The 242,290-nt window shown below is 37.8% G+C and overlaps 7 protein-coding genes and 2 non-coding genes across 38 annotated transcripts; 3 read left to right on the top strand and 6 right to left on the bottom strand.

Annotated features, from left to right (window-relative positions):
- Positions 1 to 6,648: 6,648 nt before the first annotated feature.
- Positions 6,649 to 62,865, bottom strand: ZFP82 (ZFP82 zinc finger protein). 10 transcript variants are annotated; one of them, XM_043893220.1, is made up of 8 exons: positions 61,060 to 61,183; positions 50,976 to 51,048; positions 48,024 to 48,150; positions 47,623 to 47,721; positions 33,998 to 34,855; positions 22,792 to 22,910; positions 22,629 to 22,685; positions 21,608 to 22,059 (listed from the first exon to the last, which is right to left on the bottom strand). In XM_043893220.1, the coding sequence occupies exons 1-6, from the start codon at positions 61,098 to 61,100 to the stop codon at positions 22,807 to 22,809; spliced, it is 1,302 nt and encodes a 433-aa protein (XP_043749155.1). In that variant the 5' UTR covers positions 61,101 to 61,183; the 3' UTR covers positions 21,608 to 22,059; positions 22,629 to 22,685; positions 22,792 to 22,806. The 10 variants fall into 10 exon arrangements, with proteins under 10 accessions (XP_043749116.1, XP_043749126.1, XP_043749155.1 ...); XM_043893232.1 differs by adding an exon at positions 25,070 to 25,191 and having other exon boundaries at positions 22,629 to 22,910; positions 34,250 to 34,855; XM_043893230.1 differs by adding an exon at positions 25,070 to 25,191 and having other exon boundaries at positions 22,629 to 22,910; positions 61,060 to 61,182.
- Positions 62,866 to 70,432: 7,567 nt separating this feature from the next.
- Positions 70,433 to 130,189, bottom strand: LOC122687479 (zinc finger protein 260). Of its 5 annotated transcripts, XM_043893004.1 has the most exons (5): positions 111,986 to 112,012; positions 110,946 to 111,000; positions 103,804 to 103,897; positions 102,455 to 102,581; positions 96,032 to 98,613 (listed from the first exon to the last, which is right to left on the bottom strand). In XM_043893004.1, the coding sequence occupies exons 2-5, from the start codon at positions 110,957 to 110,959 to the stop codon at positions 97,202 to 97,204; spliced, it is 1,647 nt and encodes a 548-aa protein (XP_043748939.1). In that variant the 5' UTR covers positions 110,960 to 111,000; positions 111,986 to 112,012; the 3' UTR covers positions 96,032 to 97,201. The 5 variants fall into 5 exon arrangements, with proteins under 5 accessions (XP_043748970.1, XP_043748939.1, XP_043748963.1 ...); XM_043893028.1 differs by lacking the exons at positions 110,946 to 111,000; positions 111,986 to 112,012 and adding an exon at positions 130,088 to 130,189; XM_043893014.1 differs by lacking the exons at positions 110,946 to 111,000; positions 111,986 to 112,012 and adding an exon at positions 112,106 to 112,236.
- Positions 112,181 to 184,465, top strand: ZNF382 (zinc finger protein 382). Of its 16 annotated transcripts, XM_043892871.1 has the most exons (6): positions 112,181 to 112,353; positions 133,168 to 133,240; positions 135,553 to 135,679; positions 135,958 to 136,053; positions 183,021 to 183,064; positions 183,742 to 184,465. In XM_043892871.1, exons 1-6 carry the CDS (start codon positions 112,181 to 112,183, stop codon positions 183,778 to 183,780), a joined length of 552 nt encoding a protein of 183 aa, XP_043748806.1. In that variant the 3' UTR covers positions 183,781 to 184,465. The 16 variants fall into 16 exon arrangements, with proteins under 16 accessions (XP_043748806.1, XP_043748676.1, XP_043748665.1 ...); XM_043892741.1 differs by lacking the exons at positions 183,021 to 183,064; positions 183,742 to 184,465 and adding an exon at positions 166,455 to 168,569 and having other exon boundaries at positions 135,595 to 135,679; XM_043892730.1 differs by lacking the exons at positions 183,021 to 183,064; positions 183,742 to 184,465 and adding an exon at positions 166,455 to 168,569.
- On the bottom strand, positions 124,364 to 124,436 carry TRNAC-ACA. The gene has a single exon. It is a non-coding gene; the product is annotated as a tRNA-Cys (tRNA).
- Positions 173,888 to 192,463, bottom strand: LOC122687075 (zinc finger protein 461-like). Its single transcript, XM_043892528.1, has 5 exons — positions 192,183 to 192,463; positions 191,204 to 191,304; positions 187,577 to 187,703; positions 186,702 to 186,797; positions 173,888 to 175,878 (listed from the first exon to the last, which is right to left on the bottom strand). The coding sequence occupies exons 2-5, from the start codon at positions 191,210 to 191,212 to the stop codon at positions 174,179 to 174,181; spliced, it is 1,932 nt and encodes a 643-aa protein (XP_043748463.1). The 5' UTR covers positions 191,213 to 191,304; positions 192,183 to 192,463; the 3' UTR covers positions 173,888 to 174,178.
- Positions 192,464 to 192,479: 16 nt separating this feature from the next.
- ZNF567 (zinc finger protein 567) lies at positions 192,480 to 222,650 on the top strand. Of its 2 annotated transcripts, XM_043892510.1 has the most exons (6): positions 192,480 to 192,609; positions 193,814 to 193,913; positions 195,822 to 195,895; positions 216,264 to 216,390; positions 216,658 to 216,744; positions 220,280 to 222,650. In XM_043892510.1, exons 3-6 carry the CDS (start codon positions 195,887 to 195,889, stop codon positions 221,995 to 221,997), a joined length of 1,941 nt encoding a protein of 646 aa, XP_043748445.1. In that variant the 5' UTR covers positions 192,480 to 192,609; positions 193,814 to 193,913; positions 195,822 to 195,886; the 3' UTR covers positions 221,998 to 222,650. The 2 variants fall into 2 exon arrangements, with proteins under 2 accessions (XP_043748445.1, XP_043748452.1); XM_043892517.1 differs by lacking the exon at positions 192,480 to 192,609 and having other exon boundaries at positions 193,813 to 193,913.
- LOC122688229 (60S ribosomal protein L10-like) lies at positions 210,461 to 210,966 on the bottom strand. The gene has a single exon (XM_043894098.1). It carries the CDS (start codon positions 210,949 to 210,951, stop codon positions 210,541 to 210,543), a length of 411 nt encoding a protein of 136 aa, XP_043750033.1. The 5' UTR covers positions 210,952 to 210,966; the 3' UTR covers positions 210,461 to 210,540.
- Positions 210,902 to 211,036, bottom strand: LOC122692955. Its single transcript, XR_006340766.1, has one exon. It is a non-coding gene; the product is annotated as a small nucleolar RNA SNORA70 (small nucleolar RNA).
- A 9,363-nt stretch (positions 222,651 to 232,013) lies between the features above and the next one.
- LOC122688204 (60S ribosomal protein L23a-like) lies at positions 232,014 to 232,554 on the top strand. The gene has a single exon (XM_043894043.1). The coding sequence runs from the start codon at positions 232,033 to 232,035 to the stop codon at positions 232,507 to 232,509; it is 477 nt and encodes a 158-aa protein (XP_043749978.1). The 5' UTR covers positions 232,014 to 232,032; the 3' UTR covers positions 232,510 to 232,554.
- Positions 232,555 to 242,290: the final 9,736 nt, after the last annotated feature.

Below are 242,290 nucleotides of genomic sequence, written 5' to 3'. Positions count from 1 at the left end.
CGTGACCCTTATCAATATCTGAAGTTTTATAAGTCAGGTACTCACCGGTTGTCTGCTTTCCAGACTTTCTTGGAGATTGGGGAGCTTGTATTTAATATCTATAGGCATATTGACATAGGCAGAGCACACAATGGCAGACTGTGGGTGTGCATCTTGCACAAGCACTTCACTCATATTTTTTTTCATTAGCTATTACAGTGGCTGTACCGTCTTATCACATTGTGGTTTTAATTTTTCCATTTTCTGTACCTTCTGATATCTTTATTGTTCATTTGGATACCCTTATTTTCCTCCCCCCATCCCTTTCTGGTTATACTGCCCAGCATGCAGGATCTTAGTTCCCTGACCAGGGATCGAACATGCACCCCCCTCAGTGGAAGCGAGGAGTGCTTAAGCACTGGACAGCCAGGGAAGTCCCTCCCATTTCTTACTAGTTGTCTGTCACTTATTGATCTGTAGTAGTTCTTTATACATTCTGGATGAGTATATTGTGAATATATTCTTCCAGTCTGTGACTTGCCCTTTCACTTTCTTGATGAAAATAGATGTTTTTTTTTTTTTTTTAAGAAAATAGATGTTTAATTTTAATACAATAAAACTGACTATCTTTTTTCCATATGGTTAGTGTTTCTAGTGTCCTGTTTAAGAAATCTTTGCTGCCCCAAGGCCAGAAAGATATTTGATGTTTTCTTCTAAAGACTGTTGTATCTTTTACACTTATATCACTAATGCATCTGGAATTGATTTTTTTTTTATCAATGTCACCCTGCAGAGGAACTTCTGTCATCAATCAGGTGACCACATATATGTATTATTAGGTCTATTTCAGGACTCTATTTTATTGTTTCTAGTTGTTCATTTTGCATCAGCATCATGTTGCCTTAATGACCAAAGTACACCTGATCACATTAACAAATTCAAGAAGAAAAATATATCAATGTACCAAAAAGGCATCTGACAATATTCACAGGCATCTTTAATTTAAAAAAATAAGTTAAATAGGAACCGAAGGAAACAATTAGCAAACGTTACACTAAGTGATTTCCATTAAGTTGGGAAAAACAACTGGATGCCTGCTATCACTAATCCTAAATCTGTTCTAGAAATTATTTTTATCATAATAATCACTATAAATATTCAAAAAAAATCACATCTATTTGTAGTTGATTGCCTAAAAAATTCAAGTCTAATAAAAAAATTTTAGTTTATTGGGTAACTTTATCACAATATCACAATAAAAAAATCTGCGAGAAGGTTAAGTCCATCATACTACTAGGTAAAGGATTACTCTCTAGAATATTATTTTTTAAGAATCCCACAATTTTGGGGGGACCATGCCATGTGGCTTGCATGAACTTAGTTTCCCCACCAGGGATTGAATCTGGGGCTATGGCAGTGAAAGTACTGGGTCCTAACCTCTGGACCACCAGGGATGTCCCAAGAATCTCACAATTTTTATATCAGTTTTTTTTTAAAGGAACCTGGGCAATACATATGAATTGGCAAGCTACAGTATCTAGTAATAAACAAATGTGAAAAGATGCTCAACTCCTTATTTACCAAGAAAACATTAAAGCACATACCAGAAATGGGGCTGTAAGGTTGAAGGGGTTGTAAACTGGCACTACAATTATATATATATATATATATATTATATTTTTTTTTTTGATGTGGACCATTTTTAAAGTCTTTACTGAATTTGTTACAATACTGCTCTGTTTTAAGTTTTGTTTTTTTTGCTGCATGTAAGATCCTGGCTCCCTGACCAGGGATCGAACTCACACTCCCTGCATTGGAAGGTGAAGTCTTAACCCTTGGACGGTCAGGTAAGTTCCCCTACCCATTCTCCTCTTCTATGGTAATATATAGTGAGGATGAGAGTGAACATAACCTGTGACTTACCAATCTCACCTTTTGATAAATATCTCAGAGAAAACCTTGCTTATGAATAGCAAGAAACATATATCCAATAAGATATTTTTTAGTGAGAAATTATATATAACCTAAATATTGACCAATAAAAGGCCTAAATACATATTGTGTATTTAGAACAGGGCTAGGGGTTTTCAATTCTACTGAAAACCACCATGTTAAATCCAAAATAAAGCAAGCAGCTCTTTGGACAGCATGCTGTGAGTTGCTTTCCTCACCAGATAACCATACACCTGCCATAATGCTGACATTTCCATCCCTGAAGCCTCTCTTTTTTGGTGAGGGCAACATCTGCCAAAGTGGAATTACATCTACAATAGGTATTGGGAATGGGAGTTTTATACTGAAGTATGAGATACACTGCATTAGATAAAATAAAACACTTCATAGTCTTTTGGTAGGCACTTAATGTGATTTTTCCCCCTCAAGAAATACAAAATACAGCACTCTCATGCTTTGGCCACCTGATGCAAAGAGCCAACTCACTGGAAAAGACCTGGACACTGGGAAAGATTAAAGGCAGGAGAAGAGGATGACAGAGGATGAGATTGTTGGATGGCATCACCGACTTGAGGGACATGAGTTTGAGCAAGCTCCCAGAGATGGTTAGAACAGGGAGACCTGGCATGCTGCAGTCCATGGGGTTGCAAAGAGTCAGATACGACTGAGCAACTGAACGACATGCTTGTTAGACCACAAAATCATTTTCTGTAAGAACCATTAAGTAGCAGTGTATTGTGGAACATACTTTAAGAAATTTTGAGTTAATGTACTGTCCCCAAAACACTTCTATTAACAAGAAAATGTTATCAGAGAGAAACACATTGACTTGTTAGAAAAACCCAATTTTATTATAGCACCTAAAATACTTATGTTACATTTTTGTGTAAACACTGTGTACTGTCCACAAATTAAAAGCATTTTGAAATCATGAGTGGGAGAGATTTGCTATTCTAAATGATGAACGATTATTCAGTGACATCTGGCCAGTCTGCCCACTTTAAGCAAAGTGGACTTGGAGGTACAAGTCAATATAAGAGTGACATTAGTTTGACTGAAAATAAATCTCTTTATTATGGCACTACTCATTTTCTGCTGTTGAAGGTATTAATTTTTAAGTATTGAATGCCTATTTTTCATAGTAATTTTTCATTCCTTTTATAAAATTAATGAGGCTAACACAAATGACAAAAAGAAGACAAACAATCTAAAAGATAACTGGGGCTGGATCATGTCATTTCCCCCAACATCGTCACACTGCTCAAGTTAGAAAACCTAAAATCTGGATGCCTAACTAAATCACAAAAGATCAGGCCCCAGGTATTCCTGGTAAACCATTTTATGATTTATAATTGTTTTATTAGACTACTGAGTTCAATTTACTTACCTCTTTTTGGGATGTATGCATGTATCTCAAATGATATTGGTCTAGATTTTGCTTTTTAGGAGTTATCCTCATCTAATTTTATTATTGGGATATTTGCCTTGTAGAATGATTCTGAAAAATTTTGTTAGAGACTGTCTATTCTTTAAAACTTTCTTGCCTGCAAAACTATTGACCCTAGCTTTTAAAAAGCAAGAGCATAACTATATTTCTTTTCCCTTGCCTACAGATCTCTTACATTATAAACCTATGCTAAAAAATTCTATAAATTATAAACTGTTTAAAATATAAAATAGATTGTTCAGGTTTTCTATAGAATCTTGTCAATTTTGATCATTTAGCTTTCTCTAAATAGGTCATTCTCCTTATTTTCATACATAATGAAATATATGTATAATCCATTCATAAACTTAAAAACTTTTAAATCTCTTTGATATATGTAGCTATTCGCAATTCCCAAACATAAAGCTGTAACTGAATCATCTTTTTTCCCTCAATAATAACTGCTGATTCTATATTAATGGTCTTTTCAAGGAGAATGTTCTTGGATAAAATCTACTAGTTTCTTATTCTACTTATGCTTTTAAAAATTGTATTTTTACCTTTATTGTATGAATTACTTACTGCTATTTACCTTAATTAAAAAAAAAAAAAATTCTGGCTTCAGCTAAATGCTTTTTTTTTTTTTTTCAGTACATTTATCGACTTCCTGCTGTGTGACAGGCACAGTAGGTATGGTAACAGAGTGCTGAACTAATTCTCAAGGCAGGTTTTCTAAATGCATCAAGGTTACTATTTTTCTACCAAGTAGAGCTTTAGTGACCTCCCCCAAATTTTTACCTGGAGGTATCAAATTATCATTTATCATGAATAGTTTAAAATTTCAGATTTTCTACTTAAACAAAAACTTTATTATGGAAAATTGTAAATATATGCAAAGGTAGTAAGAATAGCACCAGGAACCCTATATTCCCATTATTCAAGCTTCAACAATTAGCAACATTTTGCTGATCTTATTTCATCTATCCTTTCCACTTTTCACTTTTATTCAGTATTAAAAGCAAATCATACACGACATAATTTTATCTTTGAATACTTCAATATGGATCTCTAATGCATAAGGATTTGTACACACACCCAAACCAATGCCATCATCATGCCTAACAAATGAATTCTTGTTGTTTAGTTGCTAAGTCGTATCTGACTCTTTTGCAACCCCATTGACTATAGCTTGCTAGGCTCCTCTGTATATGAGATTGTCCAGACAAGAATATTGGAATGGGTTGTCATTTCCTTCTCCAGGGGATCTTCCTGACCCAGGGATTGAACCCGTGTCTCCTACATTGCAGGAGGATTCTTTATTACTGAGCCACCTGGGAAGCCCAACAAATGAATAATAATCATTTAATATAATTTAATACCCATCCTAGGTTTACCTTTTCACAATAATGTGAGTTTTTTAAAAAATTTACTTGTCAGAATCAGGATTGTATTGAATATATTTTCTTATTTTCTATAGTCTTGATGTTCTGGCATTTAGAGACTTGATCTTGGAGCAACTATCCCTTCTATAGATAGCAAATTCCTTGACAAATGGCTCCCCTGTGAGCATGCTTTGATATACAAACCAACCAATCCAAAGTTGAAACCCCTTTACCAAACATCTTTAGCAAACTCTCAGACACCAAGTCAACATTCTTCCTGTCCTGAATCACCCCAGAGCCAAGTACTGGACAACTAAGGACCACCACTGTAGTGCTGAGTCCACAAAATTATTGAATCTATCTAGTCCTAAACTTGCTCAGAGTACCTACCTGGCATCACATCGCCCATTCCTTCCTGGGAAAACTCAATAAAGTTTCTGAGTCACGCTCTGCCCTTTCCTGCCTTCTGCCTCCTAACAGGACTAGGTGCTTCTTCCATGTGGTCTTATATGCATGTGGGGCTTCCTGTTAGTAGAAATCCCTGCCAATAAGCTTCTTCCTTCATGATAATCATTTCCATGTCTTCATATCTTAACCATACCTGATTAAAGCAAATCCTGGGTACATTTTAACACAAGCATCTCAATACATTGCATACACTGTATTCAATTAACATATCTCTTAAGCCTCTTTTACTTTGTAAAATTCTGTTTTTATTGTCTTACCATATATTGGTTAAGAAAGTAGGCCTTTTTATTTTGTTGAATTTCCCACATTATGGATTTGGCTCTTAGCTTTGTGTCATTAATTTGTTCATTTATTTCCCAAGTTTCCTGAAAACTGGGAGGTTTAGAGACCAAATTACACTTCTCAATCAATATTTTGGACAAGAATATGCCACAGGTAGTATTGCATCCATTGCATTGTATCAAAGCAATTAGTTCTGCTGATTTAGAGATGATACTATTGATTACTGGGTTGTCATTCTGCCCCATCCATTAAAATCTTCCTATAATCTTTCACCTAATGGTTTTCATACCCACTGAGATCATCAAGATCCACTAATTCATAAGTAAAAAGTGTGACTGCTTGGATTCTATCATTCCTTTGACTTTTATTAGCTAGAATTCTCTAATAATAAAGAACTTTCCTTCACCAACTTCTGGTTGTCTTATATAGTCCATAAAGGAAATATATAGTTCATAAAGGAAAGGCAAGATAAGTGCTCCATTTTCCCTGTTTATTTATTAATAAATGTCCTAATGTGCTCTGTAACTGACCAATGCATTTGATCAGGAAAAAAAGAAGCTAGCAAAGGCTATAGCAATCACAACAAAAGGACACAGGATCCAAGCTGAAGGAATTCCCACTGGCTGATGATAGGATAATTTGAGCATTTTTTAAAAAGGCTACAATGGATTCTTAAAAAGTGATACAGGACTTAGAGGTGATTTTTAATTTCTAAATAGTTTCTTTTTATCCTTTAATTTATTTAATACTTTACTTATTTAATTATACTTGATTTGTAATACTGTGTTAGTTTTAGGTGTACAGCACAGTGATTCAGTTTTATATATATGTACATATATATATACACACATGTGTATACACAGTGTATTATATTCACATATATAGTGAATATATATATATTTTTAAAAAATTATTTTCCATTATAAGTTATTATATTGAACACAGTCTTCCCACTGCTATACAAGTAAATCCTTGTTATTTACCTATTTTATATATGGTAGTGTGTATCTGTTAATCCCATACTTCTGATTTATCCCTCCATTTCCCTTTTGATAACCATACTTGTTTTCTATGTCTGTGAGTCTGTTTCTGTTTTGTAAGTAAGTTTATTTGTACTATTTTTAGTTTCCACATATAAATGATACAATATTTATTTTTGTCTGACTTACTTCACTTAGTATGATAATCTCTAGGTCCATCCATCCTTCGTTAATTTTAAATCAAATTTATACTGAGGCAGAGAATGCAATTGTAGAGTATCTTCTCTTTTTTGCTTGTTTGGATTTTTTCGGCCATGCCATACAGCACGTAGTTCCCTGACTACAGATGGAACCAGTTTCCCCTGCAGTGAAAGTGCAGAGTCTTAACCACTGGACCACCAGGTAAGTCCCTATAATATCTTCTTTTTTATGAACAAATTGAAAAAGAACTTCTTACTTTCAAGTATTTTAGCAAGAATAAGTTGGGACTTCCCTGGTGGTCGAGTGGCTAAGACTCTACACTCCCAATGCAAGTGGCCCAGGTTTGATCCCTGGTCAGGGAACTAGATCCCACATGCCACAATAAGAGCTCACATGCTGCAACTAAGAACTGGGGTAGCCAAATAAATAAATAAATAAAAATAAAAAATATTAAAAAAACGAATAAGTTATCTGACATTCAATAATTGATGAGTGTTGGTAGAAGGCATTTCTATATTCACTGTGCCCCTAGTCTTTCATATGGATTTTCAAGAGAGTAACATAATAAAACAAAATTTAGTAGCTTAAAATAACAACCATTGTATCTCATGATTGTGTGGGTCAGGAATTTGGGCAGGGGCTCAGCTGGTCAATTTTTTTGTTCTACATGGCATCAACTGAGGTCACCTGTAGGAACTCAGCTGATGGCTGGTCTGGAGCATCCAAAACTGTTTACTCAAACATCTGGTGTTTTCGCGGGCATATCTGGAAGACAGCACAGCAGAGTGCCTCTCCTCCTCTATGTAGTCTCAGGGCCTTTTCATGTGGTGTCTTCAGCAGAGTAGCCAGACTTTTTAACATAACAGTTTAAGGTCTCAACTTGAGAGAGTATTCCAAGAGATGAGGTAAAATCTACCAGTAAAATCTGGGCCCAGAAACTAGCACAGCAGTACTTCTACTATTCTACTGCTCAAAGCAGTCAGTCAACCCACATTCACAAGGAAAGCATGTGGATTTTACCTCTTGATGGGTGAAGTGTCAAATAATTTGCAGCAATTTTTACTCTGGCACAGTATTATAATTTTACAAATGAAGAAATTATAGTATGGAGCAGTTAAGCATCTTGTTCAATATAACACAAGTAGGAAAGTGATGGGCTAGAGATAATGATAAATGTCTTCCCCACATTTGTTACATTAATAAGATGAGTTTGTAGAATGAATGGGAATATTCTCAGATCTGACTTGGTGGAATACATTAAATTAACACATTCTGTTAATGATATAAGCCCCCTTATGCCAAGTCAGGTGCATGAATGAAGCAAAAGGGACTAATTACTACATTCACAGACTGTTGTACAACACAGGACTGGCAAGGCATTCTCATATTTTTACACTATGAATTTTTAGGTGATGGGTAAGGTGTGAATGTTGTCTAAAGGCCTTCTTACATTCCTTGCATTCATAGGGTTTCTCACCAGAATGAATTCTCAGATGTTGAATAAGAGATGAATTAAGTCTAAACGCTTTCCTACATTCCTTACATTCAAAAGGTTTTTCACCAGTATGAATGCTCTGATGTAGAGTGAGTTTTTGGCGCAATCTAAAGGCCTTCCCACATTCCTTACATTTATAGGGTTTCTCACCAATATGAATACTCTGATGTTGTGTAAGTTGTGAGAGTAGTCTAAAGGCCTTCCCGCATTCCTTACAGTCATAGGGTTTAACACCAATATGAATACTCTGGTGTGAAATAAGTTGTGAGTAACGACTAAAGGCCTTCCAGCATTCCTTACATTCATAAGGTTTCTCACCAGTATGAATTCTGTGATGAAGAATAAGATGATAACCACGACTAAAAGTCTTTCCACATTCCTTACATTCATAGGGCTTCTCACCAGTATGAATTCTCTGGTGGAGTGTCAGTTGTTGTCGTACTCTAAAGGCCTTCCCACATTCTTTACATTCATAGGGTTTCTCCCCAGTATGAAGTTTGTGATGTACTCTAAGGCCAGACCCACATAAAAAGGCCTTCCCACATTCTTTACATTCATAGAGTTTGTCAGCAATATTAAGCTTCTGATGTCGAGTAAGATGTGCATACTGCCTAAAGGCTTTCCCACATTCTGTACATACATAGGGTTTCTCACCAGTATGAATCCTCTGATGGAGAGTAAGTTGTCCACGAACTCTGAAGGCCTTCCCACATTCTTTACATACATAGGGTTTCTCACCAATATGAATTTTCTGATGTACTCTAAGTTCTGGGCCACACATGAAAGATTCCCCACATTCCTTACATTCATAGAGTTTTTCACCAGAATGAAGTCTCTGATGTCGAGTAAGATGTGCCGTCTGTCTAAATGCCATCCCACATTCCTTACATTCATAAGGTTTCTCACCAGTATGAATTCGATGATGAAATGTAAGTTGTTGGCGTACTCTAAAGGCCTTCCCACATTCCTTACATTCATAGGGTTTCTCGACATAATGAATTCTCTGACGTGAGGAAAGAGATGAGCGTTTTTGGTAAGGGGACATTTTTTGAGATGTGATTTTCACTTGGTTGAAATATTCCTCTTGTCCTTCAAATCTTCTTTTGGACTCCCAGTCATTTTTCAAAATGAAGCTCTTAAGGCCATGGTTTTTAATTCTTTCCATTATTTTCCACTGGGATAAGTTTATTTCATAAATGTCATTTTCTGAAGATAACTTCTTGATCTCGTAGTTGGTCTCTAAATCTGAAAGAAAACAAGAGAGCAAACACATGGTTTTTCTTTTTCTAAAAAGTAAATCTGGACTTCCCTGGTGGTCCAGTGGTTAAGAATCCAGCTGCCAAAGCAGGGGACATGGGTACAATCACTGGTCTGGGAACTAAGATCCTTCAAGTCACAGGGCCACTAAGCCCATGCGCCACTACTCAGCCTGTGCTCTAGGGTCTACAAGCTGCAACTACTGAGCCTGTGTGTTGCAGCTACTAAAGCCCATGGGCCTAGAGCCTGTGCTCTGCAATAAGAGAAGCCACCACAATTGTAGCCCACGCAATGCAATGAAGAACAGCCCCCTACTCACTGCAACTAGAGAAAGCCTGCACACAGCAACAAAGACCTAATGCAGCAAAAAAATAAATTAATTAATTAATTTAAAAAAATATAAACTATAGCAGGTAATATTTTTAAAAAAGAAATAAAATTTCTCTTGTAGGAATAAAAGACAACCAGAGTACTACCCAATGAAATTCTAAAAACAGCTATACAATTTGGAAAAAAAACCAAAAGGCAACACTAGGAAAATCAAAGTTCATGTAGGAAAGTAAGATTGGCGATTAAGTAAACATATTAAATCTGTGGTTCTCATATTGAGACCATGAATCAGAATCACAAGGGAGCTTTTTACAAATATTATGATTTAGATACCACCTAAACCACATGGATCAGATTCTACAGTCCTAGACAGTCCTATATTTAATATTCCCCTCAGGATCATTCTGATGGAGAAAGATTGAAAATTCATACTTAAATTTTTTTCAACAATTTCTCTTTATTCTTAGAATAAAATCAAACTTGTTGTTAAAGGACCTCTGCTTACCTATAATACATCACCTCAAACCACTGTTCTCTTTACTGCTACCAGGAGAAGCCACAATCCACTTCAGTATTCTTGCCTGGAGAATACCATGGACAGAGGAGCCTGACAAGCTACAGTCCATGGGGTTACAAAGAGTTGGACATGACTTAAGCGACTGAGCACACATGCACACACAGAGAGGCAACTTTTCAGATCTTAGAACATATTCCCACTTACTTTCATTGTACTTTTCAGTCTGCTCTATTTCCCCAAAATCTTCTGTTTGGGCTATTTGCATGGCTGACCCCTTCTCACTCTGAGGTCTTAGATTAAGTCACTCTAAGGCTGACTCTACTGACAGTATCTAAAGCTGTATCCTTATTATATAGTTGATCCTTGAAAAACATGGGTTTGAACTGCACAGGTCCACTTATACATGAACTTTTTTCAATAAATATACAAACATATATGTGTAGAATATTGTGTACAAGACTTGTATTGAAGTGGATAGCCTATCCTTACATAGACATAAGGTGAGTGATATTTAATACAAAATTAATGTGTTAGCTTTCTTACTGTTTTATCACTTTGCTTTCAAAGAATCACATTACCGTGCATAGTGCTTCTCTCTCATGTAATTAGAGAAACCATATATCAGCCTGTCATCACAGGTAAGTGGTTTTGTAAAAAATGTTTTCAGTACATTTTATGAATATGACTGTAATACTGTATGCCATAAGTTTTATGCTGATTAATTCATTACTGTATAGGCTAGGCCACCATTAAGCATTCATATCAATTATACTAGGCTACCATAAAGCAATCATATTGCTGCTTCTTCATTATCAATGCATGAGTTATTATATTTGTAAATAAATATTAATTTTTTCACATTATCTTTTCATTTTAGATGTCCAGTGTTAGTAATACATTAATACCTACTGTGTTTTATATCATATAAGACAATATTGATGTAGGTTCTGACAGACAATTTATTTTATAAACAAACAACATAAACCTATGGTATCAATAAATATAGTACAGCACTATAAATGTATTTTCCTTTCTGATTTTCTTAATAATATTTTTTTACACTAATCTTATTATAAGAATATAGTATATAACATATATAACATAAAATATGTGTTAATCAACTATGTTATTGGTAAGGCTTTTGGTCAACAATAGGCTATTAGTAGTTAAGTGTGGGGGTAGTCAAAAGTTATATGTAGATTTTTGCCTATGCTGGGATTCAATATCCTAAACCTTGGGTTGTTCATACATATATATCAACATAGATCTTTTGGCTCTTACTCACCTGGATATTGTCTTCTTCCTTGCCTCACTACTTTCCAGGGCTCTTTTCCTTGCTCTAATAAGGAAATCACATCTGGTTTAGAAATGAAGCATCCTGGACAGAAGGAAAGAAATATAAAGTGATATGGAATAATAATAAATTTAAAATTACTTTGATTCGGTCTTGGTTAAATTTTAATAGACTATAGGTCAAATTGTAATTGATAAAGCCTTTAGAACAAAGAAAAATAAGATGATTAAAAATATGTTAATATTACAGAAGAAGTGGAGATTATAGAGGAAAGAAAAAAGTCTTATTTTAATTTATATTCACACAAGTACTCCTTTTCTTGAAAGCAACAGTGGTTAAGAGACTGTCCTGGTTCAATCTTGCCTCTGCCATATTCCCATAGTGTGACCCTGGACAAGTTATTTCAATGCTTTATTTTCCTCACCTATAAAATAGGGATAATTATAGTACCTATCTTACATGAATGTTCACATTGCCTAGAATATATACTAAATGGTATATCTACTTTATTAGTTATTATTTATCATTGTTATTTTAATGAGAGAAAAAAGAGGTTTCCTGAGGCATTTGCTTTTTTTTTTTTCTTGAGATATCCATACAATGTTAAACGCAAAGTTCTTGGATTTTTAACTTTCAATCATACAAGTAGGTAGAAGTGAATATGTTTATTAACACAAAGAAAAAAGTCTTGAACTTTTCTTAAAATCAATCTAGTTGATACAACTTACTGTTCAAAAACTTATACGTTCTTTTGACAGCCAGAGAAAAGCTAAGATACTATTTCTAGCTATTTGGGGCTTCCCACGTGGCTCAGTGGTAAAGAATTCACCTGTCAAGCAGGAGGTGTGCAGGAGACGTGGGTTCAATCTCTAGGGCAGGAAGATCCCCTGCAGAAGGAAATGGCAACCCATTCCAGTATTCTTGCCTGGGAAATCCCATAGATAGAGGAGCTTGGTGGGCTGCAGTCCATAGGGTCACAAAAAGAGTTGGACAGAGACTTAGTGACTAAACAACAATAGAAGGTCACAGAAGGATGGGGAAGATGAATATGCTTAATGAGTGTGCTCATTTCCAAACAAAAAGCTCAAACCATTCTCTTGAGAACAGGGAGCAGATATTTAGTTTCTTAAAAAGTATTTCTAAAATTTCCAGAGAAGAAAGCTGATAGTACAGAGAAAAGAGACTAAATTTCTAAAGGCAGATAACCTTACCCAATGAGACCAAGTTGCTGTAGTTCTCCAACATTACATCTCTATACAAATCCCTCTGTTCCAAATTCAGGAATTCCCACTCCTCCAGAGAGAAGTCGATGGACACATCACTGAACATCACTGATCCCTGAAATGACAAGCCATATAATACAACTGAAATTAAAGAAAATTTGTTTTAAGATGGAAAGAGGGGAAAAAATGAAAGAGATACTGCTGGAAACCAATCAAGCAAACAGGTATGGGCTAGAAACCTGTAACACTGAGTTAGGAAATGAGAGTGCCTGCAGCAGAATGCCTGTGGATCCCTGACCAACTGTGTTGCTACAGATAAAGCTTTTTATATACTCTGGTATATCTTAACTACCCAAACACATATGAGAAAGGAAAAAAAAGTTTTCTAATTAAATGAAATACTGTATATAAGCTTTCTGCCTGTTCTATGTCTCCCTCACAAATTCTCAAGAAATGTGTTCTTATACCCTTTTCTCTTAAAGAAAAGACTGTTGCTTTAAAAAAAATTTTGATGGTTTTATCCTTTTTAAAAAAATTATGTATTTATTTTTGGCTACACTGGGTCTTCAGTACTGCACATGGGCTTTTTCTAGCTGTGGTGCAAGGGCTTCTCTTTGTGGTGGCTTCTCTTGTTGCAGAGCATGGGCTTTACAGCACATGGGCTCAGTAGTTGTGGTGCACTGGCTTTGCTGCCCTATGGCATGTGGGATCTTCCCAGACCAGGGATCAAACCAGTGTCCCCTGCATCGCAAGGCAGATTTTTTACCAATGGACTACGAGGGAAGCCCCAAGAACAGATTTTTTTTTTTAAAGTTTTCCTGGTAATTCTGATTAGAAAAAGATCTGAATGCAATTCAAGAACTTCCTCCAAGTTCATCACTGAATCAGACCATATGCATTTACCCAGTTATGACAAATTCTTTAATGAACTTAAAATTGGTTGTATGAAATGGATATATGAGACCTATTTTTATATACTCCAATATTTTTGTCTATTCAAAATTTTTAAGGTCCTCCTCAATTCTGAGGGATTACAGCCACTCATGTGCCTGCATGATCTTCTTTTCTGCCATTTTCCGTCCCTCATTGTATGCATTCCATGTTCCTGAGTTAGAGGATAATGTAGATTCTGGATACCAATAATCCAGAAATACAAAGATGTCATTCTAGACTAGCTCATCCTGTTCTAATACAAATGATGTACAGCTCTTAGGGATTTCCAGAGAAGACACTTGATGTCTCTGCATACTGGACCCAACCATAACCTTACCTAGTCCTAAAAGCCACACAAAACTAGAGGAGATCTCAGCGTATACTGAGGCTGAGGTCATACGTGCATGCTCAGTCGCTCATTTGTGTCTGACTCTTTGCAATCCTTTGGACTGTAGCCCACCAGACACTTCTGTCCATGGGATTTTCCCAGGCAAGAATACTGGAGTGGGTTACCATTTCCTCCTTCAGGGGATCTTTCTGACCCAGGGATTGAATCCGTGTCTCTTTCACTGCAGGCAGATTCTTTACTTCTGAGCCATGAGGGAAGCCCTAGGCTAAGGTCAACCAAGGGCAAATCTTACCTAATTACAAAATTCAAGTTTGGAAAAATTTAGTTTTCCTCTGAGCAATCAAATCAGCCCATGCTCTCTCAACTACTCAAAAGAGATGGCCAAACATCTCCCTAAAGGGACTTCATTTCACTTCACTGCAGTTTTTAGCAGAAGACTGAGCACATATAAGAGATGCTGAGGGACTTCCCTGGTGGTCCAGTAGCTTAGATTCCATGCTCCCAATGCAGGGGGCCTGGGTTTGATCCCCGGTCAGAGAATTAGATCCCTGGTCAGAGAATTAGATCCCACATGCTGCAACTACGAGTTCACATGCTGCAACTAAAGGTCTCGTGCTACAACTAAGACCCAGCGCGGCCAAATAAATAAATGCTTTAAAAAAGAGAGATGCTGAATGATTTGTTCTATGAATACATGAACAATAACTGGAAAAAAGAAGACCCACAAGAAGGGCACGGTACTATTTATTTGGCCTCATCTCTCATTGGATTTGGAGGAAATGGGTCCTTAGATGGGGCTCTGATAAGTGAGAAGTTTCAGGATAAATAAAAGTTCATAGGACCTTAATTTCCAGAAGGTGAAAGAAACCACAACTTACATGGGCCATGGTTTAGAAATTCAAGAACTGGTCAGTCCTCTTTGGGTTTACTTGCCTGGAGAAGCAGAGTTCACAGAGGCCAGAGCTAAGGGGAGGGGAGAAAAAGGAGGCCATGAGATAAGATAGGCCTCAGAACTCTCAAAATGACTCAATTTAATACATTCTTTTTCTTCTCTGGACCTCCCCATCACACACACACATACACAGAGGGAGATTTGAGGGAGTATGGACAAATCTAATCCCTACTTGTACATTTCAAGGGACCACATCATCTAAACCACAATCTCTTCCAAAGTTTCACAAACCTGCTTAAATAGATACAGAGAGAGAAATTCATAGGATCATCTCTAGCAGCCATTCAGTTCAGTTCAGTCTTGTCCAACTCTTTGTGACCCCGCGGAATACAGCACACCAGGCTTCCCTGTCCATCACCAACTCCCAGAGCCTACTAAAACTACTCCATCATGTCAGTGATGCCATCCAACCATCTCATCCTCTGTCGTCCCCTTCTCCTCCTGCCTTCAATCTTTCCCATCTTCAGGGTCTTTTCCAACTGACAAACTACTGCACTGGCAGCCCTGCCTGCCTGCTATCAGAACAATAACTTCCAGAATCCACTGGGCTCATCACTATTTTCAATCAGATTCATCTACATTGCTTCCTGTATGACTTCATTTGTCATTCTCTTTCTTACAACCTAGGGTGAAAAGGTGGTGTGGATTCATGTTCTCAGCAGTTAGATAATAACATATCTCTGTATCAAGAATTTTCACAAGAAAATGAAATAAAGGCATCCAAATTGGAAAGGAAGAATAAAACTACCTCTATTTGCCAACAAATTATATATAGAAATTATATATTATATATATAATTACATATTATTATTATTACATTATTATTACATTACATATTATATATATAATATGTATACAAATTATATATAGAAATTATATATTATATATATAATTACATATTATTATTACATTATTATTACATTACATATTATATATAGAAAACCCTAAAGACTCTACCAAAAACTTCTAGAACTAATAAAAAGAATATTATATATAGAAAACCCTAAAGACTCTACCAAAAACTTCTAGAACTAATAAAAGGAATTCAGTGAAGCTGCAGGCTACAAAATTAACATACAAAAGTCAGTTGTGAGACTTCCTTGGTGGTCCAGTGGTTAAGAATCAACCTGCCAATGCAGGGGCGGTTCAATCCCTGGTCCAGGAAGATTGCACTTGCCATGGGGCAACTAAGCCTGTGTGCCACAACTACCAAAGCCCACATGCCCATGTTCCACAACAAGAGAAATCACTGCAATAAGAAGCCCGTGCACCACAACTAGAGTAGCCCCCACTCGCCACAACTAGAGAAAGACTGCACACAGAAATGAAGACCCAGCACAGTCAAAAATAAATTTTTAAAAAATCTGTTGTGTATATCTACTAATAATGAACTATAAGAAAGAGAAACTAAGAAATAATCACATTTGTAATTGTATGAAAAGATAAAATAACTAGGAATATATTTAACCACGAAGGTTAGAGACCTATACACTAAAAACTCTAAGACACTGATAAAAGAAACTGAAGATGACACAAATAGAAAGATATTCTATGCTCACAGATTATAAGAACATTATATATGGACATATAAAATGTCCATACTACCCAGAATAATCTATAGATTAAATGCAATCTCTATCAAAATTCCACTGGACTATTCTGTGGAACAAGGACAAACAATCCTAAAATCTACATGGAACAACAAAAGCCCCCAAACAGCCAAAGCAATCTTGAGAAAGAACACAGCTGGAGGTATCATGCTTCCTGATTTTAAACTATATTACAAAGCAATAGTAATCAAAACAATATGATATTGGTCCCCCAAAACTAGACATATAGGTTGATGGAACAGAATAGAGAGATCAGAAATACACAAATATATGCAAGGAAGTTCTTCAAAGAATAATTTATAATAAAAAGAATACCAAACAATAGTCAACAAGCTAAGTACATTATGTTCCACTATATGATGGCATACTATACAATTATTAATAATGATGATACTGGCTCATATTAATTACTGAAGAAAGTTATCCATGATAAACTTCCAAGTACACTAAGCAGACTAAAAAGAACATGTACAATGTTGGGAGGTGACTGACTCTCACAGGCTTTATTGGCAGGATCCAGGATGTGAATCTAATCTCTGACAGTTATCAACCAGTAAGGAGGCTTTGGACATGTTACTTAATTTTCAGTGCCTCTACTTCCTCACAGACAAACTGGAGAATAACAACAGTATCTATCTTATAATAATAACAGTATCTATCTTATAGGGTTGTTGTTAACTGTTAATATAATAAAGAACTTAAAATGGCTCATTATAAACACTGAATAAAATTAAAAACATGACACGTCCATTCTATTTATTAAATAAAATCATATTTAATACTTTTCATTACAATTTAAAATTTTTGATAAATTATCTTTAATAATTTAATACCAGAATACCCTTTTTTTCCTTACTAGTAAATTTTTTTGAGATTTTTTCACAACTGCTTTTTCTTAGAGCATCAGTAAAGTTTAGAACTAGTTTTAAGAATGTTATTTTTCTTAAGTAATAGTATTAGCAAACATGGATGTCTCCACAATCCTAAAACGTGTAAATTCTCACAAGGGGAAGTATCTGCCACATGGATATATGCACACAGGCACTGAAAGTGTTAGTCACTCAGTTGTGTCCAACTCTTTGCGAACCCGTGGACTGTAGCCCTGACAGGCTCCTCTGTCTATGGGATTGTCCAGGCAAAAATACTGGAGTGGGTTGCTTTTCACTTCTCCAGGGGGTCTTCCCCGCCCAGGGAATGAACCTGGGTTTCCTGCATTGCAGGCAGACCCTTTACCGTCTGAGTAACTAGGGGAGCACCCACAGGCACTAGGGACGGGGTATCAAGTTAAGGGACAGGTCATACTGAGAAGAAGGAAGCAAATGTTCTCAGGTCCTAAAAAATAAAAATGCATTTCACAGAACAAAAGGAAAACACCCACTCGCCTCGACCTTGACTTCTAGGTGGGCAACAGCAATTCATTTCTCCTCCTCAACACAGCCCTTTTCTTAGTTTGACAAGACGGGGAAGAAGGGAATCTTAAGACAGGCCTTTTACAGAGCCCAGCTCATCCAGGATGAACAGGGCAAGCCATGACCACACGTGTCCCCACCACCCACCAACCACCATGCCGGAGTAAGTAAGCGTAAAAGTACGGACCCTTCCTAGGATTAGAGAAAAGCCAGGGTCACGGCTGTGCTGGGCTGGAAACGAACTTCAGAGAGGGAATTCCGCAGTTCCGAAACCTGCAGTTGGAAGGTTTGGAACTGTCTGCGAAAGCGTAGGTGGGTTGGTGGGTGAGCGAGTCAGTGAGTGTCCGTCCAGGCGCGCCCGCCCGAGGATGCAGTGTGGCGGGGTATTGTGGGTGTGTGCGTGTGAGTGTGTCCGTGTGTCCGCGCGCGCCCGCCCGAGGATGTAGTGCGGTGGGGATACTCCCAGGAGCCAACCTGGGGGCACGTTCCGTTCTAACATTCTTATCCCAAGATGGGTTCGAGCCTTTTCGCTGGGAGTCTTCTCTGGATCTCAGATGACTGGGGAGGGGGGGGGGCCGTTACTCTAAGGCTGATAAGAAAATTTCAGCTGTGACTCTGGGGTCGGAGTCACACAGTCCACCTCAACCTCCGGTCACACAAGAGGCTCTGAACCCGATTAAGTCACACAAACGCAAACCCACTAGTTCCGGCCTCACAATCGCACACAGTCCCGAAGACACACCCCGGTTCAGTCACGCCCACAGACAACAGCACACCGTTATACCACCGCGGTTCTCACGCACACTCGCGGCTTGAGGGGCGGGGCTCCAGACAATCCGAGGTGCTGCAGTGCTTACCTTCCCTATCCTTATTCCCGGGTCACACAGCTTTCCTACCGAAGGCCAGAACAAACGTTCTGAGCCAGGACTGGTCACCTGGGACGCCGAACCCCTCTCACCGTGATGCTAGTGGAAGAGGGGGCGAGACAGCTCAGGTCAGTACACAGCCGCGGGGCCTAACGGGCCGCGCGCAGGGGTTGTTGGGAGCTTCGGCAGCACGCACCGAGTGCGCAGGCGCGGTGGAGCCCCAGAGGGCGGGGCCTCAGCGAGTGAGCTGATTTGAGAGGTGTCGCGTCGAAGGAGCCGGAGAGCCGGTTGGTGCCCAGCCAGGGTGGGGTTCTCAGCTCTTTGTCCTGAGGAGGTCGCGACAGGGCTTGGAGCTGGGCGGGGACGAACGACTGGCACAATAAAGGGGGATGATGTGCGTGCATAAATAGAACTCTCCGTGGGGCAAACCAAGAAGGTCTGTGACCGAGGACCGCTCTTGTGTATCTAGGTTTGGAGTAGTTCTGGATGTGACTTTTTCATTGAATGTGACTTGTGTTTGAGATGGAGCGACTGCGGGGATTGGAATGCGGCTTAAAGAAGATTTTAGGACTGGAATTGTGTCGGGTGATGTGGGACTGAGAATGTTGTGGGGGCCTGAGATAGTGAGACTGACTGTGAGAGTGCCTGAGGTTGCGTTTCTGTGAACGTGTCTGTAATGTGACTCGATTTTGATAGATTTGTTTCTCTTGGGCCTTCTCTACAGACTGTGGATGTGAGTCATTCAATGTGTCTTAGAAACGACATGCCTGATTATGTGGTCAGTGTGTGTGCTTCTGGTATGTTCCTGCAGGATTGGATGTGACCAACAGCCTCATTCTTCTCAACTCTGAAATAAATGTTGCATCTTCAAGGAGCATCAGCTTCACTGAAGGATTTTTCTGGGAAATTGTATTTAACCAGGTTTATTAGGGAGGAAAATGCAAATAAGCATGACCTATTTTACAGTATATCCTGCTTACACAAAGTGTTTAAAAGATAACTTGAAAGAAAAAAAAAGATAACTTGAAATAATTCTTTTCTTGTGCCTTCAATAAATTCTGTAATTAATTATAACCCAGCAAATATATAAAAATCCATAAGCAAGAGAAAAAGGAGTGAAAAAGGAAAGCTCCACTTTATAGGAGGATGCCAGCTAATAAGTTTGTTTTACAAGACTATGAACTCTGCTTCAAACACATTTACAATATTTGGTTTTGATGAGGATTTTGTATAGTATGGTGTCTTCCTTTAAATTCAAGTTCATTTTATTGCCTTCTGTTAATGTCACTTATCATCTGCAGTTAGGGAAGATAGTGACATTGTTAGAATGAACATATCTTCATGACATGAAGGCTAGCCATTGGTGGGGTAATATTTTAACAGTTTATCAGGCAATACTAAGTTTTCTTTGAAATCAGCCTCTGATTTTTTTCCCCAAGGCTTAATGTTTGCCTTGTCTGATGGTGACCAGCTAGCAGAGCCTCTCTTCTTTAAAGAGCTTTGACACTCACAGTGTCACTTACGTTGGTGGAAAAAAAGTAACCAGGGAATAGGTTTTCCAAAGCAGGGCAATAGCTGGGTGGATGAGTCTAATTAATTACAAAAGACATGCTGACAGCTTGTATTCATCCTCAAATGCATTTCTACTGGGGTGAGGGCTTAAGCCTATGTGGTTTCTGGGTCCTTATCCAGGGAGTTGTTGTTGTTCAGTAGCTAAATCATGTCCAACTCTTTGCGACCCCATGGACCACAGCATGCCAGACTTCCTTGTTATCCTCATCCATCAGAGGGCAGACAGAAAAAGTAAGAACTACAATCCCATGGCCTCCAGAAAGAAAACCACAATCACAGAAAACTAACCAAAAATGACCACATGGATCACAGCATTGTGTAATTCAATGAAACTATAAGCCAAGCCAGGCCATGCAGGGCCACCCAAGATGGATGGGTCATGGTGGAGAGTTCTGACAAAACATGGTCCACTGGAGAAGGGGATGGCAAACCACTTCGGTGTTCTTGCTTTGAGAACCCCATGAACAGTATGAAAAGGCAAAAAGATAGGACACTGGAAGATAAGCTTCCCAGGTCGGTAGGTGTCTAGGGAGGGAGGCACTGATCACTCCTTAGGTGTAGATTGCCTAGTCCAACCTTATATTTGCTTACTAAAGAGTTCTGGTCCCAATTCCAATGTCAGGGTGTACGTGTGCATTGAGTTCCCCACACCACCAAGCAGTTCTCAAACACCAGCTGGGTGTCTGCAACTTGACTGAATTCTGACTCTGTACCTGGAGATAGTGTCAGATTTCAGAGGTTAAGAACTCAGTCTTATACCTCTCCATCCCCAACTTCAAGATGTTGTTTAATTGCTTAGTTGTGTCTGACTCTTTTTGTGACCCCATGGACTGTAGTCCAGCAGGCTCCTCTGTCCATGAGATTTCTAGGCAAGAACACTGGAGTGGGTTTCCATTTCCTTCTCCAGGGGATCTTGCCGACCCAGAGATCAAATCCACATCTCCTGCATTGGCAGGTAGATTCTTAACCACTGAGCCACCAGGGAAACTCCCAACTTCAGATGCCAGTTTCAAGTCCAGGTTATCACCTGTGCCTTGGACCAACTAGTTATAGATTGGAGGTTCCAGCAACCCACTCCCTGGGTTTGGTTCATTTACTAGAGGAGCTAACAAATGTTCTCATAGGAACATTTTACTTACTGGATTACTGGTTTATTATAAAACAATATAACTCAGGAACAGCCAGGCAGAAGAGATGAACAGGGCAAGGCATAGGGAAAGGGCACAGTTTACATGCCCTCGCTGAACTTCCACATATTCTTGCCCACCACTGTCCCTGAATTTCTACATTTTCACACAATCAGAAGCTCTCTGAACCCCATGCTTTTGGGTTTTTATGGAAGTCTCATTACATGCGCATGGTTGATTAAATCATTGGCCACCCGTGATTGATCCAACCTCCAGCCCTCCTCCCCTCCCTGGAGGTCAGGGTTGTGGGACTGAAAGTTCCAACCCTCTAATCACATGGTTGGCTCTGGAAACCAGCCTCCATCCTTAGGTGTAGTCCATAAGTTACCTCATTAACACAGCAAGAGATGTCTTGATCACCCTCATCACAGGATATTCCAAGAGTTTTAGAGATCTGTGCCAGAAACAGGAAGAAGACTAAACATATATTTATTATAAATCACAATATCACACTTATTCTCCATCATCATTGTTGCTATGAGCAGATGGATTCTGAGTACAAAGTGCTCTGAGAAACACTAGGGAAGTGCTGGCACAAGAAAGGCCATGTGAAGACACAGTGAGAAGGTGGCCATCTGCAAGCCAAGGAGAGAGGCAGGAAACACTTGCTGACATCTTGATCTTGGCCTATTAGCAACCAGAACTGTGAGAAAATAAATTTCTGTTGCTTAAGCCATCCAGTCTGTGGTAATTTGTTTTGACAGCCTTAGCAAACTAATACAGACAGTACCCTCATGAACCCCCCAAAAGAGCAGGTGGGGAGGGACTTCCCTGGTGGTATAGTGGTTGACAATTTAACTTCCAATGCAGGGTCCAATCTCTGGTCAGGGAACTAGATCCCACATGCCAGAGGGAAACTAAGCCTACAAGTTGCAATGAAGATTCCTCAAGGCTAAGACTACCAAAAATAAATAAATAAATATTTTTTAAAAAGCAAGTGGGAAAAAAATCATATTGCAATACCTGTACGGTGAATCTGTGCATCTGTGAAGAAGGAAGCCAAGCAAAGTAACTGGACATCTGAAGTCACATGAAAACAAGAGAACACCAAAGCAGATATTCACCGGAAAACACAATGGGCCAAAATGAGAACAAAAACTGAAACAGGATGCAGCTTTGTCCACACCAATGGGAGTGAAGTTCAAGTGGTCCATGAAGGAAGCTCCGAAGGGGCTCGTGAAGTCCTGTCTGTGAGAGCTCTCAAAGTAGACAGCTCCAATTTTTTTTCCAGGAGAAAGTTCCTCCCTGAGGAGAAAACACAAAGAATGGAATCATTGTCAGAAAACCATTATGTGTGTGTGTGTGTGTGTAAACATATATGTGTGTATGTATATATCATATGTTGTTGTTTAGTCGCTAAGTCATGTCCAACTCTTTGTGACTCCATTAACTGCAGCACGCCAGGCTTCCCTGTTCTCCAGTATCTCCCAGAGTTTGTTCAAATTCATGTCCATTGAATTGGTGATTCCATCTAACCATCTCATCCTTGGCCGTTCCCTTCTCGTGCCCTCAATCTTTCCTGAATCATGGTCTTTTCCAGTGAGTCAGCTCTTCACATCAGGTGGCCAAAGTATGGCCCAGGAGAAAGATCAACAACCTCAGATATGCAGATGATATCACTCTAATGGCAGAAAGTGAAGAGGAACTAGAGAGCCGTAAAAGAAGAAAGTGGGAAAAGTTAGCTTAAAAAAAACTAAGATCATGGCATCTGGTCCTATCACTTCATACAAATAGAATGGGAAAAAGTGGAAGCTGTGACGAATTTTATTTTCTTGAGCTCCAGAATCACTGCAGATGGTGACTGTGGCCATGAAATTAAAAGACACTTGCTCCTTGGAAGGAAAGCTATGACAAACCCAGACAGTGTATTAAAAAGCAGAGAGATTACTTTGCTGCCAAAGGTCCTTATAGTCAAAGCTGTAGTGTTTCCAGTAGTCATGTACAGTTGTGAGAGCTGGGCAGTAAAGAAGGCTGAGCATCAAAGAACTGATGCTTTCAAACTGTGGTTCTGGAGAAGACTCTTGAGAGTCCCTTGGACTGCAAGTAGATCAAACCAGTCAATCCTAAAGGAAATCAACCCTGAATATTCACTGGAAGGACTGATGCTGAAGCTCTAATACTTTGGCTACCTGATGTGAACAGCAACTGACTCATTGGGAAAGACTCTGATTCTGGGAAAGACTGAGGGCAAAAGGAGAAGGGGGTGACAGAGGATGAGATGGTTAGATAACATCACTGAGTCAGTGGACATGAACTTGAGCAAACTCCGGGAGATAGTGAAGGACGGGGAGCCTGGAGTGCTGTAGTCTATGGGGTCCCAAAGAGTTGGACATGACTGAGGGACTGAACAACAAGAACAGATAGAACTGGAGTTGCAATTAAATTTCAATATTAGAAGAAACAATGAATGAACAGTTTCCAAAGATGATGACATCCACTGACTCAAATCGTCTAACCTAGACCTATTATGGAAAAACTGCATAAAATCAAAGACAATGAGAAAATCTTAAAAAAAAAAAAGAAAAAGCAAACAAAAAGATAAATTACATTCATATTAGCCAATAGACTAACAGTTGACTTTTCACAGAAGCAATGAAAGTTAGGAGAGTGGAATGATGGCTGAAATAAAATAATAATGAGATATAGGGAAAATGATCCCAGATGGTAGTGCTGAGAAACAAGAATGAATGAAAAGCAATTTAGGAATTACAGGGGCAAATGTAAATGAACACTGACTATAAAAAATTGTTATGTCTAGAAGGTTAAAAAGAGATAATAAAATGCAAGATAGCAATAATCTACATTGGGATATGGGTAGATAAATGTAGCTAAAGTACTCTATGTATGGTCTGTTGTCACATGAATGAATAAAGATATGGTGTTAGACTTTTATAGGTTTAAATATTCATGTCATTTTCTTAAGTAGACCTTAAAGTACAGAAATAGTATGTAGAATTTCCAATAATAGAGATAAAAAACAATGATAATTTTCAAAATCATGAAGAAAACAAACAGGAAAAAAGAATATAGAATCAGCAAGATAAACAGAAAAGAACAAAGTTAATATGGTAGATTTAAAGATAAATATATCAGTAATTATACTGAATAAACTGGATCTAATACTCTGTTTAAAAGACAAAGATCACTTTGATGTTTGACAGAAAACAATAAAATTCTGTAAAGCAATTATCCTTCCATTGAAAATAAATACATAAAAAAATTCAAAGAAAGTCACATTGAATTTAAAGAATGCAACTATATTGTGTTTATAAACACATCTATAACTTAAGGGCACAAAAAATTGAAATTAAATTAAATTGTATCATGCACACAATAAACATGAAAGTTCATGTAACTGTAGCAGACAAGCTAAACTTTAAGACAAGATGCATTATTAGAGATACCTGTTTGAAGATCTTGTCTGATGTAGTTATCTTGCAAGAATGTTATTTTTTCTCATGCTCCTCTCCTCTAATATCCAGACCATAAATTATAATCAAATGTCAGCATATTCTGAAAGTCAAACCTAATATCAAAAACATTGTCTAAGGATAATGTAGAGAATACATGAAGAAATGCTTTTACCAGTAGACACAACAGTGATTCCAATACAATGCAAAGTGGGACTTGTTTCTATCGTTTAATCACTAAGTTGTGTCTGACTCTTTGGCAACCCCATGGACCGTAGCCTGCCAGGCTCCTCTGTCCATGGGGTTTCCCAGGCAAGAATACTGGAGTGGGTTGCCATTTCCTTCTCCAGGGGATCTTTTCGACCCAGGGTTCAAACCCATGTCTCCTGCACTGGCAAGCAGATTCTTTACCACGGAGCCGCCAAGGAAGCCTAAAGTAAGACTATAACTTGGCAATTTAGAGCTCCTCATGACCCTGGACAACAGACCAAAGACACGGGCGGGAAAGGAAGAAGGGTATAGGTTGGTGTTTGCCAGGCTGGTTGATCCTGGCTCTGAAGGGAAAGACAGATTTGAAATTTCCAAATGGAACATGGATAGAACCCAAAGATTCCCCTGGGTCAACTCCTACTTCTATTGTTTCCAGTAGTAAAAGTTAATAGAAGACTATAATAATAATGATTCAGATCCTTTATGAGAGGTTTGGGTGTGGGAATTTCCCTGGTGGTCCAGTGGCTAAGACTCTTCAGTCCCAATGCAGGGGGACTGGATTCCATCCTTGGTCAGGGAACTAGATCCTACATGCCACAACTAAGAGTTCACCTGCCACAACTAAAGATCCTGCATGCTGCAACAAAGATCGAAGATCCTAAGACCTGGCACAGCCAAATAAATAAATAATTAAATAAATACATTTTTTAAAAGGGAATATGTCACAACTATCATTTACAGAGAAGACTGGAGCATCTATCTAATTTATATATAGCTATCTGTTGTAACTGTGGGGAGGGCTTCCCTGGTAACTCAGCTGGTAAAGAATCCACCTGCAGTGTGGGAGACCTGGGTTTGATCCCTGGGTTGGGAAGAACCCTTGGAGGAGAGCATAGCAACCCACTCCAGTATTCTAGGCTGGAGAAGCCCCACGGGCAGAGAAGCCTGATGGGCTACAGTCCACAGGGTCACAAAAAGTCGGACACGACTGAGCAACTAAGCACAGCGCATGATTGTAGTGGCTCAGCAGTGAAGAATCCACCTGCCAATGCTGGAGACGTGAGTTAGATCCGTGGGTCAGGAAGATCCCCTGGAGAAGGAAATGGTTACCTACTCCAGTATTTTCCCCTGGGAAATCCCATGGACAGAGGAGCTACATGGGGTACAGTGCATGGAGGGGTCGCAAAAGAGTTCGACAAGACTTAGACTTAGCGACTGAACAACAACAATATATTATGATTACATTTCTTTTTTACTCTCCTTTTTCTTCTATGTAAGTTGTTACAACTTACACAAAATTTACAGAACGTCTACAAAGAGATCCTGACAGATATAGAGGAGGTAGACACATTACCCAGCGCATTTTCGGTTGAATGGGAAATGGCTATATTAAGTGAAGTTTTCATTTTCAGCTGTGGGAAGAATTATGCATGATTACCAGGATGCCATCTTGTAAACACTGGCCACTTGTTTGGCTGCCCAGTTCATGTACACACTTGCTCTGATGGGAAACATCCATCTTTAAGAAGTAGGGGCTGATTCTCACAAACTGAAAATGTGTCTCAGCCTCCACTGCAGCTAATTCACAGGCAAGGAACCTAGGATTCGACATTTAAACACATCCCCCTCAAAACAGCAAGCGCTTGGTACAGAGGAAGAAGGGCTGTGAAAATTCCATCTGGGTGATGGGTAACCTGCGGTACCCAGGTGGCAGCAGCAGGAACACCCAGAGCCCAGCATCCATGGTGTCCGTAGTATATGCTGCGGATTCTGTATACAGCAGCACCAGAGGCGACCTCACTACACAAGTTCTGTGTTATCATTTGGAGCATTGTTTCTGGCTCTGTATCTCTGTTCTTCAGCATTCTAAGATTTTCCATGAGCAACTCAATGTCATCTGAGTGAATTCCTTATCTATTCCAGTTAATAAAATGTAGAACATATTTACTGTAAATGGTATGTTTCCATTAACATTATAGAAATAAAACAAAGATGGCTATGGAAAAATTTTTTGTGGGTGACAATTGACTATAACTATCTTCTCCTGATTTCTGGACAGACTGAGTAATATAGCAGTTTTGTTCGTAATGCTTTATTGAAAGTGGCAGCCTGAATTAGGAGTTAAAATGCACATTCTAATACTTCATTCAAACCCTAGATACTGGGACATATACCAGCAGAGGGATGGGTCTGCAGAGTCTCTCTGCATAGGGAATCACAGCCTGCCCCAGGAAATATGAGAAATTCAGAGTCAAATAAGGGAGGCAATTTATGTGCTTTAACACATTTCACCAAGGTAGTAAATCTTTCTTTTATAACACACAAGCACCAGGATGAAAACAGGAAGCAGAAATAATCCTCAAAATCCAACTCTCCAATCTGTAATAATGGGAAAATCTGGTTAACAAGTCCTGTTCAAAATCCACCATGATCAGGTCAACATCATAAAATAAGAAAATCAAAAGGTGTAATAGTGTGAGATGGGTATATACTTTATCTGCACATTATAGAAGGTCAAAAGAATCTAACACTTTATAATCAATACCTGAATAAAATATGTCAAGACTTGGACTTCCCTGGTGGTCCAGGGGTTAAGAATCTGCCTACCAGTGCAGGGGACCCAGGTTCGATCCCTGATCTGGAGATTCCACAAGCCTCGGAGCAATTAAGCCTGTGCACCACAACTACTAAACCTGCACTCTAGAACATGTTCTCCTCAATAAGTGAAGCCACCACAGTGAGAAGTCCAAGCACCACAAATGGAGAGTAACCCCTGCTTGCTGCAACTAGAGAAAGCCTGTGCAACAGCAAAGATGCAAAACAACCAAAAATAAATAAAAATAAATAAAATTTCAAAATGTCAGACTTTCAGATATTACTAGAATATTTTAAGGAATATTTATGTACATTATAGAAATATTAGAGTAAGGATGAACAGCTGTCAAAGAAATTTCAAGACATACATATAATAATGAATATCTACTCAGTGTGAATTGTGCACTCCTTTGGGATATCTATATTTATTTATTTGGCTGCACCAGGTCTTAGTTGTAGCACAGGGGCCCTTTAGTTGCAGTATGTGAGATCTAGTTCCCCGACCAGGGATTGAACCCGGGTGTCATGCATTGGGAGCACAGAGTCTTAGCGACTGGACCACCAGGGAAGTCCCAGGCATACTCTGTATTTAAATTTAATAATCCCAGTGAGATTTTTACTGGATTTAAAAAATTTCTAAATTCTAATGAAGAAATATTTGTCTTTATTTTCAAATAAAAACTGTTTATATGTATTTTTATTTACAAATAATGTTACTGAAAAGTATAAATCAAAGGTTGCTGGTAAACAGATCTGAGGTTATGAGCATTTAACATATGATAGATAGTATTTTAATTCAGAAGATGAATAGTTTAAAAATTGTTTCTGGTATAACTGGTTTTATTTCTGCATGTAAACAAAGGTGACATACTATGTCATACCATATATACTAATCAATCCAGATGGATCAAATGTTAAATCTGTGTGTATGTGTGTTTAGTCGCTCAATTGTGTCTGACTCTTTGTGACCCCACGGGGACTGCAGTGTGCCAGGCTTCCCTGTCCTTCACTGTCTCCCAGAGTTTGCTCAAACTCATGTCCACTGTGTGTGTACATACCTACATAAAACATGTATGAAAAACTTCACTTTTTTCCTTTATCCTCTTGTCCTCTGAAATTTTCTATAAGTAATACTTTTCTAAGAAACATATTTGGAAATATTTTGGGAAACCTACTTTATAGAAATAAAATAAATAGACAAGAATATAATATATGACTGTTTATTGCAGCACTAATTTTAAATGGAAAAGAGACAATCTAAAATATCACAACTGGGGAAATACTGCAGTTGAATAGGTATCAGTACAAGCAGAGTGTGGAATATACTCCAACCACTAAAACAACTAAGTTCAGTCATCATTTACTGACTCAAAAGAAAATCCAAAATGTACAGTTGTATGTAAAAAAGAAAATTACAGAGAAATGTATAAAGTATCATCTGCTTTTTGGGCAAAAAATATACTAAAATAATTTGTGTTAATGCTTAAGCATGAAGAAATATACGGGGGAGATACACAAGGTGCAGACATTACTCAAAAGGAAATGGACACAGAAAGAGGGAGTGAGGAATGGAGAGAAGCAGAGATACTAAGGTTTTTTTTTTTTTGGCATTGTTTCATTGGTTTCAGTGCAAACGCATTACTTCTGTAATTTTACTAATAGAAGAGGAACTAATAAATGACTTAAAATATGCATGCTAAAGAATATAAAATTTCACTTACTTTTCATTTTTTGTTGTTGTTTAGTCACTTAGTTGTGTCAGACTCTTGGCTAACTTTTGGACTGTAGCCCCAGGCTCCTCTGTCCATGGGATTTCCCAGGCAGGAATACTGGAGTGGGTTGCCATTTCCTTCTCCAGGGGATGGTCCCCGCCCAGGGATCAAACCCGAGTCTCCTGCTTGGTAGGCAGATTCTTTACCACTGAGCTACCAAGAAGCAAGCCCCAGTTCTCGTTTTACTGTAATGCCAAACATTAGAAAAAAATCGCCTTGTCTTTACTAATTCTCCCATCTGCATGTATGTTGCTCACTCTATTTACCTCAAATTGATTATGAAATATTTTACTTCTTCATGCCTGGTAAAAATAAAGTAGCTCAATGTTTTGTCCTCTAACGTGAGACCTAAGAAGAAAAGAGAGTGGGGCATGAAAGGACAGACCTGTAGTAACTTTGGACATGGATTTTCCTTCCACAGAATGGTACCATCCAAATGTAGGAAGCTGCTTGTTGAGCGTGAAAACTGAAGCACAGTAAAGACTCATCTCAAAACACTAACCTAACCTTGGGGTGGGTGTTGTGTCCGACTCTTTGGGATCCGTTGGACACTTGCCCTTCAGGCTCCTCCGTCCATGGGATTTCCCAGGCAAGAAACTGGAGTGGGTTGCCATTTCCTCCTCCAGGGGGATCTTCCTGACACAGGGATTGAACCTTATGGTCTATGGTCTCCTGCATTGCAGGCAGATTCTTTACCACTGAGCCACTGGGAAAGCTTTCAACCTAGCTCTAAACAAAGCTAAATTATGGGATACTTTTTTTAAACTTCAGAATTTCTTAAGAAAATTTAATAGGCTTCCACACTATAGTGGCAGAGGTGAGTAGTTGCAACAGAAACAGTATGACCTACAAAGGGTAAAATATTTACTTTCTGGCCCTTTACATGAAGTTTGCTGAGTCTTAGTCTAAAACACAATACAAAATTCTAGTGATGTATTTGCTAAGCTAGTGCAAAATAGTGGTGACCTGGTTATTTTTCTTCTGAATAGGTTAACTCTTTAAATTGTGTGTGTGTATATATATGTATGTGTGTACATACATATATATGAGTGGGATTACAATGTATAAAATATATCCTATTTTTTAACTGACATGATGCTGAGAATTTAAAAAAACTGCATGTAGAAAATATGGGACTGAATCTAGTCCTTAAAAAATCTTTATATCTGGAGCTTATCAGCTTTATCTCTTAAAATATTTTCCACATCTAAGAAATGATGGGTAAGTTATCTTGTATTTTACTATTCCCTTGCCCTCCCCCCCGCCTCCAATTTCCTTGGGGTTAAGAGATTTGCACTATAAAAAACTCCTCTTATGAGCCTTTTACAGTCACTGTCCAGAACAAAAATAACCTGAGTCACTTGCTACTTGGAGAGTCAGTGTATCTTCTTTGGTCCACATGTTTTAAAAAACAAAAATAAAAAACCCCTCAGCTGCCATTTAAAAAATTAAGGGCTATCACACACTGAAAAAAAAGGTAGATTTCTGGATTGTCCCCAAAAGTCAGAGGAGCTGGAAAACAAGGGCTGCATTTTCTTATAGCACTTCTTAGCTAGAACTGGACACCGCAGAGCCTCTTCAGTTACTGTCCCAGCCCAAGCTCATTCTTGTTATTCATTTAATAGATACCAGTGGTAAAGAATCAGCCTGCCAATGCAGGAGACACGAGTTCAATCCCTTGGTCAGGAAGAACCCTGGAGAAGCAAATGTTAATCCACTCCAGTATTCTTGGCTGGGAAATCCCATGGATAAGAGGAGCCTGGTGGGCTACAGTCCATGGGGTCGCAGTCGGATACGACCTAGAGACTGAACGACAAAAGTTTACTTTTTCTTAGTATGCTTGTATACATCATGATAAAATAACTTGTGTCCTCCTAATTCATTCCTAACATTAGGATTATGTTAAAGTGTGTTATGTCTACTTCTATATAACAAATAGCTCCTTGCTCAAGCTTTGCCTCTTCTCAAGAAAAAACATTCTGTAAGTGTGGATGGTGATAGATATTAACTAGACTTATTATGGTGTTCATTTTCCAATATACAGGCTTCCCTGGTGGCTCAGACAGTAAAGAATCTGCCTGCAACTTGTGAGACGAAGGTTTGATCTCTGGGTCAGGAAGATCCCCTGGAAAAGGGAATAGTTACTCATTCCAGTATTCTTGCCTGGGCAATCATGTGGATAGAGGAGCCCCGAGGCCTACAGCCCATGGGATTGCAAAGAGTGGGACATGTCTGACCAACTAACACACTTTTCCCAATATATACAAATATTAGATCACTATGTTGTACACCTGAAACTAATGTAATGTTGATGTCATTTATACCCCAATTTTTTACAAAGAGTTGCACCTGAAAAGAAACTGGGTTTGATTATTCATTAGTAATGGCTGCTATGCTGTTGTTGTTTAGTTGCTCAGTCGTGTCCAACTCTTTGTGACACCACAGAGTGTAGCCTGCCAGATTCCTCTGTCCATGGATTTCCCAGGCAAGGATACCAGAGTGGGTTGCCTTTTCCTTCTCCAAGGGATCTTCCCAACCCAGGGGCTGAACCTTCGTCTCTCGCACTGCACGTAGATCCTTCACCACTGAGTCACCAAGGAAGATACTATAACTCACACTAAATTTCCCCTTTTACCTCTTTATAAGAGTTCCCCAAGAGTTCTAATTCTCTGTGTCAATACTGGTAATTTTTATTTTTGTAAAAAATTTTGTTTAGGTTTTCAAATGTATTAGAAGCACTGTATTCAGTATAACATTTAAAACTGGTAACTGTAAAGTTTCTCTTTATGTGTATGCATATCTTATTTTCAAACACAGTGCTGCTTGTCTTTTCAACTTTTTCACTAGTGTCAGCAATGTTTGTCTATATTATAGTCTGTCTTTACATTAGGTATTTTATAATGTAGTAGAAAGGATACCAGTCTGAATACACAGCCTTTCCTACTTATTATACATGTTACTTTCTGCACCAACGCCCTGGAGTAATTCATGTTCCACAGGAAGTAAATGATAGAAAATTTCTTAATTCATTACCCTCAATGGGTCTTTCTTCAATTATATATCCTGTCTGATGTTGAATATGGTCTGTAGAAACAGTTGCTTTTCGACAAATACTACTAATAAAGTGATAATGATGAATACAATTAACAACAGTCTGTATTATAGGACAGGCACAATTCTAAGCACTTGGTGTGTCTTTATTTGATCCTCACACAGAATTCTGAGGTAGGTATTATAATTATTCCCATTTTTATCATTTTACCAAGAAATATATGTATAGAAACAGAAAAATGCTCAGGAAGAATAAATACTAAACAGATAAAGACTATCCTTTAGGAAGCGATACGGGAACAAGGATAGTGGTCAAAGGTCTTATTTGTAATGTTTCAATCTATTATAGGGAAAATATACTTATGCATTATTTCAGCAATTAAAATAAGACATAACACAAAAATATGCCTAGGGAGAATGCTCACCAGGACACTGTGTATTAATGGCAAAAACTGGAGGAAATGACAATGTCTATCAATAGGGACTTGATGAAATGATATAGCAACACAAGGAAACACTGAAAGGATAGTAAAGGATCTCTATTTACTGAGTGGTAAGTTATTCATGAATGTTTTACAAGAAAAGTCTTAAGTTTTGTAAAGAGTAAAAAGAGTAAGCCATCTTCAAAAATAAAGAGGTCATTTCTCTTGGGTATTAAAAATATCTTAAAAATAAAAGATATTTTACAAACTATGCTGTAAACAGATAAGACTTTACAGTCATGTAAATTTTAATGGATTAAAAGATTGAGAATATAACAACTACAGGAAAAATGGGGGGAATATGAAAATTACAGGATTACATTTCTGTATGTATTCTCTGATGTTTCAGATAAGGTTAGAAAGATGCACGAAGTGCTCTTGTCATTTTGAATATTTACTAGACTGAGAAGTAGGAGGTTTTATTAAAAGGGCTTCCAAAATATATTCTATTCATAGAGTATTTCTCCTACATGATTTTTCTTGGGCTGAACAAGCTGTAGTCAACAAATAAGATGTTTCTCTCTTATTTTATTCAGAGGGATTAATATTAAGATAAATTCCCTTTTGTTGAGTAGTTGATGTTAAATAGTTTTGAGCTGTAAACAGAAGTTTTTGCACACATTTTGTATATTCTATGTTTTATCACCAGTACAAATTTTGATGTTGAACCAGCTGTGAGTCATAATTAAAGGTCTTTGCACATTCCCTGTATTCATAGGCCTTCTCACTAGTATGAATTCTATGATGACTAGTAAGTTGTGAACTCTGAGAATAGGCTTTCCCACATATCTTACATTCATAGGGCTTCTCACCAGTATGAATTCTCTGATGTCGAGTAAGGTCTGAGCCAGAACGAAAAGCCTTTTCACATTCCTTACATTCGTAGGGTTTCTCACCCGTGTGGATTCTCTGATGTTTAATAAGTTGCGAGCTTTGACTAAAGGCATTCCCACATTCCTTACACTCATAGGGTTTCTCCCCTGTATGAATTCTCTGATGTTGAGTAAAGTTTGAGCCACTACTGAAGGCCTTCCCACATTCTTTACATTCATAGGGCTTCTCACCAGTGTGAATTCTCTGATGTCGAGCGAAGTTGGAGCCACTGCTGAAGGCCTTCCCGCACTCTTTACATTCATAGGGTTTCTCACCAGTGTGAATTCTGTGATGTCGGGTAAGGTCTGAGCCACAAATAAAGGTTTTTCCACATTCCTTACATTCAAAGGGTTTCTTGCCAGAATGAATTTTCTGATGATGACTGAGTCTTGAGGGATGTCTAAAGGCCTTTCCACATTCCTTACACTCATAGGGTTTCTCAACAGTATGGATGATCTGATGTGTGGTAAGTTGGGAGTCATGTCTGAAGGTTTTCCTATATTCCTTAGTTGCACAGTATTTCTCTTTACTATTATTCATGATTTGCTGTAATGTAAAGGATGGATGTTGACTAAAAGTAGGCATGCCTTCATGGGTGAATATCAGTTGACTGAAATGTCCCTCCTGAGAGCCATGTTGTTTCTCAAACTGGCCATTACAGTCCCATTCATCTCTGAAACTGGAGCACTGAAGGTCGTGTCTTGTAAGTCTGTCCATTATCTCCCACTGGGCTGATTCTATTTCATAAATTTCCTTCTTCAGAAATAATTTCTTGGTCTCACATCTTGACTCCAGGACTGAAAGAAAATATGAAAGCAATCACTCACATTTTCCTTGTTTGGAGAAATAAAACTTCAATTAAAATGAAATAAATTAAGCTGAATTTTTAAAAACTGGATGAGAAAAGAAGAGTGAGGAGAGATGACAGTAAGATAAAGATAGGAAGTAAGTCTGTGGTTTCTAAATGTTGCTATGTATCAGAATTATTTAGGGGAGCTTTCTAAATACACAGATGCCTTAAACTTCCTTATTACAGGATGACTCTAATCATACATACACACGCACAAAATCTCACAGCATACACAAACACTCATATAAGAACATCCCACAGCATGAACTGTAAAATAAAGGAAATGATCATATCTATTTTTTTTTTTTTTGGTAAATAGTCATTTATTTGGATTCATAGTTTTACAAAGGGAATTCTCTCCCACTTTGTAGTAGAAGAAAAATTCAGTCACATTTAGATTGTTATATAGGTCAGTCTTTTGCAGGGAGATGTTTAAGCATACAGTATATAACCTTAAAAGGCTATAAAGTTACCACAAAAAAAAACAAAACTGCCTCATCATTCTACCTCTCTTTCTATTCTTCCTGCCCCTGTATGCTTGGATCAGAGACTGTTGCCTTATCACTCAAAAAAGTGTCAAGAATAATGGCCAGCAGCTTAGGTTGAGTGAGTAAGATTACAGCCAGAGATTAAAAGAACACACATCCATGTTGCTGTTCAGTCACTCAGTCGAGTCCAACTCTTGCAACCCCAGGGACTGCAGCCTGCCGGGCTCCTCTGAACATGGAGTTTCCTAGGCAAGAATACTGGAGTGGGATCATATCTACTTAATAGAGTTGTTTTCCGCACATATATATATATATATATTTTTGGCCACACTGCATGGCATGTGGGATCCTAGATCCCCGCCCAAGGATGGAACTCTAGGCTTAATCACTGGACCACCAGGCAAGTCCCTGTTGTCAGGATTAAATGAACATGTCTAAGGAAAAATGTCCAGGGGCTGGCAAACTATGGACTGCAGCCCTGCAATAATTTTGCTAACTGGAACACAGTCACACTTATTTGTTTATGTATTATCTATGACTGTTTATGAGTTCTGGTTGCAACAGAGACCACATTGACTGCAAATCTAAAATATTTACTATCTAGCCCTTTAAGAAAAAGTTTGCCAGACTCTGCTTAGTTCTGTGTTGTCCACTGCAGTAGCTACTAGCACATGTGTCTATTTGAATTTAATATAATTAAAATTAAAAATTCTAATTCAGTTCCTCAATGGCACTACCCACATATCAAGTGTTCAACAGCCAAATGTGTCTAGTGTCTACCATACTGGAAATGAGAAACATAAGACACTTCCACCATCACTGAAAAATTCTAGATTAAGTAACTAGAGGCTTAGTTTCTCTTTAATCAATGATAGGGAAATAGAAGGTACCAATCCAGACAGGAGAATACCTTAAGAAAAGTCAAGTAATGAACCTAGCATGAGTTCATTATACTATATGAGTATATATGAGTTCATATGAGTTCATATATATGAGTTTATATATACTACAGGGAGGATTTTTTGTAGCTGGACATGGTATATGTTTGGGGGTCTGATGACAACACTATGCCTTGGAATTCTGTGATTCTGAACTGTGGGAAAAAAAGGAAAGGACTTGACAAGTGCACAAGCACTTAGTAGCAACGACCAACTGACAGGAAGGGTATTTGTAGGTTCAAAGATAAGGGAAAAGAATGGAATGGGAGGCAGTGTATTGCTATTGAAAGAATAGAGGTATAAGATGAATTCTGAACTCAAACTCAGTCAATTACCCGCTTTGTTTTCTTGGACACGTTAGTTCATCTTTCTGAGCCCCCAACAGTCTGTCTATATGATAGAAATAACTAACTCTTATGATCATTTTGAGGACTAAGAATAGTACATGAAAAAATATTTGGTATAAAATACATATTTAGCATCTGGGAGGTAATATTATGGAAGGATTTCCATACAAAAATGGAAATGTTGGCAAGTGAAATGTTTTGAAGACCACACTATGGATCCAGAGAGAAAATTTCAAGTCAAAAAAGTGAAGATCATTCTAGTACCATCTTCTTCCTCTCATGTAATTATTTAGCAAATACTGTCTAATTTTGCCCCATGTATATACTAAACTCTTCCCTTTATATACAATATAATATGTAATATGAAATAGCTCTTTCTTGGACTAGAATAGCCTCTTACCTACTTCCCCCCACTTGAGCTTTGTAATCTTGATTTTGTAATCTTGAATCCATGTCACTAGAATAGCATTATCCTGTCACTGTTCTGCTTAAAATTCTTTGATGGTTTCCTATACTACACTGCTCTCACAATAAAAGCCAAACTCCTGAATATGGTTTACAAAGCTTTGAATGATCTGGCTCCTGCCTGCCTTTCAACCAAATCTCACTCACCCTATGTTCCGTTTTGGTTTCTAAGCTTCATTCACACTGGCCCTATTTAGTAGTTCTTCAAGTGCTCCTAGCTATTAGTCTCTATCTAGACCTTTCTAGGTCCTTTTTCTTATGTTTACAGGTATTTTCTTTTACTCTTGGCCTTGATAACTATTATTTATTTTCCAAATCTCTACTTAAAGGTCATACTTTCTGAGGCCTCCTATGATCCTCTGATCAAATTACGTTGTTGTTTAGTTGCTAAGTTGTGTCCGACTCTATGTGACCCTGTGGACTATGGATAGGCTCTCCTATCCATAGGATTCTCCAGGAAAGAATACTGGACTGGGTTGGCTTTCCTCTTCCAGGGGATCTTCCCCAGCCAGGGATCAAACCTGCATCTCTTGCATTGGCAAGTGAGCCACCAGAGAAGCCCAAATAGGCTTTGAGTCACTAGCTATTTCAGGAAAATACTGAACATCAGAGCTTAAAATAAACAGAAAATAAGAACTTAGGAGAGACAACAAAGGGGAAAAAAAAATCCCAAAATTCAGAAAACCTATGCTTCTAAAAACAATATTATATGACAATCCTCTAAGAGCGTGATGCCAGGAAAAGAAATACTGAAAGAAGAATTTCTTTCTATTTTATAAAAATACAAAGATGAGAACTTAAAACCTCACAGAAAGTATAACACAAAAAGAGAGATAAAAACTGGGGGGGGGGGGGGGGCGGGGGGGGGAAGAGCAGATACAAACTACTGTATATAAAGGAGATAACAAGATATAGCCTAGGGAACTATATTCAATATCCTGCAGTAAAGCATAATGACAAGAATATGAAAAAGAATATGTGTACATATATGTATAACTGAGTCACTTCACTGTTTACCAGAAACTAACACAACATTGTGAATCAACTACACTTCAATTGAAAAAAAAAAATTCTAGGGGTAGCACAAGAAATTTAAGATCGGAATTATGAGTGTTGAATCATTCAAAAAATTTAATTTTTTTGTGTCAGACATGATGGTAAGCACCAGACCTGAAAAGTGATCTATCAAATAGAGGAAAAGAGAAAACAATAGGGAACAAACCTTCAACAAAATAGTAGTAGAAAATTTCACAGAGTTTTAGTTTCCAGAGTGAGTGTGTGTCTAGCCAAACAAACAAACAAAAAAAATCGGTATGATACCTCAACAAGAAATATTAGAACATCACAAATAAATAATAAATGCAAAAAGCTTTCAAAGAGTTTAAATACACCACTTAAAAGAATTAAGAACCGACTCAGTCATTAAAAAGAATTCATTTGAATCAGTTCTAATGAGATGGATGAAACTGGAGCCCATTATACAGAGTGAAGTAAGCCAGAAAGATAAAGACCAATACAGTATACTAACGCATATATATGGAATTTAAAAAGATGGTAATGATAACCCAATATGCAAAACAGACAAAGGGACACAGATGTACAGAACAGACTTTGGGACTCTGGGAGAAGGCGAGGGTGGGATGTTCTGAGAGAATAGCATTGAAACAAGTATACTATCAAGGGTGAAACAGATCACCAGCCCAGGTTGGATGCATGAGACAAGTGCTCAGGGCTGGTGCACTGGGAAGACCCAGACGGATGGGATGGGGAGGGAGGTGGGAGGGGGATCAGGATGGGGAACACATGTAAATCCATGGCTGATTCATGTCAATGTATGGCAAAAACCACTACAATACTGTAAAGTAATTAGCCTCCAACTAATAAAAATAAATGGGAAAAAAAAAAAAGAATTAAGAACCTGAATTGGTTTTGGACTTCTCAATAACACTAGATACTAGAAGATTTTAGAAAATCCTTGGAGCAATGCCTTCAAAGAGTTGAAGTCACTCTTTCAACCTAAATTGATATTTCTAGTCAAATTATCGATCAAATTATGAGGGTGAAATAAAAACATTTTTATTCACGCGGGGATTCAGAAAATATACTTTCTATTTACTTCTTTGGCAGTCTTTCCCTGGTTGCTTTTTGCTTCAGAATAGAAAGAAAACAGGGGTTCTCTGGTGGTCTAGTGGTTAAGAAACTGCCTTGCAATGCAAGGGACACAGGTTAGATCCCTGGTGTTGGAAGATCCCACATGTCCCGGAGCAACTAAGCCAGTGCACTCCAACTACTGAGTGCACTGAAGCTTGTGCCCTAAATCCGCTCAAGCCTGTGCCCTGAAGCAAGAAAACCCCTGCACCGCAACGGAGAGTAGCCCCCACTCTCAGCAACCAGAGAAAGCCTGTGCACAGCAACAAAGAACTACTACAGTCAAAAAATCAAATAAATCTTAAAAAAAAAAAAAAAGTAAGAAAACAAATCAAGAAAAAGGCAGGCAGGAGACCCAACAGACTAGGTATAGACAAGAATCCAAGGAATGCAAATACAGAAGAGAATCAAAATGAATTAAAAGGGAAGGAGTTAAGGGAATCAATGGGATGATCCTAAGGGAATCCACTGGATGACAATAAAGGGAAACTCTAAAATAACAGCTATGTTACACCACACCTGGGGAAGAAGAACAGAGGGTTAGAGAAGGAATGTCTCAGTTAAAAAACAAACCACAGCTACCTGATGTGTCTGAAAAGAGATTACTGACAGATAAACAGAAAACTAATCAGTTCTCACTTAAGACAGTTTAACTTCATGGAAAAGAAAAGTTGTACAAGGAGTGAAATGTGACTACAGAGCTTGGCAACAAAAAATTTACATAGTTATTAAGCAAACCGAATAATTAAATTGTGATATACTACGTAAGGAGAAAAAGGAAAGAGGGTTTAAAGTAAGACAAATCTTCAAATTCCCCAGTGAAAAGTCAATCATTACTAAAACTAGAATGAACTCTTGAAAAAAAGACTTTCAGAAGAGAAAGGACAGAAATGGTAACTGAAAGAAAAAAAAAAAAGATGATAGGGTCATGGGGTAAGAAAATTATATAGGAAATAAAATAAATGTAAGATATGAGTTCTAGAAGGAGAATATGGTGGTGATGCAGAAACAACAGTTAAGACAGATTCCCAGAGTTGAAGAAAACTTAGTAATCAGATGGTTCCTTTCTGCACTGAGCAGAATTTGAGGAGGAAAGAGTTTTAACTAGATATATCTTGGTAGAATTTCTGAGGTTCAGAGAAAAAGAAAACTCCATATAAGTAATAACCCAATGAATCAGGTTGTATCCTACTCACATGTTTGTGTTTGGTGTTGCCCCAACAGTTCTCTAAAGTTTTAAATGAGTTACCACTGTTGACGTTATCAGGAGATTTAATACAGAAATCTGGATTTCTGGCTTTCCTTGAAGGACCAGATTATCAGGCAGCATTAGCCCTGTGTTCTCATATGACAGCTGTCTCCTCGACTTAACAACTGCTCACTCCTTTGAGAAAGGGTAGGGACTCTCTCTCATTATCTCCTAGTCCCACACGGATGCTAGGCCAGAGTTTCAGTTTCCCTGTATACCTGCAACAGTGTTTTTCTTAATTTTTCTTTCATTCCTGAAAGGTTTTTGCTGGCTATGGAATTCTGGGTTGACAGTTCTTTAGCAAATAAAATACTGTTGCACTTTTGCTGACGTCCATGGTTTATGAAGAGAAAATCCAGTTGTTCCACTCATTGTTTCTCTAAAAGTAATGCATTATTTTTACGGTTCTTTCATTGTCTATGGTCTTTTTGGGACTTCAATGATATAAATATGAAAACTCTGCTGTTATCCCACAGGATGTCCCTGAGTCATTCTTTTTCCTTTTTTTCCGGGAGCACTGTGCTGCTTGTGGAATGGTAGGTCCCTAACCAGGGATTGTACCTGGGCCCTCCGCAGTGAGAGCACCCACTGCTAATCGCAACTACTGGATTGCCAAGGAATTCCCCTTGAGTCATTCTTTTTAAGGTTTAGATCTTTTTTCTGTTATTCATATTGGCTAATTTCTTTTGGTCTTCCTTCAAGTTCGCTAATTTTCCTCTGTTATCTCCATTCTCCTGTTGAGTCTATCCAGTAAGTTTCAAAATTTTAGGCCACTGTATTTTTCAGTTGTAAACTTTTGTTTCTTTTTATATCTTTATATTTTTAACATTTATTTATTTTTGGCTGTGCTGGCTCTCTGTTGTTGCTCATGAGCTTTTGCTAGTTGCGGTGTAAGGGCTTCTCATCGGGTGGCTTCTCCTGTTGCAGCGCACAGGCTCGTGGCCTCCAGGGTGCAGGCTCATCAGTTGTGGCACACGGGCTCGGCTGTCCCAGGGCATGTGGGATCCTCCTGGACCACGGATCTAACTGGTGTTGCTTACACTGCAAGGCAGATTCTTAACCTCCACCACCAGGGAAACCCTATATTTCCTTAAATTTATCTTTTTTTTTTTTTTTTGCTATTGAGTTATATGGGTTCTGTATATATATTTTAGATATTAACTCCCTGTTAGATACATGATTTGCAAATATTTGCTCTCACTCAGTAGGCTGCCTTTTTATTTTGCTTATTGCTTCCTTTTCCATACAGATTTTTAGTTTGATGTCATCCTATTTATTTTTGCTTTTGTTGTCTTGGCTTTGGTATCATATCCAAAAAACTACAAGACTGATGTCAAGGAGCTTTCCCTCTGTTTTCTTCTAGAAGTTTTATGGCTTCAGGTCTCATATTCAAGTCTTTAATCCATATTGAGTTATTTCTGTGTAAGGTGTAACACAGTAGTCCAGGTTTTTCAACAGCACTTATTGAAGAGATAGTCCTTTGCTCACTGTATATTTGGAAAGCAGTTATCCTCCAAATAAGAAAAAGTTACAAAAAATAAACCTGACTGGGATCTCTGAAAAAAAAAATCTTTCACTGTAAATCTTTCCCTAAAATGTTCAAAAGTAAAGTGACAATTGATGGAACTAAAAAAAGAAAAAAGAAAAAAAAGAGTAGAGTAAGCTGAGACCCAGCAATTATATTCTTAGGCATACTTCCTAGCCAATATCTTACGTATGCAAATTTAGGTATTTACATATTATTATCTTAGAATTTTGTTAATTATGTGATACATATATCCTGTTGTACATGTACTATATTTTCTAAATAACTATACTATTTTTTTAAAATAAAAAACTTCGTGGATAAGTTGAAGAGTCAAAAGGTCATAACTGAAGACTATTAGTGAATCAATACAAATCGATGCAAGGAATTCTTTTTTTTTGCTCTCATCTTTGCATTTTTTTACATTTTGATTTTATTGGCATATAGTTGATTTACAATGTTGTGTTAATTTCAGGTGTACAGCAAAGTGACTCAGCAAAATGTATACATAGATGTATACATTCTTTTCTTATATAGGTTGTTACATAATACTGAGTAGACTTCCCTGGGCTATACAGTGGGTCCTTGTTGGTTATCTATCTTATGTAGAGTAGTATCAAAGTAAGGAATTCTATGTAAAGGCAGCATAAATAGAAAAAGAGATGAAGAATTTAAAACATCAGAGGTTAAAAAAAAATAAATCAGAGGTGATCCAGATGTTTTATTTCTGTTAAATAGGAGCTCAAGAGAGAAAAGAGGAAATGGTAGCAAGGTAATGTTTAAAGAGATGACTGCCAAGGATTTCCTCTCACCGGAAAAAGATATAAATTCTTGGATTTAAAAATACAAACAGAAACAAAATATGGAGAAATAAAAGTAACCGCACCTGAATGTATTACAGTAAAAATTTAGCCCCTTAGAGGAAAAGTTTATAAAGGAAAAACAATCAGACATCAAGAAGAAAACATAAAAGAGTATCTTCACAGTAATCAAAATTTTCTTAAACAGGACAAAAGGTACAGATACCGTGATTCTGTTTATGTATTATAAATCAGATTCAAAGATAGGCCAAGGAAGAATTTCCTACATAAGACCAAATAAGTGTGAAGCCCAACAGAAGACTGATAAATCTGACCAAGAACCTCTGTTCACAAAAAGAAACCATAAAGAGCACTAAAAGATAACTTAGAGTGAAGAAGACACTAGCAATTTTTAGAACATGGAATATACTCAATAAGCAAAATATATAAAGAACTCTTACACATCATTAAAAACACAGGGAATCCAAAGAAAAACAGGTAAGAAAGACTTGAACAGGCAATTAGCTAAAGAAGAATTTCAAAAAAAACAACAATGATATGAAAATGTCTTCAAGCTCATCAGTAAAAAGGGAAATGCAAACTAAAACCACACTGAAGTATCACTATATATACTCAGCAATTGATAAAAATCTAAGTTTGACAATACGTTAGGAAGCATGTGCAACAATGGAAGCTCCTATTTACTGCTGGTGGGACTGTAATCTAGTATAAGCATTAAAGAAAAGTGGAGAACTTCCCTGGTGGCACAGTGGATAGGAATCCACTTGCCAATGCAGGGGACATGGGTTTAATCCCTGGTCAGGGAAGATTCCACACGCTGTGGAAAAGCTAAGCCCATGCGTCACAACTACTGAGCCTGTGCTCAAAGGGCCCAGGAGCTGCAGCTACTTAAGCCCATGCTCTCTAGAAGCCACTGCAATGAGAAGCTCACATAACACAATGAAAAGTAGCTCCTGTTCACCACAACTGCAGAAAGCCTGCACAAAGCAATGAAGACCCAGCACAGGCAAAGATAAATAAAAGTATTAAAACAAAACAAAACCTGAGAACTTAAAAAAAAGTTGAAAACTGGACAACTAAAGATATGATGCCATGTGATCCATTCATTTCTCTATTCATATCACACAGAAAATGTTCATAGTAGCAATTTTTAACCGTCCAAAAGTGGAAACAACCTAACTCCCTATGAAAAGTAGAACCGAAAAATAAACTGTAGTATATTGGTATAACTGAATCAATCAACTCTGACTATAAGAAATAATATGTATGAATCTTAAAAGCAAAATGATTCATAAAAAACAACATAAAAGTATATATAGTACGATTCTATGTATATAAATTTCAAACTCAAAACTGAACTATACTGTGGTGGCTCTCTTAATTGGTAACAGTATAAAGGGGCACAAAGATACTGTGGACATAGATGTGCTGACAGTGTTGCAAGTTCTTAAGATCTGGGTGATGTTTCCATGAGAGTTCATTTTATAACTGTTTAAATGTCTACCTATAGTTTGTTACCTTTCTGTACTTGAGAAAATTTCCAATAAAAATAATTAAAATATATTAAACTGTCTGCTGGGCATATCTATCTCTGAAGGTAGAAGTGGATAAATGGAGCAAAGAAACAGAAAGAGGCCCTGAAATACAAAGTAACATGAACCAAAACTTCCAACGAACAGGCAGACGAAACAACGATGACATAAGCAGCTGTTGAATAAATGGTGCTAAAACAAGCCATTAGGGGCAGGGGAGAGGGGATTGAGTTGGACTCTCAGTTTATAGTTTATTGTAAAAGAACTTTAAAATGGATTTAGATGCTATTAAAAACAGCAGAGAGGCTTCCCTGGTGGCTTAGTGGTAAAGAATCTGTCTGCCAAAGCAGGACACACAGGTCTGATTCCTGATCCCGGAAGATCCCACAATGTTGCAGAGCAACGAAGCCTGTATGCCACAACCACTGAAACCTGCAAGCCCTGGAGCCTGTGGTCTGCAACAAGAAAAGCCACTGCAATGAGAAGCCTGAGCACTATAGCCAGCGGGTAGACCCCGCTAGCCACAACTAGAGAAAAGCCCGAGCAGCAATGAAGACCCAGCATAGCCAAAAATAAATAAATAAATAAAAATTATTTTAAAATATAGCAAAAAAAATTTTTTTTTTAAAGAACAAGATATCTATGAAATTTGTAGAGGTCAGCTAATTTTCTAAAATCAGAAATTGTAATAACCACAAAAGAGATGACTGCAAACACATTAGAGCATACACTTAAGGATGCCAATCCAGGGATTTCCCTGACGGTCCAGTGGTTAAACATCTGCCTTGCAGTACAGGGGAAGCCAGGTTTGATCCCTGGTTGGGGAGCTAAGATCCCACATGCCACAGAGCGACTAAGCCCACGTGCCACAACTACTGAGCTGGTGTGCCACAATGGAAGATTCCACAGGATGCAATGAAGATTCTGAGTGCAGCAATTAAGACTGGACGCAGCCAAATAAATAAATAAATAATTTTTAAAAGATGCCAATCCAAATTAAAATTTATGAAGTACAAAACACCCCATGGAAATAGGTATATAATGTTTTTATTTTATAAAATCCATAAAAATTGACTGAGAATTAGAGCAGTAATAGATAAAAAGTGTAAAATATAGTAGTGAACATGTTAAAGATAGCAGCACCATGAAGGTGAAAATGTCCCCTCTCACTAGTACTTAGTAAAATGACACTAAAACAATTCGATGTACCAAGAAATCAGTGCAAAAGTTATTGGGGATGACAAAGCAGTCAAGTTATGTAAGGGAGACAATGTCTGCTTTTTAGAATTACATACTGAGGTTATGCAAGGGTGAAGTGACAAGAGGTCTTGCATTTGAAAATACGTGAATAACAACCGGGGTAGAAGAGGCCCCGGCCTCCTGGCTGCTCCCCACACACAGCCAATGCATACCTGCCTGAGGCCCTTCAATGTCTGGGTTCCTCTGGAATGTTCTTCCTAGTAATCACATACAATGATTTATAGCTATACTTCTTCAGGTCTCTGTCCCAATGTCACCTTATTGGAAAGTTTCTTGTACCCTATCACATAAAATAGCATCTCCACTTCTCCACTTATTCTTTTCAGCACTTACCATTATATATTCATTTATTTCTGTATCTCTCCCTGCAGCTGAGAGTAAACTCTGGGAATAGACATTCTGCATATTCTACTCACTGCTCTAATTTCAAGTGTTGAGAGTAGCTCTGGGCATGCAATAGGTATTCAATATACATATACTGATCTATCGACAGATAAATGGATAAAGAAGATATGATACATATATACAATGGAATATTACTCAGCTATTAAAGAGAACAAAATAATGCTATTTGTAGCATCATGCATGGACCTGAGGATTATCATACCAAGTGAAGTAAGTCAGACAGAGAAAGACAAAATTTCCTATGATATTGCTTATATGTGGAATCTAAAAAATAAATGACACAAATGAACTTATATACAAAACAGAAACAGACTCACAGGCTTAGAGAATGACTTATGATTATCTAGGGGGAAGGATAGGGAGGAGTGATAGACTGGGAATTTGGGACTGACTTGTACACACTGCTATATTTAACACAGATAACCAACAAGGACCTACTATACAGCACAGGGAACTCTGCTCAATATTCTGTAATAACCTAAATGGGGAAAGAATTTGAAAAAGGATACACATATATGTATAACAATCACTCTGCTGTACATCTGAAACTAACACAACACTGTTAAATCAACTATGCTTCAATGTAAAATAGAAATTAAAAAAAAATCACACAAAACATATACTGAATGAAGGAACATGCTGTCTTGTTTGTTTTTTTTTTTTTTCTTTATCTTTGTTAGCCCTAAGATCTCAATGGAGGCACAGATTATTTTTTCAAGCACTCTAAACTCAATGACATGTGTGCTCAAATGTCTCTCTTATGACAGCTATGTGGATCAACTCCTCTTCTATCTCTTTAGCCCCCCCTTTCTGCTGAGCTCCCTATTTTAACCTCTCTCGTGCTTCTAAATTTTACAAATTATAAACAGCACCCACATTAAGCTATAAACTCTGAAATTGCTTATTCTTTATTTTTTTCCTGGCTGCGTCAGTGGCTTGCGGGATCTTAGTTCCCTGACTAAGGATTGCACCTGTGCTCCCTACAGTGGAAGTGCAGAGTCCTAACCACTGGATTGCCAGGGAATTCCCACTTAGCATTTTTTAATCTTTCCGTACCTAGCAGAGTACTTCACACACATTAGAAAATCAGCAAATGCTCATTAAAAGTATGAATGAACCAATGAGTGTATCTACTGTATCTTATAAGCTCTAGAGGAAGTGAGTCTTTCGTAATGTAGGAAAAAATAGTATTTCAGGAGACAGTGATGCTCTTTGAAGACTAAGTACAAAAGAGGATGAGAAGCAGATAAGGAAGTAGATTCAAATTATGCATAGAAAGGAGGACTATTAGAGAAGGTGGAGGAGGGCACCAGCTCGTTAGAATTGGGACAGAAGCATAAGAGGAGAAGCATAAGAGGAGCAGGCAGAGTGTGTTAAGTAAGGGGAAAAGGTAAGGTCATTTGAAAGGTCATGCTGAAAAGGCTTACTTTTTGCACAACAGGCCTAAAGTTTTTAAGGGAAGCTTCCCAGACTGCATTTCAAAGGTGCAATCTCTCCATTGACTGACTGGGTCATCACCTGCCATGCCTCACTTACCTGGCCACTGGTCTCTTGTTAGTTCTCTGTCAACCAACCAGGGCTCCTTCCCTTGCTCCAAGAAGGAGATCACATCTGGTTTAGAAATAGAATGTCCTGCTTACAAAAGAAGTAAGGAGAGGTTTATGTTGAGAATGTCCCAGAATTCAAATCCAGCCCTTTCATTATTAAGAAAGAGCCAAAGGAAGATACATCAGATTTATGAAACATAAAAGAGCACTTGAAACTTTCCTCACAACTCAGTGCAGCTTCCTCTTTCTAGCTCTACAAGATTAAAAACATTCCTCTGGGAACAGGGTGTAGACAGAAACACAAACAGTTACTTGAGAAGTAGGTGAGTATAACACCAGAGGAAATAGACCTTCTCAGGGCAGAATCTAAATTATTATGGATGTCCTTACCCATTGAAACCAGGTTGCTGTAATTCTCCAACATCACATCTCTGTATAAATCTCTCTGATCATCATTCAGGAATTCCCACTCCTCCTGAGAGAAGTCTATGGACACATCACTGAACATCACTGACTCCTGGAACAACAACCATGTTAAATTTTTAAAAATTAGGTTTGATCAATAAAAACATTTGCTTTTGTGAAGGAAAGAGAGAAGAAAAAAAAGAAAAGAAGAATTGAAAACAGCAAGCACACAGAGTGGAACTGAATGGGATGCCTCTGGAGGACTGTAAACAAATAAACAGGACTGAATCACTCTGCTTTCAAGTCATTCTGTTTCCTCCAGGCAAAACTACCTGTGGATAGTTGGGCACTTCTGTTATCCAAATAAGTCTGGGGAGGTATAAAATCCAGCCAAGATGAGTTTCCCAATTCAATGAAGTAGTATATACAAACACTTTGCAAATGCTATGTTATGAATACATATGAGTTTCTTTTCCAAAACAGCTAAGGGTATAATTTCAGAATAAGGGAAAAGAGAAGACATTAAAAGCATCCAGAGGAGAGCAGGTTGGATAAAAGCCATCAAGAATCACAGAGGCAATGGGGTTAAGAAAACCACTAAAAATAAGAAATGGTAAGAACAATTCTTCAACATGCTAATGAAGAAATTCTGGGGACTTCCCTGGCAGTCCAATGGTTAAGACTCCACGCTCCCAATGCCCCCTGGAACCAGGGAGCACAGGTTCAATCCCTGGTCAGGGCACTAAATCTCCCAGGCTCTGCCCAAAAGAAAAGAAATTCTGACCTAGAATTCTATAACCAAATTGTCATTCTGTTGTGACAACTGAAAAAAGAAACCCCCAGACATGAAAAGACTCAAGCACAATTTCTCAGGAAACTATCAGAGGTTGTGATCTACCAAAACCAGAGAGTAAACCAGAGAAGAGGAAGACATGAGATTCAATAAATATGTGAATTAACACAGGAAAACAGAGAAGGAAAATCCCAGGGAAAAAAGGGGAAGTCTTTGAGAAACAGGCCAAGAGAGCAACTAGACAAAATGGAAGCAGGGTGAAAAAGGCAACAGGGATGGAAGTTTCCATGTTCAAAAGGAATTGATGTATTTGATCAGACGGAAAACATACTGACTTGCATGTGGCAGTGATTCTAAAGATTTTAGATATAAATACATGGACAACTAAGCAAATGAGGGGAAAAAGCAATTAACCTCAGGAAAAATGAAAGGCTGTAACAGAATAAAGCCATGATCTGGCTCAGCAGTGAGGGATATTTGCAGTTGTGACAATGTGTACACTATCGATTTAACCAAAAATTGTGATGTAATAACAGGATCAGAGGAAATGAAGGGTGCAATATGAGTATAATGTCCTTTCCACTCTGCAGTAAGTCAAAAGATAATGAGTAAAACTGATAATCAATATTCAAGAGTTGAAGGCAGCTACCTTTTGGAGTGAAACTGGTAGTGAGGCCAGAATGAAATATCCCTACTTTACTCGTGAACATGTACAAATAACTTTAAAAAATATTTTATCTTAGGAAATTAAATTTTCATATAATTCAAGACTGATCCATTCTAATGCCACACTATTATAAACTATATAATAAGAGTTATTTCTTGTTAAACAAATTCCTTTCATAAGCATTCTTTTTTCACTGAATGTTTTGTAATATGGAAATAAAGGACTTCTCCTTTGCTTTCAGACATTGAGGCTGAAGGTGATCTTTAAAGACCTTCCAACGTTGGTCCAATTTTACCTAAAACCGCCCACTGCTCGATGTAAACATCCTTTGTTCCTAAGCTACAGGAAATTGACAGAATATGATCCAACTTCACACAATGGCATTATTGAAGTCTATTTAGCATGGATGGTCTCGCAGGTTGTCAGAGCTTTGTACTAACCACCAGTCATATACCCAAACCTGAAGGGCTCATACATTAAGAGACCTTTCTGTGTACTAAGAATGACATCAAACAAAACCATCCCACAAATTTTCTTCCTGGAAAATCTAAGTCTATGGAGATGATCAGGGCTTTTCCCTATGAGGTGCCCTAATTACCCTACCCATCTCCATCCCATCAATCACTGTCGAAGCAAATTAGATTCATTAACTAATAGAAAACACATTTCTGTTCTGCCAAGATTTCTGACACAAATCTGACAGAAGATGGTGAAAGACTTATTAAATGAGTAAAAGTTATTTAAAAGAAGGAACTGTGGAGGGCACTGGGTTGTTTTAGGAGGAAATAGGGGTCAGGTTCCTGAAGGGAGACCATGTTAACCAGTGCAAAAAATTTTTTTTCAAACCTGGTCTCCGTCAGATTGTTTTTATATTATGCAATTCACAGTATGTGGGAACAAATCAGGATTTATGATGAAATCCATAAGCAATTTTCTAATGGATTTTAATTTGATTAAGACTTCTTCAGAGAAACTTGGTATCTAACCCCTTAGCCTTCAAACAGTTACCTGTAACTAAGAGTATAAAGATCTTTAACCAGATATTCTTTCCTTTTTTTAATGATTATCTAACCACTTATATTTTTCTATAAATACCTCCACCAAGAGAGCAATTTTTGAATTGGCTTATTAGAGACCTTTTCTTTAGAGCAAGAGTTAAGAGAACTTTGGCACTGTGTATAACTGAACTGTCTGAAGGCTGCTATTGTTTTTAAACACCAAAAAGCATCATGATAAGGAAAGCAAATATTTACATGTACTAGGGGTAAAAATGACTCTATCTGAGCAAAAAGAAACAGCATCTAGGGATTTGCCTGGTGGCCCAGGGGTTAAGACTTTGTGCTCTAAATGCCAGGGACCAGGGTTCAATTCCTGGTGGGGGAACTGAGATCCCACATGCTGCACAATGCAGCCAAAGAAATAAAAAAAAAAAAATTAAAAAAAAAAAAAAAAAAACAAAAAAAAAACAGCATCTCACCTGAGCCATGGCTTTGATATTTGCAGAAAAGGACCAGTTCTTCTCTGGACTCCTTTTTTGGAAAAAGGCAGAGCTGGAGAAGACAGAAAGAAGTTATACAAGATGCCACTTGCCTCTCAGCTCCCAGTATGATCATTTCCCCTCTGCTAACTACACACAAACACTGGAGGGATTAGTGAAAAGAATGGGCAAATCTCTAATTACCCCCTACTCCAGAAACCTCAGGCCTTAACTACAACAGGCCAGATCTGGAGCACTTGATACGGCTTAGAGAATCTAGCTTGTATATATCCTCAAGCAGATTCTTCACCAGGTAAGCCACCAGGGAAGCCCCGTATGTATACTCATATACACACAAAGATACACTTTTTAAAAATCACAAATTGAAGTATATTATATACACTGTTATGTTGTTGTTGATTAGTCACTAAGTCAAGTCTGATTCTTTTGTGTCCATGGACTGTACCCCTCCAGCCTCCTCTGCCAACAGGATTCCCCAGGGAAGAATATTAGAGTGGGCTGCCATTTCCTTCTCTAGGGGATCTTCTTGACCCAGGGATTGAATCTGTGTCTCGTGCATTGGCAGGAGGACTCTTTACCACTGAGCCATCAGGGAAGCCCATACATTGTCAAACACATCGCTATTTTTACTTAAAGTATCTTGGACCAGATCCCAACTAGTACATTCAAAGATACATAATTAATTCTCTTAGCCTACACTGGATTCTATTAAATGGATACACTTTAATTTATTCAACCAATCTGCCAATTATCATTTGGGTTGCTTCCTGTCTTTCACCATAACAAACAATGCTATAGTAAATGTCCTTGTACATATTAATATATCATTTTACCTGTATAGAATTCTGAATGATTAATTCCTAAAAGCTGGTCATATGCATTTTAATTTGGATATACATTGGTCAAATCAATTTTCAGTGATCTTGGATTGTACAATCAGGTCCCAAGTCCTGACCAAGAAACATTTGATTGATAAACCAGATCCTCTAATCTTGTCTAGTTTGAGAAAACTTTTGGGGTTCATGAATCTTGACTTAAAGAAAACTGTAATGCAAAAAAAGCAAATGAAGTAATTTTACAGAATTTACAGTACTTTGGGGACAATATTAAAATCAGTATAACAACAGAAAGGAAGTAAAATCAAAGAAATAACACAGAAAAGGACTAAATCCATATCACTGTTGCTTTAGAATAGCTTTTGACTATAAGTATAGTAATAAAATTTGTGAAAACTGTATATTCTGTCTATCTCCTTTACTAACAGAAGCCTAAAACGTTTTAGGGGGATAAGTGAATTTGTGATCGATGTCTAAATGTTTAAGAAAATTTGTCTGTCTATAGGCTATAAGAATGTAATAAACTGAACATTATAAAAGTATAAGGGGCAGTGAGCATTCCACTATGCATCAAACTCCTTGATCATCAATTGTCAATAATTTCATGTAAAACTGACCACTCAGGAAATAATTTTATGGTATCACTGTATCAATTATTCAATAGCTACTTTTACCCCTACCCCTAGTTACTCACTGCATTCCCCCACAGGTAAACAAATTTCAGACATGAAAACCAAAGTAATCCATAAATGCCTCTTCCTTAAAACCTGAAAGCATTCCTTTAACTTAGTATTCCTGGTATTTTTCTCAACTGCACAGCCTATCATGTACCAGCTACTGTGCTAGACACTGAAGAATCAACAGTTATCCAGAATGATTTGAAAATAATTCCTTCTCCTATACTCCTCACTTTTAAGTCCCCTTTTCTAGTCTGTCTTCCTGGCCTTTCCCTGATTTTCCACAGGTGTTGTACCTGTCAAGCAAAATGGAAACATCTCATTTCAATAGCTTCATACAATGCTTCTCACATTCCCAACACTCTTCATCTTTTCCCCTAGATGGTACCCTCCCCCAGGCTGAATTCTTCCATCTGGAGGATCTGCTCCTCTCTTTTAAAGCCAACGATCTAGCAACCTAGATGCCCATCAGCAGACAAATGGATAAGGAAGCTGTGGTACATATACACCATGGAATATTACTCAGCTGTTAAAAAGAATTCATTCGAATCAGTTCTAATGAGATGGATGAAACTGGAGCCCATTATACAGAGTGAAGTAAGCCAGAAAGATAAAGATCATTACAGCATACTAACACATATATATGGAATTTAGAAAGATGTAATGATAACCCTATATGCAAAACAGAAAAAGAGACACAGATGTACAGAACAGACTTTTGGACTCTGTGGGAGAAGGCGAGGGTGGGATGTTTCGAGAGAACAGCATGTATATTATCTATGGTGAAACAGACCACCGGCCCAGGTGGGATGCATGAGACAGGTGCTCAGGCCAGGTGCACTGGGAGGACCCAGGGGAATCGGGTTGGGGGGGGGGGGGGATCGGGATGGGGAATTCATGTAACTCCATGGCTGATTCATGTCAATGTATAACAAAACCCACTGCAATGCTGTGAAGTAATTAGCCTCCAACTAATAAAAATAATTGAAAAAAAAAAAAAAAATAAAGCCAACGATCTCTGTAGCCAAGACCACAGTATGCTTGCAACACAATCACACATAGGCAAAGAGCACTGTCAAAAGATAACACTATAGAGAAGTCTCTCACTCTAATAAATAGCTTAAAATTTTTGAGAATTTTGCACTCATCTAAATGATAAACCTATCTTTTAATTAAAAAATGTAATGTTTTAAATTACTTCCAGCATTATCCTGAAAATTTCCTATATGCTAGGAATTGTACTTGTCTGTTAGTAATAGGGACCTGAAAAGCAGTTTAATTCTTCTTATATAATAAGAAAGCAGAAGTAGTTAGTGACTGGCTTTGGCCCCTATGATTGTTTTAGACACAATATCTCTCATCCAATTAAAGATTACCAGACATGCAAGGAGATAAAAACAGAAAACAAGCAGAACCAAAGACAATTTAGATACTGGAGTAGGCAAACCATTTAAAATATTAATAGCTACAACTAAAATGTTGACGACAACCAAGGAGACGACAGGCAAATGGATGGATGATAAGATGAAGAAACTAAACACAAGTGAAATCCATAAAAAAGAAACAAACAGACTATCTATTTCAGCCAATTAGGAAATAAATAAGTTACTGCATGGTTTTGAGAAACCAGGATTACTGAACTCAGACAAGCCAACAAAAAATATCCACATGAAGTACAAGAAAAAAAAAAAACAGAAATGAGTGTAAAAGATATATGGGACAGTTAAAAGATCACCACACACGTAAGTGGAGTCTCAGAGAAGAAGAGAGACTGGACAGGAATTAATATTTGAATAAATTGATTAAAAATCCTAAGAAGAGTTTCAAGAAGCTCAGCAAACAGAAGAATAATATACAAGAAGGTAAACAAAACAAACATACAAAAGCAAAACCACAACCAAGCAAACTGTTAGAGTCAAACTGTTGAAAACCAAAGAGAAAGGAAAATAATTCTTGACAGTACTCAGAGGAATAAAAGACCTATTACCAACAGCACGATGAGAAAAAGAGGGATAATACAAATGAACAAAATCAGTAATGAAAAGGGAATATCTTTACAGATGTCATTGACATTAAAAAGATAATCTGTTATTTTTGTTTAGTCCTAAGTCACATCTGTCTCTCTGTGACCTCATGGACTGTAACACGCCAGGCTCTTCTGTCCATGGAATTCTCCAGGCAAGAATACTGGAGTGAGTTGCTATTCCCTTCTCCAGGGGATCTTCCTGACCCAGGGATCAAAAAGAAAAACCATCTGAGGGACTTCTCTGATGGTCTAGTGGCTAAGACTGTCTGCCCAATGTGGGGGCCAAGGTTCGATCCCTGGTCAGAGAACTAGATCCCACATGCCACAGCTAAGACCTGGCACAATCAAACAAATAAGTATTTTTTTTAAAAAACCATCTGATACTTACTAATTAAAAGGGGGAAAACAGTAATTTTACAAAGAAGAAACCAGGGAGAAATCACTCAAACCAAGTAACCTAAGTTAACACTACTAGTAATGAGATATCATATAGCTTCTGATATGACACATTGAGAAGAAGAAATTATTTCTGTGATCTTTTTACCAAAAAGGCAAAGTCTAAATTTAGCCAAGAGGAAACAGCAGACAAATTCAAATTTAAAGACATTCAAAAAATAGGCAAAGAACTAAACAGACATTTTTCCAAAGAACACATACAGATAGCTAACAAATACATGAAAAAGATGCTCAATATCACTCATTATCAGAGAAATGCAAATCAAAACCACAATGAGGTACCATCTCACACCAGTCAGAATGGCTGCTATCAAAAAGTCTACAAGCAATAAATGCTGGAGAGGGTGCAGAGAAAAAGGAACCCTCTTACATTGTTGGTGGGAATGCAAACTAGTACAGCCACTATGGAGAACAGTGTGGAGATTCCTTAAAAACCTGGAAATAGAACTGCCATACAACCCAGCAATCCCACTGCTGGGCATACACACTGAGGAAACCAGATCTGAAAGAGACATGTGTACCCCAATGCTCATCGCGGCACTTTTTACAATAGCTAGGACATGGAAGCAACCTAGATATCCATCGGCAGACAAATGGATAAGAAAGTTGTGGTACATATACACAATTGAATATTACTCAGCTATTAAAAAGAATGCATTTGAATCAGTTCTAATGAGGTGGGTGAAACTGGAGCCTATTATACAGAGTGAAGTAATTCAGAAAGAAAAATACCAATACAGTATACTAACACATATATATGGAATTTAGAAAGATGGTAATGATGACCCTATATGCGGGACAGCAAAAGAGACAGATGTAAAGAACAGTCTTTTGGACTCTGTGGGAGAAGGTGAGGGTGGGATGACTTGAGAGGGTAGCATTGAAACGTGTATATTATCATATGTGAAGCAGATCGCTGGTTCAGGTTGGATACATGAGACAGGGTGCTCAGGGCTGCTGCACTGGGATGACCCAGAGGAATAGGATGGGGAGGGAAGTGAGAGAGGGGTTCTGGATGGGGAACACATGTGCGCCTGTGGCTGATTCATGTTGACGTTTGGCAAAAACCACTGCAATATTGTAAAGTAATTAGCCTCCAATTAAAATAAATAAAACAAAAAAAAAAAGACATTCAACAAAATAACTGGCCAGTGCTCTTCAAAAGTGTCACGGTCATAAAAGATAAAAAAGACTAAAGAACTATGTCAGATGGGAGAATACTAATAAAATGAGACAACTAAATCAATCTGGGCATTTAGATAGGATTCTTTAACAGAGCAGGGGACTGACAAGACAATTAGAAAAATTTAAATAAGGTCTGTAAATTAGCAAAAGTCGTGTATCAGGGTAAATTTCCTGGTTCTCCTAATTGTACTGTGGACACCTGAGTGAAGAGTGTATTGGAATCCTTTGCCTTATGCTTACAATATAAAAGTAAAAAGTTTCTTAAAAGTGAAAAAAGAAATTAAAAGGACAAGAGGACACTTTTAAAAACTGGCTATCTGAATGGCTAATAAAAATTTGAAACGGTGCTGAACATCGTTAACACATCAGGGAAATGCAAATTAAAAACTGTGATGAAACTCTGTTATAAATCCACCAGAATAGTTAAAACAAAAGATTGACAATTTCAATCTAACAGACATGATGTAGAGCAACTGAAACTCTCATACATTACTGGATGGAGTGTAAATTGGTACAACATAAGATACTGGTAGTATCAATTAAACATATGCCTGCCCAATGATCTAGGGTTTCCCTGATGGCTCAGAGGGTAAGGAATGCGGGAGACCTGGGTCAGGAAGATTCCCCTGGAAAAGGGAATGGCTACCCACACCATTATTCTTGCCTGAAGAATTCCATGAACAGAGGAGGCTGGAGGGCTACAGTCCAAGGGGGTCGCCCAGTGATCTAGCAATTCCACTCCTAAATATTTACTCAAGAGAAGAGCATTTATTTATTTTAACGATTATTTAGTTAGCTTGGTTTGTGCTGGATCTTTGCTTCTACGCAGGCTTTTCTCTAGTTGCAGCAAGTGGGAGCTACAGTCTAGTTGCAATGCAGTCTTATTGCAATGGCTTTCCTTACTGCTGAGCATGGCTCTAGGGTGCTTGGGCTTCAGAAGTTGCGGTCCATGGGCTCTGTAGTTGTGGCTGCCAGGGTCTAGAGCACAGGCTCTATAGTTGTGGCTTTGTTGCTCTCTGGCATGTGGGATCCTCCTGGTTGGTCTTTAGTTATTCAGTCATGTCTGACTCTTTGCGACTCCATGGACTATAGCCCTCTATGTTCCTCTGTCCATGGGATTTCCCAAGGCAAGAATACTGGAGTAGGTTGCTATTTCCTTCTCCAGGGGATCTTTCCACCCAGGGATTGAACCTGCATTTCCTGCATTGCAGGCAAATTCTTTACCACTGGGCCAACACGGAAACCCCGAGAAGAGCATTTATGTGTTCATCAAAACCACAGTAGAATGTTCATAGCAGCAACACAATTTGTAATAGCCACAAGTTGGAAACTATTAAATGTCCCTGAACAATGTAATCAGGTACAAAAATAGGAAGTCAAGAAATACGGGGAGGACAGGCAAGTTTGGCCCTGAAGTACAAAATGAAGCAGGGCAAAGGCTAAGAGTTTTGCCAAGAGAATGCACTGGTTATAGGAAACACCCTCTTCCAACAACACATGAGACGACTCTACATGTGGATATCACCAGATGGTCAATACCGAAATCAGACTGATTATATTCTTTGCAGCCAAAGATGGAGAAGTTCTATACAGTAAGCAAAAACAAGACCAGGAGCTGACTGTGGCTCAGGTCATGAACTCCTTATTGCAAAATTCAGACTTAAATTGAAGAAATTAGGGAAAACCACTAGACCATTCAGGTATGACCTAAATCAAAGCCCTTACAATTATACAGTGGAAGTGACAAATCAATTCAAAGGATTAGATGATAGAGTGCTTGAAGAACTATGTACAGAGGTTCATGACATCATACAGGAGGCAGTGATCAACCATCCCCCAAAAACAGAAATGCAAAAAGGCAAAATGGCTGTTTGAGGAGGCCTTACAAATAGCTGAGAAAAGAAGACAAGCTAAAGGCAAAGGAGAAAAGAAAAAATATACCCATCTGAATGCAGAGTTCCAAAGAACAGCAGGAACTTATCTGCTTCCTCAGTGATCAATGCAAAGAAATAAAGAAAAACAATAGAATGGGAAAGATTAGAGATCTCTTCAAGAAAATTAGAGATACCAAGGGGACATTTCATGCAAAGATGGTACAATAAAGGACAGAAAATGTATGGACCTTATAGAAGATACTAAGAAGAGGTGGCAAGAATACACAGAAGAACCATACAAAAAAGATCTTAACGACCCAGATAACCACAATGGTATGTTCACTCACCTAGAGCCAGACATCCTGGAGTGCGAAGTCAAATGGGCCTTAGGAAGCATCCCTACAAACAAAGCTAGTGGAAGTGCAGAAATTCCATCTAAGCTATTTCAAATCCTAAAAGATGATGCTGTGAACTCAATATGCCAGCAAATTGGGAAAACTCAGCAGTGGTCCCAGAACTGGAAAAGGTCAGTTTTCATTCCAATGCCAAAGAATGTTCAGACTACTGCACAATTGCACTCATCTCACACGCTAGCATATTAATGCCCAAAATTCTCCAAGCGAGGTTTCAACAGTACGTAAATTGAAAACTTCCAGATGCTCAAGCTGGATTTAGAAAAGGCAGAGGAACCAGAGATCAAATTGCCAACATCCACTGGAACACAGAAAAAAAGCAAGAGAGTTCCAGAAAAACATCTACTTCTGCTTTACTGACTATACCAAAGTCATTGTATGGATCACAACAAACTGGAAAATTCTTCAAGAGATGGGAGTACCAGACCACCTTACCTGCCTCCTGAGAAATCTATATGCAGGTCAAGAAGGAACAGTTAGAACCAGACATGGAACAACGGACTGGTTCCAAATTGGGAAAGGGGTTCATCAAGGCTGTATATTGTCACCCTGCTTATTTAACTTATATATGCAGAGTACATCATGCAAAATGCCAGGCTGCATGAAGCACAAGCTAGAATCAAGACTGCCGGGAGAAATATCTATAACCTCATACGTGCAGATGAATCACCCTTATGGCAGAAAGCGAAGAGGAACTAAGGAGCCTCTTGATGAAAGTGAAAGAGGAGAGTGAAAAAGCTGGCTTAAAACTCAACATTCAAAATACTAAGTCATGGCATCTGGTCCCATCACTTCATGGCAAATAGACGGGGAAACAACAGAAACACTGACAGACTTTCTTCTCTTCGGCTCCAAATCACTGCAGGTGGTGACTGCAGCCATGAAATTAAGACTTTTGCTCCTTGGAAGAAAAGCTATGACAAACCTAGACAGCATTTTTAAAAGCAGATACATTACTTTGCTGACAAAGGTCTGTCTAATCAAAGCTATAATGTTTCCAGTAGTCACATATGGCTATGAGAGTTGAATCATAAAGAAAGCTGAGTGCCAAAGAATTGATGCTGTTGAACTGTGGTGCTGAAGAAGACTCTTGAGAGTCCCTTGGACTGCAAGGAGATCAAACCAGTCAATCCTAAAGGAAATCAATCCTGAATATTCATTGGAAGGACTGATGCTGAAGCTCCAATACTTTGGTCATCTGATATGAAAAACTGACTCGCTGGAAAAGACCCTGATGCTAGGAAAGATTGAAGGCAGGAGGAGAAGGGGATGACAGTGGATGAGATGGTTGGATGGCATCACCAACTCGATGGACGTGAGTTTGAGCAGGCTCTGGGAGTTGGTGATGGACAGGAAAGCCTGGCATCCTGCAGTCCACGGGGTTGCAAAGAGTCAAGACACGACTGAGTAACTGAACTGAACAGTGGATTCAAAAAATTGCACTATACACCCAAATGTAATGAGAACAAGTACAATTACACTCAACAACATAGATGAGCTTCATAGACATAATGTGGAACAAAAGAAACCAGACATAAAGGAATACATGGAATATAATTCCATTTATACATGAAATTCATCAATGGATCAAATTAATTAATGGTTATAGAATTCTGAATACTGACGTTTGGAGAGGAATATCTGGGAAGGATATAAGGGAATCTTCTGGGGTGCTGGCAAAATTCTTTATGATGATCTAGGAAACTGTTTTATGGCCATATACTTAAGATTTGTGCACTTTACTGTATATATCATAAAAATGTTTTTTAAAAAAAACTATCAGAACCATGTTTTGGTAGGGACATGAGCAATGAGGTGTCTGAAGCACTGATGTAAAGTATAAACATGGCACCCACTTCGGTAAATATCTTGGCACTATTGGGAAAGTGGAAGATACATGACCTAGCACTCCTAGAACTACATTTGGTAGGTAAACCCATACATTGTAATCTATGTAAAAGAATGTTCATGGCAGCATAGTCTATAAAGTAAAAAAACTAGAAATAACGCAAATTCCATCATTACTAGAAGGGATGAATAACAGTAGTTTAATGATGGAATATAGCAAAGAAAACAAATGAACAACTATTAAAATCTAATATGGATAATTCTCAAAAACACAGTTGTACAAATAAAGTAAAAGATAAAAGACAGTATGGAGCACTCATATAAAGTTTAAAAATAGGGGAAAACTACTGTATAAAGCTTAAAGAGATATATATATACACATAAGTGAAAAAATTTCATACCGTTTTCCAGTCACACAAACATAATCACACAGATTTAAACCACCAGGGTGTCATACAGATAGAGATAACCCACAACCCAAACACAGGGCCGCATACCCAGCGTCACATAGCACAATCACACTTTTACCAAGAGGACAGTCACACCGGCACTGTCACGGGCACGGCACACCTGCATATGGCCGTAGAGTCACAATCACACTCACCACAGATAAAACCACACAGTATCCACAGGTACCCCCACGTACTCTGCAGCCCAGTCGCACAATCACACCCCTCTACGGGGACAAACGCTATCACGTTCACCGAGTCAAAAGCTACTCACACCCCCACATACAATTACCACATACAATTTGCCGCAAGTGATTACACGCACATCACCAGGACGCATCCCGTCACATCGGCACAGTCACAGGTTCTCAGACAGTTAAGCAAAGGGTTATCACTGGAACCTCACACACGCTCACTACCGGAAGAGCCATACACAATCACGTGGTCATTCATCACAAACACTAACGCAAACACAACCACACAATTTCCAACTCACCTCTTCAGAGAGAGGTACAAGGCCTAAGCTCCGGCCTCGCCCTCTTCTCTGGTTCCCCACCTCAGGTCTCCCAAGCTTCCCAAGAAGCTGAACCTTCCACAACACGGTAACACTAGCTGGTGCGGACCTGAGGGTCCCGCCAGCGCGTGACTTTGAGGCTGGAATCACGCGAGAATCACGTCCTTGTCGAGGAGTCCTCTGGGAAGTGTAGTCAGAGACATCCCTGTGGCTGACAAGATGGCTACCGGTCAACCGGATTTCTATCAGAGATCAGCTGCGGCCCCGCCTAAAGGGTTGCATCCCCCTCATCAAACCGCCCACCGGAGGCCTCACAGAGCCTAGCTCAGCCTCGGGCCGTGACTCCCAAGAAAGCCCACTGTGAAGCGTTTAAAAATGGACTTTTCTACTATCCCCGGGAGTTGAACAGGCTCTGGAAGAAAAGAACTAGACCGCAAGCGGGGAGAAATCGCACAGCCGAGCCTTCTGGGAAATGTAGTTAGGGAGCAGGAAAAGCGAGCGGTGGATGGACCGTTTGAAATTGGTCTTAGCCTGCGCCTGGTCGCACCGCGGAGACTTCTGGGAGTGTCACTGCCCAAGGCGTGCGCAGACTTCCTGGGTCGCTGTTTTGGCCTTTGTTCGGCCGTGAGTTTGGTTTAGGGGTTCCTCAGCGTAGAGCAATTGTGGGACCTGAACTTGTGAGACTCCAAACTAGTCTGGGAGGCCGAAGGGGAGGGGTACCGGGAATCTGCAACGCGATTGGGGAGGTTGAAGGCGGAGGAATCCTGAACATGAAACGGGGTGGAATTTCTGCTGCTGGGAAGGGGTTTCTGTTGCTGGGAAGGGGGCTGATGTTATTCTGTGCTACTGAACTGATTTCTGTGTGGTTCGGGGAGTGAGGAGAAGGGGAGGCGGTGAGGCCAGCTCTGCAGGAGGCAAGTAATGAAAACTCGGGGGTGTATGACTTAGTGTGTTGGTGATAATAGGAAGAGAGAGAAACTGGATTCAGGATTTTGTGTGTTTGTGTAACTGATAATTTCATTGAGTATCACCGTATGTATGATTGTATCTTGGAAGATAATCTGAGCCTCGTTGTAAAAAGGTAACAAGAAGGGTAAATTTTCCTTGAAGTATTTTTGTTGTTATTGTTAAGGTTTGGTGGAACAAAGGTTACTGAGCTAATAAATGACTTAAAGCTTGACTTTCATGTAAAACCAGAAGTATCGATTATGGGTTAGAAAGAAAAGCGCTTTCTTTAGAAAGTCGGTTTGAAAGGGCCTTTTTTCCTTTCTTTTTTTTTTTAAAGTAGGGTGTTTGCTCTTGTACAGCCCAGACCCTGGGGTCATAGCCGTTCAATCTTGTGTTCTTTTAATGTCCTCTGGGAGAGATGCATTTCTTGAAGAACTGATTTGTGAATTGTTGGACCAAGAAATAACTTTAAAATTTGATGGGCAGTATCAGCCATTGAAAACATCAGAGAAGTGAATTGTTGTTGTTCAGTGGCTAAGTCCTGTCCGATTCTGCGACCGCATGGACTGCAGCACACTAGCCTCCTCTCTCCTTCACTATCTCCTGGAATTTGCTCAAAGTATTTCTTCTCAATTTTTGGGAGGAGTTTGAGAAATATTGGCATTATTTCTTTAAATGTTTGGTAGAATTTGCCAGGAGTCTTTTCTCTATTTTTCTTTATCTAGCTCAAGTTTTATCAATTTTGCTTATTTTTTTTGAAAAACCGGCTCTTGATTTTGTTGATTTCCCCCCCACCCCCCCCTTTTTTTGGGGGGGGGGCTCTTTATTTACTCTGTCTTTATTATAATTTCCTTCCTCCTGGGCTTAATTTGTTCTTCTAATTTCTGGAGTTGTGAAGTTGTTTATTTGAAACTCCTGTCTTTCTGTGAAAGACACCTATTTGCTCATCTTAAAAGCTGTGGCCTGGGACTTCCCTAGTGGTCCAGTGGTTAAGACTCTGCAGTCCCAATGCACGGGGTGCAGGTTTGCTCCCTGGTCAGGGAATTAAGATCCCACATGAAGGGAAAAAAAAGTAAGAGAATATCATTGTAATATCCCTACCTTTTTCATCGTTTAAAATATAAAGATATGTTAAAGTTATTTTAAGAAAAACAAAAAGATCCCACGTGTTGCACAGTACAGCCAAAGGGAAAAAAAAAAGCTGTGGCCTCAGGGGCATGCTTCTCATTTAACACATATCCAGAGGGTAACTGCAACTCTCTCTAGAGACTAGGTCACCAGGTGGCCCCATCTTTATGCTCTCCCTCTGCCTCTGCACGGTTTGCTGGAGTCTTCATGAAAGGAGCTTGTGCAAAAGTCTGACAGCCCGGGATGGGGGCTGCTGACCAGAGGACACAGTCCGTATAGCCTGACTCTGGTGGCCAGTGGGGCTTGTGTTCATGGGTTCAATGGCATGGTAGCAAAAACAAAAGTTCTTAACTGGCTGTTCCTTCAGGGGTTATTAGTACAGAGGGAACAGACAGAAACACCCATCTTTCCCAGTCTTCCCCCAAAAGAGGTATATTTGCATCCTTTAAAAGCTGCTCTCTGACTGACTTTAACGTGATAGAAAGGGTGCTAATTAGTAACATATGAAAGTATAAATCTCACTGGTAAAGGTAAATATTTAGTTCAGTTCAGAATGGTGTTGTAATGGTGGGTTGATCACTTATAAATCTAGCATGAAGGTTAAAAGACAAAATTAGTCTGCTGCCAAGCCCTGGGAGAATAGCCACAGTGATTCTTCACGAGACAGTTAAGAACAGTTTCATAGCTCACTATAACCTTGTGGGTCTCGTGGACATTGACTTTCAGAGATGGATATTTTGGGGGCCTGTCTCCCAGGTGGGATTCTTAAAAGTTAGGGTGCCAAATACATGGTCCAAATCCTTTACTCCTCGGAGAAAAGCTGGGAGTTGGGTTCTCTCCTGATTGATGAGTCGCAGTGCCAAGGTTGGGGTTTATGGCAAGTTTGTGTCTCAGACTTTACTACCTGTTTCACTGTGGATTTTTTCTTTTTCCTGATATGTAGGAATCACTGAGCTACTTTCTAGATTTCTTTCAGAAAAGTCTCTCGGCTGATTTCTGGATTTCTTTTAGAAGTATTTATTCCACAGGTAGCTGTAGATTTGGAGTGTCTGTGGGAGGTGGTATATTGAAGAGCCTCTTGTGTTAACATCTTGAACCCAAACCTCCACTGACTTCTTTTTTAAAAAATTAATTAATTTTATTTTTGGCATATAAAATAAAATTATTTTGGGTCTTCATTGCTCTGTGTGGGGTTTTCTTTCTACTTGTAGTGAGCAGGGGCTACTCTTCATTGTGGTGCACAGCTTTCTCATTGCGGTGGATTGTCTTGTGGAGCAAGGCTCTAGGCACACAGGCTTGCTAGCCCTGGCGCATGGGCTTAGTTGCTCCGAGGCATGTGGAATCTTCCAGGACCAGGGATCGAACCAGCATCCCCTGTATTGGCAGGCGGATTCTTTTCCACTGTACCACCAGGGAAGTCCTCCATTGGCTTCTTAATCTGTCTTAATCACCGGTTATTAATCTCCAAGGGGGCTGAGTGAGTGAGTAAAATGTGGGTATGACCACTGGGATGGTGGCTGGAGTACAGCAGGAAGTGCTTAGTAATCATTTGCAGTCCTCTCTCATGACATTTCCAATTCTGTCCATCTCATTACTGCCTAACAGAAACTTCTTCCAAGTTCCAGCTGTCTTGGGTAAAGGTATTAAGTCCCCTTAGTTTGGAGAGTGAGCATTGTTTTCTTACTTATTCTTATAGATCGTGTTGTGGCAAGTTTGGATTTTTCTCCTTCCAAAAGCTATTTATTTATGGAAATTACTATAAGACAAGATCATAAAAGCATAGGATAGTCTAAAATATTTATATATCAGTGTGCATGTGATACTGTGCTGGGGCTTCTGAAGAGGCCAAGTCTATATCACCCCATTTCCTCCCATGAATTGTTATTCAACTGAAATTTAGGACAAGGAGTTTAGACACATGGAGGCTAAATATTACCTTTATTATAGATAAATGCAAACTGGAGGCTGGTCTGTGTGGGAGTCCAATGGTATTTCTGACTGGATTCCAGAAATAAAGAGACTGACCTGGTGAACCTTGACAATGGCAAAAACAGACTCTTAAGCCCCCCTCCCATGGCATGGCCTAGGTAATGCATGCTGTACCCTCTATGCAGACAGGCCGAATCCACAGCAGAAGAGGAAAGAAGCAGGGCCAGGGCAGTCTGTGTTTAACCAGAAGACAGGAAACTACACAGTAATTTAAACAGGGAAGCTTAATATAAAGAATTATTAAGCAGTGATAGTAACTATATAGAACTATACTATTAAGATGAAAAGGGATTTTTAGGGGTCTCTAGCACTGAGGCAGTGTACCTAAGGAAGGACAAACTTGAAAAGGGAGGGGTTCATGCTTCATGAAAGACCACTGGATGGCAGAGAAGTTTGCTGGGTTGCCTATTCCCCAGATATGACCAGGCAGTTAGATGAGCAGAAGCTGACAGACATTTAAAGGGAGTCGGGGCACCACTGTGGACACTAGTGGAATGTGGAGCTATAGAGGCCCCCCTTTGCAGGAATCTAGCATATATCCCTGAAGGGCTTGGGCCTAACAGCTGTTCCTAACAGCTCCTGGTAGTTGTGTGGGACAAAGGTCAGGGTACTGTCTTGCTAGATGACTGGCTGTATGAGGCCCCCAGTGTGCATGTGAAGGGCTTTAGAGAGGGTATAACTTAAAAAAATTGATGAGTGAACAGGAAGCATTACTCACTGCCATTCCCCAGGTCTTTGTTCTGTTAACTCAATGGATATGGCCAAAACCCTGTGGAGTCAATAATTTATTAACATCGCCTTGCTTGCATCTTCATGAGACCACTGCTCCACTACCAACCCTTGCTTCTTGGGGCATCCTTTTGGACTGCTAACAAAAATGTATAGTTTGCATCCAGGAGTCTCTGAATTGGGTCATTAATACCATATTAGTTTAGTTAACCTCAAGGTCTTGCTTTGCCCCAGTGCCAACAGTTCTATGATAATTCTGTGAGTCTTTACTTGACCAAACTTTAGTCAGATTTGAACCTTCTTCTAGATCTATCTTGTGCACTTATTATGAACTCTAGATTTAGTAGGAACTCTGCTAAAGTTAGTTGAACTAGCTGCTGCTGCCAAGTCACTTCAATCATGTCTGACTCTCTGCGACCCTATGGACTGTAGCCCACCAGGCTCTTGTCCATGGAATTCTTCAGGTAAGAATATTGGAGTGGGTTGCCATTTCCTCATTTGAACTAGAGCTCTTGTAAATTAAAAAAACATATAGAAAAAGTAGGTTAACGGTATATGAACAGAAAATCCACAGAAGAGGAAACCAGATGGACAACAAACATTTGGCATTTCCTTGGTTATTTGTGAGGATGAGCTTTTCAAATGTTTGTTGTCCATCTAGTTTCCTCTTCTGTGGCTTTTTCTGTTTTTACACAGTTCTAATGGAAGTGGCTTTGTCTTACTGCAATGCAGGAGACCCCAGTTTCATCCCTGGGTCGTGAAGGTCCCCTGGAGAAGGAATAGGTTACCCACTCCAGTATTGTTGGGCTTCCCCTGTGGCTCAGCTGGTAAAGAATCCGCCTGCGATGTGGGGGACCTAGGTTCAATCCCTGGGTAGTGAAGATCCCCTGGAGAAGGGAAGAGCTACCCACTCCAGCATTCTGACCTGGAGAATTCCTCGGACTGTATAGTCCATGGGGTCACAGAGTGGGACACAACTGAGCGACTTTCACTTCCACTTGTCTTACTGTATCTGGGAGCTCACAGTTAAACATCTGACAAGGTTACCTCACATTTAACTGGCTAGGGTAGAAATAAGCAGGAAAGGGACTGTCTTAGTTTGGGCTACTATAACAAAATACCATAGACTGAGTGGCTTAAACAACACTTTATTTCTCACAGTTGTAGAGGCTGAGAAGCCCCAGATAGCAAGTGCTGGCAGATTTGGAAAAGGTCCATTTCCTGGATTGTAGACAGCTACTGTCTCACTCTGCTCACATGGCCTTTTTTTGGTGCACACACAATGCCCCATTCCTTATGAGGGCATTACTTCCACCAGGACTGTACCATCCTCTTGACCTCATCTAAACGTAATTAATTTTCTAAGACCTTATCTCCAAATACCATCACGCTAGGCACTAGGGCTTCAGCACATGAATTCTGAGCTGGGCTGGGGTTCCTTATTTAACTCAACTAACAAAAATCTTTAATGGTATTATGCAGGGATGGGCTTTACTCTGTTCTGAATTCTCATGCTGAAGGATGGGAATTGCAATTTGAACCTATGCAAAGGCTTACTATGTTTGGGGACAGGAAGATAGTATCATAAATATCATTTCTCCCCAAATGTATACACTTAAGGCAATTCTAATTAGAATTTCAAAGGGTTTTTATAATTTGAGAAGACCTACTTTCATTTATAGAGAAAGAAAATGAAGATTAGCCAATAAAACCGAAAAACAGCAAGGAGTGGGGGACTTACAGTAACAAAATCCAATAAGGCTAATGTTAACATTATCCATTAATGTTAGTATAGGAATAGAAAAATAGATGAATGAAGCAAGATAATATAAATAACTCCTGGTGTAAATCAAAATATAAGTCAGTTAAAGTAGAATAAAAGATCATTTGGGTAAAGAATTACATAGCAAAGTTTTAGTTGAATAGGAAAAGTATGGTATCAAAGTAATAAGAGGCCGTTCCCACTGACCCATCCCTGAAAAGAGGACTTTAGATTTGTTTTTCTACTAGTTTCCTTGAAGAAAATACTGGAAATCTCTCATTTGTGGCCTGTACCTGGATGGGATGAACTGTGAACTGGCATGTAGACACTGACTGCCTATATAACTAAGGCATCATAAGTCTTGGGAAACCAAGGTAGTAGCTTCCCTGTGCTTAAGTGGTTATCCCTGTTACAAGTGAGTGCACCCCATTTGATGGTGGCACACCATGCAGATGCCCTGCTCGACGAATGTGCTGGATGAGAATGTTAGTCTCCCAGTGCTGGGGTGAACCACACCTATTCTGACCTTGTCTCCTCTGTGCAGTGTGGGGCAGTGGAAGCTGTGCTTGCTTGAGCACTTGCAAGACTTTCTGATGAACATGCTGTAAAGATATTTTCTTGTTAGGACAAAGCTAATAATAAACCTAGTGCTAGGTTAAAGCTTATTCTGTTATCTCTCTTCCTCTTTCTGATTGCCAGTTCAAATCTGTGATTGTTTCTGGTGGGTATGCAGGTGTCAGAGCTGTTTCACCCTAAACTGACTGCTGGATTATTTTTAACAAATTGTGCTTGTACAACTGGCAACCCATCTGGAAGAAAAAAATATGAACCCTCATAAATTAAAAATTCAATTCTAAAAAAAATTCAATTCCAGATGGGTTAAACATTAATATATTACAAAAAGGAAATAGACAACTTGAAAGAAAACCTAAGAAATAACATATATAATGTAAAAGATTAAAGTATCTTTATAACTGACCCATACATTTCCTAATATCTAATATGGAAAGAGATCTTCAAAACTGACAAAAAGATAAATAATCCGATAGGAATATAGGCTAACAATATGAAAGTTTACAAAGAAGCAAATCTAGGAACAAGTGAGGTTTATACTCATCAGACAAACATGAATTTTAGTATAATACCACCTATTGTGTAGCTGGAGGAAACTTGTTTTGAAAATAACCGATAGCATCTACTAAAATTTTAAAATAGCACGTATCCTTTGATCTAGCAGTCTCTTGCCTATAGTCTGTCCCCTGGAAATAAAAATACCTAAAATGTAAGGGCCACTTGTAAGGGTGTTTACTTGTGTCGTCTGTCATGGTAAATAACTAGTAACAAGTTGAATCAGCAGGGAGGATGGCTGAATAAATACACAGTACGCACTATCACAGAATACCATGCAGCATCTGCTTATCTTACTCTACCTGACCATTATAATCATTCTTGTTGCTGGGCCGTGACACTGGCCAACTATATGCACTAAAGGGTAATCCTAGTTTGGTCTGGATTAGAGTTCCTAGTTGTTCTGTGACTTCAAAGATGTACCAGCACAAGGGTGTAATACTTAAGGAATATCAGAGAATGTTTAATGAAAAATGGAAGAAAAGAGGATAATTTAGATTCATGTAGATACACATATATGTTACTTGGCTACATTACCTCACAAAGTCAACCTATGGCATTTATAATCTTAAAACCAAATTTCAAAAATGCCAGTAACAAGCAGTGCAGTGCTATAGTTATATTAGCATAGTATTTTTCTGAGTTTAAAACAAATCGATGTATTTGAAAGGAGCCTAAGATTTAAATGTTACATACTCACTTTTATCACTATTCGAAAGAAGCATTAACTGTTTCTATATATCAAGTTATTGTGGTAAAGAATAAAAAATCTTCAAAAAGATTTGCTTTTAATAAGAGAATTCTCTTTAGGTCTGAGATCTCCCTTTTCAGTTCAATTTTCCCCAAGGAAACAAACTAGAGGTGGGGTGGGGGAGTTGACTGTGTCTGGCAAATTAGAGAAAATAACTAGTCTGAATTAAAAACTGAAGCTGAAATGCAACAGTTGTTTTACTTGGTGTCATACAAAAAAAAAAAAAAAAAAAAGAGTAACATGTTTTCTTCATTTTTAAAATGTCTAATTTCTAATACCAGAACTGGTTATGGGTTAAACCCATAAAATTTTGATAAATGTTTCTGAAAAACTAATTATTTCTAACAAGTCTGTGCATGTATTATAAAATAATATGATCCTTAAATTAATGTGCTTCAATCACCTGTTGCAAAATCATGCTCTCAGAGACCACAGAGATTAGTGATACAACATTCGACAGTAAATTTAAATAAATGGATGTTAAGTTACCATTAAAATTTTATCTCATGTTTTAAAAAAAAAAAAAAAAATTTTATCTCATGTTTTAAAGATATGATTTCAGAAATTTTTTTTGCAAAATATCTGCATCTAATTGGAAATGTAAGTCCATTATAACATGTATTCCATGTAGTCTCCCTACTCCTATCCCTATTTTTTTAATTTTCAGAAGTTTTAAAGAAACAGCATAAACAGAACAAACTCATATATTATTACAATCCAGAATCAACTAATGTTTTCTCATATTTATTTGGAATCTTTATTTTTTTAATGAGATAGATATTTAGATACAAAACTGAAGTATCATTCATCCACCATGATTGGCCCCATTTCCCTTCTACTCCCTTCCTTTCTAGAGACAACCACTTTTAGGAATTGAGTGTGTATCTTTCCAATCCATTCTTCATAGTTTTACATAAAAATGTTTACCCATAACCAATGCTTTAATACTAGTGTTGGTTAGTGTTGATTTAATTCAAACTCACACAGGTATAGTTATAATATATTCAACACTTCATTTTCATTCTACATGACTTTCAGATCTTTCTGTTAATACATATAGATTTAATTTGTTATACTTAACTGCTAGAGAGTATTCTACAGGGTGACTACATCACATTTTATCAATCATTTCCAAAGTGACAGACATTTGTTTCCAATTTTTTGCTATATTAATATAACTCATGCTGCAATGAACATTAAAGATACAGGACTCCCTGGGTACATGGATCATTTTCTTCACTATATGTATATATACTCAAGAGTAGGTATTCTGGAATGTGTTTTCAAAATTCTTTCCTACTCCAAAGTTTGAAAAAAAAATTCTCCTACAAAACTCTTATATTATTAAGTTTTGCTCTTTGAGTTCTAGTCTTCAATACTTTTGAATTTTTTAATAAATACTTTATAATGTATGACAACAGCAAAGATCTAGTATTTTTCCACATGAAGAATCAATTACCCTGAGACCATTTTTTGAATTATCCAGATTTTTCTACCAAATTGAGATTACCACCTCTATGAACTGCCAATTTCCCTTACAAACATGCATATATTTCTGGATATAATATCCTGTCACAGTCTTTGTTTTCTATTACTGTATCAAGAGCAAGTAATTTTGATGGTTATACATGTAGTAAAACATGTAACAAAAAAATGACAATTTTGTCTTTGTTTCACATCTTTACACCTTGCATATCTTTGTCTGAATATATCAGGTAGGCCTTCTAGAACCATGTGGATTAGTGTCCATGACTGGATCCTTAATGAGAATGCTCCTAAAAGTCCAGCATGAACATGTTTGTTGTGGGGCTATTGGGGGTATAGGTTTTCATGATAGTATGATAGTTATTAAATTCTCAGTGTATTACATTTTGAGTTGTTGCTGTAGGCTTTTCCATATTTATGTCACTTTACTGTAAAATGAATTTTCTGATATACTGTTTAGTATGACTTCTATTGAAGGTTTTCCTAAATTCAAGACATTCATAGAGCTTTAATGAGTATGAATTCTCTGGTGTCTAATATGATGTGACTTCTGGCTAAAAGCTTTCCCACATTCATTACACTGATAAGGTTTTTCTCCAGTATGGATTCTCATATGCAGAGCAAGAGTTGAGAACTGAGAGAAGGCTTTCCCACATTCATTGCAACCATAGGGCTTCTCACCTGTATGGCTTCTCATATGCACAGTAAGAGATGAGCTTTGACAGAAGGCTTTCCCACATATTTTACATTCATAAGGCTTATCACCTGTATGAATTCTCACATGTACAATAAGTGATGTGATTCGAGAGAAGGCTTTTCCACATTTATTACATTCATAGGGTTTCTCTCCTGTATGAATATTGTGATGTTTAATGAGGTACTGCTTCTGCCTAAAGATTGTTCCACATTCATTACACTTATAGGGTTTCTCTCCAATATGAATTTTCTCATGCTCAGTGAGGTTTGACTTGCCACTGAAGGCTTTTCCACATTCCTTACATATATAAGGTTTCTCTCCTGTATGACTTCTCTGATGTCTAATGAGGCTTGACTTCTGAATGAAAGCTTTCCCACACCCTTTACATTCATAAGGTTTCTCTCCAGTATGAATTCTTTGATGGATAATGAGGTTTTCTTTCTGGCTAAAGGCTTTTCCACACTCATTACATTTAAAGGGTTTCTTTCCACTATGGATATTCTGATGTTTGACGAGGTACTGCTTCTGGCTGAAGGCTCTTCCACATTGGTTACATTCAAAGGGTTTCTCTCCTGTATGAATTTTCTCATGCTCGGAGAGATATGATTTGCCACTGAAGGCTTTGCCACATTCCTTACATGCATAGGGTTTGTTTCCAATATGATTTCTCTGGTGTTTAATAAGGCTTGACATCTGAATAGAAGCTTTCCCACATTCATAAGGTTTCTCTCCAGTATGATGTTTTTGGTGAGTAAGCAAGTTTCCTTTCTGGCTAAAGGCTTTTCCACATTTATTACATTGATATGATTTCTTTCCTGTATGACTTCTCAAATGTAGAGTAAGGGATGAGACTCGAGAGAACACTTTACCACATTCAGTACATTTATGTGATTTCTCTGCAGTATGCATTTTCTTATGCTCTGTGAGGTTTTGCTTCAGGCTAAATGTTTTTCCACACTCATTACATTCATAAAGTTTCTCTCCAGTATGAATTTGATCATGCTGAAGGAGATCTGATTCAGGCCGAAGGCTTTCCAGCATTCTTATCATGCACAGGTATTTTCTCCAACAAGAATTCCTTAGTATCTCTTGACATGTGACATAGGTGAAAGCTTTCCCACATTCAACATATGCAGATGGTTTCTCTCCAATAATAATTCTCAGATATCTAACAAAGTTGAATTTATGATGAAAAGACTTTTCACACTGGTTATCCTGAGGTCAGATGATTATAAATTGGGATGAAATGTAGCATCCTCATTATATTCTTAATGTTTTTTTCTTAGATAGCTTCTCTCATATTTAAGTGTAAGTTACGTCCAAATTTTTAAACTGAGTCCCATACATAGAGTAGTAGTCTTAAAGAATCAATGTCTGTGCTCAGAGGAAATACTTTTCTGAGTTTTTTTTTAGCTGTATTTTATGAAGTTGTCTGAGCTTTTCTTTAATTGTATTTTCTGAGTTTTTCTTTAGCTGTATTTTCACAAAGAAGGATGCAACTTAACTCAAAGGTCTTTCCTGTTGTATCTTTATTTATACATTTCCCAGGCCTTTTCTGAAAGGGAGTACAAAAAAAATCATTGAAAAGAGTAACTGTAAAATATTTAATGCCTGGCATGTAGTGAACATCTAATAAGATAGCTATCATCATCATCAGTATCACACTTGTGAACTTCTCCACTATTTTTAATAAAATTTCAGAAATGTACAATTAGGGCTTCTCTTGTGGTCCAGTTGTTAAGAGTCCACCTGCCAATGCAGGGGACATGGGTTCAATGCCTGGTCCCACATGCCATGGAGCAACTAAGCCCACAAGCCACAACTACTGAGCCTGCATGCTGCTACTACTGAAGCCCGAGTGCCTAAAGTCCATGCTCTGCAGCAGGAGAGGCCACTGCAGTAAAAGGCCTACTCCTTGCAATGAAGAGTGTCCCCCACTCACTGCAACTAGAGAAAGTCCTAGTGCAGCAACAAAGACCCAGCACAGCCAAAAGAATAAAAAACAGTGAAATTTAAAAGTAGACTTTTAATTTCAAACCTAACCTAACAGTATAAAAGAAAGCTCAAGTACAAATGACACCCATGGGTACATTAGCTTAAACTGGTTTTAAATGAAACAACATATACTTTATAAATCAGTAAAATAAGGGAAAACATAAAGAACAGGTGACAGGATGAAAGACAAACATAACACTGTAAAGTATAGGATGAAGGGATAAAAAATGAATAGGAGTATTATTAAAGGGATGTGTGGTTAAATAAGATATTTATTTCTACATCTTCCTGAAGGTCCATTAAAATGACATTAAGGGGATGAAGGGCATTACTCATAAAAACTGAAAGGCTGAGGAAACAACAATGGATGAAAGTATTAGGAAATTTTGAAAGGAAAGCAAATAAAGGACTAAATTAACCACAAAACTGAGAGGCTTAAATAAAATGCTAGTAGATGAGGATGCCACTTAGATGAAAGGTAATTTGTGACACAGCTGTTGACAAAAAGGCTCTATAATTTTATGGACAGATTGAGTAAGAATTGAAAGTGGCTTATAAAATTATTACATAAAGAGAAGCTGATGCACCCAACTCTCCTAACTGGAAGGAAATAGGAATTTATTATCCAGAAAAGTGTAACTGAGAAACTCCAAATTTAGTTTTGACAGAGAAAGTAGATGAGAGTGCCATACTGAAAGAGGGTGATAAGTAAAAGTCTATATATAGTATAGTATCCTGCTAGTATTCCTGCTAGACTACAGGAATGCTGGTAGTTGCCAGGTGTCAGATATGGAAGGATTCTTGTCTGAAAAAATGAGAAAATCATGAGAACCCTGATAGATACTGACATTCGGAGTCATAGAAAAGAAAGACATACATCCAACTGAATGTGTACAGTGAAGCCACCATTTTAACAGACCTACTCATGGACACTGATTATAATCATCACAGAAAATATGAAAAATGAATGCAGGAAATTTTCTGAGCCCCATCTTTCTTATTAGTATGTTGATAATGATTAAAATTGACTGCATTTAAAATAGGTAAAACAGCTATATAAAATGCGAGAATAAACACCAATAGACACAGTCAGACGAGTTTAAGGTGGCTGTTTACATGAAGCAAGAACGGTTGGTAGGGAAGAATGGAGTAAGCATAGCTATAATCCTATAATCCTAATGGAGTAAGCATAGCTATAATCCTATAATCCTACTGGACTTCTTTTTTTTTTTTTAATTTATTTATTTATTATTTTTTTGGTCATACATTGATATGAATCAGCCATAGATTTACACATATTCCCCATCCCGATCCCCCCTCCCACCTCCCTCTCCACCCGATTCCTCTGGGTCTTCCCAGTGCACCAGGCCTGAGCACTTGTCTCATGCATGTCTCATGACTTCTAAAAGCTCCAATTTGTTATACCTACAGAGATTTCCTTGAAGACTTGGGCCTTTTAACTTGAATCAATCTATGAATTATAGACAGTGCTTTTTTACCTACTTACAACTGAGTTTCACATGGGCTAAACAGCAAAGTACATAACATTTAATGGGAAAGGGGAAAAAAAAAGAAAACATGGCAGAAAATAGCCATCTTTGCTTCCAAATCTGATTTTTATTTCCATTTTGATTACTGATACTATCATTTCTGGATACTGAAACTGTCACTGCCATCAAATTTCAGGTTTTATTTATTTTTCTTCTTTCATTATGCCTGTTCTGGCACCCAAGCTCTTTTTTTGTCAAGAACTCTTTTCTTGGCCTCTCTAAATCCTTTATTTTATAACTGTTTTCCACCCACTCTCTGGAAACCTTTGACATTATCCTGATTTATCCATCTCAAAATTTTATCCTCATTTTCATATAAATAATTTTAAGAACTGACTAGTAATATGCTGCCACTCTTATCAATGCTGTAATTTCTATAATTAGAAAAAAATAACCTCAACACTCACTGCATACCATAAGCAAAAATTCACTCAAAATGAATCACAGACCACAGCATGAGCATTAAAACTATTAATAAGAAATATAAAAGAAAAAATGGTAGACTTCATCAAAACTAAAAACTAATTAATGCCCTTCAAAAAACACAGTTAAGAAAACAAAAACAAAAGCCATAGACTGGGAGGAACTAATAAAGGGCTTCTCTCCAAAATATATAGAACCGCTGAAACTCAGTAATAAGATAAAAACAATTTAGTTTTTAAAATGGGGGAAAGACTAGAATAGACATTTCACAAAATAAAACATATCAATGGCTAGAGAATCCCATGGACAGAGGAGCCTGGCAGGCTGCACTCCATAGGGTCACATAGAGTGGGACATGACTAAAGCAACTCAACACGCGCCCTCGAATTTACAACGTAGTGAATTTACATTTCAATGTAGTGAAAAATACAAACCTAAAAGAGTATATATTAATACTTAAGATCCAAGTTACTCTGTATCTGAGATGGGAGATACAAGGATTAGAGAGATTGGGCTAGAAGTAAGAGACAGTTCAATAAAAATGAAGTTCAAGATTGAACAGTGGATAAGATTTTGATAAATGGATCACTGCACAATCAAAGGCAAAGATGCCAAGAAATTCATACACATGACAGGGGCGATAAGAAGGGTACAACTGTTACTATTTAAAGCTGGAATAATAATCACAACATGATGAAGGGAAGAGGGAGACTGAAAATATATACATTGTAAAATGTATAAAATATACATCACTCCTAGTGATAGTAAATAGGTATTGTCTAAAATCAAGGATGAAGACTAAGAAAATTATGACTATAAAGGCAAACACAAGAAAGAAAAAAAATAAACTTCCCAAATGCTCAGGAAGATATATATTCACAACAAATAAAGATCCTACAGCAAAAGATAAAAGATGAGGCAGAATTTAAAACAGTAGGGAATTCCCTAGTGGTCCAGTGGTTAGGACTCTGTCCTTTCACTACTGAGGGCATGGGTTCAATTCCTTGTTAGGGAACCAAGATCCCACAAGCCATGACGTGTGGGCAAAAAAACAAAAAAGAATTTAAAACAGTACAGAAAATTAGAATCAATACCAACCATACTGTTCCTGTCAAAAAATGCAAGTACAATAACAATAACTATTAAAAGAACTATGATAGGCTCATATAGAAAATTTTCAGCCCTCAAGTCAGACCTCCTGAATCTAAAAAAGCTGTGGGTACGGCCCAGCAGTCTGTATTTAACAAGCCCTTCAGTTGATTCTTTTTTTTTTTTAAGATTTATTATATACTTATTTATTTTATTCTTTGGCTGAGCTGAGTCTTGATCGCTTTGCCCAGGCTTTCTCTGGTTGGGGTGAGTGGGGGCTACTCTCTAGTTGCAGTGCGTGAGCTTCTCATTGTGGTGGTTTCTCTTGTTGCAGAGCACATGCTCTAGGCTTACAGGCTCAGTAGTTGTGGCTCACAGGCTTAGTTGCTCTGTGGCATGTGGGATTTTCCCAGAGCAGGGATCAAACCCACGTCGCCTGCGTTGGCAGGCAGATTCTTAACCACTGGACCACCAGGGAAGCCTTCTCCAGGTGATTTTGATGCATGCTAAAGTTTAACAACTGATATAGCAAATCCCCCCTAAACTGTACATAAGATATGCTTCTAAAATAATATATCAGAAATGCTGAAAATAAAGACTAAAAATAAAATAAAGATAATCATGAATATATAAACTATAGAAATCCAAGATACAAAAACGTTAGCAACTGAGAAGTCTACCTCTCTCAACCTAGGAGATCAAATCCATGAAATATGAGCATATATATGAAATGGGAACATGAAATAAAAATATGTACTAATTTATAATATAGAACTAACCAGTTTATTCTGTATCTTGAAAAGTGAACCATCTTTTAAAATGCTCAGAGAACATTCTCAAAATAAGTCCACATAGTAGGCCTATAAAACTTCAAATATTCCACAAAGTAGAAAAGGACAGATAAATACCCTAAAAAAAAAGTCATAAATTAAACAAATTAAAAATTTCCACTTGTAAATTTCAAAATCTACTGGCATGAACAAACTATTTGATCAAAGAGGAAATTAAAATATATTGCATAATATTTAGAATATTATTCAGAACACAATGTATATCAGAACCCACTTGAAAAAATGCTTGGAGAATTTTAGCATAAATGGTTACATCATTTTTAAAAGAAATAATAATAATAAATATTCAAACTATGGAATTATAATAAGGAAAAGTAAACAAAAGAAAAACAAAAATTAGAAAAGATAGGAAGAGAAATTGATTATTACAAACAAAACTACAAGTAATAATAGATTCATGAGTAAGAATAAAAGCAAAATTAAAAAATAAAAAAATGATCATTTGAAAACAAGATTTATAGAGACTGTTGTTCAATTCTATGCAAATAAATTTGTAAACCTAGCAAATATAACCTCTGAAAACTTAGACCAGAAAAGAAAATTTAAATAGAAAAATAAACATAGAAAAAAATAGAGGCAATCATTCTCTCATTTTATCACTTCAAAGTCCAAGGTATATGTGGTTTAACGTGAGAATTTTACTAAACTTTTAACAAAGTACAATAATACTATTTATTTAAAATTTTCCAATTCTTAAATTCATTAAATTTGCAAAAGTATGATGTACAACAGATTAGAACTAAGTTCTATATAACTAGTAAGTCAAAAGAAACCACAGAAATTACATTCTCTTGATAATTAAAGCCCCCCTTATATTTTTACAGGGATTATATCAACATCCTTTACAGATACTTAACCAGAACTGAATTTTTTATACTGTAAAATGACAATCCTGAACTGAACTAGGCAACATTATCTGAATACCAGGCAAACTGGTCCTTTCAACAGCATTTATCCTGTGCTTTAAAAAGTGTTTTTAAATATAAATCAAAATGCTCTAATGCCAAGCGTACTAATTTTGTGCTATAATACCTGAGCTGAGTAGTTGCAACAGAGATTCTATGGATTACAAAGCCAAAAAACTTTCTTTCTGGCCCTTTACAAAAAAATTTATTGATCCTCTTCTACTCTAGTGTGGCGATTCCTCTCTCCTCTACCAGGCTGGAACCAGGATACATTGTTAATCCAGCTTTAACCACAACTAAATGATAAAGAGACAACCTGGAAGAAGTCTGGATCTTAAACTACCACAAAGACCAAAGGTACCATGCAGATTTTGACTACTCATCACATAACTGATATAAGCCAATAAATCAATTCTTAAATTCCTTAAACTAGCACATTTGGGCGTTTATTAGTGGGCTTCCCTGGTGGCTCAGAGGCTAAAGTGTCTGCCTGCAATGCAGGAGACCTGGATTCGATCCCTGGGTCAGGAAGATCCCCTGGAGAAGGAAATGGCAACCCACTCCAGTATTCTTGCCTGGAAAATCCCATGGACAGAGGAGCCTGGTGGGCTACAGTCCATGGGGTCGCAAAGACTCGGAAGAGTCGGACACGACTGAGTGACTTCACTTCACTATAGTCCCTTAGCTTTAAGTTCTCAAATGTGGTGGTTTACCATTTAGCTTTACTATAGGGTCTTCCCTGATAGCTCAGTTGGTAAAGAATCTGCCTGCAATGTGGGTAGACCTGGGTTCGATTCCTGGGTTGGGAAGATCCCCTGGAGAAGGGAAAGGCTACCCACTCCAGTATTCTGGCTGGGAGAATTCCACGGACTGTGTAAGTCCATGGGGTCACAAAGAGTTGGACATGACTGAATGACTTTCATTTAGCTTTACCATGATTGATGAACACTTTTTAGTCCTGTTTCATGGCCTTACATATCATGTATCTGCAGATACCAATTCAATTCAGGCACTGAAAGTATTTTCAGACCGTAAAAAAATGAATGGACAAGAAAATGACTTTTTACAAAATCACATAGTAGGGCAGAGTTTGCCAACCTCTACTCTTAACAGGTCACCATTTAAAAAGAATACACTGGGTTTCCCTGGTGGCTCAATGGCAAAGAATCCCCCTGCCAATGCAGAAGACACAGGTTCAGTCCCTGGTCCAGCAAGATTCCACATTCCGCAGAGCAACTAAGCCCATGTGCCACAGCTACTGAGCCACGTGTCCCAACTACTGAAGCCCATGTGCCTAGAACCTCTGCTCCACAACAAGGGAAGCTACTGCAATGAGAAGCCCTCACAACACAACGAAGAGTAGCCCCCACTCACCATAACTAGAGAAAAGCCCACATAGCAATGAAGACCCAGTACAACCAAAAACAAATAAAATTAAAAAAAAAAATACACTGAGTTTGCCTGACATTTGAACATTTTGATATATGTTAACACTCTTCTCTACGCAGCAAGCACAGTAATCTTGTCACAGGCAAATCATGTCATGCTCTCCCTGATAAGTCTCCTCGTATAATCAAAAAAATATTTAGAAAAAAAAAAAAATATTTAGAATCATACAATGTTTACTGCGCTGCTTCCGACGAGCAGAAATAGAGAACTGAGAGCCAGGAATAGGAGATATACGTATTTTTTTAATGTCTATCAAGTATATGTATTAGATTTTAAAAATAACAGTACAATACAGCACTCATTTCCAGCCCTGCATTATTGTTAAAAAGCAGGAGGTAGAGACAATATCTGGAGATACACTATGTATAGTATACAGTATAGATATACTCTATAGTATAGTATACAGATATAGTATATATACAGATAGTATACAGATATAATATGTAGATATACTTGTATATCTGTGTATATAGTATATAGATACACATATACTTGTATATCTGTATACTATAGATATACAAAATATGATGTCTGGAAATAAGACGATAAAAAAACAAGGATAAAAGGGTAAAATTCAACTTTGAGGTACATTACAATAAAAGGAGGGAGAAATATGATAGTAAAATTTTAAAGAAAATAATCTACATTTGTAGATTTGAAAGATTACAGATTTATAATCTTTGGCAAGAAGGACTGAATGCTGAAGGAAAGGAGTGTAGGGATATAGGGAGAAGTGAAAAAATGGAGAATGTTAGTGAGAGGAAGAAGCATGAAATTTAGACTGTAAAAGTTATAAAATTGAGGCTGCATATAAAATTGAGGCTGCAAATGATATAGAGAGGCTGGCATCCAGAATCAAGGTTAGAGAGAGAACTAGTCCTCCAGAATCTGAGAAAAGAAAAGCATCAAACCAGGAGAATTTAGAAACGTTACCTAGGTATCTAAAGGATGCCTAGCAATTTTCACTCCAAAAGACGAGACAATAAGAAAATTTCAAAAAATTTCAGATGTTGCAAACTCACTGAGCCACTGTAATGAGCCTTTATTCCATTCATACCTGCTGGGTTCTCTCTTACCCAGAGAATACCTCCTTTACATTTCTTCCTCTATCATCAATTGCTCTTCTTGTTTGAACTGGTTACTTTAAAATTTGAAATACTGACGTAGGACTTGGATGAAGGTTAAAGCAGCATCTCAGATTTCAGGTTGAGCCCTTAGGACCCTCAGCGGAGTTAAAGGATAAGGAAAGTGAAGCTCCTGGGGATGCACAAAGAAGCTGACTTGTGAAAAAAGAACAAAGGAATGATGACCCTTTGACTTAGAAGCCAGAGCACACACATACACATACATGTGAGCACATGGAAAAAGAGTATTGGTAATTTGCATCTCAGGTCAAACTCATTATGTTATTTAAAGGCTCCACACATTTCAAAAAATGGGAAACAAGCTATCTTATTTTCAGAATTTAGGTTATACAGAGAAACTATCAGTGAGTTGCTAGAGTTCTCTAGAATCACAACCTGCATGAGTACCTTTGAGCAGGTGTCACTTACAAGTGACACCTTGTTCCTGATTGAACAGTCACAGTTTTGAATTTCATTTTCCCCCATAACAACACATTTCTCATAAATGTAAAGTCACCAACCTTGAGTGATATGGATAAAATGTAAAGGAAGTGACTCTGAAATTACTCGTGGATCAGAGTTCTTAAAATTTTTAGAAGCCTAATATTTTATCCAGGTTATATTATTCTAAGAGAAATTAAGTGTCCTATAATTAAATGGTCATTCAATTCATTGGTTCAGCAAACATATTTCTCATTTATTATGTGTATTGAAAAGACCATAGTCTTCAATTTGTAATGGGGTGTGACAGATAAAAGGGTCAAACTTGCTCAGAAGCTCTTCCCTTACTCCAACACAGGATGCTTAGTCTGGCTGGACAGTGCCATGAATTGATGAAAACAGGTTAACACAGATGGCAGAAAGGATGGAGGCAACACACAGGAGGGAAGAGGTAAGTATGACATTCTGGACATAAAGCGTTTGAAGTTCCTATGCAACCTCCAGATGGAGTTGTCCATTAGACAGTTGGGTATATGCCTGAGAAGCTCAGGACAAGCCTCAAACAGGAATGGTCATTCATTAGTCCTGTGTCACAGCTGAAGCCATAGTGGAATTTTGTTGCTCCTAAGAGTTCTTAGAAGTGAAAAAGATCAAAGTCAGAAACTCAGGAACACTGATATTTGAGGGACAAACAAACATCACTCACTAATGGAGATTTTTGGGGGGAGAGGGGACCTTGTTCCTTGGTTTTCACTGGAATTCCAAAAATGAGAGAAGTATTATGGAAGCCAAGGAAATATTCAAGAATGAGTCAGTGATAACACCTGAAAAGGAACAGAGTGAACAGAGAAATCTAATTACTCCATCCCAGTTAAAAATGGAAATGTACAAAACAGGCAAGCAAAAATGTGATTTTTATTCCTGCCCTAGCTGCTACATCCCCTCACAACCATTTTTATTTTCTGCATAAACTTTAAAAGTTTCTTCATACTACAAATATACACGTCTACCCCCACTTACTAAAAAAAAGTAGTATGTTATACCAAACATACACTTTACTTTCTTCATATAACAAAATACATCACACTTTTAAAATCTATCTAATCTATTACTTGCTCAATTTTTTTTGGAGTCTTTTATTAACATTTAAAAATATCTTCATTAAAAAAATATCTTCATAAAGCTTTTATACTTTTACTGTTTATCCCTAGGTGTTTTATCTGATTTGTTGCTATTGTAAAGAAAGTAGTCTTCTTCGTAACTATTACTGATTATTTTCTGTATGTAGCAAAAATATTATTTCTATATATGAACTTTTGTACTGTCGTACTTTCTCATTTTATTGAAAAATATGTTGTGTGATTAAAATACTGGAAGAAATTCTTTTTACAGATAAAAGAAAAATTTGTTTCACTACATTTACAAAGGTCATTTGGTTTGGGGAATACCTGGTAAAATTAGGAGTCAGACTGCCATGCTCACTGACAAATCAGGGAGTCTAAATTTGGTTTTCTGACTTGTGCGCCCAAGATAGGACAACTTGCTTCCCAATTCTGCGCTATTAGCACCAGTGGAAACTAACTCTTAAAGCTGTTCCTTAGCCCAGGACTTCTCAAAGCAACCTCACCGTAAGTCCTCCAAAGAATTAAGAAAAGTCAATACCTCTGGGGAGTCTAGACATCCAATAACAAGTTTCCCGGAAATCTTTCCTCTTAAAAAAAAAAAGCTGATTTTGTTTTCTACTCCACAATGGGTCTGCCTTTATACAAAAATCACTTATCTCTCAGCTGCTTAGCCTTTTCCCTTTCTCATCTTTCATAGAAACGGATGTTGCAGAGAAATGCACCCTTTTATCATTATTTTAGAAACTACAAAAGTGAGATTTAAATGGTACTATCCCAGTAAGTTCCCAACGCCACCCACTCTCACGAAGTTGGAACCACACAGGTTGCAACTCTGCAACCCTCTCACTCTCCCTCACAACCTAGGTCACCCACCGACGAACCCGCCCGTTTCCTTCTGTACCCCTGCCCCCATCCACAGAAGCTTTGAACACTGCTGCACGTCACAGGAGGCGATTCCTCTCCTTCAGTTTCCCCAGCCCAGTCGTAGGCTCCGCGAAATCTCCCCTACAACCTACCCGACCGGACTCTAAGCCCAGAAACCTAGGTCCAGCAACCCAGATCTGCGCTTCGCAGAACCAAAACCAAACTCACCAGCAGACAAAGACGACGATGGCGAGCCAGACAGCCTGCGCCTGCGCACTGCCGGCTGGTTAGCATTCCCAGAGGTCTCCTGGGCTCCACCGAGCCCGGGCTCAGAAGCGGGCGGAATCGGTCGATATTGGTCGGGCGTCCGCTTTTCTGATCGTGGACTACATTTCCCAGAAGTTTCGGTGGTTCGAGTCAGCTTTCGCGCTTTCTCAACTCCACCCGGGCCTGTGGGACGGTCTCCCTGATTGGGGGAGGAGTGTACGTAGCCCGAGCCTCAGGACTTAGGTAATACTGTACCTGTGCCAGCTACCTCTGGGAGAAGGCAGTGGTGATAAGCTCAGTTCAAGCCCACCCCTAGTTGGGGGTGACTCCAACTAGGAACCGCGGTGCAAGGCAGCGCCAGAAAATTCCAGGGCACGGTCTGAGGCTAGGGTGGGGGAGAAGCGGTGAGGGAGGGAGTGATTGTGGGGATCTCTGGCTAGGCTCCAGCCCTAGGCCATCTTGTCCCTCGCCAGGGCGGTGCTGAACTACCTTTCCCAGAGGTCGCCGCGTTCTGCGGCCGGCGGCTCTGCGCGGAGCGCTACGGCAGCCGGGTGTTAGTGTCTGAGCTGTTCCTGACGACTGACGCCTTGCAAGGGAGAGTGGAGGTGAAACATCCAGAGGTCTGGGCGGGGATGGAGACTGAGTATTCTCTGTTCAGGCTGAACGGGCGAGGTTGGAAAGGGAAGTGTCGGCTATTATGTATGACAGTATGTCCTTGTGATGGGTGTGTTATTATGACAGTGTGTGGTACCGTGTGTTTAGCTTTATGCGGGTGAGTCTGCGAGGTATGATTGTTAATGTGTGATCGTGTGTAGTACTCTGTGCTAGTGTGGGTTATCCTGTGACTCTGTGCCCCTGTGGTGGGTGTGTGGATTGTTTCTGTGTGACCGTATATATTCCTGTTTGTGTGCATGCATAGGGAACTTTGTTATTGTGCTTCTGTGATGCGCCCTGGTGGGGATTGTGGCTCTGCAGCCCTGTGTGCGGAAGGGAGGGGGAGTCTGTGACTGAGACTGTTACACCTTTGTGTCTTCTGATTGGTGAATCTGGAGAGGCTGTGTCGGTGACCGTGTGTCACATATAGTCGTATATGAGTTAAGTTAAGACCCTGAATCTTCTGTATGGCATTGACAGTTGAGATGGAAGCCTGGGATCTCCTCTGAGAAGCCCTGGTCAGGGAGGGGCAGGTAAGCTAGATATCCTTGTCATCTGGATCTCAGGAAAGGTTTGTTATCTCCTTGACTCATCTGTATCTATTAACCAGGCTTAATGAGTCTGTTCCTTGTAGTTCATAGCCAGTGAACACACCAAGTACTTTAAAAAAATTTTTTAATTTATTTATTGGCTGTGCTGCATCTTCCTTGTTGCTTGAGCTTTTCTCTAGTTGCAGGGAGCGGGGGTTACTGTCCAGTTGCAGAGCAGTTTTCTCACTGCGGTGGCTTCTTTTGTTGCGGAGCACCGGGCTCTAGGGTCCGCAGGCTTCGGTAGTTACGACCGGAATGCTAAGTGGTTAGTTCCGGGGCTCTAGAGCACAGGCTCGGTAGTTGTTGGGCACAGGCTTAGTTACTTGGAGTTATGTGAGAATCTTCTCAGATCCGGGAGTGAACCCCTATCTCCTGCATTGGCAGGCAGATTCTTTTACCATTGAGCCACCAGGGAAGTCCCACATCAAGTACTTTTGATTAAAGCAGAAGCATTTATTAGTTGTGACAGTAAGAAGACAGAGAGCCAGCTCTCAAAGCGCTGTCTGTGCAAAGCTGAATGGGGAAGTTTTAAACTTCCGCGTGCATAGTACTAAAAGGGCAGGCATGGTAAAAAGACAAAAGCTGCTCTAGGTTACAAAAAACGTCAAGCAAAGTGTTTTGGTTGTTTGTGTGCACTGTAACCTTTTTGAAACATCTAGTGTTTGGAACTTTCTGTAATTTAACAATTTCTGCAAAACAGTCATACTTTGGTTTAACCCCATCCTTTCCCTACTGCTGCCTAGCTAATATATCCTTCAACAAGAGAGATCTCCAAGGAGGAGAAATAATGGTTATGACATCTATAAGTTATATATAAGATGATTTGGTATTTTCCCTTTATTTCTAAAATGCTTTATTTTTTCAGGAGTTTTTTTTTTCCTTTCTTGGCAGACTTCTAACAGAGACCCATGAAGTAAACTAAAGCCTACTATTTTTCTTTGCATTTCCTAATTTTTAAAATTAATATGTATGCTGAGTATTTTGGTTTTACATATGTACACATATGCAATCATGTAGATACATATACACATGTATATACATGCATCTTAAATATTTTCATTTAAGTGATGTAACTTTCCACATAATTGAAAATTATTTGAGAATATTTTTAATATTACACAGTGTTGTTTTGTCATGTGTGATTAATGCAATAGTCATTGTCTCCTTTATTGCTATAAAAATTCTGATTTTGTTTGAAGAGGCACTGTGCCAAACAACAAATACGAAAAAAAAAAAGAAAACACTTTACATGTTTCAGATGTAAACAAAAGCTGTTAGATTGGATTTCTTAGACAGTTCTTTAAAGGGGGGAACATGGGGAAGGCTCAGTAGACATGTATTCTTTTAGCCTTCTTCCTTTTCTCCTTCCTGCCTGGGAAGTGGATATAGTGCTGTTCATGGAGCAGCCATCATATAACCATGCATCCACTAGGAAAGGAAGGGTAAGAGAATTAAAGAGTATACTAAATGAAAGTAGAGGATTTTAAATAGCGTATATTGTATGAAAGTTATTTGGTAAACAAAACAATATTTACCTATAGGTGGATGAAATATATAGTAACATTTCAATTCTCTTCATGGTAATGTTGACTGGAAAACACACAATGTGATAGCCATGAGTTTCAGTTTTATCTGAGTACTTACTGAGCACTATAGCCTGGGAGACAGCCTTTCAGGTAGCTCTGAGAAATTACTCTGAAGATGTGAAGGTGTACATGTGATTAAAGACACATGTTGGTAGACGATTATTGCCAGTTGTGAGGAATAGATATCTTGGTTAATGATTTTAGTGCTTTCCTAAGTATGGGAAGATGCAAAAATCCAAGTTCATTAAAAAATTCTCCTGAAATAGTTCTAAATAAAGGCTCATTTTCACAGAGCACAGAATGACTGATCCTGAATTTCTCTTCAGTTCAGCTCAGTTCAGTCATTCAGTCGTGTCTTAGTCTTTGTGACCCCATGGACTGCAGCACACCAGGCCTCCTGGTCGATCACCAACTCCCGAAGTTTACCCAAACTCATGTCCATTGAGTCGGTGATGCCATCCAACCATCTCATCCTCTGTCGTCCTCTTCTCCTCCTGCCTTCAGTCTTTCCCAGGATCAGGGTCTTTTCCAACGAGTCAGCTCTTTGCATCAGGTGGCCAAAGTATTGGGGTTTCAGCTTCAACATCAGTCCTTCCAATGAACACTCAGGACTGATCTCCTTTAGAATGAACTGGTTGGATCTCCTTGCAGTCCAAGAGACTCTCAAGAGTCTTCTCCAAAACCACAGTTCAAAAGCATCAATTCCTCGGCGCTCAGCTTTCTTTATAGTCCAACTCTAACATCCATACATGACTACTGGAAAAACCATAGCCTTGACTAGATGGACCTTCATTGGCAATGTAATGTCTCTGCTTTTTTTTTGTCTCTGCTTTTTAATATGCTGTCTAGGTTGGTCATAACTTTCCTTCCAAGGAGTAAGCATCTTTTAATTTCATGGCTGCAGTCACCATCTGCAGTGATTTTGGAACCCCAAAAAATAAAATCAGCCACTGTTTCCCCATCTATTTGCCATGAAGTGATGGGACTGGATGCCATGATCTTAGTTTTCTGAATGTTGAGCTTAAGCCAACTTTTTCACTGTCCTCTTTCACTTTCATCAAGAGGCTCTCTAGTTCTTCTTCACTTTCTACCATAAAGGTGGTGTCATCTGCATATCTGAGGTTATTGATATTTCTCCCAGCAAGCTTGATTCCAGCTTGTGCTTCATCCAGCCCAGCATTTCTCGTGATGTACTCTGCATATGAGATAAATAAGCAGGGTGACAATATACAGCCTGACGTACTCCTTTTCCTATTTGGAACCAGTCTGTTGTTCCATGTCCAGTTCTGAGTGTTGCTTCCTGACTTGCATACAGATTTCTCAAGAGGCTGGTCAAGTGGTCTGGTATTCCCATCTCTTTCAGAATTTTCCACAGTTTATTGTGATCCACACAGTCAAAGGCTTTGGCATAGTCAATAAAGCAGAAATAGATATTTTTCTGGAACTCTCTTGTTTTTTTTGATGATCCAGCAGATATTGGCAATTTGAACTCTGGTTCCCCTGCCTTTTCTAAAACCAGCTTGAACATCTGGAAGTTCACGTTTCACGTATTTCTGAAGCCTGACTTGGAGAATTTTGAGCATTATTTTACTAGAGTGTGAGATGAGTGCAGCTGTGCGGTACTTTGAGCATTTTTTGGCATTGCCTTTCTTTGGGATTGGAATGAAAACTGACCTTTTCCAGTCCTGTGGCCACTGCTGGGTTTTCCAAATTTGCTGGCATATTGAGTACAGCAGTTTTACAGCATCATCTTTTAGGATTTGAAATAGCTCAACCGGAATTCCATCACCTCCACTAGCTTTGTTCATAGTGATGCTTCCTAAGGTCCACTTGACTTCTCATTCCAAGATGTCTAGCTCTAGGTGAGTGATTACACCATTGCGATTATCTGGGTCATGAAGATCTTTTTTGTACAGTTCTGTGTATTCTTGCCACGTCTTCTTAATATCTTCTGCTTCTGTTAGGTCCATACCATTTCTGTCCTTTATTGAGCCCATCTTTGCGTGAAATGTTCCCTTGGTATCTCTAATTTTCTTGAAGAGATCTCTAGTCTTTCCCATTCTATTGTTTTCCTCTATTTCTTTTGCACTGATCACTGACGAAGGTTTTCTTAGCTCTCCTTGCTATTTTTTGGAACTCTGCATTCAAATGGGTATATTTTTCCTTTTCTCCTTTGCTTTTCAGTTCTCTTCTTTTCAGCTTTTTGTAAGGGCTCCTCAGACAGCCATTTTGCTTTTTTGCATTTATTTTTCTTGGAGATGGTCTTGATCCTTGTCTCCTGTACAATGTAACGAACCTCTGTCCATAGTTCATCAGGCACTTTGTCTATCAGATCTAGTCCCTTAAATCTATTTCTCACTTCCACTGTATAATCATAAGGGATTTGACTTAGATCATACCTGAATGGTCTAGTGGTTTTCCCTACTTTCTTTAAGTCTGAATTTGGCAATAAGGACTTCATGATTTTAGGATGTTTTATTGTAGTCAGCAACTATAGAGGCTAATGACTTCATTCTTGTAGAACTCGATGGTGATTTACAATTCTCCCTTTTTGGTAGTAAATTCCACCAACGTTTGGGAGACGTTTGTGACCAATTTGTCCCACAATGCTAGGAAGACGCATTCCTAGATCAGGTGAGGATTTGGTTGTTCAGTCCAGTCGCTCAGTCGTGTCTGACTATTTGCGACCCCATGGACTGCAGCACGCCAGGCTTCCCTGTTGGGGAGTTGGCATCACCAACTCCCAGAGCTTACTCAAACTCATGTAGAGTTGGTGATGCCATCCAACCATCTCAGCCTCTATCATCCCCTTTTCCTCCCACCTTCAATCTTTCCCCAGTGTGGAATTACTGGACTAGGCAATGTTAATGATAGTCATAAAACTCACTGTACCATCATCTGTTGTACTAGTCAGTTATCATCTAGGAATTGATTCCCTCTTGCTGCTTCTTCCCATATCTAGAGTTACACTACTACAATCATTTTGATCATGTATATATATGTAAAACTATATTTGGTTAATTGTTCAAGTTGCATAGTCATCATTATCTTTATCGGAGGCTCAGTCACACATTTGGTAATGCAAAAACCAGTAATTTTGTAAAATAGGCAGAGTATAAGTAGAACAAACAGTAGCATTAATAAGATCATAACTAAGAATTTAAGCCAAGAACTTCCATTCAGCATGGCCCAGTATATTCTTAGTCATCTGACCCAGTCTACTCTTTACCAACTGCTGTCTTTAAAGGTAATGATATATAAGCATTGTTCATAAGGCACTCAGCCTAATTTCCTAGTGTTATTAAGCTGATTATCTTTAGTATGATTTAATTGTTCCCAACAAACACATTGTTCTGTTTAACTTAAATGACCATAGCCTGTTAGCTATATAAAGCCATCATGTAACAGAAGGAGGGTCCCTCCTAATAATTGGGAAGTCATATTCTTTCACTGAAATTTAGCTCATTGCTCTGAGCTTGAGTAACTTTGAAAGAAAATTCATATTTATGGCTAGGGTCAGAGCAAGTATGAATGACTGGCCAACTGAGGGGGTTCCATCTAGTAATATTAATAATGGCCCAAACAGAACAATAACTTCTTTCTTCTACAATAAATTTCCTAAGGGCTATCAAGTCATTGCCTTGGAGAGGAGAAGTCCACCAAGGTAACTCAGAAGTCCTGGACATAGGTGATTGACCATAAGCTCAACAGTTGGATTAATTTTTAAATTCTGCATAGCATTTTGCCTGTGATAGAAAACATTTGATTCAAATGCAAAAGTCCAATATATCAAGAGAACACTATAAATAATCATACAGGTCAGGTTCTGAATCTTGGGATAGCTTTTTATTTCTGATGTTGTCTTCTTGTCCTGGTGTGAGTGTCATTTCCTCTGTGAGCACTCTTTTAAAGTGAGTTTGAATTCAGTAGTCTGCTATATAGATCAGTACAGTGCAGGGGTCCATTTTAAGTGGGAAATATTCCAAGCTTCATTTCCTTCATTTTTGCTGCACATCAAGTAGTTTGAGTTTTTTTATAATTTTTAAAATTATTTATTTTAAAATTTTATTTTTGACTGCACTGGGTCTTACCTGCTGTACATGGGCTTTCTCTAGATGTAGCAAGTGGGGGCTACTCTCTAGTTACAGTGCATGAGCTTCTCATTGCAATGCATGTGGCTTCTCTTGTTGCAGAGTGCAGGCTTCATTTAGTAGTTAGGGCTCATGGGCTCTAGAGTCCTAGATATCATTTTGAGATAATGATTTTGTTTCCTTCAAGAAATACCCAGAAGTGAAATTACTCAATTCTATGATAATTGTATTTTTTTAAACTTTTTGAGAAACTTCTGTTTTCCTTAGTGGCTGTGCCAATTTACATTCCTACCAACAGTGCACAAGGGTTCCCTTTTCTCCACATCTTCACCAACACCTGTTATTTCTTGTCATTTTGATAATAGCTATTTTAACAGATGTAAGATAATATCTCATTCTGGTTTTGAGTTGTATTTCCCTGATGGTTAGTGAGGTTGAACATCTTTTCATGTACATGTGGGTCATTTGTTAGAATTCTTTGGAAAATGTCCATTAAGATCATCTACACAGTTTTTATTTGGATTATTATTTTGCTATTGAGTTGTATGAACTTTATATATTTTCCATTTAACCCCCATATGATATGTAATCTGCAAATATGTTCTTCTGTTCCATAGGTTGCCTTTTCATTTTGTTGTTTCCTTTGCTGTACAGAAACTTTTTAGTTTGATGTAGTCCCACTTGTTTATTTTTACTTTTGTTGTCAAATCCAAAAAATCATTGCTAAGAGTGAAGTTTGAAAGCTTACCCCCCTTTTCATTAAGGAATTTTGTGATTTCAGGTCTTATGTTCAATTCCTTGATCCATTTGAGTTGATTTTGTGTACAGTGTAAGACAGTGGCTCAGTTTCATTCATTTACACGTGGTATCCAATTTTCTCAACACCATTTATGGAAGAGAATATCCTTGTGTCCAGTTTTCCCAGCACCACTTATGGAGGAGAATGTCCTTTTCCCATTGTATATTCTTGGATTCTTTCTCATTAATTATAACAATGTGTGAGTTTGTTTCTGGGCTCTCTATTCTGTTCCACTGATTTACATGTCAGTTTTTATGCCCATACCATACTGTTTTGATTCCTAAGGCTTTGTAATACAGTTTAAAATCAGGATTATTTTATATTTCTGTGAAAAATGCCATTGAAATTTTATATAGTTGTGTTGAATCTGAAAAATCTTTGGGGGTAATATGGATATTGAAGAATATTAATTCTTACAACCCATAAGCACAGAATGCTTTTCCATTTATTTGTGTCTCCTTCAGTTTGTTTTGGAAAAGTCATAGTTTTCAGTGTACAGGTCTTTAACCTTCTTGGTTAAATTTTTCCTAGGTATTTCATTTTTAAAAAATACTGTTTTATTGATCTATAGTGATTTACAATATTGTATTAGTTATAGGTATTAGTTATATGTATTCCATTTAAAGTTATTATAAAATATTGGTCATATTCCCTGTGCTGCAGAATATATCCTTGCAACTTATTTATTTTATGCATAGTAATTTGTATCTCTTTATCCCCTACCCTTGCCTTGCTCCTCCCCCTTCCCTTTTCTCACTGGTAACCCCTACTCCTCTGTATCTGTGAGTTTCTGTTATATTTATTCATTTGTTTTATTTAATAAGTGATATCCTACAGTACTTATCTTTCTCTGTCTGACTTATTTCACTAAGTGTAATCCTCTCTAGGTCCATCCATGTTGGTCCAAATGGCAAAATTTCATTCTTTTCTATGGCTGAGTAGTGTTCCATTGTGTGTGTGTGTGTGTGTGTGTGTGTGTGTATCCCCCACATTTCCTTTATCCATTCTTTATCCATTCATCTGGACACTTACTTAGGTTGCTTGCATATCTTAGTTGTTATAAATACTGTAGTGCTGCTGTGAACATTGGGGTGCATGTTACTGCTGCATTTGGCGTGATAGTTTACACATTGCCTCTGTAAATGCCTACCAGATAGTAAGAGGAGGAATAAGTGCTGAGTCACAACAGTCAATGCCCCAGTCATACTTACACCCTCTCAGTGGACCTGCCAGCCAGGAAATGAGGTGTGCTTCATGATCCTTGGGCTAAGATGGCAGTCAATGTTCCACTCATACATACAGTCTTTATAGATGCCCATTATTAATGGGCAAGGATGGCTGTCAGGTCTCTATTCACACACATAGCATCTGCATGTGCCTCTGCAGATACTTACTGGCAAAAAGGGAGGATGGTGTTGCTAGGTGTCATGCATAATAGTGTAAAAGATTGGCATTTTTAAAGTGTTTAGCTAGTGTAGAGTTGGCATTGTCAATAGGGTTTTGTTCTGCAGGTCAGCAACCTTCTCAGCCCTTTGGATAGGAAAAGCAAGTATACTTCGGATGTTTTATTTTTTTGTTATTGTTTAGGGTTTTGGTAGTTATTTGCACTTGGTGGCATTTCTAATTTCAAGCTTCTCAGGTGCTCAGATTGGAATATATGGGAAGACAAAACAACAGAACACCCAGTTCTCGACCAGGGAACTCACCACTGGGCTGGGTTTTTCCTCAAATCCCAAGGTCAATCCAGTTGACCTTCATTTTTCCAACTTGCAGTTTCTTTCTTATATTTGCTCTTCTGCACATATGGATTTTTTTTTCCCCTGCTTCTAAGACTCTCTCTTTATCATGGATTTTAATCAATGTAGTTATGAGTCCCTGGGAATAGTTGCCTCCCCGACCCCACTGCCACTCCCCTCTGCCTTGTGACTTGTGCTTGGGATGGGTTGAACTTAGATCTTTAGGTTTACAGTTTTCATCAAATTTGGAAAGTTTTCAGCAATTATTTCTTCAATTATTTTTTTGTCCTCTGCCCATTCTTCTTCCTGTCTTTCAGGAAGCTCCAAGGATTATGTGTGAGCTCCAAGGATTGCCTTTGCTCTTAAGCATTTCTTTTGCTGGTCATAGGTGGTCTCCTTAATCCTCTGCAGTGATTAGAACTTGACTGAATACTCTGCCCTGCAAACTTTAGCCATCACTGCCTCCCTGGAATCTCAGCTTCCTCTTTTCTACTTAAGGGAGTTACAAATCTTTATGTTACCCCTCCCAGTGCTGAGATGTGGAAATGCTCTCTAAGCAGTACACTGGGTCAAATGTATGGACATTTGTTTGCTTATACTTTGTTAGGCATGACCATTCTGTTGTCTGGTGTCCAATGTCTGAAATCATGTATATCTCATATTTTATCTAGTGTTTTGTTATTTTAGGCTGGAAGGTAAATCCAGCCTGTATTATTCCCGCAAACAATGTTAAAAGAAAAGAAATTCTGTGCTTAAGAATTGCAAGAAAGCAGAGCTTCCATATACCATTCTCCCAATTTGCCTAATACTAACATTTTACATTACCATAGTATAATGATGGAAACCAGGATATTAACATTGGGCGCAATGCTATCAAACAAATGACAGGCCTTGATTGGCTTCCATCAAGTTTTCTCCACTAATTTTCCAAAAATTGAATTCACAATCCTATGTTGTATTTTGTTCCCTTGCCTTTTATAACCTGGGAAGGTTATGAACTTTTGGAGAACTAGGCAAATTATTTTACAAAAGGTTCTGCATTTTGGATCTGCCTGCAGTTCCCTCATTATTAGGACATAGTTATGCATGTTTTGGTCTTCCCAGGTGGCACTAGTGGTAAAGAACCTGCCTGCCAATGCAGGAAACATAAGAGACACGGGTTCGATCCCTGGGTTGGGAAGATCCCTTGGAGAAGGGCATGGCAACCCTCTCCAGTATTCTTGCCTGGAGAATCCCATGAACAAAGGAGCCTGGTGGGCCATGGTCCATAGGGTCACAGAGTTGGACATGACTGAAGTGAGTTAGCACACAGCACATGCATGTTTTGGTGAGAATACTACCCAGGTATTTGCTCTTCTTAGTGAATCACCTGGATGCCAGTGTCACTATTGGTGATTATTTGGGTAAAGGGGCTGTATGCAATGTTTTATCTTTGTGATTAAATACTTGGGAGAGATATTATGAGATAATTCTAATAACCCATTTTCCCCTTATACTTTCACCTTCATATTTACCATCCATCAATGGATTTTTTTATATAATTATAAAATTATGGTGATTTTCTATTTTCCTCATTCCCTTTATAAAGTAGAATTCTTCATCATTAAATTGAACCAGAATTCCTTCTTTGGGGTAGCTAATTTCATGGTTCATGGCAGCAATAAACAAGATAGGTCAGGAACATCTCCTTGTATTTAGGGGGGAAAAAAAAGCAAAGCTTCCAAGTAGTGTAGGGAACATGTGGAAAGGATAAAGGAGGAAATGAAAAAAAAAGAAAATGGAAACAAGTAAAGTTTTGTCAATTAAAGTACCATGAACAAGAATCAAAAACAACAGTTTACAACAATAATTATATTCTGGTTTATCAGATTAGCAGACTATGAAGTGACAGGAGCTCATAACAAAGTTCAAAGAAAAATATTAATGATATATTTCCAAAATGTAGCTATAATTACAAATAAGGGAGACAAGAATATGTTGTATTAATTTTTTAATTTATTCATTAGTGTTTCAAAAAATAAGTGTCAAGACACCTGTTTATTTTACTTGTCATTAATTTTAAGTTTGTAGATAAGGTTTAGATAGCTCACTGTTTTAATTTGTTCAAGCAAGCAAAAAATATTAAACCACATGAAGTGTGGGGCAAGTAGTTCTGGAGTACTACCCAAGAAGAGGGAAATTAATCAGTGCTGATGGTAACTTAGAATAACCAGGTAGAGTAGGATAGAAGAGTAACTCACCAGTGTGGTGACATGATAGCTCAGTAAGTAGAGTGAGGTATTAGTAACAATATTAATAATTATAATACAATTGAACTATTTCAAAAGATATGAAATAGCAAGTATCCTAATAAGGGTAGTAACAGAGACTCATTCTTTTACTCTGTAGGACATGAACTATCAGTTATATACTTTTATTAACTGCTAGTTTAAATAAAATACTAATAAGGAATATATAAGGGAAGCATAGCTCAATATCCCCAATTAGAAAACAGCTTACTTACTACTGCTGATCATGCAAAACTGGGCAGGACACCAATCTCAAAAATTAGAATCTAATGAATGATAGTGATGTAAATATATGTAAATATAACAGGTAAATACTATTATAAAAAATCTAATAACCAGTGTGGCTTTTGATCACTTTGATTAACAACCAGGTCAAGAAAGAGATGATGGGTGGTTAAGATTTGCAACCTTATTAGCTGTCTTATTTTCTTTTTCGTCTTTTTTTTTTTTTTTCTGAGTCAGCTGAGAATGCTAAAATCAAAGGTCTACTGATAGTCCAGCTGCCAACCACAGTAGGACAACACTGAGTGGGAATAACAGGGAAAATTATAGTTATAAAACCCAATCAAAGCCATGCAATAGTAGTGTTTATAAACCCTCTTTATTTAAGTTTAGTGATCAATTTATAATCCTTGCAATAGCTGTAAAGTTTCCCCTCCATTTAAAGCTACTAAGAGACTGCTAAGATTGGGTTAGAATATTTTATGAAATATTTAAAATGCCATTTCATTTGGATCCTGACTGGTACTGCCTAGAGGTGAAAAGGTTCCTTAAAGGAATTGTGTTGCAGGAGGTATTTAGGGAAATCTGTTGTGTCAAAACAACATAGAAATTCAAAAAGAACTTAAACATTTGATGATAATGGAAAGTTTAAACATCTACCATTAAAACAAAATCAATAGAAAACAAAACAAATCTACACAAACACCTTGCAGGACCACAATACTTTAAAACCACATAGTATCTGAGAGTTCTGGCTCTTTGGAGAAGATAAGTATACCATATATAACAAGCAAAAAATTAGAATGCAAAAGATATATCTGAGCAATATTACAGAACAGTAAGCCAAAAACAATAAATAGCCCCAAAAAACAAAAACACAAGCACCAAAAGTAACTGTAAGCAAAACATCCATGGATAAACTCATATGAAAATAACTCAAATAATTGATAATTACAGGAATACATTTCTCACACATTTAAAAAATGGATTAACAGGGACCATCCTATGTGAATGGATATTCAGAATGTTGATTGATATAAAAAGGAGAAATATTTGGCAATATTGAACAAAACTGAAAGTATTTATCACTTATGAATGAACAATTCTGCTTCTAGAATGGCCATAAATTCTGAAAACAGATTTAAAAGAGATTGAATATTGTTAATAAATACACAGGTTGTTTTCAGTGAAACTCAGAAACAAATAGGCTTTATATATGTCTTTCATTCAAAAGACTCCTCCCTAATATAACTTATTCAGTATCAAGTAAGGTACCTGCCCATACTAAAAGCATTACCACATTCCTTACATTCATAGGGTTTCTTAGCATTGTGAGTTCTCTGATGTTTTGTAAAGGATGAACTATGTCTAAAGGCCTTCCCACATGCTTTACATTCATAAGGTTTCTCTCCAGTATGAATTCTCTGATGTTCAGTAAGGGCTGAACTGTGTCTAAAAGCCTTCTCACATACCTTACATTCATATGGTTTCTCACCACTATGAATTCTTTGATGTTGAATAAGACCTGAAGTAAGTCTAAAGAACTTTCCACACTCTTTACATTCATAAGGTTTCTGACCACTGTGAATTCTCTGATGTCGAGTAAGTTCACTACCTACTCCAAAAGCTTTCCCACATTCCTTACATTTATATGGTTTCTCACCAGTATGAATTCTCTGATGTCTGGTCAGGGATGAACTATTTCTAAAGACCTTTCCACATGCCTTGCATTCATAGGGTTTCTTACCAGTATGAATTCTTTGATGTCGGGCAAGTTCTCTACAGACTCCAAAAGTCTTCCCACATTGTTTACATGCATAAGGTTTTTCACCAGTATGAATTCTCTGATGTTCAATAAGCTGTGAACTAATTCTAAAGACCTTCTCACATTGAATACATTTGTATGGTTTCTCACCAGTATGAATTCTCTGATGTTCGGTTAGCTGTGAATGAAATCGAAAATCCTTGCCACATTCCATACATTTGTAAGGTTTCTCATCAGTATGGATTTTCTGATGTCTAGTAAGTTGTGCATGCACTCTTAAAGATTTCCCACAAAAAGTGCATTCATATGGTTTCTCACAATCATGAATTCTTTGAAATGAAGTGATTTCTTCAATTCTTCTAAAAGTCCTTCCATATTTCTTACATTTACAGCACTTCTGATCATCACGGTGTACACTAAGGTCTTCATAAAAACTAAATACATTCCCACATTCCATACATTTACAAGGTTTCACACCAGTATGAATATTCAGTTGTAGGGTATGGGGGTCATCTACTCCAAAGGTTTCCCAATATTTACTACATTCAGAGGTTTTTCTACCACTATGTATTTTCTCATATTCATCAACGCTTAATTCACAACTAAGGACCTTCCCATATTGCTTATATTCAAAGGGCTTCTTGCTATCATGAAATCTCTGATGTAATGTAAGAAATTTGTAATTTTTGTAACTGGGCACCTTTTCAGAGATGATTTTTATTTGACTGAAACATCCCACTTCAGGTCTTTGTACTTCAATCTTCCTTTTGTTTTGCCAATCATTTCTAAAAATGGAGTTCTGAAGGCCAACTAATTTACTGTTTTCTATTACTTCCCACTGAGAATTGTTTTTTTCAAGAATGTCCTTTTCTACAGATAAAGTCTTTGTGTCATACTTGGATTCCAAGTCTGAAAGAAAGGGGGAAAAAACAATTTCTTTTTTCATGTATCACAAAAATAAAAGTTATAAAATGCACAGTAGAAAAGCTGAAAATAATTCACAGCATAAATGAATGATTAAAATATTGTTATAAAGTTTGAAGAAAGGTAAAGAGAGCTCAGAGAAGGATAAGAATAAGGATGTGAAGTTTGTGATAAGAGATATGGATTGGCAATGGGTCTGAAATTTTGGTGTTGGATTATCACCTAGTAAACTTCTCAAACACTGATGTGCATGAACTAATCCATAATCCAGATAAACTGAATTAACATTTACAAATGTGGGATTTAGTTATTGGCTATCATGTAGAGATACTGCAAATACAGATGAAAATTTGATAACCTATACATTCTAACAGTTTTCTGAGATTTTTCTTTTATAATATAATCCCAATACTTTACCATGGATAACAAGGTTCTGCTTGTAAGACAGTACTTTAATCCATTATCCCCTTTCACCTAACCTTTTTCACCTCCTACATCAAACCACATTTCCTATCATTTAGAGATACCCACAAAATGTTTCATTTCTCAGAAATGGACTCCTTATATACCATCTCCTTTTCATTGTCCAGGTCTAAAAGTTAGTACCCTCAGAAATGATGTACTACTAGCTGACTCTATGTAAGTTCATATATCCATCTCCAATATTTAGTTCCTTGCCCTCATACCCTTTTTTTTTCAATTTTGTATTCTGAAATTTTCTCTGTTGTCATTCATACTATTTATTTCCTTATTCCTTAAACTTCAAAAAGACAAAATCATTATTTTATGTGCCACTGAATATCAAGGCTCAAGGTCATAGTAGTTGACAGTTAGAAGAAAAGTAAATCACTGGTTGAAAGGAATTTAAGAATGAAAGCAAATATTACAAACATGTCACTGGAGAATACAACTATCAAAGTAACTATAAGAATAGTGCAATAGTTACAGCATGCCTCCATGCTTTTAAAAATATCACACTACACTACAGTGATTTTATATACACAAATTTATATACATATGAAATTTCTAATATAGTAAGATATATGTATATATATAATAGTGTTTATAAATGATTGTCTTCTAATTGCCTCTCTACTTAAACATATTGTCTCCATCATTGCTATTAATTTCCTCCTATGCATACTCATGAGTTTCTTTATCCCATATGTGAATAAAGATTATGTTTTATTTACTTCTCTTCAGTAGTATTGTCACTATTATTCATCTATCCTACTGAAATCCTAGTTTATATTTACATGTTTTCCTTCATGCTCTTTCCCAAATACTCCATTTTCTTATACTCAAAGCTAACCATTGCTATATTGCCCCCAAAATATCAATGTTTTAGATATTATAATAGGTATATACCATATTTTAAGGCTTATGCAGTTCTGAGTAAAGCTGTAGCTGAAATGATATGTAAAAGTGGAGGTAGGAGGTGGGAAAAAAGGGAGGTGGAGGTGGGAAATAGTGTAAGGCACTTTGTAACAAACAATCTGTTGGACCTAGCTGGAGATTGGCAATCAATGAGGGAACAACCTGAGGAAAATCCAAAGTGACTGATACACATTGTATGATAAAGAACAAAAATAATTTCCTGTGACTGAATTATGTTATGTATAATTAAGGTGAAATAATGCAAACATCTTATTTGACTGCAACAATAAAATCATAAATGAATGCCAGTATCAGTAAATTAAAAGTACTTCCTTTTAGAAATGAAGAAGCTTTCTATCAAACAACTGTTCAGTTGTTGTGGAAATGTATTGAAATTTCTGAGAATAGTGGCACTGAAAATATTACATATTGAAAACCCATGAAACAACATTAGTCACAAAGAAAGGATTTAAATGTTTATATTAATAAAAATGAAAGAATGAAAATAACCAATGTATACATCCTATTCAAGAAGATAGACGAGAACAAAGTGACCTAAAGAAAAGGTGAGGAAAGAATTGAATACATAGGGAATCAGAATGTGATGAGTTAGAAACATGTAAAGAATATAATTAACAAATATAAAATGTAAATGACCAGGGAAAGAACCATCACAGAGGGTATTTTTTAAAATGATATAAGATTCCTATGCTAATCTATTTGAAAATGTTGACATAAATTATTTTGTAGGTAAATAAATAGTGAAACCCTAGATGCCATAAAAGTTGAAAAAAAAAAGAACAATTTGCTAGAAAGAGATAAAATTGTCAAAGATTTACCTCCCATGAAACAAAAAATCTTAAGCATGCCTACTGTCTAAGTTGTGACAGTAAGCCAGATAATGAGCCAGGGCTCCTAAAATAAAGATCTAAGCCAGATAATGAGCCAGGGCTCCTAAAATAAAGATCTGAGCCATAACCTGGAGCAGGGAAAGTAGAAGATATGCCCTTGACGGTTGTGACAGAAGCAAGAATGTTATATTAATGAATCATGACAAAAGACACAAAAATTATCTGAAGGAGACCACCATTTTGACAATGCAAGAATTGAAAAAGGGGAAACAATACTTTGTGTACTAAAATATGTTAAGTAAACAACTAAATAAAATTTATAGCTAGTATTAATTTTTAAAGATGAAGCAAAACACATAAAACATGGAAGTCCAGGAGAACTCACTTTTAACCAATTCAGGTGTATGGACTGGGATAGGGAAGATATAGAGTGAGCCTGGGGAAACTTCAGAAAGCAGTAATATATTCAAGAAATAAAGAATCAAGTCAATGGTACACAAAAATCCATAAGGAATTCCTTGGTATTTATACATCTAGGTATGAACAATCAAAGGCTGTGATGGGCTAAAGTATACTAAACTAATGAAAATCAACAAATCCATAATGACACATAAGAGGTCAGTCAAATGGAGTTTCCCCAAAACATCACAGGGGCTTGCCTCTGCTTGAACAGGCTAGGCTTTTTATTCTGGTGATGACTTTCCTTGTTTCGTCAAGTCTTTTACTCTCCTGGCCCTGTTGACTTGTCACATCCCACACAATCCTTCACAGCAACTTCCTTTCCATCAACAAGGTAGTCACAATGTGCTTAGAAATGGAACACCCTGCTTACAAGAAGGAAACGTAACATAATAAAACCTGCTTCTGACACTAATTAGCCATGTAACCTTGGAGAGGTAGCCTAAATATTCGTCTTAGCAATCTCTTCAAAGAAAAATAATGCAAGTAGTATTTATGTCATAGGGTTGCAGAATTAGGTAACTCAGTATATTAAAAGGGCTTAAAACAGGGCCTGGTACAAGGCAAGAACTACATGAGCTGAGAAGAAAACAAGTAGCTTTCTAAAACATTAAGAGGTCCTTGCTGGAATTCTGACTTAATGTTAAATGCAAAGTTCTTTAATCTCATAGCAGGTGTAAGACAATACTTGTATCAGGCAATGAATATGAATTCTGTTTGCCAATCTAACAACATAAATTACACAGATTCTTTTGATAATCATATCAAATCAAGACAGTATCTTAGCTGTTCTCCCAGAGGTGGGTAAGGAAATAATATAAAGAACTTAAAGTAATTCTGGGCTCAAACAAAATACAATAGATACCTTAAAGGATATACTCTATGTAACCTATAATCAGATCTAGCACTCTGGATATCAAGGAAGGCAGAAATTATATGAAGAAACTAAGAAGGAACTTCATACAAGTTATATGAAGAATGATGAAGGTTCTAAAAGGAGGTGTCATCTCCAAAACCATGCTCAATCCATGCATTTGGAAACTTGGAGAAGAAATTCATCTAGTGTAGCACTGAGTTAACTGAATGTCAACTGATAGTCTATAGAAAATATTCTAAATTATGTGAATAGCCAAATTTACCCAGTGAGACCAAGTTGCAGTAATTTTCCATCATCACATCCCAGTACAAGTCCCTCTGAGCAAAATCCAGATATTCCCACTCCTCCTGAGAGAAGCTGATGACCACATCCCTGAATGTCACCAGTTCCTAAAACAAGAAACCACATATTACATGTAAAATTGAAGCAAACATTTTTGACTAATAAATAAAAAAGAATTGAATTAAACTATTATATATAGAATGGATAAACAAGGGCCTACTGTATAGCACAGGGAACTATATTCAATATCTTGTAATAAACCATAAAAGAATATGAAAAAGAATATATTTGTATAACTGAATCACTTTGCTGTATAGCAGAAATTAACATTGTAAATGAATACTGTATGTCACATGCCTGTGGCATGAATTATCAATGATGATGAATTTCCACATCCTTGTTCCTTGGTATAGGAAAAATATCTAGCTTAGAAAATAGGGTATGAACAATATTTTAAAATTTCTTACAACCCCAAGTTCATCACTGTTAATCACCATTTCACATTATATAAGAATTATAACTTCTAATGAGAAATTATTTATTAAGTGCTTTTTAGTGGCTGCAGAGTAGTGTGTTTGGTGAAAATATACCTGCCTTAATTATATTTAGGCATAGGTTGGATAAGGTTTTCTCCAATTCTGAAATCAATAATAATCTACTGTTTATGTCTGAGACTGCTGCTGCTGCTAAGTCACTTCAGTCATGTCCGACTCTATGTGACCCCATAGAAGGCAGCCCACCAGGCTCCCCCGTCCCTGGGATTCTCCAGGCAAGAACAATGGAGTGGGTTGCCATTTCCTTCTCCAATGCATGAAAGTGAAAAGTGAAAGTGAAGTCGCTCAGTCAAGTCGGACTCTTTGCAACCCCGTGGACTGCAGCCCACCAGGCTGCTCTGTCCACGGGATTTTCCAGACAAGAGTACTGGAGTGGGGTGCCATTGCCTTCCCCATGTCGGAGACTAGCCAACATCAAATCCTATCTACCTGGAAAATCAGGTCTGTTCAGAAGTAGAGTTTGCTAATATGTCATTAAATGGATACATTTGCTCTTTTTCTCAAGAGTATGTAAAAGGATGGTAAATGCCTCCCTCTGGGGATTCCATTTCTACTCTATAACTGCTCTGAACAAAAAATCTACACATAGGAATACTAAACATTATTTGGAAAAGAGATAGGCACACAGAAGGTACAGTGTGCTGTTGACTCCAGCTCTTACTAGAAAGTGAAAATGGGGATTTTCATGAGGATGTGGGGGGTAGGCTCTTAAAGCTGTTTTCTTGGAAGATTCAGATAAATGAAATGTTCACAAAGGAGAGAAATAGCAACTTACATGGTCCATGGTTAGAACTGTAAAGAATTGATCGAGGAATTCCACTTCTGGTATGACAGCAGGAGGAGTTCTATGGAGATTGTCCCCGTTGAAACTGGTGAAAATTATATATAAAAACATACAGCAAATGAAGAAACATTTGTTCAAGAAAATCTAGTAAAACTTACTAAGAACTGTAAAAGTCTGCAGTATCTGAACCTAATCTGCACCCCTCCTTATCCCTCCATCCTAGTGAGAAAAAGATTCTATTCCAAACTAGTACAACTAAGGACACAAACTTCCTCACTCCTCCTCAATCCCTGCTCCCAGTCAGATAACTGTCTTCCTGGGAGGAGTAGAACATCAGCATTTCTCATTTGCCCCCAGCTACCTTTGCTCAGGCAAATGCAACTAAGCGATGCAACTGCCTAGCAGCCACCTAAGAACTGTAGGCTGTACCTTGGGTGTGGCCCTACTGAGAATACTGAGGTTCCAATTGTCTTTGCCTTGGCTCTTGGGGTAGGAGTTCCATGCCAAGAGAGGGAAGCCGAGATCCAAGACTACCGAGCTACCCCCTCCATATCCCTCTCCATTTGCAATGGAGTGTGGAGAAGTTCAAGGGTAAGGACAGTCTCAAAAACAGTGGAAATTTTAGTGAAAGGCTATTGGGGTTAGTGAAAGGCTATAAAGATTGAAAAATTCATTGGAAAAAAATTCATTGGAGATAAATGCTAAACTGTAGGCAGGCTAGTTTGTCAGAAGGGATCAGAGAAAGATATTTGGGGAGCCCTTCCTATTGTCAGAACAAATCTCAAACACCGACTTGATTTCCTTAGTCTGTGAAGCAGTGTATCCCCAGGGCATTACTGAAAATAATAGTGCCATCAGTCACAATTAGTGGATCCTAACAGCTTGGTGTGGTCAGGTAAAGAGACATTCAAAGAGCCTTGTCAAAACCACTGTCATCCAAGGGTGACTGGTAATAGTCAAGTCTATACTCCAAGGAGCAATATTAGAGATTTACACTATAGAGGAGATAGATTTCACTTAATTAGTCTAGCCAGTTACTAAATAAGAAATATAAATAACAATAACAAGCCTGGGGAAGGGAAGGAGACAAAAGTATCACAGTTGAAACAAGTATCTAAAAATGTCAACTTTCCATAAATAAGAGACAGGAAAATATAACCCATAAACCAAATACAAAACCAACAATAGAAACTGCCTGTGAAAACAACTAGATTGAACACGGAATTCAAAGTAACAACTATAAATATGTTCAAATAAACAATAAACATGCTTAAAAGTAAATGAAGGTATAATTATAATGTCATAGAAAAAATCTGTGAAGAGACAGAAGTTTTTAATATCACCAGGGAGTTGGTGATGGACAGGGAAGTCTGGTGTGCTGCAGTCCATGGTGTCCCAAACAGTCAGACATGACTGAGCAACTGAACTGAACTGAGTATCACCAGACGTAAATTCTGAATACTGAAGTTGAAAAGTATAACCAAAATGAAAATTTCACTAGAGTGTCTCAACGGTAGATATGAACTAGACAGAAAAAAAGTATTCGCAAACTTAAAGGTATCTCGATAGACATCATGCAACCTGAAGAACAACACAAAAACAAGAAAAATGAAAAGAGCTTCAGAGAAATGTTGGAAACCATTAAGCACACTCTTGTAATAGATGTAACAGAAAGGAGTAAAGGAGCATTTTAACATATTAAATAATGGATGAAAAGTTCCCAAATTAATTGAAAAATGTTAATCTATATATCCAGAAAGCTTGATGAACACCAAATAGAATAAATTCATAGAGATCTACAAACAGACAAATCATGGTAAAAATGGTGAAATATGAGAGAATCTGGAAAGCAGAAAGGAAAATTAGTTGTCACTTAAAAGTGAATCCCTAGTAAGTTTACTTGATGACATTGCACAGAAACAATGGAGACCAGAAGGCAATGGGATAATATATACAAAGTGCTCAAAAAACTTTCAAACGAGCTATTTTTCAAATGTGAAGATGAAATAAAGACATTACCAGATAAAGAAAAACTGAGGGAATTAATTAAATGCTAGCAACCCTGTCTTAAAGAAATACTCAAGGGAGTTCTTCTGGTTAAAAGTAAGTCCCAGGTCGTAATATGTATTCATGTGAAAAAAACAAAAAGCACTAGTAAAGGTAATTATGTAATTATAAAAGATAGTACACATACATATTTCTTCTCCTTAACTGATTTATGTGGCAAATTTATGTAATTTTTTTTGTAGAAACAAAAGAAATACATACCCAGGTTTAAAATTCTTCAACAAAATATTAGCCAATTGAACTCAACAATACATTAAAATGATCATATTACCATGATCAAGTGGGATTTATTCCATGGATGCAAGAATGGCTTACCATCCCCCAAACAATATGATACAACATATTAACAAAATGAGGGATAAAACCCACATAATCATTTGAATAGATGCGTAAAAAATATTTGACAAAAATTAAACATCCATTTATGATAAAAACTCTCAGCAAAGTGGATATAGAGGGAACATACTTCAGCATAATAACAAGTTCATAGCAATATCATACCTAATGGTGAGAAGTTGAAAGCTTTTCCTCCAAAATCAGGAACAAGACAAAGATGCCCACTCTTGCCACTTTTATTCAACACAGAATTAGAAGTCTTAGCCACAGCAATTACATTTTTTTAAAAAAAGGAAGAAAGAAATAAAAGGTATACAAATGAGAAAAGAAGTAAAACTGTCACTATTTGCAGATGAAATGATAGTATATACAGAAAGACCCTGAAGATTCCATCAAAAAACTTAGAAGCAATAAATTTAGTAAGGTTGCAGGATACAAAATCCATAGATTTTGCAAAATCCATAGAAAAAAATCAGTTGCATTTCTATAGACTTATAATGAGCACTCAGAAAATTAAGCTATCCCGTGCTCATTGATTGGAAGAAAAAAAAAGAGCTGGATTCCAAATTACATTCCAAAGCTATAGTAATCAATATAGTATGTTATTTAAAAAAGAAAAAAGCCATACACGGACCAGTGGAATAGAATAAAGAGATCAGAAAACAAACCCAAGTATTATATTTATGGTCAATTTATGACACAAGAGCCAAGAATATACAACATAGTAAGGACAGGCTCTTTAACAGAAGGTATTGGGCAAAGGGACAGTCATATGGAAAAGCATGAAGCTAGATCACTATTTTGCACCATACATAAAGTCAAAATGGATTAAAGACTTGAACATAAAACCTGAAACCATAAAACTCCCAGAAGGTAATATCGTGGGTAAACAACTTGACATCAGTCTTGGCTGTGATTCTTTTTGGATATAGCATGAAAAAAGCAACAAAAGCAAAAATAAACAAGTGGGACCACATCAAACTAAAAAACTTTGTGCACCAAAGAAAACCATCAATGAAATGAAAAGGCAACCTACTAATAGAAAATATTTGCAAATCAAATTACTGATAAGGGGTTAATATCCAAAACACATAAAGAACTCATACAACTCAATACGAAAAAACCAAACAATTCAATTTAAAAAATGGGCAAAGGATCTGAATAGACATTTTCCCCAAGGAAAACAGATTCCGAACATGTACATGAAAAGGTACTCAACATCATTAATCAGGGAAATGCAAATCAAAACCACAATGAAACCTCATCTCAACCTTCAGAATGGTGATTATCAAAAAGGCAAGAGGTAACAAACGCTGGTGAGGACACAGAGAAAGGGAATTCTTGTGCACTGTTTGTGGGACTGTTAACTGGTAAGGCCACTGTGGAAAAGAGAATGGAGGGTCCTTTTGCATTGACAGGCAGACTCTTTACCACTGAGCCACCAGGGAAGCGAGGGTCCTTTAAAAAATTAAAAACAAATACCATATGATTCTGCAATTGCACTTCTGAGTATTTTTCTTAAGGAAGTTAAAACACTGACTCAAAAAGATTTATGTGCCCTCAAGTTCATGCAATATTATTTATTTATAATAGCAAGTAATGAAAACAATGTAACTGTCCATGGATGGATGGATGAGTAAAGAATATGTCATATACACACACCCCCTCACACAAATGGAATATTATTCAGCCACAAGAAATAAAATCTCGCCATTTGTGAAAACTTGGATGAACCCTGAAGACACTGTAAGAGCAAGACAAATACTGTATGATCTTACTAATATAAGAATTCTAAAAAAACAAAAGACAAACTCCTAGACACTGAAAAGAGATTGGTGGTTGCTAGAGATGGGGGGGTGAGAGGGTGGGCAAAATGGGTAAAGATGGTCAAAAAGTAGACTTTTAATTCTAAATAAATCATGGGGATAAATGTTTACCATGATGACTATAGTTAATAATACTGTATTGTATATTTGAAAGTTGCTAAGAAAATAAAAAAGTTGCTGAATCTTAAATGTTCTTATTACAATGAAAAAATGACTTATAACTTTGTATAGTGATGAATGTTAAAACAGATTTATTGTGGTCTTTTTGCAATATGTACAAATATTGAGTCATGTTCACTTGAAACTAATATAATGTTATATGTTAATTATGTCTCCAAAAAAATGAAAAAAGCCCCACATACCTAGAGAGAAAATTTTTGGAAGAATGTATATTATGTTATTAACAATGATTATTTCTAGATGGTGGGATTGTGGGTAATTATTGACTTATAAGTTCCTTAAAAATTGAATATTTTACAACCTGCATCAATTCCACCATCAGACATATATAAAAGAGCTATTTCTACATAAAAGACTTAACAGAGTTGGAGACAAGCTTTCCTTTTGTTTAGGAACATAATGAGCACAAAAGATCTTCAAAATGGGTGGGAACATGAAGGAAATTTGTGACTGAAATAAATTACTTCTACAAACTTGTAAACATCCTTTTGTTTTATCACACCAATGCAATAGGATACATTCACTATACACATACTTGAATTAACAAAATTAAAGATGGTAGTAGCATTTTCAGCCTAAATAAGAAAATGTATGTAAAAGAGGCTGAAATGTATTTGGTACAGTGTATGTGCTTATTGTGCTGTGTGCTCAGTTGTGTCTGACTCTTTGTGACCCGGTGGACTGTAGCCTGCTAGGCTTCTCTGTCCATGGAATTCTCTAGGCAAGAATACTGGTGTGGGTTGCCATTCCCTTCTGCAGGGATATACTTATTATATATGACTTAATTTTTTAACTTTATTATTCAAAAACTAATATTATTTTAGATATATAAGATTGATTATAAATGCAATCTTAGTAAAACAGATTCATATACAATATTAACAATTAGGAGTGTTCTTTTTCCTATGTAAAAAGTTTGTCTTATCTACATGGTATTATATCACATTTATGTAATGTGATTAACTTAGTTTTTAAGATTATATACAGTTATATAAATCCATGAAGTTACAGATATTCTGCAAACAAAACTAAACATACAAAAAAAAAGTTAGGAACTATATAGAATAATTTTGAACATAATTTCAACAGATTTTTGGTCCTTTATGAGTACCAAAATGGAATTAAATTGCCTTAAGAATTTCTATTATGGATATTTGCACAAATCTGGCTGTTAAGAATTCCTTCTAAGTCCTCATTAAAATTAACTTTATATTTTCATTACTCTTTAGTTAAGAAATTTATGAAGAATATTTAGAATTGCCACATAATAGCAACTTTTCTTTCTTGAGAATTTAATTAAGTACAAGGCATTTAGTAAGGTGCTGTAGGGCTATGCCCAGATAAATGTATTCAATCTTCATAAAATCCATAAGGCACTGATGTGATTATTATGAACATTTTACAACAAGAAATTACAAAATTGAGAGCCTAATAACTATTGACCTCCTTGAAATACTGTGAGTTTGAACAAGCAGCAGAATTTTAAATTAAGTTTTAATTAAAATAGAAAAGCAATATAAAATGTTTTTCAGTTAAACACAATTTTATTGTTTTGATGTGAGTATATTTCACTTTGGGCTTACCAGGTGGCGTTACTGGTGAAGAACTCACCTGCCTGTACAGGAGACCTAGGAGACGTGGACTTGATCCCTGGGTTGGGAAAATCCTCTGGAGGATGGCATGGCAACCCACTCCAGTATTCTTGCCTGGAGAATCCCATGGACAGAGGAGCCTGGCGGGCTATGGTCCATATGGTCACAAAAAGTCAGACACGACTGAAGTAACTTAGCATGCATGCATGCCTACTTCACCTTAACCACTGAAAATTTAGTATCCAAATTGAGAAGTGCTGTAACAATAAAATATGCATCAGTTTATGAAAACTTAGTATGAAGGTATGAATGTAAAATACTTCAATTTATTTATGTCATTTTATGTTGCAATAATATTTTAGATATATTAGTTCAAATAAGATGCATTATCAAAATTAATTTCAACTGTTTCCTCCTACTTTTTAAAATGTGTTCAATAGAAATTATAAAATTACATAAGTGGTTTTTGTTATATTTCCACTAGTGTTGCTTTAGACTCAAATACCACTATACCACACTGCCTATCACAGTCTACACCAATGTATGGTCTGAAACTAAGTCTACTGCCAAATTTCAAACAAGACTTGGTTATCACCACTCAACACTCCCCATGGATTTTCTGGAAAAACTCCCTGCCCTTGTACACACATACCTCTCTTCACAAAACTCCAATCATATACCCACTTCTAAATGTCAAAGTCAACTTTTTCACTTACTGATTGAAGTCAAACCACTTCCTACCCTTACTTTATTTGGAAATCAAAGGTATCTGCTATGTTATTATACCTAGCCACAGATCTCTTCCTTAACAAATCACATTCTAAAATAAGTCCCTCATTTATCCTCCACTAGTTGTATTTTTGTGCCTTCCTTTGGAAAGAAGAGCACGCGGGATTACTGAATGATTTACCCAGTGGGTATGGGAATAGTAATTGGAAAGGTAAAGGGTGCTTGGAAAAGCACTGAAAGATAAGGCGTCCATCTGTGTGGCCCTGTTACTAATTGGGAAGGGAAAGCCTAGAACCAGGAAAGTGGATAAGTCACAATTAGGGAAACTTAGGAGAAGGAAAGCAATACTTTAATACTCTGTAAAACAAAAGTGTATGACAACAAAAAGCAAACACCAACTGACCTTGTATGGGCCATTATACAAGTAGCAATGATCTCCACCTGTAGAACTTGCAGAACTACAGGACCAAGAAGAAGGACTTGTGAGACTCTAGACTGGCTAAAAGTTGTGATGAACACATTGTCCACCAACAGACATGACCCATCACCCACCACAAATACAACCAGATGGAAATGGGAAATTAGAATACTGCTGATTTTGCTAGTATCAGAGAAAAAGGTAAGCGCCACCTATGCCCAAAGCTGGAATCTAAGTTCACAGCAGTTCCTGGAGGGCACAGGACAGGGAATGCTGTGGTTCTGAAATGTGTAAATGGCCTCCATAATGCATCCAAGGGAGTTTTACCCGGGAAGGGATGCTACACCTGTGTCCCCCTCCCGCTTCAAGTCCTCCCAGAAACCTGTGTTGAAAACAGATGCAAGCCTCAATTCTAATCCCATGATTTCGGAGGTAATTTTCTATTGGGAACTCTCATTATAAGAATGAAATTCATGACTCACTCTAGTGAACTTTTCTTCACAGTTAGATCCAATTAGCTATTTGGTGTGAGGACAGAAGAGAATCCAGGGAAACACAGTCCAAGAAACCATGGAACCTACAATCATACCCTGGGTGGGCAACATTCACTTCACCGGTGTCCTCTCTGTGTTAAGCATTAGGCTGGGTACTCAGACGTGCTGATACAGCTTACACACATACACACACACACGTAAAAAAAAAAATTCACACATTCCTAGTGCACTGAAAAAAACTCAAAATTTCAACAAGCTAATTGAAAAAACAAACTCCATTTTCTTGACAGTCACAACAGCGATGGTACCGGACCACGTGGTCACAATGTCAGTCACACACCCTCGTTGCCTTGGTGATGTGAACCACGGTAGGCTCCGCCCCCACGGACAGTGCAACGAACCCAATCAGGTACCAGTCACGCCACCCCAGGGCCCCAACACACACTAGCTCTCACTGGCTCGCTGGCTCTCACACACGCACAAGCGAGAACACTCCACAAAGACGCCGTCACGAACAATAGCACCCGCAACCTTGGTCGTCTGCCAGGTTCCTGGCTCCACACGCCCCATCCGTCCTCCGCGAGCTTGACCCCATCCTCCCCGATCACCGCCAGCCCCTCCTGCAGCCTGACCAAGTTCATCTCAACTCACCAGGCATAACCCAATAACCGTCACGACACAAGAAGGGGAGCCCAAGGTCGAAGTTCATTCGAGGCTCTGGGGCCTATGGGAAACGTAGTCCAACACAGAAAACGTCCAGCCCTCCGAGCAGAGCGTGAAGCCCACCGGCAGCTGAGGCCCTTCCGAGCCTCCGACTCCCGGGAATTCCAGGGTGTGCGGATCGCTCGCCGATGGCGAGGAGTTGCAGCTGGTGGTCCTTTCAGACGCCGAAGAGCCAGGTGATGCTCCTCTGTTAGCTAGGGGAGGTCGTGGAAGGAAGGAAAGCCCAAGCCGAGGAAATAATTGCAAACCTGGGCCGGGGAGGGCAGTAAAGGGAACTCGGGGTGGGTAGAGGAAGCAAACGAAAAAAGCCTTGGTCTGGTAGGGCCCGGTAAGAATCAGAAGCCCAGGGCAGAGGGACTCGGGAACCCGGCTGAGAAGGGCCGGGGAGGGAATCGTGAATCCCTGCCGGAGGAGGCAGTGCTAAGAAGGGCTGAAACCGTGCGGAGTTCGGGCAGGAGAGGGCCGGGGCGAGAACCTCACTTAGACCGGCGAGACCCCAGGTCGTGAACCAGAGGACAAGGATTTTGTTGTTTTTGTCAGGTTTGCCCCTTGAGAACGCCCCAACACCCAGATCAGCACTTAACAGACACTCAGTGTATTTATTGTCTGCCCGCCCTCGTGAGTGTTTTATATCATCACTGCTTCAGCTTCGATTCCCTGGTGTCCTTTTCCAGTCAGTCTCACAGGGAGACAGCCATGGTTCTGATATGTGTCATCTTAATTTAGTTCTGTCAGTTCTCCAATTCCAATGGTCTCCTTTAGCTCGTCCTTGTTCTTTAAGATTTATGGATGTTGTGTTCATCTTTTTTTTTTTTCTTTTTCCGGACAGCATTCCAATGTGCAAATGTGGCACAATTTGTTTCTTCATTTTTCATATGTTATCATATTATGATAACGGTGGCATGTTTCCATTTCTCCTAGGGAAATACCTAGAGGAAAAAAAAATGCTGATAATAGATTAAGTTTATTTAAGTTTATATTTAACTTTCTAAGAAGCTGACAAACCTTGTAGGATAATTAAGATTTGTATGGGAAACTGTGTGTGACTATGTAGTAAGTGGTTTCTCAGTTTGGTTTGGAATTCTGTGGAATTATGCGATGGGCTCAGTGGAGTTAGGAATATCATGTAGGATCCATGTTGTGGTTTTGTGCAGTGGGTGAGATCATAGGAAACAATGTGCTGTACCAACTCTTACTTATCATGATTTTTATGTGTTCATTATATGTTGACTGTGAAACTGGATCATAAGTGATATTAATGAATGAGAGACTCTCTGTGTCTAGTTAGGTACATGTCATTTGGATTCTGCTTGTAGAATTATGACTGTTACTGATCAAGTAAAATAGCAGTATAAGCTATATCCAAAGGAAATGAAAACAGGCTATTAAAGAAATACCTGACTCCTGTCTTCACCACAGCAGTATTCACAATAGCCAAGATGTGGAGACAACCTAAGTTCCTCTCACTTTCTGCCGTTAGAGTAGTATCATCCACATATCTGAGGTTGTTGATATTTCTCCCAGCAATCTTGATTCCAGCTTGTGATTCATCCAGCCCGGCGTTTCGCATGATGTACTCCACATATAAGTTAAATAAGCAGGGTGACAGTATACAGCCTTGTGGTACTCCTTTCCCAATTTTGAACCAGTCTGTTGTTCCATGTCATTTTTAACTGTTGCTTCTTGACCTGCATACAGGTTTCCCAGGAGAAAAGTATTCCCATCTCTTTTAAAAATTTTCCACAATTTGTTGTGATGCATACAGTCAAAGGCTTTAGAGTATCAATGAAACAGATGTTTTTCTGGTATTACCTTGCTTTCTCCATGATCCAACGAATGTTAGCCATTTGATCTCTGGTTCCTCTGCCTTTTTAAAATCCTGCTTATGTGTCTGGAAAATTCTTGGTTCACGTATCACTGAAGTCTAGCTTGAAGGATTTTGAGTATAACCTTGCTAGTATGTGAAATGAGCTCAGTTGTATGGCAGTTTGAACATTTTTTGGCATTGCTATTCTTTGGGATTGGAATGAAAACTGACCTTTTCCTGTGACCACTGCTGAGTTTTCCAAATTTGCTAACATATCGAGTGCAGTACTTTCACAGCATCATCTTTTAGGATTTTAAATAGCTCAGCTGCAATTCCATCACCTCCACTAGCTTTGTTCATAGTGATGCTTCCTAAGGCCCATGATGTCTGGCTTTAGGTGAGTGACCACACCATCATGGTTATCCAGGTCATTAAGACCCTTTTTATATAGTTCTTCTGTGTATTCTTGCTACCTCTTGTTAATCTCTTCTGTTTCTGTTAGGTCCTTACCATTTCTGTCCATTGTCGTGCCCATCCTTGCATGAAATGTTCCCTTGATATCTCCAATTTTCTTGAAGAGATCTCTAATCTTTCCCATTCAACTGTTTTCCTCTGTTTCTTTGCACTGTTCATTTAAGAAGGCCTTCTGATTTCTCCTTGCTATTCTCTAGAACTCTGCATACAGTTGGGTATATCCTTCCCTTTCTCCCTTACCCTTTTGCTTCTTTTCTTTCCTCAGCTATTTGTAAGGCCTCCTCAGACAACCAGGTTTTTTTCCTTCTTGTTTTTAATTAATTAATTAATTTGGTGTGCCAGGTTTTCGTGGCAGCACACAGGATCTTTCAGTTGTGGAATACGGAATCTAAGTTCCCTGACCAGGGATCAAACCTGGGTCCCCAACACTGGAAGCATGGAGTCTTAGACACTGGATTACTGAGAAAGTCCCCCATTTTGCCTTCTTCCATTTCTTTTTCTTTGGCATGGTTTTGATCACTGTCTCCTGTACAGTGTTATGAACAATGAGTGCATTTGTGGAGTCATCCTTTGTTAATCTTTGGTTTATATTAATATATCCTGAGGCTGTTACTAGGTACAAATTCATGACTAGTGTATCTTCTTTTTAGGTTTAAACTTTTATCATTATAAAACATCCCCCCATATAAATGACTTTAATATCATTTATAAAACACTATAAAACAGTTATTTCTTGTAAGTTTTTTTTGTTTTTTTGGTCTGATCTTAATATAGAGACACCAGCTTTCCACAAGTTAGTCTTTATATTTTACCTCTTTCATATATTTTTTTTTACCTCTTTCATATTTCAAGTTTTCTGTATCATTATACTTAATATATATCAGCTGCTATAAACATACAGTTGATTTTGTACTTTTCATCCAGGCTGATAACAATTTTCTTTTTATTGGAATGTTTAATCTACTTCCATTACATTTAATTACTAATAATGTTGGGTATACCAACATTTGCTTTTATGTGTCCCGTCTGTCTTTTTAAAAAATATTTATTTGTTTGGCTACACTGAGTCTTTGTTGAGGTACATGGGATCTACAGCTGCAGCATGTGAACTCTTAGTTGTGGGATGTTCCCTGACCAGGGTAGGAACGTGGGACCCCTGCTTTGGAAGCATGGAGTCTTAGCCACTGGACCAGCAGAGAAGCCCCCCCCTTTAAAAAAATTTTTTTTTATTTTGGGTCTTAGTGGCAGCACATGGGTTCAGTAGTTGTGGCACCCTGGCTTAGTTCCCTGCAGCATATGGGATCTTAGTTCCCCGACCAGGGATCAAACCCATGTCCCCCACATTTTGAGGTGGATTCTTAACCACTGGACCACCAGGAAAGTCCCTATTTCTTTATATTTTTATTCTACCATTCTTACCTCCTGTTGTATTACACAAATAGTTTCTCCATTAATTTATACTGTTATACATTATTCTCTTAGTGGTTATCATAAAGATTACAATATTATGCTTAACTTATTACAATTAGAACTCTCATGCAAAAAAAGAAAAAACAAACTCTCAGGCAGTGGGTGTGAGAGCATAACACACTACAGTGTGTTCAAAACTAAACAGTGTCTACAAAACTAAACATAGATTTATTACATAACCCAGCAATTCTTTCCCAGGACATTTTCCCACAGCAAAAAAGAAAGCTTATGTTGACAAAACATAAGCATACAAAACAAAACTAAACAAAACTAAACATAGTGTCTACAAAACTAAACATAGATTTATTACATAACCCAGCAATTCTTTCCCAGGACATTTTCCCACAGCAAAAAAGAAAGCTTATGTTGACAAAACATAAGCATACAATACAGTAATGTTCATAGCAGTAGTATCTCTTAAAGAAAAATTCGAAATAACTCAAATTTCCAACATCAGAAGGAGAGAAAAGTAATCTGTGCAACATCCTATAATGGAAAATAAAGCAAAAAAAAAAAAAAAAAAATAGGTACCTGCTACGTGCATAACATGGGTGAACCCCACAAAGATGTCAGAAAAAAAAGATTTAAATTAAAATCAAGTAGCTTTTGAATAGGGAGGTACATAGATATTTTTACTCAGTGGCACCCAGATAATAATGTAAACTATCCAGTTCCTACATTATTCCCCTGAATATTAATAAATACATCTGAGCAGATGCATTTCCACCCAAAAGAAGCCAAAGCCACATTCCTGAACATGTCTGCATGTGAAAGGACACGGATACATGTTCCCAGAAGGTTCTGGAAGGAAGGAAAATTTGGGCAAGACATGCGAGCTGCATAGCAAGTAGAAGGAATTACCCAGGTAAGATTCAGCTTTAACAACAACTGATTGGTTTAAAATATAGAATATCCATTCATGACTACTAGTCATTAAATGCAAGGTTATAAAAAAAAACTGTTAGTTAAAATTATGTTCAACTATGTCTCAAAACTTGGAAAAAGTATGAAAACATTCAAAACACTCAAGATTTTAAAAAGTGAATGCATAAATATAATGTCATTACAAGACCTAGATTTTAATCCAGATACTCTAGATTAATAAAGGAAGGAAGAAGTCAAGTCACTCAGTCATGTTCGGCTCTTTGTGACCCCATGGACTATATAGTCCTTGGAATTCTCCAGGCCAGAATACTGGAGTGGGTAGCCTTTCCCTTCTCCAGGGGATTTTCCCAACCCAGGGATTGAGCCCAGGTCTCCCGCATTGTGGGCCAATTCTTTACCAGCTGAGCCACCAGGGGAGCCCAAGAATACTGGAATGGGTATATTAGGGTAAGCACACTGACTGAAACCACCCACCCTGGCCAGGCATCATAGTAACCATTTGCATGAGTTGTTTTACGACAGGAGGTCCTGGTAAGGAACACGGAACTAATATGCCACCACCAACCGGAAGAGTTCAGGAAAGGTCAAAAGGAGACACCACATGTCCAACCACCTCCAGAATCCTTCTCACTGGTATCCATCTTGGCTGAACAAGACATACACCACCAGGAAGGACTCTGAGTCAGAATGATTGGCTAAAGACAACCTGGAAACCAATCCCACCTGGCATAGCTGTTCTCCTGGGTTCCCTTACCCTCCTGCTGTCCACCCAGGTGCCCTTTCCCAATAAAATCTCTTGCTTTGTCAGCACATATGTCTCCTCGGACAATTCATTTCTGAGTGTTAGACAAGAGCCCGGGTTTCGGGCCCTGAAAGGGGTCCTCCTTCCTGCAACAGATGAAGACTCTGGTGGGATTCTTCCTTGCTGTGACTGACATCCTGACCACTCAGGGTACTCAGGGGCCAGCTTGCCTGCCAATGGACCAGACCCAGCAGCCGCAACTGGGACCCTTTTGTCCCTGGTCTCCTCCTGATGTGGACAACTGGCCAGAGTGCCCCAACTGTTAAGGAACAAGAGACTTTATTGACCTCTCTCCCCTTCCCTCTCTCTTTCCTCTCCTTAACCCTTCCTATCCTTCCCCTTTTTTCTAATCCCCTGGTCCTGGACGCAAAAATCTGGTTGAAGGGCCTCAGCCTGAGCTGAGGATTGGAGACTGATCACCTTCTCTTGGCAGAGAACTCGAATTCTGGTTCTGTTCTGATCTGGTTTCTGATAGGGCTGAGTTCCAGTCCTCCCTTCTCTGGAGGTCCAGGGTAAATTTCCATAACACCTGGGTATCTGCAGGTGGCAGGAGACTTCTGTAAGACCACCCCCTTTGCCCCCCCTCTCCCGCCTCCTCCCCCTTCTTTCAACCTCCCTTCTTTCAACCTCTGGCTTCCTTTCCTCCCTTTGAAATATTTGAAGACCTGAGATATTTTCATTTACTCTGTTAGTACTTGGATCTGAAGTTCTATGTTCTATAGGAGGTTTTCTGAGAGACTGTATTCTTGTATTTAAGGGAGTGTCTGATGAAGACTGCCAGATCTATATGTGTGTTTTAACTCTGTGTTCTGTGTTGTGATTTTTGATGGTCATTTTGCTTTGTCTGGCTACCATTTGGTTTAGACCTGCCGCCATTTTGTTAGAACTTGATTTTCTTTCCCTGTGCCTTGAGACCAGTGCTCTCAGGAACACTTATCTAGACCATCTCTAACTCCTGACACTGAAGAAAAATGGGAAAAAAACTTTAAAAAATTTATTTACTCCAACAGTTTTTTATAAACTAGTAAATTTTATATTGTAATATGTAATTCATGACTAAGCTTAAAAAATGAAGCTAGGAAAAAAATGAAGCTAGATCTTGTGTTGTATCTGTCTAAATATGTCTTGGTATGTCTTTGTCTCTAGATAATATTTTGAGATTAACTTGTAAATGAACCCTATTTAATTATCTTAAAAAAAGTTAACTGCTTACAAATCAAATAATTCTAAGTTAAACAATATATTCCAAGGTTCATGTGAACTGGTAAATATTCAGTATTAAATAACATATTAATTTTTTTTGTTGACCTCTCTAATATAGACATGTCTTAAAATGATTAACATTTAGTAAAGTATTTTCATTGTACCTAGGTTTAATATAAGTTAAATATTATCATATCTGTTACAAGTTTGTCAAAAAGAAAATTACCTTGAGTAAAAATACTTCTAAAAAATGTAAATGAGATATGAGCTTTTAGATAAGCTCTATTAAGAATAAGTATGCTTTAAAAATATCTGTCTAAAATAGTCTCTCCAGATTGGGGTGACTTGAATTTCTAAGGGTTGTGCTAAACTAAGTGTTGGAAGTCTATTAAATAGGTCATTTCCAAATAAAATAAGATTTTGAAACATTTACTACTAAACACTGATTTCCTTTTACAGAAAAACTAAAGAGATTTGAGACTATAAATAAATGTTTGGTGCCATCCTAAAATGTTTTAAGAAAGCAAGGGTTTTAGAAATTATCACTGGTATTTATGCTTGCCAATCTATAAAATGCTAATATAAAAGTTCTTGGTTGCTAAAAAAAAGTAGAAAGTGTGTTTTCAGTAAAAAAAAAAAAAGAGAGAGAGAATAAATATTAAAAACAGTTATACATGATCAGGATTTTCTAAAATTGGATTACAATTAGTTAGATAAATGGATTTTGTTAGGAATGACATAGCCATAGGAAAACTGATTAGAGCCAACTAAGTCCAAGATGGTGGAGTTGACTTTCACTAGACTTTGAGCCTCAATATATATACCCATTGTGACATATCAACAAGCTAAATGACACACCCATCAACATTGACTAAATCTGACCAAATGTTCTAAACCCTTTTAATTGATTTTTTTGACAAAACTTCCTAAATCAAATTATTTTAAAGTTCCTTTGACCTCTAGCTAACTTTGGGGTGCTTCAGAGAGCCCCTGAAACATCCCAAAGAGAGATATTAAACTAACTGTGTTTATTTGATTGGTTAAATTACATGAAAAAGATTACATCAAATGAGTAATAAATCTGCTCATGTTATATGGCAAAATTACTAATACACATATCCTGAAAATTATATGGAATTCTTAACATTCTGATATGTCCTAGTATTCTAATGGAAAATGTGATGACTTCACAGAAGTTAATAAAAAGACTGATTGAACCAGCAAATATGCTTATAACTTTTATGGTTTCTATCTGAAAAATTACTGGTTTAAATCTTATGTTTTCTGGGGGTAGAGAAAACCTTACTCTCAAACTAATTATGACAATAATTTGGTAAAATTATACATTATAAACAAAACAATTATATTTTCTCTTTATCTGACTCCTCCAGAAATTGGAAACTCTTAGGTTTCCAATAAATTTATCAAATACGTTAAAAAGGTTATCTCACTAACAGGTACAAAAATCTCAAGGAATTTTTGAGACCTTAAAAAGGAAAAAATTCACCTAGATTTGTTAGGCAAAATCTGTGATAAGCCTTTGGTGTGATTTTCCCAGCCCTGTTTTATTTTAAAAGTTCAGTCTATAGAGTTCAGAGACTCTATAAATGTTTCAGCAAAATAAAAAATCTGTGATCAATTATGGTTATATAAATCATCAGGCCAAACTTAGTGGCAACAGACCTATTTTACAAACAAACTAGCCTTAATTTGGTTATATTTGATAAAAATGAGGGTAATTTTAGGGAAAAAAAGATGTTTCAATAAATGTTGAATCCCAGTTTGTTAATGGAGGTCTGCATCTAGTAGTACTCATTTCTTAGATAGTTCTTTGCTGTTATGTGGTATTAATGTAAAATTTAATTAAATTATTAAAGAACACCCTAAGTTTGTTTCTAAAGCTTATCTCAGTAATCTGTCTTTGGATGAAGATCAGAAACCTCATGACCTGCAACCAGGACTGGGAAAAGACATAACTTAAGGGATTTTCTCCGACCTGGATGGAAAGGCTTTTTTATCAGGTACTCAACTAGCTCATGCACAATGAAACTGAAGGGAAATTAACTCTTAGATTAATTCCCACTTCCAAAGGCCCCTATACTGGATTGGATTGGTCTATACAGAAGACAGCTGACTTGATTTCACCTTAAAATGATGCTCAAACAGAGGAAAAACTACACTACACCAAGATGAAAAGATGATGACATCAGAGGTAGACAGCTTGCCCAAGACGCTGGACCTGATTCATATGATCATTTATAATGTTTTCTTGACTTCTTAGACCTTTACATATAAATCAAATGCTTTTCTATCATAGGCCTGATCCTATACTAGGTTTAGAAATCAATCCAATTGTTGCGTTTGTGGCCAATTACCTGTGTCTAGTTCTGGGTTACCTTGGTGAATTTCTCTACTACAAGGGTCTAACTGGTTGGCCCTGAAAAAATTTACTTAAAAAAAAAAAATTAGTCATATTCAAGACACTATTGATATTACTAGATGGGATCCCCTCACCAGGCAAATTAATAATGCCTGCTCTGACTCTGGCCATAAATTTGAGCTTTCTTCTATTACTCAAACTCAATCAGAGCAACAAAGTTTCAACAAAGGAGGGAAAAATCTCCCACAATTATGAGACGGATTTATACAGATAACACCAGGCTATGGTAATTTACATTTAAAGTCTCCTCTGTGTTGAAAACAATTAAATCATACTAAAGATAATCAGTCTAGTAACACTAAAAAACTGGGCTTATATGCCTTATAGATGATGCCAATATATAATTTCCCTGCAAGATAAAGATTCTACAGAGTAGACCAAGTCAAATGACCTGGGATATACTGGGCTACATCTAATGAAAGCTCTTAACTTAAGTCTTACTTGTGACTTTACTAATACTGCTATGTTATATGTATTGCTCCTGTTTTACAAAATTGATGTTTCTTTTGTGTGTGTGTGTGTAATAAAGTTTTATTAAAGTATAAAGGAGATAGAGAAAGCTTCTGACATAGGCATCAGAAGGGGGGCAAAAGAGTACCCCCTTTGCTAGTGTTAGCAATGGAGTTATATACTCTCCAATGAATCCAAAGAATGTCTGGAGGTTGTAAAGACCTCACCAGACCCACTCCCATAATTTACATTTTAAGATAACAGAGTTGGCTAGAAGGTTTAATCCAAAGATTGTCCTCAGGCAGGATACATCCTTGTAAAGACCAGACCTACTCCCATAATTTACATTTTAAGATAACAGAATTAGCCAGAGGGTTTAATCCAAAGACTGTCCTCAGGCAGGATACATTATTGTTATATAATCCTAAGGAATGTAGAGGAAAAAAAAGTAAAAAAGTTTGTCCTTTCTTCCTCCTTGAATATCCCAGACCTCTCTCTCCTTGGGGACCCCTAGACTTCTTATCAACCTGCCTAGGAAATGACTCTCTCATTCCCCCCTTTTCTTTTAGGAGAATTATGTTGCCTAGGGAAAAGGGGCGTCGTTCTCATTCCATAACTGCTTCTGAGCTGACAAGGGGCGTTGTCCCTAAATTGGTGAGGCAACATATTCTCCTAATCCTCATAGTGAGGATGTCTGATCCAGGGGCTCCAAGTAATAGTTGGAGGAGGCTGTGGCACTCATAGGAGCTCGGACAACTATTTGTAAATTAAAAGCTTTTAGACGTTAGAAAACCCCATTATACAGTTACAGATGTAAGGCAAAATAGTCATTAAACCAAGTTAAAATCAAAATGAAAAGTCACATTATGTCCATAGTTACATCAGTCCATCTTAAGGTTGTTAGATGTCATCAGTTTAAGAAGAGGCATCACATGCGATTGTTGAAGGCATTTGCAGACTTGGAGAAAGTCCTTTCCTTGAAGTGGAGATGTCCACCATTGGACGCCTTCCACTGATGAAGAGGGGAGTGCTCCCCAGACCCAGCAGTTAGACCGATTGTGGAATGCAGCATAGGAGTGAGCCCAGGACAGGAAGGCATTATCTTGAGGATCAAATGGCAGACTCAGGATTTCTGGAGTCAGCAGAAGTAGGCTCACATAGATTGTCAGGCCCATCTTTTCCTGAAGTATCCCGGACGAGCCCCCAAGATGAAAGGTTTGTTGCTGAACGATGAGACGCGGGATTCTTGGCCTCCGGAGGAGATGAATTCAATCCGGGGCCAGAGACGAGGCTGGATCGCTCAGAGCTTTTGTGTAATAAAGTTTTATTAAAGTATAAAGGAGATAGAGAAAGCTTCTGACATAGGCATCAGAAGGGGGCAAAAGAGCACCCCCAAAATTGCTGTTTCTTACACGGCCAAATGTGTGACTGAGGCCTCTGATAAAATAATACATAGTTCCATATGAGATCAATGATGGTAACAGTGTAACTCTAGATATGGAAAGAGACAAGAGGGAATGTTTTCCTGGACCAAGAGGCTAGTAAGACAGGTGGTCTAGAAAATTTTGGATACTGTTTTATGGACTAGTCCAGTAACAACACATTGAGTGACCTGTCAACAAAATCTTTGCAAAACCTGAGAATGGACATTCTCAGCACCATGGGATAAAATGGTCATGAAATGCCCCCCTCAGAATCATGGTCAAGTTTATGAGCAAAAACTCAAAAACTGCCAACTGAAAACTGACACTTGCCATCTACATCCACAAAGATTAAATCATTGACACTGCAATTGCTGACCTTCAACTCCCCTGAAAGGAGTTCAGGGTGAAACTCAGGAATGAGGGACTCTGTGCTCTGGAAAAAACTGGCAGAACAGGCCTTCAGATAGTTAGGTCTTTTCAAGAGAAGATTTTATGAGTCTCAATTCTTACATCTTCTCATACCTAGAAAAACACTGACGTCATTAACAGTGAAATCTGCTTTGGCTATTGAGAAAAATTTTACAATTAAAAGTCAAAATAGGGTAGCTATGGTTCAGACATCCTGGAAAATAACTAGGTGATGCTATGGGTATACTTTCAGATTAGACCTTGTATTGCTAAACACTTGAGTTTTCTGAGTCGTGTCAGGCTTGAATGCCACCATTCTCAAAACAATGTCTGCTAGAAGCTAGTGACTGCAACCTTACTTTCTATAAAACTAGACAACTGGCTACCTGGCTATAAGTCTCCCCGAAGTGCCAGGTCCAGACTGGGGTTCAGGCCTATTCTTCTAAAAAGAAATGAGATTTATTTTGTCTATTAAAATTCCAGTTATCATTCCTCCAACCGCTTCTAATTGGGTCTGTTACACCAAAATGGCAGACCAAGAAATTGAGTTTTTTTTTTTTTTAAATTGAGATTTTAATCATACAAGACTCAGATCTAGAACTTGGAACTCAGAAATACCTCCAATTCAGTGTCTATTCTCCAAGCTGAGACAGTCCTATGCCTCATTTTGACAGGAAGTTATCACAGTCATAGTTGCCTAGTGAAGCTCAGTCATGTCTGACTCTTTGCGACCCCATGGACTGTAGCCTACCGGGCTTCTCAGTCCATGGGATTTTCCAGGCAAGAGTACTGGAGTGGGTTGCCATTGCCTTCTCCAGGGGGTCTTCCTGACCCAGGGATCGAACCTGGGTCTCCTGCATTGTAGGCAGATGCTTTACCCTCTGAGCCACCAGGGAAGCCCAATTGTTGCCTAGTTCCCTAAATTAAAATTGAGCAAAACTCTGTGAGGCTCTGGAGTACAGATCTGGTCTGTGTTCTCCATTTCTTATCTGTAAGATATAGGCTTCATTCAACCTCCTTGACCTTCCCTGAGTTCTAAAGGGTGGATTCAAACAATTGCTTATCAGGGAAGGGAGGGGATACAGAAAGAGAGGAGAAACAATCAAATGGTGGTATAGCCACCAGACAGGGTCCAGGTTCCTACTCAAAGAAATATGCATAACAATGTCTTTGAGTTCTATGAAACTGGAGCCGCCACCCAGGTGGAGGATGATAACTTCAGACTAAACACAAGATTCCTGAAACACAGCTCTGTTGCCTCACCACCAACCAATCAAAAAAAAAGTCACAAACCCTGCAGCCCTCACCCCAAATGTTGCCTCCTGTTTCTGGGGACCAGTGATGACCATCCTGTTAGGTCTCCTGTTTGGCCCCTGTCTATTTTGTCTCTGAGAAGAGTCAAAAGTTTCAAACTAAATTGCTGTTATTATAAGGATGAATGCTGGTTTCAGACAAAAAATACTTTGACTTAGATCTGGTAGAGACTTTTGCTCTGCAAGGCAGGCCTATGCCCATGCACGAAAGAAAGAGACCTCCACCCCAATTCCCAAAAAGTATCTTGAGTATGAAGTCTCTCAGGGGGGAGTTGTTAGGGGAAGCACACTGACTGAAACCACCCACCCTGGCCAGGCATCATAGTAACCATTTGCATGAGTTATTTTACAACAGGAGGTCCTGGTAAGGAACACGGAACTAATAAGCCACCACCAACCGGAAGAGTTCAGGAAAGGTCAAAAGGAGACACCACATGTCCAACCACCTCCAGAATCCTTCTCACTGGTATCCATCTTGGCTGAACAAGACATACACCACCAGGAAGGACTCTGAGTCAGAATGATTGGCTAAAGACAACCTGGAAACCAATCCCACCTGGCATAGCTGTTCTCCTGGGTTCCCTTACCCTCCTGCTGTCCACCCAGGTGCCCTTTCCCAATAAAATCTCTTGCTTTGTCAGCACATGTGTCTCCTTGCACAATTCATTTCTGAGTGTTAGACAAGAGCCCGGTTTTGGGCCCTGGAAGGGGTCCTCCTTCCTGCAACTAGTAGGCTATCCCTTCTCTAGCAGATCTTCCCAACCCAGGAATCGAACTGGGCTTGAAGAAGGAATTCATAGGGCCAGTATTCTATCTCAGGCCTGTCCATGCTGATTGCGCTCGGCTGCCTCTCCAATGGACTCTGAACTCTCTGCTTAGTGCCTATGGGAATGACAATGGAAGGATAAGACCCCCTCCGGACAGGGGAACCTTGAAGATTGTATCCAGGTTACTCATCGCCTAAGAAAAAACATACACTAATCACCCCTGACTCCGGACAGTATCTATCAGAACATAACCACAGGCTTATCGGTTATTAATTGGTTGGAATGTAACCGCGGGCTTATTGATTATTAACTGTTTGATCACATAACATGTGAATGATGGGGTTATTGTGATTGTATTTACCCTTCCTTTGTAAGTCTCAAGGAATTTGGGGTGGTGGGTTCGGACACGTACACTTGGGGTATAAAAGGTTTTCATAAATGCTGGTTGGGGTCCTTGGCTAAGAGGAGACTCTGCCTTGGGCCCGCCAGTGTAATAAGCTGCACTCCACTATCTGCATTGTCCTTCTGAGTGAGTTTGTTTCCCGGAAATCGTGGCTATAACAGGGTCTCCTGCATTGCAGGCAGATTCATTACCAGCTGAGCCAACAGGGAAGCCCTAAATGACCAGAAAGATTCTGAGGACACAAGGTGTACAGGATGTGGCATGTGTGCCTGCAAGGCATTCAGTTGTGTCTTGACTTTGTGACCCCATATACTGTAGCCCTCCAGGCTCCTCTGTCTATCAGATTCTCCAGGTATGAATACTGGAGTGGGTTGCCATGCCCTTCTCCAGGGGATTTTCCCGAACCCAGGGACCAAACCCACACTTCTTAGGTCTCCTGCATTGGCAGGCAGGTTCCTTACCACTAGCACCATGTGGGATGTGGACTCTGGAATTAAAGGTTAGTAAATTTTTCTGTAAAGAACTGAAAGGTTGTTGCTGAACCACGAAAAGACGCCAGGATTCTTGGCCTCCAGAGGAGAATTCAATCCAGGGCCAGAAACAAGGCTTGATAGCTCAGAGCTTTTGTGTAATAAAGCTTTATTAAAGTTAAAGGAGACAGAGAAAGCTTCCGACATAGGTATCAGAAGTGGGCAGAAAGAATAACCCCCTGCTAGTCTTTAGCTGGATGTTATATAATTACTAGTGGTCTCTTAATGAAAGAAAGGAATGTCTTAAAACTCAGAGAAGGGCCATAAAACGATTGACTTGAATCTTGTAGAAAGGCAGATTACCATACAAATAGTGTCGTTTACATAGATTAGGGGAACAATGGCTAAGTATAACATACTGGTTTATCAAGTCAGTTCTGAGCCATTAGGCGGAACTGACTTGAAGAAGAGTCTGGGGTAAATGCATAGTATATTAACATAGCTTAAGCAAACATTTCCATAAGAAAAGTGCATTGGTTAACTCAAGATTTGAATAAAGTTCACTTCAGGTGGAACCAGGTGTCACTATGGCAACACAGTATTTTAAGAGAAACCTCTTTTTAAATTTGTATAGAGAAAGGAAAAATATATGTATCACTAGTTTGTTTCCTCCTGCTGCTTAAAAGAGGGATAAAAAATGTCTGCCACTTTCAACCTATTTTCTCTGTTTGGAGACCCTTGGCCTTCCTGCCTGTTACCCTCTCAGAATCAGATAGTAAATATGTTAGACTTTGTGAGCCAAAAGACAAAATCAAGGATATTATTTAGATGCTAATATAACAAGAGAGAAAACAAATTTCCACAAAATGTTTTCACAAAATTCTAAACTTTATTTATGAACAATGAAATCTGAATTTTATGTAATTTTCATGTCATGAAATATTGTCCTTTTGATATGCTTTCAGTGACAGAGAAATGTTAAAAACCAGTCTTAGTTCACAGGCCATACAAAAACACAGGCTACAAGCTGCATTTTGCTGACAGGGTCATGGTTTGCTGACCTCTGTTCAAGACTCAGACCATTATATAGTACTGACTCTCAGTTTACACAATTATGTGACTCAAAAAAGAAAAAATTGATGGCAAATCTTATACAAGAACTGGTTGGTACTGTCAGGCGAGTGTAAGCTCCTCGGTTCTTTGTCTCATCACAACAAAGATTTGGAGTGACAGTATCATATAAATCTCCTAAACCATTGGGAAAAAATGTCTGCCCTTCAAAGAGATGTCTCTGTACATATCCCCAATAATATTCTTGGTGGTGGTTTAGTCACTAAGTTGTGTCCAGCTCTTTGTAGCCTGCCAGGCTCCTCTGTTCATGGGATTCTCCAGGCAAGAATACTGGAGTGGGTTGCCATTTCCTTCTCCAGGGGATGATAATATTCTTGCTGCTGCTGTTACTGCTGCTAAGTCGCTTCAGTCTGTGCGACCCCATAGACGGCAGACCACCAGGCTCCCCTGTCCCTGGGATTCTCCAGGCAAGAATACTGGAGTGGGTTCCCATTTCCTTCTCCAATCATGAAAGTGAAAAGTGAAAGTGAAGTTGCTCAGTTGTGTCTGACTCTTAGCAATCCCATGGACTGCAGCCTACCAGGCTCCTCTGTCCATTGGATTTTCCAGACAAGAGTACTGGAGTGGGTTGTCATTGCCTTCTCCAGATAATATTCTTAAAGGCCTCCAAAACAGAAGACTGTTTTTACTGAAGACTGTTACTGAAATCAAACCTTCTCCTTCCTTGCCATTTCCCCATTCATGTCTTTGAAGAAAATCTAAGGTATCTAATGTGTAATTCTGCCTAAGCATTGGTCTCTTCCTTCACAAATCACCATGTAACAGAGGACTCTTTCTGTGTCATAAATCTACTCAGGCAAAAACAGCACATGGGCAAGGTGCTGGTGAGTAGTTATACAAAAATTAACTGTAGGAAAGGCATTTGATGAGGAACTGGGAAAGAAGGGAATGCATCCTCATGGTATTAACTATCATTAACTAAGAAGAGAAGGCCTTGAGACCAGGTAAATGGATTAGTCACTATCTGGCAGAGCATTTAATTCATTCCATGAAACAAAATGCTCAAAAATGACCTCTAGCTTGGGTTTGAGATGTGTGACTGCAACATTTTTTTCCTTTCATGGCTCTTCTTTTAGAATACAGCAAAACTTGGAGGAGAAAGGGAATCATGACATACAGGCCTTTCATACCAAGACAGGTTAAATAAGAACACAATCTTCATTGCTAGCAAGCGTCCATCATCCATGTTCCCAATGGAAGGATGAGAAAGACTGGAATACTGTTGACCCTTCCCTGTATCATAAAGAAAAATCAGTTAACTGTAGCCTAGAACCAGAATCTGTTTCTATGTTCACCAAATTTTCCTGTTGACAAAGCTATGAAAATACTGTATGTATGCAATATGCAGTTTGCCACCACAGAGCTTCCAAAAGGAATCTTTGGAAGCAGAAATCTTACTCTTGATGCCTTAATATCATGGTTTCCCAGCACCCTGCTTTAGGGGTAATTCCAGCTCTAAAATCGCCCTAATAAACACAGAAATATGCTTTTTTTTTTTTTCAGTTGCAACCATCATTCTACCTCTCAATATATTGAAGACCCAGAATGCTATTTTTGTGCAGCTAGCATTCCGGTGTAATGTGGCTCTAAAAAGTGAAAATACAGAGGCAATGAAAGAAAACCCAGAATTCCAACAAATTCCAAGAAACCATGGAATTGACAATTAGTGCCAGAACAGGCTACACTTAATGTACTGAATGCCTGTGTATCAAGCTCTTAAGCTAGACAATAGAGTCAGGGTACAATGATGAAGGCAACAGGGGCCATGCTTTAAAACTGAGGGTCTAAAAAAAAAAAAATAAATAAAATAAAATAAAAAAAAAATAAAACTGAGGGTCTCTGGGTTTAACAAGGGTCTCAGAGGCTTAACAGGAACAGTCACACAGGGATCTTGTCCACGGATTCCTCAACGCTAGAACTACAAAAATGAAGCTCTACCCTACTAAAAGTGAAAAAGCCACATCAGGCCAGTTTTTGTTTTGCTTTTTAAATAAAGGTGATGGTAGCTTCATGTTTGTTTGTTTATGTGGCTGCGCAGGTTCTTATTTATAGCAAGTAGAAACTACTTTCCCGACTGGGGATCAAGCCCCGCCCCCTGCATTGGGAACCTGGAAATCTTAGCCACTGGGCCACCTGGTAAGTCCTTAGGCCGGCAGTGATCAGACTCTAGCCCGTTACAATAGTGCTGTCAAATGGTTACTTAGTCACAGTATATAAAGCCTCACAGTCGCCGCCGAGCAGGGTCATTAATAAGGCCCCGCCCACATTCACAGTCTTCGGCGCCTAACCTGGACCAGTCAGAGACTCCGCACGTACACAGCCTGGTCCCGTCACTCACACACTCGTTCTCGCTCTTTCTCAAAGCACTCATAACCACATCTTACACTGACGCAGGCACATAGTCACACCCACAGTCACCTTCCTCAGCAGGTGACTTGCAAAGCCTAAGGCTCCCGCCTCTACCTGCCGCATCCGTGCCTGGGAAACTTCAGGACTCCAGCAGTGATGCTCCTCCTGCATCCAGACCCGAGTCACCTCCACTCACCGCTAGGCAAACTATGACTACAAGGTCAGGGGAAAATAAACCAGAGGCCGAAGTGCATTCGTGCCCTCAGAGCCTGTGAGAAACGTAGTCCAACCCGGAAAAGCGGACCCTGGCAGAAACAGACCAAGCGCCTGCAGCCGGGACCTCGCCGCTACTAAACCGTCGCCGCGTGGACTCCTGGGAGCGCCAACCAGTGCTCGAGTGCGCAGGCGCAGACGACTGAGCCTTGGCTGGGGTGAGGTTGGTAGGTCCTAGGGGCCCAGAGGAGGGGGCGCGAATTGGGAGTTCCGGCCCCGGAGAGCAGACTAGGGAAGCCGTACCTGATGGGGAGCCTAGGGGGGAAACCGGGAGTCCACACCGGGCCTATAATTATGAGGACGGAACCGGAACCGGGCCCTTGGTAAACCAGACATTTAGATCTGTGAGAGCGCGGCCTCGGGCGTGGCCCGTGGGCGTGACCCTGAAGGTGACAATCTTGTGTGACCTGGAGCGAGTTTTGCGAAGGGAGATTTTTGTCTGTTTTGACCCCGAGGGAGTTCCACAGCGGGTGTGTGTGTACCAAATGGAGGCGGTCGTCTGTACCCAACCTGCAGCGTTGTGGATGCATGCTGCTGCTCTGTGCAGTGTAGCGGCTAACTGTGTGTAAAACTGAATGAGTCTCGTTGCTGCGTGGGGATTCCTCTGCATGTGTCTCTCTTCCGAATAGGTGTGAGCCCTGTTTGAGACCGCAGGTGACTATGGAGAAGCGAAACGATTTGTGATGTGATTTTGTGACTTTGCCTGGAATTATTAATGTGCTGTCAGAGATTGTGAATGATACGCGGGTGCCTATGCTATAGTGCTTTTCTGAAGTGATAGAATTTAACTCTGCGTGTGTTTGTAACCTACTGTTACTGTTTTGTGATAGTTTTTTTGATTGAGAAACTGTCTGGCCACTAGTTAGATAGGTAAGATTTGATTATCTGAATAGAGATCATCAAGCCTGCCTCCAAAATTGTAACTCCGTAGCAACTTAGCAAATAAAATAGAGGTATAAGTACTGGAAAGGAAGAAGTAAGATTTCATAATTCCCAGATGGTAAGGTTCACTACAGGGAAGCATTCATCATTTGTTCAGTCGTGTCCAACTCTTTGTGACTCCATGGATTGTAGCCCGTCAGGCCTCTCTGTCCATGGGATGCTCCAGGCAAGAATACTGGAGGGGGTAGCCATTCCTGTCTCTAGGGGATCTTCCCGACCCAGGGATCGAACCTAGGCCTCCTGCATTGCAGGCGGATTCTTTACCGTCTGAGCCACCAGGGAAACCCACAGTAACTAAGACCCAGTGTGTTAAAATGATTAGTGTTCTGTGAGCAGCATGCAGAAAAAAACCAAACCATTTATTTTTACCCATAACTAGCACTTTCAGGGGGCTTCCCCGGGTGGCACAGTGGCAAAGAATCTGCCTGTCAATGCAGGAGACACAAGAGATGGGGGTTCCAACCCTGCGTTGGGAAGATCCTCTGGAGAAGGAAATGGCAACCCACTCCAGTATTCTTGCCAGGAAAATTCCATGGACAGAGGAACCTGGCGGGCTACCGTCCATGGGGTCACAAAGAGTTGCACACTACTGAGCACACACTAGCAGCACTTTCAACAGCGATATATGAATAAGGTTTCCTGCTTCTGGATGAAATCTATGGCAGGGTCAATAGCTTCTTAAGGCATTCCATGATATCAAAGTATTAGGTATACTTTTAATCGTAAGACCAATCTCATTTTAGTAATTAAAATATTATTTTGCTAATTAAAGCATTCACTGTAGCAATCAATACATCAGGCTTCATTTAGCGAAATATACTCCTCTCTGCCTGGAAGCCTACAAAGTGGAAAGAACAATTTCTATTGCTATACCTGTATTGCTAAAAAGTATTGTTTAGTAGTTAATACTTAAACTACTATTAATAGGTTACTAGTAAATAATGGTTAATTTTCAATAATTAACTGTTTATTAAGTAGAATGTACAGGTGAATCAAAGAGATGAAGTAGAGAAATAAAATAGAAAATCCAGATATTCTCAAGTATGTAGGGATATGTAACAATGATAGAGATGGCATTTCACATCAACTGAGAAAATATGGACTGTTTAGTACATAGTATTGTTAAAGAATACATATAGGGAAGAAATCTTCACAAGGCAAAAACATTTTAATAGTCACTTGAGCAGCTACAAATTATTTTCAACTTAAAATAGGTTAATTTATTAAATTGAAAAAGGAGATAATGTCAACCAACTATAAAATAAACACCACCATGAGAAAAACAAATACACTATAAGATGTCTTCACAGAAAAGAAATAAAAGGAGCTTATTCTCATATAAGAAATATGTAAATTAGAGATGTATACATATATATCCTGGAAAAGGAAATGGCAACCCACTCCAGTACTCTTGCCTGGAAAATTCCATGGACTAAGTACCCTGGTAGGCTACAGTCCATGGGATCTCAAAGGGTCAAACACAACTGAGCGACTTCACTTTCACTTTCATACATATATATAAGTATGAAGAGATTAAAGATATATGTAGGCAGAGATTAAAATTATTTTCAACTGCATTAATTAGGGTTTGGGGAGGTGTTCTCACACACTGCTGATAGCAATGTAAATTGGTAGGAAATCCATGAAGAACAATTTGGAAATATGTGATAAATTTGTCTTCCATGGGAGACATTAGGTGGAGCTGCAGAAGGAAAAACACAATATTCCCTCTCTCCAAGCTACAACAGATTCCCCAGAATCTCTTCTCCTTCACCAGGAGATTGGGTTTCTGGCATTGGTAAGGGAACAGGATTGGTCCATTTCCCTACTAATCTCTGTCCTGGATTTGTGTGGGATACACAAAGTGAGCAAGTGCCGAAATTGAAAATAGATGCAGGTTTAACTGAGTTATTCTGAGAGGTCTAAGTCAAATCTGGTTTCACATGGCTCCTTGTATCTTCCCATCTCTGCCTTCTCAGGACTCTTCCCTTTTCCATAGAAGAGCACAAAAGAGAAGGCTCATCTCCTGCAAACATCAAAGCCATGCCTCAGGTGAGATGATGTTTCCTCTCTTTCTGAAGTAACTTGTTTTTAGGTTGTGTGAACATTTGCTTCCCTATTCTTAAATTTTCTGGATATTGGGATTTTCTTCCATCAAACTGGTTTCCAGTAGGGCAAGCAAGTGGCCTTCATACAAAATTTAAGAGGGACTCTCAGGGCTATCCAGCCCTAAATTTTGTGCCCATGTGTCTCACCTGCCTCACCCTCGTTACAGCCTTATTCCCAGTTTCTCTCATTCCAACAGGATAGACTTCAGCCTTCCCCAAATGCACTTTCTAGTTGTAGCCAATGTTCACATACTGATTGGATGTATCATTCATCGTCTCCTTTCATAGTCTTCTCATGAAAGTACTGCTGGAAGAGAAATGTATTATCTTGATTTATATTACTTGAATGAATCTATCTTACGTAGACACTGATTTGAGATCTAGATTTGTAAGAAATCAAGGAGCAGACATGCAAAACCTTGGTAATTTCCACCGACCTAGGTTTTGCAATGGTATGGTGGGAGGTAAAATTAATAGATCACATTATTATTTTGTGATTAAATTTCCTGTTTTGCGAGGTTTTTAAGATAGAGATTTGCTTGCAACCTTATACAGAAAACTGAAATGTCACATTCCTCTCTGATCTTTCTGTTTTATCCATGTTTGTCAGCAATTCCTACAAACTGTGACCCACCAATGAAAAACCTTTCTGTACTTCAGTCCTGTTATAGATGTATTTTTATCTTTTTAACTTTCTTCTAATTTTTATATGTGGGTGCAGGAGAAGAAGATGCATGTGTTCATTCACTCTTGAGATAATAGTCTACTCTTGAATCAAAGTTGGTACTTTCTCCTCTTCCCATATTTTTCTTTCAAAAAATTCCTCTTTATCTACCAGTCTTTAAAATGCCATTCTGGATTTTCCCCAGATGCCAATTGGTTCTCTTCTCCTCTATGTCTCTTTTTGCGTATGTACAATCACATTCACTCCAAAGGTTATACTGATGTGATTCTAGTGACCCTCAGATACTGCTCTCCATCCTAGACCTTTATCCAGAGTATCAGGACCATATATCCAGCCTCCAACAGCTATCACTGCCTGTATGTTCCATAGACATTTCAAGTACACTGCCTGGGTTTACCTCATTACCACCTCTGGTCCAGCTTATTCTTTCTCCTGCTTCCCATTTCCTTTTTCTAGTCTCAGCACCTATCCACTTGCTATGCAGATGACCTGAGAGCTATACCTCTCTTTTTTTCTACTCTACAAGTAATTGATGACCAATTCTATTGAAACTTACCATGGAACAAACAATTGTCCCCTGTCTAGACCATTAATACCACTTTAATCTCAGACAGACCTCCAACAGTGGGTACTTGTCTTTCCCACCTAACACACTTCAAGCCTTCTCTAGTGTTCAAGAATATTGCCTCTAAAGTACAAGTTTTTTTCACATATGTGCTGACTTAACATTTCTTCATTTTTTTTTTTTTTTACATTTCTTCATTTTTAATACTCCATAAAACAGTAGATCCCAAGTAGAGCATGTGTTACAAAAGACGTATACAAAATGTACAAGAGAGTATACTGAAAAGGAGGAAGATAGTAGTAGTTTACATTCAAGAACATTAATTGTTAACAATGTGGATTGCTATTAATGCCAACTAATGATTTATATGTTGGGAGTGTACTTAAAGCATTTTTAAGACTACTGCTCTGTAGAAAAAAAAATCCAGTATTATTACATAAATATGCCCATACTTTCCTTCATACACTTTTTTCTTCTTAAGCCCAAAGGTTGTTTCCTAACATATTGTACCTTTTGCTGTTTCCTGAATTTACTAACTGGTTTTACTCTCCCAATGTATTTTAAAAGCCCATTGACATGTAGTGCTACAAAATAAATTCATTGTGAGTACAAAATTTTTATGTCTTCAGTGAAATCTTAGAATCCAGAATCTTAGAATACTCTATAGTATTTTCCCCTGTACATATTTCTGTCATCACATCTATAATATCTATTGAGTGTAAATATTTACACATATGCCTCTTTTTTAGCCTGTAACTTCTTATGAGCAAGGTCAAGATTTTATTTGTTTCACTGCACCAAGCAACCAATCACATTCAAGGCAGAGCATGATCTCATATATTTTTAGCATGAGATAATAGGTAAATACAATTGAATGTATTTCCAGAGAGAATTTTCTACAGTACAAAATGCAAGAAGACCAGGTCTGACCACTGAACATGGTCTCCAGTGTCTAGTTCTCACTAGTTCCAATTACTTTAGGATGAACTGGAGTATGCCCTTACAGGGATCAGTTTCATTCAAGGATGTGACTGTGGACTTCACCCAGGAGGAGTGGCAGCAACTGGACCCTGCTCAGAAGGCCCTCTACAGAGATGTCATGTTGGAAAACTATTGTCACCTCATCTCTGTGGGTAAGGAAAATTCCTTGCGTGTTTCAGTGTCATGCATCTCCTTTCAAGAATTTCTGAAACATGTGGAACTTTGAATTTCAAAGATCAGAGGTGATGAATAATCTCTTTTTGTTAATAGAAAGCATGATTATATCCTCACTTGCCTAGTGCAAGGTATTAACTTTGGTAGGCCATTAATAGCCTTGTCTAATAGCCACCTTGAAGCTGTATCTTTCTCTTCCTTCAATAGTTTTAAAGCCTAACAGCTTCTTAGACCAAGTCTTATTTTTTATTATCAGGATTTCACATAACTAAGCCTGATATGATCCGCAAATTGGAACAAGGAAAAGAACTATGGACAACAGAGAAAATTTTTCAAAGTCAGAGCTATCTAGGTGAGTCTGTATAATGTCTAGTGGACTCAGGTAGTTGATGTCCTTGAGTATTTTTGGAGATCTGTATTTTTTAATTGTGGTAAAATATACATAAAATCTACCATCTTAACTATTTTTAAGCATATAGTTCCATGGCATTAAGTACTTTTACGTAGTTATGCAACTATCACCATTATCCATCTCCAGAACCCTTCATTTGTCAGAAGTAAAACTGTACCCATTAAACAATAACTCCCTGTTACCCCACCTCCACTAGCCCCCAACAACCAATATTTTACTTTCTGTCTCTATGAATTTGACTGTGGTAGATACCTCATGTAAGTGAAATTATATGGTATTTGTCCTTTTTGTGAATAGTTTATTTCACTTAACGTAATGTCCTCAAGTTTCATCCATGGTATAGTATGTATCAGACTCTTCTTCCGTTTGAAGGCTGAGTAATATTCAATTATAGATACATGTGACATTTTGCTTATCCATTCAGCTCTCAGTGAACACTTGGGTTGCTTCCATTTTTTGGCTGCTGTGATTAATGCTACTATGAATATGGGTGTACAATTATTTGTTTGAGTCATTGCTTTCAGTTCTTTTGGGTACATACCCAAAAGTAGAATTGCTGGATCATTTGGTAATTTATGTCTGATGTTTGAAGGAACTGCCATACTGTTTTCCATAGTGACTGCACCATTTTACATTCTCATCAACAAGGCAGAAGGGTTCCAGTTTCTCTGCGTCCTTATCAAGAACTATTATTTTCTTTTTTTCCTGATAGTAGCCATCTTATTTAGGAATGTACTTTTAAAGGCCTGAAATCTCTGAAGTACCTATATATGGCTGACTTCTATGCCTCTAAATTCTAAATTTTTTTTAATATTTATCTCTGCATAAATCCTTTCCTTGTGTGACTTGTGTTTATGAGCTATTGGCTGCTATTATTTTACTGAGAATCCACTCCATGCTTTGTAGATACAATGTCCATAAAGATCTTAAGTGTAAAGTTCTTTGCATTCTGACAAAAGTGGAAACCCATGTGTCTCACACTGTAATCAAGATAAAGGGCACTCCTACTAACCTGTTAAGTTCCATCAGGCCTCTTCCAAGGCAATCCCTCCCCAGGACAATCACTACTGGGATTTCTACCAACACAGATTAGTTCTGTCTATTCTGGACTTTTTTCATGTGTATATTTAAAAAATATATATTTACTTTATTGAAATATAGTTGACTTACAACGTTTCTTCCCTGGGTTGGGAAGATCCCTACAGCTACCCACTCCAGTATTCTGGCCTAAGAGAATTCCTTGGAGTGTATAGTCCATGGGGTCGCAAAGAGTCAGACATGATTGAAAGACTTTCACGTTCACTTTTACAATGTTTCAAGTACACAGCAAGGTGATTCAGTTATACAAATACACATATATTATTTTTGAAGTTATTTTCCATCATATATTATTACAAGATATTGACTATAGTTCCCTATGCTATGCAGAGACTTTTGTTACTTGTTGCATACCTATTTTTTAATTAGAAACCTAGCATTCTATTCATACTAAGTCAAACAAGTGGAATCAAAATGTCATAATTTTTTTAGTTAGGCAAAAATTCATAAGTTTTCTAAAATATATATATTATACATACATATATATGTATACAAAAGCTTTTCTACTACACTTGGTAAAAGCTTGAGAAAAACTTCAAAAAAAATGAAGAGATGGAGAAGTTGGGGAACATAAATGAAATGGAAGCACTGAATATGAAATAGAAAAAGTGGAACAAATTAGATAAAAGTAAAAGATCATCATATAGTCCAGTTGTTTTTAAATATGACTGCTCATTAAAAACATATCTGGAGCTCTGGACAAAAAAAGCAGTACCTGAACATTTGTATTTTTCAAAAAATTTCAAGATAATTCCGATATGCATCTGGATTTTAAAAAGTGATTACAGGTTTTCCTATTTGATCCTAGTTTCGGTGATACAGAGTTCTATTATTTTTGACCAATTGTTGACCAATCATGATACAATGGTATTAAGTGAGTAACAGTTACATAATCACAAAGTAAAAGATGTTTATCAGTTTCATAATCAATAGCAAGACAAAAAATAAAAGCTAATTACAATTGCAAACCATAATGGGAACATGATTAACTTAACAATCTAAAATAATTACCTACAATTTTGGGGGGTCAATCAGAGTGATGTAGTAAGTGGAAGTGCATACTTGCACATGCTTTCATCCACCCAGTCAGTATATATCTCTTGGTTGGTGCATTTAATACATTTACATTTAAGGTAATTATCAATATGTATGATCCTATTACCGTTTTCTCAATTGTTTTGGGTTTTTCTGGTAGGTCTTTTCCTTCTCTTGGGTTTCCTGCCTAAAGAAGTTCCTTTTGCCTTAGTTGTAAAGCTGGTTTGGTGGTGCTGAATTCTCTTAACTTTTGCTTGTCTGGAAAACTTTTGATTTCTCCCTCAAATCTGAAGGAGAGTCTTGCTGGGTAGAGTATTCTTGGTTGTAGGTTCTTACCTTTCATCACTTTAAATATATCATGCCATTCCCTTTTGGGATGTAGAGTTTCTATTGAGAAATCAGCTGATAGCCTGATAGGAGTTCCCTTGTATATTATTTGTCTTTTTTCCCTTGTTGCTTTTAGTATTTTATCTCTGTCTTTAATTTTTGTCAGTTTCATTACTGTGTGTCTCCGTGTGTTCCTCCTTGGGTTTGTCCTTCCTGGGACTCTGTGCTTCCTGGACTTGGTTGACTATTTCCTTTCCCGTGTTTGGGAAGTTTTCAGCTATTACCTCTTGAAATATTTTCTCAGGTCCTTTCTTTCTTCTCCTTCTGGGACCCCTGTAATGTGAATGTTGGTGCATTTAATGTTGTTCCAGAGGTCTCTTAGGCTGTCTTCATTTCTTTTCATTCTTTTTTTCTGTATTCTGTTCTGTGGCAGTGATTTCCACCATTCTGTCCTTCAGGTCATTTATCCGTTCTTCTGTGTCAGTTATTCTGCTATTGATTCTTTCTAGTGTATTATTCATCTGTTTGTCTGTTCTTTAGTTCTTCTAGGTCTTTGGTATACATTCCTTGCATCTTCTCAATCTTTGCTTCGTTCTTTCCCCAAGATCCTGGATCATCATATCATTAATCTGAATTCTTTTTCTGGAAAGTTGCCTATCTCCACTTCATTTAGTTCTTTTTCTGGGAATTTATCTTGTCCCTTCATCTGGGACAAAACTTTCTGCTTTTTCATCATAATTAACTTTCTGTAATTTGGTTTCTGTTTTCCGCACTGTGAGACTGTGCTTCTTCTCGCTTCTTCTGTCTGCTCCCTGATGGATGAGGCTAAGAGGCTTGTGTATGCTTCTTGATGGGAAGGACTTGGAAAAAACTGGTTCTTGCTCTGATGGGCAGGGCCTTGCTCAATAAAGCTTTAATCCAATTATTTGCTGATGAGTGGGGTTGTATCCCTCCCTAGTAGTTGTTTGGCCTGAGGCAACCCAGCCCTAGCATCTATTAGCTCTATGATAGGGTTAATGGCAAACTCCAAGAGGGTTTATGCCAAGGGGGACCTTCCAGTGCCCCCGTCCCTGTGGTGAACCCCTGCTGACCCATGCCTCCACAGGCGGCCCTCCAACACTAGCAAGTAGTTTTGGTTCAGTCTCCTGTGTGGTCCCTGGTCCTCTCCTCTGGGTCTCGGTGCATGTGAAATTTTGTTTGTGCCATCTAAGACAAGTTTCTGTTTCCCTCAGTCCTCTGAAAATCCTGTAATTAAAAAAGCCTATAATCAAATCCCTCTGGCCCTCAAGGCCAGATTCCCTGGGGATTCTCAGTCCCTTTATTGGATCCCCAGGCTGGGAAGCCTGATGTGGGGTTCAGAACCTTCACAGTAATGTGAGAACTTCTTTGGTTTTATTGTTCTCCAGTCTGTGGGTCACCCAACCAGCAGGTATGGGATTTGATTTTATCGTGATTGCGCACCCCCTACTGTCTTGCTGTGGTTTCTTTGTCTTTGGATATGATGTATCTTTTTTTAGTGGGTTCCAGTGTCCTCTTGACAATGGTAGTTCAACAGCTAGTTGCAATTTTGGTGCTGTCAAGCTGGAGGAAATGACCGTACATCCTTCTACTCCACCATCTTGAACCAGACCCATGTTTACTTTCTTTCTCAGCTTAATGACTGAGGTATTAATACATGTTTCAGTATTTATATTAAAATAGCTTATTTAAGTTGCAGAATAGTATTCAGTTGTATGGAGATATCAGTTTGTTTATACATCTCCTCTTGATAGACATTTGAAATGTTCCAGTTTGAGGCTATTATGTTTTTGTTTGTGTTTGGCCATGCTGTGTGGCATATGGATCTTAATTCCCTGACCAGGGATCAAGCCCACTCCCCCTATAGTGGAAGTGTGGAGTCTTAACTACTGGACCGCCGAGGTTCCTGGGTCTGTTATGAATAAAGCTACTGTGAATGTTCTTGTAAAAATATTTTTGTGAATATATGTTTTTATTTCTGCTCAGTAAACACCTATTAGATGGTATTGCTCATTCGTAGGGCAGGTTTACATTTCACATTGTAGAAACTGCCAGTTTTTAAAAGTTATCATACCATTTTAAACTTTTACCAGCAATCTATGAGAATTTTGATTGCTCCCACATTCTCCTCTACGTTTTAATGTTATCAATATTTTCATTTTGGTCATTCTGAAATATCATTCTGTTAAGAATAGTAGTATATCTTAGCAGTTTCAATTTAGATTTCTTTTATGACTAATGATGTTAAGAACTTTTCCAAGTGCTTTTTATATCTTCTTCAGACATATCTGTTCAGATATTTTACTCATCTTTTATGGGGTTATGTATTTTTTCCTTAGGAATTCTTTACATATTCTGAATAGAAGTCTTTCATTTGATACAGGTGTTGCAAATATTTCCTTTAGTCTGTGGCTTGCCTACTCATTGTAGTAGTCTTTCAATAGGAGCAAGTTTTTAATTGTAATGAAGTCCAATTTATAATTTTTTTCTTTTATCATTATTTCTTTGATATTTCAAATATTTGCCTCCCCCTAGGTTATGAAGATAATTTCCTGTATTTTCTTCTAAAAATGTTATGTATATTTTGCCTTTTTAAAATTAGTTCTGTGACCCATCTCATGTTAAGTTTTATTTATGGTATGAGGTAAGGGTTAAGAGTCTGTTTTCTTCCATTTGTTGCATCACTGTAGAATTGAATTAAATTGCTCTGATGATCTTATCAAAAATTGATTGTATTTCTGTCAGTCCATTTATAGAGTATTCTTTCCTTTGATAAAACTTAAGTCCTATTTAATAGGTTAATTAATTAATAGGTTAATTTGTTTATTATAGTTTTATAATAAGTCTTGATGTCAGAATTACTCCTTAACTTCCTTCTTTTTAAAAAATTGTTTTGGCTATTCGAAGTCATTTTCATTTTCTTTTTCAATTACATTTTAGAATCAACTTCTTTATTTGCTTAAATAAATATTCTGGGATTTTTATTGGTGAGAACAAACATCTTAGCAATATTGAGTCTCACAGTCTCTTATAATACTATATCTTAACCTTTTAGTTACCTTCTCTAATTCCCATAAGCAGTGTTTTATTATTTTTACTATCGAGCTCTTACACATATTTTATTGAGTTTATCTCTAAACTTTTAATATTTTTGATGCTATTGTAAATAGTGAGATTTTTAAAATTTCTTTATCCAGGCTTTTGTTAATATGAATAGCCACAACTGACTTTTAGATATTGACTTTGTATACTTGTATTGATGACATTAAATTTTATTGTTGTTACTGTTATCCTTTGTTTGTTTTGGTATTTTTTTAGATTTTTCTACATATAAAGCAGGCCTTCTAGAAATATATTTCACTTCTAGATTTGCATACTTTTTTGTTTTCATTTCTTTTTCTTACCCTGCTGTACTATGACTGCTGTACTATAGTACAATGTTGACTAGAGGTAGTGATAGTGAGCATTCTCCGCAGTTCACTAAATTAATTTTTTTATTTTTTTAAATTTTCTTTTATTTATTTATTTTTTTTTTTGCAGTTCACTAAATTTAGAAGGGAGACATTTAATATTTCATTCTTAAGCTTAATATTAACTTTAGATTTTTCATAAGTGCTCTTTGTTAGATTCTGGGAGTTCTTTTTCTAGTTTTTAGACAATTTTAATTATGAATGGATGTTGATCTTAATAAATGCTTTTTTAGCTTCTGTTGATTTATTTCTTTTTTAATCTGTTACTGTATATAATTACATTGATTAATTTGAATTTTAAACCAACCTTAGGCTCCTGGGATGAACCCCAGTTGGACAAGATGCACTATTCATCTTATAAATTGCTGAAATCAGTTTGCTAATATTTTAGAAAGCTTTAGTGCATGATTTTACCAAGGACAGTGGTTTGTAGTTTTATTGTAGTGTCATCGAAAAGTTGTTACATCCAGAAATGTGTCAGCCATATCAAACTGGGGGTGTTTCATCTTCATCTATTTTCTTATGGAACTTTTGTTAAGCTTGACATGTTGCTTCCCTAATGTCTGAGGAACCATTTGGGCCTGCATTTTTATAATTCAAGACTTCTGCTTCTAGTCCTGAGGAATTAACAGAGTCTAGAATTATACTCCTACAGGAAAAAGCTAGAAAACTGAATAAAACTACTAAACAACAGGCACCACAGGCCTGGATTCCCGAGATAAGGGAAATAAATGAGATGCACCCTACCACATCCCAGGCTTTGACATGATGGTAACATCCAGACTGTAGTGCAGAGAGAGGAATCCAAAAAGAACCTGGCAATTTCACTGCCTTTAAGGGACCAACATTGGCATTCAAGGAAATTGAGGTGCCTAAAATTTTCAGGACACACTTCCCAAAAAGAGAGAGCTATGCAGGGAAAGAGTTCCCCAAATGTGGAGAAGGTTCCTCTCAAGTCTTTGGCTAAAGATAAGTCTGCATGTGTGTAGGTGAAACCCCATGACAGCAGGCAAAGACATGTTCTAAGAAAAATACAGTTACCACGGTGTTGTGAGACAAACAATTCTCATAGCCTGTTGCACCAGAAATCATTTTATTTCCCTTCATCCAGAGTGGAGAGAACATGTTAATATATAAGACATTAGGTAGACACTAAAAAGGTCAGACCTAACAAATATGGCTTGATTAGCCATAGATTAGAGACTGTAAGATTTGTCATAAAAGAGCTTAAATAAAAGCATCAAAAGGATTAGGACTTCCTGGTGGCTCAGTGGTAAAGAGTCCACCTGCCAATGCAGGAGACACAGGTTGGATTCCTGATCTGGGAAGATCCCACGTGCCACAGAGCAACTAGGCCCAAGAGCCACATCTACTGAGCCTGTGCTCTAGAGCCGGCAGCTGCAACTGCCGCAGTTCTCACACCCTAGAGCCCATGTTCTGCAGCAACAGAAGCCACCACAGTGAAAAGCCCACATACCTCAACTAGAGAGTAACCCCTGCTTACTGCAACTAGAGAAGAGCCCACACAGCAAAGAAGACCTAGCATAGCCAAAAATAAATAAATGGAAGTATATATTTTTAAAAAAAAAGAATCAAAAGGATTAAACTAATCCAAAAATAACTTCTGTTTGTCCATTGGTTCCTCCAAGAAGATGCTGAGATGGAGTTGGGAGTGGAATGGATTTCTTAGAGGTGACGTCTATGAAAGATAAAAGGGAGAAATAAGAAACAGAAAGTCTTCAGACCATGGTATAGACATGTGGAAAGAAAGGGAACTGAGCAGTGAGAGCCTCAGACCATTACGCAGATCTGACAAAGGCTCAATCAATCTCAGTCCTCTGAAGCAAAGACTGTTCATCAGAGGAGTCCCCATGGACAGAAATGGCCACCCTCTAGTACCTTCTCAGTATTCATCATTGGGTGGGGATTCTCTGGGGTCACCCTGACTTGGTTCAAAACCTAAAGAGCATCCTGAAGGTGCTAACAGTTCTTGCACATGAATGGTAAGTTCTTTTTGAAGGGATGTCCTAGTGGTGTAACTCTTTGGGTGCCACAGAATGCCAAAAAAAAAAACCCCAAAATAAAAAAAAACAATATTCTTTATGAAAATACAACCATATCTTAAACTCAACAACATTAAATTGATAATGTCTGATGACCAATCAAAAATTATTAAACATATGAAGAAGCAGGAAAATATGACCCATAAACAAGAAAAAATCATTCAGTAGGGAAAAACGCAGTTAATAAAAACAGACCTAAGAATGGTAGAGGTAATAGAATTTGCAGACAAGGATATTAAAACACCATTATAAATGACTTGAGTATTATCAAGGATGTAAAGCAAGAATGAATATAATGAGGCAAGATAGTAAAGACTGAAATAAAACCAAATGAAACTTCTAAAGATGACTATTTTGTATCTGAAGTGAATAAGAAGACCCAACTATGTCCTATATATTAAAATATAAAGACACAGGTAGGTGAAACAAAAAAAGATGAAAAAATAATAAACTTTACTGTTTTGTGATTGCCCTGTGTGGGGATGATCATCCCCAAAAAAAGAAATGCAAAAAGGCAAAATGGTTGTCTGAGGAGACCTTACAAATAGCTGAGAAGAAAAGAAGCTAAAGGCAAAGGAGGAAAGGAAAGATATAAAAATAAAAATCTGGATGCAGAGTTCCAAAGAATACCAGGGAGAGGTATGAAAGCCCTCCTCAGTGATCAATGCAAAGAACTAGAGGAAAACAATACAATGGGAAAGACTGGAGATCTCTTCAAGAAAATCAGAGATACCAAGGGAACATTTCATGCAAAGATGGGCACAATAAAGGACAGAAATGGTATGGACCTAACAGAAGCAGAAGATATTAAGAAGAAGTGGCAAGAATACACAGAAGAACTATACAAAAAAGATCTTAATAATCCAGATAACTACAATGATGTGATCACCTAGAGCCAGACATCCTGGAATGTGAAGTCAAGTGGGCCTTAGGAAATATCACTATGAATAAAGCAAGTGGAGGTGATGGAATTCCAGTTAAGCTATTTCAAATCTTGAAAGATGATGCTGTGAAAGTGCTGCACTCAATATGCCAGCAAATATGGAAATCTCAGCAGTGGCCACAGGACTGGAAAAGATCAGTTTTCATTCCAATCGCAAAGAAAGGCAATGCCAAAGAATGTTCAAACTACCACACATTTCTACTCATCTCACATGCTAGCAAAGTAATGCTCAAAATTCTCCACGCTAGGCTTCAACAGTAGGTGAACCAAGAACTTCCAGATGTTCAAGGTGGATTTAGAAAAGGCAGAGGAACCAGAGATCAAACTGTCAACATCCGCCGGACCATAGAAAAAGCAAGAGAATTCCAGAAAAACATCTACTTCTGCTTTATTGACTGCACTAAAGCCTTTGACTGTGTGGATCACAACAGACTGGAAAATTCTTCAAGAGATGGGAATACCAGACCACCTTACCTGCCTCCTGAGAAATCTGTATGCTGGTCAAGAAGCAACAGTTAGAACCAGACATGGAACAACAGACAGGTTCCAGTATCGGAAAGAAGTACATCAAGTCTGTATATTGTTACCCTGTGTATTTAACTTATATGCAGAGTACATCATGTGAGGGCTTCTCTTGTGGTTCAGCTGATAAAGAATCCATCTGCAATGTGGGAGACCTGGGTTTGATCCCTGGGGTGCAAAGATCCCCTGGAGAAGGGAAAGACTACCCACTTCAGTATTCTGGCCTGGAGAATTCCATGGACTATGTGTATAGTCCATGGGGTCACAAAGAGTTGGACACAACTGAGCGACTTTCACTTTCACATCATGGGAAATGCTGGGCTGGATGAAGCACAAGCTAGAATCAAGATTGCTGGGAGAAATACCAATAATCTCAGATAGGCAAATGACACTACCCTTATGGCAGAAAGCAAAGAACAAAAGAGCCTCTTGATGAAGATGAAAGAGGAGAGTGGAAAAACTGGCTTAAAACTCAACTTTCAAAAAACTAAGATCATGGCATCCAGCCCTGTCACTTCATGACAAATAGATGGGGAAACAATGGAAACAGTGACAGACTTTATTTTCTTGGGCTCCAAAATTACTACAGATGGTGACTGCATCCATGAAATTAAAAGACGCTTGCTCCTTGGAAGAAAAGCTATGACCAACTTAGCATTTTAAAAAGTAGAGACATTACTTTGCTGATAAAAGTCTATCTAGTCAAAGCTGTGGTTTTTCCAGTAGTCATGTATGGATGTGAGAGTTGGAGCATAAAGAAAGTGGAGTGCCAAAGAATTGATGCTTTTGAACTGTGGTGTTGGAGAAGACTCTTAAGTCTGTTGGACACCAAGGAGACTGAACCAGTCAATCCTAAAGGAAACCAGTCCTGAATATTCATTGGAAGGACTGATGCTGAAGCTGAAGCTCCAATACTTTGGCCACCGGATGTGAAGAACTGACTCCTTAGAAGACTCTGATGCTGGGAAGGATTGAAGGCAGGAGGAGAAGGGGATGATAGAGGATGAGATGGTTGGATGGCATTACCAACTCAATGGACATGAGTTTGAGCAAGCTCCAGGAGTTAGTCATGGACAGGGAGGCCTGGCGTGCTGCGATTCATGGGGTCGCAAAGAGTCGGACACAACTGAGCGACTAAACTGACTGACTGTGTGGGGATGAAATCACCCCCCCCCCCAACCCACTCAAAATATGTGACAGATGTGGACTGAAATCTCACATAATGAAGTTTTGTAGGGAGAGCCAGGAGGATTCCCAAGCTGGTGCTAAAATGGCTTGAGAGAGCAAGGAAGGGTGTCTGTCTTTGGTGTTTACTGTGGTTATGGAGGTGGTCAGGTCAGGTTTCTACGTGTGGTCTAGGGCTTACAGGGTTTAAAATTCTTGCCAGCACCAGTAGAAAGCATGCAAGGTCCCTTATTGGCTTGCCCAGTTGTGGGACAAGAGGGGACAACAAGGGAGTGGGTCTAGGAATTTGTTAGTCATAAGAGATCAAAAATAGAATGACTCTGTTACACATGCAAACACTAAGAAGAAAATGGGAGTGGCTATAGATCAAAGTATATTTCAGAACATGGAATATTAGTGATAAAGTGGAACACTTCATCAGAAATCATAAGAACTCTAACAGCTTCAAAATCCTTCAGTTTTTCTCAGCTTTTTATCATTTTCACTACCTAAAGAGTGTTTTCAGAGATTTTCTTTCTAACTCTCCCCTCTATGAAATTTTAATAGTCTTATGTTCTGATCACAGTAGAATTTATCTAGAAATCAAAAAGCATTTCTCTAAATTCCCCAAATATTTGGAAATTAATTACATTTCCAAATAACCCATGAATCAAGGAGGAAATCCTAAGGTAAATTAGAAGGTATTCTGAACTGAATGATAATCAAAACAGGATATCAAAGTCTGTAAGAAGCAATTATAGTAGCATTAAAATTTTTTTATCACTTTAAATCAGGGCCTTCTGAAACAGGGGGTTAAATTGTCTCCTGAAGTAACTAGAAAAAGAAAAGTAAGTTGAACTCAAAAGTTAATAAGAGGAAAAAACTGACCAAAGCAAAAATCAATGAGATACATAACAGAAGAAGAATAGAGGAAATGAGTGAAGCCAAATGCTGATGCATTAAAATAACAAAATTAATAAACCATACATTTTATTTTCTTGGGCTTCAAAATCAGTGCAGACGGTGACTACAGCCATGAAAATAAAAGATGCTCACTCCTTGAAAGAAAAGCTATGACACAAGCTAGACAGCATATATTTTTTTTTAGACAGCATATTAAAAAGCAGAGACATCACTTTGCTGACAGAGGTCCATATGGTCATAGCTATGGCTTTTACAGTAGTCACCTATGGATGTGAGAGTTTGACTATAAAGAAGGCTGAGCACCAAAGAATTCTTGCTTCTGAACTGTGGTGCTGCAGAAGACTCTTGAGAGTACCTTGGACAGCAAGGAGTTCAAACCAGTCGATCCTCAAGGAAATCAACCCTGAATGTTCACTGGAAGGACTGATGCCGCAGCTGAAGCGCCAATACTTTGGCCACCTGAGGCAAAGAGCTAACTCATTGGAAAAGATGCTGGGAAAGACTGAGGGTATGAGGAGAAGGGGGTGACAGAGGATGAGATGGTTGGATTGCGTCACCAACTCAATGGACATGAGTTTGAGCAAACTCAGGAAATAGCGATGGACAGGGAAGCCTGGCATGCTGCAGTCCATGGGGTTGCAGAGTTGACATGACTTAGCACCTAAACAACAACAACAGTATAAAAATTAGAAGACATATTACCAATACCAAAAATTAAAGGAACTACAACACTATAGTTCCCACAGACATTGAAAGAATAATTAGGGTATTCCCTAATAGTTTTATACAAACCAGTGGAGTAGGGGAGAACACTTCCCAACTTACTTTATAAGACCAGCATTATTTATAATCAAAGGCACTATAAGTATAGAAAACTACACACCAGCATCCTTTGTGAAGTGAAAGAGAAAAATCCTTAATACAGAGATTTTTATGATATAATTTATATAATATTAATATAATATTATAAAGCTTAATATATTACTATAAAGCTGAATCTAGCAATATTTTAAAAGAATGATGTCTCATGACCAAAAGGAGTTTGTCCAAGGAAAGTAAAGTTGATTTGGTATTAAAAAATCAAGCTATATAATTTACCATGTAAAGATAAAAAGAGGCTAAAAAAACAGAAAGCCACCTAATCATCTCAGTAAATGCAGGAAAATAATAAAATTCAATTTCTGTTTATTATAAATCTGTTTTTAGCAATCTAAGGGAAGTTACTCAACTTCATAAAGAATATCTTTGAAAAACTTATACCTGCCATCACATTCAGTAGTGAAAGATTGAATGCTTGTCCTCTAATAAGAGCAAAAACAAAGAAAGGATGTCCATTATCACAAATTCTGTTAGACATTATATGGAACACAAGTCAGTATAATAAGACAAGAAAAAGAAGTTAAAGGCTACAGATTAGAAAGGGAACTGTCTTCATTTGTAAGTGACACATTTGTGTACATAGTAAATCCTAAGGAATCTAAAAGAAAAGAACTGTTAGAACTAGTAAGTGAATTTAGCAAGTTGATCTTTAGACCAAATGTGGGAAAATTTTGGTCTGAACTTCTACAGTTTTTTTCCTGTTGTATTCTCAATTATATTTTAAATCATTTCATCCTTCTCTAGCTCACTAAGGATTTTAAAAATTCTTTTAGTTTGAGTAATTTCTGTTATTCTGACTTCCAGTTTACTTATTCTTTATTCCCTTATATTTATTTGCTATTAAACCCATCCAGTGAATCTTAAATTTCAGATGTTGTTTTTTTTCAGTTTGCATTTCCTTATCTCTCCTGAGATAAGGTGAGATTTTCACCCATATTTTCATCTTTTCTTACAGATTTGTAAGAAATCTATTTAGTAAAGTATCTATTTAGCTACTTTAAATTTAGCTATTTTAAATAACTAAATTATTTTAAATTTAGCTATTTTAAATTTCTTCTAATTTCAATATAGGCTCTGTTGATTGGCTTTTATTCTCCATTTTTCTGTTTCTTCTCAGGAAAACTTTAGGTAACATGTAAAGATGTTGGATCATTTTTCTTCTTCTGAAGATTGATGAGTTGTGATCTTATGAGTTCAGTTCAGTTGCTCAGTCGTGTCCAACTCTTTGCGAACCCATGGACTGTAGCACGTTGGGCTTCCCTGTCCATCACCAACTCCCAGAGCTTGCTCAAACTCATGTCCATTGAGTTGGTGATGCCATCCAAACATCTCATCCTCTGTTGTCCCCTTCTCCTCCTGCCTTCAATCTTTCCCAGCATCAGGGTCTTTTCTAAGGAGTCAGTTCTTCGCATCTGGTGGCCAAAGTATTGTAGCTTCAGCTGCGGCATCAGTCCTTCCAATGAATATTTAGGACTGACTTCCTTTAAGATTGACTGGTTTGATCTCCTTGGTGTCCAGGGGACTCTCAAGAGTCTTCTCCAACACCACAGTTCAAAAGCATCAATTCTTTGGCACTCTGCTTTCTTTATGGTCCAACTCTCACATCTGTGGATGACTACTGGGAAAAACTAGCTTTGACTAGACAGACCTTTATCAGCAAAGCAATGTCTCTCCTTTTTAATATGCTGTCTAAGTTGGTCATAGCTTTTCTTCCAAGGAGCAAGCGTCTTTTAATTTCATGATTGCAGTCAACATATGCAGTGATTTTGGGGCCCAAGAAAATAAAGTCTGTCACTGTTTCCATTATTCCCTAACTATTTGCCATGCAGAGATGGGACCGGATACAGTGATCATAGTTTTCTGAATGTTGAGTTTTAAGCCAACTTTTTCACTCTCCTCTTTCACTTTCATCAAGAGGCTCTTTAGTTCTCCTTCACTTTCTGCCATAAGGGTGGTGTCATCTGCATATCTGAGGTTACTGATATTTCTCCCAGCAATCTTGATTCCAGCTTGTGCTTCATGCAGTCCTGCCTTCACATAATGTATTCTGCATATAAGTTAAATAAGCAAGGTAACAATATACAGTCTTGATGTACTCCTTTCCCAATTTGGAAGCAGTCCATTGTTCCAGAAGGCAATGGCAACCCACTCCAGTGCTCTTGCCTGAAAAATCCCATGGGCGGAGAAGCCTGGTAGGCTGCAGTCCATGGGGTCACTGGGAGTCGGGCATGACTGAGTGACTTCACTTTCACTCTTCACTTTCATGCATTGGAGAAGGAAAGGGCAACCCACTCCAATGTTCTTGCCTGGAGAATCCCAGGGATGGGGGAGGCTGGTGGGCTGCCGTCTCTGGAATGGCAGAGTCGGACACAACTGAAGCGACTTAGCAGCAGCAGCAGCAGCCATTGTTCCATGTCTGTTTCTAACTGTTGCTTCTTGACCTGCATACAGATTTCTCAATAGGCAGGTTAGTGGTCTGGCATTACCATCTCTTTAAGAATTTTCCCATCCACACAGTCAAAGGCTTTAGCATAGTCAAGGAAGCAGATGTTTCTGGAATTTGCTTGCTTTTTCTATGATCCAGCTTATGTTGACAATTTGATCTCTGGTTCCTCTGCCTTTTCTAAATCCAGATTGAACATCTGGAGGCTCTTGGTTCATGTACTGTTGAAGCCTCACTTAGAGAATTTTGAGCATTACTTTGGTAGTGTGTGAGATGAGTGCAGTTCTGTAATAGTTTGAACATTCTTTGGTATTGCCTTTCTTTGGGATTGGAATGAAAACTGATCTTTTCCAGTCCTGTGGCCACTGCTGAGATTTCCATATTTGCTGGCATATTGGGTGCAGCACTTTTAGGATTTTAAATAGTTCAGCTGGAATTCTATTACCTACACTAACTTTGTTCATAGTGATTCTTCCTAAGGACCCACTTGATTTCACATTCCAGGTAGTGTGGCTCTAGGTGAGTGACCACACCATCGTAGTTATCTGGGTCATTAAGATCTTTTTTGTATAGTTCTTCTGTGTATTCTTGCCACCTCTTCTTAATATCTTCTGCTTCTGTTAGGTCCGTGCCATTTCTGTCCTTTATTGTGCCCATCTTTGCATGAAATATTCCCTTGGTATCTCTAGTTAAGTTACTGGAGGCTCACATGAATTCTTTTGTCAGGTTGCTTTTATGTTGTTTGAAAAGTGAAAGTCACTCAGTCATGTTGGACTCTTTGTGCCCCCATGGATTATACAGTCCATGGAATTCTCCAGGCTAGAATACTGGAGTGGGTAACCATTCCCTTCTCCAGGGGATCTTCCCAACCCAGGGATAGAACCCAGGTCTCCCCCATTATAGGTGGGTTCTTTACCAGCTGAGCCACCAGGGAAGCCCTTTAAGTGTTTAGGTTATGTTTATTTCCTTTTCAGTTTTGCCTTTAGTTTTATGTTATTGCTCTAAGTCCTTGGATGCAGCCTTTATTCCTAATACATGGTCATTATGGGATTTCAATAGAAAGACCAAAGTTTTCACCAGATTCTTCTAACTTGGCACAGGTCTGGAATTATAATAAAAACTACTTTTGTAGAGTTAAGTTAACTGCTGAAATCTTTGCTTGATTCTTGCAGTGTTCCAGCTTTCTTTTCCCTTTATGCTCCTTGCAGTCTTACCCTGTGGAAATGAAGTTAACCAAGGTTTTGTGGAGGGGTTTATGCTAATGTTGGGGCTTTCCTTCTGTGCTTTCTTCTTTCTTGGATTCTGTCCTCAGTTTTCAGCCACTCTGGTACTCCTGAACTCTGATTTCTGATTTTTCTGCACATCATGACTCCTGCTTTCTATTTCTATTTCTACTTGAGATCTGTCCCCTGTGTGCTGCATGAACTGCCAGAATACACAGTGGAAGACCTGGAAAAATGTAGATCTTAATGCAATAGGGTTTCTTTCTTTCAAAGTTTGTATCCATTCCAGTTTCTGCCTGCTTTTGATCATTCTTCAGTGCCTTCAAGGAAGTTAGTCTTTTATAATTGGTCCATAGTTATCACTGTTATCAGTTGGAAGGTTCTTTTGATATAGACTTCTTTGCCATTACCAAAATCTGAATGTCTAAATAAGCAGTTCTCAAACTTTTTAGTCTTAGGACTTATTTATACTCTTAAGAATTAAAAGAACTTTGTGTATGTTTGTATGCCCTATTTGAAATTAAAACAAAATTTTAAAATATTCATTTATTTAATTTAAAAAGAACAATATAAAAATAATAAACTAATATTGACATAAAAATCATATTTTTTACCAAAAAAAACTTTTCCAAAAGAAAAAAATGAGCAAAGGGGCATTGTTAGATGATTGAAGTTTATTTAATATCTTGCTAAACAGAAGATAGCTGATTTTCACATCTGATTCTACATTTAGTCTGTTGTAATATGTTATTTTAATTGAGATATGTGGAGAAAAATCTTCTTTCATGCATTTATGTAGTTTGACAGAGAAATTTTTAAAAGCTTTTTTAGATGTCATGGGTATTCTAAATTAATACTACACCCAAACTTAATTGGTAGTTCCTAAACAGTATCATTTAACAACTGGTTATGTCTAAATAGTTAGTTGCAATATAAAATCTGAAAATATAACAATGAACTTTGGTAGACTATTACATAAAATCCAGTGGTCTATTTAAATATTTTTCCCATGCATTGTTTTGTAATACTATATATTGGTCATTTGGAAAGTAACAGTTAACTGGTATATACAGGTCTGCCAAATTTTTACTTTTCCGTATACTGTATTTTTTAAAAACCCCAAACCCACATGTGTTAGTATTACCAGCAATTTCATCATAAAAGTCTTTTAAGTATTGGTAAATTGACGAGCATACCGTAGCAAATACAAGCTTTCCTACATAATGACTTACAGTTAAAAGCTTGAACTTTATCATAGATAACAAGTATTGGCAGATGTTTTCTTTGAATAGACAGGTTCACATTGTTCAAGAAAATGTCTACCAGATACCCACAAATGAATAATAGTCAGTATTTTTTCAAGTAAAACTGCTGTTCCACAAATCGTAGATATTCAGTTCTCAACTCAAATAATTATACCAGCACTTTTCCTCACAAAATATGATTGGCCCTTGAAAAATACACATTTGAACTATGCAGATCCATTTATATGCAACTTTCTCAACAGCAAATACTATAGGACTACAGGGTCCACAGTTGGCTGAATCCATAGATGTGGAACTGTGGGTTTGGAGGAACTGAGGGCCAACTGTAAGTTATAAGCAGATTTTTTTACCAGGCAGAGGGTTGGTACCCTTAACTCACATAGAATATTGAAAATATATGTTCTCAAGGGTGGAGAGCTAATAAATTAATAAAACTAATGAAACTTTTTTCCCCTTGTGTGTGATAGTTAGAAATGTAGTGTTTACTATTGTAGATTGGTGTCAGTGCTTTGATATATGTTAATGTGCCAGCATTTTACCCACTGTATCAACCATTTAAACATTTTTTATATTTTATGATGTTTGGCATCTTTAGGGAGCCTACTAGCTAAGGAGAGATTGCCCTTCCCAGAGTTAGCCAATTCCTAGAGATAGCAAACAAACAACTTGTTGGTGAGCCAACTTTTCATATACAAATCAACCAGTTGCAATTCTATATCCTCAACTACCTCCTTTATATAACTCACAGACACCAAGCCAGTATTTTCCCTGCCCTGAGTCACCAGGACCAGGTATCAGACTACTGGAGATCATCCCTGTAACCCATGACATGCCAACACTATTCAAACTAACTGACCCTAAGCTGTTTGCCCTGCCCTGCCTTTCCATGGAAGTAAGCTCCAGTAAAGACTGTGGTCTAGACTTGTCCCTTGCTTCTTTCTGCCTCCTGACCAAACCTGGTGCTTCCCCGTGTCGTCCTGCATGGCATGGCATAGATCCTCCTCTCAGGAAAGGTAATAGGAAATTTTCTTTTAACAACACTAGCAACTCTGTGTCATCAGTCACCTCTATAAATTAAAATTCATGAGACACCTACTATTGCTGTTGTCATTAGTGCAAATAAGAACACAGTTTAAAATATATTATTTTTGTTAATCATGAAGTGTTGTTATCACTTTTTTGCCACACTGTGCAGCATGCTGGATCTTAATTCCCCAACCAGGGAAATTGTACTCATTTCCCCTGCATTAGGAGCACAGAATCTTACCCACTGGACCACTGGGGAAGTCCCAGTGAAATGTTATTATTAACAAAAATAGTTTTGACTTTGTAGACCTCCCATAAGAATCTCTTGGAAACTGTTGGTTTAGGCCTTTCTTGGTTTTCGTCTCTTTCTTTAACTTTTCTTCTTTTATTATAGTCTTCTATTTATAGGCATTCATGAATCCAAAATATAAAAGGGTAATCATTGTTAATATTTATCTTCCTCTTAGTCTTCATTTTCTTTTCTTCCTTTCCCCTTCTACTTGTTTCTTGTACTCAGTCTCACGTCCCATTCTTACTGTGAGACCTACTATCAGATTTCAAAATCCATATGCCTTGGACTAAGGTGATAATTTCAGTATCACTTCATTTTAATACATTTCTTCCCAATAAATCTCCATGTTTCATAACATAGTGCTCAGATGCCTGATATGTACCCACCTTGATTGGGGTGAAAAATGTATCCTATGTCCCTGAGTTCCTTTTTCATCTTGCTTACTTCTCTTCCCTCTGAAAAAATAAATATTTGTCAAATAAATGGATTTTATTTCAGTAGGCTGTCATCGGTATCCTTAAAGGATCATTCTTCATCCTCAGTTCTTATCTTTATAACAGCCACGTAAGCTATAATAATCTGATCCATTCTCAAGTTGTGATATCCTTGTTTTATGTGAATGGCTTTCAAATAGCCATTTTCAGCGCATTTCTCCCACTTGGACTCTACTGGAATATTTTAATCTGCCTACAGCAATATAGTGATCACTTGTCTCATCTTCAGTTATTGATATTTTAGAAATAATATATAAGTCATTAACCTTATCTTTGTTTCTATATCCTTTTATTACTGTAGTCAGCTTCTTATAATATCAGGTTGATTTCATCATCTCTGCTATATTTTAAAAATTAGCTTTCCACAATTTGTGTTTATTTCACTCCATGAAATATCTTTACATCCTATCATATTCTCATTTGCCACTGACATCTTCCAAAGTAAGAACCATGTTATTTCAGGTGTGGACTGCTGTAGTTACTATTTGGATTTGCCATGATTTTTTTCTAGTTCTTTCAGTTTTCTTTCAGTCAATAGGCAAAAAAAGATATCCCCTTATTATATGAAATTTAAATCCCTTCTTTTTCTTTTTTTTTTTTTTAATTTTTTTATTAGTTGGAGGCTAATTACTTCACAACATTTCAGTGGGTTTTGTCATACATTGATATGAATCAGCCATAGATTTACACTTATTCCCCATCCCGATCCCCCCTCCCATCTCCCTCTCCACCCGATTCCTCTGGGTCTTCCCAGTGCACCAGGCCGGAGCACTTGTCTCATGCATCCCACCTGGGCTGGTGATCTGTTTCACCATAGATAGTATACATGCTGTTCTTTTGAAACATCCCACCCTCACCTTCTCCCACAGAGTTCAAAAGTCTGTTCTGTATTTCTGTGTCTCTTTTTCTGTTTTGCATATAGGGTTATCGTTACCATCTTTCTAAATTCCATATATATGTGTTAGTATGCTGTAATGTTCTTTATCTTTCTGGCTTACTTCACTCTGTATAAGGGGCTCCAGTTTCATCCATCTCATTAGGACTGGTTCAAATGAATTCTTTTTGACGGCTGAGTAAAATTCCATGGTGTATATGTACCAGAGCTTCCTTATCCATTCATCTGCTGATGGGCATCTAGGTTGCTTCCATGTCCTGGCTATTATAAACAGTGCTGCGATGAACATTGGGGTGCACGTGTCTCTTTCAGATCTGGTTTCCTCAGTGTGTATGCCCAGAAGTGGGATTGCTGGGTCATATGGCAGTTCTATTTCCAGTTTTTTAAGGAATCTCCACACTGTTTTCCATAGTGGCTGTACTAGTTTGCATTCCCACCAACAGTGTAAGAGGGTTCCCTTTTCTCCACAGCCTCTCCAGCATTTATTGCTTGTAGACTTTTGGATAGCAGCCATCCTGACTGGTGTGTAATGGTACCTCATTGTGGTTTTGATTTGCATTTCTCTAATAATGAGTGATGTTGAGCACCTTTTCATGTGTTTGTTAGCCATCTGTATGTCTTCTTTGGAGAAATGTCTGTTTAGTTCTTTGGCCCATTTTTTGATTGGGTCATTTATTTTTCTGGAATTGAGCTGCAGGAGTTGCTTGTATATTTTTGAGATTAATCCTTTGTTTCTTCATTTGCTATTATTTTCTCCCAATCTGACGGCTGTCTTTTCACCTTACTTATAGTTTCTTTTGTAGTGCAAAAGCTTTTAAGTTTCATTAGATCCCATTTGTTTAGTTTTGCTTTTATTTCCAATATTCTGGGAGGTGGGTCATAGAGGATCTTGCTGTGATTTATGTTGGAGAGTGTTTTGCCTATGTTCTCCTCTAGGAGTTTTATAGTTTCTGGTCTTACATTTAGATCTTTAATCCATTTTGAGTTTATTTTTGTGTATGGTGTTAGAAAGTGTTCTAGTTTCATTCTTTTGCAAGTGGTTGACCAGTTTTCCCAGCACCACTTGTTAAAGAGGTTGTCTTTTTTCCATTGTATATCCTTGCCTCCTTTGTCAAAGATAAGGTGTCCATAGGTTCGTGGATTTATCTCTGGGCTTTCTATTCTGTTCCATTGGTCTATATTTCTGTCTTTGTGCCAGTACCACACTGTCTTGATGACTGTGGCTTTGTAGTAGAGTCTGAAGTCAGGCAGGTTGATTCCTCCAGTTCCATTCTTCTTTTTCAAGATTACTTTGGCTATTCGAGGTTTTTTGTATTTCCATACAAATTGTGAAATTCTTTGGTCTAGTTCTGTGAAAAATACCGTTGGTAGCTTGATAGGGATTGCATTGAATCTATAGATTGCTTTGGGTAGAATAGCCATTTTGACAATATTGATTCTTCCAATCCATGAACACGGTATGTTTCTCCATCTGTATGTGTCCTCTTTGATTTCTTTCATCAGTGTTTTATAGTTTTCTATGTATAGGTCTTTTGTTTCTTTAGGTAGATATACTCCTAAGTATCTTATTCTTTTTGTTGCAATGGTGAATGGTATTGTTTCCTTAATTTCTCTTTCTGTTTTTTCATTGTTAGTATATAGGAATGCAAGGGATTTCTGTGTGTTAATTTTATATCCTGCAACTTTACTATATTCGTTGATTAGTTCTAGTAATTTTCTGGTAGAGTCTTTAGGGTTTTCTATATAGAGGATCATGTCATCTGCAAACAGTGAGAGTTTCACTTCTTCTTTTCCTATCTGGATTCCTTTTACTTCTTTTTCTGCTCTGATTGCTGTGGCCAAAACTTCCAACACTATGTTGAACAGTAGTGGTGAGAGTGGGCACCCTTGTCTTGTTCCTGATTTCAGGGGAAATGCTTTCAATTTTTCACCATTGAGGGTGATGCTTGCTGTGGGTTTGTCATATATAGCTTTTATTATGTTGAGGTATGTTCCTTCTATTCCTGCTTTTTGGAGAGTTTTAATCATAAATGAGTGTTGAATTTTGTCAAAGGCTTTCTCTGCATCTATTGAGATAATCATATGGTTTTTATCTTTCAATTTGTTAATGTGGTGTATTACATTGATTGATTTGCGGATATTGAAGAATCCTTGCATTCCTGGGATAAAGCCCACTTGGTCGTGGTGTATGATTTTTTTAATATGTTGTTGGATTCTGTTTGCTAGAATTTTGTTAAGGATTTTTGCATCTATGTTCATCAGTGATATTGGCCTGTAGTTTTCTTTTTTTGTGGCATCTTTGTCAGGTTTTGGAATTAGGGTGATGGTGGCCTCATAGAATGAGTTTGGAAGTTTACCTTCTTCTGCAATTTTCTGGAAGAGTTTGAGTAAGGTAGGTGTTAGCTCTTCTCTAAATTTTTGGTAGAATTCAGCTGTGAAGCCATCTGGTCCTGGGCTTTTGTTTGCTGGAAGATTTTTGATTACAGTTTCGATTTCCTTGCCTGTGATGGGTCTGTTAAGATCTTCTATTTCTTCCTGGTTCAGTTTTGGAAAGTTATACTTTTCTAAGAATTTGTCCATTTCATCCAAGTTGTCCATTTTATTGGCATAGAGCTGCTGGTAGTAGTCTCTTATGATCCTTTGTATTTCAGTGTTGTCTGTTGTGATCTCTCCATTTTCATTTCTAATTTTGTTAATTTGGTTCTTCTCTCTTTGTTTCTTAATGAGTCTTGCTAATGGTTTGTCAATTTTGTTTATTTTTTCAAAAAACCAGCTTTTAGCTTTGTTGATTTTTGCTATGGTCTCTTTAGTTTCTATTGCATTTATTTCTGCCTTAATTTTTAAGATTTCTTTCCTTCTGCTAACCCTGGGGTTCTTCATTTCTTCCTTCTCTAATTGCTTTAGGTGTAGAGTTAGGTTATTTATTTGGCTTTTTTCTTGTTTCTTGATGTAAGCCTGTAATGCTATGAACCTTCCCCTTAGCACTGCTTTTACAGTGTCCCATAGGTTTTGGGTTGTTGTGTTTTCATTTTCATTCATTTCTATACATATTTTGATTTCTTTTTTGATTTCTTCTATGATTTGTTGGTTATTCAGAAGCGTGTTATTTAGCCTCCAGGTGTTTGAATTTTTAACAATTTTTTTCCTGTAATTGAGATCTAATCTTACTGCACTGTGGTCAGAAAAGATGACTGGAATGATTTCAATTTTTTTGAATTTTCCAAGACTAGATTTATGGCCCAGGATGTGATCTATTCTGGAGAAGGTTCCGTGTGCACTTGAGAAAAAGGTGAAGTTGATTGTTTTGGGGTGAAATGTCCTATAGATATCAATTAGGTCTAGCTGGTCCATTGTGTCATTTAAAGTTTGTGTTTCCTTGTTAATTTTCTGTTTAGTTGATCTATCCATAGTTGTGAGTGGGGTATTAAAGTCTCCCACTATTACTGTGTTACTATTAATTTCCTCTTTCATACTCGTTAGTGTTTGCCGTACATATTGCGGTGCTCCTATGTTGGGTGCATATATAATTGTTATATCTTCTTCTTGGATTGATCCTTTGATCATTATGTAGTGTCCTTCTTTGTCTCTTTTCACAGCTTTTATTTGAAAGTCTATTTTATCTGATAGGAGTATTGCGACTCCTGCTTTCTTTTGGTCTCCATTTGCATGAAATATTTTTTTCCAGCCCTTCACTTTTAGTCTGTATGTGTCTCTTGTTTTGAGGTGGGTCTCTTGTAGACAGCATATATGGGGGTCTTGTTTTTGTATCCATTCAGCCAATCTTTGTCTTTTGGTTGGGGCATTCAACCCATTTACATTTAAGGTAATTATTGATAGGTGTGGTCCCGTTGCCATTTACTTTGTTGTTTTGGGTTCACGTTTATACAACCTTTCTGCATTTCCTGTCTAGAGAAGATCCTTTAGCATTTGTTGAAGAGCTGGTTTGGTGGTGCTGAATTCTCTCAGCTTTTGCTTATCTGTAAAGCTTTTGAGTTCTCCTTCATATCTGAATGAGATCCTTGCTGGATACAGTAATCTAGGTTGTAGGTTATTCTCTTTCATTACTTTCAGGACGTCCTGCCATTCCCTTCTGGCCTGGAGGGTTTCTATTGATAGGTCAGCTGTTATCCTTATGGGAATCCCTTTGTGTGTTATTTGTTGTTTTTCCCTTGCTGCTTTTAATATTTGTTCTTTGTGTTTGATCTTTGTTAGTTTGATTAATATGTGTCTTGGGGTGTTTCGCCTTGGGTTTATCCTGTTTGGGACTCTCTGGGTTTCTTGGACTTGAGTGGCTATTTCCTTCCCCATTTTAGGGAAGTTTTCAGCTATTATCTCCTCGAGTATTTTCTCATGGCCTTTCTTTTTGTCTTCTTCTTCTGGAACTCCTATGATTCGAATGTTGGGGCGTTTCACAGTGTCCCAGAGGTCCCTGAGGTTGTCCTCATTTCTTTTGATCCTTTTTTCTTTTTTCCTCTCTGCTTCATTTATTTCCACCATTTTATCTTCTACCTCACTTATCCTATCTTCTGCCTCCGTTATTCTACTCTTGGTTCCCTCCAAAGTGTTTTTGATCTCATTCATTGCATTGTTCATTTTTAATTGACTCTTTTTTATTTCTTCTAGGTCTTTATTAAACAATTCTTGTATCTTTTCAATCTTTGTCTCCAGGCTATTTATCTGTAACTCCATTTTGTTTTCAAGATTTTGGATCATTTTTATTATCATTATTCTAAATTCTTTTTCAGGTAGATTCCCTATCTCCTCCTCTTTTGTTTGACTTGGTGGGCATTTTTCATGTTCCTTTACCTGTTGGGTATTTCTTTGCCTTTTCATCTTGTTTAGATTGCTGTGTCTGGAGTGGACTTTCTGTATTCTGGAGGTCTGTGGTTCCTTTTTATTGTGGAGGATTTACCCAGTGGGTGGGGTTAGACGATTGGCTTGTCAAGGTTTCCTGGTTAGGGAAGCTTGCGTCAGTGTACTGGTGCGTGGAACTTGATTTCTTCTATTTGGAGAGCAATGGAGTGCCCAGTAATGAGTTTTGAGATGGGTCTATGTGTTAGGTGTCACCTTGGGCAGCCTGTATGTTGACATTCGGGGCTATGTTCCTGTGTTGCTGGAGAATTTGCGTGGTATGTCTTGCTCTAAAACTTACTGGCTCTTGGGTGGTGGTTGGTTTCAGTGTAGGTATGGAGGCTTTTGGACGGTCACTTATTGCTTAAAGTTCCATGTAGTCAGGAGTTTTCTGGTGTTCTCAGGTTTTGGGCTTAAGTTTCCTGCCTCTGGATTTCAGTTTTATTCTTCCTGTAGTCTCAGGACTTCTCCAACTATACAGCACTGATAATAAAACTTCTAGGTTAATGGCGAAAAGATTCTCCCCTGTTAGGGACACCCAGAGAGGTTCACAGAGTTACATGAACAGGAGAAAAGGGAGGAGGGAGATAGAGATGAGCAGGAGGAGAAAAAGGGGGACTCAAGAGGAGAGAGACAGATCTACGCAGCTGTCTGTTCCCAGAGTGTTCTCCGTATCTCAGACACCTACAAGGATTCACAGAATTGGATTGGGAAGAGAAGGGGAAAGGAGGAAATAGAGGTGTTCTGAGATAGAAAACAGAGAGTCAAGATTGGGAGAGAATAATCTTCGGTTTAAAGATAGGGCTTCTCTTTTTTTTTTTTTGGTAAGGTTATAGTGTAGTGAAAATGAAAATGAAGAGTAGTAGAGGAGTTCTAGAGGACTTTAAAAGAAATAAGAGAAAAAGAAAAATAGAAAATAAAAGAGAAAACGGAAAGGAAAAAAAAGAAGAAAAAAAAGAAAAAAAAACAAAAAAAAAAAAGAAAGAAAAAAAAAAAATTTTTTTTCCCCCTAATTAAAAAAATCGTAAAAATCTATGAAAATGAAAGTTAAGGAGTAATGGGGGAGTAATAGGGAATTTTAAAGGGAAATAAAAGAGAAAAAATAAAAAAGAAAAAATATAAAAAAAAATTTTTTTTTTTTTCCTTACTTAGAAAAAAAAAAGTAAAAATATATCTAGGAGTTTCTCTGGAGCTGTTGCGGTCAGTGTGGGTTCGGCTCAGTTTCAGATAGCTCCTCGTTCCAGCTTACACTTCTCGATATCTACAGGGCCCTTCCGGTGAAGTCGGTGTTTTCTACAGGGATTTTAATCTGTTGCACCAGTCCCTTCTGAAGCGGTTCCCTTTGTTTATTTGGCTTCTGTTTGCCGGTCTCTTCAGAGCCTCATTTCCGCCCTGACACAGGCGGGCGGAGGTGGACTCTTATTCAGTTAGCTAGTCCCGTTGCGCTGCTGGGAGGGGCTGACGCTGCGGGGAGGGGCTGGCCCTGCGGGGGCGGGCTGGCGCTGCCGGGAGGGGCTGACGCTGCTTTCTCCAGTCTGCGCTGCTCAGGCTCCCGGCTGTTCTATATGGAGCGCGCTCCGCGCTGCGCTAGGTTCCAGCCCTCGGGTGTTACACAAAAGCGTGGAAGGAAAAGCTGCGCCTGCTCTCTGTGCCTTCCCCGTCAGAGCGGTCCAGGCAGCGAGGGGCTTGATGGGCGCACTATCCCCAGGTGTGGCGCACTCACTCCCTTCCGCGGACCCAGTCTCAGTTTCCGCTGGCGCCAGTCGGGTGCGCGCGCCTTCCGCCCTCTGCGTCCCCAGCCCCAGTCCCCGCCCGCGCCGGTCGGGTGCCTGCGCCCTGTGTCTCGCCGCGACCTTCCCCTCCCCCCTGCCTCCGGCGGGGCTGGGCGGGTCCGCAGCCTGCGACCTCTTCTTGGGACTTTCTCCGTCCCTTTGTTCTGCGAACGGCCGGCAGTGTGTTCCGGCCGGTTAATTTTCTCTCTTTTGGTCTCCCACAGTTCAAGTTAGCACCTCACAGAAGCTCCCTCCGATTGTCCTCAGGGCACTCAGGCCCGGACCCTAGCCCAAGCAAGGCCGCCTAAGACTCCCTTCCCGGGACGGGTCTCTGTTCTTAGCTCTTTTGTCTCACTTTTTATCTTTTATATTTTGTCCTACCTCCTTTCGAGGACAATGGTCTGCTTTTCTGGGCGCCTGATGACCTCAGCTAGCGATCAGAAGTTGTTTTGTGAGGTTTGCTCTGCGTTCAGTTATTCTTTTGATGAATTTGTAGGAGAGAAAGTGGTCTCCCCGTCCTACTCCTCCGCCATCTTGGCTCCTCCCCCAAATCCCTTCTTTTTCAAGGGCTGACAATAATATCCCTTCTGGTCATTCCACATGTATTTCCCTTTTTGACTGAGAACTCTTGCTCATCTCTGTTCTAGTCTCTCAAATGTACAACTGGACCTTTCATTAATGTGACAGCTGCTGTATACTTACAGAAATACTTGGAAAGTCAACCAACTACAAAATAAGAGAGTAAATCAGTACACAAAAAGAGACCCTTAATTCTGATACCAAATGTAAATTCAGGAATCCGAAGATTTGGGTCAATAGTTTGCTATAAGGACTTAAAAAACTTACTGAAAGCTGTAATACTCACAGTTATGGTTTGTAAGAGAAGAATACAAATTAAAATTAGCCAAGGGGAGAAGCACATAGGGCAGAGTCCAGGAAAGTACCAAACACAGAGCTTCTAGTTGTTTTCTGTGGAATCAGGGACAGCGTTACTTCCCTGTGACAGTTCTTATAGAATGTTGCCAGCCAGGGAAGCTTTGCTCAAGCCTAGAGTCCAGAGTTGGTTATATTAGGGCTCCATCACATAGGATGCCTGACTGCCCGTGTGGCTGATCTAAGTTTCCATCCCCATAAGAGGTTGAACTAATATTCTGTGACCCAAACCCCCACTTAAATCACATTGTTGGTGTGACTCAAAGAACCCCCCCAACCTAAATCACATTGTTACTTTCTAGCTGGCCAAAGGTTCCCAGGCAAATAAATATTCCTCTAAGACATGACATTCCAAGGATTTAGAGATTACCTCCCAGAAGACGAAGGCAAATGTCAAGACTTCTTTTAGAGTAAGAATTTTGTTCTTTCCCACACAATACTACATATCCTTGAGTTAAAAGATCAAATTTTACTTCCACATGAAATGTCCATTACTGACTCCAGAGCATGTCAGCTCCTATTTTTCTGCATTCACATTATACTTAGTGTCTGTAACACACAAACAGAACCATCCTCTGATATAATCTAGTAATTTGCTACCTGATTCAACCTTGTTTTATCTGAGGCCTCTTTTCCCATCTGATTAATAGTTCCCTCAAAATAAGGTCATCTCTTTTACTTTTCCTTACTGTAGTTTGTAAGAGAGGCTAGACATTCAGTAGTTACCTGATTGATGGCCTATGATAGTATGCAAGGAAATTATCTTTTTCATCCATTCAGAAATCATTTAAACAGTAATTTCTTTTTATATATACATGCCAAGATGATCATATCCCTTCACCACTCTTAAGTGTTTTAATGTATACTCAGAAGATTTCAAAGAAGATAGTTAATAAAATATTGACTTCAAAGAACATAAGTTTTAGTTGGGAAGGCATTATTATCAAATTGAGCATTTCACATATAATATAATATTAAAATAGCAACAGATCTTATTGAAAGATTATTTGAAATGGATGGTTCAGACTATAAAATTATATATAAATTATGATATATATTTATATCAGACAATATAGACATTGAAGAGTAGAGAGAATATGTGAAGGCTTTTGGATAAATTGGATAGTAGTATGTCCCTGGAGGAGGTTGAAGTTGTCAGGAAGGCAGTATAATTCCCATTACTGATACAGATTAGTTTTGTGTGTCCTAGAACTACACATAAATGAAATATGTACTCTTTTGCATGAAGTTTTAAGTCTAAAAAATGTTTAATATTCATCTCTTTTTGTCATTATGTTTCAGTGGTTTTTTCCTTTTTATTGCTGAATAGTATTCCATTATATACATTTCATTGTAGTATTCTGTTTTATAAATACATGATCCTACCACCCATATCTGGTGGAACAATTTTAAAGATAGATATGGTATCACTTGTTTACATTTTCATGACTAGTTTGATGGGATAAAAAGGCTATTGTAAATAAGATACAAGTCATAAGTAAGATGAATCCACATTTAAAACTGCCCCATCAGATATGGGTGGTAGTAAGGTAAAATAGTACGATATAGCCAAGAAGTTTTAAGAAAAATGATAGGTCAACCAGTGCCATACACATATATTAAAGAATTCAGTCTTTCACAGCTCCAGTAGGGAATAGCAGAGTCCCAGATGGTGCTAGTGGTGAAGAACTTGCCTGCCACTGCAGAAGACATAAGAGACATGGGTTCGATCTCTGGGTTGGGAAGATCCCCAGGAGAAGGGCACAGCAACCCATTCCAGTATTCTTGTCTGGAGAATTCCACGGACAGAGAAGCCTGGCAGGCTATGCTCCATAGGATCACAAAGAGTCAAACACAATTGAAGCAACTTAGCACATATGCACTACATTGGGAGGAAAACTTGAACTCATCCTTCCCTAAAACTGAAAAAGTAATTTAGCAAATTGAAAAGAGGAAAATTTATAATTGATGGTCAAGAGAATTTAGTTATTGATCATCTCTGGAAGAATAAATTGATGGTAGCAGCAATCAGAATACAATAGTGATTATATTCATGTTGCAAATATCCTTTTCCTCTGGTTTAATTTTATAATTCCTAAGGGAATTATGTTTTCCCAATTCTTCCCTTTCAAGGAAAAAAATTACAGTTATGTGGAGAGCTAGGATCAAGAGTGTAGATGAGTGTGTCTGTTAGCACTAGGAAATGAGTGACTGAAAAAGTTCATTTGCCATGGATAGGCTCAATACAAGTGAGGAAGAAACAAATGGAAGTATTTTATAACATTTATTTAGTCATTAGGGAATAAATATATAGTTTTTCATCATCACCTGAACGTTTTCACTACTTACTGTTAGTACCCTTGATAGGCTCACTCCATTATCTCTGAATCGGCCTGTTTCAAGAACAATCCTGCTTTCACTATCCTTTGTCTTCTGCTTACTTGCCCTTGTGTTTATCATACCTGCTCAGTGTAGCTTATATTTACAACATCCCAAAGATATGTGTTGTTTGCTTATGACAGTTTTTCCTCATTTTAACAGTGTAGCAGGGTATGTGTTTGTTAGCTCCCAGAGGTAATGTATTTTGGCCTTTCTGTAGACTAAAGTAGTGTGATAGACAGGCCCACCATGGATTGTTTGTATTATTTATCTTATCCATAATGTTTACATGGAGGCTTACTATTGTTAATTGTATTTTTTCTAGAAGAAGATTGGAAAGCTGAAGATGTTTTAGTGAAATTCAAAGAATACCAAGACAGGCATTCTAGGTCAGTTATATCCATCAACCACAAAAGACTAATAAAAGAGAGAAGTAACATTTGGGGGAAAACATTTACTATCGACAAGAACCATATTATTTCAAAAACAACACTACGTGAATATAAACCTGATGGAAAAGTTTTTAAAAATATTTCAGAATTAGTCATTAGAAATATAAGTCCTATAAGAGAGAAGTTTGGTGAGAGTAATGGATGGGAGAAATCACTCCTTAACACTAAACATGAGAAAATTCATGCAGCAGTGAATCTCTGTAAACAAACAGAAAGGAGTCTGAGTGGTAAACAAGAGCTTATTCAACATCAGAAGGTTCAAACTCCAGAGCAATCATTTGAACATAATGAATGTGAAAAACCCTTCCTTATGAAAGGAATATTATTTACACATACCAGAGCTCACAGAGGAGAAAAATCCTGTGAATACAATAAAGATGGCACAGCCTTCATTGAAAAGTCAAATCTCAATGTCCACCAACAAAATATGGAGAAGAAACCCCATTCATACAGCAAATATGGGAAATTCCTCTGTAGGAAGTCCATTTTTATCATGCATCAGAGATCTCAAACAGAAGAGAAACCCTTTCATTGTCCTTACTGTGGGAATAATTTTAGAAGGAAGTCATACCTCATTGAACATCAACGAATTCACACAGGTGAGAAACCTTATGTTTGCAGTCAATGTGGAAAAGCCTTCCGTCAAAAGACAGCCCTCACTCTTCATGAGAAAACACACTTAGAGGGGAAACCCTACATTTGTATGGATTGTGGGAAGTCCTTCCGCCAAAAGGCAACCCTTACTAGACATCACAAAACACATACCGGAGAGAAGGCCTATGAATGTACTCAGTGTGGAAGTGCTTTTAGAAAGAAGTCATACCTCATTGATCATCAGAGAACACACACAGGGGAGAAACCATATCAATGTAATGAATGTGGGAAGGCATTTATCCAGAAGACAACCCTCACTGTACATCAGAGGACTCACACAGGAGAGAAACCCTATATTTGCAATGAATGTGGGAAGTCCTTCTGCCAAAAGACAACTCTCACTCTCCATCAAAGAATTCACACAGGGGAGAAACCCTATATTTGTAATGAATGTGGGAAGTCCTTCCGCCAGAAGGCAATCCTCACTGTTCATCAGAGAATACATACAGGAGAGAAATCCAATGGATGTCCTCAGTGTGGGAAAGCTTTTAGTAGGAAATCTAACCTCATTCGCCATCAGAAAACTCACACAGGAGAGAAACCATATGAATGTAAAGAATGTGGGAAGTTCTTCAGTTGTAAGTCAAACCTCATTGTCCATCAGAAAACTCACAAGAGCGAAACTGTGCGAATTCACTAAAACATGTGACTTTTCTGGTGAAAAATTTTTAAGACATAATAAACCCTGTACATGAGGTTGCTTGCAAGTGTAATAATATTAAACAGTTTAAGGTACTGTAGCATATTTACCTACTATTTGCTAGTCCACAAAACACATAAAAAGAATTGTGAGATAAATTAAGTGATAAAAGTCACTGAAAATACAAGCTTAAATTTTTTATTACCTTCACCAGACATAAATTCTTCTGTCAAGTTGCTAAAAACATTTTAAATTGCTTATTTAAAATTTTAACATATAACATTTTGTGACCCAGTATTAAGCAGTAGGCTACCTGACCGTGGCCCGTGGACCACACTGTGAACAGAACTGCTTTAAAAGAAGGAGGTGTGACTGTATTTCTCACTGCAAATATGGAATAAAAGTTATCCCTTCAGAGTTAACCACAGTTCTAACTCCTAACATTATAAATTAGTCTTTGCATATTATAAACCTTTATATAAAGTATACATTATGTATTCTTTCATATATAACTTGTTTCATCCATCACTATGTCTTTAAAACTCATCATTAGTGCATGTTGGAGAAATTTATTTATTTTCATCCTGTATAAAATTTCATTATATAATTACATTTCAGTTTATCCAATCTAATGTTGATGGACTTTTTTTTATTGTTTACAGCTTAGGGTCATAATAAATAGTGCTTCTTCAAATATATTTATATTTAGGTGTACATATATTCATTTCTCTTGTGTATATACTTACACACATATACTTAGGAATGAAATTGCTGGGCCCTGGGGTATGTGTACGCTGGTACTACCAAACAATGCATAACTTTGATGTTAGGAGATAATTCACTCTGAAGGAAGACAGCTGTATATATTATCAATATGGTGATGGTTCAAATGTGAGAATTCATACTAGAGGGAAACTATGAATGTTGTGAAAACTGGGAATTCAAATAGAATGGTTATTCAAAGATTTTTAGCGACAGCTCAAATCCTAAATACTAGATACAGGTTATAAATCTGAGACTGCCTTCAGCCATAAGAATGTCTATTTGAAATCAAAGTCATGCGGTAGGAAGAGAGGGACCTAGTGTCTTCCTTGCTCAACATGAGAGAACTCTAACTGGATGAAACATTATCTTACTGGGTCATATGAAAATGATGAATATGGAAAAGCTTAGAGCCACAGCTCAAATCCTTACATCAACAGGGAATTCACAATGGATGTGAATACTTCAAATGAAATGATTGTAAGAATAATTAGTCATAACTCACATCTATGCAGTAGCAAAGAATTCATACTAAAGAAAGAAAGATTGACAAGGCAACAGATGAGGCTTTCAACTCTTAACTCTGGGGAAAGCTGTTTCCATGAAAGAAGTCCGACTGTACCAAGATCATGATGCTAGAGAGTCAATTGTTGTCAATAGCCCTAGCTAAGCACCAAGTCATTATCCAGTATTATCTGCCAAATATGATTGAGCAATCTGGGGCAAGTCAGGTCTTTGAATGACTAGGCACTGCTGCCATCCAACTGGAACCACATAAGAGACCCTCTGCCCTCAAGCAGAAACTGAGCTGAGGCCTTCTCAAATTTCTGACCCTCAAGAATAAATGGTTACATTTTAAAATTTGATGGATTAAAGTAAGCAGAAAATAATCTCTTAGTATCTGTATTGTAAAAATAAAGGTATGAATATTTGTATTCCAGAGTCAAAGAGCAAAAGTGTGGTGACTACTAGGTGATCTTGATGTGAGCAAAAACTGGCCCTGAAATACAGCTGAAGTTTGGGCTGTATTTTTTGTTTACAACTACATACCTAAATAACAACTCAGTGAGGAGTTCATATACATATTTTTTATTTTTCTCCTTCTGTGGTAGTAAGTTACACTTATCAACTTGATTACTTATTCAAATGCATACTTCCCAATTTTGCAAAAAAAATTAAAATAGCCCCAAAATACCAGCTGTGGACAATGCAGAAGGAAGTTAAATCTATCTTTGAAAGATCCTCTGCAGAGTCATTTCATGAACTAAGGTTCAGACAGAAATCAAGATATAGAATCCAATGTACATTAAGTACAGCCATGTCCTTGTAGGTGGTAACCTGGAATGCCTTGAAGAAAGTCTAAATGAAGTTTTGCTTTCAAACAACTATTCACATATAAACTACTTCTCAGGAAAATTAGGTCCAGTGGTTTTTATTTTGGTGTGAACCAGAATTGGGCTATCTTTCAGTCTCCTGTGTGAAGATTTCTTTTGAAGAAGTTGAAAATGTTCTTTTTCATTGATTTTTATGGGTCCTTATTTTATGAATTGATTAATATATGAAATGAGGACTTTTTTTTTTTTTTTTTTTTAAATGAGGACTTTTCATCTAACTTTGGTCAGTGAAGTTTGTGTAGCTCTGAGGAGTAGACATGGTTCTGGAATTCTAGTCCACTTATTCCTAAATATATATGACAGGATAGGAATTAATTTGCAAATTCATTCTTTGTAGACCTAACTGTAAGGTCCTAGGACACAAGAGAATTAACATGTACAAAGATTTCATCAGTTCAAAAGGACTAACAAAACTCCACAGAGTATATACATTTAATGTTGTTGAGTCACTAAATTGTGACCAACTCTTGTGACCCCATGGACTGTAGCCCACCAGGATCCTCTGTCCATGGGATTTCCCAGGCAAGAATACTGGAGTGGGTTGCCATTTCCTTTTCCAGGGGATCTTCTGACCCAGGAATCAAACCCACATCTCCTGCCATGGCAGGCAGATTCTTTACCACTGAGCCACCAGGGAAGCCCATATAATATTTAATGCTTTCATTTAAAAGCAAAAGATGTAGCTTACCAAGAGAAAAGGTAGGTAGGCATTTGGTTGGGGGGAGTCTGAGAATCATTCAGGTGCAAGTTCCACAGTGTCCTTATTCACATAGAGACTGCACTCTACCTCCAGATAGAACCACTAAGATCTATGTGAATCTTGGGAGAGCTCAAGGCCAAAGTTCCCCAGAAGGACTTTTATGCCCCTTTGTTCACTGGTCACATAGTCAAAGTGGGCTCTCTAATCATTTATATGAGTAAACAAATTGACTCCGGGGGTCTTCAGGGAAAATTTCAACTTCAAACAGCATCTTATGTATCCCTCTGCCCTATGTCAATCAAACTCAATGCCAAACATTCAGGCATCATGGAGATAATAGAGCTTTTCCAGTCCAGTTCAGTTCAGTTCAGTCACTCAGTCGTGTCTGACTCTTTGTGACCCCATGAACTGCAGCACACAAGGCTTCCCTGTCCATCACCAACTCCCGGAGCTTACTCAAATTCATGTCCATCGAGTCAGTGATGGCAATTATAAATCAAATTTCCAGTCCAACTATAAATCAAATCCATCCTACAAACATGGTTCCTACATCTCCTATGTATTTTCTGATAATCTGTGTAAACAAGCATGTTGCCTCACTTCTTATGTCCCCAGTATCTGCATAGTGCATCTCAAACCTGAAACATTCTTGCCAGGTAGTGCTTGAATATCTCCACTTAATTTGTGGTCCAGCAATAGAATCAGACTTATCATCCCCTGCTTTATAAGTAATATGCAACAGTTAAAACACAGATATAAACACTGGTCTCTAATATTCATCTGGGATGTTGCACCATTTGAGATATTCATCAGTTTATAATCTGGGACTTTTCAAAATCATAGATGTGTGACAATATCACGTACTGATGAGGGTGTGGAACAACTAGAACTCTGATACACTGCTAATGGGAATGCAAAGTAGTAAAACCACTCTGGAAAACAATTTTGTGGGTTCTTTAAAAAGTTAAACATGTACTTTCCATGTGACCCAGTGATCCCACTTACATTTAGCATAGAGAAATAAAACCACATGTTCACACAAAAGCCTATTCATGCATGTCTATAGTATTATTATTTATAATCACTAAAAACTGGAACAACCCAAATGTTCCTCGTGGATAAATGGACACACCATGGTATATCCACTCAATAAAATAACTACTTAACAACAACAACAACAAAATGGACTACTGACACCTGCAACATTATGGATGAAACCAGCCTCAAAAAGTTACATACTGTATGGTTCCATTTATACATTGTGGAAAATGTAAAAATATAAATATCCAGAATATATCAGTGGTTGCCAGGGATTAGGGGTGTCTGAATAGAAAGGGGATGCGTGATTGTTTTGCATACTATTTGTGGTAATAAATATAAAAATACACGTGAAAAATCAGAAGTGTGTACATATCAAAAATAGAGAATTGTAGTAGTAACATCTGTAAGATTGTGGAATAGCACTTGTCTCATAGAACTTTGAACAATTTGAACAACCATCCCCATGAAATTACAACACTTGGGTGGAGCACAGAAATGAAAGATAGATTGAAGAGGATAAGGACAATTTCACACTACCTGGGTTACTTCTTCTTCAAGCCTGTGCAGTGAAGCATGAAGCAATGTACCCTCTGCATGGAGGGAAGGAAAGTGAAGTGAGAACCCATCCTTGTCACAGACCCCAGCACCAGCCTTCCCCAATGAATCCCCAGGTAAACCAATATGATTCGGAATCCAGGCCTGCCCCTGTGAACCCAAACACGAGGCTCCAGGCTGCCCAACCCAGTACCATACTGGCCCTACAGACCCAGATACCAGTCTGGCACCCATGGACCTAGGCTCCAGGCCTGCCCCAATAAATAGATCCATCAATGTTTATAAAACTCCCTAATGTATTAAAAAGTAGGCTAAATGTGGACTGATGAGAATATCATGAATCATGGATTATGATTAATCCAGTTTTGTCCAAAGAATTTTTAAAATTTAATTCCTGGAAGAATAGAAGTGACAGCTATAGTTACAAAAGCAGATGACTATAGGACTCATTAGGAGAGATTTTACTTTTCACATTATTTTGGGTAATTAAAAAATAATTTTGTTTATTTTTGTCTATACTTGGTCTTTATTTCTGTGTGGGCTTTTCCCTAGTTACAGTGAGCAGGGGCTACTCTCTAGGTTTGAAGTGTGGGCTTCACATTGTGGTGGCTTCTCTTGTTGCAGAGCACGGGCTCTAGGGAAAGTGGGCTTCAGTAGCTGTGCCTCCCGGGCTCTAGGGCACAGGCTCAATAGTTATGACATATGGGCTTAGTTGCTCCATGGCATGTGGGATCTTCCCAATCAGGGATTGAATCTGTGTCTCCTACATTGGCAGGCAGATTCTTAACCATGAGCCACCAGGGATGCCTTGAATATTTTTTTTTAATATATTTGTTATTGGTTGCCCTGGGTTTTCATTGTTGCAAGTGGGCTTTCTCTAGTTGAAGTGAGTAGTGGCTTCTCTTGTTGCAGCAGGCTCTAGGCTTACAGGCTTCAGTAGTTTCAGCACATGGACTCAGTAGTTGCAGATCTCAGGCTCTAGAGCACAGGCTCAGTAATTGTGGCAGATGGGTTTTGTTGCTCTGCAGCATGTGGGATCTTCCCAGATTAGGAATCAAACCCATGTGTCCTGCATTGGCAGGCAGATTCTTTACCACTGAGCCACCAGGGAAGCCCTATTTTGGGTAATTTTTGAATTTTATAGTATTGCTTTTATTTCCTAATATTTTCAACTATAAAATTAATATATCAAAACATACACACACTCTCATGATTGGGAATTTACCAATAGAAATATGACAATGTAAGAATGTTTATTACACCATCATTTCTGGTGAAAAAGTAGAAACAATTAAATGTCTACAGTAGGAGATGGTTCAAAATACTGGCCTACATCCCATACTAGAAATATTCTGAAACTTGAAAAGAATGAGTCAGATCTGTATGTATTGACCTGGGAAAATGTCCACAATTATTTAAATGAAAAAGGCAAATGTCATGAAATATGTCACTACAGAGGGTAAAAGCTTTCACACACATGCAAAACATAATGCAATGTGCAGATATGTTTGATCATGAAGAAAGAAGCAACACATACATACAGGTTTTTTCAGGGATTTGTAGGAGAGGAAGAAATTGTTTTCATTTTATTTCCTCCCCACTTCACTGGTTTCAGTGAAAACACAGTTTTATAAAATTTACTTCCAATACTGATAATTACAATAACTCAGAATCAGCATCGAAACCAGAGCATTGTTTTTTCCTTTTAATAACTTCATTTTCCCACTTAAAAAACAGAGTAGAAAGATTACTAAACTAAATCAATACTAATGAAACCCAGTATTTTACCAACATTTTCCTTGAAGAAAAAAAGGAAATGTATGTTTCCAAAAAGAATTTTCTGATGCTAGACTAGGATGTGGGGAGAAGAAAACGTACTGGTGTTTCAACAGTATGAAGTGTCTGATGTAGGTTAAATTGTAAGCCACGATTAATGGCCTTCCCACATTCATATGGTTTCTTCCCAGAATGAATTCTTTGATGGTGCGAGAAGCTTGAATGATAGCTAAAGGCCTTTCCACATTCCTTACATTCAAAGGGCTTCTCACCAGTATGAATTCTCTGATGTTGAATAAGGTGTGAATGAAGTCTAAAGGCTTTACCACATATCACACATTCATGAGGTTTCTCACCAGTGTGAATTCTCTGATGTCTTCTGAGGTGTGAGCACTGTCTAAAAGTCTTTCCACATTCCTTACACTCATAGGGTTTCTCACCAGTATGAATCCTCTGATGTAGAGTAAGTTGTAAGCTGTCACAAAAGGCCTTCCCACATTCACTACATTCATAAGGTTTTTTGCCAGAATGAATTTTCTGATGGTGAGAGAAGCTTGAATGATAGCTAAAGGCCTTTCCACATTCTTTACATTCATAGGGTTTCTCACCGGTATGAATTCTCTGATGTATTGTAAGGTGTGATCGATGCCTGAAAGTCTTCCCACATTCTTTACATTCATAGGGTTTTTCACCAGTATGGAGTCTCAGATGTTCAGTAAGTTGAAAGCTACGAATAAAAGCCTTCCCACATTGCTTACATTCATAGGGTTTTTCACCAGTGTGAAGTCTTTGATGTTGAGTAAGCTGTGATCGTTGCCTAAATGCCTTCCCACATTCCTTACATTCATAGGGTTTCTCACCAGTGTGAATTCTCTGGTGTAGAATAAGTTCTGAACCATAATTAAAGGCCTTCCCACATACTTTACACTCATAAGGTTTCTTGTGAGTATGAAGTCTCTGATGTATGGTAATGGGTGATCGATGCCTGAAAGTCTTTTCACATTCTTTACAGTCAAAGAGTTTCTTACCAGTATGGAGTGGTAGATGTTCAGTAAGTTGAAAGCAACAAATAAAAGCCTTGCCACATTGTTTACATTCATAGGGTTTCTCACCAGTGTGAAGTCCTTGATGTTGAATAAGTTGTGACAGCTGCATAAAGGACTTCCCACATTCCTTACGTCCATCGGGTTTCTCACCAGTGTGAATTCTCTGATGCAGAATAAGTTCTGAGCCATAATTAAAGACCTTGCCACATTCTTTACATTTTTCACCATTATGAATTCTCAAATGTTGTTTAAATTGTGAATAACGAATAAGGGCCTTCCAACATTCCTTACATTCATTGCACTTGTTACTATTTTGAATTCTCTGTTTAGTAAGGTATGATGTATCAACAGTTTCTGCACATTCCTTACAGTCAGAAAGTTTTTCTTTAGAATGAGCTTTGTGATGACTAAAGAATAAATGGTAACTGAAGTTTTTCCTGCATTCTTTACATTCAAAGATTTTCTGTCTATTATAAAATTCCTGAGTGAACAAAATATGTTGGCTAAAAACGGGCATGTGTTCATGGTTGATAACAAATTGCCTGAAATAGCCCTCCTGTTTTCCCTGTTGTCTCTCAAACTGATTTTTGCATGCCTGAATGTCTCTGAAAATGGATTTCTCAGGACTATGGTTTTTAAATGGGTCTGTGATAACCCACTGGGATGATTCTGTCTCATAAATGTTTCTTTTTGGAGATAACTTCTTGGGCTCACACTTGGACACCAAATCTGAAAGATAAAGAAGCACATTTTAATTGCTAGTTTTGTGTTAGAAGAGAAATGAAATATCTCTGATAGAAAAGAGTGAAAGTGAAAGTCGCTCAGTCATGTCCAACTCTTTGCAACCCCACGGACTATACAGTCCTTGGAATTCTCCAGGCCTGAATACTGGAGTGGGTAGCCTTTCCTTCCCAACCCAGGAATTGAACCAGGGTCTCCTGCACTGCAGGCAGATTCTTTACCAACTGAGCTATCAGGGAAGCCAGAAAAGAGAGATAATTGGAAATAATTCACATAAGAAATGAAAGGCTTAAGGGGCTCTTAAATACCGTGATGTAACAATGAAAAAGGGTAAGGTGAATGGAAAGAAATGAAAGCTCATGAGAGAAACGTGAGAGAGTTCATTAACAGGTCAGTGGTTCTCATATTTTGATCCACTTGAGAATCACCATGGGATTTTGTTGCAATTATGGAGGTTTACAAAACATTCTAGGTCACCTGAATCAGAATCTCTAAGAGTCTGTATGTTTTAACACTCTCCATCAGGCCAAAGGATTATGTGATATCTGCTAGTTATTCTCAAATATCTATCATTTCCCTTTTGTACACTGATTGAACCCATGGGTTTTAGTTGAGAACAGGCTGCCCAATATAAATATTGCTTGTCCCAGCACTCTGCAGCAGAATATGCCGTACAACTGGATTCTGCCTAAAGAAATGCAGTATTATACAGTACTTTGAGAACTTTCTTAAGAGTTGGCTGGCCCACCCCTATATCTGTTATTTTCCTGCTTCCTCAGCAAAGCCAGCTGCAATGTGCATTTGATGTCATGTCTGTCACATGATGGTTCTGCAGAGCAGAGTTGGCACTCTACCCTGGGCTTTAATCCAAGAGAAAATTAGTCCTCTATAGAGTTTAAGCTACAATTATTTTGGGGTCTCTGTCACATACAGCCAGACCTATATTCAAACTAATAGAGCCTCTCATTAAAGTGAAATTTTAAAACTCCAACTCTTTATCATGAATCTTACATAAGGCCTCTGATTAGCTTTAAAATCACATTTTGAGTCTATTTCTGTTTTATTCATTGTGTCATAACACCATTAGTCTCTTGTAACAACTAGGATATTACAAATTCTTTATCTTAGAGCTTTTCAGAGGTTGTTTCAGAAAAGAAAGTTTGAGACCAACAGATACATAAAGCATTCAATTCTAACAATTTATTTTTCCATTTTCCTAATGATGATCATTTGCATTGTTTCCAGTTTCTGGCTATTATGATATGATATGAACATTCATGCACATTTCTTTTGGTGGAAATAGGACTCCTTTCTGTTAGGTGTGAAATTATCGCATCAGAGAATATGCATTTGCTCAGGTCCATCTGACATTATGCAACAGTTTTCTAATTTATAATTTATAATTCCATCAAACTCTGAAAGAGTTCCTGTTCCTCATATCCTCACCAACACTTGTTATTGCCAATCTTCTTATATCTAAGCATCCTGGCAGATGTGTTGTGATACTGCACTGTGATTTGATTTTTAATTTCCCTGATGACAAACAAGATCAAACACTTTGCCCTATGTTTATTGGACAATTGGACATCTTCTTTAATAAATTGCCTATCCAAGTATTTCATTCATTTTTATTAATTTAGGAATGATAAAGTACAAATAAAATCCATCATTTTAACCACTTTGAAGTGTATAACTTAGTAACTTGTAGTACACTCCCAATGTTCTGCAACCGTTAGATCTCTAATTCCAGATTATTTTCATCACGCCAAAAAGAAACCTCATATCCACAGTCATATTATGTTCTCCTCTTCACCCCCATGCCCTGGAAACCACCAATCTCCTTTATGTCTCTATGAATTTGTCAAGAAATTTCATAAACATGTGATTATACAACATGTGACCTTTTGTGTCTGTTCTCACTCACTGTGTTCTCAGGGTTCAATGATGTTGTAGCATATATCAGTACTTCATTTATTTTTATGACTGAGTTATGTTTCACTGTACAGATAAACCATATTTTGTTTATCCATTCTTCAGTCAAGGGACACTTGGGTATTTCTAGGTTTTAGTTGTCTTTTTGACTTGTAGGGAATCCTTAATATAATCAACTACATAATGCAAGTATCTTGTCCCATTCTGAGGCTGGCCCCTTTGCTCTCTTAATACAATGTTTTGATAAACAGAAATTGTTAATTCTAAAACAGTCTGATTGCAAGGTCATAAAATATACTCATATCATCTTCTAGAAGTTTTTTCGTATTTAGATCTATAATCCACCTAGTGTGAGGCAGAAATCAAGATTCCTATTTTTCAATAGATATCAGCCCCCTTCACTGAAAAGACCGTCCTTTCCCTGATTCTGTCTTAGATCAAGTGACGTTGTATGTTAGTCATTTTCTCTGTAATCCATTCCCACAGATATTTCAACTCCCATAACTCTGTTGAAACATTCCTAGCTAAAGTCACTAACAAAATTACCAAAATCAGTGCTCAAATGCCAGTCATCACTCTATTTGACTCATTACTAGCATTTGACACAACTGATCAATCCAGTTGCTCCCTTTATACCATATTCTCCTGGTTATCTTCCTACATCTCTACTTATATTCAGTTCACCTTAATGTATTCTTTTCCACTTTCTGACCTCTAAGTGTTGGAATGTCCCAGAAATCAGGCTCTGCTCAGCCTTCAATCTACACCCTTTCCCTTAATAACAGTCTGGCTTAAATAACAATCATACACTGCTAAGTCTTAAATTTTACCTCTACCTCTAAAAATATTTTTTAAATTGTGATAAAATACACACAACATAAAGTTTACCATCTTACTACTTTTAAGTGTATAGTGTAGTAGTGTTAAGTGTGCACACTGTTGTACAACCAATCCCCAGAACTTTTTCACCTTGCAGAACTGAAACTCTGTACCCATTAATAACTCCCCATTCTTCCCTCTTCCAGTTTCTGGCAAGCACCAGTCTACTTTCTGTTTCTATGTATTTGACTATATACCTTATATCACTAGAGTCCTACAGTATTTGCTGTTTTTTTTCTATATGTGACTGGCTTATTTAACTTAGCATAATATCCTCAAGGTTCATTCATGTTGATCCACAGATCCACACAGGAAGCATTGCAGATCAGTGAGAAAAGAATTACTGAATCATATTGGAAAAAATAGCTATAGCTAGAAAAAAATATTAACTTGGATCCCTACCATGCACTATAAATACATAAACTCTAACTGGATTAAGGTAAAGGAAAAACTGTAAGGCTTGTGGTGAAAAACAATATATATGTATACATAAAAAGGGCTTCCCCGGTGGCTCAATGGTAAGCAATCTGCTTGCAATGTAGGAGACGCAGGTTCAATCCCTGAGTTGAGAAGATGCCCTAGAAAAGGAAATGGCAACCCACTCCAGTATTGTTGCTTGGGAAATCCCATGGACAGAGGAGCCATGGGGTCACAAAAGAGTTGGACACGATTTAATGACTAAACAACAACAAACAACAACATAAATTTCTTAAACAAGACACAAAAGATACAAGTCTAACTAGAAAAAAGATAACCTGTGAGAAAAATGGGCAAAAGATCTGTATAGGCACTTCATAGAAGAAAACCCAGTGTTAAATAGTCATATGCAAGAATGCTCAAGCTCATCAGGAATCAAGGAAACTCAAATTAAGATATGAGATACCATTTTAACTCATCAGACTAAAATTTTAAATGTCTAAGAATTTGAATTTTTGTTAAGATGTTGAAGACCCAAAATTATTACACACTGCCAGGGGTAATGTAAATTAGTACCAACATGTAGGAAAACAATTTGTTATAATACAGAGTTGAAGATGTATGTGTTTTATGACCTGGCAATTCCAAATCTAGTAAATAACGTACTATGTGCTTCAGGAGATGTGTAAGAATATTAATAGTACCACTGTATATACTAGCAAAAAATTATGAACAATCTAATTAACAACCAGAAAAATGTGGAATGGAATATTACATAGCTGTGAAAATGAAATCAGGTATAAAGTAATTTGGGAAAATTTGTAAAACCATGTGGTACAAAATAACTAAATCACAGAAGACACATACTCATTATCATTTTTATAAAAGAAACAATCAAAACACAATATAGTGTATAAGGGTATACACAAATGTGGTAAACTAGTTTTTAAATAGAATAACCATAACAGAATTCAAAATAATGATTACCTCTGGAGATGTAGCAGGGGATAGAAACCAGGGAGAAACACACAGAATTGATGGTTCTACAGCACTGGTTCTTAACTAATTCAGACAGACAAGACCCTCAGATTAAACAAAATATTCCATTCTCTCTAGAAAACATTGACAGGACCCAGAAGACTCAGTGGTACTAGCTACTGGAGTATATACATTCTCCACTAATCTCAACAGCCAAGTTAGATGCTACCAGAAATCAGTTCTATTTGTCCCCCTCCTTGTTTTTACCAGTGGATGAAATTAGTGTGAAAACCAGGTGGAAAGATCAGGTAATGGCAATTACTTAAGAAAAAACATAAATGAAAACTGCAGCAAGAAAAAGTCTGGAGGTAGGGGAAACATGAAAACGAAGTACTCTGCACTCACACTGTCTTTATGATCTTCCTCTTCTTTAAAGAAATCAAGGCAAATGTCACAAAAATGGGAATTCTAAGGTTCATTTTAAAAAGATAATTTAAAATCTCAATCACATACACACCTATTGTCAATTAATCTATGACAAGGGAGGGAAGGATATACAATGGAGAAAAGACTGTATCTTCAATAAGTGGTACTCAGAAAACTGGACAGCAACACATAAAACAATGGAAGTAGAATATTTCATCATACCATGTACAAAAATAAACTCAAAATGGATTAAAGACCTAAATGTAAGACCTGAATCCATAAAACTCCTAGAAGAAAATAGGCAGAACACTCTTTGACATAAACTGAAGCAATACATTTTTGGATCTGACTCTAAAGGCAAAAGAAATAGAGGCAAAAATAAGCAAATGGGACCTAATTAAACTTAGCTTTTGCACAGCAAACGAAACCATCAACAAAATGAAAAGTTAACCCAGGCTGATTCATATCAATGTATGAAAAAAAGAAGAAAAAAAAAAAAAAAGAAAGAAAAAAAAAATAAAATGCACAGTTAATAAAAGGAAATAATCTCTCGAACATAAAAAAAAAAAAAAGAAAAGTTAACCCACTGAATGGGAGAAAATATTTGCAAGTGATATGACCAATAGGGTAATATCCAAGATATATATCCAAAACATGCAGCTCATATAACTCAATACCAAAAAAAAAAAACTTGATTAAAAATGTGCAAAAGACATGAAAAAATTTTTTTCCAGAGAAGCTATACAGATGGTCAACAGACACAAGAAAAATGCTCAACATCTGTAATTATCAGAGAAATGAAAATCAAAACCATAATGAGGTATCACCTTACACCTGTCAGAATTGCTGTCATCAAAAAGTCTACAAGAAACAAGTGCTGGCGGGGATGTGGAGAAAAGGGAACCCTTGTACACTGTTGGTGAGAAGGTAAATTACTGCAGCCACTAGGGGAAACAGTGTGGAGGTTCCTTAGAAAACTAAACACATAACTACGATATGACCCAGCAATTCCACTGCTGGGCATGTATCTAAAAATAAACAAACACACACATGCACACACACTAATTCCAAAAGCTACATGCACCCCAGTGTTCATAGCAGCGTTATACACAACAACCAAGATATGGAAGCAACCCAAGTGTCCATCAACAGATGAATGGGTAAAGAAGATGTAATAAACAATGAAATATTCCTTAGCCATAAAGAAGAATTTACTGTTGTAAGTCAACTATTCCTCAATAAAAGATAATAAAATAGAATATTCAAAAAGATACTAGTTGTACAAAGTAAATGGAATGAAAAATATAGTAACCGTTACAAGAGACACCCTGAATGGTCTCAAGAGTAGAGTGGAGATGACAGAGACACTAGATTCAGTGAAATTAACAACTGTATTAACCTGAACAACAAAGATAGACTTTTAAAAAAAGAGCCTCAGTTCCTGTGGGACAATAGCAAAAGATCCAACATTCCTATCATCCAAGTCCCGGAAGGACAGGAGAAAGACTGTGAGACTGAAAAAGTATTCAAAGAAATAATGGTTGAAAACTTCCCAAATTTCATATAAGATACAAATCTATAGATTCAAGAAACAGAAAATTCCTAAATAGATAAATAGAAATCAAACCAAAACACATATTTTGGAAAACTAAACAAGAAAAATATATTTTAAAATAGTGAGAAACACCAATTCAAAAGACTGGATTTGTCATCTGAAACCATGTTGAGCAACAGGAAATGGCACAGTACTTTTTAAGTGCTCAAAGAAAAGAACTGTCAACCTCAAATTCTACATACAGTGAAACTATCTTTGAGGAATGAAGTAGAAATAAAGGCATTCTCAGACAAAGGAAAACTAAGAGAGTGTGTTATTGCAAGAAGCTCTTACAGAATAGTTGAAAATAGCTCTCCAAATACAAAGAAAATAATAATAGAAGAAGGCAAGATCTTCAGAAAAGAAAGACAAGAATGGGAAAAAATAAAAAATAAACATAATAGACTATCCCATTCCACAAGTTTCTTTACCTTATTTTATGGTTGAAACAAAAATTGTAACAGTATCTTACATAGTGATCAATCTATGTAGAAGACATACTTAAAACAATTTAAAAAAAAAATGGTAAAAGACCTAAATGGATGTAATCTTTCTACACTTCACTTGAAATGGTTAAATTTCAATGCCAGCAAGCTAAATAAATAAATAAACAAACGTGTATGTGTGTGTGAACAAACACTGAAATTAAAAAAAAAAAGTATATTTAAAAAAAACACTATAAATCAAAATAGAACTCTAAAAATGTTTGAGTAACTCATAGGCTGTTGTTTAATTGCTAAGTTGTGTCCAAGTCTTTTGCGACCCCATGGACTGTAGCCCACCAGTCTCCTCTGCCCATGGGATTTCCCAGGCAAGAATATTGAAGTGGTTTTCATTTCCTGCTCCAGGGATCTTCCTGACCCAGGGATCTAACCAGCATCTCATGTGTCTCTTGCATTGGCAGGCGGATTCTTTACCACTGAGCCACCAGGGAAGCCCAACTCACAGGTAAGCAAGATAAAAGAAACAGAAGATCAAGAAAAAGGGGGAACCAGCAGAAGACAACAAAATGGCAGACTTAAGCCTAATACATCAATAATTATTTTAAGGGTACATGGTCTATATCACCAATTAAAAGACAGAGACTGACACAATGGATAAATAACATGACCCAGTTACAAGGTGACTACAAGAAACTCATTTCAAAAATATGTATCATGTAAATAATCAAAAGAAAATAGAAATGCTACATTAGCATCAGATAAAGTAGAGTTCAGAGTAAAGAAATTAATAAGCATTACTAACAGAGCTTCAAAACACATGAAGGAAAAACAGACAGAGCTGAAAGATAAACACTAATCGCAATTATAGCTGGGGACTCAAATACCCTAATCTCAGCAACGGATAGAACTACTGAACAGAGAATCGGCAAGAATATGGAAAAAACAAACAAGACCATCAACAAATATGATGTAATCATCACTCATGGCACATGTTACCCAATAACAGCAGAATACACAATGTTTTCAAACATTCATTGAACATTCCCCAGGACAGACCATATTCTGGGTCATCAAGCAAATCTTGAATCTTAAAAGAATCAAAATCATATAGAATATGTTCTATGATATATAGTAAAGAATTTAACCTTACCTGAAGAAAGGTTTTTTGGTCTTCATCTCGAGGGAGGTGACCTCTACAAAAAGTGTCTTTTGTTTACCTGAGGGCCAAAGCCACCAGACAAATCTAATGATAAAATTTATGATGGAAGGTTTCAGCCATGAGGTATCAACTTTCCGTCAAAAAGACTGGAGACTAAAGGTATCAGCTTTACCTCCTAAGAGGCAAGAAACTAAAGGTCAGCCACATGGGTAGCCAACAAGGAACACAGGTAAAAATTCTGGACACTAAGGCTCAGGTGAGTTTCTCTATTTGGCAATATGCCCAAATGCGTATTGTTACACATAGCTATGGGAAAAGTTAGCACTGTCCATGACTCCACTGGGAGAGGACAGTGGGAAGTTCCTCACTTGGAACTCTGGCTCTAGGCTCTGCCCTTTGTACTTCTTCCTTTGGCTAATTTTAATCTGTCTCCTGCTATAACAAACTAACTGTGAGGATGATAGCTTTCAGTGAGTTCTACAAATCCTTTTAGTGACTTATCAAATGTAAGAGTGGTCTTGAGAACCTTTGAAAGTGCAACTTGTAAAAAAAAGTCTTTTGGCTGCACCACATGGCATGTGGGATCCTAGTTCCCCAATCAGGGATTGAACCCACCCCCTCTGCATTGGAAGGCAGATTCTTAACCACTGGACCACCAGGGAGTCCTTGAAAGTGGAATTGATGTCAGAAGTGAGGGAAGACTCTTGTAGATAGCCTCCTCTAACTTTCACGTGAGACCAGAATAAAATCAAACCATAAAAGAAAGACAAGAAAATCTCCAAACACCTCCAAATAATGTTTCTAAATAATCCAAGAGTAAAATAAAAAATCTCAAAGAAAAAAATTTTTGAAGGATTATAAGGACATGTATGTCCTTTATATACATGGATATATTACATATATACATTTATATATATATAATCCATCATAAGGATAATAAGAAAACCACATATAACTTACACTCATGACTTTGACAACTTAGAAGAAATGAAGCAATTCTTTGAAAATCACAAACTACCAAAACTACCAAAGAAGAAACAGGAAATCTGAATAGTCCTATTAAAGTGAAAGAAAGAAAGAAAGTGAAAGTCACTCAGCTGGGTCTGACTCTTTGCAATCCATAGACTATATAGTCCATGGAATTCTCCAGGCCAGAATACTGGAGTGGGTAAGCCATTCTCTTCTCCAGGGGATCTTCCCAACCCAGGGATTGAACCCAGGTCTCCCACATTGCAGGTGGATTCTTTACCAGCTCAGCCACCAGGGAAGTCCTATAACTATTATATTAATACAAATTGAATTTATAATTTAAAAGAGGCTTGAAAAAAAAATCCAGATCCAAATGGTTTCACTGGAGAATTTTACCAAACCTTTACAGAATGTTTTACACAATTTCATCCAGAAAAAGATGAAAGGGGAATACTTGTCAACTTACTTTATAAAGCCACTATTATTCTTACACCAAAATCAGGCAAAAGGCAGCACGCATACATGCACAGACAAAAAAACTACAGGCCAATATCTCCCGTCAACTTAGATGAAAAAATCTTCAATTAAAATTTACCAATCAAAACCAAAAGTGAATTAAAAGAATAATGTATCATGATCAAGTAGAATACTCAAGGTAAAGCTGATTCAATATTTCAAGATAAAAATTTTTTAAAAGAAATCACCACACCTATGCAAAAGGAAAGGCCTCACCAGGTATAAAAAATTAGTAAAAATAACATCTTAAATGAAAGCAAAACACTTAGGAAAGTATATATTATTTTTCCATGTTCCCCCTCTGTATTAATTTCTTACAGCCAATATAACAAAGTACCACAAACTAGGTGGCTTAAAATAACAAACAACTCTTCTCATAGCTCTGGAGTACTGTGAGTTACAGACATCATCAAAGACCTCTGACTTGTGGAATGAACCTGGTCTTATGGAATGAACCTGCCTTCATGACCTTATACTTTCCTAAGGTCTTATTCCTTCCTTTCCAGTCATTCCTCTACCATCTCTGTCTCCTCAATGTAGTCATTTCTTTAATTTTCACAATTTCTAATTAATTTAATTTTTCCTAAATATTCTATTAGAATATATATTCATATGTTCTTGATCCACTACTAGAGTGAAAATGTCTTTATAATATTTATTTTTATTTATTTATTTTTTTAAAGCTAAATGATTTTTTAAAATATTTCTTTCTTTATTTATTTGGCTATGCCAGCTCTTAGTTGCAGAAGGTGAGACCTTTTAGTTGCAGCATGTGGGATCTAATCCCCCCACCCCGCTCTGACCAGGGATTGAAGCTTGTCCCCCTGCACTGGGAATGCGGAGTCCTAGTCACTGAAATAACAGGGAAGACCCATCCTTATAATGTTTAAAAATTGTATTCTCATCTCCTAGTAGAAGGAACTTGCATGAATTTTTTAAAAAAAAATTAATACTCTATTGATTACATCTTTTGATGGACAGAAGTTTTTTAACTTTGATATTTGTCTTTTTTGACTACCTGTCCTTTGGTGTCATATCCTAGAAATTCCTGCCAAATTCAAAGTTATGAAACTTTTCCCCTTGTATTTTCTTCTACATGGTTTATAGTTTTGGGTCTTAGATTTACTTGTTCGACCCATTTTGAGTTAATTTTTGTATATAGTGTAAGGTAGGGATACAATTTTATTCCTTTGCATGTGGGGTATCCAGTTTCCCCAAAACCATTTGTTAAGAGTAGTCTTTTCCCTCATAGAATGGTCTTGGCACTCTTATCTAAAATCATCTTCTCATATATCTGAGGGTTTACTTGTAGACTCTCTATTCTACTCCATTCATCTATATATCTGTCTTTATGCCAGTACAACACTGTTTGATTACTATAACACTGTAATCAGTTTTTAAACCAGATTTTCCCTAATTAGTCTGTCTAAAATAACTTTACCAGCCCAACAGTCTGACCAGTTGGGCTACTCCTTGCAACAATTTCCTGCTTACTCACCTGGGCACCGTTCTCCTGTCACCTCCCTCAAAACCATCCAGGGCTCCTTCCCTTGCTCCAGTGAAGTGATCACAGCTGGCTTAGAAACAGAAAGTCCTGGTTATAAGAAAAGAAATGGAGATGAGGTTGAAATTAGAGTATTCAAATACCGTGTTTCAGAATTCATTTTAAAAAGCCTATAGGACAAGAAGATACTTGATAAGGTCTAGAGAAGAAAGAAGAGTCCACTTCTCATATACAGATAAACTCAGGATCATAAGAAACAAATAATGTCTAAGGTAAAATGTTATTTAAATTACATAAGCTTTCTCTCCTTATTTTCCTTTGAGGAAAAAAAGGAGTTTCTGAAATACTTATTCTCAGATATTTTTCCATGGTAAATGTAAAGTTCTTAGAATGTAATTTCCAAATGTTTAAAAGAGAGTACAAACATTACAGTAAATGGAATAGTGTTCCTTTGAATTGTAAATGTAAGTGATATACTTTGATTCAGTCCATTGCACTAATTGAGAAGGTTAATGAGCTTTGCACCTAGGACCCATGTGTTAGCTTTATCTGCACTAGAGCATTTGCTCGTTTGGTACACTGCAAGTGAAACAGAAGATAAAGCCTGCTTTCTTTGACCATGTTATGCTTTAATGGTATAGAATTTTAATTCTGCTCCTTAATTTTTAAGGAAGAAAGTCAATTATAAGAAATGCCAGAGAAAAGTATGAGGATAGAGAAAATGAAGGTGCAACTCCATCTAATCATGCTCATTTCTACACAAAGTGAAAATTCATCTTGTTATTTGAAAGGCAGCCCTAAAATTCATAGCACAGAAAGCAGAAACTCCAAGAAACAGATTCTGAATTATTAGAGACAGATAACTTTACCCAGTGAAACCAGGTTGCTATAGTTCTCCAACATCACATCTTTGTACAAATTCCTCTGCGCAGGGCTCAGGCATTCCCATTCCTCCTGAGAGACATCTATAGCCACATCTTTGAACATCACCAACCCCTAAAATGGCAAATCACAGTACTATTTTTGAAATTATAAGAAACATTTTTCAAAAGGAAAAAGCAGTGCTAAAGAAGTCACTGCAGGAAAGGAATGATACAGTGAGTATACATGCTGGAAGCTTGTGTGGGTCGAAAATGAATTTAGTGGGACTGAAGAAGAGTGCCCACATACTCTTAAACAATTCAGTTTCTGCACATACATCCTCTTGCATAGGGTGGAAAATTGTTAATCACTCATCTAGAAATTAAGAAAATAAAGAGAGGTTTCCAACTAAGTTAAATAGTTGAAAGTTTTTAAATTTTTCCAGAATATCTTATGACAATCTCCATCTTTAGCAAAAGGACCTGAAGATTTTTCTTCCCCATTATGACTAAGCATTTTTTTAATGCAAATTCTTTAGTAAACATCCAGTGCAGACTGTATTTTCCAAAGACGGACAGAGCATATCTCCCACCTCGTTTGGTCTTTTTCAACATGATCTTGATACAACATCCCACTCACCAGCAGGCCAATAGCAGCTTTCGGGACCATGTCAGGAACTGCTCCCTCCACCAGCATGCTGACACCAGATCTGGGACCCCCAGGCTCACAACACCCATTCCAGAATCTAGCTCCGCCCACCCCCCACCACCGTGCCAGTGGGTCAACCTTAGTTCTGAGATCCTCTGACGCCCCATTGCCAGCAGTCTCATGATCCAGCTCTGCCAACCAGTGCCCATCAGCCTCTGCATACGACAGGGCCATGAATTTTCCTGATAGTCCAGGCTAGCGGCTAAGACTCCATGCTGTCAGTGCAGGGGCCCTGCATTCAACCCCTGGTCAGGGAACTGGATCCCATGTACCACAGCTAAGACCCAGCACATCCAAATAAATAGATATAGATATAGATATTTTAAAGGGCTTGTTAGGCAACCAGACCAGAAGTCAGCCACACCTACCAGCCTGCTCACAGTAGTCAGCCTACTACATCAGGAGTACCCACACAGTCCAAATACAGGGCACACCTAGAGCATATAGCTCTAGTGACCAGAGTGGGGAGCACTGCTGGAAGACAGAGGACACCTCCTACAAGACCACTTCTCCAAGATTGGAAAAGATAACCAACCTATCAGAAAAAAGAAATTAAAAACAGTAAACTAAGGAAAATGAGGTGACAGAGAAATATCCTCCAAGTGAAGGAACAAGATAAAACCCCAGAAAAAGAACTAAGTGAAGCAGAGATAAGCAATCTACCCTACACAGAGTTCAAGGTCTGTGTGTCACATACAGCCTCCATGACATTCTTTTTTCTTAACTTACTTATAACCCTACTGAAATGCAAAACCATTCTCAGGTTGAAGGCTGTACAAAAAAGGCTGTGAGCTGGATTTGGCCAGTATACCACAGTTTGCTAACCCCTGTCTAGATACTTGAAGGCAGCAATTGTCAGACTGGGTAAAAGTAGAATCAAACTATGTGCTGTTATATGAGATACACATAAAATAGGTTAAAATAAAAGGATGGAGGGGCTTCCCTGGTAGCCCAGTGGTAAAGAATCTGCCTTGCAGTTCAGGGGACGTGGGTTTGATCCCTGGCTGGGGAACTAAGATCCAACATGCCACCGAGCAACTAAGCCCCCTCTGTGGCAAACACCGAGCCCTTGTGCCACAACTAGTGAGTCCGTGCACCACATTGAAAGATCCCACAAGATGCAACAAAGATTCTTGTGCTGAAACTAAGACACAACACAGCTAAATAAATAATTTTTTAATAGGGATGAAAAAAATATTTGCTATGAAAAAAATGGTAAAAAAAAAAAAAGCTAAAGTATTTATGTTAAAGAGAACAGAATTCAAGACAAGAATACTGTATTATCAATAGGAACATCTCATGATCAAGGAATCCATGCACTGAGAGGCTATAACGTGCACCTCATAACAGAGCTTCAAATTACTATAAAGCAAAAATTAACAGAACTGTAGCAGACGGATCCACAGTTGTATCTAGAAGTTTCAACAGTCTTCTCCCAGTAATTGACAGACCAAGTAACAACAACAACAAAAAAAAATCAGTAAAGATATAGAAGAGTTGATCACCACTACAGACAAAATTGATAAACACTCTACCAAAAGACAGTACAATACCCCATTTTTTTAAACTGCACACAGAACCTTCCACAATTCAGGCCATAAGACAAATCTCAATAAACTTAAAAGGTCAGAAATGACAGAGAACATCTCTGGACCACCACAGAATTAAAATTGAACTATCAGAAAGATCTAAAAAAGTCCCCCAATATTTGGAAGTTAAAGAGCACTCTTCTAAACAACTCATGGATAGAAGAAGAGAATTCTAAGCTAGAAAAATAAGATAAAATTAAAGATAGGCAAATAAGATAAAAATAAGCTAGAAAAATAAGATAAAATTAAATCTAGAATATACAGAGTGAAGGAAAGAATAAGTAAGATCAGTAATCAGTGAAACAGCAAGGGCAAACTAGGGAGAAACTAAAACTAAAAGCTGGTTCTTCGGAAAGAACAATAAAATTGATATACTGATCAAGAAAAGAAGGCATAAATTATCAATTAAAAGGGTGCATTACTGTAGCTCTGACAGGCATTAAAATGATAATAAGGGAATATTATGAACAGCTTTATGCCAAAAAATTTGACATCTAAGTTGAAATAAGTTAATTCCCTGAAAGGCACAAATTACTAAACTAATTCAAGAAAAAATAAAATACCAAAGCCATTTATCTATTAAAGAAATTAAAGTCTCCCCATGAAGAAAACTGTAAACTCAGATGGTGTATTAGTTTTCCACTGCTACTGCCCACATCACCACAAATGCAGTAGCTTAAAAGAACACATTTATTGTCTGTTGGTCAGAAGTCCAACAAGGGTTTTACTAGACTAAATCAAGGTTTTGGCAGGACTATGCATCTTTCTGGCAGCTCTCTCCAGTTCAATTTCCTTGCCTTTTCTAGCTTCTAGAGGTTACTTACATTCCTTGGTTTATGGCCCCCTTCCTCCATCTTAAAAGTTCAGTAATGTTGTATTTTTTTAAAACATAAGCATGCATATTCCATACTTACATCCTCTTTTAACCCTGACTCTTCAGATAACCCAAGAGAATCTTCCCATCTTAAAAGCATTAATTCAATCATTTCTACAAAGTCTCTTTTGCCATATAAGGTAACATGTTCACCGGTTCCAGGATTAGCATGTAGACAGTTTTTTTGGAGGGGAGTCATTATTCTGCCTATCACAGATGCTTTTTGCTGGTTAAAAACTATCCGACAATCAAGAAAGAAATAATACCAATTCTATTTTTAAAAAAAACCACAAAACTTTCAGAAAATATGGAGGAGGATGCATGGCACCATCACTTACCCACTCACTGGCAAGTTAAATGATATTCAGTTAGGTAACAGTATCAGGATAAAGAATGCAAATATGCATATGACCTATAAAGGGAAAAAAAGGACTACTTCAATGAGGAACAAAACACCAACTTACATGGGCCATGGCTTTTTTTGTTTTTTTAAGAATTCAGAGTATTTATTAGTCCTCTTCTTGTTTCCACTTTGGAAGAAATTCACAGTCCAAAGAAAGTGTTGCTGAATAAGAGGGTTCAAAAAAAAAAAAAAGTGATAATCTTGTCTCTGAGCTCCCAATGTGCTAATTTAGAACATTTCTCTCATTTTATGTCTCCTATTCCCAGATCCCAAACACATACATAAAAGATCACAGAGAAGCTGGACAAATCCCAACCTTACTCAAAGCAAGGAGGGAATCCAGCTATCGATTCAAAAAGGACTGTGCCCAGGACCATTTCTCTGCAGCTGGAGTCCTGACTATAAAGTAAGAGGAAAGAGAAAGCAGTGATACAAGGATACAGATCCTAGGAAAGGATAGAAACTAAAATTGGCCCCTAGGCGGGCAACACTCACTCCACTGATAACTCACTTTTGTGTTAAGCACTGGAGTCTGGGCACTGGAGGTGGGGGTGCCCTGACAAAGGCAGCGTAGAACATGCTTCAGTGAGACTCCAGTTAATATCGGCATGGTAAAGGCCTGTCTTTACAGGAGCAGATATTCTCTCAGGGAGATCTTCAACAGACCCCCTCTGTCCTGATGTTAAACCTAGAACTGCAGAAATGAAGCTCTATCCCAGACACAACCAAACTCCCACCCGGTCACAGAATTAAAAGCCCCATTGGGCTTCCCTGGTGGCTCAGTTGGTCAAGAATCTGCCTGCAATGCGGGAGACTCGGGTTGGATCCCTGGGTCAGGAAGATCCCCTGGAGAAGGGCATGGGCAACCCAGTCCGGTATTCTTGCCTGGAGAACTCCGTGGACAGAGGAGACTGGTAAGCTACAGTTCATAGGGTTGCAGAGTCGGACACTACTGAGCGACTAACACTGGGTTCCATCTCACTAGGGAACAACAGCACCGTCTTCTGAAGGGAGATCTCAAACCCCACAGTGTCACCTACCTCACATCAGAGCCAGTGGGTCCCACATCTTGCACCTGTCACGGCTTCATCACCGCACACACACCGCCTCGTTACGGCCATAAACGCTCACACGCACTTTTTACACGCAGGCTCCACACGCCCAGTGTGAGCCAGAGGGTGGGGGCTTCCTCACGGCGAGTGCCCGCCGTGCCCAGACTCCGGTTACCACTAGGAGGGCGACGACTACGAGGAGGACTTCGGAGGGGAACCAGAGATGAACCAAAGATCAAAGTTCTTTTCAAAAGCCACCCAGGGACTGTGGGAAATGTAGTTCAAGGCCTCAAAAGCCCGGATGTCGAGAAGGCGCGCGCCGAGGCCGCGGCGGTGAAGACCTGCCGCTGAGACCCTTGGGAGGCAGTGCTCGCGCGGGAGTGCGCAGGCGCAGACGGCCGGCCCCCTCTCGAAGGTGAGGCTCTAGGTCCAGCGGGCTCTGGGCGGGTGTGTGATGTTGGGTCCCGGTGGGGATTGCCTAGGAGGGAGGTGGGAACCTGGGCTGGGAACCCCGAGGAAAGAAGAGGGAACCTGGACTGAGAGAAGGCCGGCAAGGAAAGCGAGAATCCGGGCCCTTAGAGAAAGCGAGGAGGGAAGCAAGAACCTAGGCAGGGGAAGAAACGGGGAGCAAGTGCTGGGAACGCCGAGGTAGAACAGGGAGCCCGAGGAGGCTGTGAGCTCGGCCTGGTACATACAGGCGTTCTGATTGTGTAGTTTTTTGTGCCCGTTCTTGTGTGTGTGTGTGTGGACATGTGTTACTCTGTGCGACGTTATGGAACCTATTGTTTATGAAAGTCAGAGGGTCTCTATGTGGTCTAATTTTTAAATTAGGTGCCAGTCTGTGTTTGAGGCTGTGCAGCTTGAGTGGCAACAGTAAGGGGGTTGTGAGTAAAATTTTGCTGCTTTGTGTAGAAGTATGTAATGGACTCTATGAGTTTATGCATGACATGTGGCTGTGGGGTTGGGATTTTGTAGTGGGTGATACAACAGTGAATATGTCACATTTTAAAGTATTTGTGCACACAAGTAAGTGCACAGTTCACGGTGACTGTGAATGTGGCTGGTTCATTGTGTGACTGAGATGGAACACTTGAGAAAGTAGATTCAAGACTAGTAAGTAGTATATATTAATTAGATTATCAGAATATTGGCCATTTTATATGCCTGTAAAATTTGACTCTGGCAAACAGACAAGTGAAAAAAATACATATTTTTAAATTGGAGAGGAGGAGGTAAAATTAAAATAATTTTCAGATGGTACAGTCTTGTATTGGGAAAGTCATTGTATTGACTAATGACCAGTATGTTGACATAAGTAGAACACTGTTGGGAGCACACAAAAAACTTTCTCCTATAACTGCTCCTCTCAAAGTTTGTATTTGGGTGAATTCCTGGACAATAAAGGTTCAATAATTTATTCAGTCGTTGCAAAGATGCTGAACATTTAAACACAAGATCAGCCTCATTTAGCTGAATAGAATGTTCACTGCAGAAATCAGTACTTCAAACTTGTTTTAAAAGCAAAAATGCTTCTTCCTGCTGGAAGCCTGCTGTGTGAAAGAAAATGTGATCAGTTTCTTCTCTAATCCCTCTATTTGTCCCCTCTTTATTCTGTTTAGGTTGATAGTCTTCAGCTGGAATGGATTGGGAGCTGAAAAAGAGAAATCATAAGTCAAGGACAAAAACAGGCTAACATGACTGGTACCATTATAATATAGTGTAAGTTATATCTTACTTTGGCTTGGCCAACTCCCAATGGAACTCTGGGAGATAGTGAAGGACAGGGAAGGCTGGTGTGCTGCAGTTCATGGGGTTACAAAGAGTCAGATACAACTCAGTGATTGAACAACAACAAATACCTTACCTTCTGAGAGACCCCACTGTTGGGAACTTCCAGATACAGTTCCCTTTTTTATGGGCACAACCACTTCTCCATATACCTCTCTTGGCATGCAGTGACCCATCTACTTATATGTCTTGTTCTCTCCTGTCAATCCTCTTGGACAGGATCTAAGCCAACCTAGGTATGCTCCATCATCCTTGGATTCCCCATCTGGAGCTCAGATGAGAATTAGCCCCCTTAGTCACCACCACTCCACTCCCCCATATCCTGGAAGCATGTACATTTCTCCCCCAAATTCTCTCACTACTTTATAGTAGTATTAGGGTCTAAGGAGCCCCTTGTTTGTTATAAGGGAGGAAGAAGAATCTATTTTTCTTCTCCCTAGAAAACTGTTCGAAAAATAATTTGCTCTCTTAAAGAGACATTTCCTTTTCTTAGCCTCTTCTAGCCTCTTGAAGGAGCCTCTTCCTCCTTGGAGTTAAATTAATGGTAGCAAAACTTTACAGTCAGCTGCTTTTTAAGACTTTATTTTAGCATGAGGGACAATTAAAAGCTTGTTTGCTCACCACCTTTGGGACATCTGCTGAGACTGAGGTAGGAAAATTTCTTAGTTACCATCCTGTTAAAAATAATGACAACAGAAAATTCAGGTTTGCTGGAAAAGACATTAACAAATCAATAGACTGTGTGTGTATGTACATATCAGAAAATTATGGGAAGTGGCTATCAAAATACAAGATACAAAGATTGTATGGTTTGTAAACAAAAATTTGATGTTCCTGACATACTCAAAAATTAAAGATTTAAGAACCAGAAGACACACAGTAAGTGTCAAAACTGACATTTCATGAAGTTTCTGTAAAATTTCAGTAAAACTTTTAAACTTTCCAAAGTTGTTAGGAGATAATGAACAAGACAGAAGTGGTTAGAGAAAATAATGGAGGGGGGAGTAGGCCTACCTGTTACTAAAATATATTTTAAAACTGTAACAACTGCCGAGTCGTCCTGGCAGTTAAATGAAAAGATAAGTGGAACTAAATATGAAGTCCAGATATACTCAAATATGTAAAGGAAATAAAGTATATGATAAAGAAAAGCTATAAAAATTATTTTAGGTATTTAAAGGATTAATTTCCTTCCTTTAAAAAAGATCTAATATCAATCCAGAAAATAGTTAGAAAAGTGAAAAAAATTTGAGTTTCATCTAGGAAACTAAAGATGGACTGCAGTAATATCTGCAGGGGCTGGTGGTAGCTGTAGACTGGGGAGTTGGTGGCCTGACTCGGCCTGGCTTGTCTTTTATTTTTTTTAAAAAAGATGAGTTTTTTTCTTAAAACTTTAGAAGCTTATCCTCTCTCATAATGAGAAAAATAAGAATTAGAATCACAGTGTATACTTTGGCAAGCATCAGGAACTTTGTATCAGTGGTGCTCAGGGTATGGGGTGACAGGTATTTTCATGTATTGTTGGTCATGATGTAGGTTGAGCCTTAATGGAGAAGAGCTTGGAAGTGGTTAGTAGGCAGCTTAGGAGAGAAAAGTGGTAGTAGAGAGGAGAGCGGCTTGCCCAGAATCTAACTTTTTGCCCCAAGATCCTGTATCTCTAGCCTTGGGGATGAAATAATATTTGTCTAGCTCATTATCCCCTTGTATTTGTGTGAACAGAGTGGACAAGCACCAAAGCAAAGGAAATAGAGTCAATTTTAATTGAGTTGTAAGTGATGAGAGCTGAAAGACGTATATGGTGTCATGTGGCCTCTTTTCATGTTGGTTTTGCCTTCTTAGGAGCCACCCCTTTTCTAAAGAAGAGCCCAAAGGAAGACTGGTCATCTCTTGTAAATCTCAAAACCATGGCTCAGGTGAGATGATGGTTCTTTTCTCTTTTCTGAAATTCTTTTGTTTGTTTGTTTAAAGACTATTTGAGCATTTGCTTTTCTTGTACTAAAATCCTCCTGTTTGCCTTCCCCTTCAGGAAAGCAGTACCCACTTGTTCTGTTGGTCAGATAAGCTTTTACCTTCCACAAGTGCTCCTTCTAATTTTAACCAGTGTTCACATATTAAGTGGGTGTAATCATTCAACATCTTTTCTCAGTCTTCTCCCAGAAACAGTGCTAGAACAAAAATGCATTTCCTCAGATTAAATGAGAATATAGGACTGCATGGAAGAGGACATGGCAACCCACTCCAGTATTCTTGCCTGGAGGATCCCCATGGACAGAGGAGCCTGGTATTTTACAGTCCATAGGGTCTCAAAGAGCAGGACGTGACTGAGCAGCTAAGCACAGCACAGCACATAATGCAGCATGCACCTGTCTTGCAAAGAAAAGAACAGTTAAGATGAAGATAGAATTGACAGATTGCTATTAGTTAAGTGTCAAGAAGTCCTGTCTTGAGGTTTTGAGACAAGAGCTATGCTTGGCAGATTGTACAAAAACCAAGAATCCTATATTTCTCCCCTCTGATCCTTCAAGAGATCCTTGAATTTAAACTGTTAATGTGTATTTTAATATCTTCCTCTCCCATAATGGATTGTCTTAAACATTCTTCTAATGTGGTTTGGGTTTAATACTAGGCAAACTGTAAGATAAGAGTTAACTGTTCAATGTTATTGGCACAGAGTTTCTGTTTGGGCTTCCGTGGTGGCTCAGCTGGTAAAGAATCTGCTTGCAATGCAGGAGACCTGGGTTCAATCCCTGGATTGGGAAGATCCCCTGGAGAAGGGAATGGCCACCCACTCCAGTAGATACTGGTGATGATTACTTAATATTGTGAATGTACTTAATGGCAATGAATTATATACTGAAAAATGGTTAAAATGATAAAATTTTATGTCACATATTATACCACACACACACACACACACACACACACACACACACACACAGTTAAACAGAAAAGTATAAGAAACATGAACATCCATAAATGAGCATTGGGGCGATCACTTGGAGAATTGGAAAAGGAGCACAGGTATCAGACCATCCCCAGTATCTATTTCCAGAGCTTTTTCACATGCCAAACAGAAAGGAAGGGAAAGTCGCTCAGTCGTGTCTGACTCTTTGTGACCCCATGGACTGTAATCCATGGAATTCTCCAGACCACATTACTGGAGTGGGTAACCATAATGTTTTGTTGTTTCAGTGTGCCAGTCTTGCAGATGTTTATTGTATTAATACTGAGGTGTTTTTTATGTTGTAAATGCTATTCATTTTTATTTCAAGTTCCCATTGTTTATTGCTAAAATGCAGTTGATTAGTATATGAAAATACAATTTGATTTTTGTTTATTAACCTACCTTCTCTCAAAAATTATTCTAGTAATTTTTTGATAGATTCTTTAGGATTTTATACACACATAATCATGTCAGATGAGTAATATTACTGTTGTCCATCTTGCTTTCCATCCATATTCCTTTTATTTTTGTCTGGCTTTACTACATTGTCTAGAACTTTCAGTGCAGTGTTGATATAAGTAATGAGAACAGATATTTTTGCCTTATTCCTGACTAAGGGGAAAGGCATGTAGTCTTTGACTAAGTGTAACATTGGTGATTAGTTTTACATAAATGCTCTTTATCAGATTTATGAGGTTGAAGAAATTCTAGTTTAATGATAATTTTTATTACAAATGAATGTTGAATTTTGTCAAAAGTTTTTACGCTTCTGTTGTATTTTCTGTATTATATGGTTTTCCCCCTTTTTAAATTAACATGATGAGTTACACTGATTGATTTTGAAGTGCTAAACCAGCTTATCCCTAGGATAAACCCCATTTGGTCATGATAGATTCATATATTCATTTTCCACATATTGCTTAGTGAATTTACTAACACACTGTTAAGGATTGTTTTATCTGTGGTTCATAAATAATTTGGTCTATAGTTTTTCTTATAATGTTGTCTAGTTTTGGTATGAAGGTAATAATAACTTACAGAATGAGTTGAGATGAATTCTCTCCTTTTATTTTCTGAAAGAATTTGTATAGAATTGTTATTATTTCTTCCTTAACTGTTTGTTAGAATGCACCAGTGAAGCCATCTGAGCCTCAGGATTTGTTTATGGGAAGGTTTTTTACTAGCAGTTCAATTTCCTTAATAGAATTGTGGCTATTACTGCTATTCAGGCTTTCCTCGTGGCTCAGACAGTAAAGAAGCTGCCAGCAATGCAGGAGACCCGAGTTCAGTTCTTGAATTGGGAAGATCCACTAGAGAAGGGAATGGCAACTCATTTCCATATTCTTGGCTGGAGAATTCCATGGACAGAGGAGCCTGGCATACTATAGTCCTTGGTGTTGCAAAGAGTTGGACAGGACCGAACGACTAACACTTTCACTTTCATGCTGTCAATTTTTTTCTCTTCAGTGAACTTTTATAATTTATGTCTTTTAAGCAATCTGTCCATCTCATCCAAGTTATAAAATTTATTGGCACAAAGTTGTTAAAAAATCTACGCTTTTTATCCTTTTGATGTTTGTATAATCTGTAATGGTGCCGTTCTTTCATTCTGCTGTTGATTATTTGACTTTTAGTTTTTTGCTTGATCAGTTGACTAGAGGTTTATCAATTTTGCTGATTTTTTTCAAAGTAGCAACCTTTGGTTTTATTGATTTTCTGTTTTTCTGTTTCCTGTTTCTTCATTTCTGCTCTTACACTTTGTATTCCCTTTCCTTTTCATTACTTTGGATTTAATTGCCTCTTGTTTTGTACATGGAAGGTTATATCATTGATATTGGACTTTTTTTCCCCTGTAGGACATTTAACGCTATAAATTTTCCTCTAACAAATTTAGACATGTTGTGTTTTCATTTTTATTTGTTTGAAAATATTTTCTAATTTATCTCATGTTTTCCTTTTTGACCCATTTGTTTAGAGGAAGTGTGTTTAATTTTCAAATATTTGGGGATTTTCCAAATAGCTTTCTCTTATTGATTTCCAGTTTAATTTTGTTACAATCAGGAAACATGCTGTATATGATTTCATTCTTAAATTTTTAGACTTCTTTTGTACCACAGATTATAGTACCATCTGATGAATGTTCTGTGTGTACTTGTAGAGGATGTATAGTCTAGTGTTGTTGGATGGTGTATTCTGTAAATAATCAAGTCAGATTGCTTGATTATGATGGTAAAGTCTTCTATATCCTTATTGACTTTCAGTCTGTTATACCAATGACAGAAAAGGAAGTCAAAATCTTAAGTTACAAGTGTGGCTGTGAAAGTGAAAGTCACGCGGTCATGTCCATCTCTTTGTGACCCCATGGACTGCAGCCCTCCAGGCTCCTCTGTCCATGGAATTCTCCAGGCCAGAATACTGGAGTGGTTAACCGCTCCCTTCTCCAGGGGATCTTCCCAACCCAGAGATCGAACCCGGGTCGCCCGCATTGCAGGTAGATTCTTTACCATCTGAGCCACCAGGGAAGCCCAAAACTATTAATGGAAAGGCTGACTGAGCTTTTTTAAATGGATGGAATAGGATGACACTGCTGATCACTCTTGGCATCACCGAAGCAGGACAACCAGACATCATGTGCTCCTGACAGGACAGTGGTGGTGGTTTAGTCGCTAAGTCATGTCCGACTCTTGTGACCCATGGCCTGTAGCCTGCTGGGCTCCTCTGCCCATGGCATTCTCCAGGCAAGAATACTGTAGTGGGTTGTCATTTCCCTCTTCAGGGGATCTTCCTGACCCAGGAATTGAACCCAGGTCTCCTGCATTGCAGGGAGATTCTTTACCAGCAGAGCTACATGTTGGATTCATGTGGCTATAATTGTGTCTATTTTAACTTTTGCTTCTATCAGTTTTTACTTAATATATTTTGAAGTTCTGTTTTTAGATTAATTTATATTTAGGACTGTTCTGTCTTTTTATGAATTTTATGAATTGATCTCCTCTGTCATTATAAAATGCCTTACTTGGAACTTCCCTGGTGACCTAGTGGCTAAGACCCCATGCTTCCTCTGTAGGGGGCATGGGTTCAGTCCCTGGTGGGGGCACTGAGATCTCATATGCCACACAATGCAGCCAGAAAATAAATAAATAAGTTAAAGTGGCTTTCTTAATCCCTTATAATATTCTTTGTTCTAAAATCTATTCTGTTTGATACTATTATAGCTGTTCTGGCATTCTTATGATTAGTATTTATTTTTAAATTTAATTTTTTGGGAATATACTAAATGCTTTTTACCCTGGAGCATCTCCCACCTTTTCTTTATTTTTTTCAGCTGATTTACATACGTTTCAGGTGTACAACATAGTGATTCACATTTTTTAAAGGTTTTTAAAACTCCATTTATAGTTATTACAAGTATTGGCTATATTCCATGTGCTATGCAGTATATCCTGGTGGCTTATTTATTTTGTGCCTAGTAGTTTATACCTCTTAATCTCCTACCCCTATCTTACTCCTCCCTCCTTCCCTTTCACCACTGGTATCCACTAGTTATCTCTGTCTGCAAGTCTTGTTTCTGTTTTGTTATATATATCTGTTTTATTTTTTAGATTCCACACATTCATGATGACATACAGTATTTGTATTTCTCTGACTTGCTTCACTAAATATAATACTCTCCAAGTCTATCCATGTTGTTGCAGATGGCAAAATTTCATTCTTTTTTTATGGCTGAATAATACTCCTATGTGTTATGGGGGGCAGCTATTCACTGTGTCTTCTTTATTCATTCATCTGTTGATGGGCACCTAGCTGAGTACTATTCCTCTGTGTGTGTGTGTGTGTGGCTATTCCCTATGTCTTCTTTATCCATTCATCTGTTGATGGTCACCTAGGTGGCTTTCACATCTTGGCTATTATAAATAATGCTCTGAACATTGGGGTGGTGCATGTGTCTTTCTGAATAACTGTTTTTACATTTTACCCAGGAGTGAAATTGCTGGGCCATGTGACAGTTCTAGTTTTAGTTTTTTGAGAACTTCCAACTGTTTTTTCACAGTGGCTGCACCAGTTTACATTCCCACCAGCAGAGTATAAAGGTTCCCTTTTCTCCATATCCTTGCCAGTGTTTGTTAGTCTGTGGTCTTTCTGTTGATAGCCATTCTGACAGGTGTGAGATGCTATCTCATTATGGTTTTGATTTGCATTTCTCTGATGTTAGTGATGTTGAGTATCTTCATATGCCTGTTGGCCATCTCTGTGTTTTCTTTGGAAAAATGTCTGTTCAGTCTTCTGCCCATTATTTAATTGGGTTATTTGGGGTTTTATGTTAATATTGAGTTTGTATGAGCTGCTTATATATTAATAGTTTTGATATATGTGTGCTTAGTCATGTCTGACTCTTTGTGACCCCATAGACTATAGCCCGCCAGGCTCCTCTGCCCTTGGAATTTTCCAGGCAAGAATACTAGAGCAGGTTGCCACTTCCTTCTCTAGGGGATCTTCCTGACCCAGGGATTGAAGCTGCATCTCCTGTGTCTCCTGCATTGGCAGGTGGATTCTTTACCACTGTGCCACCTGGGAAGCCTTTAATTTGGACCTTTTATTGGTCATTTGCAGAAACTCTTTCCCATTCTGTAGGTTGCCCTTTCATTGTGTTGATGGTGAGCCCATGTATTTTGAGATCGATACTTAGCTGTAGATTCAAGGGTATCACTCTACATATGTCTGGAGAAGCCTCTGTCTCTGTCTGTCTCTCTGCTGCTCCCTCCTCTTCAGTATTTTGCTTAGCAGTTCTAGCCATCTTGGACTCTTCAAACTCCCATCTCTGTGTCTTCAACTCAGAAAGACTGCTGGGCTCTGTGTTCTGCCTCCTGTGCTGTGACCTGGAAATTGCCTATAAGCTGTGAGCTGGGCAGTCAAAGCTTACTTTGTTCCCTTCTTTCAGAGCTCACTGTGCTCTGCTGTCAGTCAGCCAGTGCTTAAAAACATCTGTTTAACCTATTTTTTTTTTACAATTTTTTAACTGTTTACAGCAGAAGAGAATTTCCTATATTAGTTCATTTCCATAGAAGTTGATTTGTTTTGTTGGACAGTCAAGTAGGCTGAAATCAAACTTGAAACTTCAGACTCTCTGACTGGTGGCAGCTTGAATCTCTGCTTGATTTCTTTCATGTTTAACCAGAGGTCTCAAATTCTGACCCATGAATGGCTAACTGAGGTATCAGCTAAAGGTGTGGATAAAATTTGTTCAGTGTCTTTGGACTCCCCCCAACTCCTGCCTCTGGCTTTCATTTCTGCAGGATTTCCCTACTTCTTTTCCAGTTACTGTTGTTATCCTAAATTCTATTGTTTCTTCAAGCCAGTAGGACCATTTCCACCTGAATTTTATTTGCCATACCTGATGTCTACTTGGGACCCACCTTTAGGCTGAAAGTAGTGTGAATTGGCAATTCTGTCGTTCTTCCCCTAAGTATAAAACCTTCCTTCCAGTTTCTATTTGTTTGGGTCACTTTTAAGTGCCTTCAGATAGCTGTTTTTTATAGTCAGCACTCCATATTCATGGGGCTTCCCTTCCACATCCACAAATTCAACCAACCACAGATTGAAAATGTTAAAAAAAAATCCCAGAATGTTCCAAAATGCAAAACTTGAAATTGCTGGACAGTGGCAACTATTTACATAGCATTTACATTGTATTAGGTATGGTAAGTAGAGATGATTTAAAGTATATGGAACAATATAAAATAGATTATATATAAGTACTATACAGTTTATGTAAGGGACTTGAGTATTTTGAGATTTTGGTATCTGCAGGGGGTCCTGAAATCTCCCATGGAAACTGAGACTTTGATTATATTTTTCTGGAGTTTAGAGCTGTTATCTACAGTAAATGTGAAATAAGAACACACTCTTCCATTTTTGAAGGAGACGCCCAAACCTACCTTTTTTTTTTAATCAAAAATTTTTAAGGTATAATCTACATAGAATAAAAAGCAACTCATTTTAAGTGTTGATCAAGTTTAGGAAGTTTTAGAAAGGTATAAAGATTTATTCAGTTACCACAACAATCAAGATTACAAAATTTACATTACTCCAAAAAGTTCCTTCATGCCCCCCTACAACCAGTTGCTCTACTGCCACAGTTGGCCTCTATTAAGATATTATTAATCATACCTGCTTTTGTCACTGTAAATTAGTTTTGCGTCCTCTAGACTTTCATATAAATGGCGTAGTAGAATATGTGCTTTTTAGGGGATTAGCCTATTTAACTCAATGTAATTTTCTCTTGAAATTCATGTTGTGTGTATCAGAACATTGCTTATATTGCTGACTACTGTTGTTCCATTATATGAATATACCACAATTTTTTAGTTATACCCTCACTTTTTGATAGACTTTTTTTTTTTTTTTTTTTACTTTTTGACTGTTACAGTATTATTATGCTCATATGTGGATTATATTTTCATTTCTTTTGAACAAAACCTGCCTAGGTTTGAAATCAGTAAATTGTGTGAAAAATATATGTTTAAATTTATTTTTAAAAAAATTTATAAAAAAAACCTGCCAAACTGTTAAGCAAAGTGGTTGTGTCATTTTACTTTCCCACTACCAATGTATGATAGTTATTATATTATAGCTGCATATCTTCACCAACACTTGGTATGGTCACTGTTTTAGTTAATTCTAGCAGGTGTGTATTGGCATTTCATTCTTTTGAAATTTTTTGTTTCCCTAACACAATTAAAATTGGTAAGTGTTTTTTATTTTGCATATTTGTCATGGATATATAGCTACTGGATTTGTTTAGATCTTTTGCCAGTTGATTTGGTTGTCTTCTTATTCCTGTATTATGAGAGTTCTTTATACGTTCTCAATACAAGTCTTTTGTAAGATAGAAATACTGGGAATATATTTCCCAGTCTATGATTTGATTTTTAATTTTCTTAGTGGTGTCTTTCAGAGCTGAAGTTTTTAATTTTGACAAAATCCAGTTTACCAGGTTTTAAATTTTTATGATTAGTGCTTTTTGTGCACTACCTCAGAAGGCTTTGCATACTCCAGCATTACGCATATTTTGTTCTTTAATATGTAAGTATTATGGTTTTAGATTTTCATTTTAAAGGAGTGACCCATGTCAATTTCATTCTGTAAGATAAGAGGTAAAGTTCCCTTTTTCTATTTTCAATGGATATCCAGTTTTTCCAGAGTCTTTTGTGAAAAGAGATCCTTTTTCTACTGAATTCTATTGGAGGCTTTGTTGACAGTCAGTTGATCATGTGTGTAGGTGTTTTTTATAGTCTGTTTAATTGATTTGTGTGTTTATACTTTCACCAAGATAACAGTTTTAGTTAGGGTATTAAGTCCTGATATCAGGTAATATAAACCTACCAAATTGTTTTAGGTATAATAAGTATTTTACATTTTCCTATAAATTTTCAAATCAACCCATCAGTCTTTATAAAACAACCTAATGGTTTGTGATTAGATTTTCAAAGATTTATAAGTTGGTTGAAGATAATTGTTAGGTTAACAGTAGTAAGTCTTCTGAACCATGGACCTAATGTATTTCCATGTTTGCTTAGGTCTTTTAAATTTTCTCTCAGCAGTGTTTTGTAGTTTCCAGTGCACAGGTCTTGCAAATATTTTCTTAATTTTATTTTTTAACTTCATTCTCAATTGTTTGTTGTTAGTATATAAAATAGAATTGATTTTTTAAAATATATTTTGAGATAAATATGCTGTGACCATGGTAAATTCACTTATTATTTCCTGTACTTTACATATCTGGTTATGTCTGTGAATACAGTTTGCCTTCTTCCTTTCCAGTCTGTTTGCCTTGTATTTTTCATTCTTTATGCATTGTCTGCAGTGTTCAATAGAACTAGAGAGAGCAGCTATCCTTGACTTGCTCCTGATCTTAGGGGGTAAACAACCTTTAACCAATAAGTATGATATTATGTATAAATCTTTTGTAGTTGCATTTCATTAAGTTGAGGAGTTCTATTTCTAATGTTGAGAGATTTTAATACAAGTATCAGTTCAGTCCAGTCGCTCAGTCGTGTCCGACTCTTTGCAACCCCATGAGTCGCAGCACGCCAGGCCTCCCTGTTCATCACCAACTCCCGGAGTTTACTCAAACTCATGCCCATCGAGTCGGTGATGCCATCCAGCTATCTCATCCTCTGTCGTCCCCTTCTCCTCCTACCCCCAATCCCTCTCAGCATCAGGGTCTTTTCCAGTGAGTCAACTCTTTGCATCAGGTGGCCAAAGTATTGGAGTTTCAGCTTCAGCATCAGTCCTTCCAATGAACACCCAGGACTGATCTCCTTTAGGATGGAATGGTTGGATCTCCTTGCAGTCCAAGGGACTCTCAAGAGTCTTTGCCTAATGCTTTTTTTTCATTTGAAATGACCATAGGCTTTTCCTACCATATTCTGATTTAATGAGGATTATATTATTGATTATCAGGTATTGCATTCCAGAGATAAGCACCACTTGTTCATGTGTTATGCTTTTTATATTATCCCTTTATATAATTCACTCTTATTTTTTGGTTTTTAATTGGTATTCATCAAGGCTATTGGTCTGTAATTTTGCCTTTTTCTGGTTTTGGTAACTGTATAAGATTCACCTCATAAAAGGATTAGGAAAGTATTCCTCGGTCCTTTATTTTTAAGAAAAAGTTAGTGTAGTATTATCATTAACTCTTAAATGTTTCACAGGACTTATCTTAAAGTCTTCTGGACCTGGAAAAATCTTCACGGGAACTTCTTGAATTGCAAACTCAGTATCTTTAATAGTTAAGGGTTTTCAGATTTTTTCCTTTGGTATCATGTTTTTAAGTGAAAATATTTGTCCATTTCATCTACACTGTCTAATTTATTGCCTTTAATTTGTTTATGCTGTAATGTCTTTGTTCTGTTTAATATCTGCAGGAACTGATAGTGGCCATATGCAGCATCCCTCTTTACTTCTTAAATATCTAAATAGTATTTTACCTTTTTTTGTGAGGGGTGGGAGGCTATGCTTGGTACTGTTGCAGGTCTTTTTTTTTGTTGTTGTTGCAGGTCTTTATTGCTGCGTGAGGGCTTCTCTATGAATAGTTGTGACACACCAACTTAGTTGCCCCATGGCATGCAGGATCTTAGTTCCCTGACCGGGAATGGAACCCACGTTCTCTGCATTAGAAGGTAGATTCTTAACCACTGGACCACCGGGGAAGTCCCTAGAGGTTTTACATTTTAATGATACTTTCAAGTATCTGGCTTTTAGTTTCATTGATTTTTTTTTTTTCCCTGTTGTTTATTTATTTCCTATTTTACTGATTTTTCCTTTTTTCCAAACGATTTCCTTTACTTGCTTTGAGTTTAGCATATTCTTTTTTAAAGCTAAAGATGAAAGTTTAAATTATTGATATTAAATTTCTTGTTTCCTAATATAAGCAAGCATTTAAACTTATAAGTTTTTCTCTTAGCCTATTCTTCAAAATTGTATTTAGCCTAATATATTTTATGAAAGTTTTCTTTTTTATTTTTCTTTGACCCTAAATTGATTACTTGGAAGTGTATTGTTTAATTTCCAAACATTTGGGGCTTGTCTAGATATGTTATGTTTATTGATGTCTAATTTAGTTCATGTGTGGTCAGAAAACATACTTCATGTGATTTTTCATTAATCTGTTGAGATTTACTTATAATCTATCTTGGTGCATAGTCCATTTACTCTTGAAAAAAAATGTGTTGTGCAAAATATTGAAAGTGGTGGTTTATAAATATCAAATGAGTTGTTGTTGTTGTTCAGTCGATAAATCTGTGTGACTCTTTATGACCCCATGAACTACAGCACCCCAGGCTTCCCAGGCCTTCACTGTCTCGCCAAGTTTGCTCAAACTCATGTCCATTAAGTCAGTGATGCCATCCAACCATCTCATCCTTTGTCACCCCCTTCTCCTCTTGCCCTCAATCTTTACCAGCATCAGGTGTCAATATTCTTTAGAGATTCTGAATGGCTACAGATTTTTCCCCCATTGGTCTAGTTCTCTCAGTTAGTGATCAGAACTAACATTCAGTTCAGTTCAGTCTCAGTCATGTCCGACTCTTTGCAACCCCATGAATCGCAGCACACCAGGCCTCCCTGTCCATCACCAACTCCCAAAGTTTACTGAAACTCATGTCCATCGAGTTGGTGATGCCATCCAGCCATCTCATCCTCTGTCGTCCCCTTCTCCTCCTGCCCCCAATCCCTCCCAGCATCAGGGTCTTTTCCAGTGAGTCAACTCTTCGCATGAGGTGGCCAAAGTATTGGAGTTTCAGCTTCAGCATCAGTCCTTCCAATGAACACCCAGGACTGGCTCTCCCATAGGATGGACTGGTTGGATCCCCTTGCAGTCCAAGGGACTCTCAAGAGTCTTCTCCAACACCACAGTTCAAAAGCATCAGTTCTTTGGTGCTCAGCTTTCTTCACAGTCCAACTCTCACATCCACACATGACCACTGGAAAAACCATAGCCTTGAATAGACAGACCTTTGTTGAAAAAGTAATGTCTCTGCTTTTTTTTTTTTTTTTTGAGGACATATTATTTCTGTGAAGGACATGAAGGAACAAGTCTCAAGAATAGCTGGGAAAAGCATGTTTCGAGGCAGAGAACAGCCAAGTGCAAAGGCAGGGAAATTAGGGCTTCTCAGAACAGACAAAGCCCAGTGTAGAAGGAGTGCAACGAACACAGCGGAGAAGCTTTACAGAAGAAGCTGAAGAGGCAGCTAGCTGCCAGGGCTGGGACCAAACCTTGGTATGACCAACTCCAAAGCCTCTGTATTTTCCACTACTTTTCTAGTATCTATGCAGAGTATGCCAACTAAACTAAGGCAGAGTCAGAACAAATTTTTCTTATAAGAAAAGACTAGACTGGAATGAAATAAGCCTACCTCAGACTGACAGCAATTCTGGGACTGAGGAGCCTGCGGGCTACAGACCATAGGGTTGTAAAGAGTCAGACACGACTAGTGACTGAGCATGCATGTGTGCTGGGACGGAATGAAGAAATGTTTTTTATTTACCTCGTCTATATATGGAGCTAAAAGTAGGACCTCCTGACAAACGCCCTCCATCCGTCACACGAAATTAACAGGAACATAACTGGAGGCAATGCTGGTGCTCCAAGGTTGAGCCACACCATGGTGGTGATGACAGAAAGACTGAGTGTCCCAGGGAATGAGCTTATGTACTCTTAAGGCTTTTGACCACAAGCTTACTCCTTGTGTTTAGAAGTTTAGAAGTTAACTTTTAATTTACCCTGATAGGTCAGTTGGTAAAGAATCCGCCTGCAATGCAGGAGACCCTGGTTCAATTCCTGGGTCAGGAAGATCCACTGGAGAAGGGATAGGCTACCCACTCCAGTATTCTTGGGCTGCCCTGGTGGCTCAGCTGGTAAAGAATCTGCTGGCAATGTGAGAGACCTGGGTTCGATCCCTGGGTTGGGAAGACCCCCTGGAGAAGGGAAAGGCTACCCACTCCAGTATTCTGTCCTGGAGAATTCCAGACTGTGTGGTCCATGGGGTCACAAAGAGTTGGACACGACTAAATGACTTTCACTCACTTTAACTTACTTATGATAGTTATAACCAGAAGTGCCATTTTTCCAGTTAATTGTGACAGTTTATATGTGAAATAAATGACTGCCCTATATTTGCTAGGGATATATGTCATGAACCAAAACTTTGGCCCCATAGATAAAAGTGTGAGCACTGATATAAAAGAAGACCTTTTATTGATTTAAAAAAATGCCTTTAACAAAAGGTATTTTGCTTTTAACAGTTCTTACAAGTCACAGTCTAACATTACTAGTCCCTTTTCATCACCTAAGGTAATTAAATACGTCTCTCTAACAAAATCTATTATTAATCTGGGTTTTAAAGTTCAGCATCAGAATAGCATATACAAAACATACTGATTTTCTCATTCAGGGATCACTAGTGCACTCTCAGGAATCAGTTAAAAACAAACAAAGCAACAATAACAACAAAAAACATGAATACTTGAGGAAACTAAAAAAATCTAAAATAATGCCTAAATACATCTACTTAAAAAAAATGTTGGTCAGACTAGATAGATACACTTTTATTTCACTATCAGCATAACTATTACTACTATTTTTTCAAGAAAAGGCAGTTTAGGTTCATCTATAAGAGTCACTAATCATAAACAAGTAGCAGAAAACCAATTCTGGCCACAGGCTCACAGTAAACTTTTGTTGCTAATTTTATACTTATAAACCTGATAAAGTATGAATGGTAATCATTGGTTAATAACAGCCAATAATTAAGTTTCTGTCATGCAGAGAATTACTTTAATGATTTCTATCCATTAAATAATCAGTCTAAGCTTTAAGAATTAGGTGGACATTAAAAACATTAAGAGAAAAACTGATACATCACCCACTTCTGCAGAAAGGCAGAGGAAGCTTTGGGCATTCACTTAGGGTAGAACCTTCTCTGCTTCTCTACTAGATCCCTTAATTCTTCTGGGTGTGCTAAGAATTAGTTCTAAAAAGAAATATCACTGAAAACATACAACATGACTGTCATGCCTACTATACTGTATCTGTGACACTGACATGAATATAAGCATTAGCTACCACTGATTTAAGACACAGATGCACCAAAGAAGCTAGGCTGCAGGCCAAGACTAAGTGTGTTCTGCCTCCAGCAGCATCCTTGGCACTTGTTTTCTTAAAATTATGTTACATGTGTAGGCAAAGTCAAGTCTGTGCTTTTGCACAATATATATTCTAAGCAATATGTTTGCTTAATGCAACATTAAAACAGCAACCATGACACTTTGATTTTCTTCATAAACACAACGGATCAGAAGTAACTCCTTCTTTTCTCCTCTACTTGAATTTTTAGTTGACAAAGTAAGGAGAAAGGATGCCCCTCACTATTTCAACAATGTGTAATAAGATATTTGGGGGGCAGCTTATGCCAAAGCCTGCAGTTTCTCAGTCTTAGCAGAAGATAAGCTTTCTGAAGATGACATGAAGACAAAATTTTTTCCAAAGCTCACCTCAGTGTTTAACTCAAAACATAGGCATCTTTAGTGGTATACAAGCATGCTTTAAGGATCCATTTTTCTCATAAAATCCTTTGTAATATGTCACAGTTTGAAGACTGAAGGTTTTGAGTTTCTTATGTTAGAGAGTTAAAGAATAAGGGCAAGGAAAGGATCAGGTAATAAGACAAAGATGGCAAAGATATAAAAAACATAACTCTGCAATAGTGCTTCCTTCAGGGTACCCAATAAGATAACACCATTCTATCCTCCTTAGGAAGTGTCAGACCTACTATGATGACTTTCAACTTGGGTTTAAAAAAGATCTTTTTTTGTGTGTGTGTGTGTAATAAAGTTTTATTAAAGTATAAAGGAGATAGAGAAAGCTTCTGACATAGGCATCAGAAGGGGGCAAAAGAGTACCCCCATGTCTCTGCTTTTTAATATGCTGTCTAGGTTGGTCATAACTTTCCTTCCAAGGAGCAAGCGTCTTTTATTTTTTTTTATTTTTATTTTTTGACAGGAAATAGCATTTATTGGTGAGCGTGATTAAGGAGGGAACAGAGCTGATGCTCATGAGTGCAGGGCCCGCCATTTGTCCAGGGGACCACGATTAGGGATGTATTTGACCCCACAGCCGTCCGGGATGAGTCGCTTTTCTGCCACCATGTTCTCAAATTCATCCGCATTGAACTTGGTAAATTCCCACTTCTTGGAGATGTGGATCTTCTGACGGCCAGGGAACTTGAACTTGGCCCGGCGGAGGGCTTCAATCACATGCTCCTTGTTCTGCAGCTTGGTGCGGATGGACATTATGACCTGGCCAATGTGGACCCTGGCCACTGTGCCCTGGGGCTTTCCAAAGGCACCACGCATACCTGTCTGGAGTCTAGATTGAGAAACAGCAGGCCAGTCATGAATGCCCACTAGGAAGAGTTGTCTCCAAGGTCCCTTAGGGCTACCTGTACAGGCAACAGGTTGCATACACTACCAAGGAGGCTGCTGTTTGCAGCCATTGCACACTGGGCCCCCATGGGGAAAAGAGCACAGTCGGCTTAATTGGCTGCAAAGCAAGCGTCTTTTAATTTCATGGCTGCCATCACCATCTGCAGTGATTTTGGAACCCAAAAAAATAAAGTCTGACACTGTTTCCACTGTCTCCACATCTATTTCCCGTGAAGTGATGGGACCAGATGCCATGATCTTAGTTTTCTGAATGTTGAGCTTTAAGTCAACTTTTTCACTCTCCTCTTTCACTTTCATCAAGAGGCTCTTTAGTTCCTCTTCACTTTCTCCCATAAGAGTGGTGTCATCTGCATATCTGAGGTTATTGATATTTCTCCTGGCAATCTTGATTCCAGTTTGTGCTTCCTCCAGCCCAGTGTTTCTCATGATGTACTCTGCATATAAGTTAAATAAGCAGGGTAACAATATGCTGCCTTGACGTACTCCTTTTCCTATTTGGAACCAGTCTGTTGTTCCATGTCCAGTTCTAACTGTTGCTTCCTGACCTGCATACAGGTTTCTCAAGAGACAGGCGAGATGGTCTGGTATTCCCATCTATTACAGAATTTTCCACAGTTTATTGTGATCCACACAGTCAAAGGCTTTGGCATAGTCAATAAAGCAGAAATAGATGTTTTTCTGGAACTCTCTTGCTTTTTTGATGATCCAGCGGATGTTGGTAATTTGATCTCTGTTTCCTCTGCCTTTTCTAAAACCAGCTTGAACATCTGTAAGTTCACGGTTCACGTATTGCTGAAGCCTGGCTTGGAGAATTTTGAGCATTACTTCACTAGCATGTGAGATGAGTGCAATTGTGCAGTAGTTTGAGCATTCTTTGGCATTGCCTTTCTTTGGTATTGGAATGAAAACATTAACATCAATTTTGGACTTTTCTGAAATCTCACTTTTTTTTTTGTCAATTTTTGCCTCATGTGGTTTGAAATTGTTATTTAAGTACATATACAGTTGTAATTGTTACATCTTCCTGATGTATTTAGTCTCTTATCGTCAGGAAATGTTCTTCTTTGTCTGTTGTGGTAATACTCCTCAACTCAGCTTGAAATCTGTTCTGTCTCCTTTTACTATAGCCACATCAGCTTTCCCATGTTTAATGTTTTTATGTCCCTCTCCATCCTTTTATTTGAAACGTGCATTTGTATTTGTGGTATTTAAAATACGTCTCTTGATGACAGAATATATTTTGAAAGTGAAGTCGCTCAGTCATGTCCGACTGTTTGCAACACCATGGACTGTAGCCTACCAGGATTCTCCATCCATAGGATGGATTTTCCAGGCAAGATTACTGGAGTGGGTTGCCATTTCCTTCTCCAGGGGATCCTTCCAGCTCAGGTATCAAACCCAGCTCTCCCGCATTGTAGGCAGACGCTTTACTGTCTGAGCCACCAGGGAATATATTTTGAGTCCTGCTTTTTTATACATTTTTGATAATCTGAGTCTTGGGACTTCCCTGGCAGTCCAGTGGTTAAGACGCCATGCTTCCAATGCAGGGGGCAGGCGTTCAATCCCTGGTTAGGGAACTGAGATCCCACAAGCCACGTGGCACAGGCAACATCATCATCATCTCGGTATTTTTGTTGGAGTGTTTAGTCCTACAGTTGAAGTCAGGGCTGCTCTTTGTTTTCGGATTACCTGACCTGTTTTATTTTAAATCCTTTAAGTATACTTTATATTTTAGTGCAATTTTACATTCAGAGAAAAATTAAGTATAAAGTACAGTGAGTTTCCATTTATTCCCTATCCTGACAAATACATAGGCTTCCCTAATATTAGTATCTTGTACCAGAGTGGTACGTTAAAATCAGCGAACCTACACTGATACATCATTGTCATCCAAAGTTCATAGTTTATATTAGGGTTCATTCTTGGTGCTGTTTATTCTATAGATTTTGACAAATATATAGTGATATGTATCTGCCATTATAATATTATACAGACTAATTTCACTGCTCTAAAAATCCTCTGTGCTCTGCCTGCTCATCCCTCCCTCTCCTCTATAATCTGTAATAGTGGCAACCATTGATCTTTTTATCTTTTCTGTAGTTTTGACTTTTCCAGAATGTCACGTAGTCAAAATCTTACATTCTGTAGCCTTTTCAGATTGGGCTTCTTAATGCATTTAAGATTCCTCCTAACCTGTTTTTATGCATCTGTTCTACATTCTGTTTTACTTTGTGTCAGTCAGTACTGACACAGTACAGTTTTACTAGTGATGAATTCTTTCAGAGTTTATCTGCTCATACAGCTTTCTATCGCCTTTGTTTTTAATAGGTAATGTTGCTGAGTACAGAATTCTTGGTTGATGTTCTCTTAGACTTTTAGCAGTTTGATTAGGATTTTCTGAGTGTAGTTTTCTTTTGTTTTTATTCTTTTGGGGTTCATTAAGCTTTTTTAATGTGTAAGTCAAGTTTTTGCTTATTTTGAATATGTTATGCCATTATTTCCTTAAAATTTTTTCAGACCTTTTTTTTTCTCGTTCTCTGGGACTCCAATTATATCTGTCTTGCATTACTTTGAAAATTGACCCAAAAATCTCTGTGAATCTGTTATTTTTTTCTTTTTTATTTCCTTTCTATTCAGATTGCTTAATTTCTGTTGATCAATGTAGTCATGCTTTATTTTATTATGCTTTTTAAAATTTCACTTTGCGGATATTTCATTTTTACAAATTGAAGGTTTTTAGCAATCCTGAGTTGAGCAAGTCTGTAGGTGCCATTTTTCCAACAGTATTTAGTATTTGCTCATGCTCTGTCAAGATGGCTATTCCTGAAATATTTCACCTTATCATTATTATTGTATTTGTTATCATCTGTAGTCAGTGATCTTTGTATATTACTATTACAAAAAGATTACAACTCACAGAAAGCTCTAGTGATGATCAACACATTTTATCTAAGTATTTTTTAATTCAGGCAGGCATATACATTGTTTTTTAGACATAATGCCATTGCACACTTAATAGACTACAGTATAATGTACATGTAACTTTTATATGCAGTGCATAATCAAAGAATTTTTGTGACTGGCTTTATTGCAATAATTATTGCAGTGGTCTAGAACTGAAACTGCAATGTCTCCAAGGTATGTCTGCATTTACAAGGTTAATGTTTGTTCCTTTTCCTGTGGTATTGAGCCTATATAGTGAAATTTTCATTTCATTTATTATATTTGGTAGGTCTAGAATTTTCAGTTCATGTTTTTTTATCAGTTTATGTTTCGAGATTCCATGCCAGATTTTTCATTACTTCTTTGGACACATTTAGAACAGCTATTTTGAAGCCTTTTTTTTTTTTTTTTAAATCCAAGATCTGGGCCCACTAGGAATTAGTTTTCATGAACTATCTTTTTCTGAATATGGGTTATATTACCCCTCTTATTTTTCTGTTTTATTTACATATCTGATAATTTTTGCTAGAAACCAGGATCTCTTGAATAATGTGTTGTAGTAATCCAAATTCTGTATGTCTTGTTTTTTGAGGAGTTTTGTTTGTTTTTCTTCTAGCAGACAATTAACTTGCTTGGAATCAAGCTTCAAACCCTTCCCTCCCTGTCCTCTTACCTCCACCCCAAGTGTGAAGCAGCTGATAGTTAGGTCTCTTTAGCTTCCTCCTGCTGCTTTTTTCACTCTGGTCCCGTGATGGGTGATGTTCATGTACTTTTAGCTCTCAAAGAATTGGTATATATTAATGTTTAGATTTGAGGGCTTACTTTCTCCGGTTCTCTTTCTTCTAGTGTTTCACCCTTTTATACTTCTGCTGCTTTGTTAGCCCCAACTTCCTGACACCTCAGTACAATAAGGCTCTAGTTTTCTTCTGCTTAACTTATAAGCAGGTTGTGTAATACTGTTAATCAAAAATGCAGAAATCTCGGAATCTCACTCGGTATACTTCTGGTTTTCAAAACTCTTTTCTCGTGTCTGTTTGCTTTTTCCTAAGGCTCCTTTGATCTCTCTTAACAATTGCTTAGTTTAATTATCAAACTAGAGTTCTGGCAAAGTTTATACTCAGATTTGGAGTCTCATTCTTCCTGTAGTTTTCTCACTTCTAGATAAATGTCGCTAAATCTTCAGCTCATCTACCAGTCCTCAGTTCTAGCCTCTGTCACCTTTGAGGAAGTAAACTGGTTTTCTGCCTGCAGAGCTGTGGACTTTGGGGTGGGTACCTTCATGCAAAATAGCCACAAACTTAAGAATTCTTACTCATTGTTGTTGTTTAAGAATAAACTCTCCTCCAATTTTTGCTTACTTTGGTGTCTTTCCAGTGCCTTCTATTAATTATTTATTATGTATTGTGTACAAATTTTAAAATTATCATCTGAGGGATTGTTTTCTTGACCAGTTCACTCTATTATTGCTGGATATATCACATTCATACATTTTTTTAAATTTATTTTTAATCAAAGGATAATTGCTTTACAATAGTGTGTTGGTTTATACTATACATCAACATGAATCAGCCATAGGTATGCATATGTCCTCTCCCTCTTCAACCTCCCTCCCACCTCACACCCATCCCACCCCTCTAGGTTGTCACAGAGCCCCCCGTTGGAGTTCCCTGAGTCATACAACAAATTCTCATTGGCTCTCTATTTTACATATGGTAGTATATGTGTTACCATGCTGCTCTCTCCATTCACACCCATGCATTTTAAAACCATATTCTTCCTGCATAACACATTAATCTTAAAGGAGAAAAAATTTACCTCATTGGTGAAGCCTGAAAAATTGTTCTGCCCTTGTAATACACTGTAACATACTTCTGTTGTAGTACCCTTACCACCAGACTTGTAGATTTCTTAAAAGTATGTGTTGCATGCTTTGCAGCTGTAACTTCTTGTGAGCAGAAACTGTGTTTTGTATATCTTGGCACCCCAGCAAACTAATGCAATTTGGGATTACAAAGTGACTTCACAATACATTTTTAGAATGAGTTATTAAGTAAATTTGGTGGCAAGTACTTCTATTTTGATTTTTTGTTGTTGTTGCTTCCCTTACGATCTAAATCACAAAACAAGAAAAATGGTAGGCTTTCTTTACAAGTTTCATATGAATGCCAGAAAGGAGCAGGATCAAAACTAGCCCCCAGGGACTTCCCTGGCAGTCCAGTGGTTAAGACTCAGTGCTTCCACTGCAGGGAGCACCGGTTCAATCCCTGGGTGGGGAGCTGAGATCCCACATGCCGTATAGTACAGCCAAAAGATAAAATAAGTTATAAAATAAAAACTAGTCCCAAATTTCTGGTCAGTTTTCTGATCACAGTTCCAAACCATTGCAGGGATCAGTGTCATTCAAAGACGTGACTGTGGACTTCAGTCAGGAGGAGTGGCAGCACCTGGATCCTGCTCAGAAGACACTCTACATGGATGTAATGTTGGAAAACTATTGCCATCTCATTTCTGTGGGTAAGAAAAATTCTTTGAAACTTAAAGTAGCATGCATTTCCTTTCAGAGTGCCTAAAATACATGTGATCTTGGATTTCAGGGATAAGAGGTGATTAACTCTTTTTGGTTGACACAAAGGATAATTGTGTTTTCACTTGCCTGGTACAAGGTGTTAAGTTTACTCTTACACAAAGGAGTATATTACTTTGCAGAACGGAAATTCAACTTACTGATTTTTCAAATGTATTAACATCTAAGCAACTTAATCCAAATCTTCCCTTAATCAGGGTGTCACATGACCAAGCCTGATGTGATCCTCAAATTGGAACGAGGAGAAGAACCGTGGACATCATTTAAAGGTCATACCTGCTTAGGTGAGTTTCTGACTCTCAGGCAGATGAAATCTAGTGAAAAATACATTTAAAGTAATCGTGTGGTGGGCGACACCTTTGAAATGTTTTGGTGGTGTCCTTTTAAAGGATCCTAACCTTTGAAATGACCATTGTGCCTGTAAAAATCTTAAATCACACTTTCAAATATCACTCACCCTATATTATAGACTTTCCTAATTTGCTTGCCACTCTTAATTGTCTAATTAATTGCCTGACTGCCACTCTTAATCAAAATGTACTATAAGCCTTCCTTCTTTTAGATCTTTTCATCCATTTCTGTCCTTTTCTAGCTTTCTCAGTCCTTTATCGTCTAGCCATTGTATAGGTTTCTTTTAGGCATTCTTATCTATCTTTAAGAAAGAAAAAATTCTTGGTTAATATTTCTCAGGTGCTTTCTGTTTTCTTGATCTCCCTATCTTTAGTATCATTTCAGATTTGTTTGCTATGCTAACTCTGAGTTTCCATTCTCACCACAAGTCTAGCTATTAATTTTAAAATTCCCTTGCCTTGGACGAGACAGATAATTCCATAGTTACTATTTTCTTCCAGTAAGCTTTCATGGTTCATTGTATATGGATGATCATCTTACCTGAAACCATCCCTTGCTTTGGGTAAAACATTGACTTGTTCTTACCCTAATTCTCTAAGTGATTATTTACAGCTTGGTCTGTTCTCTTTACACTCTGGCCACATTGCCTGGAACAGTGCCCTATACATAATAGTCACATAAATCTTTTTTTTTTAATGTATATTATTTCTCTAGACTCTCAGTCTTTTTTCTCTAATTTGTCATCAAGAGATCTACCTTTTAATTATAGTAGAATCATCCATTCTGAGAACTTAAACTCTTTGTTTTATATAGATACCTCTAGCACTGACATACTTGGCACATTTCTCTTGCCTTCACTCTAGTCCTTCATAAGTTCTGCACTCTGATGTCTTATGTCTTACCTTTTCCAACTTTCCTAGCTGTTAAATTCTTTCCCATTAACTATTTCCAGATTATTTTGTTCCTGCTGTGATACCAGCTTGATTGTCTCTGTCATAATCTTTTGGGAACCTCTTCACAGTTTGTGTTTATAAGCTTGTGAAATATATTTACATCCTCCTATATTTTCATTTTTCACTGTAGTTTTCTCACTTCTACATAAATATCATACAAATTGACAGCTACTGTATTTCGTATCTTGAAACTGTAATTACAATTTGGCTTTGCTATAATTTTTGCCTAATTTTTTCAACTTATATTGTTACTTTACTGACAAGATACTTGTTCCCTACTTCTTTTTGTTAATTACATGAAATTGAAATTCTCCTTTATACAAGGACTACCATAGTAAGCCGTCATCTGGTCTTTTCAACTTTTTCTCTTTTGTGGAAACTCTTGCTAATTTCCACTTGATCTAGTCTCCTAAATGTCCTCTATACATGTAAGGTTTGTCATGTCTGTACTTTTCACTGTGTTCATCCTTCCATATAATGTGTATCTTTGAAGTCATGATTTCTTGTCCTTGCTCTTCCTTGACTACTCCCCAGCATCCGCCTCTCCTTTTTCTTCATTCCCATGTTGCTTATAACTGTAACACGTACAACTCTTGAATATTATATAATTTGATACTTGACTGTACATGGTTTATGCTTAAGGATTCATTCTTTCAAAGATAATATCCTTTGTACTTTCTTTGCTGTAGTATACATGTTAAGTAGTCAGTTGCTTTTTTTCTGTTTGTGGAACTGTATAGGGGAGATCTCTTTGTCCTCCATTCACAAAGCATGTACTGATAAGTCCTTTCAGAAGTATTTGCTCAGGTCATGGATCTGTACATCTGATTGAAGTGGTGGATTCTAACAAACAGTACCTATCTGTGATATGCAGTGTTAATGTAAACTCAGAAGAATACAAAGAAAATGACCAATAAAGAATTTCAATAAAGAATTATGAGAAAGGATTATTGTCAAAGTTTGCATTTTTAATGAAATATTTATGATACAGTGTAAGCATGTAAAAAGATTTGTTAGAATTATTTTTATAAACTATAATTGTTTTCAAGTTATAAAGAATCCTTAAATTGATGGTGGGGCATATGGGAAGGGTTTTGATATGGAGTGGTAGCATTTTCTTGAAGATTCTCTAAATATGATTAGAAATAAGACTAGGAAAAAAGTCAGCTGATTAAAAGAATATAAGTAAAGCATGTGATTAGGAATAAGTGAGGTATATATACAGCAATAAATATGAGGCTTTACTTGTTATGGGTGAGATTTTTCAGATATGTGGACAACCCTGAAAACTTGTTTGAATATAAAAAATGAGTTTAGGTGATGTAAAGTTTTGTTTACAGGAGAAATTCCTTGTATGTTAATACTGGGGGCAATGGACTCAGGAATAAACAGACTTTTGAGCCTAGACTTAACGTTGTTTCACTAGATATGGATGATCTCAAATATAATTATAAATTTATAAGAGAAATAAAGGTTAAGGTTAATGAGTTATCTAGAACCAAAGGGAGCAATCTTCCTGGTCCACATATGGAAAACTGGAGTTAAGGATGTTACTGTATTGGAGAAAGACTTCATTCTTTCTTTAAACCTCAAAAATTAAGTTAGCAGTTGAAAAGAATAGTTATAATTAATTGTCATGAGTGTTTTGTTAGTGAACAATTTTGAAAGAAAATAATAACAGCAATCTGAATACACCAGTGAACAAGACACTAGTTTATTTCAAAGTTCCTGTTGGGGGACTTCCCTGGTGATTCAGTTGTTAAGACTCTGGGCTTCCACTGTAGAGGGTATGAGTTCAATCTCTGGTCAGGGAGCTAAGATCCTGCATGCTGCACAATTTGATGAAAAAACCCATTTGTTTTTAATAAAAATAAAGTTCCTGTTGGGAGTGTTTTCTTCGTACTTCCCTCACAAGAAAAAATGATTCCCAGTTATATGGAGGATTAGAATGTAAGACTATAGGATTTTTTTTTTCTAAACGCTAGGAAAATAATTAATGCTTGGAAAGATTTATCGATGGCTGTGTGGAAGTGGGTTGGTGGAACAACTGGAAGTATTTTACCTCACAATCTAGGGATGAACATTTAAAAGCTCTAATCTGTGTCCTCCAAACACTTACCTCTAAAATTTTCCCTGAACTAGCTTTTCCACTAATTTGTCTTGTTCATCCTACTTAAATCTTAATGCCATAGGTTCACTTCACTGCCTCTGAATCCACCTATCCAAGCATGAATTCCTCATCCACTGTTCTTTTGTCTCTTCTCTTTACTGCTTCTTGTCTTTGTTTCACTTTCTGTATGAAGTTCTGTTACAAAGTGCAAATGTTACTAGCATTCATTACTTATTTTTCATCTTTTTCCACACTGAGGCAGAGTTTTTAATTTAGGTTCCATGTATTTTCCCAGGCAAGGAATAGTTTGTCCTTGGTCTTTTTTGGCCTCATATACATAGACAATTCCTTTTCATAGAAAATATGTAAGATTCACAAGTTGTTATTAATTATATTCTTTTCTAGAAGAAAACTGGAAAGCCGAAGACTTATTATTGAAATTCAAGGAACAGCAAGATAAGTATTCTAGATCAGTTATATTAATCAACCACAAAAAGCTGGTTAACGAGAACAGTAGTACATGTGAAAAGACATTTACTTTAAGTAAAAACCCTATTAATTCAAAAAAGCTACCTCCTGAATATGACACTCATGAAAAGATTTTTAAAAATGTTTCAGAATTAATCATCAGTAATCTAAGTCCTACAAGGAGACTTAGTGAGTGTAATGGGTATGGGAAATCACTCCTCAATACTAAACCAGAGACAGCTCACTCTGGAGTCAAATCTCATAATCAACGTGGGAGGACCATCAGTCATAATGAAATGATCACGCAGTATCATAAGATGGAAACTCCAGCACAGTCATTTGAATATAATGACTGTGAGAAAGCCTTTCTTAAAAGAGGAGGCCCAATTACACATAGTAGAACTTATAGAAGGGGAAACACATCTGATTATAATAAAAGAAGAAGAACAGCCAATATTGAAAAAAAGCATACATGCACTGAATGTGGGAAGTCCTTTTGCAGGAAATCAGTATTGATTCTGCATCAGGGAATTCACACAGAAGAAAAACCCTATCAGTGTCATCAGTGTGGAAATTCATTTAGGAGGAAATCCTATCTCATTGATCATCAGAGAACTCACACAGGAGAGAAACCCTTTGTTTGTAATGAATGTGGTAAATCTTTCCGCCTAAAGACAGCCCTCACTGATCATCAGCGAACACATACAGGGGAGAAATCATATGAATGTCCACAATGTAGGAATGCCTTTAGATTGAAATCACACCTCATTCGTCATCAGAGAACTCACACAGGAGAGAAACCATATGAGTGTAGTGACTGTGGGAAGTCTTTCCGCCAGAAGACAACACTCTCCCTACATCAGAGAATTCATACAGGAGAAAAACCCTATATTTGTAAAGAATGTGGAAAGTCCTTTCATCAGAAGGCAAACCTTACTGTACATCAAAGAACTCATACAGGGGAAAAACCCTATATTTGTAATGAATGTGGGAAATCCTTCTCCCAGAAGACAACCCTTGCTCTTCATGAGAAGACTCATAATGAAGAGAAACCTTATATTTGTAATGAATGTGGAAAATCCTTCCGCCAGAAGACAACCCTCGTGGCACATCAGAGAACACATACAGGGGAAAAATCCTATGAATGTCCTCACTGTGGGAAGGCTTTTAGAATGAAGTCATACCTCATTGATCATCACAGAACTCACACAGGAGAGAAACCATATGAATGTAATGAATGTGGAAAATCCTTCAGTCAGAAGACAAATCTCAATTTACATCAGAGAATCCATACAGGAGAGAAACCTTATATTTGTAATGAATGTGGGAAGTCTTTTCGCCAGAAAGCAACCCTCACTGTACATCAGAAAATACATACAGGGCAGAAATCCTATGAATGCCCTCAGTGTGGGAAAGCCTTTAGCAGGAAATCATATCTCATTCATCATCAAAGAACTCATACAGGAGAGAAACCATACAAGTGTAATGAATGTGGGAAGTGCTTCCGCCAGAAGACAAATCTCATTGTACATCAGAGAACTCACACAGGGGAGAAACCTTATATGTGTAATGAATGTGGTAAGTCTTTCAGTTATAAGAGAAATCTTATTGTCCATCAGAGAACTCACAAGGGAGAAAACATGGAAATGCAGTAATAAATGTGATTTCTTTGTGAAGCCTTTCTAAGTTATTGTAAAACTTTGTTTTTTTAAAGCATGCTTAAACATAAATATGAGGTAATTTTAATGACAAATGTAATAATAATTATTAATTTAATGTACTGTATCACATAAATATTTATCTATGTTTACTAGCATATGAAATGGGTGTGATCATTGATACTGAACTTTTTATCAGCAATGAAGCTAATTTTCTAAGTTTTTGAGTTCTCCTGACTCACTTTATTTTTTTAAGTGCTTATATAGTACATGCAGAGGCAAGATGCAAAATGATTATAAGCATCAGCCTCCATAAGAGGAAAAAAATATGAAATAAACTTCTTATTGCACTCTTCAGAATAAAATGTAGTTGCTACTACCCCCAAAGTTGACCACTTCCCAGTTTTTAACATGAAGTAGTTTTCTTACATCCTCAAACTATATATGTATTTTATTATATATTATAAATTCTTTTGTGTTGTTTCACTCAACATTTTAAAGATCCATACATTATTGCATGTGGCAGTAGTGTATTCATTTACATTCTGTATACTATTCCATTTTAAGAATATACTGCTATTTATCAATCCTCTTGATGGGTATTTGTATTTTTTTATAATTTTGTGTTGTAATAAAAATGTGGCTGTAAATATTCTTGTATATGTCTGTCTATGGGTGTGTGTGTGTGTGTGTATGCTTGTATTTCTGTTGATTTTATACAAAGACTGAAATAACTCAATCACAGGGTATGTATAAAGGGTTTTCAGTTATGGTTGATACTGCCAGAGATCTCTCAAACTTTTCTCAACATGGGATGATTCACTCTGGAGAATATTATGATATACATAGTATATATAATTCACAGTATACTTTGAGTTACATTTTAGTGCTGCATGTTATATTTACAAATCTTACACCATATATGTCTTTTTCGCTTCCCCTCTTTATATTATGATTATTTATTGTATCTACATACATTGCAAGCCTCATGAGACAGTGTTATACTCCTTGCTTTTTAGCACAGTAAATATTTATAAAAAGAAAAAATAATTTTATTATTTACTCAGCAATTTGTCATTTCTATAGTTCTTTTTTTTAATTTTTTTTCATTTATTTTTATTAGTTGGAGGCTAATTACTTTACAATATTGTAGTGGTTTTTGCCATACATTGACATGAATCAGCCATGGATTTACATGTGTTCCCCATCCTGAACCTCCCTCCCACCTCCCTGCCCATCCCATCCCTCTGGGTCATCCCAGTGCACCAGCCCTGAGCACTTGTCTCATGCATCCAACCTGGACTGGCGATTTGTTTCACATTTGATAATATACATGTTTTGATGCTCTTCTCTCAGATCATCCCACCCTCGCCTTCTCCCATAGAGTCCAAAAGTCTGTTCTATACATCTGTGTCTCTTTTTCTGTCATGCATATAGGATTATCATTACCATATTTCTAAATTCCATATATATGCATTAGTATACTGTATTGGTGTTTATCTTTCTGGCTTACTTCACTCTGTGTAATGGGCTCCAGTTTTATCCATCTCATTAAAACTGATTCAAATGTATTCTTTTTAATGGCTGAGTAATATTCCATTGTGTATATGTACCATAGCTTTCTTATCCATTCATCTGCTGATGGGCATCTAGGTTGCTTCCATGTCCTGGCTATTATAAATAGTGCTGCAATGAACATTGGGGTACCCGTGTCTCTTTCAGTTCTGGTTTCCTCGGTGTGTATGCCCAGGAGTGGGATTGCTTATAGCTCTTATTTTTGAAGTTTCAAGTTTTCCTTTGGTATCATTTTCCTTTCATCTAAAGAGTTTTGTTTAGCATTTCTTTTAGAGCAAGCCTTATGGGAGCAAATCCTCTTTGTGTTTCTTTATCTAATATCTCTTATTCTTCATTCTTGATCATTTTCATTGGATAAAGATTGGGGTTGACATTTCTTTCCTTAAAGCATTTAAAAAATGTTCCACTACCCTTGGGCCTTCATAGTTTCAGTGAGAGTTCTGTTATTCAAGGCATTGTTCTCCTATATGTAAAATGCATCTGTATTTTCTGGAAGCTTTTGGTATATTTTTTCTTTGATTTTCAGCAGTTTGGTTATGATGTGTCTCAGCAATGGTTTCTTATAGTTTATCCTTTTTGTGATATGCTACATTTCTTGAATCTGTAAGTTTAAGATCTTTTGCTAAACTTGGTAGGTTTTCAACCATTAATTCCTTATAAATATTTTTTTCTTCCTGGCACTTCCTTTTTTCCCTTCACAATCTCAGGGACACAAATGTTAAACCTTTTGGTATTGTCCCTCATATCCTAGAGGCTCTAATAAGTTTTGTTTTATTCTAAATCTTTCTCTAAGTTCCTTAAAACTAAATTATTTTTGGTTGTTTTCTTACAGCTTCTGGTGTCTCTGCTTAGATTCACTTTTACTTGTTGAAATATGGCTCTAATAGCTGTTTAAAAGTCTTTGGTAATTCTAACATGGATCATCTCAGTGTTGATGTCTTTTCCTTTTTTTCTTTTCCATTGTGAGTTGTTAAAATTGTCCTATTCCATTGTATGCAGAATACATTTTTATTGTTTGCTAGACATTTTGAATAATTTGATTCTTTGAATCTAGCTTTAATCCTGTGGGGGGCATAATTTTGGTTTGTTTATCTTAGTAGGTTGAATTCAGATTCAGTGTGTAAGTTCTAAAGTACTTTCTGTGCCCTGAGCTTCCAATGTCAGTTCAGTTTTCAAAGCATTTGCAGTGCCAGTGTGCTTTATCTTTTAAGTGCTTCACCCAGGACCCACCCTGAGACCTGGTTTATGGTCCAGTTCTCTGGTTTATGGTCTGGTTCAGTTCTCAAGGCCTTTGGTATGCTGCTGCGTAGTGTCAGATCTACATGTGTGCACCCTCGAGTTCATATACTTTAAAGGATCTCTAACTTGAGTTACCTCCTCTCCCCTATCTCCCTATAACTTTTTAGTTCCCAGAGGACCCCTTCCTGGCTCTAGTTACAGCAACAGGGCTTTATTTACTCTTCTCATTCTGCTGTGTCCTTGCCACAACTCGGTCTTCCTCCAGCGCCAACCAGTGAGAGAATAAAGAAGAAAAAAGCAATGGGATTTTCTTCATCTTCTTCAGAACAGACTTCCACTAGTAAGATAGGATTCCCTTTCCTTGGGATTTAAGTACTTGCTGGCAGCTAGTGGTATCATGGATTTCTTCCACTTCTCTGCTCCACAAAAATCCCTTCTGTCACTGTTCCAACTAGAGACACCTTCTCATGGAGATATCTCTATCCAAGTTTGGCTCGGAATCTTGGGATTCAGCTTGTTTCAGTTCAGAGTTCTGCCTCAGTCATGATTTCCTCCATGTTTGGTTTCGTTTTGCTAACATTTTCCTTAGAATATTTGCATTCATATTCACAAATTAAGCTCATTTAGATTTTTTGAAAGCTGTCTTCATCCAGTGTTTAGACTTCTAGGATGAGCTTGTAAAATTCTCCTAGAGATTATCCTTAGAGTTTCTAAGTGATGATTTAAGTGTTGTTTTTAGAGAGAACTTGGACCAAATTTTTATTTTTCTGCTATGTGTATTGAACTATGCAGATTTCTACCTCATCTTGAATGAATTTTAATTCATTTAATTCATGTACACCTGTGGCTGATTCACGTCAATGTATGGCAAAAACCATGGAGGTAAAGTAATTAGCCTCCAATTAAAATAATAAAAAAGAGCAAAAAAAGAAAATATTTTCTTTAGTATTCTTATTTTTTAAATTTCCATAAATATATATATTACCTTATTAATGCTATCATATTTGTCTTTACATAGATTAAATTTATAAGTCTAATTTACATGGGTGTTTTTTCCACACAAATAAATTTAATAGGCTTTATTTCTTCTTTCATTGATTTCTAATTTTAACCATATAAACGATTTCATTCTGCAGTAGTTAGGTTAATTTGTTCTTTTTCTAGTTTCTTGGGTTTTGATTACATCATCAATTTTATCAAGTGTCCACTATGTGATAGACACTGTTTCAGAACAATGATATCTTGATTTTCCAAATTTTGTTAGAGTGTTAGTGTTCTTGCAAGATGGCTTTCCTAGGACAGGTCAAGTGTGGAAAAAGAAACCAGGTAATTGACCAGGAATTAAGACCTGAGGTTTCCCTGGTGGCTCAGCAGTAAAGAATCCACCTGCCAATGCAGGAGATGTGGGTTCGATCCCTGGGTTGGGGAGATACCCTGAAGAAGGAAATGGCAACTTACAGCCTACTGCAATATTCTTGCCTAAGAAATCCCATGGACAGAGGAGCCTGGTGGGCTATAGTCCATGGGGTCACAAAGAGTCAGACAAGACAGCAACTAAACAGCAACAGCAAAATGACTTTGGTCACCTCTTAAAGGTTTTGATATATATCAATTCATTATCACTCATCTGAGTGGTATCCTATTTTCTTTCTGGTTTTCTCTGTGAATCAAACAAATAAAGAAGAGGTTAGAATCACTCCATAAGTTACTTTCTAATTGTAAGAATAAAAAAATACTGTCTAAAATAGAGTTGACAGTCACCACCTTAACCATATGTTCAAATTTAGCCTCATGATTTCAATCTGTACCTTGATATATGACAATACTAAATACATCATTTAGGAAATATTCTGCAAAATTGTTTGATTCAAACTTAATCTTCTCTCTACGCTTAACACATTACTGATCAGGAAGTTTTGCAGAAACCAACGCTTGTGGCCAGTGATTTGTCATGTAAAGAATATTGAAACACTCTGGTCCACAATCTTTGGGTAACAAAAAACGTATTAATATGTCTCTGGTCAATAATGTGTTAATTTCCAATGTAGATGGCAGAATAAATTAAATGACAACATTAGGAAACAAGCACAACAATCCAAAATATGGACCATCTTGCAAGGCAACATGGACTCTAAGAAGAAAACTCATGAAGAAAAATAAAAGTGAAGAACTAAACTAGACTAAAAGAGACATATCACTAAATGCAATTTCTGAGCCTAGAGTTTACTTTAGGTTAAAAAAAAAGTAGGGATTTCCCTGGTAGTCCAGTGGTTGTGACTGTGCTTCCAATGCAGGGAGCATAGGTTTGATCCACTTAGATTCCATATGCCACACAGTACGACCAAAAAATAAAATAACAAAAGAATAATATAATAGTTTTTTAGAAAATTAAATAACTATTAAAGTCAATCTTGGGACAACTGGGAATATCTGAACATGTGTCACATGATATATTTTAGAAGATGTGGTTATAGTAGGGTTATGTTGAAAATTACTTATAGGAAGATAAGCCAGATATGACAAACTGTTAGCTTTTAAACTAGGTGGAGGGTAGGATGGTAAATACATGTCCATTGTACTTTTTAAACTTTCCTGTATGTTCGAAAATTTTTATAATGGCAACTTGGAAGGTTTACTAATGGACAGTTTTCTCTTAATTATCCTTTTGATCATTTCTAATAAATTCTGGGTTGTGAGCGGAGAGTGTAGATTATAGGTTATTTCTTATTAGGAGTTTATTAATAGCAAATTGCTTCATACCCTTTTCTACTTCAGCAATTAGCTATATTCTCAATATATATTTACAGCCACTAGCTCCAGAGTGTTTATTCCAGCATTAGTTTCCTGATGCAGCTCATCAAGAATGAAGTTGTCTCACATGTTCTCTGTATTTTACAGGACTTTATTCAAAGTCAGTCATCTAAAGTTGAATAGGAGGATGGAGGTGATTGGAGGCTTTTCTAAGATCATTACCAACATAGTGTCTTTCTCTAAGAATTCACTAATGGTAATGCTCTTGCTTATCTGATCAACAGTAGTGAATATTTATTTGTTAAATAATCTTAACAAAGATTTACAGGTTATTAGTCCTCATAAAAACTCAATTAGATTGGTATTATCACTGTTTCACAACTGAGGCACGGAGCTAATAAGTATATTGCGGCATATCTTGATAATGTGATAGACTAGGAATGGGCTGTGACTAAAGGCTTTCTTTCAGATTAAGAGACTATACAAATTTGCAGACATCCAACAGGAGTTGAGTGGTTTTGATCTCAGGTGGCTTTGGCCTGCAGCAACTTGAAGCAGGATCTCACTTCCCTAGCCAGAAGTTGAAGTCAGGAAGCGGCAGTGAGAGTGCTGTCCTAGCCACTAGACCACGAGGGCCAGTGACAAGGCCCTGGCTTGTCCGCTTTGTGGAAATGAATGTCAACAAAGAGATGGAAAGTAGTGAATTACTAGGAGGAAAGAAAAGTACACGTGAATAGACGCACACAGGTGGGCCCCGAGAGAGAGTATCGTGCTTTCATGGTAGCTTAAATTCCTTATACGGGGCATTTCTTTTGGGTTTCCTCTGGTCAGTCATCTTGCTGGCTCTGAGTCTGTATTTAATATAACTGGGGGTCCTCCCCTGTGTGCATGCACATTTCTTAGCTCAGATGGATTCCAGTGCAGAGGCCTATGGGATGATTGACATCACCTACTACTGGTGGCACCTCCTGCCTTTTTGGACTCTGAGGAGCCTTTCTGCACATGTGTAGTTGGGAAGGTCTCCTTGACCTCAAGAATGAGAAATAACATGTTCTCTTAATCTTTTATATGGGCAGGCCTCACCTCCTCTTCACTTCTGACATTATTTCTATCTTGGAGTATCTGTCCACAGGGGACAGATCAGTTGCTCAGCCTGGGGCCTATCTATTGCCTCAGTTTTGGAAGTATTTTATATGATCATTAGATTAAGATACCTGGCAAGAAATCTTTTACACCTAATAAGTTGTAAGAATGGCAAAAAAAGTTCCTAAACATTCCCTCTAGTATTAGTATGGAAGAGCTAATTGAAAGAAAAAGCTCTTTTATATTAACATTACAGGGTTATGAATTCTCAGGTGTTCATAGAGACATGAATATTGGGCCTTCCTGCATTTCTTACATTTTTAGAGTCTTGACATTGTTAAGTCTCTGATGTTCAATAAAGTGTGAAAAGCATCCCCACATTCCTTAAATTCACAGGGTTTCTACTAATGTACAGTCACTAATATTCATTCTTTTGAAAGCCATCCCATATCACCCCATACATTCATATTTTTGGTTTCTCACCATTGAATTATCTAATGATCTGTAAGAATTGAATGAACCTCAAAGGCCCTTCTATGTATCTTAAATTCACAGTTTCTCTTTAGTGTGCAGTTTTTGATGTTGGTTGTGTTGAACTCCATCTGTAGGTCTTTCCACATTCCTTATATTCATAGGGTTTCTCACCAATATGAATTCTTTGATGCTTAGTAAGATGTGCCCTCTGCCTAAAGGCCTTCCTACATTCTTAACATTCATAGAGTTTCTCATTAGTATGAATGCTCTGTTGAGCTTTAAGGTATAAATGAAGTCTTAAGGTTTTTTTCCCCCATATTCCTTACATTCATAAGATTTCTCATCTGTATGAATTTTTTGATGTTGACAAGTTGTGCACATAGTCTATAAGATTTCCACATTCTTTGCATTCATAGGGTTTTTCATCTGTATGAATTTTCTGGTATACTCTAAAGTATCTGGTCTGGAAGAGCTGAAGGTCTTCCCACAGATCTGACATTCATAGAACTTCTTCCCTGAATGAATATTCTTTTGTACTTTAAGGACTTTGCCTAACTAAAAGCTTTCCCACATTTTTTACATATATAGGATTTCACTCCACTATGAATTTTTCCATATTGAGTGAGTTGTTGATGAATTCAAAATGCCTCCCAATATTCTTTACATTCATAGGATTTCTCCCCTGAATGAATATTTTTGTGTACTCTCAGGTCTCTGCCAAAACTTAAAAGCCTTTCCAGAGTCTAGACATACATACGGTTTCACTCCATTATGAATTTTCAGATGTCAAGCTGGTTGTTCACAAATTGTAAAGGCCTTCCCACATACCTTAAATGCAAAAGGCTTCTCACCAGTATGAATTTTTCTCACATTTGATTTGATCTGAGCCATAATTAAAGATCTTCCCACATTCTGTACATTCATAAATGTTTCTCTACTAGGAATTCTGTGATGTAGGGTGAGAGATTTATCTTTTCTGTGAATAGCTATATTTTCATAGATGATTTTCATTTGGCTAAAATATTCATTTTGAAGTTCTTGTTTCTCAATCTTGACTTTACTCTGCCAGCTACTTTGAATAATGGAATTCTCAAGGTCAGGCATTTCACTTCTTTATCTTCCATTTAGATAAATTTATTTCAGAAATGTTTTCTTCTGGAGATAATGTCTTTGTATCATACCTGGTCTCCAAACCTGGAAAAATAAAGCAAGAAAACTAACAAATATTGTTTTCCTGTTCTAGGAGGCAGGGGTGGAGGGACAGCAGAGATAAGTGATAAACAAGATAAAGTACATTAGAAATGAATTTTGATAAAGTTATTATGCAATTTGGAGAAGGCAAAGAGAATAATGAAAGCATATTTTGTGAGATCTGTAACAATGAAAATAAGTAATTGATTCTAAAATTTGAATGTTCAATTAAAATCAACTCAGGAACCTGTTGCAAGTGTTAATTTCAGAGACCAACCCAGACCACAGAATCTGTAAGGGTAAGTTAGCGGTATCAGTTCAGTCTCCGAGTTGTGTCCAGCTCTTTGCAACCCAATGGACTGCAGCACGCCAGACTTCCCTATCCACCAACTCCCAGAGCTTGCTTAAACTCATGTCCATCAAATCGGTGATGCCATCCAACCATCTCATCCTCTGTCGTCCCCTTCTCCTCCTACCTTCAATCTTTCCCAGCATCAGGGTCTTTTCTAATGAGTCAGTTCTTCGCATCAGGTGGCCAAGTATTGAAGCTTCAGCTTCAGCATCGGTCCTTCCAATGAATATTCAGGGCTGATTTCCTTTAGGATTGACTGATTTGATCTTGCAGGCCAAGAGACTCTCAAGAGTCTTCTCCAACATCACAGTTTGAAAACATCAGTTCTTTGGTGCTCAGCTTTCTTCATGGTCCAATTCTCACATCCATATGACTACTGGAAAAACCATAGCTTTGACTAGACAGACCTTTGTTGACAAAGTAATGTCTCTGCTTTTTAATATGCTATCTAGGTTGGTCATAGCTTTTCTTTCAAGGAGCAAGCATCTTTTAGTTTCATGGCTGCAGTCACCATCTACAGTGATTTTGGAGCCCAAGAAAATAAAGTCTGTCACTGTTTCCATTGTTTCCCCATCTATTTGCCATGAAGTGATCATGGACTGAATGCCACAATCTTAGTTTAAGGATAAGTCTTAGGCATCTGTATATTTTTAACCACTACCTCAGATGTATCAAAGTCAGATCAATGTTTGACATTCTCTGTTTTGTTTGCTTGTTTTGAGTTTTTTGACAACACTGCAGCTTATGGGATCTCAGTTCCCCAACCATGGATTTAACCTGGGCCACTTCAATGAAACCCCAGAAGCCTAACCACTAGGCTACCAGGGAACTCTGTGACATTATCTACTTACACCTTTTCCCCTCAATGGTTTCTTACTGTACTTAGAACATTGTATGACCACTTAAAAATGGATAATAATGCCCTTTGTATGAGAAAGTCTATAGATAGGACAAAGTTAGAAGGAAAATAATTTTGTATTTAGAATGCCATACTCTGCAAAACAGAGAAGGGGAGTCTAAGCAGAATAGAGACATCTCTTTGCTGACAGCAAATGAATATCCAACATCCAGTCAAGAGTTATAGACATTGGGACTTCCCTGGTGGTCCAGTGGCTAAGACTCTGCACTCCCAATGCGGGGGGCCTGGGTTTGATCTCTGGTCAGGGAACTAGATCCCATATTGCTGCAACTAAGACCTGGAGCAGCCAAATAAATAAATAAACTTGAAACAAAGAGTTAATAGATGTTTGAAAAGGCAGAAAAATAGTAGTTCATAGAAATAGATGCAGAAATGACAGAGAAGAGAAACAGCAAAGAAGTTTAGAAGAATCATTATAAATAAGATCCAGTGTAGAGAAACCCTTTTCATGAAGATGGCGCCGAAGGCGAAGAAGGAAGCCCCTGCCCCTCCTAAAGCTGAAGCCAAAGCAAAGGCTTTGAAGGCCAAGAAAGCAGTGTTGAAAGGTGTCCACAGCCACAAGAAAAAGAAGATCCGGACGTCACCCACCTTCCGGCGGCCCAAAACACTGCGGCTCAGGAGGCAGCCCAAATATCCTCTGAAGAGCGCCCCCAGGGGAAACAAACTTGACCACTATGCCATCATCAAATTCCCCCTCACCACTGAGTCAGCCATGAAGAAAATAGAAGACAACAACACACTGGTATTCATTGTGGATGTCAAGGCCAACAAGCACCAAATTAAACAGGCTGTGAAGAAGCTCTATGACATTGACGTGGCTAAGGTCAATACTCTGATCAGGCCTGATGGAGAGAAGAAGGCATATGTTCGACTGGCTCCTGACTATGATGCTTTGGATGTTGCCAACAAAATTGGGATCATCTAAACTGAGTCCAGCTGGCTAATTCCAAATATAAGTTTTCACTATGTATATGCTTCTTGTCTTTATGTTGATTTTTGGGTGAGGGGCCATACTGTGGTACATAAACACTTAAGTAACCAGGAAAAAAAAAAAAAAAGATCCAGTGTATAGGAAAACATGAACATGGTGAGAAAAAGTTAAGATTAAAAAGAAAAAAAAAAAACAACACCTCAAATGGACTTTCTGGAGATGAAACTGCAACATCTTAAGTGTATGAAATTAACAACAGATTAGACATGAGAGCAGAAAAAGTCTAGCATACACAGCAAAAGAAAGTATCCAAAACAAAGCTCAGAGAGGAAAAAGGAAACAAAAAACAGTAACACAGCAGTAATGACCTGGGGGATAACACCAGGAAGTCCAACATACATATTTTTGTTGTTCAGTCGCTAAGTCATGTCCAACTCTTTGCAAACCCATGGACTACAACACACCAGGCCTCCCTGTCCCTCACTATCTCTTGGAATTTGGCCAACTCCATGTCCATAGAGTCAGTGATGCTATCTAAGCATCCTGCCCCTTCATGGATCACTGCCTTGTGGTGTAGGGGCTTGCGTAACTCAGTGGAGCTGTGAGCCATGCTGTGCAGAGCCACCCAAGACAGACAGGCCATAGTTAAGAGTTCTGAGAAAATGTGGCCCACTGGAGCAGGGAATGGCAAACCACTCCAGTATTCTTGCCACAAGAACCCCATGAACAGTATAAAAAGACAAAGACCACATATATTATTGGAGTTATAAACTACATGAAGCAAAATCAGACAAAAATGAAAAAGAAATCTCTAATTACAGCTGGAAATTTCAACACTCCTCTTTCATTTATAGGACAAGTAGACACAAAAAGATCTGACCTGCTGTTTATATCAACTTTACATTTATAGAACACTTCATTCAACCACAGCAGGATATATTTTCTTTTCAACTGCATATAAGATATTCATCACAATAGACCATAAAAAAGTCCCTGTAAATTTAAAGGGCTTAAAATATATTATCTGACCACAATAGAATTCATCTAGAAATCAAAAATAAAAATACTTGGAAAAATTTGCAAAGTAATATTTAAACACCATATGTCTAAAGGATCCATAAGTCAAGAAGAAATCATGAAGAAAATGTAAAATTTTTAACATGATAAAGAAAATACAGCATACTGAAATTTGTGAGTGACAGCTAAATAGAACTACACAGAAGGGAGGGAAATTCTACCTTCCAAATCAAGGCTCTAAGTATTAAAAAGTATCAGTTAAACCCAAAGCAAACAAAATTAAGTAGAGTGGAAATCAAGGAAAGAGAAAAACAGAGATACAGAGAAAATCAATTAAAGTTTAATTGGTTCTATGAAAAAAATCAATAAAATTGACAAACCTCTATCAGAGGCAATCAACAGAAAAGAGAGAACACACAAGTTCCCAATATCAGAAATTAAAATGTGGACATCAAAATTTCAAATAAACAACCTAACTTTACACCTAAATGAACAAGAAAAAGAACAAACAAAATGAAAAGGTAGGTGAAGAAAAGTTATCACAAAGATCAGCTCAGAAATAAAATACACACAAAACAATACAAAAGATGAATGAAACTAAGAGCTGATTCTTTGAAAAGATAAACAAAATTAATAAACCTTTAGCCAGACTTGTCAAGGGAAAAAGAGAGCCCAAATCAATAAAATCAGAAATAAAAAGTTACCACTGACACCACAAAAATATAAGGGGTCTTAAGAGATTACAAATAAATACAAATACAAACAAATATGCCAATAAAATGGACAACCTAGAAGAAATGGACAAATTCCTAGAAATGAATACTATCCCAAGACTGTACCAGGAAGAAATAAGAAATATGAACAGGTCAATTACCAGTATTGAAGTTGAAAAAGTTATTTAAAAAGCAAAAATCTCCCAACAAACAAAGGTCCAGAACCAGATGGCTTCACAGGTATATTCTAACAAACATTTAGAGGGCAGTTAACACCTATCCTTCACAAGCTATTCCCCCAAATTTGCAGAGTCAGAAATGCCCCAGACTCCAGGGCGGTTCAGCCTGCAGAAGTGCGCATGCACAGCCTGGTGTAGCCTGTTGAGCGATGATGCCATAGCCAGAGACAGGCCTTCAAAAGCCAAGGAGGAAACTAGGAATGTCAAGCCTGTGTGCGCTGAGTACCCGACTTTCATTCCAGGTAGGAATGCTGATGTCAACCCTGGATGTGACCTGGATGAGGTCTGTGGTCCAGGGTTGGGGGTAGGAGGGGTTTTTCTCCCTGGGGAAACCCTAGGGCCTGAAACTGGCCCTAGCACACAACTGGTGGTGTAGTGTGTTTGTGTTTAGGTGTGTAGGGGCGGCTCTCCATGCCTGACCTGATGTGTCTGACCTCCAGCTACTTCTGTGCAATGATCATGGCAGTGGATGGAGTCATGTTGCCCTGTAGTGTTTACTCTGGTGTGTCTGTTTTTTTTGGATTAGGTGTGAGTTGTGTATGCACTTGTATGTGACTGGAGAAGTAACAGGAAGTGGTTTGTGAGTATTTTCTGACTGTGGAATTACTTATATGAGGTAGAGAATGATGTGGTGCCTTAGGCTTGTGGTTTTGTTGGCTGAATGAGCTAGTAGGTAACTGTGAATATGTCTGTAATTATAGACGTGTTGGTATTTATATGATGGTTATGGAAGGCTTGTGGTTCTCCTGTGTACCTGTTGCATGGTAGCAGACTATTGAGCAACTCATAAACTGTACCTGGCTGTGACTAACTGGGTATCTGATTTGTTGTTGTTTAGTTGCTAAGTCATGTCTGACCAGGGTTTGAACCCACGTCTCCTGCTTGGAAGGCAGATTCTTTACCACTGAGCCACCTGGGAAGCCCAGGAATCTGATATTGGCTTTTATTTGAGCCTACAAAATTGTGATTGGCAATTAGGTAAGTAAAATAATTACAGATGTAAGAATTAAAAAGGAGGTGATAAGACTATTGTAATTTCCAAGTGATAGCGTTGTATACCCAGAAACTCCATATCAACTAATAACAAATATAGTAAATTGAATAAGATGCCACAGGTTGCTTGCAAACAAAAGGTTTTATTAACTACCACTGTGAATATGTCTGTGTGTTCTCTTTCTGCTCCTGGATGAAATCTTGAGGGTTCCTAGGTTACACTAGTGGTAAAGAATATGCCTGCCCATGCAGGAGACTCAGGAGACACCCGTTCAATCCCTGGGTCAGGGAAGATCCCCTAGAGTAGGAAATGGCAACCCACTCCACTATTCTTGCCTGGAAAATTACATGGACAGAGGAGCCTGGAGGGCTACAGTCCATGGAGTCACAAAGAGTCAGAAACAAATGAGTACAGATGAAATCTTAGCAGGTTGAGTAACTTCTTCAGTCACTGTAAGATAATAAATCTGAGATCACTCTCAGTAAGTATAATCATTTTTGCTAATTAAAATATTCCCCGGAAGAAGTCACTACTTCATACTTCTTCTAAATCAAAAACTTTCCACCTTCTGCAACTTGGAAAGAATAAAAAATTAGTTTCTTCTCTGATATACCAGTCTGTTATTTGACTCCTTTACTTTATCCCTCTCTGTAGGTGGTCTCTGGCTCATCTGGAATTGAACCAGGGGAAGAGAAAACTAAGGAGCAAGAAAAATCTCACTTGATTGGTATTGCAGTAATCTAACTAAAGTTATATCTTGCCTGGTGGCATTCAAAGATAACTTTTAAAAATCTCTTTGTTTTCCAATAGTTTAATGAGAAATTTCAAACATACAGCCAACTTGAGGGAGTTTTACACTGAACATATGCTCACCACCTATAGCCTATCCTTCACGTTTTATTACACTAGCTTTGTCATATACCTGGGCATTTCTCTATGCACCCATTAATCCATCTAATTATTATGTGCACTTCACAGTGAACTGTAGATATCAGTACAGTATCTCCTAAATACTTTAGCAAGCATATTAATGAGTTCAATCTTTGTTTGCCTGTTTCGATGTACATATAGGAAAAAGGCAGAAATTTTTGAGTGTACTTTCTTGGTTTTGACCAATGTGTATATGTACTCCAAACTCTTGTCAAGATATAGAAGTTTACTATCTCCTGAAGAATTGCCTTCATGTCTCAGATGTCATCAAAACTCACACCCAGCCATCCAGAGGCAAATATCATTCTTTTTTGGAGGGGGATGGCTGGTTAATTTTGTCTCTTTAGAGTTTCATATAAATGAAATCACACAAAATATACATGTTTGTGTAAGTGTTCTTTTGAAGAGCATGTTTTTTAGATTTTATATATATATAAAATATTGTTGGATATATCAGAAATTCATTCCTTTTTATCACTGAGTAGTGTTTTATTGTATGACTAACCTATGGGCTTCCCTGGTGGCTCAGAATCCACCTGCAATGCAGGAGCCTTGGGTTTGACCCCTGGGCTGAGACGATCTCCCGGAGAAGGGCATGGCAACCGACTCCAGTATTCTTGCCTGGAGAATTCCATGGTCAGAAGAGCCTGGCGAGCTATAGTCCATGGGGTCGCAAAAGAGTCGGACTGACTGAGCAGCTAAGCACAGCACACCACCTATCAGTTCTCATAAGGATGTATACTTGGGTTGTTTTGGCTAAAAACTTCAGTAGCATTCTTTTACAAGTCTTTCTGGATTATGGTTTTCATGCATGTGTGCTAAGTCGCTCCAGTCATGTCCCAACTCTTTTGCGACCCCATGGACCCCTGGCTACAGCCCACCAGGCTTCTCTGTCCATGAGATTCTCCAGGCAAGAATACTGGAGTGAGTTGCCATGCTCTCCTCTGGGGGATCTTCCAAACCCAGGGATCGAACCCACGTCTCTTACATCTTCTGCATTGGCAGGCAGATTCTTTACCACTTAGAGACACCTAGGAAGCCCTTGGTTTTCAACCTCTTCGGTAAAGAGCCAGGAGTGGCATTGTTGAATCATAAAATGATGTATATTTAGTTTTATAAGAAACTTTCCAGATGTTTCTCCATTTTACAGCCCCACCAACAATATCTGAGAGTGCCAGTTCTACAAAACTCCAACTTGGTGAGTGTGCAGTGGTATTTTAGTGGTTTTAATTTGCATCTCCCTGCTAATTAATGATGTTGCATTCTCTTTCATAAGATTTTTGGCTGTTTGCAATTTTTATAAAATATAAAAATCTTTTGACCATTTTTAATTGGATTTTTAAAAATTATTGAGTTGTGGAGTTCTTTATGTATCCTCTTTACCAGTCCTTTGTCATGGATCAGTGTATGTTTTGTGAATATTTTCTCCTAGTCTGTTCCTTGCCTGTTTTCCTAAAGATGTCTTCTGGTGACAAGTTTTTAATTTTGATGAACTCTTTATCAGTTTTAACCTTTAATGTTTTTTGTCTTCTGTGATCTAAGAAACATTTACCTATCCCTAAATCACAAAACTCTTTATCTTTTTCAGTAATCACTCTTTGGTTTTGGCATTTATATTTAAATGTATGACCAAACTTGTTTTGTTTTTTGTGGTTTTTTTTTTTGGTTTGACAGATAAGGTAAATACTCAAATATCTCTGCAAAAAGATAGTTTTCTTTCTTTATAATCTATATGCCTTTTATTTCTGTTTTTGTTTTATTACATTGGCAAAGACCTCTAATATAGCTGCTGAAATGTAAGTGATGACAGTGGGCATTGTTGCCTTACTCCCAATCTTAAGAGGAAATTATTCAATATTTTACCGTTAAGCATGATGTCAACAGTGTATTTGTTTTGGTGGGGGTGGTCTGATGAAACAGTTTGAAGAAACTGTCTTCTATTCTTAGATTCCTAGTTTTGTGGGGAAAAAAGGTACTAATACAAGTGGATATTAAACCTTGTTGGATGCTTTTTTAAAAATATATTTATTAGGCTGCTCTAGCTGTTTAGTTGGTGTACTCGAGATCTTTGATCTTCATTGCACCATGTGGGATCTTTAGCTTCAGCATGTGAACTCTTAGATGTAGCATGTGGGATCTAGTTCCCTGACCACAGATTGAACCCAGGCCCCCTGCATTGGGGGTGTGGAATCTTAGCCACTGGACCACCAGGGAAGTCCCTCTTTCATAATTTCAATGTCATTTTTTTTGCAAACCTTATCAAGCTGTTAAGATTAACTGATTTGGTACTCTGCCAGATCCATCCTGCTAATTATAGTTGCTGAGTCCAATTGCTTCATTTTATTGGCCTCTGTTCACTTAGGAAGGGATTGGAATAAATAGCCTTTAGCTTCCCAATTGATCTCTGAAGATGCACTATTAAAATAATGTTTTGAAAATTAATGGTTAATTCACAACTATGTAAATTTCTATTTTCCATCTGTAAAAAAATTAATAAATAAAAATGATTAACTACTAGCTATGTAAATTCTGTTTCCTCAACTATAAAATGGAAATAAGTGACTACACTTCATAAACTTGATGTGAATTTTGACATACTATAGAAGACTCAATTACTGGTAACCTATGATTTCTGAGAGGAAAAAAGCAGAGAGGACTAGGAAAGGCTCAATGGAAGAGTGATAGCTGGTCTCAGCCTTTGATGAATACATTTTGATAGCTGGTAACTGAGAATTATAATGGGTGGACATTCCAAGCACAGGAAAAGGCATGAGAAACATTGCTAATGTGGAAAACAGCAAAGCAAGTCCTGGGAATATTAAGCAATCTATGTTCAGTTGACATATAAAGTATATGCTCTAAGTTAGTGGTAGATTAAACTTGAAAAGTAGAAAGTGAACAAAATATGAAAGACCTTGAATAATACAGTAAGAAGTTCAGACTGTTCAAGAACTAAAGAATGATAGTGCAGCAATGAGATAACCAAAATTGTCATTCAGATTTGTCTGGGAGATATAAATAGGGATTGCATATTTATACAAAGACCACATTCTGCATTGCTCCATGATCTCAAAAAATTTGCTCTTTGTCAGTCTCCTTACTGGATTAATTCACTCAGCAACCCAGGTAACCATTTAGCTGTTTCCACTAAATGAAGTTAGGGAGAATAAAAACTGGTTCTTCCCTGGTGGTCCAGAGGTGAAGAATCTGCCTCACAATGCAGGGGACGTAGGTTTGATCCCTGGTCAGTGAACTAAGATCCAACTGCATGACATGGAGCAACCAAGGCCGTGTGCTACACAGTCTGTGTGCATGATGCAATAAAGATCCAATGTGCTGCAACTAAGACCTGATACAGCCAGCTACATTGCTTTTTAGTGATTCTGGTTACATGTGAAACAGATGGATGTCTGCAAAGGGTAGATGACAGCCCTACTTTTCGACCATCAGTACAACTGAAGTCAAATATCCTAACCTGCTCTCTGCTCTACTTCTGTCTGTGCTTACATTTCATTTTGCCCTTGGAAATGCCAGTTGTGTCATGAACACTGCAAATGTATTAAACCTCAACTCGAAAGGTTCTGCCCCCATTTTTCGCCTTAATTTAACCATGCTTTTTCTAAGAATTTCTCTTCCTCTCTAGGCCTTTAGAGTTGATGTTGCTTATTTCACATGCTTCACATCCATGGAGCCCAGAGAAAGGGTGGATGCTATTTTTTATTACCAACCTACACATTTGTATCCCTCATTTTTAAAAAATTTATTTAATTGTAGGCTAATTACAATATTGTAGTGGTTTTTGCCATACATTGACATGAATGGGTGTACATGTGTTCCCCATCCTGAACCCCCCTCCCACCGCCCTCCCCATCCCATCCCTCTGAGTCATCCCAGTGCACCAGCCCTGAGCACTGTCTCATGCATCGAACCTGGACTGGTGGTCTGTTTCACATATGATAATATGCATGTTTCAATACTATTCTCTCTGATCATCCCACCCTCGCCTTCTCCCACAGAGTCCAACAGACTGTTCTATACATCTGTGTCTCTTTTGCTGTCTCGCATATAGGGTTATCATTACCATCTTTCTAAATTCCATATATATGCGTTAGTTTATTGTATTGGTGTTTTTCTTTCTGACTTACTTCACTCTGTATAATAGGCTCGTTTCATCCACCTCATTAGAACTGATTCAAATGTATTCTTAATGGCTGAGTAATTTTCATATATTAATAAAAGTCTTTCAGTGTGAGAGCTATGTCATATGCTTATATCCCTTCCTGTACTTCAAACTACTGTAACCTGTTGAAAACTCATTCTGGAATATAGTTTTGAGAAAATCTTATGGATCTAAGTTTTTTTTTTAAAAAAAAAGAAATTTGCATTTCAGCTAGACTTGCTCTCACTCATGCTGGTAGTTGTAAGGACATATGTATCTAAGCCCATTTTCATAGAAACTACTGTTTCAACCAGGTTTACTGATTTCCAGGTTGTGGGTTAGAGTCAGTTCAGTTCAGTTCAGTTGCTCAGTCGTGTCCTGCTCTTTGAATCACAACACTCCAGGCCTCCCTGTCCATCACCAACTCCCGGAGTTTACTCAAACTCATGTCCATCGAGTCGGTGATGCCATCCAGCTATCTCATCTTCTGTTGTCCCCTTCTTCTCCTACCCCCAATCCCTCCCAGCATCAGGGTCTTTTCCAATGAGTCAACTCTTCCCGTGAGGTGGCCAAAGTATTGGAGTTTCAGCTTCAGCATCAGTCCTTCCAATGAATACCCAGGACTGATCTCCTTTACGATGGACTGGTTGGATCTCCTTGCAGTCCAAGGGACTCTCATATGAGTCTTCTTCAACACCACAGTTCAAAAGCATCAATTCTTCGGCCCTCAGCTTTCTTCAGTCCAATTCTCACATCCATACATGACCACTGGAAAAACCATAGCCTTGACTAGACGGACCTTTGTTGGCAAAGTAATGTCTCTGCTTTTAAATATGCTATCTAGGTTGGTCATAACTTTCCTTCCACATGCCTCCCCAAAAGATATGTTGTTTTTTTTTTTAATTAAAAAATATTTATTTTTGGCTGCACTGGGTCATTGATGCACACAGGCTTTTCTCTAGTTGCGGCAAGCAGAGGCTACTCTAATGTTGTGGTGCATGGGGCTTGTTTTGTTGAGGAGCACAGGCTCAGTAGTTGTGGCACATGGGCTTAGTTGCCCTGCAGCATGTGGGATCTTCCTGGGCCAAAGAACCTGTGTCCTCTGTGTTGGCAGATAGATTCCCAACCACTGGACCACCAGGGAAGCCCCCCCACCCACCCACCCAAAAGATATGTTTAAGTCCTAACCCCAGCAGTTATGAATGCGACTTTATTTGGAAACAGGAACAGGGTTTTTGCAGATATCATTAAGTTAAGCTGAGATCACACTGGATGAGGGTGGGCTCTATATCTAGTAACTCCTGTCATAAAGAGAAGTTTTGGAGACATCAGAGAAGAGACAAAGGGAATAAGATCATGTGAAGAGACTGGAGTGATCCAACTACAAGCCAAGGATTGCCTGGGGCTACAAAAGTTGTATGAGGCAGGGAAGGATTCTTCCCTAGAACCTTCAGAGGGAGCAGGGTGCTGATTACACCTGTGGGTTTTGGACTTTCTAGCCTCCATAACTGTGAGAGAAGAGCAAAATACAAGACTTGGTGGCTTATCAAAATCCTTGGTGGCCTAAGTTTTGTGGTGTTTTGCTATGGTAGATCTAGGAAATAAACACACTTCTCAGTCACTGAAAACTTCAACAGCAGTTTTTGAATTCTCTCTCTAGTTCCATTATGGTTACCTACATGGAAAACTTACCCTGTTGGCTGGTCCGCCTCTTCTGTCATAT

This window comes from Cervus elaphus, chromosome 4 (genome assembly GCF_910594005.1).
Source record: "Cervus elaphus chromosome 4, mCerEla1.1, whole genome shotgun sequence".
Taxonomy (NCBI): domain Eukaryota; kingdom Metazoa; phylum Chordata; class Mammalia; order Artiodactyla; family Cervidae; genus Cervus; species Cervus elaphus.
Note: the sequence above shows the minus strand (reverse complement) of the source record. Positions and strands in the feature narration are given on the sequence as shown.

What these genes read in the sequence shown, in the direction of transcription:
- ZFP82 (XM_043893181.1), bottom strand. An exon ending in CAGCAACTTGGTCTCATTGG is followed by an intron (nt 11,649 to 12,775) that starts GTAAGGTTATCT and finishes CCTTCTGTCCAG; the next exon opens with GATGCTTCATTTCTAAACCA. An exon ending in AGGAAGAAGACAATATCCAG is followed by an intron (nt 9,412 to 11,555) that starts GTGAGTAAGAGC and finishes GTTTTCTTTCAG; the next exon opens with ATTTAGAGACCAACTACGAG.
- LOC122687479 (XM_043893004.1), bottom strand. An exon ending in CAGTTCTAACCATGGACCAT is followed by an intron (nt 102,582 to 103,803) that starts GTAAGTTGCTAT and finishes TTCTTGTTTTAG; the next exon opens with GAACTGGTGACATTCAGGGA. An exon ending in CTGCAACTTGGTCTCACTGG is followed by an intron (nt 98,614 to 102,454) that starts GTAAATTTGGCT and finishes CCTTTCTTTCAG; the next exon opens with ACTTGGAATCCAAGTATGAC.
- ZNF382 (XM_043892730.1), top strand. Translation starts at nt 112,181, where the DNA reads ATGGGAAACGTAGTCCAACACAGAAAACGTCCAGCCCTCCGAGCAGAG. An exon ending in ACATCAAAGCCATGCCTCAG is followed by an intron (nt 133,241 to 135,552) that starts GTGAGATGATGT and finishes ATGCCCTTACAG; the next exon opens with GGATCAGTTTCATTCAAGGA. An exon ending in TTGTCACCTCATCTCTGTGG is followed by an intron (nt 135,680 to 135,957) that starts GTAAGGAAAATT and finishes TTTTATTATCAG; the next exon opens with GATTTCACATAACTAAGCCT.
- LOC122687075 (XM_043892528.1), bottom strand. An exon ending in TAGCAACCTGGTTTCACTGG is followed by an intron (nt 186,798 to 187,576) that starts GTAAAGTTATCT and finishes TCTTATAACCAG; the next exon opens with GACTTTCTGTTTCTAAGCCA. An exon ending in GACAGGAGAACGGTGCCCAG is followed by an intron (nt 175,879 to 186,701) that starts GTGAGTAAGCAG and finishes TTTATCTTTCAG; the next exon opens with ATTTGGTGTCCAAGTGTGAG.
- ZNF567 (XM_043892510.1), top strand. An exon ending in TTGCCATCTCATTTCTGTGG is followed by an intron (nt 216,391 to 216,657) that starts GTAAGAAAAATT and finishes TCCCTTAATCAG; the next exon opens with GGTGTCACATGACCAAGCCT. An exon ending in TAAAGGTCATACCTGCTTAG is followed by an intron (nt 216,745 to 220,279) that starts GTGAGTTTCTGA and finishes ATTCTTTTCTAG; the next exon opens with AAGAAAACTGGAAAGCCGAA.
- LOC122688229 (XM_043894098.1), bottom strand. Translation starts at nt 210,951, where the DNA reads ATGCAACCTGTTGCCTGTACAGGTAGCCCTAAGGGACCTTGGAGACAA.
- LOC122688204 (XM_043894043.1), top strand. Translation starts at nt 232,033, where the DNA reads ATGAAGATGGCGCCGAAGGCGAAGAAGGAAGCCCCTGCCCCTCCTAAA.